The sequence below is a fragment of the Haliotis asinina genome, chromosome 5 (assembly GCF_037392515.1).
Source record: "Haliotis asinina isolate JCU_RB_2024 chromosome 5, JCU_Hal_asi_v2, whole genome shotgun sequence".
Taxonomy (NCBI): domain Eukaryota; kingdom Metazoa; phylum Mollusca; class Gastropoda; order Lepetellida; family Haliotidae; genus Haliotis; species Haliotis asinina.
Window position 1 is genome coordinate 44,854,415 of NC_090284.1, and position 209,224 is coordinate 45,063,638.

General features: G+C 39.9%; 12 protein-coding genes across 15 annotated transcripts; 6 read left to right on the forward strand and 6 right to left on the reverse strand.

Annotated features, from left to right (window-relative positions):
• Nucleotides 1–4,398: 4,398 nt before the first annotated feature.
• LOC137284575 (synaptopodin-2-like) lies at nucleotides 4,399–65,125 on the reverse strand. 3 transcript variants are annotated; one of them, XM_067816424.1, is made up of 6 exons: nucleotides 65,031–65,125; nucleotides 39,221–39,427; nucleotides 21,924–22,075; nucleotides 15,387–16,306; nucleotides 10,160–11,020; nucleotides 4,399–6,490 (listed from the first exon to the last, which is right to left on the reverse strand). In XM_067816424.1, exons 2-6 carry the CDS (start codon nucleotides 39,317–39,319, stop codon nucleotides 6,228–6,230), a joined length of 2,295 nt encoding a protein of 764 aa, XP_067672525.1. In that variant the 5' UTR covers nucleotides 39,320–39,427; nucleotides 65,031–65,125; the 3' UTR covers nucleotides 4,399–6,227. The 3 variants fall into 3 exon arrangements, with proteins under 3 accessions (XP_067672525.1, XP_067672526.1, XP_067672528.1); XM_067816425.1 differs by lacking the exon at nucleotides 65,031–65,125 and adding an exon at nucleotides 40,801–41,112; XM_067816427.1 differs by lacking the exons at nucleotides 21,924–22,075; nucleotides 39,221–39,427; nucleotides 65,031–65,125 and adding an exon at nucleotides 18,874–19,114.
• Nucleotides 65,126–71,341: 6,216 nt separating this feature from the next.
• Nucleotides 71,342–73,551, reverse strand: LOC137283874 (uncharacterized). Its single transcript, XM_067815552.1, has 4 exons — nucleotides 73,517–73,551; nucleotides 72,227–72,276; nucleotides 71,990–72,052; nucleotides 71,342–71,727 (listed from the first exon to the last, which is right to left on the reverse strand). Exons 1-4 carry the CDS (start codon nucleotides 73,549–73,551, stop codon nucleotides 71,342–71,344), a joined length of 534 nt encoding a protein of 177 aa, XP_067671653.1.
• Nucleotides 73,552–77,272: 3,721 nt separating this feature from the next.
• On the reverse strand, nucleotides 77,273–79,176 carry LOC137283875 (uncharacterized). The gene is made up of 4 exons (XM_067815553.1): nucleotides 79,142–79,176; nucleotides 78,425–78,474; nucleotides 77,870–77,932; nucleotides 77,273–77,658 (listed from the first exon to the last, which is right to left on the reverse strand). Exons 1-4 carry the CDS (start codon nucleotides 79,174–79,176, stop codon nucleotides 77,273–77,275), a joined length of 534 nt encoding a protein of 177 aa, XP_067671654.1.
• Nucleotides 79,177–82,891: 3,715 nt separating this feature from the next.
• LOC137284576 (marginal zone B- and B1-cell-specific protein-like) lies at nucleotides 82,892–90,293 on the forward strand. Its single transcript, XM_067816428.1, has 4 exons — nucleotides 82,892–83,236; nucleotides 85,269–85,378; nucleotides 86,080–86,184; nucleotides 86,928–90,293. Exons 1-4 carry the CDS (start codon nucleotides 83,021–83,023, stop codon nucleotides 87,109–87,111), a joined length of 615 nt encoding a protein of 204 aa, XP_067672529.1. The 5' UTR covers nucleotides 82,892–83,020; the 3' UTR covers nucleotides 87,112–90,293.
• Nucleotides 90,294–92,048: 1,755 nt separating this feature from the next.
• Nucleotides 92,049–104,476, reverse strand: LOC137284585 (renalase-like). Its single transcript, XM_067816457.1, has 7 exons — nucleotides 104,245–104,476; nucleotides 100,657–100,762; nucleotides 99,897–100,036; nucleotides 98,708–98,881; nucleotides 97,317–97,493; nucleotides 95,411–95,577; nucleotides 92,049–93,350 (listed from the first exon to the last, which is right to left on the reverse strand). Exons 1-7 carry the CDS (start codon nucleotides 104,375–104,377, stop codon nucleotides 93,183–93,185), a joined length of 1,065 nt encoding a protein of 354 aa, XP_067672558.1. The 5' UTR covers nucleotides 104,378–104,476; the 3' UTR covers nucleotides 92,049–93,182.
• Nucleotides 104,477–107,607: 3,131 nt separating this feature from the next.
• LOC137284577 (meprin A subunit beta-like) lies at nucleotides 107,608–119,454 on the forward strand. Its single transcript, XM_067816429.1, has 10 exons — nucleotides 107,608–107,777; nucleotides 109,121–109,167; nucleotides 109,318–109,396; nucleotides 109,826–109,961; nucleotides 110,207–110,382; nucleotides 110,891–111,139; nucleotides 117,360–117,383; nucleotides 117,589–117,729; nucleotides 118,680–118,927; nucleotides 119,285–119,454. Exons 5-10 carry the CDS (start codon nucleotides 110,238–110,240, stop codon nucleotides 119,381–119,383), a joined length of 906 nt encoding a protein of 301 aa, XP_067672530.1. The 5' UTR covers nucleotides 107,608–107,777; nucleotides 109,121–109,167; nucleotides 109,318–109,396; nucleotides 109,826–109,961; nucleotides 110,207–110,237; the 3' UTR covers nucleotides 119,384–119,454.
• Nucleotides 119,455–124,023: 4,569 nt separating this feature from the next.
• LOC137283877 (uncharacterized) lies at nucleotides 124,024–124,964 on the reverse strand. Its single transcript, XM_067815554.1, has 3 exons — nucleotides 124,899–124,964; nucleotides 124,566–124,766; nucleotides 124,024–124,446 (listed from the first exon to the last, which is right to left on the reverse strand). Exons 1-3 carry the CDS (start codon nucleotides 124,962–124,964, stop codon nucleotides 124,024–124,026), a joined length of 690 nt encoding a protein of 229 aa, XP_067671655.1.
• A 1,181-nt stretch (nucleotides 124,965–126,145) lies between these two features.
• Nucleotides 126,146–131,241, reverse strand: LOC137283878 (renalase-like). Its single transcript, XM_067815555.1, has 3 exons — nucleotides 131,124–131,241; nucleotides 127,221–127,387; nucleotides 126,146–126,349 (listed from the first exon to the last, which is right to left on the reverse strand). The coding sequence occupies exons 1-3, from the start codon at nucleotides 131,239–131,241 to the stop codon at nucleotides 126,182–126,184; spliced, it is 453 nt and encodes a 150-aa protein (XP_067671656.1). The 3' UTR covers nucleotides 126,146–126,181.
• A 4,918-nt stretch (nucleotides 131,242–136,159) lies between these two features.
• LOC137284578 (hatching enzyme 1.2-like) lies at nucleotides 136,160–147,524 on the forward strand. 2 transcript variants are annotated; one of them, XM_067816431.1, is made up of 12 exons: nucleotides 136,242–136,301; nucleotides 136,764–136,779; nucleotides 137,138–137,161; nucleotides 137,719–137,765; nucleotides 137,916–137,994; nucleotides 138,444–138,579; nucleotides 138,825–139,000; nucleotides 139,504–139,752; nucleotides 145,443–145,466; nucleotides 145,672–145,812; nucleotides 146,736–146,983; nucleotides 147,355–147,524. In XM_067816431.1, the coding sequence occupies exons 1-12, from the start codon at nucleotides 136,242–136,244 to the stop codon at nucleotides 147,451–147,453; spliced, it is 1,299 nt and encodes a 432-aa protein (XP_067672532.1). In that variant the 3' UTR covers nucleotides 147,454–147,524. The 2 variants fall into 2 exon arrangements, with proteins under 2 accessions (XP_067672531.1, XP_067672532.1); XM_067816430.1 differs by lacking the exons at nucleotides 136,764–136,779; nucleotides 137,138–137,161 and having other exon boundaries at nucleotides 136,160–136,305; nucleotides 137,691–137,765.
• Nucleotides 147,525–149,342: 1,818 nt separating this feature from the next.
• LOC137283723 (hatching enzyme 1.2-like) lies at nucleotides 149,343–154,748 on the forward strand. The gene is made up of 11 exons (XM_067815390.1): nucleotides 149,343–149,402; nucleotides 149,631–149,646; nucleotides 150,022–150,045; nucleotides 150,410–150,456; nucleotides 150,812–150,890; nucleotides 151,265–151,400; nucleotides 152,087–152,262; nucleotides 152,904–153,170; nucleotides 153,462–153,599; nucleotides 153,929–154,176; nucleotides 154,588–154,748. The coding sequence occupies exons 1-11, from the start codon at nucleotides 149,343–149,345 to the stop codon at nucleotides 154,681–154,683; spliced, it is 1,287 nt and encodes a 428-aa protein (XP_067671491.1). The 3' UTR covers nucleotides 154,684–154,748.
• A 1,475-nt stretch (nucleotides 154,749–156,223) lies between these two features.
• On the forward strand, nucleotides 156,224–161,471 carry LOC137283879 (hatching enzyme 1.2-like). Its single transcript, XM_067815556.1, has 11 exons — nucleotides 156,224–156,283; nucleotides 156,417–156,432; nucleotides 157,048–157,071; nucleotides 157,445–157,491; nucleotides 157,808–157,886; nucleotides 158,402–158,537; nucleotides 159,113–159,288; nucleotides 160,062–160,319; nucleotides 160,561–160,698; nucleotides 160,810–161,057; nucleotides 161,376–161,471. The coding sequence occupies exons 1-11, from the start codon at nucleotides 156,224–156,226 to the stop codon at nucleotides 161,469–161,471; spliced, it is 1,278 nt and encodes a 425-aa protein (XP_067671657.1).
• A 23,463-nt stretch (nucleotides 161,472–184,934) lies between these two features.
• Nucleotides 184,935–191,341, forward strand: LOC137284584 (meprin A subunit beta-like). Its single transcript, XM_067816456.1, has 12 exons — nucleotides 184,935–185,089; nucleotides 185,300–185,327; nucleotides 185,765–185,800; nucleotides 186,038–186,081; nucleotides 186,243–186,318; nucleotides 187,087–187,222; nucleotides 187,487–187,662; nucleotides 188,224–188,457; nucleotides 188,837–188,863; nucleotides 189,227–189,373; nucleotides 190,121–190,365; nucleotides 190,708–191,341. The coding sequence occupies exons 1-12, from the start codon at nucleotides 185,045–185,047 to the stop codon at nucleotides 190,813–190,815; spliced, it is 1,302 nt and encodes a 433-aa protein (XP_067672557.1). The 5' UTR covers nucleotides 184,935–185,044; the 3' UTR covers nucleotides 190,816–191,341.
• The last annotated feature ends 17,883 nt before the right edge of the window (nucleotides 191,342–209,224 follow it).

Below are 209,224 nucleotides of genomic sequence, written 5' to 3' on the forward strand. Positions count from 1 at the left end.
TTTCCCATAATAATCGCATTTGCACTTTTTGTTTTGTGGGACAGGTTTTACTTTTCGTTAGTAAGTCCGCTTCCCAGGGTTTACTTTTCCTAACTTTATATGAACATCAACATTCAAATGATACATGAGTACTAGTGTTTGAAATCAATTTAAAAATATCGTTCAAGATTAAACTCACAATACATGGGCTTTCCGAAGCGGGATTGGACCCGCTATTCTCTCATCTGAAGGCACACGCTCTACCGCACGGCCGCACCGGCCAGCGAAGGTGGAGTTTTTTGCTTATAGTTACTGTCACTAAATTGATTTTACGCGCGCTTCAGTTATTGTTTTGTAGATTCACTAAATGGTCATCTACATTGTAATTGCCCATCATTGGCGGTATGTATGACAGAAAAAGCACTTCTCATTGGTTTTGGTAGACAGTGTAAAACCATCGGGGTCGGGAAATCCCTCCCCCTCCGGTTTTACATTGTCTACCAAAACCTCAGAGGCGTGCTTTCTCCTATACATATCACCGTGGGAGGACACCAGAAATGGGCTTTACACCTGAAGTAAGAACAATGTTTCGATCGCGTGGGTAAGGCTAACGGAAACATTTCCACCACATATCTTTTCACCATTCTGTGCCTAACCCTAACCCTAGCCAAACGTAACGTTAAACGTAACCCTAAACCTATTCACATTTTAACATTCCAAGCAGACAAGGGCGGAATTATTACCGTTGTCTTTGTATACTTAATTCTGCAGTCAACTTGTTTTGACTATTACACATGGTTAAGATAGCGATAAACTCGAAATTGTCTCCCAGTTGAAGAATATATTTGCCATTTCTTACAAATTTGATGTCAGGAAATAACATAACGGGTATCCGGGTAGGGTAGGGTAATAGGGGGTAGCGTAACCGGTTAGAAAATATGGACCCGTCCCAGCCCTATTCAATACATACTACATGTCTTAGGGCTAGGGTGATAACCGCGAATGCATGAAATACAAAAGCGAGCAATTATGTAACTGTCCGCTTTATATAAATAAAAATACTGTGAAAACCTACTCAAAATCAAAATCTGTTACCTGCTCTTGTTTCCGTGTCAAAAACGTTCTACAATGTCGTCTGCTGTTTGTTCTGTCGTTGTGACATCTGCGCATGTTCATGTCACTTTTGTTTTCACGATGGCCGTGCACCTCGTGCACAACATGCCGAATGGGTGACAGCTTCTGCCGCTTGTCACACGATCCCGGAAGGCAATTTTGATACCGTTTCCGTGAGATGACCACCAACACTGCCTCATGGCGAAGGTTGGTGACTGTCAGCTACATGATATCAACAACAACCATACGATAGGCCTATACGATGGCTGTGATTAGAACGATGGTCTAAGCGTTTGCTCGTCACGCTGAAGGAATGGGTTTGATTCCTCACATGGATACTGTGTGTGAAACCCATTTCTGGTGTCCTCCGTCGTGATATTGCTGGAATATTGCTTAAGTCGGCGTCAAACCCAGCTCACTTTCGCTTAAGAAATGATTGTCAAAACAGAACACAAACTAATAATGCTGAAGTTAGTAAGGCATTACGTCGCTTTCAGCAATATTTCAGCGGTAATCATGGTGGGAATTACTTATGAAAATAGGAAAGGTAAATCGACTTTTCGGGGCAAACATGATATTTACTGGGATATTGAAAAATACTGCAGAGATAATACGAAAAAGCCCCGAGAAAAACAACAACAACAACCCCCCCCCACCACACACACACACACACACACACACCACCACCACCAAAAAAAAAAAAAAAAAAAAAAAAACCCACTGAAAAACAAATACATATAACTTTCAGGTTTTAGTAGTACACCTATGGTTAGATATAAGAGATCAGCTGATGTCAAAGGGAAGTAGACCTATACAGCTAAAACAGCATTTGACCATTAGTACTTTCTTCTACTTTCTTCTATGTTGTTTGTTTCATCTACAGCAAACATTGAACGCGTGTATCAACTTTATATTGCCCGGTACTTTATGATTTATTTTTTAAGCACGAGTTTCACTTTCCTATACATATTGTGAGCTCAGTGTGGTAGACTGAAGAGAGTTATGAAGTGTTATTACACTTTCGTCAGCTTCGCAACTAACATTGCCTTAGCACCGAATTTGTTTTGATAGTGACATCTACTGTGGCGTGAAGACCTTGAGAGTATAGAGGAACTCCTTGTTTGACATCGGTATGATTACTATGATGCGTAACTTTTGTTCTGGTAGTAATCTGTGATCTTCGTCATATAAAGACCGACACTGACCGTCTTGCTGAAGTGTAGTTGCCACATTGTCTGTTATGGTGTGTATAGAACTCAGATCACGAACTAGTTCCAGTTAAGCAACATTGAACGCGGACATTCATGAGCAGTTCATTCCGAAACATGAGTCTCATGCATTAACCTGTGCAGACGATGATCTACTTTTCAGCCGATCCAAATTTTCTCGTGAGAAAATAAGACACAAAAGACAACTCTGGTTTCAATGAATTTCAATTCTTTGTTTCATAAGAAAATGTTGTCTACAAATGAATTTTGATTTTTAAATTTAATTACAACCTATTTCTGTACTTTATGTCGAGGTTTAGGCAGCTAGGAAATCACAGACTGTCCCTGTTTGATGAGGTCGTAAAATGATTCACAATGCATCTGGTTCTCTGGTTACGCCTGTTATGAGTTTTTTGCGCTTTTTCAGTGTGGTTTTGAAGCGCACAATGATATTAATATAATGTCAGTTCAGTACCCGACCACCAAAATATTCTGGCGTCAGAGCCTCGTTTTCAAATTTCCACGATTTCCCGATTTCCATTTGTCACAGCTCGCTGTACGACCGAGCACGCTATACGACAGAGCACGCTGTACGACGTGTTTGTAGGGATAGGGAGGAGCTTAGACGCATCTATTTACCAAACAGAAAGTGGATACCCGGTGGGATAGGTCAGGTTACCAGTAACCTAGGGCCTCACAGACAAGGTGTGTTATCCGAGGTAATAATGTGTTAGCGAATTTAGCGCTTTGAGCAATGCACAAGTGTGTGGAAAAGGCGCGTTATAAATGTACATTATTATTATGGTCATTAGTGAGACGTTTTTGTATTGGCGTTTAACTACGTACGCATCTGCATACAAAGGTCAAGGACATTCACGTTCATAAATTCTTGTACTGTGCACAGTTCATGGCGTGACGTCGTATATATATGATCATGCGGAGTATTAATTTCTAAGACAAGACTCACAGTTGCGTGTGCAAACGCAGGTATGCCTGCACATCACTGACACCCCTAACATCACTTACAAAATGTGATGTTTTTTCATCATACATTGTAGACCATTTATTTTATTTTCCAATTAGGGTTTTACTCGACCCGGATTGTATTACAGACCCACTTCTATTCTTTAGGTGTTAGATATTGAGTGAGACTTGTTTTATGCCGCGTTTATCATATTTGGGAATTATCACGGGTGACACCTAAAATGTGCGTCACACATTGCACCCACTTGGGAAATCGAACCCGGGCTTTTGTCGTGTTAAACCCTGGGCTACAGCACAGCGCCCATGTAAGAGATACCTATGTAAGAGTAATGTACATCTGAGCTGGTGATCTGGCTCGGTGACAGGGATGATTGCATGGTATTGTACTCAGACATCGTGGGAAGCTGGTCGTAGTATCACATGGTTAGTCAAAACTCGATTCCTTAAGGTTCTTCTCGTATAGGTAAAGTATTGTTGTGTGCATCATGTGCGCGGCTTTACAATAAAACCAGTTTGTTTTTGACTCTGATCGGTATTCTTTTCTATGCAAGTTGCCCTACCACCCAAGATGTTAGGAAACATCTGTTACTCTCATTTCTGTCACAGTAATCGTGTTTCATTTTACGCCGCTTTTTAGCACTACCCAACACTGGAAATGGGTGTCACACTATGGCAGAACCAGGATCTTCTGTGTAATGGACAAACGTGAGTAAATGAGTTTATTAAATGAGTGAGTAAATTAGATTTACTCCGCCTTCAGTAATCCAGCAATTTCTCGGCGGGGACACCAGTTGCGGGCATCACACAAAGTGCCCATGTGGGAATCGAACCCTTTAACCACAAACGCTTTAACCACTAGACGACCCCACCGCCAGCGGACAAACGGACAATGAAACCATCAGATAACCAACCCACCTCTCACGATAGGAGATGCAAGTGACTTGAATATTGTTTAAAGCTGCGTGAAACTCAACTTACTCACTCACTCCTCTCATATGAACGTTACACGTCGTAACAGTGTTGAATGAGGCACCGAAACCGACGTCACTGGCACACAGTGTCCATATACATCAGCAACACTCGACAAACGCAAGCCCATAAACAAGCCACAGCATTTCATTTTTGTTTCGTTTATTTACATTTTGTAAAACTTTGGGATTTCAAAACGAAATCTTTAAAGGAGTAGTTGAACAGGATAATCGCATATTGCCATTTCTAACATATTTACATTAACGCTTTGATATCACGCAGGGCGAGGAGCGGCCCCTGGATAATGGGAAGATAACTCTCAAACACAACCTTGTCTGTAAAGAAGAAGTAAAAAATAGTTGTCGGCTTATCACTACGCAGGTACCTATGGGTTTGTGCATAAATAAGGATATATACAAAGGTAAAAAATATTCTTCTAAAACACTCCACAGGGTGATGTATGCACAAACCCCCTTCAGCATCTCTGCCGAAGACGGTGCTAGTTATATAATAAAAAGACGTATGCACACTTTTAAAACCTGTCCTCTTTCATGAACTGGCGAAAGAACGAAAAGTCTTTCTTAGCACAAGAGTGGCCTCCCTTGTTTGTTGTTCCCGGTAGAGGACGTTGCTTATTTGATTGTTGCACGTGTTCAGTAATTGCTCAACGGCCAAATTATGATTGCTTTTAAAATACAATCACACCTCGGTTGAAAATCATTATGAAAGCCTGCCACCTACTTCGTTACAAGCGAACAAAACAAGCTATATTAGAGGAATTAATTCTTAGCGTAGTTCTGACCAAAACGCAAACGTATATAAAAGTGATTAATTATGTAACAAATAACATGCCTTAAAGGTTATGATCAAACATATCTACCTTAGTATCTGTAACAGATCATGACGAGGGAAGTTTAGTTAACCCGTGAACTTTAGCATTTTTCATACCGCCCAATGGTCTTTCCCTGCTGTTCACAGAGACGGATATTTTAAAAGGCACACTGTGTACCCCTGCAATTCTGTCTAATGCCAAATGTCTTTCTATCTTGGATTCGGTCTAAAATAAAAATTCATCTCATTCTTTTCACAAGAGTTTGTTTTCCTACTGCTTGAAGTCAACAGCAGCCCTGGCTATCGAATAGTTGTTGCTGAGGATGTTATTTTTGTTCCGTCCTGTAGCAGCGCCGCGTAACTTATCCCTATGCGACTGTTAGCGGAAGGTTACGGCCATATATAGTCCCAGCATCAAAACGTCTCGCCCACACTTGGTGAGGGATAAGTTTGTTCCACCACGACTCGCATTGGGTCAAATAAATCACTGTCTCACTATCTCAGATCAAGATTTCCCAACAAATCAAGAAATATCTAGAAAACAATTCAGTGGCAGTGAAAATCAAACCCCGATTCTCTCGGCTTCGAGTATTCTGGCTCTCATTCGGTAACACGATCCTTGCGGTGAGACGACATTATTCCAGCGTATCACCACTGTGCCGAACCATGGTTCTTGCTACTCGGCACAGCGCCATAGCTGTGGTAACTATGGCAACCAATATAGATAAAACGCACTCCAATACTCTTTCCCAAGTGGAAGGACGGGAAAAGGTGAAGGTCGTATTTGGATTAAAGGAAAGATGACTTGCGAAGAACACACGTGTATATGGTATCATATAATCCTCTGCACATCAAACAAGTTACGCACTTCTCTCTCACACAGTAGAACGTTAACGTAAATGGGAACACTAGTCGCTACAGTCCACACAAATTGGGAGCAATGATGTAGGAAGGGAATAATACAAAGGCTTATCACACTGGGTTGTGGTCATCCAGAACTACCCATAATAGGAGTTCACATTGCACTTGAGTTGCGTTCACCGAACCGCGATGGTTCCAACGAAATCGCGAAGGAGACCTTCTCAATTATCCCGGCCAAGTACTACCAAACGTGTAACTTCCAAACATTCACACTTGAACATATCACAAGTCCGTGCCAGGCAAGTCGGAGGTTGGTTGACCAAAACCTGGGTTACGGTAGCCCGATGGGGACAAAACGTTAGATGAGTCACTAGCGTAGGGCGAGGAGTGTCCCTGATACTGGGGCTCAAACTCCCCTGAAGTGCGCCATGCCTTGGGTGTGGTGTTGTAGTCGCGGTACGGGGGCCTGGCCATTTGTTGCTGCTGTTGCTGCTGCTGCGAGTATGATGGCACAGGAGATGACGATCCCGAAATAGGTGGGGTGTCTGGGAACAATAGAAAAACACATCAGTATGGTTGTGGTTGGATGAGGTTCAACTGTTTGACACCGCACCCAAATATATTCAATCAAACTGGCGGTAATCCAAAGTAAGTCTGTCTCACAGTCCCTGAATAACATTTCCCCCTACCGTCCAGCCCTTCCTGCGAATACTTAAGTCCCAAATGAAGCAAGTCTAGAGTTCCTCGAGCTTCTCCTGAATTTCCTTTATCACTGGGTTTCTTTTCTATTTAAATGGGTTTATTTGTTACAATCAAATTATATGTAAACAGATATTCAGGTACTAACCGTTATTGTAATCCAGTACCTGTGGTCTGTATTACGGACATGATGGTTATATGTATTGTAGATAATATACCTTTTCCTCAGGTGTACGAGTGAGTGAGTTTAGTTTTAGGTCCCACTCAGCAATATTCCAGCTATATGGTGGCGGTCTGTAAATAATCGAGTCTGGACCAGTAAATCCAGTGATCAACAACATGAGCATCGATCTGCGCAATTGGGAACCGATGACGTGTGTCAACCAAGTCAGCGAGCCTGACCATCCGATCTCGTTATTGACCTCTTACAAGTCGCCTTTTATGGCAAGCATGGGTTGCTGAAGACCTATTCTACCCCGGATCTTCACGGGTCACCTTTTCCTCAAAGACACTGAGATGAAAAATGACTAATATCACCGAAGGTACAAAGAAGGGCTTTTTACTGCGACAAATAGGCCATTAACGTTAGATAGCGAATGATGTCCAGCTGATTGTAACTGCAGTAATATCAAAGAATCGGGGGATCTGGTCTTCAGCAACGCATGCTTGCCGTAAGAGGAGACTAATGGGATTGGGTGGTCAGGATCTTCATGCCGTTGATCACTGGATTGTGTGGCCCATACTCTATTGTTTATAGACAGCTATATAACTTGAATATTACTTGGTGCAGCGTAAAACTAAACTCACTCATACACTTCAGTTCTGTTATAATGATCTGTAAATACGATGAGTCCATGAGCTTGTAGTAAATTATTAACTTGATGACTTTATGTTGGTATCCATTAAAAGACGTTGAATGGATTTTGATTTTCAAAACCATAACATACATGAGAGTTTCAAATTGTGTTTACAATGTTCGATGCAAATAAATTAGTATAAGCTAACCAAACAGGATTCTTCCTCGATATCTCCAGGGTATAAGTTCCGATATATCTACACCCGGACACATCTACTGCTCGATCCGATAATTTCATTACCTCCCTTGGCTGGTTCCGCATTCTCACAGTAGCCAATCAGCTAAGCTCCCGTTAACCGAGCTTGCCAGTGTCGCAGCTGTGAAGGTTTGTTCGCAGTGTGACTCAGATTTGGGGGAAATCATACAGACAAATTGTCAGGTCCGAAACTTTAAAAAATATAATTATGCAGGAACTCCTTCTACCTCTTTCAGAATACCTCTGCATCATTTGTGTTGCCAAATGTAATCGGTTAGATTATTTAAAAATCGAAAGTGAGTCTTCCTAGCGTAGACATCTGATTGGATAAAAAGTCAGCGAAGGGAGGTAATAACATTATCGGGCCGTAAATGAGTATGGGGTATAGTAAAGATATCGAGGATGAACAAGATTATAATAGAGATAAAACTGTCGATGCGCTTTAACTTCCCTACTATCAAACTTGTGGGTAATAACGCAAACCTAAGCAAACCCATGTTTCTTTTAGAATGGCATTGGAATGTACATCTGGGTTTCATGATTCACACGTGTGCTATGCATAAACATTTCACTGCTTTATGTTATTATATATGTTTGGCATGTGCACTAAGGAAAGTCTCTAATTTGAAATCACTCACACACTCACTATATGGTGTTACTATTTATTGTTCATGTTCGCATAACTGTCATAAAATGCCTGGGCGTGTGCTGGTAATCTGTTCTACTCGTCGTCTCGTTGTAGAATAGCGATAGTCTGTAGACCGTCAGTGTTGGTTTACAGATAATGGATGTTGACACTGTTGGCCTACAGAAAGTGGACGTTTGACAGTGTTGGTCTACAGAATGTGGACATTTGACAATACTGGTCGACATAGTGTGGACGTTTGACAGTGTTGGTCTACAGAATGTGGACGTTTGACAGTGTTGGTCTACAGAATGTGGGCGTTTGACAGTGGTGGTCTACAGAATGTGGACGTTTGACAATACTAGACTATATAATGTGGACGTTTGACAGTGGTGGTCTAGATAATGTGGACGTTTGACAATACTGGACTATAGAATGTGGACGTTTGCATGTGCTGGTCTACATAATGTGGACGTTTGACAGTGTTAGTCTACAGAATGTGGAGGTTTGACAATACTGGTCTACAGAATGTGGTCCTTTGACAGTAGTGGTCGACAGAATGTGGACGTTTGACTGTGCTGGTCTGCAGAATGTGGTCGTTTGACAATGTTGGTCTACATAATGTGGACGTTTGACAGTGTTGGTCTACAGAATGTGGACGTTTGACAATACTATACTGGTCTACAGAATGTGGTCGTTTGACAGTGCTGGTCTATATAATGTGGACGTTTAACAGTGTTGGTCTACAAAATGTGGACGTTTGACAGTGCTGGCCTACAGAATGTGGACGTTTGACAGTGTTAGTCTACAGAATGTGGAGGTTTGACAATACTGGTCTACAGAATGTGGTCCTTTGACAGTGTTGGTCTACAGAATGTGGACGTTTGACAATACTGGTCTACAGAATGTGTTCCTTTGACAGTGTTGGTCTACAGAATGTGGTCCTTTGACAGTGGTGGTCTATAGAATGTGGACGTTTGACAGTGCTGGACTACACAATGTGGACGTCCACATCTGTTTCAGTCTAAGATCTGCAGCAGACCCCATATCATCGTAGTAAGTTCAAGCTGAGACTAATATGACAACAACTAACACGTCACAATTTAATTCTTAGACACCTGCCTGTCGAAGTGGAACATTTCAGTTTGATGTTTAGGGAAAAGCACGCTTTCATTCGACCGTCAGCTCAATTTGGAAACTCGTTTTACATAATTGTATCACACACAGCATTTTATCGGACAAGCGCAATGTATTTTGATGTGGGTACAACATACGTCTTAACATAATACTACTCTGGCCTAATCTGACCTGAGCTAACATGTGCTTGGATGTGTTGAATTATCGCCATGAAGTCACGGAAATAGAAACAGCGTTTTGGCTAAACTCGTTATTTTTGAATGGGTATGAACTTTAATGTTACTATATTTCAAGACTTCAGCCCACTGAATGTGCTTGTTTGATCCACGGACAACTTCTCGAAATCTGATGAGTCAAGACGGAGCACACTTAAATCACTTAACTGAGCCTGCTCCATCCAACATTTTATAGCAAACTAAACATTCAATAAATATTTAGTAATACATACTCAAATTTTGTAATTGGTAAACCTAAGGACTAATTCATAAAAACACAATGCCTAACTGGGAACGTTATTCCAACAGTATCATACGAGTTCACAAACTACACAAATTTCAAGTCGCAAAGAGCACCATCCCTTTCCTTACAAGATGCATCCGCGCTTCAAATTTGTGGTTTTACGGGTTTATATGCTACAGTGCCAGTAACAATTTTAGGTTTTGAGATACCGATGGGTCAAAAAGGTTAAAATCAGTACTTACAACTGACAGATGGTTCGCTGAATCCAGTCCAACCTTTAGCTTTTCTGTTGAAGTCCTTGCCCTGAAGGAGCTGTGTTGGATCAGCTTTGAGGTTGGCCTGTTTGAGGTTGGGGGGCATGACAAGTGGGGGCGTGGCAGGGTGTGGCGCGGGGGCAGGTGCAGTGGGTGCAACAGGCTTCAGTTTCAATATCTGATTAAGTTTCTGTTTCCGTTCAAATTCTGTTAGGTCTTCAAAAGCCTTTTCAACACTTCCGCTTGGGTTTTGGAGGGCGGCATCCCAAGGGGAGAGTGGTCCCTTCAGAGGTTTAGTCAACCCTCCCAGCGGAGCTGGTTTCACAGGGGACTTTTGTGCATTTGTTTCATCAATGACATATTTCTCCACTCGCTGTCTCCTCTTTTCAAACAGCTTACCAGCTTTACCCTTACTGCTCTTGAGACTCTGCGCGATGTCAAAGCATTGATTAGGAGATACGCTTTGATGTTCGCATCTCTGCGAGTCCAGTCTGAGTCTCTCAAACTCTTCTTGTGACAAACTCATCTTTGTCTCGGTCTCAGGACTCGTCACACGGTGCTTCACGCCAGGGATCTTGAAGTGCAACGTTGTGTCGTCTTCCTCGTCGTAATAGTGAGGGTTATATCCAGGGATGTCGTCTAGAGGATTGTAAGTGATAACTCGCCCGTCATGGATCCACTTCGATGACCTCTTTTGACGTTTGGCAAACATCTTGGCACCGCGGGCTTTCTTATTAGCAGCAGACGTTAGGGAATGCGCTATAATCTTGCACAATTTCATTTGCTCCTGAATGGTCGGAAAATTCTTCTCGGGATCCGCATAGAAGGCTGAATCCCCAAAGATCTTCCCTGTAACAGAAGAAAATATTGCATAAGAAGTTTTCAGATGATTAAATCACCGTCTGCAAGATTATAAGAGACATAAACGCCATATGCTACCACCACTTAGTACCCCTACTAGAAAAGTGGTTTGAGCTGAATGCACGTTCCTCGCGTTACACGTGCATGGAGCTCAGCTGGAGCAAACATATGGACGGAAAAACCAGGGACACTTTGTAGTTGGAGACGACATTGAAACCTTGCCAGAATGCATTCCCCACCTGATGATTTATGTCAGCCGGAGTTTGTGATACGCATGTGCTGTGGCGGTGAAGGAGATGTCAGAACGAGGTCATCAGTCGTTAGGTACTGTCAAAAACGCTGTCGCCATGGCAGCATAAACCGTGTAAGGACTGGGTACTGATACACGATCTGCTACTAACCTTAGCAGCCCAGGATAGTCAAGGCCAATGTGTTTCTTCTGTCCAACATAACTGAACAGTGTTCATCTGGGGGAAATATGGGACTGTTTGCCAACAAACTGGCACTGTAGTTGACGACTTCCTCTAAACACTAGTACACTTCGCAATGTTATCACGGGATCGAATGTCTAGATGTTCGTCGAATTCTTTTGTCCTAATTTAAAGCCCAACAACAACATGATGGTGGCAAAGAAAACATAGTTAATTTGGCAGGAAAACAACATGGCGTGAATAAATTAGTTTCTGGAAGGATCTTAACATATGACGTCTATTCACATGTCAATAGTATGTCAAACCGTTTGCACGAGAGTAATATTCAGGGTAAGGGCATTATCATTAGCGACCTTTGGTTAATAGCATGAGCATCGGTCGACGAATGGGTTGCCATGGCCATTGTAATCAACCAAGACAAGGACCCTGAAGGCCCGGTCCTGTTATTCGCCTTCTAATCTTCTTGAATATTTGCAGTAAGAGGGCATAATATAGGCCGCGTGGCCACCCTAGGTGACCTAGTTAATTGCATGCCATTGTGTCCAACCAAAGCTTCTGTGCAGACATCAACGGTCCTATATACAGGTAACAAATAATAAAACAAACGTGTGTCCAAATGTGAGAGCAACATGTTGTAATCACACAACATTGATTCTCAGAAGCAATTCATCGAAATAAGCTGCAGGATTTGCAGGAGTTTACCGGTTTTCTGAGAGATGACAGATATATATGTGTATGAGGAATCCTATCCAAAATTATGTCAACCATTTTCCATGGGTCAAGTAGTCATGCACATGCAGGGGCCAATATTCAAAAGACTGCTACAAAATACACAATACTCTAATAAAGCAATTATCCCGATCATTTTCAGAATAATTCATAAGCAATTGTCCGTTTTAACACTTATTCATATTATTCCTAGACTTGACAATTATAAAGATAGAAAAAACCATGGAACCTCCTACAGTACAGACAGGGAGAAATGCTGGTAATATTTTCTTCTGGCATTGTATGTTCAAACATTGATACAGACTAGGGTGTATTCCACAGGGTGAAGCATTATCCCCGTAATTTTTACGTGCAACATTATATAGGCAGCTGCATGCAGTGTGTGTGTGTTACATTATAGCGTCACACACAGTAACCGATCTCGTCAGATGTAATCAACATCACATGAGGGTACAGTTTGGTTCTTGTGGAGAACATTATTGATTACGCCATACCTCGTCACAGGTATGTTTGTCAAGATACAACACAATTAGATCAGACCTCATGAGTTTACAAGCCACATCTTGGACTACAGACAATTACGTTTATAGTAACCACGTGGTTACACATATGAACGGACATTGTTTCTAACTGGTAATTGTGACCGTCCGCGTTACTCGGGAAGAGCCGTCTAACCCACTCAGTTACCGCGGCTTCCACAGAAAATGGATGCCGGACAACCGGTAGTCTGGACCATGGAGGTATATATCTTGGAGTGATTTGAGCGACCCAAAACGTTTCACCTGAGGCTATTCGGTTTTCACAATAGGTTACAAAACACCCATATACTTTTAAAATGATGTTACAGTTGAAGTAGTTGATCACATTTGTTTACATCCGAAACAGACTGATCAATATAATGTAATTAATTCAAATCGTTATACTGTTGACCTACACATCCTTAATGAAGCATGTCTAGCATGGTCATCCCGAATTCAACCAGGGATTTTAACCTGCTCCTCATGTCGTCCCTTGAAGATTTTTTGTGGTTGCTTGAAGTCAGATGCAACTGTAATGGACTTTACATAATTAAACGGCAAAGGCTATTTGTATTTATATACTCACAGTGGGTGGAATGGTCTCTCTGTGATAAATAGTAACTGATGTAGAGTATCCCGTCTAGTTCAGTGAGGTCTCTCACGCAGTGTTGCTACTAACCAGACACTGTCACATCACCAGGGTAACATCCATAACTAGAGCATCAATGAATCTTCTCCGGACAATATACATGACAGGTGACCGGCACCGGCGTCTCCCATGTCCACTTCGAGAATCGTCCCTGTACCCCGAGGCAATGACCTGGGACATGTCCCTTTCTCCTAGTCCGGAAATTGACCCAGTGCACAATCACTCGCTTTTAACGTCTGATATTAACTAAATATGTGTGTAAACCTCGATTTTGTGATTGCTTAATTGAATGCTGTAGAGTGTTCGCTCGAAAGGTTTTTGTGATAACATCAGATGGTTATCAAATTACTTGATATGCCATTTGTCCGTGTCCATGACTGCCATTATAGTTGAACATAAACTAATCCTGTATAATTATATTTTGTATGTTCTTTGAAGAGTTCGTGTTTGTTCAAGTTCCCGTGTAGCATAAGAAAATGTACTTAGTTGTTGACTTTAATGTGCAAGATAACCTCATGTAGATTTGCATGGACTCATAATGCTTTCACCTTTCATATAACACCATAAAGGAAATGAAACTGTTCTCACCACAACCTTGGCACAATCAGTCAATTACACGAAGTGAACCTGTTCTAGACACGAACACAACCCAGTCTAACCAAAATGAAACTGTTCTAATCGCGACCGTATCACAATATGTCGAAGTGAAACTGCTCTAACCGCGACCCTAGCATAATTCAACGAAACTCGTCACATGTGAGATTGCACCTTTTTACAGTAAACTACAGATTCTAGTATTTGCCTTGGTTGGCTTCCAGACATCTAACTGCCTGAACATAAAGTCGGCCATCTAACCCACTCAGCCACCGTGGTTTCCACAAAAAATGGATATCGTACAACCGGTAGTCTAGACTGCGGACTTTGTATACCCCTCTGGTAAGTGTCGATTGGCGCCGTTCTTGAGAACGTGTAATCCCAAATATAACATGCTACGTTTGACCACTTTCTAAATGACACTGTGTATTCCTAATACAAACCGGTTTAACAAGGTATTTAACATCACACAACAAAGTGAAACTACTGTAACTGCGTACATAACACAAGATATCAACGTCTGGTAATATTACCGCCTGTTGCCTCGGATTAAAAAACTGATGTTGGTATAGTTTCATGAGGTTGGGGTTATTCTATTTCGGTCGGTGTAATGTGTTCCCATTCTGTGATGGTAGGTGCCAGAAACCATGCAGCCTGACAGTCAGTAGGGCACACCTAGACAGTATATGTCGTCTTGGCTGTCCCACAGTCCCTGAAAGGCATTATTTTCTCTTCGGTCCAGTCTTTTTCTAGAAAGCTAAAGCCCTAAATGAAACCAGTCCAAATTGCCTCTTTTCCAGGTTCTGAATCTCACATAAAACTTGGGCTCCCTTTCAGTTTTACAGGAATAACTGCTGTCTATCAAAATTATATATTTATTTAGATACTATGCGTTAATTTATCTCCCAGTCTGCGCTCAATGTAACTGTTACACTATAGTCATAAACGAAGGCAAGATATTCCTCAAGCTCCGAATCTTCAACTGCAATATTTTCGTTGAAAACTATTCATTTTCAGAGACTATGCGTGAATCAGGTCACAACTACCATAGCAAAATATCCTTTAATTTTGTGTTATTACATACTAAATTTACAGATATTTACATTGAATCGTTGCTGTTCTTTTTGGTCCATTCAAACATTATCATTAAAGTGATATCTTGTGTTTCAATGGATTTGGCATGAATTATCAACTGTCAGATTGACAGTCATTGTGAAACTGGGGCTAGCATCGGAACCAAGATCTGTTTTGGGAGTTCCATCAGCCGTGTTGGAATTATCATTCGGTCCAAGCCTCTGGGAAATGATCTACTCTGTTTCTGGATGTCACCTTATTCGTTCTGTGTCGGGTACGTATCCATACTGTTTTAAACATAAAACTGGGATTTTTTAATTGTGTGAGAAATTAGTAGAACTAAACACATTGATACTCACTGTTACCAAGCGAAGACGTCGGGCTGGATATCTCGCTATCGATACTCGTAGTTCGGACTAGGTCAAGGTCATGCGGCCTCCCAGAGAGGTCGTCCCTCTCCCCCGCGTGAAGACTGATCTGGACGGGTGGAGCAAACACTGGCAGTCTATTATGGTGTTTGCTTGAAGTGATGCTTTCTTCCTTTGACGATATGATGCTCCCCTCATCTTCCACGTCGTCGTAAGACCTCGGTGACAACAATTCCGTCTTGATGTCCCGGACTCTTGTGATGCTCAGCTCCTTCATCGCCGGCTTGGGTGGCGGAGGAGGAGGTGCTGCCTTGGTTGGCTTCCATGACTTATTGACATCAGGCAGAGGAAAGGTGGGGTACTTATTGTCTTCAGGTTTGTCGAACTTTACAGGTTCTTGACTTCCAAAGGAATCGCCAGGTTTCCACGACTCTTGGCGATTGGACATAGTTGTATTCGTTGTCGTTGACGAAGTTACTTTACGAACATTAAACACTGGCACATTGGTGGAGGGCTGCTGACTGGAGTATCCTTTGGGAGTAGCATTGCCTATCTTTGTATCGTCTTTGGGCCCACTGAACATGGCGGACACCTGCACCTGGACTGGCTGGGAGGAATATGGCTGCTTGGACATACTGGTATCCAGCAGGGACGGGAGGGGGGCTTGAGTCGGTGCCCACTCATCATGGACTACAGAAGACATGTGTTCTGTGTGGACAAAGCCACGCGTCTCCCGGCCATTACCCTTCTCTACAAACGACTCAGTTTGAATAGACCCTTTCTTCACGCCGTCATCGTATGAAGCAGACGTTGTTGACGTCACCCGGTCGCCATCTTGTTTAACCGACGAGTGACCGTTGATGACCGGGGCGTGAGACCCTGCCACAGTGTGGACGCTGGGCATGTTGCCCCTGAAACAAAACAATGTGTATTAATGGCATGGCGTACATAAACCCTTTACTCCGTCCTCTAAAGGTAAGGTAGGAGAAAAATCCCAAAACAGAACGTATTACAAATATATCCGGAATTAGCCCAGATAGATATATTCCTATAATACAGTTACAGAGGAAGCTGCCTTGGATTTTCAGGACATACCCAATACATCCATCTCGCTTAACCTTCTGAAAATAAATAATTCAAAAACAGATTCTCGGGTTCAAAATTTTGAATTATTGGTCAGATTTTACAGGATGTGAAGAGGAAATGAACAGATGCGGGAAGGATGAAAATGAAATATATTATTTTTTCACCTAATTTCAAAATTTTGAATGATCGGTCCATTTTAACAGGATGTGAAGGGGTAATTTCCAGTTGATGCCTTAAGGATGAGACTGAATTACACCATTTTTAATATTACTGGTCAGGGGTCAGACATAACAATGTGAACTGTAGCTGTATGTAATCTTCGATGTAACGATGTGTAAGGTGGGTTGTATAATGTTAGACAGCTATGCGTTAATCGTTCGCTCGTCATGCCCTTATGATTGAAACGTGACTGCTCCTCTTGTGGTGACCCTGCTGAGATCCTGCTGGAATACTGCTAAATACCAGCGTAAAGCCATACTCACTCCTTCAAGAGAACGACAGATGCTGAGACGTGGTCATTATGGAAGAGGCCAGTGAGACCAAAAATAAATCTTATCCAATAAAGTCCAGAACAATCCTCTATGCCAGAACTACGGCAATCTAAACCATTCACCTCGTTCTAGGCTTGAGCTGGACACCTATCTGATGCATCGTCTGAAGTCCAAGAGACATACTAGCTTGTTGACTTTGGAAGTAGCCACCAAGATATTACAGTTTTTGAAATATTTAAGTAATGTCACGATGGGGTAAACCTAGAATAAGCTTCACGGCTTGTAGCTATAATGGGAGTCGAACCTTGCTCTAAGCATGAAGAGCGAACACTTCTACCCAAAGACTACACCATCGACTATTGAGATCCCCAGGGGCCATGTTGCCATTCTCCAGACTGCATTGCGTCAGCCGCGGCTGTGACGTGAAGGCGGAACTTCCTGTTTACTAACGTTTACATTAGCCTCGATCTTGACTATAAATCCCTTCCATCAGGCAGAGGCCCACAAAATTATTATGACTTCGATCTGGATTCAGTTCCGAGGTTGCACGGAAATAGGAAAGCGAACGAGTACTAAATATTTTAGAAATTGTGTAATGTTATATAAATAGGTTTGACTTACATCAAGACTCTTAAATTAGTAGCTTAATTTGTTAAAGCTGATATAATATGTATGTATGTATGTATGCATGTATGTATGTATGTATGTATGTATGTATGTGTGTTTGTGTGTATGTATGTATGTATGTATGTATGTATGTATGTATGTATGTATGTATGTATGTATGTATGTATGTATGTATGTATGTATGTACACGGCCTAACGATACATCATTGTGACTATAACATCATAATTATAGTGTTTAGGGGTAACAAAGGTTCATAAAAGGATGTATGATTATATGGATCAAGACAATTCTCCAATTTAATTCCACAGTCATATTTAGCATGATCATGCATAATGTAACTGTTTATCATGATGGATGGAAGCAAAATGTGAACGAGCTCCATTCTTACAACGCTACCAGCCATTGCTTTTCACTACTACAAGAGTTACTATGAATATTAAGGACTGCATGAGGAGTCACCTCAATTGCTATAACAGAGGTTGTTGCACTGTACTCACATCTCCCTTGCCCCACCTACAGCGGTAGACTTGATTCAATGAATCATAGAAGGAGACGCCAAAGTGTACTTTGTATTTGTATTACTGCAGTGCTAATGAAACATAAATAATTCATCAAAGGAATAAGGACTTAACAGTTAAAAGAACATATACATGAAGTCGCCAGGCATTTGGGAACAATGCCCTTACCGTTTTAGAACTAAAGCAAATTTCACTTGAGGGGCGTTGTGTCAATGACGTCATGGGTTTGTGAGTAATGGGTAAACAGTGGGTAAAACCTGCCCCCTGACAGCAGACGTGGGATCATGAAGGGAATTCACATCCCAGTGGTGAGAAATAGGACACGTTAATATATTGGCTGCGCTCCAGGGTCGTGTAGACGCCGTTGACATGCCAGATGGTGCCATCATGTCATGGTGCTTGACAACTGTCACGTTACCATGACGTTATTTGCGTTCTAAAATAACTCGTCCGTTAAATGCAACAAACTGTACTGGCTTCCTTGAATTTGTTACATAATTAAGTTGGTCACAAGATAGAAAAAAAATCCGATCCAACACAACAACCTTTGTCAATGACATCACGTCCAGGTTCCTCAAACACAACAACCACCGCCTACCAACCACCCCGACCAAACATAATGACAGATTCAATGATGTCGCCAAGGCTATGCAGCAATAATAAGCACAATAACACCCAATAAACATATATGCATTTGACATACTAAGAGAAAGCAACAGAAGCCAAGCGCCAACCAAGCTGCACACAATACTGACCTAAACTGAAGTCTATTGTTGCCCTTCATGCTTCAAAGTTCACGTAGTTAACGTTTAGTATATTTTCACGGGGCAAGGACACGTCCGCGATCCCGTTAAACGAAACACTCCTCCCAGTAAGTATTGGCACGGGTTCGAGACGAGCAATGTTCACATGTCAGTCCCGATCAGCTGTGGGAGTCCATCTTGCACTACCACTAAGAAATAGGAGCCAGATCACCGCAATACCTCAGACGTACTTCAACAGAATACCGCTTTCCCATATTCCGTAACATCATCATCCCCTACAGTTCAACCAAACCAGGATTTCCGTTTCTTCCAGGGATTAAATGGTAGCACTTGCGGTGGATGAGCAGCAGAGGATTGTTTACTCCTTCATGATTCTGAGATACACCCTATCTTAAAGGTCAGACCTGTATCGCCTGTTACAGTGTTCGGACATCATCAGGTTCATGGGTTGCCTCCAGAACAACGGGAGAGTTATGCCCCTTCGTAAAGCGGCCATTTGTATTTTGTGTGGTTATGTCTCAACAGGGCCTTTAATGATAGTATAATAGGTCTCTCTGTTAGTGTGTTTGCTGACATTTTCATTTTGTTAAAATACAATTTACTAATTATGTGTTAGAGAATAATTCGTAGTTTGAATGCTCTCCTCAACATCTTGCACTGGTGCACACAGGCGCATACCAAACCATTTTTTTTCGTGTAAGCCCGATTGGTGGTATAGTTTTATGTTGATATAGTAATGAGAGTTCACTCGACCATTTTAACAACGACCACGCGTCAGCTGTTTTTCATATTCGTACGCACAATATACAACACATAATTTTATGTAATGAATCTTTTGCAAAGTATATAACACAACTTAGATCCAATATATACACACACCTTTGTAATGAGTGTAGATGCACGTCAGCATACTACATATGTATATTCATTTCACCCCAATATTTATCCTGCTTCATCACCCAAATCCAGGTGGCCTAAACTCTGCAGAAAATGGTGTTCATACATTCATAACCCTTTATCATTAAACTTGTGAACTGGTGAAGATGTCATCCCTATTGCTCGGATCGTTGTTCACACAGACAATCATTGGCTGGTCATGACCCCGATCACTAAGCAGTCTTAGAGTTATGGGCGTCTTTAGCTTTTGCTAACCTATGGGAATTCATATTTGCTTATCTATAGGCTTGCTAAGCTCGCTCGGTGGAGCGGTGCCCAGATGTGGTGTTGTCTTCAGTAGTTTACAAGATAAACTCATGGCTCAGCACCACAATTTCCCCCAGTAAAGACTTTCATTTTACTATTATTGCCCTATTGCCCAGTTCAGTATTTCAGTTCGTGTTGCAACAAATAATAAATGTAATACTCTAAAGATGTCAAAGAACATAGGATTTTTAAGGTTTGTTCTTAAGATCAAGTCTAACCGGTTTGCTAAGAAAAGTAACACAGTGCATCCCTTGGCATGTGTCTTTAAATACAATGTATATGCCTATTTCAAATCGTTGCAGCTACCTACGTACTACAGAGTTAATGTCTTGAGGTTAATGATGAGTGTTGCCTGTATTCTAGCTGAATTAAGTGGGAGTTATTCCCAGAGTAATTCTTCCTCCACTTCCCCTGTATTTTAAGCTCTGCCCCTCCGTCTTATAAAGCGACCAACTTGGGTCACCCTGACCTGGACGACTCGCGAACATGTGCAGCTAATGTGCCACTGCATACAATTACTGTTGAGTACTAAATAGCTACATAACTCTTCTGAGGATGCAGAAAGATTTTAAGGCGAAATTAATAACCTGTACGACACCTTCAGGCGGTTAAGTCTGTTAGCAGCCATGCTTGATTGAAATGACACTGCTTGCTCACAAACCACCCGCAGCGACTGTTACGGTTACTGTTGTTGCTTTAGAAAGGCATGGTTAATTCGTACAAAGTCGTGAAAAACTCCACTGGTACTTTGGGATATGCCATATACCTTTGAAATATACTCCTACATTGCATTCTGGAATTACAAGTACTTTATCCTCTGTGTTACGGAGACTTCGCAATAGAGAGTTGCGTCCCTTTGTTGAAATCATCCATTAAATGGAATCCTGAGTTTTGGTATGTGGCAATCTGACTACACCCACTATAGTTTCGTCAGCGTGATCACAATGAAACTGACGTCACTCATTCTCTATTTTCATCTTTCTCAATGTCTAGTACGGTTTGTAGTTATACAACCTCAAATCATTTTTCATGATCACAATGATCCCCTGGTTGAATCTGAGTCAGCTGTACGAAACCAACTGTATCATGATTAGAGCTGTGTATTGGCAAATATATTGTATTGCAATTCTGGTACCAGTGGTATAATGGGATTTTCAGTGTTTGACAGTGAGTGACAGGATTGATAATAGAGAGCACATTTCCTGATAATCAAGTGCTAAGGTTGTGAGTAAGTTAGTGAGTGAGTGGGTTCGGGGTGGGTGGGTGGGGGTTGGGGGGGTGGGGGGTGTGTAACTCTAGAAATTCGGGTCTTCAGCGTGACGAGAGAAAGATTTAACCACTAGGCTACCCCATCGCCCCGTTAGTGTTGTGAAGACAGAAGAATCGGAATTAGATTTAATTTTGAGGGATTGTATTTTCTTTTTCTTACATGTAATGTACACTGTTTTCGCAATTAAACGTCCTAGTGTGAATGAAAGTCTGTGTAGGTTTAAACTTAAACCATAGAGATGATCACAAAACTCCATATATTTTCATTATCCAATATACCAGTTCTCAGAATAAAATGGAATGCGTATCGTCTGAGAGCCGCATTGCGGTATATCGGTATACCGTGCAGTCCTAATGAGCATGTCTATATGAACCAGTACCAAATCGTCATGTTGCAAAGTTATCGTTGAAAGGCGGGCGTGTTCAGTGGGACCGGTCACAAACACATGCAGGGGCAAGTCTACTACGACACTTAGTGCAGATCAAATTGACGTAACGATATACGAACATGGCATCTAACTGCAAGTAGTAGTCTGTGTTATGTGTACTATGCATCCTTCTGTAATTACCTGAAAACTTCAATGGCGAGAAGGTCGCCAGACATATCGACGTATCGCATGGCCTCGTCATGAGTGCGACCTTTCAATGAAATGCCATTGATGCTGACAACTGTGTCTCCTTCCTGCATGCCCTGCGCATGCGCCTGACTCCTCTTCCGGATCTGAAACCAAAAGATATGTGATTAGAAATAGTGATTAAAAAATCGTTTTAGTCTCCGAATACACAGATGTTTAGGGTCACAGATGTTGGGTTTTAAAGTCACGTTAACAAGTAAAGCAGTTATATTGCGACTAGAGGGCGTGCGTGCCTGTGTGTCTGTGTCTGTTCGTCACTGAGTAACCGTGTGCTAGATGTCACCACGAAGTGCTTCACGTATATGCCAAATAATATAAGGTTGGGGCGGGTAATCCCGATATCCGGCATCCGTTATGATCATGTGATTAAAAATGTAATATATTATTCTTTCATGATTAAAGGCTTGTGCTGTCTTTGAAGATTTAGCCATTATTTACAGTCACTGCTTGTCATGTAATTCATGACTAGGATATTGAAAAACTCGAAATTTTAGCCTCCGAGGACAAGAATATATTGCCATTCCTTAAAAAAATTATGTCATGAATTATAACAACGGGTATCAGGGTAGGATAGGGTAGGGTAATAGGGAGTGGGTTACCCGGGTAGAAAACTTAGAATGTCACAGTCCTAATGCCAAGGGTAAAGGAAGGGTAAAACAAGTCCTAGCTTTGAACGTAGTTTTCAATGAACTCTTTTAACACGTTGTACCCTAGTGGAAATAAAACCGAATCCTTGGTTTGAACGAACGAACGTTGTAACCAACAGACTTCCTAGTCCACCCTGTTCCAGGAGAGAGGTACCTGGAACCAAAGCATTTCACACATTCTGTCCTTTGTCCAAGTAACGGCAGTAAGATGCGCAGCATCATAAAGTCCAGGTTTTGTGCACGTGCGTTACACGATTAATGAGCATAACCTCTTTCTGGGTAATTAACGACATCGTTGGAACCACATCTCCTCGTAAACTATGCTTTGTATGTCGCAAGAATGTACCCTCACTCTTTAGAGGCCACGTTGCTTAGCAACAAAATTTAAATTGTGTGGAGCAAATTTCCCTACTTTACTCTTCACTGTAATTTAACAGCTAGAGCGGTGCAGGACACAGTTTTGACTAGTGTAGAAGAACGGTATACCAAGTCTTAGTCAGTTTGAAACGATACTCCAATTATATAATAATTATATTTGAAACACAGGTTTCCTTGCGGCATACGGTTGCCCACACTGTAGGAATGTTCAATGTTCTTTACATTGCTTCAGGAAGATATCTGTATGTTGTAGGCTGATCAGGTTGTTTTCTGTATGATGATACAATGTGCATGCGTTACATTAAAAGGGGACTAAGTTGAAATGCCCTTCCTAATTTCACATTATGAGGAATCGTTTCTAAGTGGGCCCTTATTCTAGAAACGTTTGTAGCCCTAAGAATTCTTAACTTCGAATTCGATCGTAGCCAATGATGTCCTTGTAAAATATGTTTTTCTGAGTTGTCGGTGTCATCAACCAAATTCGTGTGTAAATAATGGATGATGGGCCCCGTTCCTGAAAGCGATCGAAGCTCTACGACTGGCGTAAGTCTGTTAAAGTATGGGAGTTACGAAGGTCGTAGCGCTACGATCGCTTTGAGGAATGGGGCCCTGGACCAGACAATCCAGTTACCACCAGCATGAATATCGATCTACAACCTGTTATGTTATTGCGAAGTGGTACTGCATCAATCAACATGCTCTTTAAATATTAATTCTAGCAAAAATTAGAAAATTATCAGTGCTTGCATGTTATGAAAATACATCGCTTCCAAACATAACACATAATGAGAAACAAATTACACAGGCTGGGTGTGAATGAGTGCGCGTGTGTGGCCGCACGGGGCGGGTAGGGGCGAGGGTCAAAATAATAACAGTTGATGTCCTGTTTATCAAGAACTACGTGGTTCTGTGTGACTTCGCGTGTGCGTTGCGTCGTAAGCATTGCTTACATTTCTAATTTACCACATGAGCAACGCTGTGTATATAGTGTTGTGTTAAAGTTATGGGATGCATTAACTCTCTAACAGAAAGAATATAAACTCTTGTGCATCATGGGGTACGGGGGGCTTTTCTGTTACAATGTCTACCAGGTGCGCGTGTTGCATCGAAGAAATATGCAGCAGTGGATCCTGTTATTACCACAGAGAGCACAAAAGTGAAACACACATTATAAACCTGTGAGCGCATATTGATGCGGTCAATACAAAGGGTATACATGCATTTCTTGGCACGCCCGTTTATCCCTATCACAAAAAAGATTCTTGCTAATGCATGTATACACACCATAACCTTTAACTTGAAGACTTTAAAGACAGATATTGCTGCGAGTGTATATGTTCACAGCATAAATGTTATCCGGCACCTGTACTAAAGCTATGCTTTCAATGTCCCTGACTTACAATATAGGCAGGGTGTAGCAGAAACCAATTGCAGCGCAAATTGGGCTACGCAACAGAGAGAAAATGACCAGTCTTCTTACATGCGCCTTCGCATTTGAGCTCTAAGACCGCTTTGCGGGACGATGACCTTGACCGACAGTCTGTAGAGCGAAACAACAGGCGCGAGTGCTCCAGCGTTAGACACATGCATATCAGGAGGGAGGCAAAGGCCTGTGTGATTATCACTGACATGACTGATATTTTGCAACAAGTTAAGTCTGCATGGATTTACAGAAACAAATAAAGATATACCATTAAAAAATGTAGGGAGTTACATGTACTCCATTTCGCAAGCAAAACACTAGCCAAGGTCAATGCATATGAAAAAAAGTAATGTTTATCCATGCAGATGAAACATTTCCAAAGGAATGGAATAACTTGTTACACTTTCCTTTAATTTCTCTCCAGATTCACACATGGGTACAATGTGTAAAGCCTATTTCTGGTGTCCCGTGATTTTGCTAAAGGCGGCATAAACCCACTCCCTCACTAATTTCTCTTCATCATCTGTATCTTACTTGGCTTCATCACTTGCACTTTAGCAATCTTGTAGATCCAATATACTTTTTTGAATGCTATATAACACCAGTTTGTCACAGTAGTGTCCTTTGCAGTTTTTTTTTCTGATTTGTTATCAAAATGGGTGTGTTCCACAGTTTATCCTTATGGGTGCGATATGATTTTCATTCATATCAAAAATAAACAATTCACCCTAACATAAACGTGATCCGAGTCAATATTTACAGAAGGTGCCTCAACGATTCCCAACGATGACAATATCAGAATTAGTATCAGAGACCCTTTCACAAGGTTACTTTAAATACTAACACTTTGCCAAAACATATTTTTTAAGATTTAAGTGATACCTACTGAAACATGATAAGAAAACGTTTGATCTACGAAGGCATACATGACAGCTGTTGCGGGGAAACATCTGAATTAAATAAAAAACAAGGGCACTTAGTCTGACTGTACGATACCAAATTCCAACTATGTACATTGAAACCTAACCCCCCATCCTACAGTTTATTTAGTACAAGAACTACTAAGATTAACTATAATCTCACACAAGGTATCTGGGTTTCTAACTGAATCAGTCTCCGAGATTATGAATATGCTGTACCCAGTTTCATGTAACTACCGGTCTCTCTACAGCTAAATATAGAATATGTCCCAGATTCCAATTTATGAATGGTTTCACATGCGTATTAAAAGAGTCTAAATTGAACTGGATCTATATAAAACATTTCTAAATAAATTTTCTTAACATATAAACATACAAAAAAGTGAACAAACATACAAAAAGATGATACGGAGACATCATCCTAACAATAAAAAGACTACACACAGACATCCTCGTGTAGCTTGAAAATGAATGTTTGGATATTCATCCTACCAGATAGGGCACGCGTTACACAGTCTGTCATTTCAAGAGTCGCTATGGGGAATCAAGCGAAGAATGACGTTGGCCGGAGTGAGTGACGGAAATGGGGCTGCGTCGCTTTGAACAACAGACAGTTAAACCATGGCGGCCGTATGGTTGGGATAATGCTGAGTGCGGCGTTAAATAACAAGAACCAGTTAAACCATGGCGTATTGGTTTGTGTGGGCGGGAGACTGTGAAGTAGCATAGTGGTTAAGGCGTTCTCTCGTCAAGCAGAAGACCCGGGTTCGATTCCCCACATGGGTACGATGTGTGAAGCCTATTTCTTGTGTTACCGCTTTGATGTTGCTGAAATGTTGCTAAAAGCGGCGTAAAATCAAGCTCACTCACTCGGACCCGACACACAGTAGACTAACGTAACACGCAAAATCACACCGACGGAGGACAGAAACACCCGGTGTCGTCAGCAGCACTGAAGTGAGGTGCAATATTGCTAAACACGGTGTAAAACCCATCTCACTCACTTACCCGTCTCCCTCATCCCTGGTAACAAGACTGTTTGCTATAAGCAGCAGGTGGGTTTTTGAGATACCATTTCCATATAAAATATGTCGGTGTTATTTATCAATTACACGTTATCAGGTCCCCTCCAAGTGTCGCGTGTATGGTAACATCTTATCCCCATCTATCAGCAGGTATCAGGCTGGAGCATGCTCCCAGACAGATAAACGTGCCACCTGATAGCTCATCATGGACAGATTCAAGTGTGTTTATTTTCACATGCAAAGAGGTTTGTTTTTGTAGACTTCAAAGAGGGAATGTTCAAGGACTATGAGAGAACGTCTGGTGCTAAAGACATCAGTCGCCATGGCGAATCTGTGAGTGAGTTTAGTTTTAGGCCGCACCCAGCAATGTTCCAGTCATATGGCGGCGGTCTGTCAATAATCGAGTATGGACAAAACAATCCAGTGATCAACAGCTTGAGCATCGATCTACGCAAATGGGATCCGATGACATGTGTCAACCAGGTCAGCGAACCTAAATACCCGAACCCGGATCTTGATAGTGGATCTGTCGCTGTGCTGAATATACTTCGATAATATTACAGAAGGTTGTTACATTTCAGATAACTGCCACCTTGATTCTAGACTAATTGATTGAGTGAGTGAGTTTAGTTTTACGCCGTACTCAGCAATATTCCAGCTATATGGTGGCGGTCTGTAAATAATAGAGTCTGGAACAGTAAATCCAGTGATCAACAACATGAGCATCGATCTGCGCAATTGGGAACCGATGACGTGTGTCAACCAAGTCAGCGAGCCTGACCACCCGACCTCGTTATTTACCTCTTACAAGTCGCCTTTTATGGCAAGCATGGGTTGCTGAAGGCCTATTCTACCCCGGGACCTTCACGGGTTAGACTGTAATTGTATGACACAAAACCGTTTAAATATATGAAGGATAAGGTAGAATGTGAAGTAGGAAATGATCGTGAATACCTTGTGTGGGAGCCTAGGATAGTAGTTACGACGAGGACACGTTTAGATATATATTATGGTGCTGATACAAACACAGATAAAAGAGCAGCGGGAGACCATATAGCCTTCTGGAGCTGAACTTTGCCTTCAGACATTCACGTCACTGGCAATGGTGTTCGTAAAAAAAATACTACTTAGAACAACGTTCCCGCTTTAACGAAGAACTATATATCGGCACATTTCAACCAAAATAATTCAATCCTGTTGCTGCCCAGCGTGCGATTTTCAACAGATGCATGTTCTGGCAAGGTTCCAGTAGACTTAACCGACTTGAAACCCAAACCTGCATCCGCACTTATTACTTTTCAACTTTTGTATTTTCCAGCCCTTGTAATATTTCGCCACCCATCTGACATCCTGGCGCCAACCAGTAGAAGTGTCCGGTTCCAGATACCCATTCTGATGTATTCATGCGCCAAGTGCTTCTCTATAACAAGTCAATCAGATGACCGTCGATGAGGATGTTTAAGTCTGGTGATGCAGAGTGATAACACGGGTGTGCCTATCCGAGTCTGGCACCGTCACAACATAGAGGCTATACAGATATCTGTTGTAAGGCTTGCCAATCTCCAGCCTGTCTGTACAGATATGTATGATGCCTCGAGTGTTGGCAGTTATATGCACATTTCACGTATCCGTAAACCTGTGCCGTGCTCAACTTTACTTTCGCAAAAATATGTTTGTAAAGTTGTGGACTCTTTAAAAATATGAACTGATTAAGCATGGCACGGCGTCTCGATATCCATTTCAAGATAATTTCGAGTTTAGTTAAATAAATAATTCACAATGGTGACGTTTACAGAAATATGACCACACAATATCAGTTTAAGACAACAACACTAACTTATTACAAATGATTTATAATTTAGATAATGGAACAAAACCTTTTCCATAGCACTTATGAAATCTATGCCAGAATCAAAGACGATTGTTCGATTCTGACTGTATAAGACGCAATTTACATCAATCACTATAATACTGATGACGGTGTCCGTATCGTGGTCATCTGATCTTGCCTCAACAATGACGCCACAGACTTATGTCATAATCATTATCGTAATTGCCCTTAATGTCCGTCCAAATCAATGTTTAATACATAAAATTATTATATTAAAGGGGTAAAACTCTTACTAACCATGTGGGATGAGTTAGATGGGCCACCTTGACCCTGGTACACAAATACCTTAACAATGGCAGCCTAGACGTTCAACGTCTTCAGCAAAAGGTAGAAGATTTACGAGGTCATTGCTTCTAGGGAAGAAGATGTACGTTAACATTCTTCAGACGGACGTATTCCTTGTTTGATACGAGAGGAATATGGACAACCGGCTCGATAGCATAGAAGCACAGGTCGGGCTTCACACGGTTTCCTAATCTAGAAAAGGTCAAGTAGATTTGTACAGCTGGTACCGCTAAATGCCAGCCGGGTAGATGGTGACTGCAGATCACCCTTACCGGCGAGGAAATGTGGTATTGTCGGATTAGAACCAAGACACGAGCCTTATATTCATTCACGAAGGCAAAGCATGTGAAACACCGTACATTTTCAGTTCGATGTTTAGTTTGTTAACTCTCATCCCTTCACAAACTTATAGGCTACTATCAAAATGTTGACATAACAACACACACGGGTGAGGATGCAAATTTTGAAAATATAAGCTCTTATCTTAACAACCAGCAGTTATAAAACAATTTTCAAGGTTGTTTTTGCATGTAGCGCGCTGTTTGTTTTAACTGAGCATAACGGTTGGCTGGTGTTTAACGCCGCTCTCAGCAATATTACAGCTATAATGCAACAGTCTGTAAGTAATCGCATCTGTACCAGACAATCCAGTGATCAACACCTTGAGCATAGATCTGCGCCATTGGGGTACGATGACATGTGTCAACCAAGTGAGCGAGCCTGACCACCCGATCCAGATAGCTGCTTCGTCTTACGACAATCCATGACAATCCATGACAATACGTGACCTTCGGTGGTACGATTAGTTTCATTCTAACCGGATGGTCGTGGTGAGAAGCGTCTTTGTAATTTCCGAGACCCGTGATATGACTTCCACCACGGACCATCTGATCTGAGGTCATCTTTAGGACGACTTCACGCTCAACTATATAAGCACTCAGTACTAAAGGATCTGTATGATGGCCGACTTAAAGTAATCGAGTCTGGAAACCAACCCATGGTTGACATAATGAGCATCGATTTACTCAGGTTTAGTCACGTCAGTAATGAAACACTGTTCCAGCTTATACAATGAAATTACCCTCATGTGTGTTATTCTATAACAAAAGCCCAAAGCAACATACTTCATGCAACTGCCAGCATCGCTAGCAGAAGCCAAGGTTACCCGATGAAGTCACAGTCCACGCAAGCCATTACTAAATGGTGTCTACCATACGTATTAAGGGCTTGACCACAAGTGCCAAATACCTCCTGTTGTTACTTATGCATATCGGATCCTTGACCATCGGCCCATACAACCAGAGCCAGATATCGCCACAACAAAGGGTCTCAATAACAGCTGGTCAGGTTCTTCCACTGAGATAAAGACTTTGCTGACGGATGACTACTCTACGGCTATCAGGTGTATAGTCTTCAAGCGCCTGTCGGGAGGGAAATGGTGAACAGAGATATGGCTGCCTATTACATATGCAGATATAGATATACGCATGTAACAGGAAGCACTACGGGAACGTCTGTTGTGTTGTGTTGGCGTGTCTGAAACACGCATACAAACCTTAACTAGAGAATCTCATCCCTACAGATACAGTGTCAGACTGTATATACAGATATCTTAAGTGCACATCATGGATAGGTGTCTTGTAAGTATTCGTTACTTGTTTAATCGTCCCAGGTCACAGAACTGAAGGTTTGCCCTGACGTGCCAGATTTCTCAATATTTCTGACTGTTTAAAACCTTCTAAAATCGTAAACAATTCAGGACGTTTCTGTAACTATGTGTATGTCTGTACAAATCATGACTGATTGAAAAACCTTGTCCTTTAACTGTAGAAGTTCTGAAAGATGAGACATGCTATTCAATTAGCTTAATAGTACGCTTGCTGCAATATTTTTATGCAACTTTTTTTTATCTCTATAAAAAGCGGACGAGAGTACTTGTCAAGTAATGTTGTTTGAAGATCAGAAGTTACTCTCTCCTTAAAGTGTCAGATGATACGTGTATAATCTGATATTGCCTTATCAAATATATTTTGGGGTATATAAGTGTCGAACTCTTGCTGATTTTTTTATCAAAAAGAAAATTTGTATTCAAAACTATAAGATGAATATAATGATATAGTGATATTTCAGGTGTACACGTAATAGGGAGTGTTGAAAGTGGCGCCTTGGCGGAGCCCAGTTGAGATATACTATCTTGTTTATGGTATTGGTCAACTGGGATCGCCGTGATTAGACATATCTTTGGCATGGAATAAATATTTGAGGGTAGTATAATCACCCGTTTTGCTTTCATCATGCATTTCATGCAAATGTCATTAAGATGTTTAGATATTTTTGTTGCATAACTTTCAGGAGAGGCGTTTCTCTAAACTGGCTCTAGAATAACAGTTTGCATTTCTGGAGATTTGTGCTTTTATAAAAAAACATACAAGGCAATTCGGTCTGCATGTTGCATTCCCTGGGAACACCAGTAACGTATGATCGGTCCGAATCGGGCTACGCCCGGATTATCCTGCTTTGCAACACCGTACCAGAGTTATCATGAAGATCCGGATTAAAACTGGTTTTCAGGGACCCATGCTTGTCGTAAGAGGCGACTAACGGGATCGGGTGGTCAGACAAACTGACTTACTTGACACATGTCTTCGTATCCGAATGTTTTTGATCACTGGATTGTCGGACCCAGACATTATATACAGACCGCTGCCGTATAGTTGGTATATTGCTGAATGTGGGGTAAAATTAAACTCACTCACTCACTCATCCCGTACCAAAGTGGTAAACATCTGGGACCAACATCAACACCATCTTGGACTTCTACCAACATCAAACTGACTAAGATATTCCAGGAATACTGTCTAAAGCGGCATTAAACCAAACTGACTCACTCTAATGCAAGACATCCAACGAAGACGTTTCGAATGAAACACAAATATTTTCATCAATCAACAGAGTTGTTCTTGTTTTGAAACCTAAGCAACGTAAACACGATTACATTCCGTGGACGACATATGGTTCTGACTAATCATCAACCACCTGCACAAACTGCAAGTGAAACAGAACTGCTAGTTCACAGCAAGATTAAGATGCAAGATGATTTACTCGCCAGCTGACTAAGAATGCATACATCCAAGGCCAGATAACGGTATAACGCTTCAACAGGCTGGGCCAGCAGTGGGCGATAATGTCTAGGGCTTTCACTTGCCATTAATTATATGATTATTAGAGGAAATTGGAGCAGGAGCAAGCATACAGTACGGATAGTGAAGGCTTTGATATAAAACTTGTATGATATGCTCTACCGTTTTGTAACAGCGGCTAAAGAATGTGTTTTCGCACTTTTCAGAACTACCACAACCATATCACAAGCGCACTATAGAAATAGGCTTTGTACATTGAGCGTATCTGGGACCTCGAAATCAGATTTTCATTGTGACGAGATTGAACCAAAGGTTAGCCTGTCTCAAAGTCCCCGAACTAGGCTAATATCGTGTCTCTAAAATGAACATATTTCACAGAAAAAAAGTTTTAAAATATTATAAATAAAATGAAAATGAGTCCAGAGACTTTCTCTATTTTGAGTAACTATGGGATCATAGACCTGCCACATATTCTAAACATGCATGGGCTTTCTTGGATGTATTTGTTTCAGGGTGTGTGTGACAGACCATTCCCGAACGCTAAGTGTTATACTACAGCCCCAAATGAAGTAAGTTTCTGGATCTCAATCTCCCCTCTCACTGGGGCTCCTTTCCGATTTAAATGGCTTTATTTTTATTTGACTAATAGTATCAAAGTTATATATATTCAAAGACAAAGCGTTAGTCTCTTCAATCGGTTCAATCTTGTGAATGCATAAATGAATGTAATATTATATTATATATATATATATATTTGTCATTGATACTACATATGTATGATAATGCAATCTGTTTTGGCAGGTAACCAAGATTGAATATTCTCCTATGTTGACGTATTGTTTTATTTGCAAGGTGTACTTTCGTCATGTTTGATTATTGCGATTATCTGTAGACTCGCAACATAAATCACAGCAGTGACAAAAAAGTTGTTATTTATCAACATACGTCCTACCTCGATTGTCTAGAGTGAGTGACTATCTACAATGTATGTACATAGCGTTGTTTGATATATGTTTGAATTCTAGTTGAAATACACGACAGCAAACCCGGGACCCCACACGTTGCCGGCATTGCCGAACCTCTGGTGATATAAACTTGGCTTCACTCCTCAAACACATGTGCGCAGAAATAAACTAATTTAGTCCAGCTCTCACCTCACATTGTTTTTACCGAATGACATTTATTTGTTGTGAAATGTTGGAATACGACTTTCAACCCCAACCCCCACCCACCTTCCCCCCACCTTCCCCCGAAACATCCATTATTATATCATTATGAACTCTCATATATTCTGAACCAAACAGTACGAACGTCCATAACCTGTGTACCGCTAATGACTGATCATAACATTTCGACAGCAGCATGTTTAATCAGATCAGTTCTGAACTCGCATAAATATTTAAGCTATTTCAATCAATGATGTAAGAGGCGTAATCATAAACAAACTGTAACATTATTGAATTATTGAATGCTTTAAGGAATAACAAGAACTGAATCATGTGTAAGATTCCCAGGGTTTAATACATTATCAGTTTTACGATAGCGCCTAAGTACAGGAACCCGTGTTGCATTGACAGACAGCATGCCCTCACTATCTTGTCTGACTCTGTATGTTCCCAAGACAACAGAATGTTCCCCCCGACAAGGATGTAAGCAGACATTCCCCTTGTCCTTGATCACAACGAGAAAACCACACGTGGATTCTTCTGTCTGTCTTTCTGTTTTACTGTTATCTAGTAAGCGATAGAACAGAAACAACTCTGTCTTTTTTATCTATTGAAACTGGGCAAACCAATACATTCTAGGACGTACGTAAAGTTACCTGTATGTACGAGTGGTATTTGCTACAATGCGTTCATTGTGTCCCGAATCTTCCATGTCATCTAGAAATGCCCAGAATATTGGAATATTAAATGAACAATGAAGCTGGTCACTGCTGTAACACTATGTCAGTGATCAAGTGATTAAGTTGGGTTATAACGCCGCCTTCAGCAATATTCCAGCGGTGTACATCAGACATCAGACTTCACGCACTGTGCACATGTAAGAAGTCGAACCAGCGTCTTCGGTTTAACTACTAGCTATAGGCCACACCACCGCCAGTATGTCAGTATGAGAAAGTTTCAGCTGGGCGTGGGGAGAAAGGGCGTGGTAATAGTGTCTTCGTCACTTTGGTCATACCCAAAGGGCATGGAATCTGGAGTCGAACCTTCACGCTTTTCTGCATGCCGTTGTTGTATAGTCATATTGTTTACTGGCTGGATGATATGGCTTAGAACAGGGCCTCCTTTTAGAAAGCACTAAGGTGATCATAAATCACTAAGATAACCTTAGTGTAATGTTAAAGAATGGGAGTTCTTATATAGCTGAGGTTGCTTCGTGAAAAGAGCTCCTGGTCTCCAGCTGCCAACGCGTGTTGTAAGATGCGAATAACGGACTCAGGCGGAAAGACTCGATGACACCGAATCGCAATTTTGATGATCGATGCTCATAGTATGTATCACCCGATAGTCAGGCCCAGACTCAACTATTTGCAGACCGCCGTCATAAAGCCGGGTTACTGCGGAGTGTAGTGCTAATCAAAATCACATATAAAAAATATAAAAAATCACCGGTACCAAGCATGAGTGTCAGTCAGTCAACAGTTAAGGGGTGTACCGGCTATGTGCTTTCATATCTCACTCTGCCCTCTTCTAATGGTAAATAGTAATATTCAAAAGGCAAGGCAATGCGATCAACGGTAAATCAATCCACCAGTGTCTCCCTTTTACGCAACGCAACGCGAAAGCCAAAACTTTTGAACTCAGTGGCCCTATCACAACCTACATATTGCGCATTATATACCGTGGTAGATATAATGCAGTCATCAACAGATCAATGTAGGTCACCTAACGCTAAAGACTTTCATTTAACAATACACATCAATATTTGAATTCACTCGTAGCGTAGGTGCATAGCGAAGATTATTTACCAGTGACCTGGTTAGGGTACTATTCGCCTCTGCAGTTGATATAGACGTAAGACGGATGTAGCGATAGTACCTGCAGTGAAATACCTGGCAAGGAATACACTAATGCATTTTTAGTCGTATTTCAGTATATATTTGGCTGGAAATGTGTACATGTCATATTTGCTTCCAGTGAAACAATGTCTCATTTTAAATCATGGGATTGTTGTTTTAATGCTTTGAAAACTAGGTTTTTGTAGATAGATGTGGAAATGCACACACTCACTCACTCTCTCATGCACACACACTTTCTCCCTCGACCCACCTCTCTCTCTCTCTCTCTCTCTCTCTCTCTCTCTCTCTCTCACACACACACACACACACACAGAGATCTACAGTGTTCGCTTGGCACACTGGGGTGTAGACTTGATTCCCTACACGTATACAATATTGATGGTGCCTCCGTCGTGTTTTCTCACATAAATCCATTTTACACTTCGTTAAAATAAACAATCGTATGAAAAGCGTCATGTGGGAGGCGGGGTACTCTAGTGGTTAAAGCGTTTGCTCAACACGTCAAAGACCCGGGTTCGATTCCTCACGTGGGTTCAGTGGGTGCAGCCTATTTCTGGTGTCCCCGCCGTTGTATTGGTGGAGTATTGCTAAAAGCGGTGAAAAACGCAAACACACACTAACAGTAAATAAAAACACGCAACGTCAGGAACACTGAGGTCAGAAAGTCGGCTAGTTTCTTTCATTACTTTCAATGCAACGAATTACTCACGGACGTTTGTCTCACTTGAGTTCCACTACGCTGAATTAGGCTCTGTTTACATACCAACAAGGTTAAATGAAAAGCAAACGCCGTCAGGGGTCAACAGGTGCAAATGCCTAATCACAGTGTAAAGGTATGTCGTGGAACAATTACAGGTGATAGACGGTCATTCCTTGTGCGGCCATCAACAATGGCCGGGAAATTCAAAGCTATGGAATCCTTTTCTGTCTGATGTCATCGAAACAGGAGAAGATGCCATTTAGAAAGGTCCATACTCTTAATTTTTATCTATCTATTGGTATTACATTATTTGGATAAGAGCAAACAATTCTGTTTATATTGGCACGAGTCCTTGTTAAAGAGTAGATTTTAATTAAATCTTAGTCTGCTTTTATTTAACTCCATCCTCAGCAATATTCCATCTATATGGCTCTGGTCTGGAAACTAAGTCCAGAACAGAAAATCCAGTGATCAACAAAATGAACATTGCTCTATGCAACTGGGATACGCTGATATGTGTCAATCAAGTCAGTAAACTTGACCCGTTAGTCGCTTCTTACAACTGCGGTGGGCAAAGTTTTACGCCGCTTTTAGCAATGTTCCAGCGACATCACGGCGGAGACACCAGAAATGGTTTTCACACATTTCACCCACGTGGGGAATCAAATCCGGGTCTCCGGCATGACGAATGAACGTTTGAACTACTGGGTTACCCCACCATCCCACTTCTTACAACAAGCATAGGTTGCCCATGACCGATTCAAAAGCAGATCTTCACGGCTGTCTGTTAAAACATGAAGTATAAATAGAAGAGGAACCTTTGTAAGGGATGCCTAAAAATCTATACTTGTTTCATTTAGAAGTTAAATTAGCATAGCGGCAATGGCAGGTTGGAGGGGAATATATGTTTCGGGGGAATAAATCTGGAATTGTAAGAATGCAGTGTACATGACGGTGTGGGAGCTGTAGCCCTATACACAGGAAGCAAGCACACCAAGAAACATAATCGCCACGAACGGCATTCGATCCACGTTCTGCAGTGCCCAAGGGCCGCAACTCTGCGAATTGCGACGACAGTTTTCCCTGACACCCTCTTACATGGTTTAGGCTGACAAGCAGTCCTCCAACATCAGTGTGCACATTCTGGCACGCTCAAAGGGACGATGCAGTATGTGTTAGCCCTGCAGAAAGCTTAACACTTCATCCTATGTTGACTTTCTGACTTACGTTTTGTAATACATTCCCCGTCAGCTTCCCATTACTCGCAAGAGGGGAAAACAACCGTACAGGAATTCAAAACAGTAGCTCGCGAACAGCCTGAAGGCCGATGCCTGTCGACAGACGTGTAGGATAACTTCCGCATAACCGTTTTCTGCTAATGTTACGGCAATAGTCAAACTGTATTGGTAAATAGCACATTACAGCCAACATAGGCATCATTGTACTGCGTTTCAGATTTCAATTAAACATTTGCCACTGAGAAGGGTGCTTTTGTTTGTTTGGTTGTTTAGTTTAGCATTCCACAATGTTCCAGCTCTATGACGAAACTTAATCAGGTTTGTTTGTTTATTTCTTTGTTGTTAACGCCTCACTCAGCAATATTCACGCTATATGGTGATGGTCTTTATATAAACGAGTCCGGAACAGACAATCCAGTGATCAACAACATGAACATTGCCCTCTCTCCGCATTTAGGATACGATGACATGTGTCAACCAAGGCAGCAAGTCTGACACACCCCACGATCCCGTTAGTTGCTTCATACAACATATGTTCCTGAAGAAAGATTCTTGAAGACTAAAAACTAAAAACGGTATAGTACTCAAAAGAAATAAGGAACACGCAATTTCTGACAGAATGGAATGTCAGATTAAGTCGTGACTATAGTCAATATGACAGATTAATTACAGTGTAATTATAGTAAAATGAAAACGTCGGATGTTTTTAGCTCCTTTTGAGTAGTGTAATTTTCTGATGAGCGTTCCATACCAGCGAGAGAAGGCGACACGGAGTAAACCCAGTTGAGCTCCGACACCAGTAGTCGCGTTTCACGACAAACCAGGACCAATATTAGTCCACACAAGGTATAGATTGAGACACTGGTGACTATTGCCCAACACCTCCACTGTCATAACTGAATAGGGGCGGTGGGCTAGCCCAGTGGTAAAAGTGTTCGCTCATCACGCATAAGACACGGGTTCTATTTTCCATATGGGTGCAATGTGTGAATCCCCTTCCTGGTGTCAGATGCCATGATATTGCTGGAATATTGTTACAAGCGGATACTGTGTGCCTGCATGTTCAATAAACATACCCAAACGGGTTGACGTTCATATTATCGTCCACTCGTGGGACATAGGTCGCCAAGTATTAAGGCGTCGCAGTTCGCTGAGAGTTGCCTCCCGCTGGACACCAATGACTGTCCTAAACACCAATGACTGTTCCTCGATTGGCACGATTATGCAGCAAAGTAGCCAGATCCTTTTACGACTCAACCTTTGTTAACCCATGCGTTGATACATAGTACGTATCCACGAATAATACATCGATCTACCTTCTATGATGTGACTTTACCCCAGCTGTAAGTGTACCGTTCCGTTATTGATACACACTTTTCAACACAGAGAAACTAGTTATGAAGTGTCACCCCGACCTATCACAATTCAATTTCACATTCAACAAAGGAGTAATCATTATATTTGACAGGGCTGTCTGTCTCCGTCCTAGTCAGTGAGACATTCTCGAACCCTAACGCGTGGCTTGTTATATTCCCCCAGGAGTAGTTCAAAATGCGATACACCCCACAAAGCACAATACTATGTTAACAAACCGCGCCCAGTGACAGAAAAAGTACGCTGAGGTTCGAATCGTGCTCTATCTTGCCCGTGTGTCCATAACGGTGACTGTCCAAGGAACAGGCCAGAGCATGATTATATTTGAATATGACGCTGATATTATGCCACACGTACCTGCTGTAAGGTACTCACCGTTTAGTGCAAACAGTGGCGTGTTAACAGCTTGTATGGAGATAATGGCTTGCATTGGTTGCCTGAGGGTGTAAAGTGTTCTCAAGAGACAATAACCTTGTATGCCAAGGATGGTATTTTTAATAGAGTAAGTTTCGAGATGTATTGTGTTATTAGGTGTACACACATCGAAATATTGTGTTGACATAGCTTTACTTTGCCGTTAACGGGATTAAGAATGCTTGGAAAGCGTTCATTTTTCATCTAGAGAGCATTGCTGCGTTGTTGGTATGCGTCCATGCGTTATATGGGGTAATCTTTAGATCTTTATCTTCATAAGTATGTCAGTAGGAATATACGCGTCACGACAGACAAGGGTTGTGAATTTCATGATAAAACGTAGAAGGTAGAAAATCCATTGATACATTGATACCTGAATTCTAAGCGTCTATATGAGCGTAAGTATTGTGGCTTTGACAGGTTCGAAACTTAACATACTATGCTGTTAGTAAACTACGGTTATATAGAACTCAAAGCGTCCACAAATTTCAGTTCCTTATATAACCGTACATCGTGATAAACACTTCGACTAATGGATGCAGAAGGACCAAATAGAAGTTCGATATATCTGTCAATTCGTTTTATGCGTATCCGCCAACTACGTAATTACTGTGTCTAAATAATGACAGAATCAGCTTTACAAATATGCTGCTTTTTTAAGCAATCCATAAAAAAAACCCCAAACAGACGAAATATATATATAGCTTCGCGTTCCAGATTTTTTGTCCTGCACAGACTACTATATTTTACTGTAAGAACTGAATATGGACTTACCTTAGAAACCTGAAGGGGGTGTGGTCCCCCACCCTGGAGTCGAAACCCCCAGGGTGCTCCCCCCTTGAGGGTCAGCGTGACGGTGTCACCGGTGCCCATGGTGGGTCGGGCTTTGAGAGGAGAGTGCTCCGCTTACTGACGCTCCATACTGCACGGGGGACGAGCGTTAGACAGGGACGTTGAGGCGGAGGTGTATCCTCACACGATCTGCAGGGTAATGTTGACACGTTAGACAGACATGTACACCGACCGTCAGTGGAAGGAGGGGGAGGGGAGTGACAGGCAACAGTGGGCATTAACTATCGCCCCTTTCACTTAGTACATGGTTTAGGTGCTGGCAGGTCATAGGTGATTATATGTGTAAGTAGAGGTCAGTTGGTAGCGTGGGTAGGGCATGCCGGGCGCAGGGGAAGATTTGGGGAGGAAGAAGAAGATTGACGAAACAGGAGAAGAAAGGGGTAGAGTTGAGGTCTATTTGATGGAAAGAAGATGAGAGTGGAGAGGGTCAGAGAAGAGAGTGAGGAAGAGGAGAGGGAGAGACGGAAAGAGAGGGGGGAGAGAGAGAGGGGAGCGAGAGAGAACGAGAGGGGAGAGAAGAGAGAGAGACGAGCGAGAGAGAGAAAAGATAGAGATGGGAGTATGTGTGAGACAGATACAGGGAGGAGACAGAAGAGAGATGGAAGGAGAGAATAAGGGGAAGAAGTTCATTTGTAGTCGAAGGGGGTGGGGGTGGGGAGGAGGGGCGAAAGGGTTGGCAAGAAGTGAAAAATGTGAATGGGGAGAATGAGATTCGTGATGATGGGGAGGGATTCGGGCGAGGTGGAAAAGACTTCCAATGATAAAACTTATCACTGGTACTAGTAAAATAACGCAATGTCAACACAAAGGGTGCTCTTAGTGACTTGCACACCTGAACACATCAACACTTCACTATTGTAGCTATGGAAGGAACATATGCTGTTTGTATTGACTGGTCACCTGGCATTTAATTTAACACGGTGCAATACATGTCCCAAAGTACATCGCTGAATATCGAGTCAGTTTTCATTTTGTCAATACAAGGTCACCATAGTGTTCTTAACACATAACAGGTCTATGGGTGACAAGTAAAGCATGTCAGTTTTTCAATCGTGTTATCACTAGCGCCCGCGGTGACAATCCAATACATTAAATATACATTTTCACATCACTCTTCATACCACAGAACGTGACTGAAGTGAATGACGTCAAAATGAAGCTATTTATTGTGAACCCCCGAGAGCCGAACTGCACCAGACGGTATTGAGGCATATTGACGCATAGACATATCCATGATCACATCAACAGTGAACTGTTCGTCGTAAGAAGCTATAAAAGCTGTTTCATTTGTGATGAAAAATCAATCAACGTAGAATAATAATGACAAAGTCAAGATACAAAGGCGGTCTGCTGCATTATATAGATATTGGGCACTGGCCAATACTTCATGCTCTTGTGATGTACAACAGGTGATGAAGCTGCACTGAAATTGCTGCTACATCAGTAACACAAATATCTGCTCTACCACTCAACAAACAGTTTTAAAAACACCATAACCTTACCGCTTTATCTGCTAAACTCTTCCAGTAAGAAATATCCAAGTGAAATGAACAACCCTCAACGTGCTGTCTGCACTGCCTCACGTGAAATGTACAATCCCTCGCGTGCAATGTACAACCCGTCCGACGCAATGGACATCCGCTGCTAGGAGTATATAACCCTATCCCAGTTCTCTATGCCTACAGGTCCTCTGCAGAAGAGGGATTACGCTGCTACAACTTATGTTAATTCTCCTACCATTTCCACCGGCCATTCAATACATAACGGGCCTCCGCGGCCTGTCTGTTATTGGCAAGTGTAGGCTGCAGGGGTATGACGTGCTGAAACAGTACCGCACAGAGATGAGGGGAAATCGTTTGATAAAACCCTTCATCCACACCTATTCATGAGACTGACAGATAAGATATGAGGAGAAGTGGAAATTGTTTTTCAAGCGTTTTGCTCACCAGGGTAAACCTTGGAATTTGTTTACATCACGCAATCTTTATGTTTTTGCTTTAAAAAATTCGAATCCTTAATAACTCTCGCTGTGCTGTTATTGATGTGCAACCGGAGTATCAGAGACATATATAACGGTTATAAGGCATGGAATTAAGAACACAGGTGACGTAGATTTCAGGTTATATCTTGTGCAGTTTAGCGTTCAAGTAGATGATATTGTCACACCTGATATCAGCATGTCTGCAGCTAAACATGACAGTTCAGTCCTACAGAAATATCCCTACAGGGATACAGAGGAATCGAGAAATGTACAAGCTTTACAGCACTGTCTGTTTCGGGTTTCGTTCGTGAATAATTTAGAAAACACATCTGATTTTAGATCTACTTACTTGAGTAAGTTTAGTTGCACGGCACTTCTAGCAACATGCCAGCAATATCATTGCAAAGGGACACCAGAAATGGGTATTACACATTGTACCCAAGTTTAAACTCCAACCAGGATTTTCGGCGTGATTTCTTTTCTGTCAGAGACTCTAGAGTAATGATTAGTTTAAATCATAATTCATCGAATCTGCAAATGGTGATACCAAGTTGTCGGTATAGAAACTCTAGGGTAAACATTAGTACTACTTAGTTACTCGCCGTCCCATATATACATTTTAAGTTGCCCTTGTATATATTGTGACCTTCAACTGCCTTGACTTATTACCGCAATATGCTGGCCCATATTTCTCATCTCTAACATCTTGAAAACGCATCCACTGCTCTACCTAACTTGACTGACAGCTATGAACAACAAACCGCATGAAATACGATCCATGGTAAATGTAGGACAGGAAAATATTAAAACCCTCCATAAAATTAACCCCGCAACCTGCGATAGTGGAGTCAGAACGTGGTCAATTAAACCTTGATGAGAAAATACCGTGTTGTGATGTGCGGTGTATCCATTACAACATAATTAAATAAAGCCCTGTCTGCAAGAACCTGACGGTGATACAGACTAGCGTCATCTACACAGGAGTCGGCTGAGCTGATTTCCTTCCTTTGCCCTTTCTGTAACACTGGGTAATGAGATGGCTCTGTTTACTGGGTTCCTGAAGTGTACATGCAGAGCTGTAAACTATCATGTCCAACGGTGTTCTGGAAGAAAAGAGCCCGGAACTTCTGCTCACTGGTATTTTGTAGGTAGGATAGAAGTTTATATGTGATAATGTATCCCCGTCTGAAATTCGGTTTTAAAGATGCCAGTTGGATTGTTATGGTGGTTGATATGTTTACTAGTCATGTAGGAGGTGTTGTGGTAAATTGGCACAGCCGAGACGCTTATTCCCGGTGACCTTGGCTGTGGTATGCCGTCATCTATTATAACCTCGTCCATTTCGGTAGGTATTCTTGGAGCTGTACCGTGTTGGCACAACAGCGAATGTGAGTTATGAAGTAATTACAGCTGTGGACATAAATTATGCACCTGTAGCAGAAGCGGAGGACCAGGAGATGTGTTGCGTGGTTATACAATTTGAGTCGCTGTTTATCATAACACAGCGGAGAATCAAAACGCTTTGTCGTAAATCTATACAGGAAAGGTGTCCGACGTGATCTAAACACCCTTTTCTGTTTTGGTCGCCAATCGGATCCCGGTGGTGCGAGTTGGTGCTCCCAATGAGAGACGCTAAATTGTCAGTGTCACATACAGTAAGACACCATCATTGACTACACACTGTATTGCACACGGGCATCAGGGAGGTTAAGCAAATTATATATAAACTTCAACTCTAAACCCCCAAGGTCTATGGGAATAGATTAACCCCTTATCCAAACAGACCGGGTTAGTACCTGACTGATGGTGTTACTGTGTCATAACAACGGGAACCGTTGCTCATTTTGTCAGCCACTGGTTAGGTCGGTCCCTAATGTACAAGTCGCAACACCAACGCTACGTCCTCGATGTGATCCCAGGGGATAGTACTCGCCTCCCACTACTTCTGGATTTTAGCAAATGTCACTGTAAATGTGAATCGTTTCGACAGTACACGGTATGACCGGAAGATGAGGAGGTAAAGCATCGCTCAGCTAGTGGTGTTCCAGGCCTAGCATATGAACAGGTAGTCTATCTCACAGTCCCTGGGCCACATTATTTTCCCGTCTTCCAAGCCCTCTCTGCAGTTCCAATAAATCCAAACAAACTGGACCATACCTAACTTATCACTTCTACTTCACCCACAGAAAAGTCTAGCGAGCTCCTATCCCATGTCCAGACACGAGACACATAAATGGACTGCGAGACAGGTCTTCCATAATGTTAACTGTCTAAACAATACTGTCAGTTTCAGTCTTACTTATTCTCTGACCTGAACTACGTAAACATGAGATGAGTTATGCACTGTCATACAGCCACGGCCGTTCACGGTCCTGCCGGAATGAGGCATACCCCGTAATGGATTGTTGAACACGTGGACTGGCGACCTTCAGGCGATGGTTTACATAGATTTTCCAGTCAGTCAGATGATTACTAGTACTTGATGTCTAACCTATCACCTGGTTTATAGGACACCGGCAGTACGGATCAAACACCTTTAGCTCTGTTGTCCGACATTCACAGTATCACAACTGAGCGTACTGTACTCAATCTATCATACACTGAGAAGACAAAAGAAAGTGTTTCCGTAATTTATCCTCGACAGATCTGTCGCTTGATTTGACTATTTAATCGTCATTCATTCAGCAACCACAGTGTAATAAATAAAAATATTTTGGTTCAATGAAAGCTAGAGTAAAAGATGAATTTGCAGTCCCCTTATACCATGTCTAAAATGGAATCATATTATTTAGATTTTTCACATCAATTTATTTTTGATGTTACAGCAGAGGATGTTTACATATGACGGGTTGCTTATGCCCCATGGCTGAAAACTAGATTGAAAAAAAATATCTTAAAGTCATCTTTATTACATCACTATCACTTAATACCGTGCACGTTCGTTATGACTAATTGTCTGTATTAACCGTACATATATATGAATACTAGGAAACACACGTATGTTCCCAAATGTTAATATTTTCCCATATATTTTTTAACCTTTATTAAAGAATAAAGCCATGACATGCAGACTCATTGTCTATGGAGACAATGATAAGCAAACACTTCTACATCATTCATACATCATCGTGACGTTCCCGAAAGTATAGTCATGAGTTCCCGAAAGTATAGTCATGACGTTCCCAAAGGTATAGTCATGACGTTCCAGAAAGTGCAGTCATGACGTTCCAGAAAGCATTGCCAATCCAGAAACTACAGCCAATGTATGTCTCACAGTTTCAAGACAGATGACACAGAGTCGTGTCAGCAACGCTCTGAAATCCAACCCTTGTACCTTTTGTCAAATAGGGTCATTAAAACATTCCACGAATATCTGACATAGTTAAATTTTCTCACCATGAGGAAGAATAACCAATGCCATTATCACATGCAAACACGATTGAAATTCCATACCCGTATAGCAGTCTGTTTAGCCTTTGTCCAACCTGGTGTTTACTTTTGTGTAGGGGTACAGGTGGGCGTGTCGGATGGTGTGTACGCTGTTGTCGAGTTCAGTGACGTTACTGTTACGTCCTCGGTGACAAGGCTTTGGTTTGTACATAAAATTTTCCGATTGTGTTTGAGCAAATATTGCAAGATCACACGTTCCAGTGTCAGAACCAGGATTTCGTGTTACAAGTCATTTCTAGTGTATCACTAACGTGACACCCGCTGATTAAGAATGTTGAAACACATCTGACTTTTCAGAAAACACGCATCATGTACAATGGCACGTTGCTTGATAGATGTTTCATGTTGTATTTTAGAGGAAATAGGGTTGACAATTATGTTTCTGTGCGAGATTGAGATAATTTATTTCAAATCCCTTTGCCAAGTCTGAAAACGTGTAACTGGGGAAAAAGAGCCAGTAGTGAGAGTAGTATTGGCAGAGTATGGAATCAGGGACCATGTAATAGATCGACTGTATGGTCTTTGATGTGATGTAAGCGTCTTCATATATCAGGGATACCGCGTTATAAGGGACCGTTCATAATTTATGGCCAAGGTAGGGTGGGGATGATGGTGTGGGTAGGGGTAGGGGTGGTGATGATGATTTTTATGCAGAAGCATGTATATGTGAATGACCCCCAACAAAATGGGTGACTCCTCATAAAATCATCATCAAACCACCACCACCACCAAGTCTCGTACCACCTCATAACGCATTACTGTTCTGTATATAAAACAAACCTAACATTCATATTTATTATAAGAGCTGATAATCGTTGATCAAATGTAGCTTGTAAGTCTGTTTCTAGAACCTGGTACAAAATACAGTGGGTCAAACATACATTTGACAAACAATATAATTACTTTGATTATGAGGTAGCAGCACTATCCACAGATAGCAAATTGAGTCGACACTGGGTGAGTTCATGATCTTCCGTGCAGGAAGGGAAAGGTGTTCAGCGAAGAATCTACGATCCACCCTCATCCGCCCGCGTTGTTTGACGTCACTGCATGATGGAGAGACCAGTTGTACCTTACGCTACACATTGCCCGGTTATCGTAACGCCGCCCTGAGGATGTTTACACGCAAGGATTTGTGGAATTTTGAACCAGAGATGAGAACATGCGTGTTGCTGTAGATACAGGAAGGACGTACCGAGGGATACAGTTTGTAAACATGATTAGTAGTTGAGGAATGTTTTCATGAAAAAACAACAACACGAGAATCAACGCACAAACACGATAATACAGTGCCTATATCTACACCTCCAAACTTGATCTCAAGTCACCCAAACCCTGGACCTAATATGTTTCGGTGATAAGCAAGGGAGATGCTGCTAGAACACACAACCTGCCACCTACATCAAAGCAAGGGAGGTAATCAGGTGTCACAGACAATCAGGACAAGTCGGATTAGTGCACAGCTTGCTGTTTACTCATGATTATGTACGAATACTAATACAAGATCGCGCACTCAGAACAAACGGTTGTAATACAGATCTGATGTTAATGTGCGAGTGAATTGTTTCTTATCCGTTAAGGCGGTTATGAAAACCAAACAACAAAATCAAAGGCGATAATTGTCAAGGTAGCACACTCAACTCAGACGATCGAGTGTAATTTAGGTGTAGAAAGTAACTTATAGTTATTTACATCCAGACGTTCATGAGTACAATGTGCTCATATTGTTGTAGTCTAATAAATTCTGATTTAAACTCCTAATCATTTCCCTAGATGTAGACAATTACTATTATTATTTATATAATCAATGAATTATGATTTAAACGAAACATCATTCCCTTAGAGTCTATTTTAGAGATAGCTTGTCCGTATTGTTTGATGGAATATGTTTTCAGCGAATAATCATTACTGTAGTCATTTATAGGGACAGCTTGTTCTCATAACATCTCCGAAATGATCATACGATACGACTGGTTCACAATCTTATGCAAGGGTGGCTAAGAGACATAGAACATTCTTCAAGGTCAGGGTATTCAGAGTATGAAACTCCCCCCAAATTCAGCTAGACCACAGGATTGGTCAGATGTAAATCTTGTCAGTCCTTACCAACCCACAAAATATCTTTAATACACATCTAAATTTCAACCGTCGGGTGAGATTGAGAATCTGGCAGTAAGTTGAAAGTAACCCATCCCGGGCGGTCGGGCAGGCAGGTATTTCAAAAGCTGGGGTATTGCAACCACGGGTTTAATACTCTCCCGTGAGACTGCACAGACCCCTGCAGCAAATATTCATCAGCGAACTCGCTTTATCTTTTTAATGGGTAGGGGTCTTAATAATGCGATAACGGTTTATTTCGGTTAATGAGAAGAAAACGATGCGCCGTTTCTGTCTGAAGTTGAAGGCATCAGGGACAATGGCCCCTTTATGTGAAACGGATAATTTGGGTCTGGTTAATACGTTCATCGACATGAAACAATGAACAGGAGTCTTAACGATTGAGTTTGGTACAGAGCGTTAATATCCACATGAAATTATCTGGCAACTATTTTGAACTGTGGGTTTGGCGGGGTGAGTCATGAATGGAAGATTCTATTAGGTAAAGTGGGGTTTAGCTGTTGTGATTTTCTGGTTGTGCTTCTTGGCGCGATGGAAACCGCGTTGTATAAATTATGCTGTGCTTGGAAAACTGTGTTCTTACCCCAACACAGCCGGTGCTTTGATGTATGTTAGGCTTGTATTTGATGACAAAATCGTTAAATTAGCATATCTCATAGCAATAATATAAATAAATTAATTTGTTTGTTGTTTAACGCCACCCTCGACAATATTCCAGCTGTATGGCGGCGGTCTTAAAATATGATGACATGTGTCAACCAAGTCACCGAGCTGGACCACCCGACCCCTTTAGTCGTCTCATACGATATGCATTGTTTACTGAAGACTAATTCTAACCCAGACTAATTCTACACGTGCATTTTTTACCATATATATTGACATATTGACCAATGAGATAAAGATATAATTTTTCAACCTCCATGATTGTCTATGTGTTACAGGGGATATAGTCCAAAAGCGCTTTTAAAAAATATATACATAAAAGTAACTGATCGGCCGGTGCACGCACACACACACACACGCACACGCACTCATCGACGCACGCATAAGGGCCTCGGGTTTTGTCTTTACTTCACAATATTCAGTCTAACATTTATGCTAGGAGTGGGCTGGCAGATAATATTTCAAATATACACTAGATAAGACCAAAAATAATTCTCCCCTCAAACTTGCACTTACATTCTCACAAACACGACGTGTATTTTTTCATGAACAAACGATAGCAGACACCGGCGATCTAAACAGACCTCGAGGCGTACACAAACATTTGATAAATCCGATTCGATAAACTTGAAATGTCAAACCGTGACGCAGAACAATCCATATCTCAGGAAGCACACCGAGATAGAAAAAAACAATAGCAGAAGCGCCATCTGGTGCAGATGGTCCTACCTCTAATTCGCACTGTTACCATGACAACAATATATCTTCGAATTCCAGTCTTTTCTCCAGAAACACGAGAAATGAGCGAAGAACACGTTAGACTCGTGGGAACATTAATGCGTGACTACAAAAACTTCATGAAACACGTGCATGACATTCCCGGTCCGAAGGCGATAATGTTACCTTATGCACGAGCTAGAAATACCCGTACAGTGGGACGTTGCATCGTATGTCAGCTCAGCTGCTTTTTCAAGTGAAATTCTCTTTTTGAAGTGAAAGAAAAAATATGTCAGGTCAGGGCATAGTTTACGTATATAGTGTAGATACTTGTTGTCAGCCGAATATGCTCGCCATGAAGAATTTTTTCGCTCAGAAGGATCGATATCACAGTTCCAAGTTTCAGTTACTGTAACTCTTCTTTATTCGCTATCCTTGGTCAGGTGGATAGAGTATCTGCCTGTGGAACGGAAGGTCCGTGGTTTAATGCCCGTAGTGTCACACCATAACATTATTTCCTTGAGTATAAGGGAGTAAAACAAGGAATGGTTGGTCAGATGTTGGGAATCGAAGCCGGGACTAGTTCGAACGCTTTAACCACTTGGCTACCCAACCGCCCCGGTCGGTTTAGGGTCGGTATACCCTCTGTGGGTTATCTACGATTAGCCGGTGCCTCAGGGGCTATCACCACACACTTGTGAACGCATGGACTAACCCGTCGCTTTATTTGTAACAACGTAGACTTACACAAGTCTATGAGGCAACAATTAATAGTGTGAGTGAACATTTCTGAAACAAATATATGAGTTGTACATTTCTTCTATTTAAACTTACCTTTAGACTTCTATTACAGAACAGAATTACTCTACAACCATGAGCTTAGCATTCAGCACAGCCTTAGAGCAAGGCTGTGAACAACCTTGAGCGAGACATTTGCACATGTTCCAACACTACTTTCACGCCCATGCAGTAATACAAGGCTGCACTGTCCATGGATGTGTAGAAATTGTATCCTCATAACATGCAGGTAAAGTCTGATCAGTGTACGCAAGTCTATCATACGGACAATGTCTTCATATTATCTATATATTCTGCAAATCATGCTTCAGACGAATAACTATTACAGACTTACACAGGTTAAAAGTAAAACTGGTTTAGTGCAGTGAACCTCAAACGTCTTCATTAAATCTGTGGAATAGTATTAGACCACATGTCTAATATAAATACTAAGACGTATATCTGTTGACCATTTCAATCCTGAAATATTTTTAAATTATCATTTTAAATAGAAATGCCTTTCGAATGGATTTTACACACGAAGCATTTACATTGCACGTATCATGTTTCTAGAATGTTCTAATTTTGTACGTTATCGAAACTCGACCTATGTGTCAAACAACCATTTTCTAAGATTCTTCGCAAAATTGAAGATGTGTGATACTCCGTGTTTCAAATCAACAGTGAAACACTGAGCACGCTGATTTCATTTGAGACGTATGTATGTTGACATATGTGCGGCGTCTGGAACGGAACATGTCTTTCAAGTATATTTTGAAAGGTGCAAGCTCAGCAGTTGTTCTCGCAATTTTATATAAATATTTTTACAGGCAGTTATTTACACAGCATGAAATCGCCTATCCCCAAAATAACATCGAGGCCCTCAGCGCCATCCCCCGTATGCTGATGTTGGCAAAAGGAAAGGGTGCAACAGGAATGGGTCGACAAGGTGCGTACTGCACGTGTGACCAATCAATTAAGAGGAAATGTGCACGTGACTAACATGATAAAGGTTTGTGGGTATCATAAATGAAGACAGAGGTCAACAGTAGTGAGGTTGTGCCTTGATAATCTTGATGGTAATCACTGCCAATCTTGATGGTAATCACTGCCAATCTTGATGCTATTCACTGCCAATCTTGATGGTAATCACTGCCAATCTTGATGGTAATCACTGCCAATCTTGATGCTATTCACTGCCAATCTTGATGGTAATCACTGCCAATCTTGATGCTAATCACTGCCATTACCTCTTTTGATGCATGTGATGCTTCGTTGAACGCTCGTACTTGTCATATAAAGGGGTGGTGGTGAGGTAGCTCAGTCACGTAAGCGTTCGTTTATCATGTCGAAAATCCGGTTTCTATTCCCATCCTGGGCACAGTGTTGGAATCCCATTTTTGGTGTTCCCACTCTCTGGTATAATATTGCTAGAAGGTAATGTCGCATTGCCTCCACACTGGTCCGAAAAACGAGGTAATGAATCAGGCTGTCTGGATACAATCATCTACACTTTGCAACCAGCTTCCAGAGTCTCATTAGAAATGTGGAATCCGTGAAGGTCCGGGTTAGAGGCGACTGACGGGATCGGACGGTCAGGTTCGCTGACTTGGTTGGTGCATATCAACGTAGCCCACTTGCATAGATAGATGCTCATAATGTTGATCACAGGATTATCGGAGTTATTTCCAGACATCCATCATGTAGCTGTACGAGTTTTTCAGCACGGCGTTAAACAACAAACAAACGCACACAACAAGTTTAAAGTCCACCTACGCTATCCCAAAGCAGCAAAGAAGGGATCAGCCAGGTTTTTAGACGCCGCTTTGAATAGTCGGCAGCTGTCTGAGGGAGATGAGAGGCCTTTTACCACGAGCACCGAAATGACGCTAACAAACCCAGACACCTTTTAGGGGCATAACTGTGATTCGAACCAGCAACCATAGGTTTCTTGCACGCCTCAACCATGCAGCTCTGAACAACACTACGATGTCATAGCCGACAGTGACGTCACTCCGTCAGGTTGGACACTCCGCACTGCTGTGTCGGCAATAGTAAGATATAATTACTCCACACACAAATATTTGTGTGATTTTCCTTACCATCACGCATATTTACATTATTAAAACAGAATATACTCAGCATTTCCATCATTAAATTTCATGTATGATTTGCCACTATGTTGCCACTTGCCACCAGGGTGAAAATTCCATGTCCTGATACCTTCCAGGATACGTGCATACATGTTCCTGAAAACAGTCCAAAAGGCGTTAATCCGGCTGCCATAATCCATTAAAGGCGATATAAATCAAGGTTAGTGTTGTCAGGTACGCTGTTACTAGCGGTGATTGAACCTTACACGATACCATACATTATGTTGAGAATAGGAATCTATGGAATACCATTCAGGAGATGGTAAACTATTATTATGTTGCATATCACCTCAGCGACGACTAAAGTGTTAGTACTGTATTGTTTACACATATATAGATCTCACTGCATACATATGTACACACAATTGCTGCCCTGTGTTGAACACATGGGGATGTTCGGGTGGCCGTTTCGCTCATACCGGACACCCGGGTTAGATTCCGACATGGAAAGGCGTCAAAACATTCATGGATGTTATGTTGCCTCTAGAGGTCTAAAAATCTTTACTCACGCGACTTTATGACTATCAGGAATTTTAAAATAATGGCGTTTTACCTTCATGGTAGGACCAATTATTATTTAAATTGCAAGCATGACATGTAGGGCCTTGAACAATGTTGAAAAGGTGTTTCAAAACACAAAATGACGAAACATTCCTCACTTTACAAAGGCGGAGAGATCTTCGTTCTACTTTGGTGCATGTTCAGCAACAGCATGGAGTTGCTTGGCTCAGTATTTCAGAAGGAATGGCTGTGTCCAGAAAGCCCGGTGTCGATAGTCCAGTAATGTGTCGTGTTTTATGGACATGTCTGATATACAGGTAATCATGAGTATCAGAATGACCTCTTTGAGTGGCATTTTTGAAGTTGGGAAATCCAATATGAACAAACGATAGAGTGTCTTCATAGTATTTGAATGAGGACAGTTATTTATTTATGTACAACATCTTTTTTCTGTATAGGCGACGTTTCGACATAGATTCTACTGTGGCAGTCAAGCAAGTGGTAATTTCCATTAGTTAGTTACTGGCATTCATATTTTGCAGCATTTTGCAAAATTCTTGCTTTATCGCAGTTAAGGGAGGTATAGAGTTCATTTTGTGTTTTGAAGTGATGCAATACTGTTCTAACCTTTCTCACATGGAAACATACTGTGTGTCACGGGAACACCGATGGCTTAAATGACTGACATTCTCCACGAGGTCCGATGAACATTGACGTTGACAATAATGTCATCTTTAATACAACCAGGATGGTGTGTGGAGTTGAGATACTGCTGGCGTTTGAACATCCTGGGGCTTATGCGACACTCAGGTAAATATTTACCTAGAGCAGGATTACAAGTATTCCCGAGAACCGGTAGTGCACACACTCGCGGCTTGCACGTGCTAAACGAGGAGATGCCGGCAATGGGTTATCTCGACATGGGAGATTGAAACCGAGATAAAGGACCAAACTGTTCAGAAACAGACGGCGTTTCAATGATGGCGGTAAAAGGGTAGAGGTAAAAAATACTCCAGGAAAGTTAGCTCGTCTTTTCTGTGAAATAAACAGCATACTCAGGTCGTTTTGCATCATGTCGATAAGATAGTGGTAATATACTGAACAGCGAAAGAAATGCAACTCAAGTTTTTAAATGCAGACACATGAGGGCTTACTTTTATGAGATTTCATTTTTTTTAGCTTGAGTTTCTTTTGCTTTTCAGTATATGTACTACTTCACACACATTTGTGGAATGATAGAGTCTGACAAGCACTTAAAGTTGCCCTTGAAACAATTTTACAAATGTCAAAAGCTTGAGAGTATGTGTATTATCATCGGTAACATGTCTTAACTGGCACAAGTCCATACTGATCAACACGGTGTACAGGTTTTGTTTTGACACATGCAGTGTCATAAACAAGTGTAGAAGTGACCACAGCTCACATACCACCGGTTCCCACTTTGGGGCCTGGAAATGACTGGCATTGATATATAATGAGACAAATATGAGCAGCTTACAGAATCTTCTCCTTGACTCTACTAAACTTCATATTTGTACATATAACACGAACGAAATAGCCCATGTAGATACAGAAAAATAAATGCCCCTGTTGATGACATCAAGGAAGTAACTCATCTAGATACAGAGAATAAACAACATATTGGCACATATGACACAAAGAAAGACCATGAAAAGTGGAAACAACATCACACTTTGAATAATCACATTTTGCAAATAAATAGCACATGGCATCTCTGTGGGTAATGATTAACTTGTGTATTAAGTCTGTATAGTTTCAGTGATATGCTGTGGCCGAGTAATTGTCAAACATATTTTACACCACGTCTTGTTTCCATGGAAACAACAAGAAAGCAAATTCTGATAAAAATAATAAGGCGCAACAATGGGTAATGATTAACATGTGTGTAAAGTTTGGTGAACCTAGCATGTAAACTAGAAGATATATGCTCGGGACAAAACCATAAGCACATTTGGAACCAAGTTGTGTTTCCATGGAAACAGCAAAAATATAATTTTTGAAAAACTACAAAATAGCAAGAGGGATATGTGAAGTTTAGTGAACCTAGCATGTAAACTTTAAGAGATACACTCCGGACAAAACCATCAAACATATTTGGAACCAGGTTGTGTTTCCATGGAAACAACATAAAAGCAACAATTCATTGAAAAACTTCAAAACAGCAAAAGACACATCTATGGGTAATGATTAACATGAAGTTTGTGTGACGTTTGGTGGACCTAGCACGTAAACTTTAAGAGACAAAACCACCGAACACATTTGGCACGAAGTCGTGTTTCCATGGAAGCAGCAAAAAACACAATTCTGCAAAACTTAGCAAAAAGCACAACTATGGGTAATGATTAACATGTGTGGGGAGTCGGATGAACCTAGCGAGATATGCTCCGGACAAAGTTTCAGGACGGACGGAATGAGCGCTATATACACCCGTTACTTCGTAGCGGGCTATAATGATTGAAATTGAAACAGTGAGTGATATTATGAGCCAGTCCTTTGAATCACCTCCGTGGTGCTGGGGAAAGATTTGCAACGGGAATTACCACGAGAGTCAATTGATAGGGTTCGTAATGGACAAAGCATCCCTGACTGACTCAAAAGAATGCAAGGTACCCGAAACCATCTGGAAGAGGACTAGGTGTCAACATCTACATACCGAATTGTTGAATCATCATACATGTATACATACTGGTTTCGATTGAAGTTTAAGAGTATCCCCTGTTTCATGACATTTGGTTGGATGCAATAGTCATCATGGCGAAACTATTGAGTCCGTCAGAGAGTTGAATCCGAACCAAAATAATCACGAGAGCAACAAATAGTTCTATATGAGTAACGAGTGTATGAGCAAAGTGTGAATCACTTGTTGGTGTGGGAGATCTTGGCTCCCACCTGCCTGGTGTACCGTTACAATAGAGCCGTGACATCGTAGAGAGAATATCCTTATCCTCGTCGTGAATATGATTAGATTTGCACAGGTCTCACACGAAGAGGTCATTAGTACAAGACATGGCAAGTTCTAGACATTTTAAGCAATACTACACCATGTCTTCATTAAGTCATATGGAAATAAGTTTTACCTGAATAAAAATTCCTAGATTATTTAAATGATAAGTAGTCCCTAAAGGACTGCGGTCCTTGGACTTTCGGTTTATCTAGACATGTCTGTTATACAGAGTTATCGTATGATACGGACTAACCACTCAGTCCGGCACTGGAGCATACCCGAATACGATTTCCTTGGTACAATAATAACTCTTACGCGGCAAAAGACTATATTCCAACAATATCGGGGCGGTGACATCACGAACTATCCATCACATGCACACTATAGGACAAATGTCCCACAGAAGAGAAGGAATGAGTGAGTGGGTTTAGTTTTACGTCACTTTCAGCAAGATTCCAGCTATATGGCGGCGGTCTGTAAATAGTCGAGTCTGGACAAGACAAGTGATCAACAACATGAGCATCGATCTACGCAGTTGGGATATGATGTCACCCAAATCAGTCGCCTCTTACGACAAGCATGGGTTACTGAAGATCAATTCTAATCTGGATCTTTATGGAAGAAGAAGAAGAAGAAGAAGAAGAAGAAAATAAACAATATTAAACAGAGTTGCTACATATTTACAAAAAAGACCCTCATTAACTGCTGTTACTATTTTGCCAACATATGTCAGTTCTTGCTGTTAACGCTTGACATCATGAGTATTGATTGAGTCAGTAACTTCAGAAACCACCTTTATAATTTATGCATTAAATATCATGACTGCCTGAAATTCAAGTATACACTAATTTGACCAAACTCGACTTATAGAGAAACAAGTCGTCGCGATAACTAACAGTATCTGTAAAACCTTCAATTCAACAATCCCCACACCTCAGCACCCGCCTATGCTCTTCCGCCCGATTCCGGATTCTATACTGAAGATCAGGTAATCCGTCTTTTTGGACTCTTTGACCCAATCAAATTTTTAACCGCTGGTACAAAATATGTGAAACTTTTAAACTTCTTTAAAACTAAAGATGTTCATCGTCTTACTGGGATGTTTGAAACTAACCAGATGAACCTCAAAATACCTCTACATACCTCCCATGTCTTAATTTTTTTGCATTTTTTAAATCCAAGTCTTCCTACTCGTACCGACTCCTTTGTTGTAAAACACATTGCGACAGTTACAACAGCCTTCTGTATCCGCGGATGGAGGCCACCTGTCCCGCCAGCAGCAGTGTTCATACTGGAAGAAATACTTCTGAAACAATTACTCTTAAAAGCTTTCCAATTTCAAGTACACGTGCTCTTTAAACAGTGGCACGTTTTGCTTCGAGTATATGTTTACAAAACAAGCCTTTAATGAAAACTGTAAACCTGTAAAATTCCTCTGTGAAGAATTACATTTCTTTTAGCACGCCAACGCGGCCGATTTTTATCACTGACATCGAAAAGCTATAGGGCTGCTGGCTCCTACGAAATGGCAAAGAACCACCAATGGAATGATATACTCTTAACTACATATTACAGATTACTAATAGGCTTCTCGCTCTCTCCTCCCAGGCACCGAGTGGGTCTCATCCTTTCAGTTGCTTAGTAACACTTCGAGGGAGTTTGGCACAGACTCAACGTTGGTCGAATATTTTATGATGAAGCATCCTCCATATCAAATGCTGGAGAAATGATCCATAGGGCCAGGTGGTTGCAATGGCCACCGAAGGGTCTTCAAGGGAGGTAGTTGTATAGAACATGTTTGTGTAGGCGGTCTATTGACTGTAGAAAGGTGTTGATGGCTCAGTCTAGGGAGGTGACATAAAGAGGCCGTTCAGTTTCATTAGACTAACACTTAGTCAGTGATAACTCTTCATGTAATTTATGTTTCTTCAAAAGAGCCTGTCCTCTTTTGCGTTTCTCAAGGACCACGGAATCCAAAAAACGAAACCTGGATCTACACTTCCCCGGGCTTCTCGTAATCAGTTATTAACATATGGCGCAGGACTATGGTTTCATATTGGAAAATAAAGTTTTGTTGTTGATAGATTTATGTCTGTTTATTATTATGAGTGGTCAGCGTCTCTGGAAAGTCGAGATCAAGAGTTTATAAATTGGCAAATATAAGACCTTCATATTGATCTATGATTGTAAGAGGTAGTGGTTGTGGTTGTTGGGTTGGTCTTGTTTAATTGTTGCCTCGTCGCCGGTGGCGGCGTAAAACCTGTTCTTACCCATCCAAACAAGTCAGACACTGTTGGCGTGAGTGACTGAGTTTAGTTCAACGCTCACTCGGCAATATTCCAGCTGTATGGCGGCGATCATTAAATAATCGAGCCTGGATCTGACAATCCAGTGATCAACAGCATGAGCATCTATCTCCACATTTGGATGCGATGACCACCGGATCCCCTTAGTCGCATTTTACGACAAGCATGGGTTACTGAAGATCAATTCAAACCAGGATCTTCATGGGTAGACACTGTTGTCAGATCAGCTGGGAGGTCATTGGCAATATATATTGGCCAGAGTGGATGTTGAGAAGTGGAATGGTCGGATCTGGCACAGATGAACCGTGTTAGTCTTACTCACGATTCAGTGATAGTGATAGTGATAGTCACTTTAGTAATTTAAAAAAAATATATCCTTATGCATCGACAAAGAATCACGGATACTACTGATTCACCGAGTAACTCATAGTGTAACATATGTTGGATACAGCAGGATAAAACAAACCTAAGCTAAACGAAAGGAAGATCTTTGGTTTTTTTGGCATGGCCATTCAGGTTACCGCTTGATATAAATTGTAAACTGTAAGTATTCATAATATTATTATTGGACTTTGTGTTTTGTACAAGGAGAAAGTGATTGCGAGCAAAAACAGACTTGAAATCATTTTCGTATGTCCCATAATTGAGGTCTATGTTTGCAAATACCATTTATCTAAGCCCCTGGGCCACGTCTGTGGTTCAGTAGAAAGGTTGAAAGTTGTTACTAGGCAACTATTACATATAACGAATATGTTTTCACCTTTGAGTACAGATAAAGAGAAATAGGTAGACTGGTTCCCGTGCGTTCTCTCGGTAGACTTTGGACGGGGAAAAGCATTGTTAATATTACGTGCAAGGTTCGCGAACCAGTCAAAGATCACGCAGACTATCGAATCTATTTTTCACACCACTATATATCATATTGCAAGGATCTGTAACAGCAGCCATGATGAACCGGGCATATGGTTGCAGATAAATTAATGGGGCAAATATGGTTGGCCAGCGCTTTTCTGAAAGCCTCTTTCAGATGCTGTGTCTAACAGTAGAGGCTTTCAAAACAAATACAAGGATCAAATGAGAAGAACTGGAAATAGTGCTTTCCTGTCGACGGTGAAGCAGTATGCTTTTAAGTTATAGACCAGATTATTACTTTCTGTTGTCACCTGTTGATTGCCTGTATATATAAATGGACACTCTTAGGGTGCAGATACACGCCGTTCATTCCTTGACCCTTCTTCTCTCGCGGCAACATGTCGTAAACAAATTAGTGAGTTTATTATCAGGTAGTTCTGAAAGTAATATCGCCCTACCTCCATGACGTGGATCGGTGCTCGCTAGGTCAATCACTTGTTTGTAATTACTAATGAAGTTTTAGTATTGCTAAGTTCAAAATCACACATTTTGGTTCAAGTTCAAGAAAACTGCTTAGGCCAGACAAACCTATGATCGTCAAGATTAACAATAAACATGCCGAGGTAATGCAGTGACAATCAGTTAATCACTGTGCTGATCGAATCGCCCATCTAAAATTCTGGTCACGTTGACCACAATTCAAGAAAACGGTATAAATACCGAGTCATCTGTTCAGATACCAACTCCATTAACCAACAGTAACGTCGACCACGACCGTCTTACAATATTTCTTTCTTTACCATCTTCCATATATAAGGTAATTGCTTCCAATCTGAATGTACTGCCTTTCGCCTTAGGAAACACGGAATTTACAATTAAGGGTCTTACAGTCCCGTTCACCCTTTCACTAACTAATAACGTCGTAATGATCGTCACGTGTCTTTGGGGGCACTGGGGTAGACTAGTGGGTAAAGTGTTCGCTTTTCACCCCGGAGACCCGAGTTCCATTCCCCACATTGGTACAATGTGTGAAGCTCATTTCCGGTTGTGTTCCCGTTGAAATATTTGCCAGAAGCTGCACAAAACTATTTACTAAACTCGCTCCCTCACTCACGACTCTTTTAATACGGGGTACTGATCTCATACTGATGAACGTCTACATTACCGCCTGCAAAGTTGGTACAAGTACACCAATCCTACAAACGCTCTCGAGTCTTAGTCCTTGAATATATACGGATTGACTGCATTTACACTAAAATGGAGCCACAGTTAGCTGGGAGCTAGACTTGCACAAACCTCTGTGGTAAAACTTAAAAGGTCAGTGATAGTATTTGAAAGTAATAAACGGACTGGGGTCCTTAGACTGTCCCTTATCTAGACTTGCCTCTTCGAAGGATAGAATTTATATAGGCTCAGTATTCAGTACAGTCTTGCAGCAAGGTGAGCTGGGATATTCAGAAACTAATACCAGCTGTTTTAGGGCTACACGTGCTAGGGCCATTATCATTTACAAATCACATTCTATGACCATCAGATAAGGATTAAATGGCAGGCTTGTTAATGGTCCTATATTCAAGCTCCCTCTATTAGGCTATAACGAGAGTGCTGCTGTCATCACCTCTGTGGCCTCCCATTCCCTGATAGTAGCCCCATATTGAGCTAGGGGTTTCGCTTGAACCTCAGGAAAATCTAGACTTCATTTAGTGATTTCCATTGCAAAAAGGGGTGTGGAAGGGACAATAATGTGGGTCAGAGACTGTGAGATAGATTCACAGGAAAACATAAGGATAGTCAAAAACTTATTTACATTGTACACTGAAAAGCAAGCATGCCATTATGTTATGGTCATATGCTTAGATTTTCGAAGCTCTCTTAGTGTTAAGACAGTCGTAAGTGCCATACGTTAACAGTAACTTACGACTATCTTAGCGCTAAGAGAACTTCGAAAATCTAGGCCATGGTCTTTCCATTAATGTAAACCACTTTGAACATACCATGCACGTGTGTCTCGCGAGAAAATAAAAACAGGAATGGATTTTGAAAAGCACAAATTTGAATGTATAAATTAGTGGTTGTCTCATTCTGAAGAGATCTCACCAATGCAAAATATTTAAGAAAATCAACATTTTTTCCAGTATGGAGAAGATACGGGATATTGACCGCAAACGGTCCATGTGGAAACAGTTGCAATATGTTACAAACTACATAAACAACATTTGTAATACGTTAATGATACAGATGTGTATACTGGCCATCACATGGGTATCAATTACAGAAAAAAAACAATGGTCAGACAACACACGACTGATATTAAAATAAAGTACGTATAGATTTCCTCAGGTTTCATCTGAATTTCCCTTCTCATTAGAGCTCCGTTTCACTTTATATTTCAGTTTAAAAGGAATTGATTATTCTTTGAAACCTCACAGATTTAGTGTTGGTCTATCGCTACATAGTGGCCGTTTACCTGTAAGGTACATAGCTAACCTGATATACCTCTCGTTCTTCAATCACGGCCATGATATCCCGTTGACCATTCATCTCACACAAGGCCCAGGTAGTCACGATAATACGGACTAAAGCGACGGATAACGATTTACCTTGGTTGGCCAAAATTGCTGTACTCCAGATTTAATAGTAAAAATCAAGTTACTCATCATAAACTGACCATCCCTGACAGGGCCTCAATGAGGTATGAAGGGTATCTTGTATCTCTGTGATGAAAGGCGGATGGCCAGCATACTTTCATGTTGGCCTGTTACTTTCGGCAGTGAGAGATCCCTCACATACTATGTGTCTGTTATTGGGGAGGTTGAGTGTTATGAGGTGATGAAAGTGGCATTGGCACTTAACCCCCTGGATGCCACAGGGACATATATGTCCTTCCTCTACATACCTCACTTGGAAGTCCGATAAAATTCTAAATATACCACGCATATATAAATACTTCACAGTTTTGAATTCTGCGGGGAATTCCCAGTTTCTTGATACCATCCACTATTATCTCAGACCAAGCTAAAGTGCTTAAAATCGTCTTTCAAAATAGGCTTCATCGTAAATGTCGCCATTTTTCAAACTGTACAAAATCGAGATTCACAGCGTTATTTGCAGTATCTTTTGAAATGTGAAAATCGGATAATTACTGGGAGTGATGAATTTCAAAAATAGCATATTAATGATCACTGATATTAAGTTTTCATGTAACCAGTAATGATAATTCTGAAACGTCACCGATGTACCTAGAATCGGTTGGGATGTTTTCGAAAATACACTTACACGAACGCCGAAGTGCGCTTTCCGCCATATTGGATAGTGTTTACAAAATCACGTTTCGAGAAGGCCGGTATTGAGACGCCTATTGCATCATGTATTCTTCATAGTTAGCTGCGACAAATGCATCATTGAATTATACAAGCATCTTAGAATCAAATTACAAAAGGTCTTTGTCACCAATACCAACTGTCTAGACAAAACGAAACGAAATATACTTTGTAAGAAAACGAACGCTGTGCTCGAAAGACTGCGCTTGACTGAACTGTAAACAAAGAAAAATTCCAATTTTACACTGCGTAGCATTTTCGGAAATTTTCCAACATCCAGATGTCTAATCATTGCTTACAATGGCTCAATACTTTTAGTATATTCGAGGGAAGAGTATCGTAGCAAGAAAAAGCAAACTGAAAACAGATGCAATGAAGGCATTTGGTAATTCATGAGAAACTGTAAAACTTTTAGTGCAGCGTGACGCCATGACTGACGCAAAATCACGCAGAACGACAACGGTACTTATCTGCATTTCTGGCTTCTTCCGTCATTTACAATGTAAACGACAAAAACATATAACAATACACAGATAGTCAGAATAACTCTGATTACTTACATGTCACATTTATATACAAAAGATCCCTGAATCAAGCAAAAAGTCCTCGCAAATTCCTGTGTACCCTTCTCAGCGAAGCCGCCATTTTGAAAGAAATCGGTCATCGGTAGTGATGTCACACGTCAACATTGTTGCACATATTAGGCAATTTCTTGAGGTGAAGGTCGGTTGAACAAGAGTAAACACAATGCCCATACCATTCCGATTGCATTTTCAGTATTGTGATGTATATTTTGCATATCGTTCAGATATTTTTTCACGAAACTGATTTCATTATCTACATATATCCATGTTCAACACCATATCATATGTGGATATAAGGTATGCGTCTTTATTCTTTGAAAGCTTTTGATTGTTTGAATAATACTTACATGGGAAATTGACTCAGTAAGTGAACTATACCACATTTTAAGCCTCTACACAAGTGTTGGAAGATCACACGTAGCCTTTACTGCAACATGTGCTTTAGTTCCCGTGATGTGCAATATTCAATGCGTTGGGACAAATATTGCAGTTTCATATGAACAGGTTAATAAACAGCGATTTATTTCCAACTTATAAGTAAAATGGATAATATTAAGGAAAATGATTTGCACATTTTATGAAATGTAGGGGCGCACATACTACTATTTAAAGGAATTGTCTTGTTCATTGTATTGGTTTGTGTCGTTTTTATAGACAAAACAATTATGAATATTAATTGACCAGGTGCGAGTTTGTCAAAAACATTTCATGATTCATTATCATTTTTCTCGATAATAATGTCAATTCAAATTCGATTAAAATATATCTGATGGCAGAATATCTAACTCAAACAATATTTATACGAAAATTGTTAAAACTATATAAACCAGGTCATGTCTTAATTTGGACAAACCTTACGTCCATATCCTAATACTTCTGTACTGAAAAAGCGATATCTTTGTATACTTACGATGGAATTGATTTCATAATCATGAGAAGAAAAGTCTATTTCCTAAATGAATATTCAATGAATAATCAGGTATTGTGGAATTTTCATTTATGCTAAATTGATGCTAGGCAGGTGTGCGTGTTGCTCACAATAAGATATGTAGGAGAACCGTAATTGTTGATATGTTCAGGACACTATTTCAGTGATAAAACCATTCATTTTATATTTTGTCTAAAAGGTGTTGAATTCTGACACAGAAGCCGAGATTGAGTGGAAATTAGGTTAGATATATACTAATCAGCAACCAGAGTTGTCTTTTTCCGACGTCACAAAATGCACGAAACATGCCGTGACGTCAACTAAAATGTCGCAGTATTTTCAGTTATTTCATTACATTTGAAATTGTGGCTGTTACTTCGTTAATAATGATGCAAAATTAATAAAAATACATCTACACAAACAGGAGACTATGGGAATCTAAGAACTAAAATATGTATCGGATAGGGACATCCAAATCGCTATTACCTGCTTTTTGATGTAGTACACTGTCATCTTATCTTACAAATTGTGAAACTACCAAAAGGTATCCTCTCACATTGGGGAACTTTGTATTGGAATAGTTTGGTTCTCTGTGAACAAAACATCACGAAAATATACTGTCGGTATCCACAGCAAATTCTCTCCATGTGATCGGAGTTACATTGACCTAATGTAAACCATAGCTGAATTATGCCCCCTTATCTTTATACGTGCATGAATACTGTGTCGACGTTTGACGTCATGGTAGAAAATCGATTTTTTACATTTATTGCGGGTCATTTTTGATTTTGTGATTATGACGTTATGCATTAGTACATACATCCATTTCATATACACTTATGTCGTTCAGATATCAAGCAGTATTTTCTTCGCTCACACTTTCCGCAAAGATGCCAAATTAAAAAAACCGTAGCAGAGTGCTTTTATTGGTGCACGATAAAAAACGGAGAAATTTACTGTTTTTCAACACACACAAAAGTTTTGGACAACTTTTAGCAGTGTCTATTTCTCAGACCCCTGAGGTAGCCGCATATATATTTATACCAACTGATGGGAAATTAAATATTCTACATTTCTGTGCAATTTTATAGCCGTACGCAGATCCAGTACCACGCGAGCGCAAATCTCGCAAAACGTTCACTTTTCAAACCTTACGAAAATGTGCGCTTGAAAAAAAAACTCGGCATCCAGGGGGTTAAACATGCAGTGGCGACACATGGTCTGAGAATCTATTTCTATAGATTCTATCTATTTACTTTGTTTTCCACGCAATGGCACTACGATATGGAAATGTCACTACTACATAATACTGACATCAAACTTAACGAGAGAGCAGAAGATTGCGATATGTTTGAAAGCAGACGAGAGCAGTCCGCAGCAGACGTCAAATGTAACTGATCATTTTTCGGTGATCAATTTTCAATAAACACGCCTGTAAACACTAACGAGCGATAAAGCAATAATTAATTAGATATGTATCTAACTGAAATAGGTTACAACATAAGGCATAAGGTGTTTCTTAATTGTGAACGCCCCGTCATATTTTTCTCTTTCATTTTAAACAATAGTACAGCTGGTTTCGTAAACATCTTAGTAATTTATAGGACTGTGGTGTAAAATTAAGCATTAACACAAACTTGACGAAAGCCATTCTTATCCTGAACAAATATTTAATTACATATCTATAATTAATCTCAGTATGATATGTAATACGTGAATCGGATGATGCAGAAATACAGCATCGGTGAATCAGTGCAATAGATTCGAGTAAAAATAATCCACGATAAAATACGCCAGACATGATCAAGATATAAAACCGACATACCTGGAGATTGAAAACCTGCTGATGATGCAATATACGTTTCCTTATTTGAAACTGACGGTTGAATGATAACGCGGTCTTCAAAACCGACCTGATCTGGACCTCACGTATGTGAAAATGAGAATTTGGTCACTCCACGATAGATATAAGGCAATGGGGTGAGGCATATTTGAAACAAATGTTCAGTATTAATGCACGAACCATATGCGATGGTCTATGAAAATATTCCCGGTAATGCTTCGGTAACTTTAGATGGCGAGAGGGTGGTTCCATCACGTCAAAAGCATACCTAAGTGAACAAGATAATTGGGAAGGCAGTAGTACCGAATGTTTAACACCTTGATGGTAAGAACAGACGTTCATGTTATGGATGGAAGCAGATGAGAATAAGCAGCAGACGTGAACAATAGGGAGCAGACGTCAGCCTCATTAATCATTATCGACGATCGAATTTCAATAAATATAATCTGTAATACCCTTGTAAAACACCTAAAGCTAATTGTAATGACTAAAAGTTTAAATATATTTTGCTTTGCGGATCTGACATAATTTTGGAATGGAAATTATATATGCAGTGAAGTAATCTCCCACTTACCATTCCTGACTGCGGAATACGTTGTGACAACCCGACCCTGGAAGATTCAACTCACTTGCTCTACGTTAGGTTCTAGGCACGATGGAAAACGCGCCACCTATACTCCAACAGACGAGGGATATTATTATCGCTAGAAAGACATATTTGAAGGTCAAAGAACTGAAGAGCATCCCTCTACACTACTGTTGGGGTCTCCACAGGGGTGCCACATTCCTTAACAAGTAACAGATTTTACATAATAAACCTATCACTTTGTGTCGTATAATTCAAATGCCCTACATACGTTTATCAAAATCGAATAAAGGTGACGTAGCTCAAATCACAGGTCATAAAACAACAGGGGCAGCAATTGATAAGATTAGGTTTCCACGAACCACCTCCTCAGGAGCCACGTACTGAGTGCAAGAACGGTTGCCATGGTACCGAAGGTAAACTATGCGTACTCTCTTTCTCCAGCCTGACACGTCTTCACCACCTGGACGAGTTATTTCTTCGATGGTCTACAGATGTAATAATAGGCAACCTGTCTGCTGCATATACGCATAGATCTGAGGGACAGAACTATCTGTATTCAGTGAGAAGAGAATTTGTGGGCTGTTAAATTGTTTTTGAACCACGACTCTTTGTGGTCGATAAAACTGGTGATCTTCTAATTTGAAGAAAGGTGAAAAAAGTTCCCTAATTCATAAAAACCCCCAAAAATCTATAAGATGGAGTTCTCCTAACAGTTTCTACCAAGTATGGGTGAGTGAGTGAGTGAGCGAGTGAGTGAGCTTAGTTTTACGCCACTTTTAGCAATATCACGGCGGTTTACACCAGAAATGGGCTTCACACAATGTACCTAGTCTGGCAATAGAACCCGGGTGTTCGGCGTGAAGAGTGAACGCTCTAACCACTAAGCTACCTAGCCGAACATATGGGCATGAGTATGGGCATGTACAGTGGAAGCTGTCTAAACCGGCACTCACTGGGACTGTAGAAATAATCCCCTTCAAACAATCTACCGGATTGTAAAGCTGATGATAAATGTACAAGCCACGAACGGGACTGAGCTTTTACGCCATTGTTGACAACTTGCCGGATTGGACAGGTGCCGGTTTTCCCAGCTTTCACTGTATTACTCTAAAAAGACTGATGACACCAGTTGTTCTTGAAGAGGTAATTGTATCACACTGAGGCATTTGTGGCGCCCAGCACAACACACGCAAAGGCAAGTTAGTTATCAACTTGAACAAACATGTGGCACAAGTCCATCGGACATCACTGTTGCCACTGGTGCGTCAAATCTGGAAACGTCCTCCACATGTCTACCCTCAAACCTTTCAGAAGCTTTACTGAGGTCAAGTTACCTTCATCAAACAGAGTTTGAACCAGAGTCGTGTGTCATGGTTTTAGTGGTACGCTTCTATGAGCTGGTTGTACTAAGTCTTACTACTTACTACTACTCGTTATATGCAAGATACGGAGACACCCATAAAGACAATGAAGCAATAATGCTCGAAGACTCCGAAAAAACATCTGCAGTTGACAGATCTAGATTTTTACCTTGTAAGAAACGTGTAGATATTAATTCACGTCTACTGTTACAGTTTAAATGCCAAGTTAAGAAGAAAATATATTGAGGAGAGATTGTTCATTTCATATTCCAAAGTTAATACCTATCCTGAACGGATCGAATGTCGGTAAATTCATTCAAAGGTACTCTGACAAACATTTATTACAAGCGCCCACACATAAACTATAAAGCCGAGTACACAAGTATTTGTGTTTATATACAATGGTTTCCTACGACACGTCTAAACTACAAGAAAATATAACCCTGTGTCTCTCTGAGATGTATTTTCCCAGAGACTACGCTTTGTTCTAATATCAACCATTTATTGTAGGCTTTTGAAAATATTTGGCAATCGAAAAACATGGATGTATGACAGGTGAACTCATCACAATAAAGAACATCAATCATATATTAAATTAAGCGACGCGTTACAAGCTGACTTCTTTCTATAAGACATCCCTCATTTTCCAAGCATTTTCCTCTGTTCCTTCGACTGAGCGAGGTGTGTATCACCCAGTGTGCGAAATAGCCACGGTCCCACTACTCCGTGGCTAGTAAAAATCCAGTCGGGTCAGTTATTATTTATTTTTTTTATCAAATCTGTTGCTTAATTTCTATATTCAAATTTCGGGCTAGTGAATTACTTTACAGACTTTCAGGCACAGTATACCTGACTGGCTAGCAAAATTTGGAAACTATTTCTCACACTGATTTCAGCAGTATTACATGAGTATATAGCTCAGTGTGGTTCCTCTGACGGCCTAGAATTCATGACATGAACCCTGTGTACCCTACATAACTGTGGCCCGTCTTGCCGGCGTTGTTCGGGTTTCAGCGCTATGCTGGTAATCAACACTTGTGGCGCAACAAGATTATCCATAATAAATTAGTGATGGACGTTTTGCCTGTGATGCTCAACAGTCTCCATCTGGAAATCTTAATAACCACATCGTTGGATTACCATCAGCTCTGTGGGATGAACGGGCCAGGATCCTAAAACTACTCTAACGATTGTTCCTGGCAGATTGAATAATCGAATGCCAGGGTATGAATTTTAAAAGACTGATAATTTTTATGGCAAAGTTCATTGTTGAATGGGGCCTACTGGAAGCACTCGTCAAATCATCATCATCATCATCATCATCAGCAGCAGCAGCAGCAGCAGCAGCAGCAACAACAAGTAATGTAGACGCGAAGTGGAAAAAGTTGGGGCCACGATGCTAGTGTTAAATTGTTATTTAATACATTTATGGTTACACCGCGTTCAGTCTGTGCTCAAGTAATTTGGAAGCCTCCTTGAAAATATGTCCACTGACAATCACTACTATCAACACAAAAGACCTTGCAGAGTTGAAATCTGGTTTCATTATGCCGTCATTGACATGAGGTCGATATGCATTTTGTGATGTTGGCGTTGCAGCACTTTTCTATGGCAACTACATTCAGGCAACCTTACTCTGTTGTTCAACTAGTGAACATTACTAGTGAAATATAAATTTCCACTAACATCACACAAATCAAGATGTAAAGAACAACCTGATAATTCTGTCTCAGCGGACATGATAATTATTGTATTCTGTCAACGCAGGGAAACTCTAAATATAAGCACCTCCACTTTCCAAGTGGCATCTTTATTTATACGACGCACAGCCGGACCCCCCAGTGTGCTGAGTGGGTCTCCTGGGGCGATGGTCAGCCAACCAACTATCGTTGGTCCCGCTATCTAAACACAGACGCATGCTCAGCCAGATGGACGTTACATTGCCTGCAGTATACGTACGTTTTAACGAGAACCGATGTGGTCATCTGACCTACTACCCAAGGCTGGAGTCTAGACCAGAATTTGTTTTACGCGTGAATGTTTGTTGACTCAAATTAAACAGACTGATGTGTGCGTGTGTGCGTGTGTGCGTGTGTGCGTGCGTGTGCGTGTGTGCGCGAACATGAGCGCGCATACGTATACTTTATATGATATCATCTTTGTACAGTATTACATGCTTAGTATCTATCAGTCTGTAGTAGAATTTAACCAATTCACGACCTTGAAACCTCGTACAGCAATGAAAGACTGGAACTTTTTTAGCCTTAGTCAGGGGAGATAAGTCAGACCTTGCCCTGATAATCCAGAAAAGTGTGATCAGTATTTCAGTTTTATCAAACCCTTCTGATCAACACTATCTGCAATAAAAATACCCTAGCAAGTCTAGATATTCTTCATATTTTGATCACTATGGCCTCTTGAGTATTAACAGAACTATTTGTTTCTGTTAGAATTATATATTTTCACGTTTCATGTGTTTGTGAAAATATATGGGTGTAATGACAGGACGTAAGGAATGTGGACGTAAAAGTTCGCTACAATTACGCAAACAGACACACTAACATTTGGTTCATCTATATGAACATATATTTATTTAAAGTAATAATGATAAACTATAATAAAAAGGAGCCCAGTGACTTTCGATATTTACTTGCTTGCCACATATATTCTAGACTTGCCTGTGCTTTCTTGGATATATTTGTTTGGGGGTCTTTATGGCTGACTAGTATACGGGTCTTGTACTGATTTACATTTGATTAATGTCCTCTGTGCACAATTGCACAATTGCATATATATATCTTACATTTGATTAATATATAATTATCATTAATCAAATGTAAGATTCGAACCTTCTACTAGCAGATGCAGAATGCAATTGTGCACAGAGGACTGAAATGGCTGACACCGTCAATTGACCGTGGATATATAGCAGAAAGAGTATGGGAGACAAATATGAAGGTACATGTATACCGACATATTGGTTAAACTGTCAACACCTCACTAGTTCCATCTAGTTAATGTCAGGTCACATATGTCAGTGAGTTTATTTTTACGCTGCTTATAGGACTATTCCAGCAATATTATGGCAGGAGACACCAGGAATGGGTTTCCCTCATTATACCCATGTGGGGAATCGAACCCTGGTCTACGGCGAGACGAACGACCGCTTTACCCACTAAGCTATCTTACAAACGTGATATTGCTGACGTATTGCTAAAAGCGGCGTAGCGCAACTCGCTCACTTGGAGGAGTTTGACATGGGAAAGACAACCACGCATACTGATGGAATTTCTAACAGGCTGAACTTCACTAATATCCTTCCAAAACAGATACTGAATATAATCGTATGGATGACTTCTCCGCCGATTCGGTAAATCACGAGTGACTTCATCGAAACCGGTTCAGAAATAACTGTATTCATTTCAACGCAACACTGTTGTAAGAGGCGGGTGGATGGTCTGTTTGTTAACCTTACGTCGGTTAGGATACTAGCTTTTCATCAAGCTAAGTGCAATAGCGTGAAATCCCAAAGTCAACCTTTTCCAAATTAAGTAATTTTGGGATAAAACAAGTACTTTATTTCTATATCTTGGCCAAATACAAACATATAGGCAAGGTTAGCTGAAATATATTTTAAACTTTTCTATCATTTCTATCATAATGTTTCATTACAAGTTCCACACGTGCAGTCTTCAGATAACATTCCACTAAATGCGTGGATGCTGCAGACTGAGATAGTCACAACGTCTTTTTTTTGGATTTAGATGGGAGTATAGAGGCGGTACTAAGTTACATGATAAACTCAACCATCACAGGATTTGAACTGATAGACTATATTTATATATATAACCTGGCACACTAGAGATACATACTGCGTCTCGTCCATTCCGTGTAAGTTATTATGAAATGGATGTCATAGGAGCCATGTGATTGAAGCAGCTGCAGCAGTAACAGCAGCAACATCACCAGCACCTGCACACGCTGCCTCCGCTGTGGAGAAAGTGCTTTTGTTCAGGCCAAATTGTGCATGGTTGATATCCTGATCTGCCTTTGGTTCATGTTGTAAACAAAGCTTGCCCCTTTTCTCGCGATTCCAGTTATATTACCAAGGGGCTCCATTCATGATGCATCCTTTTTTAAGGTTAACCTTAACTCCCAGTTTTTAACATCGCACCAGGGTTACCTTGGTGACTAACGATCACCTTAGTGCTTTAAGAAAGGAGGCCCAGACATGTAATCATTCAACTCTGCCTGGTCATATGTTTCAAAATTCACTTTGCATGTAAATATATTTGAAATGTTTCATATTCCTTTCACAAAGGTCACAGTGACCCGAAGAGGGTGCATCTAACGATAGATCGTTTTAGAATTACTGTACGCTTAAATTATCACTATAGCATTCCATGTATATCCTAAATGCTTTCATTCAACCTGGCGCAGTCAAAGCTGCGTGTACAGAATTCAAGTGTCTGTTCAGTACATACTCTGTTCTGGAATGTCCAATGACCATAACTGTGGACATTGATCGCCCCCAAAACACCTCTAAAACATTTTCATAGACAACAGACAACAGACAACGGCAACTTTCAACTGTACGACTTGTTGCGAGTTAGAAACCCGTTATGCTGCATGTCCCATGTGTCTACCCCTGGCATAATCCGCCAACACGCGTATGGTGCTGACTTTTGAAAACATGTTCACCAAAGGGACGCAACTCTGCACCACGAACCACAACTTTTCAGACAGTAACCAGTCCTGCCACCAATATACCATTGGTACCAATGAAACAACACAGGAAACTGTTTTTGGTGATTTATATAATTGAAAACAAAATATATACAGACTCAATAATGCAAGACTGATTTTAAACTACACCAATGTACAAAATTATTGTCCTTTTCCTTATTTACAGCTATGTACAATACAAACACACATCTACTCCTCCTCCGCCTCCTCCTCAATCACCTCCAGTCCCCACACAGTGACACGGGCATTCTCCTCGTCCACCTCCTCAAACAACTGAAACTCTGGGGCTACCTCTGCCTCCATCCCTGCCATGTCCCCAACCACGTCGCTCCAGCTCACACCACTGTCCAGACAATATTCAGGATCGAACTTCAGTTCCTGTTCCAGGTCCAGTTTCTCAGAAATCAAGGCCTGGGGTTTGGGTTGGTGGACGTTCTGTTCCAGGATATCGGGAATGTCTATTTTTCCCATCTCGGCGTCCTGGGAACGAGAAAGACGACGCCCAGTTGTCTGCCATCTTTGTTTCTGTGTCCTAGTGAAAGTCTTCCACATGTAGTAGACCGTGACTACTACAACTGAAACAGAAGATTGAAGAATGTGTTACTGCCAGCAGCAGATAGCAGGTGAAACACCAATGGGTAGCGTACTATGAAACACATGATGGTACCTATATACAATAATGAAATAAGCCATTTATGAATTATGCATGTATGTTGATATATTCACGTATGCAATATCTTATACACACCATGGGGAACATTGTGAAATACAGAAGCACATACATTCACTGATAAATAACTGAAGCTATTCAGGAGAACGAGGAGAAAATAAGCCTACCAATTCCCGCTGCTATGGTGAGCGTGATACCACATATCTTTCCTTGGCAAAACCACGTGACGTCTGAAATATAAATTATTTCCACATTAACAACATGTTTCGGATAGGGAATGTTTTGCCTTTAGGGACGGATATTAGTCAGTTTCCGTTCAGTACTTTAAACATGTACATGGAGGTATCCAACATTAAAGTCAGATGCATAGATCTTTATAACCATCGATCGTGTAATGTACTCACCACGAAACGAAACGCAGGAAGTGACGTTAGCAGAAGAGATGGTCGTAGTACTGAAACAAAGCAAGTTTAATGAAATAGGTTTCATGTCTTTTCGGTTACAGTGATGTTGTACCAATAAAGCAGCTGTGAATGAAGAGTTGTAACTGATATTTTCATGCCAAACTGTCGGGCAAATGAAAGGCCACTTCCAGTTTTGACTTGTGACATGTTTATGTTTTGGTACTGTTTTTTATGATTTTTTTTTACTTTTATTTATTTATGTTTTTGGATAAACATATTTTATTCATTGAAGAAAAGGATTGGGCACGGGTTATCCAACTTAATGACGCCCTCTCCCAATATTTACGACAAATATATTTACATGAGAAACAGTGAAAATATACACGAGAGGTCTTGTGTTTGAGTGTTTGTGTTTAGTTGGATCGATGTAATGATGGACATGTTTGAAGATATACATATTTTCTTCACTTGAGAGGTCTGCATTGCTATGTAAAATACGACATATACCAAGTAAACATCTATTTTGTAAAATATCACTTATGCTAGCTAACAAAGTTTCTCTGTGTGTTTAGTAATGGGGACAATCCAAGAAGTAATGATATCCGTTTTCACAAATACATCCACAAGAACATGATGGATCTGTAATAATGTTGATTCTATACTGAGCGTTCGTACATTGTATCTTAACCGTATGTGTAAAATATTTAGTTACACTTTAGTATACCAGATGAAAAGTATGATGGGGCACTATTACGCATTGTTTTAATATCTCTATTAAATGACGACATGGAATCACAATTTCTTAACGTTGGTGGGAGATGGTTCCAGGCTTTAATAGTTGACGGAAGTTATTTTTTAACGGCAATAGTTTCAACTTTGTATTATGTTCAGGAGACTGTTTTCAACCTTCTAACGTCTGGTATATGTTGTTCAAATTTCGTTTGTAAGTGGATGCTTTATTTTACCGAGCAGGACATAATGACATAATGGCAGACTTCATTGTATCGAGTTGATATTCTGTGCACAATCGTGATTAATCTAGCAATACGTTTGCTAGACATAAATAATACTTGCAATCAAAGGATCTTATTTTACACAACCGTCAGGCAAGAGTTGAGAAAGAGAGGCATTTCCATGTCGCTTTTAGCAATATTTAAACATTGGTTTGGCACTCAGAATATTCTTCTCCTGTTGCTACCATTATGGGGAATTGACTCCGTATCATCGGTTTGAGTTATTGCTTTAACCAGTGACTTATCTAAATCTCTCCAACAAAGTAGACGATCTTACCTCGTATGAGCTGGTAGAATCCAGTTTGGGGGCATTTTGATGATCTAAACTAAGGAAAACTCGAAGAGCGTGACAAGTTAGCAGCACACAAGGCGACAGCTTTGTCGTGATTGTGACGTCACGAAACATGTGTGACGTGTAACACCTGTGACGTCACTCTTTTGTGAGGACTCAGCCGCATTCGTAACTACTCGTCTCTTTCCGTGACCTGCTTGCCGGAATGACACGAGTAGTTACGAATGGACTGAGCCGGGCTCCATTTCAATGAGAACGCCATCACTATTTATCTTACCTCACACATGAATCTCGCTTTCTGATTGGCTAAGCGCTATTCTGCTATTTTCAATGTACCCCGTTTACAGGCGATGTATTATTTTTTTCAATGTACACCGCTAGGAATTCCGAACTCTTCTGGTGCTTCATGGTAGTACTTCTTTGTCTCGAATAACATTGAATCACGCATGAAGCACGGAAATTACCGATGAAAATCGATGGAAGGGAGATAACTCTAAATATTTTTACATTATGTCGTCTGCAAAATGGCATTTCGCCTCACATTCAACAGAAGTGCTTCAAACAGTTTAAAATCAAAATTCAGGTGTTCGGTACGAACATAGATGTCCTTCAATGGACCCGGTGCACTATATAAGTTGTTCACTGGTCCCTCGGGGGCCATGGACTCATGTATCCTCGAGGTTTGTTTATGTTCCTCGAGCCGGGAACATAAGGGCGAGGGGAACATAAACAAACCTCGAGGGTACACGAGCCCATGGCTCCCGAATGACCAGTGAACAACTTATATAGTACACCGGGTCCATTGAAGGACCTCTGTAACGTTATCACTAGACAAGAGTCAAGTCATAGAAAGTCGCATGTGGTTCTCAGTATAGAGATAACAGATGAAATGAAATGAATGAAGGTCTACATTTACCATATTTCTAAACACGTTGGATCTTATTATCGGATACACATACACAATTAGTTTTGGTCGACATTTGCTTGGTCTTTGAATATGTTATGCTTTAAAGTAAGCAAACTATTCCATTTAATTTGAAAAGAATGAAAAAGGGACTGAACTTGAAGAAATTTCGACTTGCTTCGTGCTAGGCTTTGCCATTGCAGACTGGGTGGAAGGGAAAGAAAAAGTGGTTCAGAGAAGGCGAGACAGGCTACACCCCTGTCTATAAGTAATATACATCTAGTATAAGCTTTGTTTATATTAGGGTGAAAGATCCGGAAAGTCATTGTCCAACACGGGGACGCCATCAGGATTTGTTGCCTCGATATCTAGCTGGGGACTGTGTAGACAATATTGAAATTGAGACATGAAGGAAGAAAGCGGTGACAGTTGGCATATCTAAGCTGTTATGCTGATCGGCATCTGTGTCTTGGGTGTCTTTCCCGAACTGAAAACAGTTGGAGCTTGTTCCATTTTGCACCTGACTGGGGAATTTGACTGCATTCAGTTACGTTACAAAACTCAAAACAAACATGTCGTCATGAACTAGAGTAGCCTCCCTTTGATGAAGGACGCTAGTGGGCGGACAGATGGATTGTGGCTAAACACAGTGCTGTATGGTGGATAACGTTGCAAAATATAACTGCGAAATGCTCGAAAATGGACGCTTACACGTGAAGTCCGAATGCAACGGCGAGTTTCACCCATCCCTAAAGATAAAGGGGCATAACTCATGAAAACTTATGTATTGTTTGTAACTACAGCATGTGTAGCATAAATTTAAAAAGACCGTATCGCCCCTCATTTTGTTCATCGTGTTTTCTGTATGTTATCATTGGAAGTTAGGTTCATCGAAATAGGCCTTACTACAAGATATTTTAATCATTTGAACGCAGGAATGTGAGAAAGTACGGTTGATAGCTTTTAACTGTTCCGTTAGCCTCGGGTGTTGTGGACACAAAGTGTGAAGCTCTATGAAATCCGGGTTATACCTGAGGGAAGTTGACTTATATCACAAATTGTAGTTTCATAGGGACAATAACGAACTGCTTGCTTTTGTATTCGATGCTATGACATTTTCTGTCTTTAAATGGTGGTGAAATGAAAGCCAAACTCTTTTGGACCATGCACTTGAAGTGGTAATGGACGCAAACTTGATCTCGTCACCATATGGCTGGAATAATGCCGATGTGACGAAAAACCAAACTCAACGCTTATCAACTTATACCTCTAACAAGTTTCACTGAAAACCTATTGGGAAACTTAACAGTACTGACATTTCAGTAATAGATACTAGCACCTTCATCATGTCATTTTTGTTTGATAAAGACACTAGTATACATCTACAAAATGCAATATATCTAAACGTCCACTGTTACTACCACCTTTTTCAGATGTATAGTTTCGGGGCATTAAACAAACAACATGGCACCTGATTTATGCATCTTGGCCAAAGGCATACTAATAGGCAAAGGTTAACTGATACATCTTTCAAGCACAGTGTTGCTTTCTCTCACTAAGTCTCATTAGAAGTCCCACACGTGCAGTGTTCAGATAACATTCCACTAAATGCGTGGATGCTACAATTCTGAGATAGTCACAACGTTTTATGTAGGATTTAGGTGGTAGTAAACAGGCGGTAGTAAGCCTGTGGTACAGAAAGGTATGTCTGGTGAGTGAGTGAATGTTGTTTTGTGCCTCTTTTCACAAAATTATTCATTATATATCGGCAATCTGCACACGGTTTATTCCGTGTCTAGACAAAATATTGCTTCAATCTGACTACGAGAGCCTAAAATCTGCGACCAGTCATTGTCTTGCAACATTGATTGTAGTCAACATCACAGCAAGGGACACAAGAAATGCACTTCACACATTGTACACGTGTCGGGAATGGAACTTGCGAACGCTCTAACACCTAGGCTACCCTACCACCCCTCTCTTAACAGGAGTGAGTGAGTAGGATTTAACGTAAATTTAATCTGATAAGCCCCAAGAGTATTTGAGCTACATAACGAAAAGTAGATAGAGAGTAAGAAGTGATACAAAAGCACTTTTTCTTACGATACCAGGTTTTATTACCAAGATGTGTAATCACTCTGGCCATTCATATATTCAAACTTGCATGTATTCATGTTTGAAATGTTCCATATTCTTCTCATGGCACATACATGGATTGAAGCGGGTGCATTTAAGGTTAGATGGGAATGGAAAAACTGCATTGTTCAATAATCAGCATAACAGTCCAGGTATGTCCTAATTGCTTCCCTTAACCAGACGCAGCCAGAGCTAGGTGTACACAATTACTTCTATTGTGGATGCGGTGCAGTGTTAAATTCACTGCATAAATACTGTACATTGGCATGTGTATTTAAATGACAAAATATATAAGGAGCAACATCGACTCTGGTCTGGTTCACTTGCTCCTTGGTAGGATTTCCTGAATGGGTGACTGTTTCAAGAGTGTTTCAGCTGGACGACTCGATATGAGTTATAAGCACGGTTTGCTTCATGTCCCATGTGTTTAACCCTGATATAATCCACCAGCACGCTTATGGTGATGACTGTTGAAAACATGTTCACCAAAGGGACGCAACCGCGAGTCACAACGCTTCATACAGCGGCCAGCCCTGCCACAAGTATATCAGTGAAACAACACAGGAAAACGTTTTTGTGATTGATATACATAATCAAACACAAAATATGAACAGACTCAGACTGATTTTAATTACAATTACAAATGTACAAAATTATTTTCATTTTCCTTATTTACAGCTATGTACAATACAAACACACATCTATTCCTCCTCCGCCTCCTCCTCAATCACCTCCAGTCCCCACACAGTGAAACGGGCATTTTTCTCCTCCACCTCCTCAAACAACTGAAACTCTGGGGCCAACTCTGCCTCCATCGCTGCCATGTCCCCAACCACGTCGCTCCAGCTCACACCACTGTCCAGACAATATTCAGGATCGAACTTCAGTTCCTGTTCCAGGTCCAGTTTCTCAGAAATCAAGGCCTGGGGTTTGGGTTGGTGGACGTTCTGTTCCAGGATATCGGGAATGTCTATTTTTCCCATCTCGGCGTCCTGGGAGCGAGAAAGACGACGCCCAGTTGTCTGCCATCTTTGTTTCTGTGTCCTAGTGAAAGTCTTCCACATGTAGTAGACCGTGACTACTACAACTGAAACAGAAGATTGATGTGCGTGTTACGAGGGTGGCATGATAGGCACACAAGCTGGTCTCACACACTGTTAAAGTAACTAGCATTGAATTTTATATGTTAACTCAATGTTGTTTATGTATTTACCTATGCAATAAACTGCATGTAATGAGAACTCATTGATAAGTAAAGGATCAGTTGAAGAGGATGAAGAGAAAAATCAACAACTTACCAATCCCTGCTATTATGGTGAGCGTGACACCGCAGATGTTTCCCTGGCAAAACCATGTTATATCTGAAATATAACAATCCTGTGTGTATCGTTTCAGTGGAAACAAGTTGTTTCGAATGTAGAATCTTTTAAACCCGCAGAAACGGATTTTGGTCAGTTTCCTTTCATTACTTTAAAGTTGAGTGAGTGATTGCACTCAGCAATATTCCGGATATATGGCGCCGGTCTGTAAATAATCGAGTCTGGACCAGACAATATCCAATGATCAACAGCATGAGCATCGATCTGCGCAATTGGGAACCGATGACATATGCCAATCAAGTCAGAGAGCCTGACAACCCGATCCCGTTAGAAGTCCCCTACGACAAGCACAGTCGCCTTTAATGGAAAGCATGGGTTGCTGAAGGCCTGTTCTACCCCGGACCGTCACGGGTCTCTTTACTTAAAAGATATACAGGGGGATATTGTAAATGAAACGACATCCAGCATTAAAGTCAGATACACAGATTTTTATCAACCATCACCATATGTCGGTTGATAGTGTAACATACTCACCACAAGAAGAAACGCGGGAGGTGCCGTTAGCCGGCGAGACTGTCGTAGTACTGAAACAAATTAAAGTGGGTTTCATTGAATGAGGGATGTCATGTCGAATGAAGTCAACTCGAAACAGTAGAGTCGCTTTAAAGAAACGTATTAAGTGAACGTGGTTATGTTGTAAATGAAGATAAAATGATCTGCAAAAGAACGTAAACGTGTCCGATCATGGCTACAGTAGAAAACCACGAAATTGTTATTCAGTGACGGTGAATTTGCTGTTAGTGCTGTGTTGGGCCTGGTTTGTAGTGTGTTTAATGCGGCTGTTTCTAACTTAATAATGTTTGCATTTGGGTTTTGTTCAATTCTAGTGTTTGAGTGGATGATCTATTTTCCAGGCAGTTTATATTGACGTTATGACACAGTTTTAGTAAGTTGATAGTCTTCAGTAATGGTGATATTTTCCATGAGTTCACTTGACACAAAATCAGATGAGATTGAACTGAAATCACGCGTAACAGTGAAAGGATCTTTTCAAAGATTTATATAAACTGCGGAAGGTATAAGGGTGAAATTTGTTTCATGCAGCAATATTCAAACATTGTCACGGTGGGGAACACCATAAATATTCTCGACATGCTGTGGGACAAACAATCCCAATCTTGGGTTTGACGAAGGAACACTTACACCAAAAACCTATTCCATTGTTCCCAGACAACAACATGTCAATCTTACCTCGCATGAGGTGTGACAATCCAGTAAGGAGTCATCTTGATGATCAGAACGTCAGAAAACCGAGGAGCGTGACAGGTTAGCACTATACAAAGTGACAACGTTGTCGTGATTGTGACGTCACAGAACATAGATACAATCGTGACGAGTAACACAAGAAGCGTCACGTGTTTGTGTATGATGTCACTTCCGTCTCGTTATACTCTCTGGTGCAGTGACGAGATAGATCTAGTAACAAATACCACCGATACAGGCAATCTTGGATAGCATGTCACCAGATTTGCAATAATTCGACAGCAGAATATTTCGTCCATGTGTGGCCTAGTCGCAATGTCGAGCTTCTGAAAATTATTACCATTTTTTTTTTTGAGGCCAACAGCGCGACAATGACAATGCCCATTCTCGGATTCCATAGAAGCTCCGTTGAAAATTCATTTTAATTAAATGATTTTAATACATTGACTGAACTGATAAGCTACATATTTCATGGTAGTTATCATGGATTGTCATTAAAGAATGCGCCATGGTGAATAACGTCAGCTTCTCTTTATCAAAGGCTCCCTGGAAGTTATTGCGAAAACTTCTTGTCCAAACTCTACGTTGCAATGCGTTGCCAAAAGGATCGTGTATCTTGTAGGCAAGAAGTATCACATTGTCAACTCATCGATGTCACAAAGTCAAATGTTATAAGTCTTGAAATCCTTTATTATTTAACACGGTACGACATAACTACTTTGTTGCAGAAATTTGGTTATGAAAGAAACGTTTAGGAAATTAAACATAATATAACCTTAATCTGAACGAAGTGTTGTGGATGCAGATCATGTGCATCCTTCATATGTTAAATGGCAAACTTGAGAGTCAGTATGTCTGGAGGGCCTTTAAATATGTTGTAGGTGCAAACACTCAACATTCCCCAGGGCCAACTGTACTGATATTGTGACGTCACCATCCATGTAACAGGTGGCACAAACAGGACAGAGCGTCACATGATATTCCCATCCGTGACCGTGGTATGTGATCGGTTAGTATCAGTTGTTGGTGCAATTGTTTAATAAGATTGGGCATCTTCCAATTACTTTTAGTGACAGGTTGTGAAACATGTGTACACCTTGTAAAGTTTCGGTTCATTTCCATGTTATACAATACACGGACAATAACTAGATATACGATATAGAGGATGTATGTCCACCAGCAATGTATAAATATAATAGGTTAAACTTAATCTCTGAAAATATATACATAAAAATAAACACCATTTATAATGACAATGAGCCACATAGAGCTGGGAGATTCATCAGCTATGGAAAATTTAGGCTTTGTTTAGACCTTTTGAATTGCCACAAGGACTGTTAGACAGACTATGTAGAAAGTATCTTCAAGAAAGACCTGCTGAAGAGCTTCAACTGCGCAAATCTGCATAAATGGTTATGCCTTCGACAGAAAGTAATATTTACTCTCATTTACAAGCGTCGACAAAATACACCAGCACTGTAAACACCGATATGGGAAACAAATCGTTAGTTCTCGGTAATGGCTACTTTTATGCTGTCTGTTTACATCAAATATGCATGAACTATATTCCATCGCCATCTCGGGTAAACACTGGCATAACTGTAGCCGATGCTATACACCAGGTGTTTCTGGGAGATAGCACAGGTGCCAAACACACCAGCATTATTTAGAAAACTATAGCAAAACTTTTAATTGTGGGTGAAGGCACGATTTACTTCGGAGGCATATTTTTGAACGCTTTTGGTAGTTTAGGGATCGTTCATAATTTATGGCTGGTGGGTAGGAGTTGGAGTAGGGCTAGGGAGTGGGGATAGGAGTGATGATGTGATGATGTACACACACACACAATGTCATGTACAAATCCAATGCCACCCCACATATTTTTAAGCTCAGTTTTACTTTTGTTTATTTTCAAATTCTGTAATTTAAAGTAACGTCAAAAGTATCAGGTCCGAAACAGAATTAAAACTTTATTTCCCTGAAACTTTTAATACTTTCATTCATTGTAGTCGGGAACTGATCTTCCAGATTGTTTATTCTATACCTTCCTAACTTGACGTTCTTAGGACCTCTCATGTTAGTGCTTAAGGCGTTTGTTCGTCACACCAAAGTCCCGGGTTCGATTCCCCACATGGGTACAATGTGCGAAGCCCATTTCTGGTGTCCCCCGTCAAAATATTGCTAGAATATTGTTAAAAGCGACGTAAAACTAAACTCACTCATTACACTCAAAATAAAATCAAAACGGTACACATATTTTAAATATCAAAGGAACAAATCAGCGTTTTGTATCATACATACCTAAAAAATGAATGTATGAAGTATTTCTCCTTAAATTTGGGAGTGGGTACCCGACGGAATGTATATGTAAGTGTAATACTTTTATCTAATTTGCTCAAAGCGGTGTTACTGATACGATATTAGGCTGTGGATGCAACGACCACCGGAGTGCTTTTCGCAAGTGGGACTTGATCCTTTGGCTAAACACTCGTTCGTAAACTGTGGTGGTGAGGTAGCCTAGTGGCTAAAGCGTTTGCTTGTCACACTGGAAGACCCGGCATCGAATCCCCACATGGGTACACATAGTCCCCCGGAGCGGTGTTTGGCTAATTGAGGTGCAGAATCCTACTCCATCATTTGTTAATGAGTCCGTTTCTCCACGTTTCTCCTGCATATGGTGAGAGAAGCATCCAAACATCTCGTCGTCGTCCCCATCATCAATGCACAGGAATTCCTTTCCGCCTTAAGTTTGTGTTCGTGGTCCTTCAAGTTGAACTTCAGCCAGTGACTTGGGCAGGACTTTGCTTCAGTGTCGATAGAGAGACGACTTGACACTCGAGTACGACCGGACAGATCCTGGGTCAGCAACCTCGGCCAGTTCCTCTTCATACAGTTGCTGGATGGATGTGACGTCTTCCTGTACGCCCTGACGTAGTCTGCTAAGGCGTCGAACCTCGTCCTCAGATTCCACTGGGGGGTGGTTGTGTGGCGTTGATGCTTATGAAAAAGAGATCCTTACTCCAATCAACACACCCGTCATCCATTGATAATTGGGCTGTTCCATTACTTCACAGGGCAAAAACATATTTCCTAAAGTGCCTGTTGGCAGTTTGGGATGTAGGCAGATTGGGACTGTAGGCACTATGGCATAAAGCATAAAATAGCATAAAGTAAATTTAGTCACGTGCACTAAATTAATGGATCCCCTGTCGTAACAATATATACCTTGAGGGATATTCTTTGATGTGTTCGTGCGTTTATGAATAAGTAAAGAAGAAAAATTATCAGTAGCAGGTCCGGTCACGGCATGCATAAAGAGACGCGACAGTCGGGTATTTTATGACTGCTTCATATACCTTTATGGACACAGCACTTCGCTGGGACTGGGTGTCTATTTACTACACCAGCTGAATGAACAAATTATTTTCTCTCGTTAAGTGAGGATGACATGGAAGCTTGCCAGTGTGTGGCTTGAACATTGATTAGTAACCTGATATAAACGAAACAAATTATCTACACATTTCGCTTGAAACAACACGACAGAAAGTAGCGAACACGAGGCCAATCTTAATATGCCTCTACATAATTACCTCTGATCTACGGCATTGGATATTTTATGCGACTGCATGAAATATTTACACTTAAAAGTTTATGTCAATACGGGAAATCGCCGAAATCTGAGGCCTAGTAACCATAGCAGCACGCAGATTTCGCGGAAACAGGATCCAGGATGTAACCACTGCGCAGTCACACTGCGCATAACGTGTCTTCCCTTCATTTGTTGCGGCGCGAAATATCATCAGCATGTAGTGAAAGATTGAGCAATATACCAGTTGTGTGCGTGTTGTTTAATTGACAGGATTCTGGATGGTCATGGCGGTGCAATTTCTCTCATCGGTGCTTTTGTTTGCCCTGTTGTCGCGGGTTCACTGTGACGGCGCCATCAAGGGGTTGGATCAAAGTGAGGATGGTTCTTCCGGAACAATCAGTTTTAAGACGCCCGAGTTAGACGATGAAGATGCTTATAGTTTTCACATGCCCTCATCTCTGAAGTGTGATGGATGCAGGGTGCTGGCACATATGGTGAGTGTGACAGTACGCAAATCAAGGACACGTATTGTTTCTTGTTTTTGTTTGTATTTATTCAGATTCATGTTGGAAGGAGTTGCCAGAAGTGGGCGTGGCACTTTTGTTTTTCCTTGGATCCATGTTACAATTTTATGTATGATTTTAGATAACTGTATGTGTATTGAACGACTTATGTTCATGAGTTTCAAGGTGAGAGTTCAACCCCCATCCCAAATTATAGTTGTAAATTAATATATACGAGAATTATTGACAAAACCAAACACAACAGACAACTCTCAAAAATAATTAGATCTAAAAGCCCCCAAATTATGTACAGTATATAAGGTTGAACCACTTAGTGTTACCTCAGTTAATCTGCAGAAGAGAGAATGTAGGGGAAGAGAAGGAACTTTTTTCCTAGAACAACTCGAATTAGGATATTGACTGGCTAGTGACCAGTTATTGCAGCCTACCAGGTATCTCCAATACCTGGCTGTGGAGCTTGTGCAGACATAATGTTTCACACACTGTCACCTCACAAAAGCTACAGGCTATGGGAGTTAACATCACTGTAAGTATTTGACATTGTAGACGTTACAAATATGAACCCCTGTGGAAGACTGGACCCAAACATGTGGGGATATCACTTGATCATTAGTCTGTTGACGTAAAACTTCATTAATGATGAGAACTGAATGACAATCATCCTGGGTATGTTGTGAATCTATGACATTACAGTTCAGTCCATGAAAAGTGTAGATTTTTCTAAACATACCCATAATGTCAACACTCAATCACTAAACTTTGAATTGACTTACATTTCCATCTCCGTTATATGCACTCAGCAGATACCATGCAAAAGATACTGACAAAATATAATTCTCAGTTTTAACCTTCATGTTTACTTTTTTCCCAGGGAAAAGAAACATTACCAAAATTGCAAACAACAACTCAAAAAAGTCAACTTTGATAAGCCCAACCACAGGAAGACATTCCCATATTCCCATCAGCTTATATTTGTCAACATTCACAATGAGAGCCGGTTTTGTTCTTTTAACTTTCTTATTTCTAAGGCAAATTTCAATTCTGAAGGTTCTTTAGTATATCAAGGTTTGGAACAATAGTTTTATCATCAAACACATGTCACATTTTGTGAATAACATGAAAGACAGAAGTGATGATAATTGGTCTTGTTAGTAGTTGGGAAAGCACAATATACACAACTGCGCTTCCTGTTGACAACGTTTTGGAGAAACATGATCACTGACTGTAAACAGACTGATGCAGACTGATCACAGGATTGTCTGGTCCAGACTTGATTATTTAGACTGTCGTCATATAGCTTGAATATTGCTGAGTGCGGCGTATAATGAAACTCACTCACTCACTCTAAGGATGGGAAAGCCACATTAACTTGGTGCGTCTAGTAGGCTGCAAGAGTTGTGTGACCCCCAGGGAGTTGAGAGTGAAAATATGATGTGCCGTTGAGATGGACGTCCAATGATCAGGGTAAAAATACAGTTTGAGCATTTGAACTGGCAAATTGGATGTCAGCGCTATACAAATGTATAAAAACAAAAGAGAGGAACCGTCTGGCCTACAAGGAGCATGTGCACAAGTGCTGACAAAATTATATAAACATTTACCTGTGCTGTGTCATCACCACTAGAATCACACATGTCACAAAATTGGAGTTCTGATATAGTTTGTTGTTTTTCACAGAACTGGTATTACAGCAATGATGAGGGTTAACATTGTTTATCTTATCTTGTAATGGGAAATATGTTAAATCTAAATAGAAACTGGGTAATCTTGGATGGAATTAAGTGAAACATCTTTTTTCTATAAATAGTTCCTGATCGTCTTTAATGTGTGGAATGAATTGTCTATGTATGCCTCTGTTAGACTGATGATGAAAGGCACAAGAATGGTTATCTTCACTTTTTAAGGGAAACACATGCTGTGTTTTTTCACTACATCATATAACATTATCAAGATCCAGGTTACTTTTTTATTTGCATAACTTTTTCCACATCATTTTTTCCAGATGTATACAAAGTTTGACAAGATCCACAAGAATCGACCATCAATGAAAACATTGCCAGAGCATGAAATTCTTGACATATTTGAATCAGTTTGTGAAGATAAGTTTGAAAAGTAAGTCATTGTCTCAGTTATTATGATATCAGTGTAAGTAACCAGTTTTACCGGAGATGTTTGTTGGCTGTTAATTTGACAGTTACATCATTTGGGTGCTTGTCAGTTGTCTGTGTAATAAACACTTCTCTTCAGAATCTGAATCAGTGGTGAATTGTCTTACTTACATACTATGCATTGCTTCTTTTTCTCAGAACCAAATACCTAAAATGCAATGACTGATCAGATCTCCCATAGTGATGTACTTCTGAATATGTTGTTAGGACTATAAAATTTTTGTTACAAAAAAGACCAACAGTTTTAATGACTGCTCACATACATGGCCTGTATTCATCATTTTTCATATATTTAAAAGCATTACTTTATTACTGAACCTTTGTTTTGTAATTCCTCCTGAGCCTTCTATACATTCGAGAAGTTTACATAGACAGCACAACAGATTCAAAATGTTTGTCAAATTCAAGTTTCAAAATGTTGGTTTACTTTAGTTTTGCTTGATAAAACAGATATTGCATTAATAATGCCAAGGGGTCTGTGACATTTTTATAGTGTGCATTGCATGTGTTTAATTTTAAATGACCTCACAATCACCTTATCCTTTATTAATTTTTCACTGCTTTGTCTGCCTTTCTTAAAAGAGAAGAAAATGTCAGGTATATGTTTGGCAAAATGTACATTATTTAACCTTTTGTGTTGTGTAGCTGTGGGGTGAAGGACATCAAGGGAGTTAAGCGATTGTCTGGCCCAGGGCTGGAGACAGCTGATGTTCCAGGGGTGATGCAAGGGGGAGGCAAATGGCCGAGCAGGTGAGTCTGTTATTAGACTATGAGATGTCAAAAGATCCTGTAAGTAGAGTAGCCTAGTGGTTAAAGCATCACACCTGACACCAAGGTTTGATTCCCCACATGGGTACAATGTGTGAAGCCCATTCCTGGTGTCCCATGTTATTCTAGAATAATATTAATGCTAAAAAAAGCACATAACCTGAGTCACTCACCAGGAACAAGAGATGATAATTGTAGATTCATGCTTATAAGTTCAATCACTTGATTGTATGGTTGTATGATTACCTGCAGATTTTCTTGTTGGGTACAAACTTAGCAACAAACACAGTACAGGTATGCATGCGTGCCGTGTGCCACAATATGCAGGGCTAATTTCTTGTAATGGTTTCTTGGCATCAATTTTAGTAGAATTTTAAGTTTTTATGTGGGCTTTTATTTGATATACTGAAACAGACAAAAAGACAAGAAAGCTTGAAACTTAACTAGACAAGTTGCTGAAGCTGCGGACCGTAGACTGACTTTTGGGATCTGGTGTATAAAGAGTAAACATAAAACAACATTTGCAGCCATTTGCCCTATGTCTCCAACTGGTGTATACAAAATACCCACTTTGCAATTCCTGAACAATATTTCTGTATTTTCTTTTCATTTTTCTGTCAAGTTTGTTTGTTGTTATCAAACACTACACTCATTTTGATGCAGAGTTCCTCGTAGAGACACTGTTGGGAGTTTCTATGTGTGAGATATGTTGTGTTATGTGTCAGGCTGCAGCAGATGTGCCAGAACTATGTGGGGGAGCTCGGGGAGGAGGAGATCTACCAAGCCTACAAGGAGCATGGCAAGCAGCTTGAGAAGTACTTGTGTTACGGGGATGGTGTGCAGGGGGACTGTAGCTCACTTAACAAGACCAAGAAGAAGAAAGCGAAGAAGTCAAAAGAAGAGTTGTGAAATGTGTGATTAAAGAACATGTTTGACATTGTTGGATGATTGTCGTGTTTGTGTGAAACCAAGGAGATGGGTGTAATTCTTGTGTGACCAATAGAGGCCAGTTGTTGTGTCAGTGCTGGACATCAAAAGGGTGGTTGTCACGATTGTACTACATCAAGGGATGATTGTCATGTTTGTACTACATCGAGGGGATGATTGTCATGTTTGTATATGTAAGATTTACAAGATGATCGTTGTGTTTGTATAACATATAGGGATGATTGTCAGGTTTGTAGTACATCAAAGATGTTCATTGTTCGTTTGTATTTGACAGCAGTGGAATGAATGTCATCATTGAATGTGATAAACATGGAATGATTGTCATGTTTGTACCACATTGAGGGAATGATTGTCTGGTGTGTGTGTGACATCTAGGGGGATGGTTGTTCTGTATGGCGAAAATATGTGTCCCGGGGATCAGTGACATCCCTGTAGTGGGAGTATTAGTGATTTGTGTCAGGTGTAATGGGGATGATTGCTGTGTCCATGTTACATATATGATAATGAGGACTAAATGTAAATAGGTGACTTATGGAATGAGCATTCTGTTTACTAAATGGTTTTGTAAGTGACAGTAAGAAGTATGAATGTGGGTTTTGTGTCCAATGGAATATCTTGTTGCTGTGTCTCAGGATAAAGTAATGACGTCAGCTGATGCCCTGATTCTATAGTGTTCTATGTGAGACGTCAACTACATATGAAAGTGTTCTTCTTAGGTATCACAAGGGAGGGGTCATTTTATCAAGGTAGTTCACCCACAAATATCAGGGTCTCTTTGGAAGGTCATAAAGAATTTGACATTTTGTAATAAAGTAGAAAATGCTTTGTATCATGTTTTTTCAGAGAGGGTTGTGGAAAATTGAGAGGCATTAGAGGATGGTTCAGACCCTCAGACCTAACCCCACATCAACTTGTGATGAATGATTGGTCCCTAGTGATCCCATGAATGCTGTGCTATGGTGCAAGACGGCCATTAATTTGCTGTAACAATATCTTTTCTGATTAGAGCTGCAGAGCATTCTAGCATTTAAAGTTTTTGTCAATCATTTTGAACTGGGTTCTTTCCTGGTGGCTCCTGGCATGATGTTGCTGGAATATTTCTAAGAGTGACACTAAACTGCACTCACTCCCACTCTTGTGATTAATCAGAACACAGGGATCGTGCAAATATAGTATGTTAACATTGTTCAAAATATTTTTTAATAACGCATGTAATTATATTTGTACAGGAGGGAACTGAATATGTGTGATGCTAGTATACATATATTCTATGTGATGAACTGATGGAGATGTTTTATCTAGAATTTAACCTTCATTATGATGTTGTACTGTTGTTGTTCCAGTTGACTCTAGGCTAGGATTCACTGGTCATTCGGAATCGTGGCTGTAAAAGTCTCACACTATAGGTTATCCTGCAAAGTATAGATAAGTTGTGTATCATCCACAGCATGAGCCGACATTCTTGAAATGACAGAATCATCGAGCACCATTGTTTTTAGCACAAATCCCTGTTTGTGTTCTCTGTGTACTATTCTGTATCAGTCAAGCTTCTATTCATATTGTCTTATACACAACAGTTGATTCTGTCAAGAAGTGAAAATTAATCTAAATCTTTGGTCATAATTATTTGTGTTTGTTTGGTGTTCCCTATGATTGCGGATGTTATGTACTTTCCAGACAACAAAGTTGTCAATAATTGATGTATCTGCAATGCAGTGTCAAACATGAGTCAAAGATAGTAATATATGTGCACAAAATCTGGAGATATTTTGAATCACAGGCAAATTGTAGCGCAAATGGGTTGCGCAGCATAGAGAAGATGACCTTCTTACATGCTTCGCTCGCATATATTTGCGCTACAGTTTGTATGTGTTTGAATTCACAGTGTGTACAAAGCTGACCATCATGATATACAATTTCAAAATTCTTAACCAGATGTCTTTGCTGTTGCTGTTACAAATGCTGTCACAACATTTGTAGGCCTACAGATGCATCATCCAACCTCTTCACCAGTTAGTATGTGCAGGTGCTTTTAATCACTGAAGTAGCCTTTAATCAATGATGAGACTGTATTGATTCTCAATTAGCTATTACTAACCATTCAGGTTAACTGGATTCAGCAGGACTCAAGAACACCTTGTCCTTTACAGTCAGTGTGAGACCATCTATTAATTGTTTCATCGGCATTCTAGAAGCTGGCAAGTCAGTCATGAAGTCTATACTTTTTGATAAGAGCCTCTTTTTTATCACTTACAGTGACATTCCAGTGTAGGTTCTGCCATCATTATGAAACTAAAAGTGATTCTACACCAAAACATTGCTCTATGCAACAAACAAGTTATTGTCTGTAAAGCCATATGTTTTATCATCTATTAATTGTACATGCTTGTAGTTTAGTGAATTCACTGAGCAGAACACTGAATAATTAACATCAATATTAGGTGATTGGAGACGATCCAGTGTGTATCTGTACGGAATGAGATGTTGATACTATATATATTATACATGTTTAATGTCTGTTAAATCCAGGTGTATATTTCAGAATTTTTAAAGTTATTTATTATTTACAAACTTAAGTAATCAGATGCACGATACCCAGTTTTTAAAATAAAGGCTTCAGGTGTCTTTTTAAACATTAAATGATGTGTTGAATCCCAGTTCTACGTTAATTTGAAATTACTTTTTCTGATTGATGGATAAGACATTTCAGACCCTACTATCCACATCTGATTAAAAAATGAGTCAGTGCTAATATTTATTTGTGAAAAGAAACTCTTCTTTGTCATTGCTGATTTCTGGTGCCCCCACAGTGCTTTTGCTGGAATATTGCTCAAACAAAGCAAACTGTCTCTGACATTGTCATTGTTGACTGGTATCTTGAATCACTGATGTGTTTATTTAACTGTACATTATGCTAACACTCTTTATGTGACAAGTCTACAGGTAACCCACCTCTACATCACCTCACAGTGTTTGACTCCTTTGTATCGGAGAACTGCAAACCACAGTACTTCAAGATATGAAAATATTTTCAAAAATGAGTTTTTACTGAATTATTTTATTGTGATACTTGAACTCTTATTGCTGTGTATCAGCTGGTCTTGTTTTATAAATTCTCAATAAATTGTAATCCAATTGTTAAACAGCTGGTGTTCTCAATGAAAGAATGTTGTTGGTGCTTTAATCATATTAGATAGTATGAGAGCTGTACTGTTGCAACCATGACCAACCAATCGGCTGTGTCTTCTCCATGGTGTATTTCATCATGGTCAGCAGTGGAAAAATCTATACCTCTGTAGTCTTGTCTTTGAAGGGCATTTAGAAGTGAAATACAGAAGAATTAAGATTTTTATGGATATCCACTTCTTTATATGAGAACACAACTCCTGATGAAGGAGTAAGCATAACTCCAAAACGTTGTGTTCTCATATAAAGAAGTTGATATCCATAAAAATCTTCATTCCTCTGTAGTCTTGACAATCCATTGAATCAATCTCATGTCTGTTGTTCACGGATTATTATGTCATATTATTATCTACAAGGGAGAAAATATTGGGATTAATATTTTTCATGATACAAAATAGCACTTTGTCATGGTGACTTGACGTCACAAACAATGCTATGATGTCGTCTTTGTTCTGTGATGTGTTCTACATAAGAACATTCAAGGCTGGTAATCAGCCTATGTTTGAATGTAGATTTGGTTTTATTTTCCTCATTTTGACAACTTTGGTGATAAACAGAACATCAAATTGGTGCCCATATCTTATTCAGATATGGCAACAGGAAAATTGGGTTTCATCATCGAATCAGTGTTCATACGATTCACTTAATTGATCAATTTGATATAAAATAGGTAGAAATCCGCAGATATGTGCGAAATTGCCATCCCTGATTACTATGGTTGTGGCGCTTGTGACTAAATATCACACTCACTCAGGAAACGCTAACATTTAGGCACTTGTGTCGTAATCATAGTAGGACATGGGCACTCATATGATATTCTCTATATAAGCTTTACAGCTGCAACATAATATCCTCTATATAAAAGAGCTTTACAGCTGCAACCTCAACTGATCAATCAGCTGTCAATTATCCATGGTGTATTTTATCATGGTCAGCCTCAAAACAGGTAAGACCAACCAACCAGTCATTTGTCAGTGGTGATATAAAAGATATTAACAATAAGACATACCATCTGACAACCAGGCTGTGGTCAATAGTAAAAGTATTCAACTGTTAAGTTCTACTTGGCCATAATATCAACCTGAATTGGTCACAATTCAAGATGCCAGTAGAAAGGTTTTTTTGTACAGAATCTGCATGTTATTTGTATTTAAACCATTGAATAAGTATGAAGATAGAGGTTGCCTCTGTGGTGGCTTGTTAGAAGAATATTACAGATCATATTCCTTATTTCTTGGCTCATCACCTGGCTATATCAGAAACATAGGTCCAGGATGAGATGATACACAACTTACAAACACTTTATTTGAGTAATTTCATCTTGTCTTGCTTCTTCTACCAACAAAGGCGACTAACAGGATCGGGTGGCAAGGCTCGCTGACTTGTTTGACACGTCATTAGTTCCCAGTTGTGCAGAGCTTATGCTATTGATGACTGGATTGTCTGGTCCAGACTCGATTCTTTACAGACCGCCGCCATATAGTTGGAACATTGCTGACTTCGGGGTAAAACTAAACTCGCCCACTCACTCTCTCTTCTACCAACAAAAAAGGGGCAGTTTTTATGTGTCCGCTTGCCATGGCAAATACCTGGGTTTGAATCCCCATATGAGTACAATGTATGGAGCCCATTTCTGTTGACTCCAGCTACGATATTACTTGAATATTTCCGTATTAGTTACACCATACACAAACAGAAAGGAAAGAACAACATCTTAGATCAAAGAGTTTAATATCATAGTCCTAAGCCATGAACACATGGAGAATAATGACTGCTTACATTATCATGCAATATAGTTTGGTAAATACATATCCAGAATACTCTCTTTGTTGTATAACGTACAGTATAAACCATTCATCTCACTATGGACTGGACATTAGTTTTACCAATATCCTGACTGAAGAAGAATGTAAATGCAGACCTCAATAGGGAGGTGTCCCTGTTCATTTTACTGTGTCCTGAGAACCATGGCTTTCATCAGCCTCCGTGGCTCCAGGGGCTTACTTTTCAGACAACCTTCACTAACCCTTGAATTGTACTTCATGCTATCTCAAACGATCTGCTCTTGGGCTATTGTGGATAGCCTGAGTTTCAATGGCACGGGTATCAATAAAACTATCAGAATACAGATTACATAATATCTGGGTTGCCAGCCAGGCAGTTCCATTGATTATGACAGAATTTCTGGGAACTAACATGATTAGCATGCTAAGAAAATGCTAACAGTGAAAATTAGGGTTAGAATATGTCTCTAGCAACCCATGTTAGTTGTATGGGGCAGGGTGGTTATGCTCGTTGACTCATAATATCCCAACTGTATAGGTCAATACTCATGATGTTGATCACTAAATTGTCACATCCAAATTGGAGTATTTACAAACCTGCACCAAATAACTGGAATATCTGTGAGTCTTACGTTAAACAACAAGGAAACAAAATGCTAAAAATCTTGTTAATGTCTTCATGGCATGGGTTTGGTTTGCATGCAATATGGGTTACCTCCCTTACACATTTCCATGATATTTCATTGTTTGTTTATTGGTTTGTTGAAGTCAAGGGCGAGTAACTTGAGATTGTGACAACTCTAAATTAAGCCAGTAGTTAGTGTAGGTTTGATAAAAGGCAAGCCCTGAATACATGGAAAGTGGGCTTCTGTCAGACTTCAGATATCTCTTAGGAACAGGGAGTGGAGATGAAGATTGTAGAATAACAGCAAACAGTTGGCTGCAGCCATGTTACTGATCCCACTTGCTGTACAGTGGTCTGGTCACTATTATCTGTACACATACAGCCTAATACCGTACACGCTTCACTAGGACTGTACAGGTGCCCATCATCAGTCTGTGTTATAAGCTACTGTTGATGTTCCTTGTCACAGCCTGCACAGTTGCCTCAGCAGAGTCCAGTGCCCCGGAGAAGTTCCCTTTCTGAGCAAATGCATCCCCAGTGAGGATTACTAAAGGGTTTCTCTCTAGAACCACACAGCCTGGGGAACCTTGATACTGCTGGAAGACCTGTAACATAGCACCACACTTGCAACAAAGAACCACACCTGTAACACAGCATCACACTTGCAACATAGAACCACACTTATAACACAGCACCACACTTGCATCATAGGACCACACCTGCAACACAGCACCACACTTGCATCATAGAACCACACCTGTAACAGCACCACACTTGCAACATAGAACCATACCTGTAACACAGCACCACACTTGCATCACAGAACCACACCTGTAACACAGCACCACACTTGCAACATAGAACCACACTTATAACACAGCACCACACTTGCATCATAGAACCACACCTGTAACACAGCACCACACTTGCAACATAGAACCATACCTGTAACACAGCACCACACTTGCAACATACAACCATACCTGTAACACAGGACCACACTTGCATCATAGAACCATACCTTTAACACAGGACCACACTTGCAACATACAACCATACCTGTAACACAGCACCACACTTGCAACAAAGAACCACATCTGTAACACAGCATCACACTTGCAACATAGAACCACACTTATAACACAGCACCACACTTGCATCATAGGACCACACCTGCAACACAGCACCACACTTGCATCATAGAACCACACCTGTAACAGCACCACACTTGCAACATAGAACCATACCTGTAACACAGCACCACACTTGCATCACAGAACCACACCTGTAACACAGCACCACACCTGCAACATAGAACCATACCTGTAACATAGCACCACACTTGCAACATAGAACCATACCTGTAACACAGCACCACACTTGCAACACAGAACCACACCTGTAACACAGCACCACACTTGCAACATAGAACCATACTTGTAACACAGCACCACACTTGCAACATAGAACCATACCTGTAACACAGGACCACACTTGCATCATAGAACCATACCTTTAACACAGGACCACACTTGCATCATAGAACCACACCTGTAACACAGCACCACAATTGCATCATAGAACAACACCTGTAACACAGCACCACACTTGCATCATAGAACCATACCTGTAACACAGCACCACACTTGCAACATACAACCATACCTGTAACACAGCACCACACTTGCAACATAGAACCACACTTATAACACAGCACCACACTTGCAACATAGAACCATACCTGTAACACAGGACATTTGCAACATATAACCATACCTGTAACATAGCACCACACTTGCATCATAGAACCATACCTAATACAGAACACCGCACTTGCAACAAAGAACCACACCTGTAACACAGCACCACACTTGCAAAATAGAACCACACCTGTAACATAGCACCACACTTGCATCATAGAACCATACCTGTAACATAGCACCACACTTGCAACACAGAACAAAACCATACACAACACTTCCAACAGAACAAAACCTGCAACACAGCATGACACCTGCAAAAGATCATCTCACCTGTAACTGATTAAAGTTTCTGAAACTCGACATCTTTTACAGTGTATGTAATAGCGGTGTGATAATTCATCAATATGCATTGATGCATCGATATATGTGACGCTGATACAGTGAATCAATACAAAGTTTTAGATTGTTGTATATCCAATATGATATATCAGTTTGGCCCTGGATAACCCAAGCTGTGTGTTAGGTGCCAGAAGGTTACAGTCACCTGACTTTATCCAACCGGGTACCCATTTTCTGCCAGGTTAACAAAGGCAATTTTTTAGCAAACTCACCTGCCTAATGAAGACCACATGTATAACATGTGATTCGTTGTGGAGCAGGGCAGAAGACCTTGAAACTCTCAGGAGTCAAGCTGTCAAACACAGTCACCCATTCAAGGACTGTCCGAGCCTGACATTACTTATCGTGACCTGAGCTCTGCCATATGCAGAGGCCTGTAAACAGTTGTGAGCCAGGCAATGGTATGATGCTCCCAGATCCCAAATGAAGCCAGAGTCAACATAACAGACCTTAGGCCTCCTTAATACACAAAGATTTCAGTTGTCTTTTTCGACCAAACCACAACAGAATACATAAGCAACAGCAGCCATGATGTAACTGTTGGGTTCTATTCCACAGCTTACCTGTGAATACCTCCATTTATGACTCTTAATTACTTCTGGCTCAGGTAGATCAGGTAGGATGTCCCGCAGGTGCTGCATGATGACTGGCTTCATCGCCTCCTTGTCTGTCTCCAAGTGCTGCAGACTGAAGGGCACGCTGGTGTGGACTAGCACTGACGGGGATGCATCTGAGGGAGGTCAAAACACATTAATAAATCAAATCTCCAAACTGAGCGGTTGGGGTGGGGTGGGTGATGTCATTGATTTTGTACAAGATATGCACTTGGGTGTCACTTACTTTGTTGGTAAATCTTAAGGAGAGAGGGGGGAGGGGGAAAGGTCATTCACACTTTACATGTATCTGCGTAAAAAACATGGAAAGTATGATGGTGAGTTGGACCAGTTATAATTAGGTGACTAACACATTAATGTAATATGTAATTCTTTCATGATAAAGACGGTTGTATAGTCTTCAAGGATTTAGACATACAGTCACTCCTTTTGACTATAAAATATATTGATACACTGAAAAACTTGACTTTTTTGCCTCCAAGATGAAGGATATAATGAAAATTTCTTACTAATCATACGTCACAAATTAACATCACAGGTATCTGGGTAGGGTAATGCGGTGTGGGGTAACATTGGTGGGGTAGGAAATTTGGACCTATCCAAGTTCTACTGGTCACCTGCTTGTCCCCAGTCCTGGACATAATTTGTTAGCGAAAAATACCACTGAAGCATTTTGTGTATACATGGATACAGTCAGGCTGCGTAAGTCCGGACCCCGATAATCCGATTCCCGCGATATCCGAACAATAACTAGCTGTAACCAATCTTGTTTACTAAGTAAACTCATTACCTGTTGATTCAATAAACTGTTGCTTCACTCTCCATATCCGGATGTTAATTAGCGGTAACAGATTAGCTAATTACACATAGTTTTGCTTCATTAATCCGGCGGTAATCAGAAAGGTTTGGATAATCCCCTCACACCGTGAACCCCATTCAGTTATAATAAGTGACACTTCCGAGTTGAACACATTGTTAGTTTGTGATTTTGATCAATTAGTAGGTCTCACTTTTGGTTGGGGTAATGCCTGTCATGCTTACTTGCTGTATAAAACACCGATCGTGTCAAAATGAGATCAGCTGCATGTGACACTTGTCAGTCGTAATGGCGTAAAGCGGGTTGTTTTATAAACTTGGACCAAATCACACCCTGGCAACCAAGAAAATGGCTGGCACTGGATTGGTCAAAATCAAGCTGTTTGTCGAGATGTCCCAGATGTTTTGGAGGAGACATTAATCCAGAAATGTATGTCTGATATCGGTTTAACAAGTAAACATGGATGACATCAGTTATTTGTGATTGGTTACGATCATTTGATGCAATCACATGATCAACACGTGATCTTACTTTGTGACAATGCTGCCAGTCACAAGTGTACCAATGTCAATCTGACCAACGTGAAAGTTCATTTCTTGCCCCAAACACCACATCGCACATTCAGCCAATGGATGCTGGCATCATAAGAACATTCAAGGCCCACTACAAGAAATATCTCGTCAAGCATTTGTTCGTATGTTTTTGTATTGCAATGTCAAAGGGAAGTTCAGTAGTCCGTACGTTTCACTATCCGAACGTTTTTGTTGAAAAACAGAAGTGTCCAGATTAATGCTGTCTGAATGTAATTGAAGAATCATAGCATATTCCAACCCAAAAGATATTCATCAGCATAGCTAAAGCTTTTTCCCTAAGCTGTTTACAAAACATTCCTAAAAATGGGTACTACATTGATGCACCATTACAATATAGTTTGGTCAAAGCAAGTTGTGTATTCATGGGTGACACAGGCCCACTGCATATTCCATCCTGTACAATATTGATGAAGAATAGTGAAAGGTCATTCTATAAACAGTTTACCTCGAAGTCCTCGCTTCCTATTATCTATGGCCACAAATCGTATACAGGGGCCATCAAAGAAGTATTTGGCATCCCACTGGTATGGTATCTCTGTTCCTGGTGGGTAGAAGAGACCTAGACAGAACCGTGATGAGTAGGACACCTTCTCTAGACACTCTCTTACACTGGGTTGACCAGCTGAAATGAGAAAACCAAAACTGTCAAAGAAAACTTGCAATAGTAAACCTTTAGGAAGCTGTTAAAAGTCTGATGCAGTGTTCGAAATAATTGCCGACCCGAAGGCCCAGTGAAGGTTGCATTTGCATCGGACTGGCAGTTTCAAGTATGTGCAGGTACTTGTAGTCTTCACTATATTAGCTGCTTTGTTTTTCGAGTGGAATCTTTTCCTTACTTCTTATATTCGTGTTCAGGAATCACCCATGATCCATCATGTTATGATAACTTACAGTTTCACTTCTGGTATTTCAGTGTCTTGAGCATAGGAATGTCAACATCAGTCTTTAACAAATGAAAACGTCTCTCTGTGCCAAAGGATTCTCTAATTCATTTTGTAGAAACTGTATACAGTGCAGTCTATTTTGTTTTTATTAGTTTAACTTTAAGAAAATGGTCCTGCAGATTTCATTCAGGCCTGCAGATTTTAAGGCCTGCAGGCTGCAACAGGCCTGGTTGGCCAACTAACAAATTAAAGTACAATGTATTGCAAACACTGGTTTGATGTGTCCACTGGCAACAAACTGATGCATGATCCCTTAGATTAAAAACTAAATCATTTGGACTCTGTCTGTATATTGATCTGCAAATAGGGCTGGTCACACTCCAGTAAATACCAGTGTGCGAAATAGTTTAGTAGTTTTGGAGGCAGTGCTGCTAGATATGCTTGAAAGTTACTAGCGTACAACAAAATAATTCACTAGCCTGAAATCTAAATGTGAAAACTAAGCAAAAGATTAAAAAAATAAATCATTAAGCTGCTAATATGATGAACATTTTTTTTCAGGCCATAATCTTGCATGAGTGATATATTTACAAAATGATCCTCTGAAAATTCATGTTGCACCAGTCGGGCCATTAAGTTTTGAGATTTACTGCCCCGACTGGATTTTTCCTAGCAGGCCAGTGGGTATTTCACACACTTGGACAGACAGACAGACAGACAGACAGACAGACAGACAGACAGACAGACAGACAGACAGACAGACAGACAGACAGACAGACAGACAGACAGAACTCTGAAAGACGTCAGAACAGCTGATTTGTATTATCTATTCCAAATGAATGTTGACTGGGGTCAAACAGATTTCAAACAGTACATCATTTCAAAAGAAAGTATTTGAACAACAAACTGATGTGAACGTCCCAAAAAACATTTTGTCTAAGTAGTTACTTGCCTATACTTTCTTGTATTGCTCCTTTCAAATGGAGAATCTGTGGTACTGGCATGGTAAGTATGACAGCATCGAACTCCTGACTGGTGCCCGTCTGAGTAGTAACTTGGACCGCTTGACCATCTCCTGACTTGAAGTCCACCTGAGATATGTGGTGTTCATACTTGGTGTCAGCCCCTATAAATAAACACACAACTCTTAACTACTTGTGAAGGTACCTGTGAAGATCTGGGTTAGATCTTCAGCAACCCATTCTTGTCATAACAAGTGATTAAACTTGACAATGTACTCAGCATTATTCCAGAAATATGGCTGCAGTCTGTAAATAACTAAATGTGGTCCAGATAATCCAGTGGTGAAGAGCATGAGCATCAATCTACGCAATTGGGATACGATGATGTGTGTTAACGAGCCTGACCACCAGATCACATTAGTTGCTTCTTATGACAAGTGTGGTTTGCGGAAGACCAATTCAAACCCAGATCTTCATGTGATATACTTAGTAGGGCTGCAATGAATACAATATAATACGAACATGATATGTACCACAAGTACAGATAAGAGAATACAGATATTTATTCTTAAATACATTATTGAAAAAGTAAATAAACTAGGGTAGGGCTGCAATGAATATACTATGAAACAAACATAATATGCATCACAAATACAGGATAGAGCATACAAACATTTATTCACAAGTACTTTATTGAAAAATTAAAAATTACTTATTAAACAAGACCTACTTGGCTACAATTACCTGAGTAGCCAGGACTGCAAGAGGACATGGCAAACTGACACAAGTGAAGCAACAGTATAGCTTTCATGATTTACAGGAATCATTACACCCCTATTACTGTATCTTATGCAATGTTACTACCTTCATCTGGGCAGCTGAGGTACAGGACATGTCAGTGTCACTGTGAACTTTCCAGCATCTCATGGTTAGCTTGGGTTGTATTCTCCCCAAGGAGATAAGACATTCAAATACATCAGTGACAGGTGCAAACATTCCAACATGGTGGCACCAAAATGTAATTACACATGTGATACATATCATACAGGGCCTTTCCTGAAATACACAACCATTATAATTTTTAAAAAAAATTGAAAAAGTACAAAGCAGACACAGAAACATTTGAACAGACACACGAAACGTTTTAATAACCAAGCTTTTACCAAGGACATAACTTACCTGATTTAGTGAGGTAGTGTTTGACAAGAGATCCACTTCCTGCTGGTGTGACATAATGCCGGCAGTCCACTGACTTGTCTCCCTCTAACATGCCCTGGAAAGGTTGGAATACTCCGACTGACTCCAACTCATCAAATACACTGGAAAACAAACGTCTACTTATCTCATTTGTATGAACTACTTGGCAATGAACACTGGGGATAACAGTGCTGCAAGGGCACATGAAGAGAAAGAAACCCAAATTGGATTTATGATTGAAATAATTACATATCATTTCTTCACTTTCCTGTTTCATTTTCCACAATGTACCCTGATTTTCTTGATTTTTTAAGGTACCTTTGTATTGTATTATCAGCTTCAATGAACCACAATCGCAACCTCAAAATATACTTCATAATGAGTTTGTACAGTCCAGCAGATTTGGTTTTGATGAATTGCACAATCTGATTTACTGGTAAGTGAAAAACTATGAACATCCAAGAAACACTTCCTTTCTTTATTATGAACATGTGATAACTGATCAGTTATATTGTACAGGTAGTCAATACAATGTTAACATCCCTGACAAATTTCACAAAAATGGTAAAAAATGATAATAAAGAACTAGAATAAATGTATTTTCCTCCATGATTATTACTTGCCAAGTAACAATATGCAATTAGTCATCATCCATAGAGTGGTAGAACTGATCATTTCCTAATGAAGGTTTTGAGAAGAAACACATCTGTAAACCAACGAATAGGATGAAAGATCAATCAACCTTTGTCTCTTGGTTTTCAATTCTGGAGTTAAAGTAAAGTACTGAGCTCCCAAATCAACTGTGCAAGCGTCATCTCCTGGTTTTCGGGATGTTGACATCCGACCTCCTGTAAAAATAATTGTTGTTATTACTTGCCCATGGAAGATACTGCACTGTATTATTTTTACGGCAATATTACACAAATGTAATACCGCTAGACATATGACATCAAAATGGTCAACAGCCATGACATCACAATGCTAATGCCACGGTCGCAGTTGTACTAGACCATTCCTGACTCGCTGAAAGGTGAGAGTCATCACACTGTAGGCAATTTCCCTGCAGTTTCCATCAGTTTTTGTGTTGGCGAGTAATAAATACAATACTAAACTTGCCTCTGTGAAATATTATTTTTATTAAACTTGTGAAATATTTAGCATCAAAACTGCTTTCACTCGTTTGATACCAAATCATTCGCTCGTTTGATAAAAATGGTATTACATGAAAGGTTGTTAAGTATCCTCTATATACTAAATGATGACATTCATGAATAAAACCTCTCTTAAAGAAAAAAACGTTATGAGTCATGTCAAGAGAGCTTCATAAAATTTATCTGAAGACACAATGTAAAAAAAGAGATTTAAAGCATATCAATAGACATTTAAAGCACTGAGTGAGTGAGTGAGTGAGTGAGTGAGTGAGTGAGTGAGTGAGTGAGTGAGTGAGTTTAGTTTTATGCCACACTCAGCAATGTTCCAGCTATATGGCGGCGGTCTGTAAATAATCGAGTCTAGACCACTGACTCAAAAAGGAACTTCCAACATACAATGGAGGAAGGTTGGTAAAATAAATGATGCAACCATTGGGTTAAAAAGCTCAAACCCATGAAAGTATTTTGCTTGAACAAATGCAACCTTGGATGGTAAGATTCCACTTTTGGAATGATATCTTTGTCCTGATTGTAAAACAGAACACTTACAGTTAAAAAAGACTGAATGTCTAAAACCTGTTTCACTAAACTAACAACATACAACATACTAGTAATTTTGTGCAAGTCGAGGTTCTCATATACACATGGGCAATCACAGAGTAGGGTTGCAACAGTATGCCATGGTTCGGTATCCATCACGGTACATAGCTCTCAGTTTGGTTCATTAGCAAAACATTTTATAGGATAAACATTTTTGTGGGAAGGCACTCTCGGTTTGGTTAACATTTCAAGAAGAAATGGTCGTACCTTAATAATAATAATATCTTATATTGGAGATAACACTTTCTCAGTAAAATATGCATTATAGTACAACTTTCTAAATGTATTTAAACACTGAATGTTTCGCTTGGTTTTTAAAATGATCCTGGTTTACAACTCAATGTTGTTTCATAACTCCAATATGACATGCTGAAATAGTGTTACTGTTGAAAAGGATTTACACCTGTCAGAAACTCTTTGATCCTTCAATTGAAATGTGGCCTGTCCAAGGACCTGCTTTCCCAAAATGTGACCAGTGTGAACAAACACACTCAGTCTCCAAAACAAAAATGATGAGAAAACGAGAAAGAACATGATTGCTAAGAAAAAGTTCAATTCAAATTAAGTATATTTTTTTCAAATATTTCTCAAACCAAATGACAGTGTTACTTATTCAAGAGTGAGTGAGTGAGTTTAGTTTTACGCCGCTTTTGAGCAATATTCCAGCAAAATCATGGCGGTGGACACCAGAAAATGGGCTTCACACATTGTACCCATGTAGGGAATTAAACCCGGGTTACTTATTTAAGACAGTCAAGGACGGTGGGTCAGGCTGTATCTTATAATTAAACACTGTTTTGATTGTTCATGAAGACAGAATGGAGGACAATAATGTTGGTATTAGTTCAGTGGCCAAGATGGGAAGTGTCCGATGGCATTAATCAGTCCACAGTGGGATAGCCTGGCTGGCAAATGTCCATTGATCGTGTTGGAAATTGTCTGATTGGAAATTGTCCAGTAGCAATTGGAAAAGGTGGAAATAATCTGAGGCATAAATGTTTCGAATCAATTGTCTAAGGTGGGAATTGTACTGCTCCTGACATTTATACACCATGCTGATTTCTTATTAAAACAACCTTTTCTTTTTGGTGACAATTACATGTTTTGAATTAAGGCCTTATCACTGTGAAGACGGATAACTGATTTCATTCTTTACTTCTACTAAGCCTCAGCAGAACTAAGATAATTTGGTCACTAATCTATTAACCTAAATTGATGTAACAACTAGAATGAAAACAAGTTTATGCACAAAGTATCATAAGCAGTATTTATGTCGGACCTAGCTTTTTGAAAATGGGGGGTGCACAGTTGAGAATTTGTGGGTGGGGGATGTTTGCAGAGTTCATTTTCACCAATTTCATGAGAGTTACACAAAGGTCATTTATTAAACGGCCCCCTGTCCCTCTATCCCCCTGTTGTAACAAGCCACTAATTAGTACCTCTTGCCCCTCATTTGGTTGTCCTGTTAGCTGTACTCACTTCCCTGAAGCTGGTTCATTAAGCAGTTGGAGGTTGTTGTTTTAACTAGTCCCCATCTCTGGATCTGCCTGTGTGTCAGATGAGAGTGAGCTACATGTACATTGTCAGCACTGAACCCCTTTTCATCATCCAAAACTGTGTTCCACAGGAGATATCACTTGTGACAGATCAAATCTAGGAGATATCGTTTTGGCAGTAGATTTTGTATAATGCCCTGACAATGCCCTGACAATGCTATGACGTCATGAACACGATGACATCACAATGCTTTGGATACTTGTAACTTTATCAAGTTGATATAAATGATATCAGTAGACACTTGGGTGAGATTCTCTATGGCTCAACCCATGTATATAAACAATAAATAGAGAATAGGTTAGAAGCATATTGCTAAAATAGCGTCACAAAGTACTTTAGCTCACCTGAATTTTTGATTTGATTTACATGTGACTGGAAAGATCGGACATGCTAAAACAATTTCATGAAATAATACATTACAAGAGGAATAACTTGGTATGTTGAGAGGAAGAAATGCATTCACAGTCAAGACTGGTTGCCATAAAGGTATCTGTATACATTATGTATGGAAAGTTTGAAGTTGTGCTGATTACACATGTGGTGACACGTCACCCTGAAAATCTCAAATTGCATAACACTCAACACAGAACTGTTTGAGTAATGAGGAAATTTACATCTTTAGTATCACTATCAAGGGAACCCAGTCTAAAATCAAAACTGTTCAAGTAAGAATTTATCTTGGGTACATTTTGATCAAAAGGAGACCACATGACTCTCTGTCATGCATGCTCAAATCCAGTACTGGAAATGCCGTTTTTTAAAAATAAATATATATGTTATGGCATAAGCTAAGCAGTTTCAAACATGAATGTTCTCTTAGCTAAATGAGCTCGATCACTGGGTGTTGATGTATTGTCAGCTGCTGCCATCACGAGACAAGGACCAAGCACCTGTCAGTGACGCGATTCGATCACTGTACACTACTACCAATCATCACCACACCCCACAATATGTTCCAGGTACGATACACAAGTAATGATCATTGTGGATGGAACGGTTCTGCTGCTACCGAGAGTGCTAACCTGCCCCACGAGACTTGTCCCATAATGTGATCCTCGCGCTCTGTGGCAGCTCCTGACGCAATGCAGCCGCGGTTGCCGCACCTGTGATGCCTGTGCCTGCCACCAACACCCGCGCCATGGTGTGCCGGAGCATCTATTTGATCTAGGCTAAATTCGTTATCTCAATGGGGTTTAACGTGTGTATGTGTGACACACCAATGTCAAACAATGCAAGGGGGGTAACTCTAATTTTGTTTCCCTAACTGAAGACTAGAGTTACGGGGATCATTCTTCGGACCCAAATAAACGGCGGATCGAAAACCTTACTGGGAACTTACTCGAAACAACCCCTTGTTTATGCACAGGGGCTTATAACACAAAGAAAGGATATCCTTTTATATACAGTGTTGAAGGCCCCGTTTGTGACAGTACATACCGTGATAGGCTTTAGCCTTACAAGCACATGTGTAGTTAAGGATCTCAAGCTCTGAAAGTAATAACATGGAAAAAGACTTGTCAAAATATTTTACAGCATTTTCAAAACATGATTAACATTTTCTGAGACTGATCCTAATCCCCAACACAATGCAATGTCATTCTTGTCCAAAATGAAAGAAAACAAGAAATTCCAAAAGTAAACAAAATCTCGGACTACAAAGATGAACCACTGCCCAGTGGCCACTTTAGTGTGCATCCGTGTACATTCATGGTTCAGGAGAATCACAGGTCTGTTTTTTTCATAATTCTGTAGATTTATTGAAGCGCAGGTAAAAGGTTTCAATGGCAGGAAAACTTAGAAAAATCGTGTCACCTTAGGCTCATCTCATATTTTGCTTTGTTTACAAGATTGCCTTATGCTGGCAAAATCAAAGCCACAGATGCTGATTTTATTTGCAAATTTGTACACATTTATTTTACCAAGTCTATAAAGGGCATTTAGAAGTGAAATACATAAGAATGAAGATTTTTGTTGGATATCAACTTCTGTATTATGGGAACAACGTTTCGGAGTTAATGCTTACTCCTTCATCACCTGATGAAAACATTAACTCCGAAACGTTGTGTTCCCATAATAAAGAAGTTGATATCCATAAAATCTTCATTCTTATTTATTTTAAATTTCGGTGTCGTTTATGATGATAATTATTTCATTAAGAATAATACGTTCCAGGAATTATTCCCATGTAAATATATTTTGTGAGAGAAAACATTTGCCTTTTTTTTACTCATAGACAGAAAGATTGTTTCCTCAGCAGTGACCCTAAGTGTTATCTACGTCACGATCTGTCACAATCTGTGAACTAGGACCATTATCAGGCAGTTATATCTAGCAGCATATTCCCAGGGCATGCATTTTGTTGTGTTTGTTGTGTGTTTCAATTCTCACGCCTCACTTACTAGTATTAAGTTATCGAGTCTGGCCGAACATGACAATCCGCCGACGCAGTTGCAATGTAATGACATGCCGAGACATGGGAAACTGAGGATCTGTTCTAACTAAACCTGATTTTCACATGGATATTTTAAAATGGCTTGCATTGTACAGCAATGGCGTGCATACATGCTCATGGTGTTACCCACTGGTTCAAGAAAATTAGTTACTGTTAAAGCTTCATGTGCGACACCTGTGCGATCAGTAATGTACCACAGGTAATTTATCCAGGTAAGATACAGTTAATCGCACAACCGAGCCTGACCGTCAGGCTCATTTAGCAAACCCATTACAATCAGATCATAGGTCTCCAGACAAACACGGCTGCAGCCAGCACTGACATCTGATTGTAGCTAAACTAACCCATAACGTCTTTTCTTGTCGCCCTGCCTGCTGTACAATGCTCCACGCTTCATTCAGATTATGTCCTTGTATGAACAATGACCAAATGCATAGATTTTCAGTTCAAGTAAAAATACGTCTGTTGTATACAGTGGGGCTCTGGCCGATATCCGCCATTACAAGTTCTTGATGGTCAGTCGGTAATACGAATGCATTCCTGGTATATCACGGTGTGTCGGCATGATGTGTACAGAGAGCCTAAAGTGGGGCAAGTCTTAAATTTTGAAACTTGAGCCCCCAAACTACAAAAGGGGTGCCAGCATATATGGCGTGCCCGGTACTGGGATCGTTCTGGCATGTACCGTTGGTACTGGCATAATGTACGGCAGCATTAGAGCCAGTACTGGGCCAGTGATTGTTTTAACCGTCAGTGGCCTTTACAGGCAAAACTGTACTGGGCCATATATGGGCGGTTATCGTCAATACTGCACCACAATACTGTACCGGGCCAGTAGTGATCGGCTCGGTATAGACAGGGCACTTCCTGTTTGGTGAGCTGTGGGAGTTTATCTCAGGACGTATGCCGTCTGCAGAGGTGGCCAAGAATTGGTGGCCAAAATGTAGAGAGTGACACTTTCCACATTTCTGAATGTAAATTGACTTCATGTCTTACTAAATACAGCATGTGTTGAGAGCCAGTTATGAAGACTACATTTTCAACTTACGTTAAAAGTGTTGAAGCTGAATTTTGAACAGTAACATGCAGCATGGATTTCGCTGGGACAAGGGCATTTGAAACACTCAGTATGCATTATGTTGTTCGGTCATGGAAATCTGTTGACATGCCTCATTCAAGTACATAAATTCAATATATGGTCTAGCTTACAGTACAAGTCAAAATATTAATTACAGAACAGTCTCGTTTCCTGTTTAATGGGTTCCCTCCTTTAATCAATATCATTGTGCGTTACAGAACTACGCACTCTCCCCACTTAATCTGAATGCACCATCCAGCCAAATCGCAAGCCGATTTGGTCTACCAGGAATAATCTCTCTTTAGCGCAAAGGCTGATTTGACCAACGGTCACTCAGATGTCTACTTTTATACACGAAAGGATAAACACACAAAAATAGATGTCATTACACAAATCTCCTCCTCAACAAACTGAAAAATCAGACCAGCAGTTAACAACATTAAAATTACAGATCTTATTACACGAATCATTAAAGGTAACCAAACTCTCACTACGTAATCAGAAATTACCATTTTGCTAACAACATCAGCAGTCTCTTTCTACTAACTCACACGGTAGCGCAGTGGTAAAGCGTTCACACGGAAGAATGGGTTCGACTCCCACGTGGGCACAATGCGAAGCTCATTTCTGACATACCCAAACATGCTATTGAAGGAACATTGCTAACTGTAGCGTAAAACCACACTCGCTCGCTATGAACAGGCAATGGAGGATATTTGTGTACATATGTTTCAGAATTCAAAACCATATACCTAATATTTGTGTAACCAAACCCAAGTCTTATCAAGCACATGAACAAATTCCACTTCTTATACTATCCGGCGATATATATATGACACCATGTGACACATTCCCAATATTTTATCAGTTACAAACTGGTATCAGGACATATTTATAAACGGGACACGCACCTCTCCCAGACTTTCATTGACAAGTCATGCTGAGAGTTGTCCTTGCCTTGTGTTTAGGCTACACCCTTGCTGTGCCTCTGGGCCAGGTACGTGAGGGCACCTAAAGATACTTTTGTTATTTTACTCGAATTCTCGATACAGTTTAAACGACTTATATAAACGTTTAAACATAGGCAGTAGCGGGCTGTATCGTTTTTCATAACCATATCATCTGCTTCGAGACTTTGTCACCTTTGTATTTTGCTTTCAATTTCCAGTGAACATATTTCACTCCGGTTTTAACGAGGGCAGTGTTCAGTTTTGGGCCTAAACTAACTGATGTGTTTTACTGTGTTTAAGTCTAAGATCGATTTGTGTAGGGTTAAAAAAACTGAACTCAAACAAATGTCATAGTATGTACTCGAGTTTTTTTCTAAACGATACACCCACTCTCCTGTACATAGAAGTCCAAACACACATTTTTCAGGTGTTCTGATATAAACATGGTTAATGATTTTTCTCATCAGGTCCCAGGTTTCGATCGTAAGTATGATAATTACAACATACCGGACACACACGTTACAATCATTAAAGGAAGTGAAGCGCGGAGTGAAAAGTCTGCCATTTATGAATATTAGACATAATTTACCAGCAACAATAATGCGATATTGCCAACCTTTTCATGCTATCACTGTAATATCAACACATTTATTAAAATATCACGTGCATGATCATGATAATAATATCTAAGAACACCATATCAAGAATGCTGTTATTAGTAAAAGATTGTCAATCACAGGAGAAACTTATGGAATAATGGAAAATAAGACAAAATGATTCATTCTTTTTCCATATGATAATGAATTTAAACCTAATGTTGTAAACCTGTATATTCCTACAGCGGCATATCCTGAAGAAAACCCTGGTGAGTTATGATTAAATATAATTTTATACATCGATATGATTTTACAATGTAATGTACTTTGGCATAAAATGTAGGTAATATGCTGTCATGCGTTTTGCAAAAGACAATTTTCGAAGTTAACAGAGATATGACAGCTTATGTACTGGATATTAATGCTTGTTTCCACACAAAAGTCACTTTGAGTATTGTTTAAAACTTTGGATTTTGAGTAGGTGATGAACAGCATAATTATGTATTCAGTATAACATTAGCAACATAAATTTAAACGTAACACATGTTCTGTGGGGAGAGTTGTGTCACTTCGGCGTTTGCCATCAAGGTGGTGTACGTCTCAGAACATCGGGCTTGTCTGATAAAGTTGTGATAAGACTGAAATATTGTACAAGCAGCCTACAAACCAACATAATAAATTCATCGTCTGTTCCCTCTTTAGCTCGCATTCAGTATCCTTCAGGCAAGAACAAGATAAATTCAATGAAATGGACAGGTGCGCAGTCATTATTCTGAATAAGAAGTTCCATGTAGATGGTGAACCTTATGTCTTGCCCCACAGGTCTCTTTGAGGGTGATATAATTCTTCGTCCAGGACAAAATCCTAAGGTAATCAATCCTCTGTATACCTGTTCCTTAACACTCCTAAAAAAGGTGAATGGAAACAGTTCTCATTTAACATATATTACTTAATTACGAATTCCAAAACTCAAGTATAGAAATCCAAGACTAAATTCGACATATCTTTATCTTTTGAAGGACCGAAATGCTCAAAGGAACAGGGGTTATAGATGGCCAAATAACGTCATCCCTTACGTAATTGATACCAACCATTTCAGTGAGTACTGTTTGCAGTATAGTAACGAGTAGCATCGGTTGGACGACGTAATAGCTGAAAAAGTGACCTTGACATACGTTTTTACATTTAGTTTTTTTTTCTAATTGTCTCATCGGTAGAAGTTGGTGACTCAAAAAATAAGTCTTGCGGAAAACAACTTCTTCATTAGTGCTTGATAACGGCTGAAACATCTACACAGAAACATCACTCTATGCAGAAAACAAGATGTTGGTATCTTATAAGTCCTCATTTCGGTGTTTCTACTTCTGACCTCAATTGAATTAAGGAAACATATAGGAAAATATAGATGTTTTACGATATTAGAGCGATAATTTTGTAAGATTTTCAAAACGATGTAGCAATGAATCTTTTGTGGTTTTGAGAAATCTATTGTAGTTTTACATGGTTCTTTTTGTGTTATGTACCCAGCTGCCTCTGAGCAGAAGACCATCCACCAAGCCATAACTAACTTAGAGGAGCAAACCAAGGTGAATGGTAAAACCTGCCTTACATTCAAACCCCGTACCAACGAGGTCGCCTACATCAAGTACCAGGGAGGAAGCGGGTATGCCTGACTTTGCCTCATGATGCTAAGAAATGTATTAATTGTTTACTTGAATTGTGTCAATGTTTCTGCTGGTCGAACCATTTGCACGTTGGCTGGTGTTGTGGAAACTGAACCCATGAATTTATTAGTAGTTTGTAAAGCTGAATTACTCACACTATCTCACGCATCCGCTTGAAACTGAATCTATCAAGGTGTTCGCCCATCTGCGGGATGTTGTTGTAATGATCTCGTTGCCGTTGTAGATGTCACACTCCAGTAGGCTACCACCATGGTATGTCTGGTGTGACCCTTGGTGTTGGCTGCGGCAGAATCGGGACAATCATGCACGAGACGATGCATGCCCTCGGGTTCTGGCACGAGCAGAGTCGCCCCGACAGAGATAGCTACGTCACCATTGACTTTAGCAACATCCAGAGAGGTGAATCCAAATTGAAATTACAGAAAGTATATTTAATGTAATAGCATCTTAATTATTGTTTTAAAATGAATTTTTGTGATATGACAATGACACGTGAATTGAGTTGAGTGAACTAATTATCTGATTTGTATGTTGGGTTCATCTAAAAGTAAAATGGTACATAATCGAAAACATTTCTCGAAGTCGCAGGTACCTGTGTTATCTAATGATTGGCACAACCGTACAGTTATTACTCCCGAGCACCATTGTGTCAAACTATGAAAACTCAAAATCTCTTTTGTCACGATATAACAATTCAGTCCCGACAATATCACTATTCAAGCTCTTTTAACTCGATATTTCGGATATCTTGATATAATGTCCTTTAAAAAGAACATGCAAGCTTTGACTTCGAGACATCCGAGGCATACAGTAGTCCGAGTAATATAAGTTGGACACAAGGGAGTCTGCCTCTATTTCTCATCGATAATGGTAATAATATATTGTTTCAATGAATGCAACCTTCCAGGACGCGAACACAACTTCGACAAGTACACCACCACCCAGGTCGATACTCTTGGACTCCAGTACGACTACGAGTCCGTCATGCACTACAACGCTTACAGCTTCGCCATCGACCGCAGGAAGCCAACCATTATTGTCAAACAGAGAGGTGCAGTCATTGGACAGAGAACTCACCTCAGTCCTTTCGACATAGAGGAGATCCAGATTTACTATGGTTGCATGGCTCAAAAAGGCTCCCAAAACACACCAGCCCGTAAGTACACCAACTGAGGTGGTGAGTTTAGTTTTACGCCGATTTTAGCACCAATCCATCAAATTAAGGGTCTGTAACAGACACATTGTACTCATGTGGGGAATCGAACCCGGATCATCAGCTTGACTAGCGAACGCTGTAACCACTAGGCTACTCCGCTATACCTGGGTAAATAGGAATGGATCTGTCATCTTGGATTTATGACGTCATTAACATTTTTAGAAAAATTTCTAAAATGAGTAACTCCTATCTTTAGACCATGATAACAACTGATAACAACTTCTTTATTACGACAATGCGACGTTTCGGTTCAGATTCATTCCTTCTTGACAACGGAGCAAGAATCTGTACTGAAACGTCGCACTACTGTCATAAAGAAGTTGTTATCCGTAAAGATTGTCAGCCTCATTTATTTCTCATTGGATTACTAAAGATCCTGGGATTATACTGTGTGTAATTCATTGGATTTTCATCAGCCCAGTCTCTCAACTACACATCAACAGAGCATAAAAGTAAGTGTACCTTAACATTTGTGTAAACAACACCAGAATAAGGAATTGAAACAACTTACCTTGTGTGATCCATAAGAAACCCAATGCTTCAAACATATTTCCATGAATACATAATACATCCAATATATCTATGAACAGATAGCTGCACATATATTTCAATAAAATATACAGGTATGTGTAATGTTAAGAACGTATCCAACAACCTAACGTGTGTAGATGTTTTAGTGGGTTGGGACAAGTAACCCATTCATGTGAAGAAACAGCTTAAAGTGTCACTGTACTCCAACAATGAATGAATCATTTGCCCACCCTTGAGTCCGACCTTAACATTACAGACATTCAAAGCTATGTTTACTATCCGCTGAAGGGAATCCCCTCTAGCGCCCAAGCATGAAGATTAAGTCAATTAAAAAACGCGTATAATGAAGTGAAAAATAACTTGAAAATAACTTCACATACATGTTCACGAGTCTCCATGTTACTCCTGTTTTCTTCCTTTAATTTGTCTCGTCACGATATGGCTGAGATATTGCCGAAGTGACGTTAAATATTAACTCACTCACTCACTCCTTTGATTTGTGACAGCCTGAGGTGCACCATGTTCATTCTGCCACAACATTGCCTTTCAAGTGCCTTCGCTTAATGAACTGAGAAGCATTACAGTTTTGTCCTTCCCGCCCAGGCTTTCGTGAAACTAGGTCATAGATCGCGTCCCCCGACGCCATTTTGAAACAAAATGAAACAAATTGACACTATTGATATTATAGGAATGGAAATTATCACTATGCATGAAGAATATTGTTTATTAGAATCCATGTAGAATGGGTCACATATGTCATGCGATTTAAATCCAACACATTGATATGAATATACACAACTTTAGTGTGTAATATAACTGTACATGATGTAAACTATTCATGCTCTAAACTCATACTTTTACAGTTGTTTTGTGTGCCATGTTACACCCACAATGTTCAACATATTCAAAACAAGAGTCATCAGAAGATGACATATCCCCCCGCCCCCACATGTTTGAAGGACAAATCATCTGACGGTTTGATTGTTTCCATGGAAATCATGAAAAATATATTTGCCATATATTTGTAATCAGAAATGTCACCATTTCAAGATCTGTCTCATATACGTGCCAAAATCTGTTGAAAGATATCAAGTGGTTTTCGAGTTGTGCTCCAGAAACGAAGTCCGAAACGTGTCCATAGAACCCAAGAAAATAATAAATCACAAAAACCTGTAACTACCAAAAGGCACCGATTTGGATGTTTGCCACACATATCTAACAAGTTACACTGACAGATATTGAGAAGTTTTTGAGTTCTGCTCTGGAAACCAAACACACCTCTCACTGTTGAGACTATGTCAAAGACGTTTCCATGGAAACCCAGAAAATAATAAATCACAAAAACCCGTACATACCAAAAAGGACCACTTTGGGTTCTGATTGATATATCTAGTAAGTTTTGCAGAAAAACATTGAACACTTTTTGAGTTCTGCTCCGGAAACGAAGCCCACCCCACCATTAGACTAACACGAAAATGTTCCATGGAAAAAACAAAAAATCTGGAAACAGCAAAAGGCACAACCTTAGGTTGAGATTATTATTATATCATGTTTGGTCTAAAAATATTGAACGGTTTCTGGGTTATGCTCTGGAAACGAAATGATTGCAGCCACACGGACGGATAGACAGATGAGGCGTCTATCCGGGGGGATAACAATGAGAACAACATGCTTAATTTCCGCCAATATCTGGACGAAATATGTCAGTATTGCATACGTCTCCTTAAACGCGGTCCAGGTTATTTGTTTCAGTCTGGTTTGGATCATGTCCTCGCTAAAACCTCTCTTCATGTACAGCTGATGTTTCTCGTCCAGTACATCTCTATTCAGCTCACGCGTACGTGAGTACATTTGCGGATACCTTGCTCTTCGAGATCAGCCATCTTATTTTTCCTGTTGTTGACATTGCTTAATGATTCAACATCGTAATCCTCCTGTTCCATTTCAGGACATTGTTTGTCATGTAAATGTCATTGTAAGTTATGGTTACTGCTAAACACTTGACCACAATAGTCACAATCTGACAGAGGACGTGGTCTCTTCACATCAGAGTTGTCTTCCTCCTCTTTCCTTTTAACTTGGGGTATTCCAGGAGGGCCCACTTTGGACCTTTCGGGACACCAGTTTCATCTGAGTTTTTGTGAATCAGAAGGATCTTGAAACATGAGTCCACAGTCATCACAAGATAGCATGGGTGAGAGGTGTTCTTCACACATTGGCTCCCAATAATTGTCTAGCTCAGACTGAATCATCCTAGCTTAGTGGTTTCCTTTTAAACTGAACGCAATAGGACAAAGTCGCAAATGGGCAGTTGCTTGGGGTTTTAGATCAGATCACAAGGCTTCTGGGTAACCGTTTGAAACTGGTCCATGAAATGGTCTGCGTTACCGGATACATTTGCCTCGCCAAAGTCATGATGGGTTGTGTGTATCAATAGGGTTCTTGAACAGAAGCAGACAATGACAATGTCTTCGTTGTGTGGGATCCTTACTGTAATACAAACTCTGATTCAAGGCAATCACTAAGAGGTTACGATGATGACTTCCTTCTGTAAACAGATCGGTAATGCGTGGATCTTTGTTAGCTGTTTAATATTTAGTGGTCAAGAACAACGACCTTCACCACATGGGGGTTCAGAAACTCACCCTTTTCCAGGTCTATACTAATGCTTTGATGAAATTCAACATAGGGATAAACACGGCTTTGAATGACATACAATGGCTGCCATGGTCTGTAGAGGCATAGAATACGTTTTGGATAAGGTATAATGTTCATTGTTCAAGATGCTGCTTCACCAAGTAAGTTTTCCCACACGAGGTCGGCCCAGAAACGATCATAGTAAATGGGAGTACGAGTCTAAATTCTGCCTGGGTATTACTTTCTGATGAATATGGTTGCACTGGATATATCATAAGTGATGTGTTTGTGGTGGTGCTTGCGGTGGTGGTGTGTGCTGGTCAGTGTTGATTCCTGACATGTCTAATAATGGCATCCCTTCTTGAAAACGTGAGGCTGCAGACAGGACACAGTGTTGACTGCATGGTCGTCCGAGTCTAAATGGGTGTCAACTGCTCTAGCAGCAGCTACTTTTATCTAAATATCAATTGTCATTTTCTTTATTGACACTGCTTCCATTGTAGTTGTCCCTGGCTGGATGAACCTCTGCCTTTCTCTCTTCAACTTTGATTTCTCCTGTTCTACCACATGTTGGGGTAACGAAATTAATTTTAGGTTGTTCTTTTGGTTTTTCTTTCTTCCACTCTGGATCGCACTGTTCCAAATATCGATCAACAGACTTCATTGCAGATTTTTCTCCTCCACGCATAATGGAATGATAAGGATCGTCTTTCCCTGCAGTACAGAACATGCAAAACAGTGTCCGTTTATCGGCACCGGGTACGAACAGTTTGTATTGTGGATTATTCGTGATGAATACCAAAACAAAGCAGCTTGAGGTCATGTGTTACTTTCACTGGTCCACGACAGCAAAAGGGCCCTCATGGTCATTTATATCTTAATTGGCCATCCATGGCTTGGTATAGTATCTCTGCTATCTCTGTCATATGAAGCCATAGCTCTAAGCCAATGCCCTATTTAACAACCAGGCATTTTGAATGGCCTCATCTCAGGCCCAACAGGGGCGGTCAAAGGTGGATAATTATAAAAATGAAACAGTATAAACTAAAAACAAAACTCACCGAGATGGGTGCTCCTTCCAGTGACGCCATATTTAGATGTGTGAGTTTCAGGACGCGAGCAACAAATCACGGAATGGAGCCGAGAAATCTCGGAAGATGGTCAACCATGTTTCAAGTATTACCGACCATGCTTCTGAGAGGGGCGTTGTGTTTATGTTATTACCGCTAAACTACCCATATCGCTGCAATTGTTTCGCGAGTGGGCTGCACTTGTTTACAATTGAGATGCAATTCCTTCAAATTTGCTGTAATTCCTTCAATTACCTACGGGTGCCTGCATCTCTTAGTGCATTGACAATCTGTGGTTTCAAAACAAATGCTAGGATAGGCATGTAACTGGAGTAAAGACTCTTCCTGTCTGTCGTCCACAGAGGGTGAACCAATCTTCGTAACACTGCTAGATAGTTATTTCTATCATTTTTCCTCAGGAAACGACGTCTTTCATATTAAGTCACAGGTAATCTTCCATTTGATAACCTATTGATAATACCATTGACGGTAAAAATCTCTTCTCTGTTCATGTCCAAGATGTTTTATCGAATTTCTTCAACGTCTTGAAATATTAATATGAACCTTAAATATTTGTAATGTTTCAACACGTACCTAGCCGTAATTCTAGAAAACAATTTCTGTCTGATCTCAATGAGATAAGTAAACCTCTATTTATACACAGACAACTAATACAGATATACTCTCATGTTCAGTTATTGACACCAGATTGAAAACACTTGCAAGCATCTCCTCTGAGCAAGAACACAAATCCTGCCTGGCCCATGTGACTAGGACTCTGTTTCATCTGCACTGGCCAAGACTAATGAGAATTCAGGTGTTCTTGGAACCTTGCTTGAGGTTTTAGAGGAATACTGTCCATACACAGGTCTTCATGTCCGCATACATCACCTCCCAAATCAAAATGACAACGAGAATATTCTGTCTTGTCTGTCTCAAGACCCAGTAATGTCATGGCTTCTGTCTCTCCACATTCCTGCAGTGCTTTGCAGAAAAGGGAGTAAGCTGGAGGTCGTCGTTGAGGAAGCATATCTAACAATTCTCTGACCCTATCAAAGGACGGTTTCTCCATAATGTCTGCTTTCATGAACATATCAAACACTCTGGACCAGCTTGTTGACCATCTCTTCTACATGTTGTGTAGCTTTTACGAGTCAGGAATAATTGTTCCTTAGGGTATCATGGTGAACGGGAATCCATTTTCTGTCAAGGTAAACAGCTACCAGAACCAGTAGAGTCAAGAACATAGAACGTACTTTTTACTGAGATGATACGTTCTCTCTGGCTAGTGAAGTCGGATTGATATCGAGGACTGTTGGGTGTCTACAGATAGGAGTGACTCATTTTCTAAAAGTAGACTCAAATCAGATGCCAGGTGCTGATGGCGTCATAAATCCAAGATGGCGACTGCAGTCCTATTTACTCAGGTATACAACACTCCGCTCCCAAACAGCATAGTTATTCTTCGGTCAGCGGACGTCTTGGCACTGAAGTAAACTGTGGGACATTACGCATGCATGTTTGACTGATCGTTACTGCAAACACCCACACCCCTACCACAGAAATGATATTCAGTTTATTATGTATTTGATGTGTATTTCAGGGAAGACATTGCACCATATATGGGAATCTCAAAAGAGGTGTTGTCGATTATCTTAAAGAAACTTCGATTCCTCACATAGGTACAATATGTGAAGCCAAATTCTGGTGTACTGCTGCAAGAAAATTATAATTTTGCTAACATGGTCATGACTCGCTCAAGGAATATTATAAAACCACATTTCACAGTGCATGACCAACAGTTACGCTTGACACTCCACTTTGTTTTTGTCTTTCAAACTTTTCGAAATGAAAAAATATTTTTGGATGAATGTTAGAAATAACATCACATCCATGACGTTGTTCTCAAATTTATATTTCAGCCGCTACTCTGTCACCTGTCCAGTGTAAGTAATGATTTAACACTTTTTAAAGGAACATTTATATGAATATGCATTAAGTTCACTTTCTGGTATTCTGTTATGCATCACTGTAAAATCATTCTCGTATTGTTACAAATCCCTACAACCAATGATAAAACAATGCTAAACTTCCGCAGCAACCAGTTTATTACCACACATCAACCGATATCAGTTTTCTGTATTTAACCAGCTTCAGAAACCTGTAACTTCCAAAGTAACTTCTGCACATGGAGCAATGTTGGGGGAGACAATATGGACTGGATCCGTCGCAGGGGCAGCACACCCAGTGTTGGAACTGGTCCCACTTCTGATCACTCCGGCTCATCATCAGGTCAGCATATGACCAAGTCAAACTAGAATAATATATATTATTCTTCAGCAAATTTACATTAATCGTGGATTCATCCGTCTTCTAACAAATTACCTTGATTAATCTTGATTTTCATCAGCATTTTACCGACCAATCAAAGTCAACACAGTTCGAGGTAAAAAGGAGAAGGGAGGTGACTCCTCTTACCAACATACCAAGGACCACAGGGGCAAATATCGCTTAGAAACATATAGGTATATATACACGTTAATGTGGTACTAGTTTAGGGTCTATTGGCATATTGCAATAAAGGGCCGGAAAGTTGAGGTTGGGAGAGTGAGTGAGTTTAGTGTTACGCCGCACTCAGCAATATTCCAGCTATATGGCGGCGGTCTGTAAATAATCGAGTCTGGACCAGTAAATCCAGTGTTCAACAACATGACGATCAATCTGCGAAATTGGGAACTGATGACATGTGTGAACCAAGTCAGCGAACCTGACCACCCATCCCGTCATTCGCCTCTTACGACAAACATAATCGCCTTTTATGGCAAGCATAGGTTTCTGAAGACCTATTCTACCCTGGACCTTCACAGGTATGGGATTGGAAGAATCAGGGAAGTGTCTTTGAGGTTGTTTTGGATTACCGAAATGCGATTCGTGGAGAAGTACAGGTTCACAGTGGAACTGTAATTGTATGGCGACGTTGTATACAGATACATTCATTTCACCACGAAAAAAATAGTATGTACAACCATTTTTATTTTCAGACCCTTAAATTCGACTAGATCATATCCTGATGATGATGATAATTGCGACAACAATAATAAACATAAAGATAAAGATACATGAAGATAGCAGTGGTAACGATGAATCCAAATATTATAATATAATTATCTAATATTTTTATTAACAATTATTTTTATTTTTCAGTATTGTTAGTAATTGTCTTTCAATGTTGGTGTTGCCAGGTTACTACGCCTACCTTGAAGCGTCAGGACACAGTAGACAGAAGGGGTACCTGCTGTCTCGCCTCCTGCCCGCAGGACATTATTGTTTCAGCATGTACTACTATATGAAAGGCCAAGATGAAGGCAGCCTTAAAACGGAGGCTGTTTTGTCTGATAACTCACGGAGGGTTATTCATACCACTTCTGGTGACCAGGGCAACGCGTGGCATCATTACCTTGTTAACTTGAATGTGAACGGAAACTTTCACGTAAGCATTCATTATGGACAATTAAATGCATGTTAACATTGTTAAATGGACCTACGTAACACACTGATTTATTCACTTTGCAAAGCACAGCGGTGGCTTGAAAAACAGGGACCTAGATTTTACTTCGATGCCACCGTAATTTTCCACTCAACGGTTTTAAGCGTACGACTTTCAATTCTTTACAATAGAAACTAAGGAGATTTTGTTAATGTTGCTTTTCCGTATCATTTGATCTACGTTTATTGATAGTTTGCAATATTAGGAAAGAACTGCTTATTGTATGACATAAATACACATGTGATAGACATCTTGTGAAAATAGTTCATCTTGTCAGAGACACTGTTGTTGCAACTTCAGGTTGAAATTGAAGGTGACATCGGCAACAACTACAGAAGCGACATCGCCATCGATGACATTACAATTCATAGCGGCGACTGTTCCACGCTTTCCGGATAGAGGTGCTCGGAGACATGGATATTTGAAATGCAACAACAACATCAAGTCAATAAACAATATCGAAATTCAAATATGGAGTTGTTATAAGTTAGATTTCTTCGTATACACACGAATACACTATTACAGCAACTCACACTTTTCGTAGCATCAGTATATGAAACTATTACAAAGGAAGTTATCCAAACCTCTATTCATCTTACTGTCTGGATATTGACCCTTAAGGAATAATAAAGTGCAAATCTTAACGCAAAAAGGAAAGAAAAAGTGGTACTAAGTTCTACAGATAGGATTCTGGCATACATCCTGAAGAAATCAAAAGCCGATCAAAATATGAATATCCGGTGTAACCCCTGCCAACAATATATAGTATCACCTCTGAATATCCACCCGATTAACTGTATCATAGGTTCAATTTAACAATGAGGTATTGTGTTCCATTCTTGATGGAGGGCTTGTACCAATACATCAAGATTTTGATCTCTCTGCCACCCATAATATCCCAAACACGCTCTGTTGGGATTTCGATCTGGACTGCCAAAGAGAGCGTTGCCTCTTCACGTAAGGAATCATCAACGGCGATCATCGAAATCTGATCCTACAACCCTGTGTCATTGATGCAACGTTGTCCATTCAGATTTTGTCTGTTCGTCACAACGTCAAGGTTACAATCATGTGAAAGGCACCTGACCACCATCAGTGAACCACCGCCCAAAGGTACTTGCTCCAAGATATTCCGTTATGCATATGCAGTCTTGACAATCAACATCACAATTGATTTTCAAACTTATCCAGCAGTTTACTTAAAGTGGTATTTGTCTTAATGCAGAGTACATGTATTGCAGGTGATGAGCGATTTGATTGTAGCACGTCTATATCTACAATAAATGCCCAAAGGGTAAAAATATACACATACAGGCATACTTTGTCACTACTATAAATACAGCTGTAATAAACATAATAGTTGCTCGATACTTTTTCCAAATGTATTACATATCCAAGACAGAACTACGGTCTGCCTTAAACTATGTAATGATGTCATTGTTCCCTTATAGTAAGGACACCGGTGGTCCCGAAGTGTCATGCTTTGTTCGTTGTACAGTGTTTCGAAACATATATGGCTGCATGTAAAAAGATAAATAGATGTTTTGCGGGCACATTTTTTTCAAAAGCGGTAGGACCTTTTTAAATTTTTTGATAGAAAAAAAAACTGACGCGAGAGGAACATATTTTAAATTTGTCATTCTCTTACAGCTTAGGAATTTTAGCACGTGTTAATTAGTTGTAGATTCAGTCACACTGGTTCTTACTGACGCCCATTCGTATAGTGGACACACGGATGATCGGGACGAGGCGAAGTCAAAATTATTTTTTTTATGTGGCATTAAAAAGTGTTACGCGCACAAATGACATGCTGATGCCCGAGAAACATTTCACTTATTTCATTTAGCCTAATCTTTGGGCCGAATCCCAGAGTCGTCCAGATTATGGTCCAGATTTTCCATTGCTTTGTAAGTAGTGTATAGTGAGAAACATCAAGGTGGGGGACACCAGATATTGGCTTCACACATTGTATCCATATGGGTAATCAAACTCGAGTATGCCAGGCGAACACTTTAACCACTAGGCTACCCCACCGTTCCCTATGGTATATTACAGCTCGCGAGTTTCACCCAAACATAAAACATCAACATCAACATCAGCCGCCCCACACATCAAGGTGACAAGCGGTGATAAACTGACATACAGTTTGAAGCTTTTCGAGAAGACCTTTGGTCTATTTTCAAGGAATGGTTAGCTATTTCCCGTCAGGCAGGTGGAATCTGAGAAAATTAGGTTGTTCATGATGTCACCAAACATCACTAACAAACCTCGCCCCATGCCTTTGCGGTGGTCAGGTAAAAGCCTATTCCAGAGACCAAGTAGGATGTTGTATTCAGCATTGATTACTTCATAGACGGTCTCTTAAAGTGAATACTGCTAACTTCTTTTGGAGGAAACATTTATAGGCATGGCAATGCTTGAGTCTGACATTAAGACGAACGTGCATTGCTTAACCATGCCATCCTGTCATAGATTTCCAAAGATCAAATTGAAGATCTTAATGAAAGTCTCAACTTTTTAATAAAGTAAAACAAATCCCTTTTTCTCTTATTCAGCTCTCAAAGTTCGATGGTAAGTACTTTGTAGAAATAATTCATGTCCATACATTTAAAGGTCACATATACCCTAATAGGGTACAAATGCAATACCCGTGAAGGTTCCGGGGTAGAATAGGCCTTCAGCAACCCATCCTTGCTATTAAAGGCGACTCAGCTTGTCGTAAGAGGCGACTAACGGGATCGGGTGGTCAGGCTAGCTGACTTGGTTGACACATGTCATCGGTTCCCAAGTACGCAGATCGATGCTCATGTTGTTGATCACTGGATTGTCTGGTCCAGACTCGATTATTTATAGACCGCCGCCATATAGCTGTAATATTGCTGAGTGCGGCGTAAAACTAAAACTCACTCACTCACTCACAAATGCAAAATTACTTGCTGACATCGTTATAAATGAAACCCCTTCATTAAAACTACTCGTTTCGATCTTTAATTACCTTAAATCGACCTTTTTGTCAACAGTGCACAATTCTCAGCCGCAAACGAAATTTTAACCAATCAGAGCGGCGTGTCTCCGTGACGTAATAGTGGGTATAGAAATGAGGGTCTGTGCAGTATTCATCTTCATTTCAGAGTTTAAACAATTTCGTTTACAGGTTTGTACAAACCTGAAATCGCAAAAACTGTTGAGAAAAATGAAAGCTATATGTTCTCACAATCAACGATCATTCAGTTTTGTCTACTGCTTTGCTTAATTTTCGAGTTACAACCCTTGTTTTCATAGACGATTCTGTCAAAATCACTTGGTGTCGCTAGGTTGTAATCCGTGTTAGGTGGTATAAACCTACACGTTATTTGTTATCATTCACTTGCTGCTCAGTTAATGAATTTATACCAGGTATAATTAGTGGTAACGCCACTTAGATTACCCGACAAAGGCCCCCATTTGGCATTTCTTTTGTCTGGATCGATCAAAGGATTAACCGATAACACGCTGATTGATTAATTAGTTTTATGGCGATTTAAATGGGGGATTTGTCAAAAGGTAGTGTTTATGTATGTACATTTACTAATCTATACTGAACACACTCTGTCGTGTCTGTGTCTTTGTAAAACAACACCCTTCTTTCAAAGGATTAACCGCCAATACATTGATTTCTCATTATTGGCTAACTAAATAACTTTTTAAAAAGAATGACGCACATTATGCAGTTAGTTGCCAGGTGTGCCATCTTGGGTAACCAATGAAAGTGTACATCTGTGTGAAAAACCTGAAACGATACATCACGTTTTCGTATATTAGACTGTTAAAAGACACATCACTTGGGAAATCTGCAGATGAATTATATATCATTTGTTTTTGTGGATATTGATGGATACATTCCTTGAAGAAGGTAATAGCCTAACATTGTTCCCATAACTTTAATTTTAATATTTGCATTTTTGTTTTTAATACGTTTTCGTAGCTTTCAACAGAATCATTGTTTTCGTCTTTAAGTGTAATGATGTAGACGACATACACTAGGGCGTGCGTGCGAATTATGATTCATATAGGCAAACTATGAAATGTCTACATATTACATTCCTGTTATACATTCGCAGATCGCTTCTTTTTATTAAGTTTCAAAATGCATACAAGTATGATTATAAAGTAATTAGGATTATGAGACGAAGTATAAAAACGTATATTGACAGTGTCAACATACTGGTGAGTGAACGTTACAAACCAAGTAAATTTAGCCAGTAGGAAATTTATCTCGCAGTATTTTCTCTTCGACCCCGACCTCGCTTAGGTTATGTTACAGGTTGTGTCATGCAAACCGCTTTTGGTAATGTTTCAAATAGATATTTATGCAGGTTTGATTTTCTAACTTACCATACATAATCTCATTAATTCAAATGGATTTGTCTTTACGATTTTCAAAAATGGCGGCGCCCTGTCTTGGGATGAGTGCTATTTAAGGTTGTTTTCACCGACTTACAAAAGGACAATTACTTTCTACCGGTAGTAAAATATGTATTTTATTGAGGGACAATGGGATTTTGCATGATATTGCTTGTAACATAACAATTTCACTCTTGGAAGTGAGGTGGAGGTCAATATAACATTGCATGCAATATAAATGTCACATCGCCACCTTGCTTCCTTGGAAGAAGTCCTTATGTTAACAGTTGTGTCATGCAAAATCCTTTTGGCCATGATTCAAATGCATATTTAACTACCAGCAAAAAGTAGTTTTGATTCCGGACTATCCCCATGTGAAAACACTGGATTATTTCTTTGTCTTCTTTAAGTCCCAGCTAATTGGTACTTGGTCAAATGCACAGGACGTCGACCTTTGGGTAAAATGTTACGGTTGACGTAAGAAAAAAGGTCGACGTCCTGTGCATTTGACCAAGTACCAATTAACTGGGACTTAAAGAAGACAAAGAAATAATCCAGTGTTTTCACAAGGGGATAATCCGGATTATGCGGTTGAAAGCACATACAACAGGAAAAAATACTATATGTCGACCAACATATTTATTGATCAATAAATATCATCCCATATGAAGAAGGTGAGATGCAGCATCTGCATAATCTCTCGTGCTCATGAGTCCATTCCCGAGGTTATGTCCCAGAACGTCCAGGCGACGTTCCAAATCCCTGTACTTCCTTTTCTTCAAGGGACGTTTTTGGCCACCGGTGAACTGTAAGAGACGGACTTCTGTGTGGGTCTGCTCCTTAGCAAGAAACTTTATGATCTCGAATATATTGGGATGTGCCCTTCCCACCAATCTCTTCAGCCGAGAATGCCATCCTTCAAGGTGATTGTTTGTGCGGGGGCCGTCGGAATCGTGGTGGTTCCACTGTGGTCTGTGGAGGTCACCCTCGATCCAGTAACTAGTGACGTAGTCACTTAGGTCTCGGCATCGTGGGTCATCAGGCATACTCTCCAATGTATCCAGCCACAGCTCCTCAACCTTCACACATAGAAAACATTGATGAATAGCATGTTTTATACATATCTACTTATTGTGTTTATTAATTGTACTTTTCATATATTTTTGCAACCTTTTAAAACACTTATCATAATACATACCTCGTGGACTGGTAACAATGGCAACACAGCACATCTCCTGATGAATTTTCTGATTTCATCATTTTCACTGTAGGCCTTCTGTAGTTGGTGTTGTTGGGCTTTCCTCCATATACACTGGGTGTAATGGAAAAAGCACCCTTTCCATTCTGCTTGGGGGAAGATAACCGCAGAGGCATTCCGCGCAGCTAACTCATAGTCCATCTGAAAGATAACAAAAAGAAAATTTATTTTTAATTCATTTTATATAACTAAGCACTTGACTCCACTCAGTTGTAATGGCAAAATTGCTAGAATTGTTCACAAAATCAATTTCAATATATATAGTAATATTACCTGAATCTTTTGCGGCTGCAACAAATAGCCTCTGGTCACACAGGCATCGGACAGAAGTCTGAACATTCTTGTGTATGTATGTGTCCTCTCTCTTGTCTGGTAAAAAGGTCGACTTCGTGTGCATAAACCGTTACGTAAACTGTCTGCGGTTTCGTCTGCGGGCGAGAGAAAAGCAGACGGCTTTTTAGCAACTTTTAAGCGCTTGGTATTAATTAACCACAAGGTTGTTTTTTTTTTTAAAAAAATGGTGCTTCCTTTGTGACTAACCAAAAGTCTTTCATATGCAAAAAAATGAGTTTAGTGGTCCTTTAAGGGGAGCTCTTTTACAAGCGTGTGAAAGAATGAAAGGATTTATTAAATAATATCATTCTTGCATCAGATTTGGCGGATATATGTTTCCTGTATGTTGTGATATACATACAGCCAGTATAGGACTATCAAAGGCAGGCAACCTCAAGTAAATTCAAATTGAATAAGATATCTGTTGATATATAATTGTTCTGGATGTGTACGTAAACATCATTTTCAATATAAACGATCCCCAGTACGGATATTCAATATTGCAAAACCATGATTACATAAGTTCTGGGTTGCCAGCCAGGCAGTTCCATTGATTATGACAGAATTTCTTGGAATTAACGTGATTAACATGCTAAGAAAATGCTAACAGTGAAAGTTTGGGTTAGAATATGTCTCTAGCAACCCATGTTATTTGTAAGGGGCTGGGTGGTTATGCTCGTTGACTCATAATATCCCAACTGTATAGGTCAACACTCAAATTGGAGTATTTACAAACTCAAATTGGAGTATTTACAAACCTGCACCAAATAACTGGAATATCTGTGAGTCTTACGTTAAACAACAAGCAAACAAAATGCTAAAAATCTTGTTAATGTCTTCATGCCATGGGTTTGGTTTGTATGCAATATGGGTTACCTCCCTTACACATTTCCATGATATTTCATTGTCTGTTTATTGGTTTGTTGAAGCCAAGGGCGAGTAACTTGAGATGGTGACAACTCTAAATTAAGTCAGTAGTTAGTGTAGGTTTGGCAAAAGGCAACCCCTGAATACAGAGAAGATGGGCTTCTGTCAGGCTTCAGATATCTCTTAGAAACAGGGAGTGGAGATGAAGATTGTAGACCAACAGCAAACAGTTGGCTGCAGCCATGTTACGGATCCCACTTGCTGTACAGTGGTCTGGTCACTATTATCTGTACACATACAGCCTAATACCGTACACGCTTCACTAGGACTGTACATGTGCCCATCATCAGTGTGTGTTATAAGCTACTGTTGATGTTCCTTGTCACAGCCTGCACAGTTGCCTCAGCAGAGTCCAGTGCCCCGGAGAAGTTCCCTTTCTGAACAAATGCATCCCCAGTGAGGATTACTAAAGGGTTTCTCTCTAGAACCACACAGCCTGGGGAACCTTGATACTGCTGGAAGACCTGTAACATAGCACCACACTTGCAACATAGAACCATACCTGTAACACAGCACCACACTTGCAACAGAACCATACCTGTAACACAGCATCACACTTGTAACATAGAACCATACCTCTAACACAGCACCACACTTGCAACACAGAATCATACCTGTAACACAGCACCACAGTTGCAACACAGAACCATACCTGTAACATAGCACTACACTTGCAACACAGAAGAAAACCCCGCACAACACTAGCAACATAGAACAAAAGCTGCAACACAGCATGACACCTGCCAAAGATCATCTCACCTGTAACTCATTAAAGTTTCTGAAACTAGACATCTTTTACAGTGTATGTAATAGCAGTGTGATAATTTATCAATATGCACTTGTGAATCAATACAAAGTTTTAGATTGTTGTATATCCCAATATGATACGTGAATTGGGCCCTGGATAACCCATGCCTTGTGTTACAGTCACATGACTTTATCCAACCGGGTACCCATTTTCTGCCAGCTTAACAAAGGCAATTTTTTTTAGCAAACTCAACTGCCTAATGGAGACCACATGCATAAGCGGGGCGGAAGTCCTTGAAACTCCCAGGAGTCTCGGGCTGTCAAACACAGTCACACATTCAAGGACTGTCCGAGCCTGACATTACTTATCGTGACCTGAGCTCTGCCATATGCAGAGGCCTGTAAACAGTTGTGAGCCAGGCAATGGTATGATGCTCCCAGATCCCAAATGAAGCCAGAGTCAACATAACAGACCTTAGGCCTCCTTAATACACAAAGATTTCAGTTGTCTTTTTCGACCAAACCACAACAGAATACATAAGCAACAGCAGCCATGATGTAACTGTTGGGTTCTATTCCACAGCTTACCTGTGAATACCTCCATTTATGACTCTTAATTACTTCTGGCTCAGGTAGATCAGGTAGGATGTCCCGCAGGTGCTGCATGATGACTGGCTTCATCGCCTCCTTGTCCGTCTCCAAGTGCTGCAGACTGAAGGGCACGCTGGTGTGGACTAGCACTGACGGGGATGCATCTGACAAATCAAATCTCCAAACTGAGCGGTTGGGCTGGGATGGGGTGGGTGCTGTCATTGATTTTGTACAAGATATGCACGGGGGTGTCACTTTGTTGGTAAATCTTAAGGAGGGAGTGGGGGAGGTGGAAAGGTCATTCACACTTTTCACGTAAAAATCATGGAAAGTATGATGATGAGTTGGACCAATACCCAGACCCATTATAATTAGGTGACTAACAGATTAATGTAATATGTAATTCTTTCATGATAAAGGAGGTTGAATTGTCTTCAAGGATTTAGACATACAGTCACTCCTTTTGACTATAAAACACACTTATACACTGAGAAACTTGACATAATTTGCTAGCGAAAAATACCACTGAAGCATTTTGTGTATATGTGGATACAGTCAGGCCGCGTTAGTCCGGACCCCGAGAATCCGATTCCCGCGATATCCGAACAAAATTAGCTGTAACCAATCTTGTTTACTAAGTAAACTCATTACCTGTTCGTAAGAGGCGACTAACGGGATCGGGTGGTGAGGCTCGCTTACTTGATTGACACATGTCATCGGTTCCCAATTGCGCTGATCGATGCTCATGTTGTTGATCACTGGATTGTCTGGTCAAGACTCGATTATATACAGACCGCCGCCATATAGCTGGAATATTGTTGAGTGCGGCGTAAAACTCAACTCACTCATTCACTCACTCAAACAAGTCCGTCTCTGTTGATTGAGGGATTGTTCCGCTTGATTGCAATGGCTTCTAGGAGCTTCCGTTTTTTAAAGTCATTGGCGTTCCTAACTAATGTTAGAAAACTAAAGTTGAAAAGGACTTGAAAAGGATTTAATGAAGATACACCTGTCAGAAACTCTTTGAACCTTCGATTGAAATGTGGCCTGTCCAAGGACCTGCTTTCCTAAAATGTGACCAGCGTGAACAAACACACTCAGTCTTCAAAACAAACATGATGAATAAAAGAGAAAGAACATGATTGCTAAGAAAAAGCTCAATTCAAATTAAGTATATTTTTTTCAAATATTTCTCAAACCAAAGGACAGTGTTACTTATTTCAGAGTGAGTGAGTGAGTTTAGTTTTAAGCCGCTTTTGAGCAATACTCCAGCAATATCACGGCGGGGGACACACACATTGTACCCATGTGGCGAATCAAACCCGGGTTACTTATTTAAGACAGTCAAGGACGGTGGGTCAGGCTGTATCTTATAATTAAACACTGTTTTGATTGTTCATGAAGACAGAATGGAGGACAATAACGCAGGCATTAGTTCAGTGGCCAAGATGGGAAGTGTCCGATGGCATTAATCAGTCCACAGTGGGATTGCCTGCCCGGCAAATGTCCAATGACCATTGATCATGTTGGAAATTGTCTGATTGGAAATTGTTCAATGGCAATAGGAAAAGGTGGAAATAGTCTGGGGAATAAATGTTTGGAATCAATTGTCTAAGGTGGGAAATGCACTGCTCCTGACATTTATACACCATGCTGATTTCTTATTAAAACAACCTTTTCTTTTTGGTGACAATTACATGTTTTGAATTAAGGCCTTATCACTGTGAAGACGGATAACTGATTTCATTCTTTACTTCTACTAAGCCTCAGCAGAACTAAGATAATTTGGTCACTAATCTATTAACCTAAATTGATGTAACAACTAGAATGAAAACAAGTTTATGCACAAAATATCATAAGCAGTATTTATGTCACAGGGTCGGACCCAGCGTTTTGAAAATGGGGAGTGTACAGTTTAGAATTTGAGGGTGAGGGGTGTTTGCAGAGTTCATTTTCACCAATTTCATGAGAGTTACACAAAGGTCATTTATTAAACGGCCCCCTGTCCCTCTATCCCCCTGTTGTAACAGGCCACTAATTAGTACCTCTTGCCCCTTATGTGGTTGTCCTGTTAGCTGTACTCACTTCCCTGAAGCTGGTTCATTAAGCAGTTGGAGGTTGTTGTTTTAACTAGTCCCCATCTCTGGATCTGCCTGTGTGTCAGATGAGAGTGAGCTGCGTGTACATTTCGTGAAATTAGAGAAATTTTATTTCGGTACAAAGGCCATTGGCACATGTACAGTAAATAAATGCAAGGTGATATATGACGTGTTGACAAAATGGTTTACAGATTTACATCAGAGTAAACATGTATGTCTCGTTTATCTCTGGATACAATTCCTTTTATAAAGAGCATGTTGAATAAACATAAGTAGATTCTTATCTTTACATATTAACAGCTTATAATATTTGCCTACGGTGGATGGACAATTTAGATCTGGTAAATATTTGCTTCTTAAACGGGAATAAGCATCACAAACAATTAGAAAATGTGGTTCACCTTCCAAACTATTACTGTTACACATTTTACATAGTTTGCTGGTTCCACTGACATCTTTAAATCTTACATTACATAGGATTGGCAATTGTTGAATACGTAAAAAGCATAAATAACGTCTATGTTCCTTTAGATGTACATTGGAGATATAGTACTCAATATCCAGTCATGACTTTAATGATTTATAATAAGATAAATGAACTGACTCATTTATTTTGCTGAACATATTTTGCTTTGCAGAATCTATAAGTCTTTGTTTAAATACAGCTAGAAAGTCATTGCCAGTACCAACTCCTTGGCTTACCCAAACAAAACCAAAGCCATTCAAGTTCAACAATGTCCTAATATAAGATGCCCAGGTAATTCTGTTACATTTACATTGGCAGCATTGAACCCCTTTTCATCATCCAAAACTGTGTTCCACAGGAGATATCACTTGTGTCAGATCAAATCTCCTAGGCGATACCGTTTTGGCAGTAGATTTTGTATAATGCCCTGACAATGCCCTGACAATGCCCTGACAATGCTATGACGTCATGAACATCATGACATTACAATGCTTTGACATCGCTGCACTGCATGGTGGCAATCCTTGGATACTTGTAACTCTATCAACTCGTGTTGATATAAATGATATCAGTAGACACTTGGGTGAGATTCTCTATGGCTCCACCCATGTATATAAACAACAAACAGAGAATAGGTTAGAAGCATATTGCTAAAATAGCGTCACAAAGTACTTTAGCTCACCTGAATTTTTCATTTGATTTACATGTGACCGGATAGAATAGGAATAACTTGGTATGTTGAGAGAAAGAAATGCATTGACGGTCAAGACTGGTTGCCACAAAGGTATCTGTATACATTATGTATGGAAAGTTTGAAGTTGTGCTGATTACACATGTGGTGACACGTCACCCTGAAAATCTCAAATTGCATAACACTCAACACAGAACTGTTTGAGTAATGAGCAAATTTACATCTTCAGTATCACTATCAAGGAAACCCAGTCTAAAATCAAAACTGTTCAAGTAAGAATTTATCTTGGGTACATTTTGATCAAAAGGAGACCACATGACTCTCTGTCATGCATGCTCAAATCCAGTACTGGAAATGCCGTTTTTTAAAAATAAATATATATGTTGTGGCATAAGCTAAGCAGTTTCAAACATGAATGTTCTCTTAGCGAAATAGATTGTTCGAAGTGAGCTCAATCACTGGGTGTTGATCTATTGTCAGCTGCTGCCATCACGAGACAAGGACCAAGCACCTGTCAGTGACGCGATTCGATCACTGTACACTACTACCAATCAACACCACACCCCACAAGATGTTCCAGGTACGATACACAAGTAATGATCATTGTGGGTGGAGAGAGAGTGGGTGGTACCGAGAGTGCTAACCTGCCCCACGAGACTTGTCCCATAATGTGATCCTCGCGCTCTGTGGCAGCTCCTGACGCAATGCAGCCGCGGTTGCCGCACCTGTGATGCCTGTGCCTGCCACCAACACCCGCGCCATGGCGTGCTGGAACATCTATTTGATCTAGGTTAAATTCGTTATGTCAATGGGGTTTCACGTGTGTATGTGTGACACACCAATGTCAAACAATGCAAGGGGGGTAACTCTAATTTTGTTTCCCTAACTGAAGACTAGAGTTACGGGGATCATTCATCGGACCCAAATAAACGGCGGATCGAAGACCTTACTGGGATCTTACTGGAAACAACCCCCTTGTTTATGCACAGGGGCTTATAACACAAAGAAAGGATATCCTTTTATATACAGTGTTAAAGGCCCCGTTTGTGACAGTACATACCGTGATAGTTTTTAGCCTTACAAGCACATGTGAAGTTAAGGATCTCAAGCTCTGAAAGTAATAACATGGAAACAAACTTGTCAAAATATTTTACAGCATTTTCAAAACATGATTAACATTTTCTGAGACTGATCCTAATCCCCAACATAATGCAATGTCATTCTTGTCCAAAATGAAAGAAAACAAGAAATTCCAAAAGTAAACAAAATCTCGGATTACAAAGATGAACCACTGCCCAGTGGCCACTTTAGTGTGCATCCGTGTACATTCATGGTTCAGCAGAATCACAGGTCTGTTTTTTTTCCCATAATTCTGTAGATTTATTGAAGCGCGAGTGAAAGGTTTCAATGGCATAGAGAGGAAAACTTTTAAAAATCGTGTCACCTTAGGCTCATCTCATATTTTGCTTTGTTTACAAGATTGCCTTATGCTGGCAAAATCAAAGCCACAGATGCTGATTTTATTTGCAAATTTGTACACATTTAATTTACCAAGTCTATAAAGGGCATTTAGAAGTGAAATACATAAGAATGAAGATTTTTGTTGGATATCAACTTCTGTATTATGGGAACACAACGTTTCGGAGTTAATGCTTACTCCTTCATCACCTGATGAAAACATTAACTCCGAAACGTTGTGTTCCCATAATAAAGAAGTTGATATCCATAAAATCTTCATTCTTATTTATTTTAAATTTCGGTGTCGTTTATGATGATAATTATTTCATTAAGAATAATACGTTCCAGGAATTATTCCCATGTAAATATATTTTGTGAGAGAAAATATTTGCCTTTTTTTTACTCATAGACAGAAAGATTGTTTCCTCAGCAGTGACCCTAAGTGTTATCTACGTCACGATCTGTCACAATCATGTGAACTAGGGGCATCATCAGGCAGTTAGATCTAGCAGCATATTCCCAGGGCATGCATTTTGTTGTGTTTGTTGTGTGTTTCAATTCTCACGCCTCACTTACTAGTATTAAGTTATCGAGTCTGGCCGAACATGACAATCAGCCGACGCAGTTGCAGTGTAATGACATGCTGAGACATGGGAAACTGAGGATCTGTTCTAACTAAACCTGATCTTCACATGGATATTTTAAAATGGCTTGCATTGTACAGCAATGGCGTGCATACATGCTCATGGTGTTACCCACTGGTTCAAGAAAATAAGTTACTGTTATAGCTTCATGTGCGACACCTGTGCGATCCGTAATGTACCACAGGTAATTTATCCAGGTAAGATACAGTTAATCGCACAACCGAGCCTGACCGTCAGGTTCATTTAGCAAACTCATTACAATCAGATCATAGGTCGCCAGACAAACACGGTTGCAGCAAGCAATAAGATCTGATTGTAACTAAACTAATCCGTAACGTCTTTTCTTGTCGCCCTGCCTGTTGCAGTGTACAATGCTCCACACTTCATACAGATTATGTCATTGTATGAACAATGATCAAGTGCATAGATTTTCAGTTCAAGTAAAAATACGTCTGTTGTATACAGTGGGGCTCTGGCCGATATCCGCCATTACAAGTTCTTGATGGTCAGTCGGTAATACGTATGCATTCCTGATATATCACGGTGTGTCGGCATGCTGTGTACAGAGAGCCTAAAGTGAGGCAAGTCTTAAATTTTGAAACTTGAGCCCCCAAACTACAAAAGGGGTGCCAGCATTTATGGCGTGCCCGGCTAACATCAGGTAACTGGACCGGTACTGGCATCGTTCTGGCCTGTACCGTTGGTATTGGCATAATGAACGGCAGCATTAGAGCCAGTACTGGGCCAGTGATTGTTTTTTTCAGTGGCAAAACTGTACTGGGCCATATATGGGCGGTTATCGTCAATACTGCACCGCAATACTGTACCGGGCCAGTAGTGATCGGCTCGGTATAGACAGGGCACTTCCTGTTTGATGAGCTGTGGGAGTTTATCTCAGGACGTATGCTGTCTGCAGAGGTGGCCAAGAATTGGTGGCCAAAATGTAGAGAGTGACACTTTCCACATTTCTGAATGTAAATTGACTTCATGTCTTACTAAATACAGCATGTGTTGAGAGCCAGTTATAAAGACTACATTTTCAACTTACGTTAAAAGTGTTGAAGCTGAATTTTGAACAGTAACATGCAGCATGGATTTCGCTGGGTCAAGGGCATTTGAAACACTCAGTATGCATTATGTTGTTCGGTCAAGGAAATCTGTTGACATGCCTCATTCAAGTACATAAATTCAATATGTGGTCTAGCTTACAGTACAAGTCAAAACATTAAATACAGAACAGTATCGTTTCCTGTTTAATGGGTTCCCTCCTTTGCGCAACCTATTGCGATAACCAGTCCAAAATTGTTTTACTAATTCATTTAACTGGATTCATAAATAATAATCAGTATGGTTTGATATGTGCATTGTGCTCTGTCGCACAGCGAGCTCTAACAAATGAAAACCTGGAAATCGTCAAAATCTGAAAACGAGGCTCTGCCGCCAGAAAGGATGTGTTTTCTGGTACGGAATTGATATTATAATCAATCTCATTGTGCGTTACAGAACTACACTGAATAAGCGCAAAATACGCACAATAGGTGTAACCAGTGAGCCAGATGCATTGTGAATCATTTTACGACCTCATCAAACAGAGGGCACTGTGTGATTTCCTAGTTAAGGTATGCTGCCTAAACCTCTACATAAAATATAGAATTCCGGTGACATTTAAGTTTAAGATTAAAATTCATGTGTAAATATCATTTTCTTGTGGAACAAAGAATTGGAATTCAATGTAACTAGAGTTGTTTGTGGTGTCTATTTTCATTTTCACAATCGGATCGGCTGAAAAGTAGGACCTTGTCCGAACAGGTTAACGAGACTCATGTTTCGGTATGTGTTTGACGGCCATGTCATACTGGACTGGACAAAGATTGAATGCTAAATGAAACTTTGAAAATTCTTTAAAAGACGAGTTTATCAAGTGAACCGATTTTTGAAACTTATGTTGAGCAAGTTCATCCAGATTGTTTTATTAACAAAACTCATGGATAAACTTTTGTTTTCTTTTTTTTCTTTCCTTTTCAGACTTGGTATCAGTTTGTTTTAAATAGTAGAAACTGAAACTGTATTAACTGGGCCAATGCCAGGCCCAGTTCCAGGCCTGAAATTGGCCTGATTGTCCGACTTTACTGGGCCAGTAATGGGCCAGGTACGTGATGATAGATGGGAAAGGACACAAATGTTCGCTCCCGGGTCACCTTAGCCTTCAAAGTACTATAAATAGTAATCCAATCAAATTGCAGTCATGTGCGAGAGAAACATTCAGGGTAGTAGTAGTAGATTTGTAAGGTGATGACATTACCACACAGTTACGCCTGGGAACGGATCAAAGGAGGTATCGACGTACAATATAGATTTGCCACTACATCAGGACTCAGATGCGAAATATTTTGTTCCCTAATTAATTATACTTTCAGCTATCACAATGCTTCAACCACACTATTTTAATTTTCGCCTAAGCATCAGTAAAAAATTGGGCAATAAATCTAGAATGCATATATATTTCAGCAGCCTCAAGTGTCTCTCACCGAACTTGGCTCTCTTTTTAATGTAGTGTGTAATCAAAATAATATACATTCCGAAACTAAGAGGTAAGTCCATAATACCACCTGCTGAGGCTCTTATCTGTAAGTATTTTTCTTGTCATCGGCCTCAAATGTATTTATAATCTAGGAATGACATGACTTTGGGTGTCAGTGACCGAGATATTGCAGCCGAGGTAACTACATTTTTTATCTTTCTTGTGTATTCCATTGTCGTGGTAACACATAGAGTAAGAACGCAAACACCTGAGCCACAGTTGTCGTGTAACAGTTTAACTTGATCAAGTGGCATTCAGAAGTTGCTATGATGAAGAAGACCACTAATTATACTTAGACTACTTCTTTATAGCAATACACGTGACTTGAAACCCTTCCCAGAGGACCTCCTGAACACTTAAGTGTTCCCACACAGGCCCCTCTTAATCTGAATGCACCATCCAGCCAAATAACAAGTCGATTTTGTCTACCAGGAACAATCACTCCTTTGGAGCCAAGGCTGATATGACCAACGTTCACTCAGAAGTCTACTTTAATACAAGAAAGGATAAACACACAAAAATAGATATTATTACACAAATCTCCTCCTCAACAAACTGAGAAATCAGACCAGCAGTTAACATTAAAATTACAGATGTTATTAAACGAACCATTAAAGGTAATCAGACTCTCACTACGTACTCAGAAGTTACCATTTTGCTAACAGCATCAGCAGTCACCTTCTACTAACTCACACGGTAGCGTAGTGGTAAAGCGTTCACACGGAAGAATGGGTTCGACTCCCATGTGGGCACAATGCGAAGCTCATTTCTGACATATCAAAACATGCTATTGAAGGAACATTGCTAACTGTAGTTTAAAACCATACTCGCTCGCTATGAACAGGCAATGGAGGATATTTGTGTACATATGTTTCAGAATTCAAAACCATATACCTAATATTTGTGTAACCAAACCCAAGTCTTATCAAGCACACGAACAAATTCCACTTCTTATACTATCCGGCGATATATATATGACACCATGTGACACATTCCCAATATTTTATCAGTTAAAAACTGGTATCAGGACATATTTATAAACGGGACACGCACCTCTCCCAGACTTTCATTGACAAGTCATGTTGAGAGTTGTCCTCGCCTTGTGTTTTGGCTACACCCTTGCTGTGCCTCTGGGCCAGGTACGTGAGGGCGCTTAAAGATACTTTTGTTATTTTACTCGAACTCGATACAGTTTAAATAACTTATACAAACGTTTAAACATAGGCAGCAGCGGGCTGTATCGTTTTTCATAACCATATCATCTGCTTCGAGACTTTGTCACCTTTGTATTTTGCTTTCAATTTCCAGTGAAAATATTTCACTCCAGTTTTAACGAGGGCAGTGTTCAGTTTTGGGCCTAAACTTAGAAACTGTTTAATATGTCTTAATGGAATTCGTAGGTTACACTAACTGATGTGTTTTACTGTGTTTAAGTCTAAGATCGATTTGTGTTGTCTTATATAAACTGAACTCAAACAAATGTCATAGTATGTACTCGAGTTTTTTTCTAAACGATACACCCACTCTCTTGTACATAGCAGTCCAAACACATATTTTTCAGGTGTTCTGATATAAACATAGTTAATGATTTTTCTCATCAGGTCCCAGGTTTCGATCGTAAGTATGATAATTACAACATACCGGACACACACGTTACAATCATTAAAGGAAGTGAAGCGCGGAGTGAAAAGTCTGCCATTTATGAATATTAGATATAATTTACCAGCAACAATAATGCGATATTGCCAACCTTTTCATGCTATCACTGTAATATCAACACATTTATTAAAGTATCACGTGCATGATCATGATAATAATATCTAAGAACACCATATCAAGAATGCTGTTATTAGTAAATGATTGTCAATTACAGGAGAAACTTATGGAATAATGGAAAATAAGACATAATGATTCATTCTCTTTCCATATGATAATGAATTTAAACCTAATGTTGTAAACCTGTATATTCCTACAGCGGCATATCCTGAAGAAAACCCTGGTGAGTTATGATTAAATATAATTTTATACATCGATATGATTTTACAATGTAATGTACTTTGGCATAAAATGTAGGTAATATGCTGTCATGCGTTTTGCAAAAGACAATTTTCGAAGTTAACAGAGATATGACAGCTTATGTACTGGATATTAATGATTGTTTTCACACAAAATTCACTTTGAGTATTGTTTAAAACTTTGGATTTTGAGTAGGTGATGAACAGGATAATTATGTATTCAGTATAACATTAGCAACATAAATTTAAACGTAACACATGTTCTGTGTGGAGAGTTGTGTCACTTCGGCGTTTGCCATCAAGGTGGTGTACGTCTCAGAACATCGGGCTTGTCTGATAAAGTTGTGATAAGACTGAAATATTGTACAAGCAGCCTACAAACCAACATACTAAATTCATCGTCTGTTCCCTCTTTAATTCGCATTCAGTATTCCTCAGGCAAGAACAAGATAAATTCAATGAAATGGACAGGTGCACAGTCATCGGTAATTCTGAATAAGAAGTTCCATGTAGATGGTGAACCTTATGTCTTGCCCCACAGGTCTCTTTGAGGGTGATATAATTCTTCGTCCAGGACAAAATCCTAAGGTAATCAATCCTCTGTATACCTGTTCCTTAACACTCCTAAAAAAGGTGAATGGCAACAGTTCTCATTTAACATATATTACTTAATTACGAATTCCAGAACTCAAGTATAGAAATCCAAGACTGAATTCGACATATCTTTATCTTTTGAAGGACCGAAATGCTCAAAGGAACAGGGCGTATAGATGGCCAAATAACGTCATCCCTTACGTAATTGATACCAACCATTTCAGTGAGTAATGTTTGCAGTATAGTAACTAGTAGCATGACCACCATCTTGTAACGTCGGCTGGACGACGTAATAGCTGAAAAAGTGACCTTGACATACGTGTTTACATTTAGTTTTTTTTTCTAATTGTCTCATCGGTAGAAGTTGGTGACTCAAAAAATAGGTCTTGCGGAAAACAACTTCTTCATTAGTGCTTGATAACGGCTGAAACATCTACACAGAAACATCACTCTATGCAGAAAACAAGAAGTTGGTATATTTTAAGTCCTCATTTCGGTGTTTCTATTTCTGACCTCAAATGAATTAAGGAAACATATAGGCAAAATATAGATTTTGTACGATATTAGTGCGATAATTTTGTAAGATTTTCTAAACGATATAGCAATGAATCTTTTGTGGTTTTGAGAAATCTATTGTAGTTTTACATGGTTCTTTTTGTGTTATGTACCTAGCTGCCTCTGAGCAGAAGACCATCCACCAAGCCATAACTAACTTAGAGGAGCAAACCAAGGTGAATGGTAAAACCTGCCTTACATTCAAACCCCGTACCAACGAGGTCGCCTACATCAAGTACCAGGGAGGAAGCGGGTATACCTGATTTTGCCTCATGATGCTAAGAAATGTATTAATTGTTTACTTGAATTGTGTCAATGTTTCTGCTGGTCGAACCATTTGCACGTTGGCTGGTGTTGTGGAAACTGAACCCATGAATTTATTAGTAGTTTGTAAAGCTGAATTACTCACACTATCTCACGCATCCGCTTGAAACTGAATCTATCAAGGTGTTCGCCCATCTGCGGGATGTTGTTGTAATGATCTCGTTGCCGTTGTAGATGTCACACTCCAGTAGGCTACCACCATGGTATGTCTGGTGTGACCCTTGGTGTTGGCTGCGGCAGAATCGGGACAATCATGCACGAGACGATGCACGCCCTCGGGTTCTGGCACGAGCAGAGTCGCCCCGACAGAGATAGCTACGTCACCATTGACTTTAGCAACATCCAGAGAGGTGAATCCAAAGTGAAATTACAGAAAGTATATTTAATGTAATAGCATCTTAATTATTGTTTTAAAATGTTTTTTTGTGATATGACAATGACACGTGAAATGAGTTGAGCAAACTAATGATCTGATTTGTATGTTGAGTTCATCTAAAAGTAAAATGGTACATAATCGAAAACATTTCTCGAAGTCGAAGGTACCTATGTTATCCAATGATTGACACAGCCGTACAGTTATTACTGCCGAGCACCGTTGTGTCAAACTATGAAAACTCAATATCTCGTTTGTCACGATATAACGTCTCAGTCCCGGCAGTATCACTATTCAAGCTCTTTTAACTCGATATTTCGGATATCTTGATATAATGTCCTTTAAAAAGAATATGCAAGCTTTGACTTCGAGACATCCGAGGCATATAGTAGTCCGAGTAAGTTGGACAGAAGTGGGTTTGCCTCTATTTCTCATTGATAATGGTAATAATATACTGTTTCAATGAATGCAACCTTCCAGGACACGAACACAACTTCGACAAGTACACCACCACCCAGGTCGACACGTTTGGACTCCAGTACGACTACGAGTCCGTCATGCACTACAACGCTTACAGTTTCGCCATCGACCGCAGGAAGCCAACCATTATTGTCAAACAGAGAGGCGCAGTCATTGGACAGAGAACTCACCTCAGTCCTTTCGATATCGAAGAGATCCAGATTTACTATGGTTGCCTGGCTCAAACAGGCTCCCAAAACACACCAGCCCGTAAGTACACTAACTGAGGTAGTGAGTTCAGTTTCACGCCAATTTTAGCACTAATCCATCAAATTAACGGTCTGGAACAGAAGTGGACTTCACACATTGTACTCATGTGAGGAATCGAACCCGGATTTTCAGCTTGACTAGCGAACGCTTTAACCACTAGGCTACTCCGCTATACCTGCGTAAATAGGAATGGATCTGCCATCTTGGATTCATGACGTCATTAACACCTGGCGTCGGGTTTAAGTCTATTTTTAGAAAATGAGTAAGTAGTATCTTTAGACCATGATAACAACTGATAACAACTTCTTTATTGCGACAGTCCGACGTTTCGGTACAGATTCATTCCATCTTGACAACGGAGCAAGAATCTGTACTGAACCGTCACACTACTGCAATAAAGAAGTTGTTATCTGTAAAGACTGTCACCCTCATTTATTTCTCATAGGATAACTAAAGATCCTGGGATTATACTGTGTGTAATTCACTGGATATATATATTTTCATCAGCCCAGTCTCTCAACTACACATCAACAGAGCATAAAAGTAAGTGTACGTTAACATTTGTGTAACCAACACCAGAATAAGGAATTGAAACAACTTACTTTGTGTGATCCATAAGAAACCCAATGCTTCAAACATATTTCCATGAATACATAATACATAGATCAACACATATATCTATGAACAGAAAGCTGCACACATATTTCCATGAAATATCCAGGTATGTGTAATGTTAAGAACGTATCCAACAACCTAACGTGTCTACATGTTTTAGTGAGATGGGACAAGTAACCCATTCATGTGAAGAAACAGGTTACAGAGTCACTGTACTCCACCAATGAATGAATCATTTGCCCACTCTTGAGTCCGACCTTAACATTACAGACATTCAAAGCTATGTTTACTATCCGCTGAAGGGAATCCCCTCTAGCGCCCAAGCATGAAGATTAATTCAATTAAAAAACGCGTATAATGAAGTGAAAAATAACTTGAAAATAACTTCACTTACATGTTCACAAGTCTCCATGTTAATCCTGTTTTCTTCTTTTAATTTGTGACAGCCTGAGGTGCACCATGTTCATTCTGCCATAACATTGCCCTTTCAAGTACCTACGCTCAATGAACTGAGAAGCATTACAGTTTTGGCCTTCCCGCCCAAGCATTCGCGAAACTAGATCATAGATCGCGTCCCCCGACGCCATTTTGAAACAAAACGACACTATTGATATCAGAAGAATGGAAATTATCGCTATGCATGCAGAATACTGTTTATTAGAATCCATGTAGAATGGGTCACATATGTCATGCAATTTAAATCCAACAAATTAATATGAATAAACACAGCTTTAGTGTGTAATATAACTGTACATGATGTAAACTATTCATGCTCTAAACTCATACTTTTACAGCTGTTCTGTGTGCTAGGTTACACCCACGATGTTCAACACGTTGAAAACAAGAGTCATCAGAAGATGACATATTCCCCCGGCTCCTACATGTTTGAAAGGACAAATCATCTGACAGTTACTTACTGTGTTTTTAGCTTAAGTTTGAATTGTTTCCATGGAAATCATGAAAGATATATTTGCCATGTATTTGTAATCAGAAATGTCACCATTTCAAGATCTGTCTCATATATGTGCCAAGATCTGTTGAAAGATATGAAATGGTTTTCGAGTTGTGCTCCAGAAACGAAGTCCGAAACGTGTCCATGGAACGCAAGATAATACTAAATCACAAAAACCTGTAACTACCAAAAGGCACCAATTTGGGTGTTTGCCACACATATCTAACAAGTTACACTGACAGATATTGAGAAGTTTTTGAGTTGTGCTCTGGAAACCAAACACACCTCTCACTGTTGCGACTATGTCAAAGACGTTTCCATGGAAACCCAGAAAGAAATATATAATACATACCAAAATGCACCACTTTGGGTTCTGATTGATATATCTACCAAGTTTTGCAGAAAATCATTGAACGCTTTTTGAGTTCTGCTCCGGAAACGAAGCCCACGCCACCATTAGACTAACACCAAAATGTTCCATGGAAAAACAAAAATCTGTAAATAGCAAAAGGCAGAATCCTAGGTTGAGATTATTATTATATCAAGTTTGGTCTAAAAATATTGAACGGTTTCTGAGTTATGCTCTGGAAATGAAATGATTACAGACGGACGGACGGATAGACAGATGAGTCGTCTATCTGGGTCATGTCCTCGCTAAAACCTCTCTTCATGTACAGCTGATGTTTCTCGTCCAGTACATCTCTATTCAGCTCACGAGTACGTGAGTACATTTGCGGATACCTTGCTCTTCGAGATCAGCCATTTTACTTTTCCTGTTGTTGACATTGCTTAATGATTCAACATCATCATCATAATCATCCTGTTCCATTTCAGGACATTGTTTGTCATGTAAATGTCATTGTAAGTTATGGTTACTGCTAAACACTTGACCACAATAGTCACAATCTGACAGAGGATGTGGTCTCTTCACATCAGAGTTGTCTTCCTCCTCTTTCCTTTTAACTTGGGGCATTCCAGGAGGGCCCACTCGGGACCTTTCGGGACCTTTCGGGACACCAGTTTCATCTGTGTTTTTGTGAATCAGAAGGATCTTGAAACATGAGTCCACAGTCATCACAAGATAGCATGGTTGAGAGGTGTTCTTCACACATTGGCTCCCAATAAACGTCTAGCTCAGGCTGAATCATCCTAGCCTTGTGGTTTCCTTTTAAATTGAACGCAATAGGACAAAGTCGCAAATGGGCAGTTGCTTGGGATTTTAGATCAGATCAAAATTCTTCTGGGTAGCCCTTTGACACTGTACCGGATACAGTTACCTCGCCAAAGTCATGATGGGTTGTGTATCAATAGGGTTGTTGAACAGAAGCAGACAATGACAATGTCTTCGTTGTGTGGGATCCTTATTTTAATACAAATTCTGGTTCAAGGCAATCACTAAGAGGTTACGATGATGACTTCCTTCTGTAAACAGATCGGTAATGTGTGGATCTTTGTTAGCTGTTTAATACTAAGTGGTCAAGAACAACGACGTTCACCACATGGGGGTTCAGATACGTATCCTTTTCCAGGTCTATACTAGTGCTTTGATGAAATTCATGGTCGTCTGAGTCTAAATGAGTGTTAACCGCTCTAGCAGCAGCTACCTTTATCTAAAAATCAACTTTCATTTTCTTTATTGACACTGCTTCCATTGTACTTGTCCCTGGCTGGATGAACCTTTGCCTTTCTCTCTTCAACTTTGATTTCTCCTGTTCTACCACTTGTTGGGGTAACGGAATTAATTTTAGGTTGTTCTTTTAGTTTTTCTTTCTTCCACACTGGGTCGCACAGTTCCAAATGTCGATTAACAGACATCATGGCAGATTTTTCTCCTCCACGCATAATGGAATGATCAGGATCGCCTTTCCCTGCAGTACAGAACATGCAAAACTGTGTCCGTTTATTGGCACTGGGTACGAACAGTTTGTATTGTGGATTATTCGTGATGAATACCAAAACAAAGCAGCTTGAGGTGACGTGTTACTGTCATTGGTCCACGACTAAATGAAGCAAGAGTGCCCTCATGATCATTTATATCTTAATTGGCTTGGTATAGTATCTCTGCTCAGACGGTCATATGAAGCCATAGCTCTAATGCCCTATTTAACAAACAGGCATTTTGAATAGCCTCATCTCAGGCCCACCACGGGTGGTCAAAGGTGGATAATTATGAAAATGAAACAGTAGAAACTAAAAACAAAACTCACCGAGATGGGTTCTCCTTCCAGTGACGCCATATTTAGATGTGTGAGTTTCAGGACGCGAGCAACAAATCACGGAATGGAGCAGAGAAACTTGGAAAATGGCCGACCATGTTTCAAGTATTACCAACCATGCTTCTGAGATGGACCTTGTGTTTATGTTATTACCGCTAAACTACCGATATCGCTGCAATTGTTTCGCGAGTGGACTGCAATTGTTTACAATTGAGATGCAATTTCTTCAAATTTGCTGTAATTCCTTCAATTACCTAGGGGTGCCTACATCTCTTAGTGCATTGGCAATCTGTGGTTTCAAAACAAATGCTAGGATAGGCATGTAACTGTAGAAAAGACTCTTCCAAAGGCTGTCTGTTGTCCACAGAGGGTGAACCAATCTTCGTAACGCCGCTAAATAGTTATTTCTATCATTTTTTCTCAGGAAACGACGTCTTTCATGTCGAGTCATGGGTAATCTTCCTTTTGATAACCTATTGATAATACCATTGATGGCACGAATCTGTTCTCTGTTCATGTTTTATCGAATTTCTTCAATGTCTTGAAATATTAATATGAACCTTAAATATTCGTAATGTTTCAACACGTACCTAGCCGTAATTCTAGAAAACAATTTCTGTCTGATCTCAATGAGATAAGTAAACCTCTATTTATACACAGACAACTAATACAGATATACTCTCATATTCAGTTATTGACACCAGATTGAAAACACTTGCAAGCAAGTACACAAATCCTGCCTGGCTCATGTGACTAGGACTCTGTTGCATCTGCACTGGTCAAGACTAAAAAGAATTCAGGTGTTCTTGGAACCTTGTTTGAGGTTTTAGAGGAATACTGTCCATACACAGGTCTTCATGTCTGCATACATCACCTCCCAAATCCAAATAACAACAATAATATTCTGTCTTGTCTGTCTCAAGACCCAGTAATGTTATGGCCTCTGTCTCTTAACATTCCTGCAGTGCTTCGCAGAAAAGGGAGTAAGCTGGAGGTCCTCGTTGAGGAAGCATATCTAACAATTCTCTGACCCTATCAAAGACGGTTTCTCCATAATGTCTGCTTTCATGAACATATCAAACACTCTGGAACAGCTTGTTGACCATCTCTTCTACATGTTGTGTAGCTTTTACGAGTCAGGAATAATTGTTCCCTAGGGTATCATGGTGAACAGGAATCCATTTTCTGTCAAGGTAAACAGCTACCATAACCAGTAAAGTCAAGAACATAGAACGTATTTTTTACTGAGAGGATACGTTCTCTCTGGCTAGTGAAGTCGGATTGATATCGAGGACTGTTGGGTGTCTAAAGATAGGAGTGACTCATTTTCTAAAAATAGACTCAAATCAGATGCCAAGTACTGATGGCGTCATAAATCCAAGATGGCGGCTGCAGTCCTATTTACCAAGGTATACAACACTCCGCCCCCAAACAGGATTGTTATTCTTCAGTCAGCGGACGTCTTGGCACTGAAGTAAACTGCGGGACATTACTTATGCATGTTTGACTGATCGTTACTGCAAACACCCACACCCCTACCACAGAAATGATATTCATTTTTTTATGTATTTGATGTGTATTTCAAGGAAGACATTGCGTGATATATGGGAATTGTAAAAGAGGTGTTGTCGATTAACGTCTTAAGGAAACTTCGATTCCTCACATAGGTACAATATGTGAAGCCAAATTCTGGTGTACTACTGCAAGAAAACTATAATTTTGCTAACACGGTCATGAGTCGCTCAAGGAATATTATAAAACCACATTTCACAGTGCTTGGCCAAGACTTACGCTCGACACTCCACTTTGTTTTTGTCTTTCAAACTTTTCGAAATGAAAAAATATTTTTGGATGAATGTTAGAAATAACATCACATCCATGACATTGTTCTCAAATTTATATTTCAGCTGCCACTCTGTCACCTGTCCAGTGTAAGTAATGATTTAACACTTTTTAAAGGAAAATTTATATGAATATGCATTAAGTTTACGTTCTGGTATTCTGTTATGCATCACTGTAAAATCATTCTCGTATTGTTACAAATCCCGACAACCAATGATAAAACAATGCTAAACTTCCGCAGCAACCAGTTTATTACCACACATCAACTGATATCATTTTTCTGTTTTTAACCAGCTTCAGAAACCTGTAACTTCCAAAGTAACTTCTGCACATGGAGCAATGTTGGAGGAGACAATATGGACTGGATCCGTCGCAGGGGCAGCACACCCAGTGTTGGAACTGGTCCCACTTCTGATCACTCCGGCTCATCATCAGGTCAGCAAGTCAAACTGTATAATATATATCACAGTTCAGCAAATTTACATTAACCGTGGATTCATCCGGCTTCTAACAAATTACCTCATCTTGATTTTCATCATCATTTTATCGACCAATCAAAGTCAACACAGTTCGAGGTAAATAGGAGAAGGGAGGTGACTCCTATTGCCAACATACCAAGGACCACAGGGCAAATATCTCTTAGAAACATATAGGTGTATATACACGTTTATATGGTACTAGTTTAGGGTCTATTGGCTTATTGCAGTAAAAGGCCGGAAAGCTGAGGTTGGGAGAGTGAGTGAGTGAGTGAGTTTAGTGTTCCAGCTATATGGCGGCGGTCTGTAAATAATCGAGTCTGGACCAGTAAATCCAGTGTTCAACAACATGAATATCAATCTGCGCAATTGGGAACTGATGACATGTGTCAACCGAGTCAGCGAGCCTGACCACCCATCCCCTCATTCGCCTCTTACGACAAACATAATCGCCTTTTATGGCAAGCATAGGTTTCTGAAGACCTATTCTACCCTGGACCTTCACAGGTATGGGATTGGAAGAATCAGGGAAGTGTCTTTGAGGTTGTTTTGGATTACCGAAATGCGATTCCTGGAGAAGTACAGGTTCACTGTGGAACTGCAATTGTATGGCGACGTTGTAAACAGATACATTCATTTCACCACGAAAAAAATAGTATGTACAACCATTTTTATTTTCAGACCCTTAAATTCGACTAGATCATATCCTGATGATGATGATAATTGCGACAACAATAATAAACATAAAGATAAAGATACATGAAGATAGCAGTGGTAACGATGAATCCAAATATTATAATATAATTATCTAATATTTTTATTAACAATTATTTTTATTTTTCAGTATTGTTAGTAATTGTCTTTCAATGTTGGTGTTGCCAGGTTACTACGCCTACCTTGAAGCGTCAGGACACAGTAGACAGAAGGGGTACCTGCTGTCTCGCCTCCTGCCCGCAGGACATTATTGTTTCAGCATGTACTACTATATGAAAGGCCAAGATGAAGGAAGCCTTAAAACAGAGGCTGTTTTGTCTGATAACTCACGGAGGGTTATTCATACCACTTCTGGTGACCAGGGCAACGCGTGGCATCATTACCTTGTTAACTTGAATGTGAACGGAAACTTTCACGTAAGCATTCATTATGGACAATTAAATGCTTGTTAACATTGTTAAATGGACCTACGTAACACACTGATTTATTCACTTTGCAAAGCACAGTGGTGGCTTGAAAAAGAAATAAACAGGGGCCAAGATTTCACTTCTATGCCACCGTAATTTTCCACTCAACGGTATTTAAGCGTACGAATTTCAATTCTTTAGAACAGAAACTGAGGAGATTTTGTTAATGTTGCTTTTCCGTATCGTATCATTTGATCTACGTTTATTGACAGTTTGCAATATTAGGAAAGTACTGCTTATTGTATGACATAAATACACATGTGATAGACATCCTGTAAAAACGGTTCCTCTTGTCAGAGACACTCTTGTTGCAACTTCAGATTGAAATTGAAGGTGATATCGGCAACAACTACAGAAGCGACATCGCCATCGATGACATTACAATTCATAGCGGCGACTGTTCCACGCTTTCCGGATAGAGGTGCTCGGAGACATGGATATTTGAAATGCAACAACAACATCATGTCAATAAACAATATCGAAATTCAAATATGGAGTTGTTATAAGTTAGATTTCTTCGTATACACATGAATACACTATTACAGCAACTCACACATTTCGCAGCACCAGTATGAAACTATTACAAAGGAAGTTATCCAAACCTCTATTCATCTTACCGTCTGGATATTGACCATTAAGGAATAAATAGGTGCAAATCTTAACGCAAAAAGGAAAGAAAAAGTGGTACTAAGTTCTACAGATAGGATTCTGGTATGCATCCTCAAGAAATCAAAAGCGATCAAAATATGAATATCCGGTGTAACCCCTGCCAACAATATATATTATCACCTCTGAATATCCACCCGATTAACTGTATCATAGGTTCAATTTAATAATGAGGTATTGTGTTCCATTCTTGATGGAGGGCTTGTACCAATACATCAAGATTTTGATCTCTCTGCCACCCATAATATCCCAAACACGCTCTATTGGGATTTCTATCTGGACTGCCGAAGAGAGCGTTGCCTCTTGACGTAAGGAATCATCAACGGCGATCATCGAAATCTAGTCCTGCAGGTGATGAACGATTTGATTGTAGCACGTCTATATCTACAATCAATGCCCGAAGGGTAAAAATAAACACATACAGGCATACTTTGTCACTACTATAAATACAGCTGTATTAGACACAATAGTTGCTCGATACTTTTTTCAAATGTATTTTTCAAGACAGAACTACGGTCTGCCTTACACTATGTAATGATGTCATTGTTCCCTTATAGTAAGGACACCGGTGGTCCCGAAGTGTCATGCTCTGTTCGTTGTACAGAGTTTCGAAACATATATGGCTGCATAAAAAAATAAAGAAATGTTTTGCGGGCATTTTTTTAAACGCAGTAGGACCTTTTTAAATTTTGATAGAAAAAAACTGACGCGAGAGGAACACATTTTAAATTTGTTATTCTCTTACAAATACAGCTTAGGAAGTATGGCACGTGTTAATTAGTTGTAGATTCAGTCACACTCGTTCTTTACAGACGCTCATTCGCATAGTGGACACACTGATGATCGGGACGAGGCGATGTCAAAATTATTTTTTTAAAAATGGCATTAAAAAGTGTTACGGGCACAAATAAAAGTGACATGCTGATGCCCGAGAAACATTTCACTTATTTCATTTAGCCTAATCTTTGGGCCGAATCCCAGAGTCGTCCAGGTTATGGTCCAGATTTTCCATTGCTTTGTTAGTAGTGTATAGTGAGCAACATCAAGGTGAGGGACACCAGATATTGGCTTCACACATTGTACCCATATGGGTAATCGAATCCGAGTATGCCAGGGGAACACTTTAACCACTAGGCTACCCCACCGTTCCCAATGCTATATTACAGCTCGCGAGTTTCACCCAAACATAAAACATCAACATCAGCCGCCCCACACATCGAGGTGACAAGCGGTGATAAACTGACATACAGTTTGAAGCTTTTCGAGAAAACCTTTGGTCTATTTTCAAGGAATGGTTAGCTATTTCCTGTCAGGCAGGTGGAATCTGAGAAAATTAGGCTGTTTATGATGTCAACCATCAGGTCATTTGATTCCAGACCAAACATCACTAACAAACCTCACCCCATGCCTTTGCCGAGATCAGGTAAAAGCCTATTCCAGATACCAAGTGGGATGTTGTATTCAGCAACCAAAGTCTGCTGTTGTTTGGTAAGAAAAACATATTATTCAAAGAGAATTGCGTCATTTGAAACCAAGACGTAACAGTGTGATAATGGCCAAATGTCCACTTCCACGGTTCTTATCAAGAAACGTCGGCATTACTGTGCTTCTTTCTTTACTCGGAGCGGTTAACGGAGGCAGCATGGTAGGGATAATCCTTATCCTGTTTGTTGGGCATGCTCTTGCTGTGCCAATAGATCAGGTCAGTACACATTGATTACTTCATAGACGGTCTCTTAAAGTCATTACTGCTAACTTCTTTTGGAGAAAACATGTATAGGCAAGGCAATGCTTGAGTCTGACATTAAGACGAACGTGCATTGCTTAACCATGCCATCCTGTCATAGATTTCCAAAGATCAAATTGAAGATCTTAATGAAAGTCTCAACTTGTTAATAAAGTAAAACAAATCCCTTTTTCTCTTATTCAGCTCTCAAAGTTCGATGGTAAGTACTTTGTAGAAATAATTCATGTCCCTAAATTTAAGGTCAGCTCTTTCACAAGCGTGTGGAAGAATGAAAGGATTATTGAATAATATATATTGGCGGATATAGGTTTCCTGTGTGTTGTGATATACATACAGCCAGTAAAGGACGATCTCACCTCAAAGGCAGGCAACCTCAGGTAAATTCAAATTGAATAAGATATCTGTTGATATGTAATTGTTCTGGATGTGTACGTAAACATCATTTTCAATATAAACAATCCCCAGTACGGATATTCAATATTGCAAAACCAGTTTGGGTATTTTCACTCCTTTCAATTTTACATCACGGCTTTTAAGTTTGAATGTGTTACATTTAGAGATCTTTTTGTTCTAGAGGCGTTCCCGGAAGAAAACCCCGGTAGGTTAGCTGTTTATATGATTATTAAAATGTTGCTTTGAAACGCATTCATCAGTCATACAAGAGTTACATGTCAACATACTGAACGTACTGAAAGTATACTCATTAGATCTGTACTGTGACAGTTTGCAGAGATATGAAGACGTGATATTATCATATCTTTTAAACTAGTTCCTAAATGACTTTCCCAATCCTCACGCACCTCTATTTGTGTCACAAAAGGATTTGTTGTAGAAAGCATACTTCGACCCCAAGGCCCATGATACAAACATTTGCAAAGGTTTATGATGATGTACACGTATACACAGAAAGTGAGTCTGAACCTATGTGTACTATATAAATGTCTGTAATCTGTATTTGCCAGGTCTCTTCGAAGGAGATATCGAGCTGATGCCAGGAGAAATACCCTACGTAAGGAATGGTTTATATCTATCTATCTATCTATCTATCTATCTATCTATCTATCTATCTATCTATCTATCTATCTATCTATCTATCTGTCTGTCTGTCTGTCTGTCTGTCTGTCTGTCTGTCTGTCTGTCTGTCTGTCTATCTATCTATCTATCTACACACAGAGAAGAAAACTACAAATTTAAACGTATAGTAAGTTGCACGCCAAAACATGAACTGATTTCCGATGCCATTCATTAAACTACATCGTAGTATCCATGTAGATCGACGCTCATGTCGTTGATCACTGGATTGCCTGGTTCAGACTGGATTATCTGCATTAACTTAAGTATTGTCACAATATGTCTATTTACAGGACAGGAATGCGAGAAGAGACAAAAACTACCGATGGCCAAACGGTGTCGTTCCTTTCGAAATTGACACCCATCATTTCTGTAAGTATTCTGAACAAAAATAGGCAAACACGTATGGATTTGCGTTCGACTCCATGCGCGTAAATAAATGTAGTAAATTAAAATATCAACAAATATCGAATGTGGACTGAATAAAAAAGATTCCAAAACAATTATATCCAAACAGTTTATATGTCAAGGTTTTACAATGGATGCGTTAAGGATGCTATGTATGACCTTAGCTCAACAAATTTTAATGCAACGGTCAGAAATTCATGTGGGATTTGGGGATGACAGGGTATTTATGTTCTAGTACAGTCTGTGGAGAGGACATTGTTTCGATGTAAAGGATTTGAATATGGGTCAGCCTCATAAAGTCTATCACTGAATTTATACGTTAAAGGTATCTATTCCAGCATCGTCTGAGGAGAAGACAATTCGGACTGCCATGCAGAACATCCATGAGCAGACAAAGGTCAATGGCAAAGCCTGCATCACCTTTATCCCTCGCACAAACGAGCATGCCTACATACGATACGAGGGAGGAGACGGGTAAATGGGATGTGAAGTGTCCTTATGTGCCACCTGTTTTATTGAGTTATACTGCTTGCATCATGTATCCATCATGCACATATACCAGATTCTTCAGTTATATTGGAGTGAGCTTAGATGGTATAGCGGTATGGTGGCGGTCTGTAAAATAATCGAGTCTGGACAAGACAATACAGTGATCAACAGTATGAGCATCGATTTATGCATTTGGGATACAACGACATGTGCCAACCAAGTCAGTAAGCCTTAACACTCGTTAGTTGCCCCTAACGTTGCCTGCATTGCCGCCTACTAGTGTAATTAAGTGACTGGGATCAAAACCCAACTGATCACAGGTCACAAATCAGTTAAAGTTAAACCAGGTTATTCCCGGGGGTGGGGTAGGTAGGGTGTGGGTGAGTGTGGGGTGGGGCTGGGAAGAATGGACAGAGTTACCAGGACTTCAGTCCTGCTCAATGACGACGCACACGGGACACATGCAGTCTACCTTTAAGTGAGTTTGTTCAAAGTGGCCTCTGTTATCCTAACAGAACCAGAAACAGAGTACCTAATGGGATAGGTCATGTGACTGTTGACCTCACAGACAGCTTGGGTTGTCCGTGCTAATAATGTTGAGTATATTCATGCGAGGGCATTCCCATGCGCCATGAAGCACCTTGTAAGCAAAATGTTTTTTTTTCGTGCAGATGTCATACTCCAGTAGGACGTCACAGTAGCAAGGATGTTGTGACTCTGGGCAATGGATGCTTCAGGATTGGAACCGTCATGCACGAGACTATGCACTCCTTGGGGTTCTGGCACGAGCAGAGTCGCCCCGACAGAGATAACTATGTCACCATTGAGTGGAGCAATATCAAGCAAGGTAACTGTCCTCTTGAAATTAACTATTGAAGGTGATATGGGTGTGCTGGTTCATACGAGCGCTCTTTTCAATAACTTCTGAGATGCTACATAATTCGAATTTTGATGTCTTATGTGGAACGTTAATTTCAGCACACACTTTTACTCCAGCTGATGACTGCAGGTTCATCCAGTAGTGAGATAGACGCCAGTATTGTGTCACAATATAAAACGTCGTTTAGCAAAATACTGTGCTTCATGAGATACAGTGTTCATACTGTGGGTAAGGTACGACATTTGGAAGACTTTTTGGGCTCAGTCTGACGTGTTACCGGAGTAGTTTTACGAACACTTAATGATATATCGTTTGATATTCGTAAGATCGTGAAAATAGTGAAATATGTAATATCTTTTAAATTTAGATTACTTTAAATGTTGTTTTTTGGTTGACATATATCATCGGTTCCCAGTTGCGCAGATCGATACTCACGCTGTTGATCACTGGATTGTCTGATCCAGACATGATTATTTCCTGCCGCTGCCTTATAGTTGGAATATTGCTGAGTGCGGCGTGAAACTGAACTCACTAACGTAACGAGTGCCAAGAATATCTTTCTCATTTGAACATTCCACATCGATTTTGAATAATGTCTATTAATTCAGGCCATGAACACAACTTTGACCGACGTAGCTCTGCTGAAGCTGACACCTTTGGTATTCCATATGAATACGAGTCTGTGATGCATTACAACGCCTACAGCTTCGCCATAGACCGCACCAAGCCCACGATCATTGTGAAAAAGAGAGGGGTGGTCATTGGACAGAGGACACATCTCAGCCCAGGGGACATCAAGGAAATACAGATTTACTATGGGTGCACAGCTAACACAGGGTCACACACCTCTCAAACCTCTCAATCCTCTCACTCGTGTAAGCGTGCTGTCTGTAAACATAAATGTCTTGAGATCATTTACTGTAGTAACGTATCAACGTAATTGGCAACCTATAAAGGAATTCGACAATACGTATTATCAGCCATTTAATCAGACGATCCCCTTATTGTGCCGACTGTTCTGGTCAGCAAGGATTGTGCAACGGCTGGAATATTTTACTGAACAATCGAACTTGATATAGGAAAACGTAATCTTACTTTCAATATTCATTTAGAAAAATTGAAACTGTGGACATTCGAACAAACAATGAGCGTCTCTTGACTTGCAGCCGGGGAAACATGTTCCTTCCAAACTGACATGTGCAAATGGCAAAATAGTGAAGGTAACCTCGACTGGGTTCGAGCCCGAGGTAGTACTCCGACCTCCCATACTGGACCATCTACTGACAACTCCGGATCATCAAGCGGTGAGTAATGGGTTCGGCAAAAGCGTGTCATTAGCGAACTCTCTGAACTCTTTAAACATATTTCTTTCGTTGTGTTAGGAATTATGATTACCTGTTTTTAAATGAAATGAAATTTAAGATTTCTTTCTTCAGGAGGGAAGGCAACTAGTTCAGAAACTGTTCGCTTTTGTCGAGTTTTAAATATGATTATGGCTAGGTTAGTTGATAAACAATAATTCATTATTTCTTTTATCAGACATGTATTGCCATGTCAATGCACATAGTTATGAGGTCATGCATCCTGCATCCTGCATCCTGCATCCTGCATCCTGCATCCTATTACCTTTCAGGATACTATGCCTACCTCGAGGCATCCAACCATGAAAACCGGAAGGGTGTCCTTTTGTCCGAGTCTTTCGTCGCAGGCCACTACTGCCTGAGTGTTTACTATAGCATGTATGGACACGATGAAGGAACGCTGAAATTGGGATTGGAAACAGGTGGCAGCAATCCAACCTTGCACACTGTATCTGGTGATCAGGGACATGGGTGGCACCACTACCTCACTAACCTCGATGTGAAAACAGGGAGTTTCAAGGTCAGTTGACAACTGAACCATGTACGTCCCACACAAGTTGTGGCAATAATCTTATACAAATAAGACTGACGTACAGTCACTGTGCTAAATCATTGTGGTTTGGAAATACGTCTGGAGTCAAGAACACAGAATGTGTTTGTGACTGTGCCATGTTGGACAGGATACGGTCACTGGAGTCTTGGTATCACTACTTGTGGAAAGTGATTCATAAACGCATGCTCAGGCCATAGTCGGAATCTTACAGTCCTGGAACTTCTCGCAGAAATGTTTCAATATGAAAGATGTCTTTGTTGTTTTCTTGTCAACCTTTATAAGACTGAGTCTTTTAGTTGTGAATAGTCACCACACTTGGCTATTAACAGTTCGTTCTATTGTTTTGAGCGTAGCACTAAATATACATGTTATATATAGGTCAGGATAGAGGGCGACGTTGGTAGCGGGCATACAAGTGACATTGCCATCGATGATCTGACGGTCCACAAGGGCGACTGTTCTTCCCTTGTTTGAGGAGGCAGCTAGCTGACAATATTTTTGCTGCTTCGCTAAAAGCCAATAAACGTCTTTTATACGTTTCTCACTGTTTTTTTTTCATGAAAACATATATTCAGTTTAAAGAAATAATCTTAGCAACCTGCGCTTGTCGTAAATGGGATCTAGTGGGACTAGTGGGATCGGGTGGCCAGGCATGCTGATCGGGTTGGTCGATGCTAATGATGTTGATCACTGGGTTGCTTGATCTATATCGTCGACACATAACTGGAGCATTGTTGAGTGCGATGTTAAACAAACAAACAAACAAACAAACAAACAAATGATACAAGGAGGAGGAGACTCATGCGACCACAGTACACCCTACGGCTTAAAGAAGCACTCTCTGAGTGATGACCCTGGACGTGTGACGTTGCCACTCTGACTTATGCTATTAGCTGACCAAGTAAAGTCAACCAATCCAGTTGGCAAATGCAAAAAAGGGGAAGGGATCCAGGGTAAAGTCTTTGGAATGCGAGACAAAATACAGGGTGCTACAAGGTTTACTGATGAACGTCAGCAGCATGATGCTAATACGTGATATATAAAACAGATTGTAGTTCATTTAACCACTGATATGACCACCCCTACTGTTTCTTAAATTTGACAAATAATGAACATAATTTAACGATGGCGATGCTGACGACAGCAACTTGTGCATTGATAAATGAAGAATGCAGTATTCATCCATCTGTTCATACAATAATCTGAAAAACATCAATTTTTAGGTTTTTAATAGTGTAAATACGGTATGTTTCAATGTTTCAATTACAATATAAAACGGTGACTGTTCAACCAGTACCGGAGAGGAAGGCGTGGAGTCAATAAACAATATAGAAATTCATCTATAGATTTGATGTTTGTTAAGTTGAGTCATTTAGTACATGTAAATTAGAACCATGGCATATATTAAATTATGTAAATTAGCCATTGGTTTAAAAGAGAAATGACACAGTGACCCTTCCGTTATGCCGCAGTTCCGTGTGCAGTATTGCCGTATCAATCCAAGCATCACTCACAAACCTCTGCCAATACTTGACCATCATTTGATTCAAGACTGATGCATTCTCAAGTCCAAACACCACTCACAAACCTCTGCCCATGCTTGACCATCATTTGATTACAAACTGTTGTGTTCTCATGACCAAACATCACTCAAAAACCTCTGCCCATACTTCACCATCATTTGATTCCAAACTGTTGTGTTCTCATGACCGAAGATCAATCACAACCCCCTCCCATGCCTGACCATGTGGTAGTCATCTCCAAGGCTGTCTGTAGCACTAAGGCCGACTGGGATGAAAGATTCAGTCTGATGTACTTTGGTAGAACAACTTGCCCTATATTTCAATTGTTTTTCGGTCACTCGTGTGTAAATCGTCATTGCAAACTTCGGAAACAAACACGTTTTTTTTGATAATGGCCAAATGTCCATCTCCACGGTTCTTATCAAGATAAAAAGACAATATAACTGTACTTCTTTACTAAGTAATTATATAGAACGGTTCATGTGGACAACATGGTAGGGATAATCCTTATCCTGTTAGTTGGGCATGCTCTTGCTGTGCCAATAGATCAGGTCAGTACACATTGGTTACTTCATAGACGATCTCTTAAAGTCATTACTGATTCCATTTTACTACAATTTTAAATGTTAATAAACGTTTAAAACAAAGCTTGTTCTTTAAGAAATACAATTTTCTCTTATTCAGTTATCAGAGTTCGATGGTAAGTACGCTGAAGAAATATTTCATGTATATTATAATAAGGGGACTTCACAATCGCGTGTCAATGAAGGAATTAAAACATACTTTTCCAAGAGCTTTTTTATTACTGTGGGATTACATACATCATCATTGGATGCAAGGTGTGGCATACACTACGTACCTAACCTTTATGACAGACAATCACTGGTAAATGTATGACAGAAAGCTGTGTTTAATATGTATACGTATTATCCCAATGATAGGATGCATAAATTGGTAAAAATAATATGTATATTTAAAAACAATTATATGGATGAAATATAAAACATACACGAAAAAAAAAACGAAAAAAAACACAAGAACAACGTTTTTCGCTCTTTTCAATATCAGTATTGCACAGCCATTGTTGTGGTTTAGATATTTGGACATTTTCTTACAATATTACATTTTTTTATGTTTAAACCTGTAAAAATATGATATATATATATATATATATATGTATGTATGTATGTATGTATGTATGTATGTATGTATGTATGTATGTATGTATGTATGTATGTATGTATGTATGCATGCATGCATGTATGCATGCATGTATGTATATATGTATGTATGTATACATTCGTATATTTTCCAGCGGCGTACCCGGAAGAAAACCCTGGTAAGTTAGCTACTTACATGATTGTCACAATTTGTCTTTGAAACGTATTCATTCAGCTTCGTAAACATTAAAACATTTACCGATTCGTTAGCGTATCTAACAAGAATGAACAGTATGAATAAAGAAAGTGTTCCAAATGTTGGCTTTGGCCATGGAATCTTGTTTGGAGGTAAATGTCTCTTGGGCTTGATGTCACCAACATTGGCAATGTTTACTTGGAATCAGTATAGTAGAGATGACAGTTTGCAGATATTGAAGACGTGATATTATCATACCCTTTAAAATGGTTTTCAGATGACTCTCACATTCCACTCGCGTTTCGTTTTTATTAGTATTTACTTGCAAAACTATATGGATTTCTGTATTTCCCCAGGTCTCTTCGAGGGAGATATCGAGCTGCTGCCAGGGGAAAAACCCTACGTAAGTAATGATTTATATATCAATAATTACTGAGTGAGTGAGTTTAGTTTTACTCCACAATATTCAGCAATATAAGTACTCGAGTCTGGATCAGACAATCCAGTGATCAACAGCATGAGCACGGATCTACACAACTGAGATACGATAACATCTGTCAACCAAGTCAGCGAATGGTGACGATCAATTCTTACCCAAATCTTCCCGGGTTGACATATAAATAAAGAGAAAAAGATAAGAAAACTGCTAACCTATTCAAATTCGCATTTGACAGTATGAACAGTATGAAACTTTCTCTATTGGCTATGTCTGCTTACAGGACAGGAACGCGAGAAGAGACAAAAACTACCGATGGCCAAACGGTGTTGTCCCTTTCGAAATTGACACCCATCATTTCTGTAAGTAGTCCTTCTTATTCTGAACATTATTGACAAATACGTGAAAAACCGTAAGTCATAAATATCAAATGCATAGGTTGAAATAATTCCACAATAGTCATATCCATGCAGTTAGAACATTGTTTCAATGTCAAGGATTTGAAATGTGACAGCCACATAATATCTAATAATAACAGTAGTCCATTTATCGTGGTCATTACTCCATGCACAATGCATGCTCCAATTGCCCAAACAATCTGATTATATTACCCCGATTAACCCAAGCTGCCTGTAAGGTGCTAGAACGTTAGTGGTTACATGACTTATTCCATCGGGCACCCATTTTCTGCTGGGTGAACAGAGGCAATTTTGAACAAACTCACTGAGCTAAAGTGAGACCACTTGTGTTATGTGCTTCGTTGTGGGTCACGGCTGAAGTCCTAGAAACTCTTAGGAGTCAGACCATAGATCACTGAATATTGACGTTAACGGTGAAGACTTCACACTGTTTGTAAATGACAGGGTATGTATTCCAGCATCGTCTGAGGAGAAAACAATTCATGAAGCCATGCAGACCATTCAGGAGAAGACAAAGGTCAATGGTAAACCCTGCATCACCTTCATCCCTCGCACAAACGAGCATGCCTACATACGATACGAGGGAGGAGATGGGTAAGCAGATTCTGAGTTGAGTGAGTGAGTATATTACGCCGTTTCTTGCAATATTCCCGCAACAAAACACCAGGTACAAGCAATGAACCTCACACGTTTTATCTATGTGTATAATCAAGACCGGACGCTTTCATCACTAGACTACCCTATCACTCTAAGTAGAATGCGGACTACAACGTCCAAATATAGAAAATATTCTGCCAGTCCGGAGTTTTAGACCACAAAAATAATATTCACTTACATTGATTAAATATTTTCCACATCTACACCTTAAACTACGACCTCTGAAGATCCGGGTTCGAATTGGTCTTCAACAATCCATTCTTGATGTAAGAGGCGACTAACGGGATCGGGTGGTCAGGCTCGCTGACTTGGTTGACATATGTCCTCGCATTCAGTTGCCTATATCGATGCTTATGCTGTTTATAATTGGATAGTATGGTCACGAATATTTACAGACAGCCACCATGTAGCTTGAATATTGCTGAGGGCGGCGTTAAACATCAAACCAGACATCGTAAAGAGCTGTACCGATGATGCACTCATGCTGCACCATTCTTTTATGTTTCGTGCAGATGTCATACTCCAGTAGGACGTCACAGTAGCAAGGATGTTGTGACTCTGGGCAGCGGATGCTTTAGGATTGGAACCGTCATGCACGAGACTATGCACTCCTTGGGATTCTGGCACGAGCAGAGCCGCCCCGACAGAGATAACTACATCACCGTTGTGTGGAGCAATATCAAGCAAGGTAACTGTCTTCTTGAAATGAACTAGTCAAGGTGATATGGATGTTGCTCCGCTAACCAAATCTCTGCGTTTCTCCATATATACGATTTTGATTGTGAACTCTGAGACACAATTTAATTTTAGTTTAAATTTACTTAGGATATACGGTTACCACAGCTAATATTGGTTGGTTCATCCTGTATAGAAGTTGGTCTGTTTATTATTTAACGCCGTATTCAGTAATACTTCAGCTATATTTCGGCGGATTGTAAGTAATCGAGTCTCGACTAGACAACCCAGTGATCAACAGCATGAGCATCGATCTTCACAACTGAAATACTATGACATGTAGGTCAACCACGTTTACGAGCCTGGCGATCCGACCATGTTAGTCGCCTCTTTTATCAAGTATGGGTAGCTTAAGATCAGTTCTAACCCAGATCTTCACGGTTATGGTGTAGGCAAAGGGTAGGGTTTGCATCATGTTTTGAAAGGTCGTTTTGTAACTTTCATGACATGCAATCTACATGACGTAATGTGTTTTTTACTTCAACGTTTTCTGGGCGTCCATCTTTCAGCCATAAAACGTTATTTCACGTAACATAATGGTGTATTTCAGTGAAAATTTATTTTCTTTCTTTTAAGAAACTGCCACAGGTTAATTTGTTATGATCTATTCTTTATTATAGACTCTGACATTTTTGATGTTCTTAACATAACGTAACAAGAAATGCTCAATACCTCTCTCTCATTTCAACACTCCATATCAATTTGGAATAATGTTTATTAATCCAGGCCATGAACACAACTTTGACCGACGCAGCGAAGCCGAAGCTGACACCTTTGGGTTGCCCTATGACTACGAGTCTGTGATGCATTACAGCAACCATGGCTTCGCTATTGACCGCTCCAAGCCCACGATCATCGTTAAAAAGACGGGAGTGACTATTGGACAGAGGACCCATCTCAGCCCTGGGGACATCAAGGAAATGCAGATTTACTATGGGTGCACAGCTAACACAGGGTCACACACCTCACAGACCTCTCAATCGTGTAAGTGCGGTATCCATTACCATAGTAGTCTTCCTGCAGAAACGCTCTAACGTAACTGGGATGCGATAATTCACGATATCAGTCATTTTAACTACTCGATCCCCTTATTCTGACAGCATTTGTGGTAAGCAAGGATTTATACAACAGCAGAAACCTTTTAATATCGTGAACATTTATTCACTCAAATGGAAACTGTAAACGTTTGGATGTTAAAGGAGCGTCTCGTGATATTTTCATGCAGCCGGGGAAACATGTTCCTTCCAAACTGACTTGTGCAAATGGCAAAATAGTGAAGGTAACCTCAACTGGGTTCGAGCCCGAGGTAGTACTCCGACCTCCCATACTGGACCATCTATTGACCACTCCGGATCATCAAGCGGTGAGTGTAGAGCGTGGCGCAAGCAAGAGTGTTCTATTTCTTACTTTCATCTGACAAGTAATACCTAAAGTTATGAGTACACACATAATTCTACACTGTATTACATTTCAGGATACTATGCCTACCTCGAGGCGTCCAACCATGAAAACCGGAAGGGTGTTCTTTTGTCAGAGTCTTTCGCCGCAGGCCACTACTGCCTGAGTGTTTACTATAGCATGTATGGGCACGAAGAAGGAACGCTGAAAGTGGGTTTGGAAACAGGTGGCAGCAATCCAACCTTGCACACTGTATCTGGTGATCAGGGACAAGGCTGGCACCACTACCTCACTAACCTCGATGTGAAAACAGGGAGTTTCAAGGTCAGTACGTCCCAGACATTCTTGTTTTCTTGACTTGCCATTGCGTGTTTTTGTGACGGGTTGATGTGTGGGAGGATATTCTTGCCTTTTCGCAAACAGTTGGATACTGATTCATGAATACATGCTCACAGTCGGAACAGTACACGGGGGTCTGCTGAGAAGTCTGAAAATGGAAGACGACGTCCTTTCTGCATTCTTGTCAGCCACAGTGGTAAACCTTCAATGTGCGTGTTTGACTTGTGAATAGTCACCCCAGTTGGCTATAAAGAGATCGTTTTATTGTTTTTCCGAGTGTAATGCATATTATACTTGCTATAGGTCAGAATAGAGGGCGACGTTGGTAGCGGGCACAGAAGCGACATTGCCATTGATGATCTGACGGTCCACAAAGGCGACTGTTCTTCCCTTTCTTGAGCTGTCTGGAGACAGCTAGTGAGAGGAGACAGCTAGTGAGAGGAGACAGCTAGTCGACAAGCGTAATATCATGGACATTATGATTGTTACTTGAAATATGAATATACTTGAATAAACTTATTACGTCATTTTGTTGTGGCGAATTATTTTTCAAAGAATAGCTGATGACATTCGGTTGTAAATTTCAACATTGTTATTCATTTTACGCTCGTTAAAAGTTCTTAACCTGTGCTAGGAAATTCCATCAGATTATTCCTTTTGCACTGAAGACATCATGGGTGTATGGTAACGGCATTGGATGTATGGCGTGTTTTCCTATGTTATTAGTCGAAGTATGGTGCCAACTTTCTTTTGGTAAGAAAAGAGAAGATTTTAGAACCCACTATTGCTACCGGAGCTTTTAAAATGTTTCTTGAAGATAGCACGCTCTAGTCATCCAACATTTAAACGGTACCACGCTAAAGACATCGACATATAATCGTACTATGGCATCTAATATTGTACCCTGTCAAGTCTAACAAAACTCTAAAATCACCCAGTTGAAATTTAGAAGCAAAAAACATAACTTTGGCATCTTGACAATAATTCCTACGTATCCATCTTCAGCACATGGGTGGATCTCATCAATGTAAGCCACTCTTTTGTTAAAAAGATAAACTTACTTAAAATCTTACATTGTGGAATGGCCACTATTAGACTCAGTTAAGATGTATCTTGATTTGCTACACTGAAGCGGAATTACCCTCACCATTTCACCAACAGCACAGATGGACGTAAAGTTTCTTCTCGCGCCAAAAGACGCCCACGTCTATTGCATAGAACTTCATATCAAATGGCGTTTAAAGATTGTTACTTTCCTGACCCTCGAAATATCAGTGAAACATTAGTCAACCCGACCTTACACGAAAATGTTAATACATATTTGTAATAGTAAAACCTGAGTGTTTCAGCCAATAATTTCAGAGCTGCCGCTTCATGGTCAGGTATAACCTTATTAATTCGGCGGTAGTGTGATCAAAATGGCACACATTTAAGTAGGCATATGGAAGTGACAACAGGAAATTGTTTAAAGCCTCGTAGCTTTCAGGAAAAGTGTCATGTCACAGTAATAACGTTTACGTGTGAGAAACTAATCTTCCCTTGGCGTCAAAATGACATTACACTCCCACAGATACATTGGTGGATATAAATAATTCTTTCGGGAGTCCTTGAACAGGAAATTTATGTAATAAAGCAAATTTTCAAACCAAGCAATATGTCATTGTTAGATGAAAAGGTTATCAACTAGAGCAGATGCAGATTTTGTTAAAGATTCTGGTACCTTTCGGTGTGCACTTACCGAAACAAATCACAAAAAATGCCAATTCAACCTATAAAGTTGAAAAAAAACGCGATGAAAAAAAAGCCCGCGAAATCGGAGTTCAAACGTTTCACTAAATTCCCCCCAGCGCTGGGGAAAAAACTGGTTTCAACAGCTGTGCTGCTCTGCGTCCATAACGCATGCGCGGTGAATAGATTCGCGGGGCATGCCCAGCGTATGAGGTCGTGAGCAGTAGTCTAATCTTGGTTGTGTACACAAACAAGCAAATAATCTACTTGTTGATTGTGGTAAGCAGTCTCTGTCACAGAGAAAGCTCAGTGTCTAGTTTATTCACACCTATATGTCTGTCTGCCTGTCTGCTAAATACAACATGCAATACACAGCTTCAATCATTGACCACGTGCAATTTGAACTTAACACCTATCAGACTACACGACATAAAGAAAATAAGTTGATTTATGACTCGTACACCCGAGTCCCGTGTCTGCCACATTATGTAATTAGGCACGTGTGATACACATGACATGTTTTTATGTCTGCGGGTTGCAAACAAACTACATTCATTTTTTCGGATGACTGGATCTGACGGAAACTGGTGCAAACTCTTGTCAGTTTCAAGTCCTGCTTTGTACTTGTGCGAATGACAGATTCCAGCCACGCAGTAGTTTACCATCTCTGCTGACATAATTTTTTATTGGATCGAGCGCAAATTCAGAGAACATGTATTTTCCAAACCCAACATCTCTACATACATTCTTCATGGATAACGACTTCTTTTAGTGTATATGATTTTGTTTGACAACAGTATATGAATCCATACTGAAACGACGCATCAAGTACACAAAAAGAAGTTGTTATCCATAAAGAACCTTTCTTTCTTGTGACTGGATATACTTCTAAAATGCCCATCAAACAGATCATCTTTCTGTACACACAATGAACCCTCAGCATATCAGCAAATGAAACAGCAAATCGAAGGTCGTCGTTACACTTGAGTGCATATCCACCCGCTATGACTGGGTTGGGTCTCCCGAGGGCTTCGTTTTGGGGGAAGTAAGCCCAAGTACAAAATATTGCACTTTTGAATCGCGATTGTACGCTTATAATTTTGTTTATTTGTTTTTTTCAAAAGCAGCAGTGTATATTATATGTCATGTATAAGTGATAAATGTGTTTTAATTATGTTTGATTTTTTGGTTGCATGTGACCTTGAACATGTCTACAACAACCCCATATACATATACTGTATTTGTTATTCATAATGAAAATGATGCTTAGCTAAGGTATTGAACGTCATTGATATTTTTTGCTGAGAGTAAATTATATATCCTTCATAAATCATAGTATTGAGAGCTCTATGTTTGCAGACTTTGTTGGAAATGCACCATCCAAATAATGCCCCGATTGGTACTAATACAGTCGGGAAAATCGTGTCTTCTCGTCTTCTCGAAGAGGGTTGGTGGGGTAGCCCAGTGTTTAAAGCTTTCACTCGTCACACTTTAGACCCGGATTCGATTCCCTACATGCGTACATTGTGTGAAGGTCATTTCTGGTGTGATATATTGCTGGAATATTGCGCCGTGTCATCATAAAAGTCGAGTGAGTTTAAGAGTTGTCAATACATTTTTCCTGCAGATAGCATGAGCATTTCTTTCAAGAAACAGATATATGGGTTAATAAATGGTACCTGATATATGTACATTGTTTATCAAATTATGTAACAATGACTTACTGTATTGTGCGTAATACGGAATATTGCCTGTCTCACAGTATTGATGAGTTTAAAATGGAAACTAAATGAAGTCATCTATAGGAATGAAATGAATTGTTTTAGATATGATCTCAGAATGTATTTCTGGGGCATTGGGTCATGTAGATTTCCAATGATTTAGTAAAATGTCCAAGCTACAGTAAAAGTTAATATTACCTGTCCTGAAATATATTTACGATCCCCCTCAAGAATACACTGCGCTCGACAAAACCTTTTGAACGAACAAAACAGAACGTGGAATAATTCCTGGAATTAAATAGAACATGTATCCATACACTTGAGGGTTCAAAATAGATACTTCTTATCCTTATGTTCCATATAAATAATGTGAGTCGCTGGCGTCTTATCACAGTTGTGTTGATCAACGCGTTAAGATGCTAATCTGTGTGAAATGAGTTCTCACATACACGAGGTGTTTTTCTGGGAAGGGCCATTGTTAGTCTAACACTCCTGTAGCAATCATGTGGCCTATTCAGCTGTTGTATGCCTTGGGTACGATCTGGCATTGCCTCTGGAAAAGGTACAATAGTGAAAAATATTCCTATACTATAATAGCCAAAATGCATGAAAAAATATGTTGAGGGACAATGCATTGTCTTCCATATTCCTAACTTGAGGTCAAGAAGTTGTTACAGGGTTCTGTTACGGTTCGAACTAATTGTACGCTCTCTTTTTGATAAGAATTATATTTCTCTTTGAAAAACGAAGAAAAAAAATCATGCAACCTGCATTGTGTTCTTAAATTATCACTGTGCCACTCTGAGTAAGTCGGTATAAAGTACCTTACAGTTACCCTATGGTCAAGAATTTATACCATGGCCTGTGATCATTTTAGGAATCAGAGACAAATGGTAAGCTGTTTTAATTAAACGAAAATAGTTATAAACGTTGGCGAAGATATATCAGTCTGAAGATCTGGATCAAGGCCAAGACCTAGATAAAATGATAAATGATTTTTCTTTATTGAAAAAGGTAACTCACATTCACAAATGCTAATAAATATGTCCTGGTCCTTGAAATCGTTTACGGAATGCGTTTTTAAGATGTTTGACTTTCAACAAATGCTTGACTGTTTTCAGACGTTTACCCAGTGGAGAATCCTGGTATGCTAGGTACTTTGTATCTTTCACTCGCATTTTTGACAAATTTGAAAAATATGGAACAATTATTTTGACACAACTGGTTTAATTCAGTCATACTATACAGTCAACGATGCCAGCAAATTTAAAATTAATGCTGGTTAATTAATTTAAAATTAACGGCATCAGTTTTTCCTCGATGTCATCATGTAAAATGTTTGATATATTACAGAATATTTCGAAGGGGGCATTGAACTGAAACCAGGTGACGATCCCAGAGTAAGTTATGTGTAGTCATTACCCGAAGGTAGTTTATGATTTAATGAGTTAATGACAACGAATACAGATACTTCTCACAACATTAATAGATATCCATTAAAAAACGATACGACTTTGCCGTCACGTACCTGGTAATTTTTTATGTACGGGCAAATCTCATGGCGATGTGGTATCAGTGCTATCATGGTTGTAGCAAATGATTTTCAGATAGCGTTTAATATATTGTCGTTAACCATGGTAAGCATTGGAATGTGTGGTAGCGTTGTATAGACTCGAAAAAGTTTCTGCACATTGGTAATACCTAACATATATGAGTTTCACGAATGTTTTGTACATGTTTGCATTTCATCTTGAATGTAACTATGATGAATGTTCTTTAGGACCGAAATGCCCAGAGAAACAGGAATTATAGATGGCCTAACGGTGTCATTCCCTATGTCACTGACACCAACCACTACTAGTACTGTAGGTATACGTTTTCTAGCGTTCGAATCCCATGGAAAAAATCGTACAGCAGGATAGCAATCGCGACTTCTTGCGTAGGCAAGTCAACTGTGGGATCGGATCGAACCGATATATGACGATGTAGCAAATACACCGTATCTGTGTCTTTCATACATGGGATCGGGTTGTCAGACTCGCTGACTTGGTTGACACATGTCATCGGTTCACAATTGCTCAGATTGATGCTCATGCAGATGATCACTGAACTGACTGGTTCAGACTCGATTATTTGCAGACCGCCACCTGCTGGAATATTGCTGAATGCGACTCAGTATATGGTCGCACACATCCCATTTATACCCCGCCCCACAGAAAAACATGCATCCGCTCGCGACAGTTAGTGAGTCGTGAACCACTTTTTCAGATCAGCTGGTCAGTACAAAGTTAACAAAATATATGATTGGATTTGAGTTGTTTTGAGAGATAATTTATTCAGGAAGATAAATTCGTAGTGGCAAAATGATTCTGGGTATACGGAGTTATTCAGAAAACCCCATATACCCCTACATCACAATGCTAGACGTTATATTATCGACCTAACCCATTCCTACTAAACCCTTGAAGATACGGGTTAGAACTGATCTTCAGGAATCCATACTTGTCGTAAGAGGCGACTAACGGGATCGGGTGGTCAGGCTCGATGACTTGGTTTGGCACATGTCATCGTATCCCAGTTGAGCAGATTGATGCTCATGCTGTTGATGACTAGCTTGTCTGGTCTAGACTCGATCATTTACAGACCGCCTCCAAATAGCTGGAATTCTGTTGAGTGCGGTGTAAAAGTAAATTCACCCATTCCTTCTGAAAGAATCCGGTGTGGAGGTGGCATGTCACTGTTGCTAATATATTATGTCACTTATATTCAACAGTCAAAACGTTTTGTGTGATTATTTAAATTGCGTTCCTTCCTCTTTTTCATTTTCTCTTCTCTTCTCTCTATTCTTTTCTAAGATGTATACAATTAAAAATGTACGTATGCATGTAGGCATTTTAAGGTGGATAACCTGTCCCCAATACCGTTCACATTTGTGAATAAATATGTTTAAATCAATGTGCAGGATACTACGTGTATTTGAATCATCGGGACATCCCGACCAGAAGGTGTACCTCCTGTCCAAGACACTGCCCGGGGGAGACTACTGCCTCAGCATGTACTACCACATGTATGGCGACGAAATGGGCTGTCTGAAGGTAGAAGTCATCACTGGTCATCCATACCAGTGCAAAGTGATTCTTACACTCCCAGAAGCCCTCTTTACCCGTCCAGCATTACTAGATAGGTATAATCTTCCACCTGTGACCTACTTTCTTTCTCAGTGCTAAAGTGCAGCAGAATTATTCTATAACAGGACAAGGCTCCTGTATGGGAGTGTTTAATTTGACCTACTTGAAGTTGTATTTTTATGGAATAATAGGTTATATACTATACTAAATAGGGGATATGCTTTTTTGGTTGATATTATTTGGGTATATTATACCAAGTTGGTTGTTTGTATATGGACTTGGGATTATTTCATTCACAATGAGTTTTGTGCAAACACACCATATTCAGTCTTACCGTTAGACAGTCAGTAATTAGCAGATTGAAATCACGATATTGACAGACAAACAACGTTGGTGACAGACGTCGATCTGATCGACTGAGAGCGATAACTGGCGGACAAGACCCTCAAATCATAACGACCACAGACAAACAACGTTGATGACAGACGTCGATCTGATCGACTCAGAGCGATGACAGACGATTCGTAATCAGCTACACAGATGGAAACTCAGACAGACAGATTATTCATTTGTATACGTGACCTTGGATCCAATAGTACGTGTGGAAATAGTACAGATGGAAACTCCTTGTCTGGCGTCCACGTGTTATCTCACGTCTGACCTTCGGGATGTCGTTGGCGTCAGGAGCGGCGTCAAACGTTATGTTTACGGTCTAATCAAGGTTCACTATGGACTTACTCAACATGCGCGAAAAAGCTTTGCCCGAATGGGCGTTTTCATTGGGGCGGAAACTTCATCTTGAGAAAGGGTGTATATTAAGTATGTGCACAGTTTAATTTCACCCGTTTTCACGTGAGTTACATTGATTTTCACCTTTCAGGACAAAAACATGGGGGAGAGGATGTCGGGGATCCGCCTATGGTTTTGATACCGTTTACCTCAGACAAAACGATCGGTTTACAGTGACTCAGTTATGGCGTTCGTTGGGACTGTCACCTTCATATGTTTTTCACAGACGTCTCACTGGGCACTTGGCACACGTGCTACCATTTGTGTTTGTTTCACGATTACAACACAAGGGCTCCACAAATTTGGTTTGGTTGTTCTTTTCGGCCGCTCTCAGACATATTCCAGCTATATCGCTATATTACGATATGTATATAATCGAGCCTGAGCCACACAATCCGGTGATCAACATCATGAACATCGTCCTACAAATTTGGGATACGATGACATATGTCCACCACGAGAGGGATCAACATGCATTGCAAAAGACGAATCTTTACGTTTCGGATCCACACATACCCGAACAATAGAACTTAAACCACCTTACTAAGCCCAGTATCCTTTAAGACTAACCACCCACCGGAACTGAGTAGGTTGTTCACTGTCCACAAACACCACTCTGCCCTATACGAAAAATGGGTCCGACTGAACTACGTTGAAACTTGACGTATTGTTAGGAGTATACATGTACCTCTTAAAACATCTTTACTTATCTTAAAAACAGGCGGGATTAACGCAAAATGATTGAGTTTAACTTTTCATGCTAGGCGTGATGGAGTGTGCTTTAGTCAGTCATCTAACAAGACCTGTGGCCAACGACTAATGCACATGTTAACCCGATGCGCGTGTTAAACTATTTGTCCCTTCAAAGACATCAAATATCAAATTGATATAGTTCTGACATCTGTTTTACTGAACATTCCCTACTTTTCTAATAGCACATATAACTATGTATTGCTTGGAAGTGACGCGTCACTTTGAACTGATCACTGAAACAATACGTTTCATTTCAGATTGAGATCGGGGGCGACACCGACGCTAGATACTGAAGCGACATCGCCGTTGACGATCTGACAATACACCACGCTCGGATACCCTTCAAATTGGCAAGAGAGACGTAACCGATTTTGTAGAAATCTAGAGATGTCGTTCAGTGTCATAAAAGGTATAAAACATTTTATGTATTCATATATACATACACATGTATGACTAACGGAATCGGGTGGTCGCACGTCATCGTATCCCTATTGCGTACATCGGTGCTCTATTGTTGATCACTGGTTTGTCTGGTCCGGACTCAATTATTTACACACCGCCGTCATATAGCTTGAGTATTGCTGACTGCGGCGTAAAACTCAACTCACTCACTCAGTGGTGTAGTGTCGTGGGTAAAGGGTTTGCTCGTATGGGTTCGAATGTAACTGCAACTGGTACATACCACTTAACGTCTGGTAAAAGTCATATTTTGTCCTACAAGTGAGTGGTTGTTTTTCCCTCGCAAGAATATTAACCCATTTATGCATAGGGTCTTAGATTTTCATTACATTTTGTGAGCTGGTTTCCTTTGACAAGCAATGAAAAGAATGAGGTGTCATTTTACCGGTAAATAAACGTTTCTATACATTTTACCACTGCGAAAGTGCGTCCCAAAGTTGGGACACTACGTAGATGAGTTAACCTAAATCGGGGAACTTATTAGACTTAGGTAAAGGTAATCAACCTCTGAAGTCTTACAGTTTACTCTTTCCATCTGTACACTTCATGGAATAGAACAGAATTAGCTTTTTTATAAATCACTGCGTATTAATAAATTGAAACCCTAAACATTTCATGGACTTTCTTGATCCCATAAATTGTTTCCTGATCAACTAAACAAAAATGTCCTCAAAATGGGACAATATGCAGATAAGTTAACTTAAATCAGGGAATATATTAGGCTTAGGTGGTGGGAGATCAAACTCTAAAATCTTAACATTGATGTTTTGGTGTCTCCTGATGTGATATTGCTGGAATATTGCTAAAAGTAACTCACTCTTAAGCAACTTATGTAGTCTGATTAAGATGAAGAACTCTTCCAGTAATTAGAATAAAAGCAACAAAACACATTCCATGTTGTTGTTTCACAAAAATCTTTCCTAAAAGTAGTCATTTGCACAACCCCCTGTGTCATGACTGACACCTCAAAATAGAGGGACACATGCACTAAACTCCAAAAAGAAACGTTACCCTTCTAGTTTTATGCATTGCTTAAAAACTATCAAAGATATATTAGAAGGAATTAGTTTACAAGAATGCTTAACTACACAGCATCATTGAAATCACGAAAACTAATTCTCAGATACATTCATATTTAAGTTTTTAGAATAGTTAAACTGTCCTGTTTTCGACCACTGCTAAACCAATAACAGTGATTTAGATGTCCACAAGAAAGTTTGAAATAAAATTCTACTTTGACGCGAAAATAAACAATTTCTAGTTTTCAACTAATAAAACAAGAAGCAACAATTGCAGATTCCTATGATTTCAGTCCTATAAAAACATTTTCTGCTGATTTGCATTAATTTTGTGAAAACAAGTGAAACGTGTCTTTGATGTTGTGAATAAGTGTTTAGGAAGATTGAATCTATAGGGTATTAACATGCACTAGAATGCATGATATGATACACAAGCACGAGAAGTATGCCACGATTAACAGCCGAAGAGAGAAAGAGCCACTGACAATGTTGTTGCCAACGTCCTCGGGAGCCACCGTATGACGGTTATAAGACTTATTCAACGCAACCAGACAGACTTGGGTCAGACCAAGAAGTGAACATCCACGCTTCAAAACTCCTCTGTCATAAGGAAGGTAACGTTTCTTTTGCCGTCTAGTATCAATTTCAATCCAGTGACTGCATTGGACACAATAATCTACTTTGCAGATACGCAAGTTTGTAAATGTCTCAAACTGGAAATCAGACTGAATCATCTGATGTAATCTTACTGTAAAACATGGTACATGTAAGTTCAGTTAAACATTGGTGTAAGGGAGATAACTCTATTGTCTTTAGCGGTATGCGAGGTGGGCATGTCGCCGGAAAAAAGGGGGAATAACTCTCGTATTTAGAAGGTTGTTAGAATTGTTCAGAAATAAACTCAATAGGGTCAACTGCACAATAAATTGATAAATACGAAGTAACAGTTTGATAACTGTTGAATTATGCAATACACAGCACTGACAATCAAGATTAATAACATATTGCTGGCTAATGGTTTTCTAATGTCACTGTATCTATTGATCAAATTGTTACAGCTTACAGCACAACAGGGGATTGAAATTGTTTCCATATGAAGTCATGCGACATATATATGCGAACAGATAACCACGTGGCGTTATGTATAAATGAGTCAGGACACCTGGAAAATAGATTGCAGACTTACTCAACAAGCCGAAGTAACTGTGAACACTCACTCTTATATTATAAACACTCAATATATCATGTAACAAAAAACACGGCCCCGTGTTAGAACTGATCTTCGGTAGCACATGCTCGTCATAGGAGGCGACTATGGGACCAGTCAGGTTCGCTGACTTGGTTGGCACAAGTAATCGTACCCCAACTGTGTAGGACGATGCTCATGCTGTTGATCACTAGGTTGTAGATTATCTACTTTCATCGTCCATGTCCTCAACGACTGGGACACATAGTCACAGTACTTTGACCAAGTTACCTGCACGTTGCTGTACCCGCTACTAGGTCTTTTCATGTGTTCATGTGGCCACTATACCAACCGATTCGTGGGCTCTTTAAAGTGCACAAGGTTGTGTACTGCACACATGGCCCTGTGACAATACTGAAAGAGTCTGCACGGAAAGGTGACTCCGAGGGTTTTACACCTGCCACAGGTGGGCTCGATCCCGTCACTTCCCAGCTCGCTGGATTACTCGCCCACCATGGATGACCCATTACATTTGACCATAGCGCGATTTTAGTATCGCGAAATACTGCATCGGTATTTACTTGTTTACCGGTAATATCACACAAGTCTAGTACAAACTACGGTCTGAGCTAATACACAATAACACGAGTTTCCTCTAGAGCAAAAGCAAATGTCAACAAATGTTAAAGTTTAAAATGTACAGTCGTCACTCAGGTGATAGGTGTCAAATACATGGAACTAATTTCTTCTGGAAGCATGAAGCTTCCCATAGTGAGAGCAGCTTGTCTGGGAGCATCACTTTCTATTAGACATGACCATATTGACAAAGACGTCCCCAAGGAAGGACTGAATTGGCCTTTCTTGTAAATCTGTATTATGTCTGGGGTAATAGTAAACTGCCATGGTGTCTCAGCAATGTCATTATTGATGCACTTCGTTCAGTACCATCACGCCCGGTAGCGAGTCACTTTTTAGTGTAAGACGGATTGGGTTGCTAAGCTATATATTGCACCAGAATTGAAGGACTGTCCAACTTTCACTTTTTATGAGACGTTTAATCGTTTGACGGTTGATGATTTCAATATCTTCAAATGTATTTATCTTATCTATATTTGAAATCATAAGGACAACTTAGTGTACTTTACCATTAATTAAGAAAAAATAATCATTTGATTATGTGACCTCTTCCTTTGCAATTGGTGTTCCGAGTACTTCGATTATTTGTTGTTTTTTAGTAAATGAAAAATAAACTTTAAGAAAGAAGGGCGATTGTAAATAGCTGCAGTTCACTTATGATTCACATATGATCATGACTGTAACGAAACATCCCTGTACATATCGATGGAAAAACAATCATTACTGAAAGAAAGACACCTTTCAAATTTATGATATGAAGAATAACACGATTACTGTGGAGTGTGACAATGTTGGTAATGCTTTGTTATCAAAGAATAATTCAATATAAATCAAAGAGGTATTTTAACTTTTTAAATTGTTTTTATCACGTGATTGTAGGTCGTTTTGGAAAGAATTAGAGGAAAAATAGCCAAAATCATGGGTAAGCCCTTGCGTCTTTTTTATAATGATAGTAACGCGCCTCATTCTAGAAAGCCACTTGACAACACGCTCTGGCAATAAAATGTTTCGGCATCCCGTATTGTGAACTGAGCTTTACGCCTATTCAGCAATATGCGATAAATTAACCTGTGTTTCTACTGTTTCTTCAGAAACGAAAAGAAAGTGAGACAATCCAGAAATTTGAAAATAAATGTTCTTTAAATATTGAAGTATGGTTTTGGAAGCATATTAATTTTGAAAACATTTTCAAAACGTTTTTCAAAAAAACAGGTATCGAGGTAATGTCATGTAATTACCAATATATATTGAACGCATTCTTGTTAGATGTCAAAAACCCATCTGCAGTCATCTTAACCAAATCAGGCTGTCAAAGAATAAAGAAATTCAATGTTAACGTTCAAAAGCAAAAACTTCATGTGTCAAAAATGACACACGCTGGGATTCTTTGAAGTGGTAACTTCGTGCACAAAGCCAGCAGAGATGACAATTAATGATGCATTTAATCTATGAGGATTGACTGGGATCATTGCTCTCCCCAATGACTAAGGCAACTGGTTTGTTTGGAGCGACAAAAATATCAATATAAGTCTGTTTGACGAGATCATCGACTCCAACTTTCCCATTATTGTCGAACAATAGTCAAGAAGCTGCAGCCTTTGATCGTTGATTTTGCCAGTGCGTCAGGAACAGTTGAGCAGGATTTGCATGAGACAGTTACAAAGGGTTGTATTTGTATTGTTAATGATAATTCGGTGCCAACAGCTTCAGAAACATAGCTCACTATGAATGTATTTATTTGAGCATTTCAAGTTTATTCTGAACTATTTGAAACAAAACGTTTGTTATATTGCAACTAAGGGTTCCTTGGATATTCATGTACGGATGTAAGAATACTGGAGACAGCCATACAGTTTATCTGTCTGATTCAACAATGAACGAATTTAACAAATGAGAAATGAGACTGAGTGCGCGTCTCTGTTGGTACAGCGGAGAAACGCACCTTTAACACTGACATACACAGGATATACATATGTAGAAGAACTTCAGGAGATGCAAGTTAAGGTAAAAGATTTTCCCCACTTAATTTCCCATCGCCATCCTTTTGATGCCCCGAGAAAGTTGCTCTTTGTGTGTGAGTTAGACTTAACACTGCGTTGCAGTAATTTTATCGTTAAACTTAAGTTAAGAGTGAAAGCAAAAATCGTCGGCACTTGTCACCAAGGAAAAACCTACTACTAAGCATCTGGCCCAAACAAGCAAATGATCTCAGCAAGTACAAATCTTAACTGCGACCTCACGATCGTATCCTAACTCAACTAAGGGACGCAAACCTGTATTCATGTTCTGATTGTGATCATACGCCTTTCCTTGTAACATGCAACGAAATATGTATTTAAGGCATTATCCTGATTTATGATCAGACAACAGAATGGCAATTTTCATTGAAACAACGTATACTTTCAAAGGAATCACTTTGATGTAGAATGGTATACAAGAACACGAATCTCCCCTCTCCATCACCATAAAACAAGATAACAAGGTTGTATTGCATGATGCGTCAAATGTAAAACCGGTCATTATTTCAAGCATGTAACGAAGGACACTCAGTAACTTCAATTACCGACAGGGAGGTTTCGAATTCCATGTGTGGTCACGCGAATTCTTCATAATTCCCCAAGCGTTCTCGTTGTGTCTTTTAAGTTCTTCAGTTACTGCATTTTGGAATGGAAGAAAATGACATGTTGTCTAACATATAATGTCATATATGATGTCCTGTCCTGTACAACTCTGATCTCCCAAGGTTTTTCACACGAGCTAACGCATGCATGCATTACACGTGAAACCTAATAAAGCGCTCGCTTGGTTTAGATACGTGACATAAATGAAATAATGCCACATTATTCCTTACATCTAGTAGGTCAGTAATCCCTTATTATCGGATGGAAGATTGAAAATGTGTCAACAAAACACAAGGTAGACAATATGCTCTGCACGCGAGAAAGACTGTTTGTGGCATATCTACAAAATCTAAACGCAGGAAAGAGCATTATAGCCTTTGTTCATGTGCTCTCTCCATGGCGTTCAAAAATTAATAGTAAATGCTAGCTCCATTTTTCCTTCAAAATGTTCCAACGTGTACATGAAAGTGGCATATCAGATCCAGGTTTCCCACAATTTGTGGAGGGGTAAGACAATGAATGGTCAAGCTTGTGTCCGATACTTCTCATAGATGTCAAGTAAATAAAATTAATGACCATTTTCACGCATACGTGAATGACATTCGTTACATTGCATGCTATGAATGAGACAGTTGTGTCACTTTCACGACAAGAATGGAGTACGAGGTCACAGCCAAATTACGAAACATGGAATGTCTGTATCTATCTGTATCTTGTAGTGTGAGGCCACAGACCCATGAATACAAAACACCTCATCGGTGCAAATATGAAACATAATGATAATGGCAGCATGTACAGCATATACACTCTTAACATTACGAGATTGATTTCCTTTCTTGAAATGCGTAGAACAAATATTTAGCAGTCTTCAAGATAATGTCTACATTTTTGGATGATAATAAGGAATTAAATTGTAGTATTCTAGGAGAAACATAGAATTGCATAAACACATATTTACGTCTTAATTCAATACAGGTTGGACAGATATGTAAGAAGAAGTATTCATTTTCGATTACGTTTAAGTTACACATTTTCATTTTCTTGTTCCCGTGGAATATTATAGTAGCGATCTCTTGCAATTTCTAACTTATGGGAACTTAACCTAAATCGCGATAAACAAGATCTATTTTTGGACAGTGTAATATGATAGGAGTTAGGCATGTTACATAAGATGTCGTTAATTAAAATTACAAAACGTAAACATTATAGGGCTCTCAGATAAATCACTGTGGCAAATTTGCAGAAAATTATCTTTTAGTCGGTGAAAAAAAGACTTTCATAAAAAAGTTGAGTTCGTAAGTATGTGATAGCCAAAAATCACCAATGTAACCTAATATAACAGTGATATTTCTACCTTTAGTAAGCCAGTTCCCACAGCCTTGCTCGTCATACAAACGCATCATTTTGTAACATTTTCGAGGCAAACGGTATTCATACATGATAATAAGATTCATCCAATTATATACTTTTAAAATAGCGGATAATTGAATAGGATATCTACCACACTCGGCTATTACTGCAATGCTCGTTGATAACTTAACGTTTGAAAAACGTTTGCAAGCAAATAAACGCACTTCCATAATATTCCATATTATTAAACCCGCAAATTTCGGCCCCGTAGAGGAGAATTGGTGTTGACTTTGTATCGAAGAATTTCAAGTACAGATGAGGCGAGTGTGGTTTTAGAGGATGTATACAACTGAGAATTATTCTAGCTTGAATAGAAATATTAGAAACGCTTTCGACCACTGTAAGCTATTACTGTAATACAATCCAAGATAACCATATCCTGGAACTACTTCAACAACACTACAATTATAAGACCATTTTTCAAACCGGCATAAACCGCCTCCATTCTTAAAAACCACAATCTTAGTTTTATGCATATTGACTGACAATTTCCATTCTATACAGTGCCTGCTAAGTATATCTAGTTCAAATTGTAGACTTCTCACACTGTTTCCCAAAAAAATAAGGTCATCAGCAAATAAAAGAAGGGAAATATAAATAACATCTGGATGTAGCCGGACGCCAAACAGACATCACTTTCTGTTACATTAACTAATTCATTCATGTAAAACTGAAACAAAAATGGGCTGAGCATACGCCTTTGTCTGACTCCTATCTGACATTCAAATTCACTACATAAAGTACCATTTAACGAACACAGGATTTTACACATAGAATACAATAGACATTTTACCAGTTTTGTTCTAAAGTAAATGTCTATGAACAGAATCGAAAGCTTTCAAGAAATCAAAAAAGCTACATAGAATTTACCACCGTTGCGAGAAAGATAACTCTGGATGATACACTTCAAAACAAACCAAATGTCAACCACTGAATATCTTTTTCTGACTGACACTCGTGAAGACTTTGCTGAGAATACTCAGGGGGCTTATTGCTCTGTTGTTGTCGGGGTTGGAGGTGATACCTCTCTTGTGAAAGGGGATTATTCTTGTAGACCATGTCTCTGGAAATATACCCTTTTCGTACATACTGTTGAATATTATCTTGAGGTGTGGAATGATTACGTAGGAATGTTTATAAAAGATATTCACTCAATATGTCATCGAGTCCGGGAGAATTGTTGTTCTTCAGCGCCTCGAGACTGCGAATAATCTCCAATCTTGTTAAAGGAGAATCCGGAATATTTTCAGTGATTTACAGAATCTGGGGGATCTTCATATCATGTATATCATCATTAGTACTTTCTATGTTAACTTGACTGCCGAAGAGGGTAGAGAAATAGTCCACCCAGTCTCTAGTATTTATGGGGTTTGGGCGCTGTTTGCGACCAGTCAGACGTTTTACTGTACCCCAAAACGCCCGGAGTCAACTATGGAGGCTTCTAAATCATCTCTCTGACATTGAGTAAATTCTTCTTTCTTTGTTTGACATAAGGACTTTATTCACTGCATGTTTTTTATATTTCAAGGATTTGTTCTTTGAATTTATTTCTAAAGACATTTAGAAACTGACATCGTTCATGCTTTTTGAAGAGGCATTCTCTATCGTACCATAGAGAAATATTACTTTCGCAACTTACTGGTCGTCTTGACATGGAGGCATCTGAAAGGATGGCGTCCGTGAATATCGTGACTGCTTCCGTTACAGTAGCCAGTGAACACATGGCTGCTTGTTCCAGCAATGCTCAAGTATCAGAGGACTCCATATGCCGAAGAAACTTAAATTTACACGACTCCTTCCATACGTCCTTGCACTGATCTGTATGGGTAGAGGTCGAGTTCGGCAGAGCTATGTCCGGTATACTGACCTCCAGTTGTAGGAGAAGATGCCAGGGCCGCGCCTCGATGTAGAAGTAGGCGATTAAAAAGAACACATCCGTGGACGCAAGATAGTCAAAAACACTACATCCTAGATTACCAAAGAATGTGAAATCACCAATATCGGGATCCCTTCCACATCTCCCATATACTGTATGTATGTTCAGTATTGAGCAAAAATTCGGTAACGTTTGCCGAAAATTCTCATCACATGAATATCTTATCATCTCAAATTCTGTGAAAAATTCATTAACAAAGTCTTTACCCTCAACATGTTGAACAACTGAATCTTCAAAATTGTCGGGCGAAGTGCCATTTCTGCTGTTCATATCCTCGAAAACGAGTATTCAGAGAACAGGATATGTTTGTACAACTTTCAGTATAAAAGTAAGCAACATTTCTACCAAATTCCGCACACCCTTGTCAGGATACCAACTTGAACCTTGCGGATGAACATTGCTAAATACACCACTAACATCTCAGGCAAATCCAAACATATTCTTGTCAAACAATGTGAAAAAAAACATTTTCGCCATAAAACACATCAATAATATATTTAACATACTAACATTTTATCATAACTATCATGACCTTTGACCTTGACCTGAGCACGCGGACACGCTCACGTGTAAATGTACTAGATGAAGAGTATGCTCCTTTTTCTTCCGTAAGCTCAGCAGACTCTCGGTCTCCTCGGGACTCCCATTCTCCTCAACCAGTCTCCCGTTCTTGTACAACCCCCGTTTGTTCTCCGATCACAGTTGGCTCAGCGTCTGACTTTGTCGCTTGGTCAGGTCGTTGGCTACTCCAGTGTTGCGCGTGCCGTTCAGGCCGGCCCCTCAGTACTGAGATCTTCGTGAGACTGACCACAAACTTTGCAATCATAGGTCTTGCTTTTCCAGGTAGGATTTCCCTATCGTCTGAGCTCTGGTAATGTCTTGTAGCACTACTAGATCATTAGATCTTACCATATTCAGTGTGTCTACAACTTTTTGTTTACATGTGTCACCACCTTCGTTACGTGACTCGGGTATGCTATATATGAGCAAGATGTCCCGCCTACTTATTGCGTCCAGCCTATCAAAATCTCCCTTCAGCAGCTCGAGCTGCACGTGCATGTCTTCAGCTGTTTTGGCCGTTTTATGAATGAACTAAATTTCATTCTGCAGATGACTTGTTTTTTCAGAAACATTATCAAACATTGACATTATCATTTTCAAGTTTCATTTGTGCTTCTGTAGCATTAACTGAAGATAACTCGTTTCGAATCACACCCAGAGTTTCTGAAATAGCCTTTTTGATTTCATCACATTTCTGATCCAATTGTATGTATGTCTGTGGCATATGGAATAATACCTTATGCTATTTCCACTCATTAAAGTTGGTTGATAAAACAATATGTCGCGTCTATATGTATTTTCATAGGGAACGGTTACAGGGGTTATTACAAATCTTAAACAATCCGACTGAGCGTGCAATTGCTGTTTGAACGCTGCGTTTACGTTAAAGATGTGTAGTCGTGTATGAGTTTAGCAGTGCAACGATTTTCTTAACTGCCAGGGATTCAGAGGTTAAAAACCCCAGTGTTATGTGAATACTCTACAACGGTTTCTTGCCTTTATCATGACCCAGACGCAAACTTGCAATACGAAACCTGTCAAGAAGATACCTAGTCTTCCCTACAGACCCTGAAGCAAATATATCGATGAAGCCCACGCAAGTCTAAAAAATGTGGCAAGTCTAGATTTCCTTAGCTTCTGAAAATGAAGAAAGTCTGAAGCCTCCATTTCATCCTCATATTTTTTTATTATGAACTTTTTTTCAGTAAAATATGTTCATTTCAGAGAGTAGTTGTTAGTCTAGAAGATACCAGAAAAGGACATTTACAAATCCTTCATTTATATGCAGAAGTGTTAACCATCGTGTTACCGTCAATGCACCTGGGCTATTCTACTCCTAAGTCGTAAATGCCATTTATTACACAGGCGTTTTGGAACATCTGTCAATAATGCTTACTTTAGGCGTTCCAACAGGTTCTTGGCGGTTTCCTTTAAAACTAGATCATGAGTAACGGCTTAATACACGAGATGGATTCACATTTTCCATCAGTCAAACCTCATTTCAGCAGACAGACCGACTGCTCGGATGGCGATGTCACAGATGAGTATATGATGTCGTGGTGAGGCGACAACACGGCCCGACCGATAATTGCCCCTTTCAACTGCAGCTCCATAGGGAACAGGCAACACGGCAACTGGAGGCACGCTGGTTGAACAAGTGGCTTCTCTGAACATTCTTTCTTTCATGGGGAAAAACAACATCCACGTTGTGAAATGTTTTACTCACACACTGTGAAGCAGTAGCACTTTCACCAGAATTACAAAGCCACCCGGAAATGACTTCTGAAACGTCCAAAATCTCTGTGGGATATCTTGCTCTTGAATTTCTCTGAATATGACAACGTGCAAGAATATGTTAGGCATGTTACTAACACCATCAGATAGTGAGTCATACCGGTTACGTACATTGTACGCAATCTCCTGAAAGCTCCTCTCAGGAACTGCTGTACTTTACATCCTGAAGATATGTTGATACGCGTATCTTCTTTTGGTGTAGGTCATTAGAACATCACAACTACCAGGAAGCGATTTGTTAGCGCGGACTATCTGGAGTGTGGAATTTCGAAATGAGGAAAAATTGTGGAAGCAATTACTGCCGATGGAATGAATGCGGCACCTTTGTCTGGGTGTACTCGCAAGCCATATAGCTTACAGAGGCTGTTCGTGTGACGTGTTGATTTAGACACACAGACACGGACACAGACACAGACACAGACGCAGACAAAACACACATACACGCACACCCATTTGACCACTTTCTGAATGGTATTGTGTATCCATGCATTCATGCATTGAAATAAGTCTCATGTTTCTTCGCATGAACGATGTCCAATCTTAAGTTAAACTATACCCATCTGGGGTCGAACCTCAACAACACAATATCAGCGTCTCAGTGACGCAATGTTTTCATATGAAAGTACTCTGTCACCTGACGATCCCGAACTTTGACGCACTGTGTCAGTACAGTAGTATGATCAGACCTATAAATCCTCTCACACAGAATAACATGGGTATCCCCTACGGTGGAAACAAATGTCAACAAATGTCAAAGTATAATCAAAACATAGCAAAAGTACAATAACCCGGTCTATTCACTGACAGGTGTCCTGTAACTAGCTCCCTCAGGATACAATGAATCTTTAAGCTGCATCTTGTGTCATACGGCTTATATTACATGGAGCTGCCCAACTGGATGAGAGCTGCGTGTGTGGAGTCATCACCTTCCATTAGACTCGACCATATCGACAAGGCGTCCCCAAGGAATGATCCAATTGGCATTTCATGTTAGGTGGTGGTACGTCTGGGGAAATAACATATTTGTCTTTCTTTGCAGTTCCCACATTGTTAAAAGTACGGTGGACACGATTCGACTACAAAAACTGCTTGACCCTGTCTTTATGTAGCAGCAAAGCCCCTTTCCTCAAAACCACCGTAACACTGAGATGATCGTAGCTCCCATACTTTAATACTGACATACGAGTGAATGAGTTTAGTTTTACGCCACACTCAGCAATATTGCAGCTATATGGCGGCGGTCTGTAAACAATCGAGTCTGGACCAGACAATCCAGTGATTAACAACATGAGCATCGATCTGCATAATGGGGAACCGATGACATGTGTCAACCAAGTCAGTGAGCCTGACCACCCGATCCCGTTAGTCGCCTCTTACGACAAGCATGACCGCCTTTATGGCAAGCATGGGTTGCTGAAGGACTATTCTACCCCGAGACCTTCACGGGTCTACAGACATACGACTGTTGCAGCGCCACGATCGCTTTGAGGAACGGGGTCCTGCCTCCCGTTGCTGTAGGGTGATCGTAACTCCCACACGATCACGACTGTTGTCGCCCTGCTGTCGCTTTGAATATTTGTGGCCATGTTCACAAATCAATCATATCCCTACAACTCTCGTAATTCCGTGTGGCAGTTACAATCGCTCAGTCGCTTAGTGCAAGTAGGCCCTGGCGTCCAAATTACGAGGTGAACTTCAGCAGGTTTCAGCAATGTTTCAGCAATGTTTCAACAGCCACCATGAAGCAACTTCAAACCATTGTTGGGAACAGAACTTTGAGTTAAACCAGTGGACTCCTCCACCACCACTTTAGCTGTCCATCACAAGTAAACATCGAAGCACTTCACAAGCCTTTGCATTTATAGGCTCAACTCTTGTTTGCCCGTGCACCTGTTACAGCGTGGTAGATATACGTGTCGAGGACAACTGTTTGGCATTTTTAAGTCTGCAGCTGCAGCCTAGATCTAGGTAATATTACCCAGTGTTTTGATGTACCAAGGTGCCATCGGATTAGTCAAGAGTGGATATGTCTTGGCGATTGGAAAGGATAGCCACGCAGTCAATTGGGGAACGTTCTCTTTAATTTGGTCAGTGAATGAAGGAGGGCAATGAAGACCACTCCCATGGCATGGGTGTCGTGGCTTATATGTATAATATGTGTTCCTAAAACATTTTTTATGCGACTTTGCATGATTTCAGACATCTTTGATTAAAGTTTTCTATAAACATTTGGTCATGACGTTTTGTGAACATATTCACTAATAATTTCAAACCATATTTCTACATATATACCACTAGTAAGACGCTCAATTCTTACGTTATAGAAGCACCAGGAATGTGGCCTTTGAATGGCATTTAGGAGTGATACACATTCCGGAGGATTGTCAACTACTTTGCCAATGTAATATTTGGCTGAATACTAAAAGTAGAAAATCAAGAAGCAAGGAGGTAATAAAAATGGTTGGTAACTTAGCCAGGAGTTAAATGACTACTGACAAATAATAAGCGCTGATTATTAATGAACGAGTAACATAGGAATGAAAGGGATGATTAGCCCTGATTAGGTGATTATAATGGACAAATGAAAACCCCTAACGTGCTTGGATACATTATGATTAAGTTATCCTTATCGTATTAACGTTCTGGTTGTACAAGGCATTGCGTTGATTGACGAATTGTCTTTGGACTACCAGCAAGTATAATATAGTTTTTCTAATACCAAGAGAGTCAGTTATGATGTGAAAAATAATGAGGTCAGTTGGCACGATACAAAACATAGAATAACGCCTGGCTTATGTTTCGGCCAAAACAGGCAAGCACACACCGATAGCTGCATTTTGTTACGCGTCTTCCTGATTGTGAAACCAACCATCTCCACACGGTGAACAGCATCGGATTAGGACGAAATGTGGTCTTTATTTAATCTTGCAGCTGTCTAATATTTCACCAAACCTGACTTGATTTTTGTTATTTTCTATCATTCTACAATCCTGATAGTTTAACGATTTAATCCTCTGGCTTTTACTGTCATTTTCAAATCTCTGGCTTTTATTGCCAGTTTCTAAATAACACATGATGTTTATGTCTCTTAAATTATTTTTATGGGTGTTTTGTTCTGCGAATCTCATCAACAGTTATTTGCGACGCCTTTGGAGTCAAAGCCGTTTCTTATTATAATGAAAATTTGACTGTTAATTCCAGTAGTTGGCAACAAAGTCCAACACTGTTGTCTGTGTTTTCTTCGTTTTAGCAATCCTGAGAAAATCTTGATCCAAGCATGATATTGCTCTGGATGACATAACTGTTTATTTTGCTGCTTGCTCAAGGGAAATGACATCCTTACCCTCACACTGTATCACTACAGTTCAAAAGTACAAGGATATTATATCTGTATTTTAAATTCATTTCTGTCTATGACTAAAGAAAGTAGGCAATAGTTTTTCCATTCACGAGATAGGAGTTATATGATCTTTCCAAACTGTAACCCTGACTTCACTGGAATACATATTTATCAATCTTTATGTACTGACTTGCACTTCAGGCTCGTATGTACGTGAGTATGAATTATTATATCGAAGAGGGATATGTAATTCATCCACTGACAATGAATGTAATAAAGCTGATGTATCGAAAGACGTCGTTTTGTGTCTGTCACACAAACGCTTGTAGTCAAACCCATTTGGAAAATCCATATGGACCTGTCTAGTTAAGTCTTCTGGTACGTTTACCACAACACAATATTCTTCAAAATGTTCATTTATAAATTACGATGGACAAAATAGTAGATATATAGGAGTCAGTCAATGTTAATGTGATAACAATGATTGTATTCAGAGTGCATCACCACTTGCACTTCCTTGCACTGGAAAGATATATGATATGCCAGGCCATTTAAATGGTAATGACCTCAAGATGAAACTCGGAATGTAGCCCCCAACAGTACTTCCCTGTATTGTGCGTCGATGTAAAACCGGACCATTATTTCAAATACATAATTGCCGACAGGCACACAATCATCCCAAATTCCTTTCAGAAACAGTTTCGTACACGGTCTCAAATTCATTCAGGTTCTGTATAAAGTGCCAAACTACATGTATATTCATTCGTTGTATTAACGTGGTATTCGATTGTGAACACTTGCTGAGTTCTAGCAACCTTATCTGGTTGCAGACTATCACCCTTTTTATCTCCCAACAGGCAGCTTTAGTCACACAGGACGAGCACCGTCAAGATGTGGACTGGTTTCTGGCTATGTGTCTGTGGAGTGCCATTAATTGTGAGTTGTCACTTTCAATATGGTTAATATTGTGGACATCGTAACATTGTAACGAAAGAAGGATCGCATATCAAGAGTTAACAAATCATATAATGATAACTACATGATAATATTCACATCGTATACATGTATATGGTAAAAATACCATGCATAATTACATATAATAGAAATGTCAGGTGCAATGACTGCATGTATTTGTTTCATATCCAGATTGGTGCCCCAGCAAATTTGGATATTGGTACGTTCTGTTTTAGAAAAACGTAGAATCGGAAGGAATTATGTGTCATATTACGTCGATTGCCTGTTCTGTTTCTAAACAAATCATTTAAATGTTTCTTCTATGACTCATTGAAGTGAGTAAATTTATTTACTACAAGGCGGAAGATGAAGTTCACTGATACCGTGCTCACCATGCTAAGCGTACCTGGTCAAATTCCAGACAATTCAGTGGGTGAAGCCTACGAATTGGATGGTTTATATTCAAATATAATTGGACAGTACCTGTAACAGCAGCTTAACTATCATCAACAAGTTTAGTTACATCAGTGTTTGAAAAATGTTTGTTAAATCAATTTTACAAAATACATCACATGAAATATAGTTTTGTAGCCGAGTGTTGTGTTGTACAATACATAGCATTCTCTTGTTCTGATGCCTTCGTTAATGTATTTCCAGACGAGCCAGACCATTTCAATGCTGAAGGTGTTGCTGGTAAGTATTAGAAAAAACATAGACATTTTCACACACTGTGAGACAAATGTTCATTTTCATGGTGTTAAATTGCAGTCACTTCAAAAGAGGATCTCCTGTCAGTGACCATTGTAATAAGTATGACTTCATACTACAAATACCCAACCTATACCCTTCAGATATATATCGTGAACTATGTCTAACTATGTCTTAATAAACACGTACAGCATGAAACTTGTTTATTTGTTTTGATTGCAGGACTCTTTGAGGGTGACATTGACCTCCATGGGAACAATCCTTTCGTAAGTGGAACACTTCTTATTTGCTATTCTTTGTTTAGGGAAGTTAAACCCAATGAATAACGTACCCAAAAGTGAAGAAAATCATTTAAAGTGTGACAAATGTACAAAACGCATGGCAACTGTACGAAGGACTACGTTGTAGAGAATTGTTTGGTTTTCAGGACAGGAACGGAGTTAGAGATCGGAGCGAAACTTGGCCGAATGGAATAATACCTTACACAATTTCCAGTCATTACAGTAGGTTGATCACGTTTTGTATTGTACATGTGGTTTTATGTATACTCGAATGCTTGAATGAGTTAATATAAACCCGAAACAACCAGACCAAACTTTCATGATATTGCTCCCCTGACATGGGTATTTATATGGGAGAAAGAATGCTAAAGACGTAGGGCTGTGTTCTAACATTAATCGCCTATGTTTCCAAAGCTATTGAATATCACTTCTGTATGTGAGACCCTTACAACGATTAATACTGCCAGTACTATTTTAATCTCTGGATAACTGTGATCTAATCATGGATGCATATATATTCTAATCTAATATACACACAAGTAATTTAATCATTGATCTATACACACAAGTAATTTAATCATTGATCTATACACAGGTAATTTAACATGTGATACACACACAACTGTACTTTAATAATTGGTGTATACATGGGTAACTGAACATTTGATACCCACAACAGTACTTTAATCATTGAGGTATCCACACGCAAAGTAACATCAGATGGCCATAGTAGTACTTTAATCCTTGATGTATACACAGGTAACTGAACGTGATACACACAAAACTACTTTAATAGTTGATCAATACACCATAACTTTGACCTCTGACAGTTATTTCACTGACGCACATCGCACTTCTCCAGTCATGGGGCAAACTTGCAGTACTTTTTACCCGTGATTGACGTCTCTCCAGTGTCATCAGTAGCTCGGATACAGTAGTTTACTGATCCTAACGATTTACACCTAACATCTCCATGACCATCCCATGTAGGCGATGGAACTAAGGAGACAATCAGGGCCGCCATGAAGCAGATTGAAAACGACACCCGTGTCAATGGAAACGCCTGCATCACATACGTCCCTCGCACCAGTCAACATGACTACATCGAAGTGGCGACAGGAACAGGGTATATGTTTTGGTGTAGTTGTCTGAAGGTGGGCTTTCAGACGGCCAACCTTGATGACCTGTTGCTTTAGTGGCTATATCAGTGATTACCTATTACCAAAACTATTCAGTTCTGTTCAACACGATCTGATTTTGTGTAGCGTTAAACTGGAATATTCTCTTGAGGTCTTTGAATGATATCTAGAAGTGGGAGTGACTGAGTAAGGGAGCGAGTGAGTTTTAGTCATTGGTGACCACGAGATCCTATGATATTCTTCGTTTACAGATGCCACTCACATATTGGACGTAAAGGTGGGATGCAGATTGTAACTATTAGTAACGGATGCTACCGAAAGGGCACTATCATGCACGAGCTCATCCATGCGCTCGGATTCTGGCACGAACAGTCAGAGCCCAACCGAGATCAGTACGTCACCATCGTGTGGGACAACATAGAGTCGGGTTGGTCGTTATACATTTGTTGGTTTCATAGCTGTTCTAATTTAAGCAGCACTATTTCAGTTATGTACAGCTGAAGTACATTTCCTTGCATCGCTTAAGATCATGGAAAGTAATAAATATATTAATTTAATAACAGAACGATTACTTTGAAATGAAACAATACATTGGTGTCCATGGAAAAATAATTTCCAGTGACAATGACAGTGAAATGTCAGCTGTGAGATAATTAGTACGTTAAGTTTGTGTCTGGTGTGCCCACCATTATGTGAGAATAGCCCGCTGTCCATTGCCATCTGCAACTACGGACTGGTAAGGTGGTTCATCTGTGTACCGCGTTGTTAAGTGATGCGACGTCCATCAATCAGAAGAAACATCGAGCTTTAAGGGCAGATACATGTGTCAAATGGCCATTGATGACTTATGATGTCCTTTGGTGTCCATCAGTATTACGTCCCCTCTACAGAATGCAGAACGTTGAACAACAATTGTGCCAGCGTATGCTCTATACAACGCCAGAATGCATTCCACCAAAATTTTTCATGAATATATTTTTGTTTTCAGGCAGAGAACACAATTTCAGAATTCACTCTGCTTCGGAAATGGACACTTTCGGGGTTCCATACGACTATTATTCCATCATGCATTACAATGCATACGAGTTTTCGAAGGACGACAACAAACCAACCATCATTCCTAAGCAGTCAGGTGTTTTCATTGGTCAGAGAATCCGACTCAGCACCTATGACATCAAAAAGATCCAGATCCTTTACGGCTGCATACCCAGAGGCAGTACATGTATGTGTATAACAAGGCATATGGGATATGCATGCAGTCACACCAATTATTGAGGTCTTATTGCATTTATTATGATCTAAACGTACGTTCGTTAAGTGACTCTCTTGTACTTCCTTTCTGACACACACTTAGCACAAAATGTCTTTAGCTCATGGGAGTGTTTTATTGTTCTGCTGTTTTTAGCATCAAGGATTCCCTTTATGCAAATTGATCAGGATAAAAAGTATCCATAATAATTATTTATCTGTCATGATCGACATACAGACATAACCTGTGAATAGGTGATGTTAATATATATTTTAAGGGCAAACATGAAGTCATGCAATGTACATGATTCTTCGTGGATTGGCATTGTTAGACGGCTCTTTTTCCTTTCCAGATCTGCCACCAACTGTCGGAACACCTAGTAAGTGTGATTTAATGTTTTGAAAATGTTTAATACTTCTTCAGCCTATTAACACAATGTCTCATATACCTTATTCATCCGATGTCCTGGATGGTATCCAAGCGTGTGGTCACACAAGCATTTAATACTTCCTTGATTTATTGTAAGTAAGGTAAGAGAAAGGAAAGAGAAAAAAAGAGGAATACACTCATTTTGTCTTGTAAGGATATGTAGTCAGGCAAACATTCCAGAATGATTGGACACATTGACCCAGCGACTCCCAAAATATTGATTTAGGCAAAGTTGCTCTGTGATCATGTAGCTGGTAGTTACATTAGAAATTGTCCCAAGTCAGAGTTAATAATATGTTCTTCTGTCCCGCAGAGGTTTACAGCGATTCGTGTACATTCCAATCGGACATGTGCGACTGGCAAAATCTTGGCAATGATCGCACGAACTGGATACGGAGGAAAGGCAAAACTCCGAGTGGAAGAACCGGACCAAACTATGACCACACCCTCAGTTATGAAGGTGAATTCACACACCAGTTGTGTCAGTTATTCTACACCAAAATATGTTTTTATGAAACTCAAATAATGAACAAGATCACCTACATTAAACACTATGATAAAATACTGTCATACCGTATCGTATTTTGGATGGGGTAGGGGCAGGGGAGGACAAATTCAAACATCGGGCATCGGGGTTCAGTTTCGAACGTAAATATATACTCACTCGCGTTTACTTATTTAACTGCTGTTCATACATCTCCCCTCGCTACCTGTGATCAGTTTGGGTTGGATCTGATCTTCAGTAACCCATGCTTTTAGTAACAGGAGACTAACGTGATCGGGTGGTCAGGTTCGCTGACTTGTTTAACACATGTCATTGTATATCAACTGCGTAGAATGATGCTCATGCTATTGATCACTGAGATGTCTGGTCCAGACTCAATCGCCGCCATACAGCTGGAATATTGCTGTGTGCGAGGTTAAACAACAACTGAAATACTACTCAATGAGGCATCATATCCTACCCACGAACAGTTTAGACTCACTTAAAGTATTCAAAATACCTGATATATGTATACATGTAGTTACATCATTGATGAATGTCTCCAGTACCTTCAAACATTATGGAATATTTGCAAAATCTAGTTTAGAAAGGCTTCCTGCAGTACGTCGCTACATCTACACTAGTGAGTCTAAACTGCTTATGGGTATAAGAGCTCAAGATCATTCCCCGAGTTGTACCATCAACACCTACATCTACATCCAGGTTACTACGTCTACATGGAAGCCTCGCACCACAGCCACTACACTGCCGTCATGGCGTCCAAGCAGTATGGGCCAGGAACGTACTGTGTGACCTTCTACTACCACATGATGGGCCCGGATGAAGGCAACCTGTACCTGAGAGTTGCCCGTGGTACACAGGTGCAGAACATCTATCACACCAGCGGGAACCATGGCGACATCTGGAGGAAGGTGGAAGTTGCATACACCGCCAAGGACTCGTTCCAGGTAATAGATGAAATATTTGTAAACGAATGTACCCGACACCTGACACTTCTGATATTCGTGAAGAACATGTAATCATGGATATGTGGTCAGCAGAAAAGGTTCAAAACACATGTTGCCCCAAACGGACACACCCGTTTTAAACACTTGGAAAAGTTAAACAACTGTTCAAATCAAGTCAAGATTGCATCGAAACCTTTATTGTCATTGATGCATCAAATTATGAAATTTCCATCACATGTCCTACTGATACTTCTGATATTCATTTTAGAAATGTAATCCATAGATTCGATTACAGGCGTGACAGAAACTGTTCAAAACACTTACTTGCGTTTTGTTTATCAGTTTCAGTTTGAGGGCGTCATCGGCTCTGGTTCCAAGAGTGACATCGCTCTGGATGACATAGCTGTCCACACAGGTGCCTGTCCAGGCGGGGCTAGCATCATTGGCTGAACATAACACTACACATCTGAAGCATTTAAGTAAAATTTACTAAAAAAACCTCAGATTTGACATTTATTATTTCTACAGAGAATGATATTGTTACTAAATAATTACATAAATCTAAGGCTCTATGGCTATAGGCTTCCGTTTACTTTCATTTATGCAATGTTTCAAGACTTCCGTATTTGTTGTTACGTTATTTCACAAAATGTATCGACTTAGCCAGTTATCTTGGCAACAGTGGTAGAGCAATGGAGAAAAGAATGTTTCATGATGTATGGGAGCTCTGAGCGTTTCTCGCAAATTGCACCACTAAAGTTTATGGATTCTAGAATAAGTGTTTCCGGCTTCTAAACGCTGTGAACGCTGGCCTGATTCTTTGGAACGAAACAAGAAAATATAAAAATACGTGCTAGTATGTGAACGTAATTGTAAAAATGATTCCAAATGCTATGTGTTAAATTTTCCAAAAGTGAAATTGTAGTTCAGTAGAGAAAGCAGACTGGTGTTGTGTAATAAAGCCAATTTAAGGATACTTTTGTTGTGGCGTGAATGAGGGTTACATGGTAACCTGTAATACCATTTTGTGCTACTCCAACTACTGCCATCGTATTACACCCACGGTGAACTTAAACACACCATTGAGCTGTGAAGAAGATTTTACATCAGTGCATGGAGCTATATCCACATACATATTTAAAGTTGTCGATAAAGGTTCATCCATTGGTTACACGCATGGAAAGTCCGTGTGAATAATATCATGCACACTAATCGGGATGAATCTATGGCAAGGTAATTGAAGGAAATAAGTTTCATTTGCGAGTACTTTGCAATTATTCAATCAAATGCAGGTTTACCTGACTTCTTCTTTGTATTGCTTCTGTTAGACTCTATGGTGTAGTGGGTTGAGGGTGTGAACGGAAAACCGAAGGTTGGTCGATCCCCGACCGCGTCAAATATGCAGTTCTTATTGTTACCATGGCTGTCGCTTGACCAGCTTGTACACAGCTCGCATTAATCTTGGACTCAATATCCCGCATCTTAAACTGCAATATAGTGTCTCGGTAAACAAACGCACAGGGCCACGACACATCAGTTTCGACTGACAAAATCTTCAAAGACATACTTCAAAGAAAATTACAACATATACCTAAAAATAATACATATTGTGAAGAAATACAATACAAAGCATAACCCCAATAAAATCCTCCCAAACACAATAAAACAAAATAAAAAGAAACAATAAACAACAAAAACAACTACCTCCCCGCCACCTCTCACCCCAAATCACTGAACACATATATTGTCGTGTCAAACAGTAATCATCGTACATCTGGAAATGGAGATGCAACATACAACCATAGTTTACATACAACCTCTCTACAATTCTTAGAATTCTTATTAAAAGTGTTTTACGTATGAAGTAAATGATCATGACGCTAAAGATATCTCAAGTGAGAATTTCTACATGAAATATAAATCCTATTTACAACGTACAAATGAACCAGTAAAAAAGATCACATGAGAAGGAATATCCTGCAAGAATCTAGAAATTGAATATTAGTTAAAATATAACGGTTTAATTATTTTTTTGCCCTGAGACCAAGTACGTGTCAGGTAAGATGGATGAAGCATAAACTAATGTAGCAATTATAACATAGTTTGAATGAATACCTTTCTTACTTATAGGAAACACGTGTTGTTTAATAAGGCTCAGAAGGGTATGCAGGATTGTTAAGGATGGTAAAGTGATTACATTCTTGCATAATAAGCAAGGTAATGAGATAGTGGGAAAGGTTTTACTAATTGTCAGAACCCGGTGTCACTTGTGAAGAAACTGTTGGCTTGCTCTCTTAAAGGATGAAACACTGACGCGTTGTTCAGAGATATTGAACGTACTTAAGCTTTCATAATTAAGTTGAAAGTGGTGCCGTTCAAGAAATTCTGGGACTCATCGGTTACCACTTGAGAATATGCTTTTGATTTCATCTTCCTAAACTCCATCCCAGAGAACATCAACACAGAAGCAAAACGGATGGCGAAATTACCGCACTGGCTGCTAAGTGGACATAACACGAGGCTTTCACGTTGGCTTGACGGGCGTGGAATACATAACTCTGCTCTTATTCAAATCCTGTCTGTCAAAGACTGAATTATACATATCCAGACACAATCTGATATTCGAATTACCTCCACTGGGGAAACCTATTGCTTGTTCGAAACAGGAACTGTTCATGGCGTATTAGCTACATAAACCGTTCACACAGCAGTGGCAGCATTGTATGGTTAGGATCTCCTGGCTCTCGTAAGGTGAGTGTATTCGTGGGTTGTTATCATATTGTAATAATTCTTTCATTTTTAAACTATTTACCAGAGGGGGTTTTACAATTCTTGTGAATCAAATATATTATTGATGGACACCATTATGTGTCATGTAACCAGTATGCATTGTTATGTCGTTGGTGGTATATGGTGCATAATGACAGCCTGGAATAACCAATTTCTTGGATAGAGCCTCTTTATACTACCATATAATGATTGTTCTTCATTTCAAGTTTCCCAATACAACTTGTTGTATAATAGTTTTGTGTTGTGTTTCTATAAGGATCGATATTCAAGAACGGATGCAGATAGAAACATTGGCATATTGTATGTTTGTTTATCATATTAGCGTAGCACCACATACTCCATTTATGAAATTTTAATATCTGATATTATTTGGGGTCAATTAATAAAGAAGGCTGTAACTACTGTTAAAAATATATTTATGCAGATATGCGATCAGAACATAAGATATGTCTCGTTATGTCAAACCTGAATTATATTCAGATATTATGCATTACCGTTAATATTAATTTCATATTGGTCTAGTGCAGATAATATAAATTTCATATTGGTCTACATGGAATTGTTAAGCTTAGTAATAAAGTCTATTACACCACTAAGACATGAGTGTTACTCAGACCATACAGGTATGAACATACCGCGTTCGGAATGCTGTTAAACTGTTGAAAGTAGTTTGGCATTTTGAGTAGCTGAACGTCTCTCTTTGAACTAAAGCACATCAGTCACTCTTGTAAAGTGAGGGATGGTTCAAGCCAGGCTTCAAAAGTATTTTATTTTCTAGAAGTAGGGTACTTCATTTAGAACTATTAGAAGAAACTGTGGAATTCGAGTGCAAAAACAACAAATAAAGAAAGAACAACAACAACAAATAGTTATGATATTTTGATTATGACATATTATGATATGTCGGCGGGATACTAAACACATTGGTTCGCTTTACCACACTTAGTTCCATTTCATTCATGATGCGCATGCATTCTTTAATGAGAAACGTTCTTAGGATTGTTGTGCCAGTTAATGAACAGAATAGGAACAAGAATATCCAGAGAATCCATGAAAATATAGAAGTGTCAAAATGGTTTGACAAGAGTTGAACAACCTCTTTGCCAATTATACTTTCGAAACGTTTACGTTTCAGAGCGGTTTGTAGCCTAAAACGTCATGCACGCTTGTAAACAATTAATATTTTTGTAATTATGTTTCCTCAGGGAACTCAGATGATGGAAACACTGTTGAAAAATTTAAGTGTGAAGGAAGACAATTAGCAACGTTGTTCTGGGAATTATCGTCAGTTCAGTTGTGGAAGAGAGTTTCTGACGGTGTAGTGCAGTGTTTGCACAAACTGCCTCATTTAAACTGCTAATGTTAGGATATCTGCCCTTTGTGCAGTAACTGTGCCGTGGGTTGTTAGTTACACCTGCAATTTAACTGCCATTATACGCTCTGTTAATGAGTATTTAAGTAGCTATGTATCAATAATAGGCTGTAAAAGAAACTCTGAGAGTGGTTTCATGCTTTCTGTCAATGGAATGTGGTAACTAGATTTTCCTTCCGCCTTGGGGATAGTACATATTTCACTGTAATGAAAATTATAATATACATCAAGATCTGCTAGATTCTGACGATTCAGTCCGTGGACCGTCTGCTGGGTTTGTTATGTGAAGCACGAACTTTAAAATAGAACATGAATCATTTCAGCACAAAATAACCAAAGGTGCCATTAGATGTTTTTTGACTTGGTTTGCGGATCCATTGATCCTAAAAATCAGGGCCTAGATTTTTGAAGCTCTCTAAGTCGATAGTCGTAACTTAATGTAAATTGTATAGCACATACGACTATCTCAGCGTTAAGAAAGCTTCGAAAATCTAGGCCCAGGATTGTTCAAGAAACTAATTCCAGTCTAAGATTTGTTTTGTTTAGTTGGGGTGATTTCGATAATCACACGATATATCACTTCTCGTGACACTGGCACTGAAATCAAACTGTTTACGTCGACTTGAATAGATTATATCTAGAGGCAATGACGTTGTCTGTGGATTAAAGTGTTCTCCTGTGATGCCGAATACCCAGATACGATTATATAGACGGATACAATGTTAGAAGTCCATTTTTTTTATCCCTTGTCATAATATTCCTGTAATGATCCTAAAAGCGGCTTGAAACTATAATCCATCTACCATCTTTTGTTCGTTTATCTGTAAACGTCTAACAATCATGACAGGAGAAATATCTTATGAATGCACATCGTGTCATTCTTGTCTGTCGTGTCAAGTTTTCTCTGCCCCTTGAGAACGTTCAAGAAAATATCATTTAAATAGCTTAAACATCCTTCACGAGCAGTGCGTATTAGAAATGTGACAGAAACACGGATGCAGTTATCACAGAGGACAGTGGTCTTAAAACAGCTAGTTACTTATTACACTAACTATCTATATATGTAATACAGGAACGGTAACTATGTATACTGACTATGCAAATTAGCTGGACTGAATCAGTTTGTATATACATTGTATATACATTTTGTATATATACAGTTCGTATTTTGAATGAGACATGTTTATGTACACAGGTTTCACCTCCTAGCATGTCATAGCTTCGTTGTGACTCCATTTTCTTGTTATACCTATGTGTATATCTGATCACAAGGCAGGGTGTCATAAGAAAGCTATGGCGATAAATTATAAGTAAGCATTCCCATTCATGTAAATGTTTGGAACCTATTAAGATCCGAATAGAACTTGTCTTCAGAAAACTGTGCTAATATTAAGAGGCGTCTACCAGGATCAGGTGGTCAGGTTCGCCGACTTGGTTGAGACATGTCATCGTATCCAGATTTGCGGTTAGAATCGGCAACCACTTCCACGATCCGTTAACACTTGTGAGTAAGTGTACGTGTTAGTATAACTGTTCACACAATAGGGATACGAACATAACACGAACTGTCAGGTGCTGATGAGTCCCCGAAGGACCGTAAAGATAGTCATACATGCAGTGTTTGTGGTTAGTCGTTAGACTTGATACTCTCCCATTCTCTGAAAATTGCGCTAAGATGCGTTAATTTGAGATTAGCATTTCTTTGGGGCCTTGAATCTAATTCTGTTTTAGACTTGAAACCATTTGGCCATTCATGTTCTTTTAAGTGGGGGCGGAGGGATAACCGGGTTCGAGACCCACATGGGTGCAAGATGTGAAGCCTATTTCTGGTGTCCCGTGATATTGCTGGAACATGGCTAAAAGTGGCATAAAACCAAACTCACCCACACACACTTTTAACTGAATAAAATTAAAGGAAGGCTATTCTGCGGACACTCATGAAAAAAACATCTGCTGTACAAGAAGGTCTGCTAAGGTCAGCAGATCTCGGAGGCTAGAAGAAAACACTGGTCGCTGAAAATCATGAGGTTGCCCATCATCGTTAAACCATGCTTTATTCAGAATTGGGTGTGCAAGGTATCATAGTAGTCGTGGTCCCATAGACCTGAGGCCATCAATGATGGCAGTGACTCATTTATGAAACTTTAATATGTCTAATGGTTTTTTGTGTGTGTTTCTTCCGTGATAGAATAATGGGACAGAGTTAGATTTTGTTAATCTGGCTTCGGCTTTTAATATTCATTTCTGTATTGACGTATAGGAAGCAGCTTCAGTTCGAAAGCAATTTACATGTGTATTAGTGTTTTTTTTCATCAAAATGAAATGCATGTTTTCATTCGAGGCAAACCAGCGAAGGCCACAGTCATTGTTTGGATGAGTAGCATGCATTAAATAAGCATGTTTAATTGAAATCTAGATGTATGGGTGTGGACGTCATGGTGATAGCTGAAAGTATTGTCGAACATATCGATCTGTATTTGATTTGACATAGTCATCATTATGTGTATGGTGTGAACTGAAGCTTTAATATCACCAACACATAATGGCAATCGTGCATGCATCCATTCACAATGACAATGTGATGATTGGCTGTTTGAACGAAATATGCTAGACTTTTCATAGAACACCGCTGTCTGGTCTCACATCATACATTATCATAACAATCACTCACACATGGAGACAAGCCACCCAGTGATAATGCATCATTCTTACCAAAGTGTTGACTGACATGACACGTAACAACGATAAACCGATAGTGAATAATAACATTGTATTCGATGATAACGAAAATGTTACCCAAGAGATTTCCCTTTGATATTGTATGAGATAAATGTGTAGAGAGCCATTGCAGTGTGTCATGCAGCTACAGGATAACATCATCTTATCAGCCTTAACCCGCACTCATTCAGTAAATTTGGAAATGTCTTAAAATGTCGTTAATATGTATCTTGTTGGTATATTCACAATGTATTGCAGTTGTAAGCAATTCCTAGCAGCCGAGGGAACCGGTTTAACGCCAAAGACCACTGGACACAGAAATCCCAAAAGACATTACGGAGATGTCTAAAGGGATTGGGTAGAAACGTACCCAGATGTCCACACCTATATACGTTGATTATATGCCCGATTTATATGACATTTTCATGCGATGTGTAGAGTTGCTTACAATGATTCTACTGTCTGTTATGGGTTCGAATCCCATCTCAAAACTGTAACTATAAAACGTGCTCATGTTTTTCAGCAGAGAAGTAAACGTCGAAATTAGAAAGATTTCACTTACACAGTATAATAAGCTGAACCACCAAAATATACTCAGATGCAAACTGTATTGTGACATGGAATTTCTTTTCCATTGCAGTCTTGAGAAGGAATGTTTTTGGATTCGAACCAGAAACTAATGTGATCCAATAGTCGAAAAGATGTCACCCATCTGTTGACTGAATGGTTGAAACCTTAAGGAAGCATGTCAAATTCGAACAATGACCAGCAGTGTTCTCTTTAAGAGGGCAGATAGCGGTTCTAAAGAGTGTAGTATGAACTCCCACATCAATACAATTTGGGGAAAAATGGCAGATGGAGAGTTGGAAATGTACTTTACTCTATCAGCTCGCAGTTTGACGATTCAAACCCCATGGCACTATGACGACAGCAAGGCTGTCAGGTTACAGAACAATCTAATTATGTAGCCGATCGATGGATTCGAACCAAGCACCCTCGACTCAGGGCCCACACATGGCAATTGTCTGCGACAATAGTTCAACGACAGCAGCAAGGACACAAACGAATATAATGTGTTTGAGGTGAGCTTGAATCCCGTTTGAAGAGGTAAACGCCAGGCATCACGTTGAACACCAATATTGTATTATAAGAACAATGTTATTGCGTTACCTGGCAGGATGTGCTGACCTTTCACCCGCTGGACACGTCTTGAATGAACTGGAGCGACGTTTGCAAAGCCATCACAATCGTCCAAGACATTCCGCCAAATCCTTCTTCGGTTAGGAAATGATCTTCCTAGGACGTCCATTGACATTTAGTGAAAGTTTAACACTATTTGTTATTCATTTGTCACAGTGGCCTTTTCCTTTGGGTGTTTTGAAAGTGAAAGAACTAGTAGCGAAACCAACAAACTGCTGCAGTACAAGAAGGCGTGGTAGTAGTAATTCAAACGTAATATAACACTTGACATTGCACATTATAGCAATACAGACAGTGGTTGTAATAATGGTCCCTCAGCAATGACAATCAAACTTCTAACTTGGCAGGGTAAATGTATTCTTGTAACTTGAGATCTACTGTGAGATAAGATGCAAGGGGTGACACCCCTGATGCACAATTCCAAGCTGGTTGACTCTGGAATTAATTCCTTGTAGTACTTTCCAAATCCTTCTCACTAAATCTGGTCCATGTTTAAATTTAGCACACGACTGCTGTTCTCTCTCTCTCTCTCCTCTCTCTCTCTCACACACACACACTCACATCCACGTACATGTACTGAACAATAATGACCACAAAACTAAATATAGATATTTAATTTGTCTCTTTACAACACCTCTTTGTTTTTATTATTTGTATAAAGTCAAGTTAGTAAAAGATGAATCTATGGCTATATGTTAATTGTTTCAATATTTAATGGCGTTTTATCCTTTTGTTTTGGCAGTCGAGTGTTAAAACGCTCGAGGACGCCTGTCAGAAGACTCTAGTTGATTAACGAGACGGTTAATGTGCAAAGTGTTTGCGTGTGTTGCCTACAACGGCATAAAATCGATTCAATCAATCCGCTCATGTAACAAATGTGTTTACTTGTCCCGGCGAGGAAATCCGCCCAGGTATGTAAAACAATTCAGCGGTATGGCTTGTGTCATAGTCCCTGAATCTCAGCATTGTTTTTTGCACCAAGTCTTCGCAGTATCCCTGAATAAAGCAAGTCCATGTTTTCTACTAGTTCAGGCCTGAATGTCATTTAGCCTCTTTTAAATTTACGTATGCATATACTTGCAATTGATGACTGTTATTAGGACAACAAGTGTCAGTCATATATTGAGGCCAAGGATTCTGTTCCATTAATGAAATTGTCCGTGGATCCGTCTGGCTGATCCGCCCTTATAGGCACTTACAGAAAGACAAACGCCAGATATAGGAAAATGCTAACGTACGTAAATATAAATATAGATATGGGGATAGATTAATGTCACTAGGCCAAAGCCATACACAATATACATCTAGTTAGTAGTCGGAGGGACTCCGTTTGACAACGTCTATTTATGTAGATTAAATGTGATCTATCACACACAATCCTTCTGTGAGCTTCTTTCTCGGATGTACCCAAGGACAATGCAATGTCTCCCTTTGAGAAAATAGCACACATTAGCATTTAGACAACAAACCCAAAAGTGGCTTAATAACACCAGCCAGTATAAGCATCCTTTAATATGACCATAGTTCTGCATTGCATGTAGATTGTACGTTCTTAAATGTTAACATGAAGGCCGACCTAGCAACTTCAGATATACCGGATATTATCTAGGAGTTCTTCTCGATGCCAGTTGTGTTCAGTGTATGTGCATAAGGAATGAAAACCTGGCAGTTTCTGTACAGATTCAACGGATCCATTTTCCTTCAGCTATTTATACGGCAACTTAGCTGTGTATATGGAAATCCCATCGTAGGGAACTGCATACTAGATAGGAACATTCTTCTCGTCGTGATATTTCTTGATATGTGTAAGTGACTGATGTGCATGAAACATAAACTCCCAGTGTATGATATTTTCGTTATTCGACACCAGGATAGTAACAATAATAATAATATACAACTTTGTCATAATACTAGTATACTATCATGGTTCTATTTTGCTTTCATTTACTACAGACACCTTGACTTTTAGTGACAAATGATTTCCAGCTATGTTTTAGGTAATATACATATGGAAATTAATTAAGCAACACCAAATTCAAAGACACATAAAAACTTAACAAAGTTTAACGAAGTAATTTTGATGATTGATTATTCAATTTTGATGTATTGACATACAGCATGAGCTTTTCATGGGTTGATATGACGCGCGTGAAGCTTGCACAGCGCACGTGCATTGCTTTAACCTCAACTTTCGAAAAATGCACTTTTTCCCTGGGGTGTTTACAAGCGCAGGTTGTCGATTGCATTCGGTTTTTCATTCATTTCAATGTCATGGCACGTAGGAAATTATCAGAGGCCACTCGTTGGCAAATAATCGGCATGAGGAATGCTGGTATGTCTCTAAGACAAATCGGGACTCAAATCGGACGACATCATTCCATAATTTCAAAACTTTTGAAAAAATACCGGGCCACTAATGAAGTTAAAGACCTGCCTAGACCAGGAAGACCCAGGAAGACCACAGTCCGGGAGGACAGAGCTTTACTGAGACTTGTACGGCGCAGGTCCTTCGACTCGAGCTCTCGGTTGAGACAGGAGTGGCTTCCAGGGAGACCCATCTCGAACAGGACTGTTCGGAATCGTCTGAAAGCTGCAGGATACCGGGCAAGGAGGCCAATCAAGCGACCCAGACTGTCTCCAGCCCATAAGGCAGCCCGACTGGCCTGGTGTAATGACCGTTTGCACTGGAACATTGCCTCTTGGAGGAAGGTCCATTTCTCAGATGAGAGCCGGTTCTTGCTGCACATGGTGGACGGTCGTACTCGGGTCTGGAGGCAGAGGAACACAGCAATGGCTCCACGGAACATCCAGGAGACTGTGGCCTTTGGGGGAGGTTCCGTTATGGTATGGGGGTGCATTTCCATGAACTGCAAGTTGGATATCATTACCATCCGTGGCAACCTTAACGGTGTTCGTTACCAACAGGAGGTTCTTGACAGGGCTGTGGTACCTCATTTTGAGAACCATCCTCTGGCAACGAGACCCATATTTATGGACGACAATGCTAGACCTCACAGGGCGCATGCTGTAAATGATTTTTTGCGGCAAAATGCAATTGACAGAATTCCATGGCCTGCCATGAGCCCTGACCTCAACCCCATTGAACATTTGTGGGACTTTATTGGCCGTCGTGTGAGGCAGAGAGACCCACCAGTCCATAATCACAACGAATTGACGGCTGCCCTGCATGAGGAGTGGAACAGGATCCCCCAGAATCAGATCCGGAGACTCATCCAAGGAATGAGGAGGCGTCTGGAATCGGTGGTGCGTGCGCAGGGAGGACACACTAGATATTGATGAAAGTCGGTGTGCAGACTCTCAGATGACTGTTCTTTCTTTCCATGTGACATTTGTGTTAATACACCTGACAACAACGTCTGTGGATGAATAGTAAATTGTGTCCATTTTTTCATGAATTTAAGACAGTTTTAAGAATTTGGATTTCGTTGCAATAAAGCAAAGTCTTGATACTTTTTCCCTTTAAGTTGTTTGTCAGAGATCGTCTGTTGAATAAAAAAGTGTCAAACTATATCAACCCGGCATATTTTGATTGTCAGAACACTTCAAAGTTGCTCCAATAGAAAAAATTGGGGTGTTGCTTGATTAATTTCCAGGTGTATAGTTGCATTAACGTACAAAAATGAAATCCATCGGCTGTCAGCTAATACAAATATTGTTTTTCTGGGAAAAGTGTGTTACACATACTTCGACAACCTCAATAATTTGATTGGTTGCAATCTAATTGTAATGATCCCATACAATGTAGAAGGGACGCGTGATACGTTAGTACTGAGAATACTAAGTATTCTTACCCGGTCTAATGATGGCTTTACTAAGTTTTAGTCTACTAAGGTAGGACACATCTTCTTCCTCCCAGATACTGTATCCTATATTATCTTACCTCTCGCATAAATGTCTTTTTCTGATTGGCTAAGTGCTCTTCTATCATATTCAATGTACCCTACTTACAAGCGAGGTACATTACCCCGCTGCCAGTGGCAACTCATTCCTACTTCGTGGTGGTCCTTCTTTTTATCAAATAACATCGATGTTTTGCGAATGCGAACTCTAAATCTCTCTTTCTGCAAACTCTAGCGATGGCTACTAATAGATTTGCCTCGCAGTTCAATAAATAATAATTGACAAAACGTTCAAATGTAGTCCCTGTGAATATTAAGAAGGGGAATTATTCCTCGGCGACTTTGCAAAATAGTACCTGAGGGAAAAACAGCAAAATGCAAGATTCGAGTCGTTTGATTCACACAGGTTGGCTGAAGTGTACTATCCGATACCAATGCTTCCAAGAGTTCAAAATTAACATGGAGGCGTTCGGTACGATAAATACGTGGTTCGCAGCTATGATATATTACCAATTCCAGAAATATTGTATTTGCACTTAAATATTATACATGGAAGGTGGTTGAAGACAGAGGAAGGAGTTCATCATTTATCTGACAGTTATTCAGCTACTTCTGATTCCTGGAAAGCGACCAACCTGGATCTGTTGGTCGGGCTGTGCTTTCTTCACTGTGTTTGATCACAGTATATGGAGGGATCTGTTGGTCGGGCTGTGCTTTCTTCACTGTGTTTGATCACAGTATATGGAGGGATCTGTTGCTCGGGCTGTGCTTTCTTCACTGTGTTTGATCACAGTATATGGAGGGATCTGTTGGTCGGGCTGTGCTTTCTTCTCTGTGTTTGATCACAGTATATGGAGGGATCTGTTGGTCGGGCTGTGCTTTCTTCTCTGTGTTTGATCACAGTATATGGAGGGATCTGTTGGTCGGGCTGTGCTTTCTTCTCTGTGTTTGATCACAGTATATGGAGGGATCTGTTGGTCGGGCTGTGCTTTCTTCACTGTGTTTGATCACAGTATATGGAGGGATCTGTTGGTCGGGCTGTGCTTTCTTCACTGTGTTTGATCACAGTATATGGAGGGATCTGTTGGTCGGGCTGTGCTTTCTTCACTGTGTTTGATCACAGTATATGGAGGGATCTGTTGGTCGGGCTGTGCTTTCTTCTCTGTGTTTGATCACAGTATATGGAGGGATCTGTTGGTCGGGCTGTGCTTTCTTCACTGTGTTTGATCACAGTATATGGAGGGATCTGTTGGTCGGGCTGTGCTTTCTTCACTGTGTTTGATCACAGTATATGGAGGGATCTGTTGGTCGGGCTGTGCTTTCTTCTCTGTGTTTGATCACAGTATATGGAGGGATCTGTTGGTCGGGCTGTGCTTTCTTCACTGTGTTTGATCACAGTATATGGAGGGATCTGTTGGTCGGGCTGTGCTTTCTTCTCTGTGTTTGATCACAGTATATGGAGGGATCTGTTTTTCGGGCTGTGCTTTCTTCACTGTGTTTGATCACAGTATATGGAGGGATCTGTTGGTCGGGCTGTGCTTTCTTCACTGTGTTTGATCACAGTATATGGAGGGATCTGTTGGTCGGGCTGTGCTTTCTTCACTGTGTTTGATCACAGTATATGGAGTTGCTCATACCATCAGCCACTGGTTTGCATTGCCCATCTCTCCGAAGCCACAGTGACCACTAGCCCATATCAAAGTCTAGCTTCCACCATTCACATTTGAGACCGAGTTGTCGGTACTAAAAATCTTATTGGAGAACATTTGACAGTATATGGTGTTCCGCGTGTCGAATTGGCGCGTTTATTATTTGAACAATTTTAAATCAACTCGTGGTATTCTAGCCCCTGCCATTAAATGCTAATTGCAATGACTGGCATTTATTGTTGTGTACACATAGGGTTACTTGATACATTGAAGCGCGTGACTGTCGAATTCTGTAAAAGCGAAATGCTGCATCAGTAAATATTGCACCGTAATAATGTCATTCTGCTTGCCAGGGATAATCACTCGTATCTTGACGTTAACTGTTAGAACAGTCATTACGGGTAAGCCGTTGGAAATATGAAGAGGAATCTGATTGGATGTCGCGTCTTCATCACCTGGGACAAAAGCGCTGCATAAGGTGATCCAGCAATCAATCCAAGAAAAGTAGGTTCGAAATGGCAAGGGTGACAAGTAGGGTTTTATATAGGCTAATGGACATTTGGAAAGACTAGAAAGAGCACTAGAAAGTAACTTCATGCATCTGTGATAGACTTATAAAATACGTGTAGAGTGAACCGAAAAGCTAACAAGTATGCAGTTAACGAACTCGCTTCCCTTGACAATAAGGTCTTACCACTAATAGTGTTTGACATTACTTCGAAGAAATATAATCCGGAGTGTGGTGTTTAAATGAAGCGACTAGGGAGATAGTATCTATCTGTGTCAGTCATGGACTCATTGATTCAAACGATGTCTTTTTTCCTTGTCATTTCATCACCATGGAAACACCTATTCACTTACTACACCCGTGAGAAATTTACTCTGCAAACAGTAGTTATGATAGATCAAACAACGTGGTCTATTGGAAACACCAGCCTTAAATAGTTTCGAAAGCGGGTCCAATAACCAGTGCGTGAAGGCAATTTACAGGAATCCTAATTTGTGACATGTTCCAGCATGAACCATAAAGCATTCCGTGCCATCAGGTTATCCTAATATTTACCAACTGAAATATTTCTTGAAAAACTGCTGGTCAAAAACGGTAATGTTTGGTGTTTTTGAAGTTTGAATTGATTTCAGCAACTGTTTTCTGCCGAGTAATGGTCTTTAAACATTCGTGTTTTTTTGTCAATAGATCAATTTCCACGTCCGTCAGAAATATCCACAATCAATTTTAGTGTAGGCTTCTTCCAGCGAGAAAGGTTATATCTAGTTTTAATTATGTTTGCCGTCACCCGTCTTTTACTAACAGTGGCCATTCTATAGCTAAATCATCGAGTTCATTAATGCAGTTTTCAGTTCTTTTACAGAATAGGTTGTCTTATGTTTCTTATGCAGTTCAAAGTTTGGCAATGAAATGATATTTCAATTCTTTGGCAGTCTTTAGGGAGCAGTATCGAGGTTCCCAAGAAAACTCATTACCCCGAGCCTATAATTAATCCATTTTCTTAATCCAGTTTAGTATTAATAGTGTATGTAAACTGACAGGAAAAGTCATAATATCCTCTATACATCTCTTCTCTTGGCTTTACGTCACTTGAAAACGTTGTTCACTGCTCACGAGCATGAGCTGATGTACCTTCGATGTTAGATTATGTTCCCTGAGCCCAAAGGTACATCGAGGGTACATCAAAAACCCCGAGGGACCGGAGAAGAATGTATATATCTTACCGAACGCCTCTATGTTAATTTACTCTTGGGTACACTTCAGCCAACCAACGATTCAAATCTTGCATGTTGCAGTTTCAATTCCCATTCTTGAAATTCACAGGGACTACGTTTGAACGTTTTGTCAAAATTATTTATAGGAATGCGAGGCCAATCTTTTCGTGGCCATCGCTAGACAAAATCGTGACAAAACACGGAAGGCAAGTTTAGAGTTATCCCCCTACCACCCATTTGCATTTGCAAAACATCGGCAATTTCCATCCATGAGTGATTCAATGTTAAAGAAGTGCCAACAAATGTACCAAATGAGTTGCCATTGGCAGCAGGTTACATTGAAATGTACCTCGCTTGTAAGTAGGGTACATTGAAAATATTAGAAGAGCGCTTCGCCAATTGGAAAAAAGACATTTATGTGTGAGGTAAGATAATAAGTTGTCTTTAGTTGTGCAGATGTTTCTACATCGTGAGAATACATGTAGCTATAATGCCTCTCACCAGACGTTAGTTATTAGGCCCCCTAATAAGAGTATCCGATATGAGTTACTTACAATATCACCCAGATATCTCTCATGGATATTCTGACAGTCAGGTTTCCTGGTGACTCTGAATTACGTAATCCCCAACACCCCCCCATCACATGCACGCACACACGCGCACGCACACACATCGGATATTAGCATCGGGTTGAAAAGATATCATTTGCAGTTCTGAACTTTGAATTACTTCCTTCGGACCACCGCTTCAAAGATAACTGATAACAAAAACAACAGAACTTCCAAATCTTTTATACTATGCAGCTTCCGAATTCATAATAAGCCCAAACAATTGTCTTCTCGAGTGTTTTTTAAAAACTAAATATACAAATAAATGCATAAATGCATAAATAAATGCATAAATATATAGACAGATAGGTAGATAGATAAATAAAGTCTTATCTTATCTTAACGCATATAAAAAAGAAATTAGAACAACAGAAAGCAAAACTGTCTATCAAAATCTAATTACATGTGTGTTAATTCATAAACATACAGGCTGCTGTAGCATACGCACTGTGGATGGGCTTGAGTTAGTGTACTGAATAGCGTGTCAATAGCTATATCTGAAAAGGCAGGCATGTAGGTGCAAATTTCACATGATACGTTTCAGGATCAGTGAACACAACGACACCAATTCATATCTGAAGTGACTCCTAAGTGATACGCAAGTTGTCAAGGGTGTGCTGTCAAGAACGATAATTGACGATACGCACGTTGTCAGTGGTGTGCTGTCTGACACTATTCTTGACGATTTGTCACAGAGGTATTTTTCATGGCTTTAGACCAGTTGTGCAGTTCGAAATCACCGGCTCCTCTCAGTTGGAGAACCGTGAAGATCCTGGTTTGAATTGATCTGCAGCAACACAAGGGTGACTAACGGGATCGTGTGGTCAGACTTCCTGAAATGGTTGTAATCGTATAACAGTTGGGGGATGCTCACATTGTTGATCACTGGATTGTCTGGTCCAGACTTGAGTATTTACAGACCGCCGCCATGTTCCTGGAATATTGCTGGTGCGGCGTAAAACAACCAACCAAGCAACAAATCTCAAAGTTCGATAGAATACCTTTACGCCATTATTAAAAGGTCAGGTGGTTAATGGATGACTGTGCTCAATACTGAAGCAAGACCGCACATTAGATATATATACATAAGTTGAGTCGGTATGGTTTGTAGCAATGTTCCAGCAATATGACAGCGGGGAACGCCAGTAATGGACTTGAATCTAACCTGGGTCTTCAACGCGACGAACAGCCTATCACAAGACTAAAGTCACCTGCTCTCAGAATAGAAAACTATCATGTACCATGGTTCAGGTCAGACTGAGGGGTACAGTAAATTCATTTGGAACAGTCCACTTCACAGAATGCACAGTCTTTCACGAACACCCTTTCTTGGAACACCCTTTCTGATGAAGGTGGGTCAAGTAGAATCAGGAATATCACGTGGATAGTCAAATGAGAGCTGTTCTCAAAGCACTGTCCGTTGCACCCTTAAGAATGTAATGTATATGCATGTATTTGTTTGCACGAATGGCTATCAAATAACGATGATAGAATACTGTCATGACCCATGATGTTCCGGGGCGGTGGGTTCACCTTAGTGGTCTCCTAGGCTGGGTTCGATTCCACACATGATTATTATATAATGCTCTTGTTATGATTAATGCAACCAGCAAGTGGAAATAAAAAGCATTATTGTGTGCGAGTCCCGTTCTGGAGTCAGGTGTGACATTATTCGACCATAACTAACAGCGGCGTAAAACCACACTAACTCAATCTTGTTATAAGTTAAACATGTACAGCAGTAAGCGGTAAATATTATTTCTTCATGACTGTATCCACGTGCATTCAGGCGACATCAAAATTACACAGGCTGTGATGAAACACATACAATGGAAATGGGTTAGTTTTATGATCGATACTGTTTTGTACATAACATCAGAAACAAATCCTTGAACGCATGTTGTCATGTAGCTCGGGGCATTGATTGTTTGACATTAGCCAAACACAACCAATACTGTTTATATTGTCAGAAGAGCGTATGAACTCGATGAAAATCGATCCAGATCGCTGCAAAAGATCGTTTTCACAATGGTAAACGAGACATGAGAAGAGCACCCTACAACAAAGAGATGAACATGTGCAATTAAATTCATCTGTGCATTCTGCGAGTGTTTCTGTGACGTATGCAGATGATATGTAATTACAAATATCCTAATGAACAGTTTTATATGCAAATCGTGAGTGTAGTTTGTATTTGTGGCATCCGATATAAACAATTAAACTGTGTCTGCACATATTAACCCAAACTGCGACATGCAGACATTGACTGAATAAATAAATACCACCTCCCGTTGAATATTGATAACGATCAGCTATGGTTAATAACATTTGTCAAAGACAAGGATTGTAAGATTTCACATCTCTAATGTAACTACTGTTTGCCGTTTAGGACATTGGAAAGAATAAAGATGTAACTTTGCAAATACACGAAAGGGTGTCCGCAAAGATGTTTACAGTTAAAAATAGATCTGGAAATGAGGAAAAGCGAAAGTCAATATTCAGTCGCTAAATCCAGCACCACGCTCTCCATCGAAATACGGACGATGCTACACGTTCTGGCAATTCAAGTCTCTTAATGTTAGTTTCGCATGGTACAGGTCTGTGAAAAGCAATAAAACGGTTGCTCTGATTTTTGCAATACTCGTGTCATTGTTTATTAAACACTCGTCTACGGAGAAACTGATCTTACAGCAAGAAAATGCTAACGCGGATGTGAATCATTCGCCAGTTAGTTCAAAATCCTTTGTTGGCAGACCTTAGGCAGTAAACAGAGCAACACATAGTCAAGAAAGACGGCTCTTGTGATGCTGACGAACATCATAGAAACAGTCCTGTTTCCAATTACATTAAAGGACAGAAATCTGTATAGTGATGAATTTTGGAAGCTGCGTGGTCAAAGACGTGATATTCTTGCGGAACGCTTGAGCGCGCTAATAGACC

Bases quoted from the DNA above. Each gene is read 5' to 3' on its own strand.
- LOC137283723 (XM_067815390.1), top strand. From the start codon at position 149,343: ATGGTAGGGATAATCCTTATCCTGTTTGTTGGGCATGCTCTTGCTGTG. The intron at 150,891-151,264 runs GTAAGTATTCTG...TATCTATTCCAG, and splicing joins AATTGACACCCATCATTTCT to CATCGTCTGAGGAGAAGACA. The intron at 152,263-152,903 runs GTAACTGTCCTC...CTATTAATTCAG, and splicing joins GTGGAGCAATATCAAGCAAG to GCCATGAACACAACTTTGAC.
- LOC137284575 (XM_067816424.1), bottom strand. From the start codon at position 39,319: ATGGGCACCGGTGACACCGTCACGCTGACCCTCAAGGGGGGAGCACCC. The intron at 16,307-21,923 runs GTAATTACAGAA...GTTTTGTTTCAG, and splicing joins CTCGCCATTGAAGTTTTCAG to GGGCAACATGCCCAGCGTCC. The intron at 6,491-10,159 runs GTAAGTACTGAT...TATTGTTCCCAG, and splicing joins CAGCGAACCATCTGTCAGTT to ACACCCCACCTATTTCGGGA.
- LOC137284577 (XM_067816429.1), top strand. From the start codon at position 110,238: ATGTCTGGTGTGACCCTTGGTGTTGGCTGCGGCAGAATCGGGACAATC. The intron at 110,383-110,890 runs GTGAATCCAAAT...GCAACCTTCCAG, and splicing joins CTTTAGCAACATCCAGAGAG to GACGCGAACACAACTTCGAC. The intron at 111,140-117,359 runs GTAAGTACACCA...TTTATATTTCAG, and splicing joins CTCCCAAAACACACCAGCCC to CCGCTACTCTGTCACCTGTC.
- LOC137283877 (XM_067815554.1), bottom strand. From the start codon at position 124,964: ATGTTCAGACTTCTGTCCGATGCCTGTGTGACCAGAGGCTATTTGTTG. The intron at 124,767-124,898 runs GTAATATTACTA...GTTATCTTTCAG, and splicing joins TGCAGCCGCAAAAGATTCAG to ATGGACTATGAGTTAGCTGC. The intron at 124,447-124,565 runs GTATGTATTATG...CTATGTGTGAAG, and splicing joins CATTGTTACCAGTCCACGAG to GTTGAGGAGCTGTGGCTGGA.
- LOC137284585 (XM_067816457.1), bottom strand. From the start codon at position 104,377: ATGCTCCGGCACACCATGGCGCGGGTGTTGGTGGCAGGCACAGGCATC. The intron at 100,037-100,656 runs GTTGATTGATCT...TTTGTTTTCCAG, and splicing joins TTGAAAACCAAGAGACAAAG to TGTATTTGATGAGTTGGAGT. The intron at 98,882-99,896 runs GTAAGTTATGTC...GTTTATTTATAG, and splicing joins ACACTACCTCACTAAATCAG to GGGCTGACACCAAGTATGAA.
- LOC137283879 (XM_067815556.1), top strand. From the start codon at position 156,224: ATGGTAGGGATAATCCTTATCCTGTTAGTTGGGCATGCTCTTGCTGTG. The intron at 158,538-159,112 runs GTAAGCAGATTC...TGTTTCGTGCAG, and splicing joins CGATACGAGGGAGGAGATGG to ATGTCATACTCCAGTAGGAC. The intron at 159,289-160,061 runs GTAACTGTCTTC...TTATTAATCCAG, and splicing joins GTGGAGCAATATCAAGCAAG to GCCATGAACACAACTTTGAC.
- LOC137284578 (XM_067816431.1), top strand. From the start codon at position 136,242: ATGTTGAGAGTTGTCCTCGCCTTGTGTTTTGGCTACACCCTTGCTGTG. The intron at 137,995-138,443 runs GTGAGTAATGTT...TTATGTACCTAG, and splicing joins AATTGATACCAACCATTTCA to CTGCCTCTGAGCAGAAGACC. The intron at 145,467-145,671 runs GTAAGTAATGAT...GTTTTTAACCAG, and splicing joins CACTCTGTCACCTGTCCAGT to CTTCAGAAACCTGTAACTTC.
- LOC137284576 (XM_067816428.1), top strand. From the start codon at position 83,021: ATGGTCATGGCGGTGCAATTTCTCTCATCGGTGCTTTTGTTTGCCCTG. The intron at 83,237-85,268 runs GTGAGTGTGACA...CATTTTTTCCAG, and splicing joins GCAGGGTGCTGGCACATATG to ATGTATACAAAGTTTGACAA. The intron at 85,379-86,079 runs GTAAGTCATTGT...TGTGTTGTGTAG, and splicing joins TGTGAAGATAAGTTTGAAAA to CTGTGGGGTGAAGGACATCA.
- LOC137284584 (XM_067816456.1), top strand. From the start codon at position 185,045: ATGTGGACTGGTTTCTGGCTATGTGTCTGTGGAGTGCCATTAATT. The intron at 188,458-188,836 runs GTATGTGTATAA...TTTCCTTTCCAG, and splicing joins CATACCCAGAGGCAGTACAT to ATCTGCCACCAACTGTCGGA. The intron at 190,366-190,707 runs GTAATAGATGAA...TTTGTTTATCAG, and splicing joins CCGCCAAGGACTCGTTCCAG to TTTCAGTTTGAGGGCGTCAT.
- LOC137283875 (XM_067815553.1), bottom strand. From the start codon at position 79,176: ATGACTCCTTACTGGATTGTCACACCTCATGCGAG. The intron at 77,933-78,424 runs GTGAGTATGTTA...GTTATATTTCAG, and splicing joins CTCCCGCGTTTCTTCTTGTG to ATATAACATGGTTTTGCCAG. The intron at 77,659-77,869 runs GTAAGTTGTTGA...CTTCTGTTTCAG, and splicing joins CACCATAATAGCAGGGATTG to TTGTAGTAGTCACGGTCTAC.
- LOC137283878 (XM_067815555.1), bottom strand. From the start codon at position 131,241: ATGGCGCGGGTGTTGGTGGCAGGCACAGGCATCACAGGTGCGGCAACC. The intron at 127,388-131,123 runs GTTAGCACTCTC...TTGATTTGTCAG, and splicing joins GGACAAGTCTCGTGGGGCAG to ATGCATCCCCGTCAGTGCTA. The intron at 126,350-127,220 runs GTAAGCTGTGGA...GCTATGTTACAG, and splicing joins ATAAATGGAGGTATTCACAG to GTCTTCCAGCAGTATCAAGG.
- LOC137283874 (XM_067815552.1), bottom strand. From the start codon at position 73,551: ATGCCCCCAAACTGGATTCTACCAGCTCATACGAG. The intron at 72,277-73,516 runs GTAAGATCGTCT...GCTTTGTTTCAG, and splicing joins ATTCTACCAGCTCATACGAG to TACTACGACCATCTCTTCTG. The intron at 72,053-72,226 runs GTGAGTACATTA...TTTATATTTCAG, and splicing joins TTCCTGCGTTTCGTTTCGTG to ACGTCACGTGGTTTTGCCAA.